We start from the raw sequence: 241,031 nt of genomic DNA, 5'->3' as shown, positions 1-241,031 counted from the left end.
ACCCCCCAAAAAAATCCCCCCCCCCCACCAAAAAATAAAAAATAACTACCATAAAACCAACTACTGGTGCTTTGACCATTCTCAACCAATTTACTTCCACACTCAACATAACAACTCGTTAAAATCTTTTTTTTTTGCCCAAGCAACTCTTTAAACTAATGTAAATGTTGGAATTTGTCCCAATGCCTAAGATCAATAATGGTAAAAGTTGAAAGGTACAATTTTATAAGAAAACCAACCTATTATAATTGAAAACAATGGTGAAAACCTCTATATGTATACGTACTCTACTATATTATCTACTTGGAGGTAGAGGGAACGAGTTAGGATTGGCTCCCCATTCACCACACAATTGATGTGGGACTCACATATGAATAACAATAAAAGAAATTAGACGTAAAATTTCTGGTGGATCCTACATAGGTCCCACCTAATTTTGTGGCAAAGAAGCATCAAAGGAGTGCCGATGAGGAAGTGATCTGAACTTGAAAGAGACCAAGGCAAACATTTCCCACCATACTCAAAAGGTTCCTACATAGCATGTTCTTGCCCTCCCTTTGGGTCGTTAGTCCCATCTCTTCCAAGGTACTAGAGAAAATATATAAAATATAGTGAGAAAGACATGTGACGTGTTATTTTTATGTAATATTATTAATATTATGTGCGATAATCATATATTGTATTTCTTTAGAGATTCTGATATTCTCATATCAGAAAAGATGTTGATTTACCAATCCCGGTTTCTAAGGCTTTGCCCTGACTAATCCACAAGGTTTCAATACCGGAACCTTGCTTAAGCGGATCAAGTTACTTACCACTTAGACCAACAAAAAATAAAGAGTAATTTAACCATTTTAAAATAATAGGGGAGAATGAGAGTAGAATTATAGAAGTTCACTTTTTGTGAGGAATTAAAAGTGAATCTTTTGAGAGGGAAAAAAGAATAAACAAGGAGTAAATGTAGGAGAGGGAGAAATTTTTTCTTTTTTTTACGTACAAAATGGTATTTTTCTTAAAAAAAAAAAAAAAAAAAATGTTGGTTAATATTTTCTGAATTATCTGGATTATTTATTTCAAGATTTATCTAGCTCAAACCAAGCTTTTGTAGGAATCAGATATTAGTTCTTCCTTAGTTCAATATATCTTCCAGATTTATCATATTAATGTTTAGGCTAACCCTAATATACTAGGTCAATTATTACTTTTGACAAAGTTTAGGCTTAACTTTTGTGGAAATATAACCACAAAATACCTAGTTCATTTTCAAGTTTCAATCCATAATAAAACCGAATTCTAGAAAGCGATCATAAAATGCATCTAAAGTTTTATGGGAGTGCAAGTTTGACCTTGGGATCATGGACCAATACAAACCCTTAGGTAGGCTAGATTCGATTATTTAAATCCAACGCTACCTGAGCTAAGGTTAAAAGACTCACGTTGAACTTTGACTAAAGCTAACTCGAAGCTTTGCCTGTTTTAAGTTATATCGTATACGAACCTGCATTTTTTTTCTTCTTTTTTTTCTTTCAATAGTTGGATGAATTTAATCAAGGTATGACTAAATCTAAATTTCTATGAATTAATGAATAAGAAGAAGAGAATTCAAGGAATTTTTTTCGAGAGGACAGAAAGTGCAAGATTTCATTAAGTAAAGACAACAAGAAATAACCGAAACAAACTAATAGTTACAATGAAGGTCCACCGAGTTTGGATAGGTTCAATCTTGACAAATCAGAAGCTGAAATATGCAAAGAGACTAACAGAAAATAATGAGTTTTGCATGACAAGATGGTCTGGGGGCCACTTTGGCCTGGTCCGATTACAGCCAAATAGGATAGGGTTTAGCTGATTTAGCTGAGGAGATCCAAATTGAGGCTAGGGTTTCAGAGATCCTGCCCAACCCAAACATATAAAAATCAATTATTTCAATACTCTGTGGAGCAGTTTCTACAAATGTCCATATAAATACCTCTATATGTAATGTCACTATCATCAGAGACAATTTGGTGTTTTTTTCAGTAACCAGAGACATTTGAGACTTTCATGAAAACACCCTTGTTTGCATCCTCCCACTCCTTTGCTATTGGCTTCATGTTGCAAAAGGCATATTCGAAGTGGGAATTTCAGAGTTTTTAATCATTCAGGATTTTTCATATGGGGCAAGTACCTTAAATGGGTTTTTTTCGGAGGCTTTTACACTTACAAATTATCAATTTTGATCTCAACCATTAAACTAGTATTTTACACGTGTCGCAATTTAGCGTCACACTGCTATGCAGACGATTTTTTTCCAAAAAGAAAGGGAGAAGAGGATACTTTAGATCCTTTGGACAAGACTTTGCAAGTCTAAGGAGCATGATCCTTGAATGAGGTGCAAGGGTATTTTAGTAATTTGACAAATAAAAGGAACATAGGTAATTAACCTAGGTAAACTTGGAATTTTAACGGCAGTTTAGAATTTTTTTTTCCCACCTAAAAGTGGACAGTGAAGAATTTTAGTCAAAGTCCAACTTCAAGCAAGCACGGTGAAAAAACCTCCTTCAACAAAAGAGAACGGATTAAATTCATGGTTTAAAGTATCGGTCAAGAGATTTTTAGAAACGTATCGTTTTGTATCAAATATTGTATCGCTCTGGCTAATGTATTTTAGTGTAATTCAATAGAGAAACATATCGAGATGTATCGTATCGATTAGATCAAATATGAATACGTATCGGCTAATATCATATAGTATCGTATGATACTTTTGTTATTCCCATAAACTTTGATTAGATTATCTTCTAGACCATTTTGTCTCAATCCGAACTCCGAAGAGCAAAGGCAGGTTTTCTGATACTATTATTTTGGTGAATAATATTTTCATCCCTATGCCATTTTAACCTCTTCATTTTCTCCTGAATTTCTTCGATGCGGTTATAGATCTTCATGAACATTTTAGTAGGCCAGCTCCACTTTCTTCTATTTGTTTATTTTATGTTTTGATCAGAACTTATGTTAACCTTCAAAGATTCAATCATGCCTAACAGTCTAAATATTTAAATATATAACTAGAAGTATAGATTTACTTTACAGGTAGGTATCAAGTATTTTGATTGAGGAAACCTTGAAGGTAAACCATTGGACGTCTTCCAGCAGTTATATCCATGGCTGTGGTCTCCTTGGATATCTCCTTCTATTACACTCATGCTGTTATGACGAAAATAATTGCTTTTAAACAGACTTTTCGAGATCCTTGTTAGCTTAGCCTCTTCTTTTTTTCCTGCTGCCATTTTTCTTCTGCCTTCCAACTCTTTTGAGTCTTGGCTAGAACTCTTAACATTGAAGATGCGGGGACAGATGTAACCTCAAAGTTCTAACACCTCAGTTGAAATTTAAACTAGGAATACACTTGCCATATTTCTCACCCACAGATAGAATGGAAAGAAAAAAAAAAGCATCTTGGATTCTTGATGCTTGGTACTGCCTTGACTTTTCACAGTGTTGATGGGATCAAAATTTCTAGGCACTTAGTAGCTTCTGCTGCATAGAAGCCCATTGCTACTAGGTTGTCTTAGGCCGACAACCCAAGCCAAAAATAAAAGACAAGACAAGAAGAAAAATGGGAACCAAAAAGAAAGAAAAAAGGCAAAAAAAAGTAAAAGGAACAGGAAGAAGGAAAAGGGGTAAAGGGAGCATTTCCCCATCTATTTGAACAGTAAACCCAGAAGAAAGTCCACCAGGCAAAAATATGGTTGAGGTTTTCATTATTTTAAAAAAAATCGATGTGCCAACAATTTAAAATAAAATTCCAAATGACAAGTTTGCAAAGGCCTTAGAGTTCAAACCTCCTAGTTCACATCTTTTCTCCCCATACCAGTCAGAAAGAACAAAAATAAAAAAGGAAAAAGAAAAAGACAATCCTTGACACTTTTAATGCCACAGCTTATTTTTGCTACTCTTATCCTGATCCTTTCCTCTAGCCTTATTTAAATTTTTGGTAATATAAATGCTCTGCAAATGTAATTTTTCTTTTTTCTATTCTTAAACAAATGACTTTTAGTGAAAAAAATAATCTAACAAATTAACTTTTCTGAATTCTTGGTCATACTTTTGTAATTTTGCTTGGGTCATGCGTTAATGCGCATGAGTCATGACCGTCAAGCTGAGGTTTCGGCCATCAGATCCGAAATGTCGGTCAAGATGTAGAATTTCGATGTCGAAATCGAAATTTCAATTTAACGGTCCAAAATGTGTGGCTTGATGGTCCTGCATATTTAATGCACCGGACCCAAGCAAGACCCATATTTTTGCATTGTCAATGTTTTTCAATGATTGAGCTGAGGCAGTTGTATGGGGTTTTTTTTTTCTTCCGTATAAATGCAAAGTTAATATGAGATCGATCTCCGGGTCTTTGTAGATGAGCTATTATTGCAGAGCAATCACGGTGATAGTGACGATGTGCTGGAGATGTTCTGCTCACTTTATGGTGTCTGTTCTGATGAACAAGCTTCTGGAAAGTCACATAATACCTCTCTCTAGTGGCACACCACGGACTTGATAACATCCAATTAAGTTTGACCGCATCCCTTGCATTTCTTGGCTCCCCTGTAATATCTCCTGTACCAAAAATAGTTCAAACGCATCTATTTTCTTGATTTCTAGGGCTATTGGTATTGATACAGCTCCCCAAAGTACAAGATTGGATCTCTATATTATGAATTGTTACATATCAGCATTAGAAAGTGATGTGTACAGTTATATCGCTGTTCTCGACTAAGCCTCCTCTCATTATCCGGACAATGAGTCCTGCAAAAAGAGTTAGACGTGGGCCGGCTCGAATACTGGGCAGCCGCCTCCGATGGCTTAGTCAGTGAACGGACTAAAGTCTCATGCAATAACTACACAAGACTATGTTTAGAATGTATTGGATGCTTACCGGAGGGGTGTGTCTTTGTTTTTATACTGTAAGTATTACCCTTTTTATATTTGGTAAATTTACCCGGGAGGACTATTGTTTCTCCTGGAATTATGCCTCCTTGTCGTTGGTCCCGCCCGATCGGCTGCTGAGTTGACTTTCCCTATTGAGAGTGGTTGCCAAATAAGTCCAGCTTATGTCACGCATTGATTAGACAGATCGGTAGCTGTCCCGGCTAAAGGACATGTTTGGTCCCGATCGGGTCTGACCCAGTTGGGTAGGAAACTCCCGTATCAGAAAGATAAGTTATTGTACCCTCAATACATATCCAGTTCATAAGTTGATGATCCTTATTGGATATTACACTGGGACATTTCCCTCCGTTCAAACGATGGTATGGAAGACTGGTTGGCATCTATCTTCTGAATTTAATATTCAGCCAGTCATATATCATTCATACATTTGTGATCTTAACTCCAGTAAGAAGTCTGACTTACCGAATGCCTCCATTTTGTACGCGATAAATAATCACTGTTCTTGACAAATCGTTGAGCGAAGAGATGCTGTCAATTTAAATTGCATAATCTCAAGAGTTCTTTCTAATGAATTTAAAGGCAGTACAATTCAGAAAAGTGGGTATCTGGGTTTCGAAAAGTACATCTTCTTGCTTCAATACTGAAGTTACTTGGCAGTTGACACTTCACTGCTGCAAACTGTTTGCTTTATGAAGCAACCAGGAGCTTTCGGATCCCATAACACTTCGAATGATTGCCCATGTTGTAAGGAGTACAAATTTATAACAAGCATTGTTGGCTGCTTTCAACGGTGCTATGTGAGCACCTCTTCAAAAGCTCTTTCCCGAAGCAATGGGATCCTGCCAAATTAAACACAAGGAGTCCAAGCTAATGTTTATGCATTTTGTGGGCTTGTTACTGTTCAGCTTTGGCAGAGAACTTGATTTCATATGGAATGGATGCAAATTCAATATGATGATACTGATGAATCCATTTCTTTTTGAAAAGGGGAGTTTAGATGCATTACGGGAATTGCTTGGAATGGGGAATAGATCTCACTCTTCCAGATCTTCTGTAGAAAAAGTCTCATAGGTAATTCTCCTTCATTATGGAATTAGTGGTTTTATGGTTCTTTTGCTCTGCCTAATAAATCCTATTATCTCTGTGTTTATACGTATTTGCCAATGTGCAGGTTCAGGTTTTCAGAGGTTCTAACCTGAGGTTTCATACTTGCCAATATTCAGATGCTGCATTTGAGGTATGCAATCCAATTTAAAATGTTAGCAGACACTTGGTGCCAATTAGCCTCTTGAATATATTTTTTTTGGTAAACAATTAGCCTCTTGAATATGTTGCCAAACATTGTTACTCATATCGAGTTTACTCAAGTCTTTAAGAAATATGCTAGAGCATGCCTTCATGGATTCCTTGATTTTTGAACTAGCTCATATCTTGATCTTAGTGTATTCTAGCAATACCTAAAGAGCAGTAAAGAGAAAAAGGGGGTGTGGGGCAGGGAATTCTGAGAAGGGAAACGGACATGAGGTTCGATGTAGACGAACCCAGTCATATTTGTGGCAATCCGGCTAAAGATGTGTATGGCCAGTTCATCCCTCAATCTTCACTCTTTATCATTTTGCAGGAGAGGTTCTCTTTCAAGATACGAAATAAGGAAACCAGATAGCCTATCAGAAATCTCAGCCGGTACTCTGCTCCGAGATGAAAGAGAAAGTGTAGAAGGCATAGTGGAAAGGAAACGTACTGGGGAGATCGTTATTATGAAATCTACACCAGAATTCCACTGGAAAACTTCTGATATTGATGATGGCTGATTTTCTTGAATCAAGCAAGGAAAGGATTATTCCAAGTGCTTAAAGGGTCAAGAAAAGTGCTGCAAGTGAAAACGTGTAAAAGCAGCAGTTGTGCCGCAGGAAAGGAAACAGTCATTTAGGTCTCTTTTAGGCAGGTAGAATTGGTGGTCTCTACCCCTTCGTGATTTCCTTTATTACTACTTTTCTCATTTGTACAGAAATTTTGTATAGTAATTGTAAAAATTTGCTCGTCACAGATATGAATTTCCACCAACCCAACTTGGAGCTTTTCTTAAACGGTTTCCCATGGTGGTCAATTGTCCAATAGAGCTGTCAAAGAGCTAGGCCTTTTTGGTTGTGCTCGTCTCAAACCCTGGGGTGATACTTGTCTCATGCCTTGGGCAACTTTTCCAGTGTGTTCAAAGCCTTTAAGAGTAAGCAACAAGTTTATGTTGGATGCAGTTAACGTTAATATTAGAGACAATATACTGTCATCTCTAAAACCCTTCCTTCTCATCTTATAAAGGGCTCTTGACTTTTGCAGAACATATATTTAAATATTTATTCCCTCATTTCTTTTTCATACCTTCTTCTCAAATAACTTAGGCTTAAACATAAATCAGGAGCTTCTTAATTTCAATGCAAAATAAATCAAACATTCAAACCCAATTATTTACCAAAAATGTATCAACAGCATCTGTATAAGATTTCCTCAAAAATGTAACAAAATCCCTTTTCTCAACCTTGGATGATGTTTGTATACTGTTGCAGCTCTGATGACCAAGCTTTATGATATCACCCTGACTAACGAACTGTAAAATTCCTCTATTTCTCCATGTTGATGGATTGGATCTTTGGCTCTCTACATCTGTAAAAACGAACCAGTAAAGTCAACATCATTTGAAACAAAAACAATCTACTGTAGACACCTACAAATTTGTTACTGTTTCAAAACTCAGATTTGAGTCTTCCCATGGAGACTAATGGGCGTCCAGGCTCATATAGAAATGACAATAACAAGAAGAAGAAGCAATGTTATCTTTTTGAAACTCAGATTTGAGTCTTCTAATGGAAACTAATGGGCATCCAGGCCCTATATAGGAATAACAAGAAGAAGAAGAAGCATTGTCTGAACTAGATGGCATCAGCTAAAACCAAGCTCATATAGAAACATATACTTAAAATGAATCTCACTCTCTAAAATAAATGAATATTTTCAAACCTACCTTTCGCTTTTTGCTGATCTGATGGATTCATAAAGCTCCTCTGCTTCATGGTTCCACCATGGATTTCAGATACATCAAAGTAAAAAGAAAATCATTGAAGTAATGGAATTCTTTGTATCGGAGAGTGCAGAGGCACCATTATGAAAATTCCCAATGTTGCAATCTAATTTATAAATCGATACCTCCAGTATAAATGCCATCAAGAACACCTGAAAATGAAAAAGGGATCAGCTGTAAATCCTTACAAAATGTAGAAAGAAAGTGCAAATAAGATCAACCAACAAGAGTCGAGAACAGGACTTGCCATGAATGTCAGCACTTCAACTTACCCTCCAGTAGTTGACACACAAAGAAATAGAAATTGTTTATTTGCAAAAGCATGTGATGATCCATGGGTAGTATCATAATCTTGTAACTAATAAGATGATTACATGAGTGCTGAACTAAAGGAATTAGAATATAATCCTTCCAATATCCATAATTAATAAAAACCAATGGTAGAATAAAGCATTTTGGAATACTAAATGACATAATCTATAGCTTTTTACCATTTCCTCATTGGTCTCAGTGTCTCACTGAGCATCCAAAACCTTCTTTCTTTGCTTCTACCTCACAATTCTATTCAAACCTCAAGGATTTAATTCCCATCTCCTACAGAGGGATCTGTAATAGATCAAAATAAGAAATCCTGTACCATATATAAGGGGTGTCAAAACCATGGATGAAGTCTTCCGATGCTCCACGTCAATCAAGAATTGGTTGTCCAAAGTGCATGTTATGAGTTCTTTCTTCAACAATGTCCTACAAATGTGGGCAGAAAGACCACCTACAGAAGTTCGCCAGCTATTGAGCAGTTAATACACCCCTGGAGAGCAAATGGAGTATGGTACTTGATCAACTTGAAACTCTAGGCAGATTGCACACTCAGATGCTTCTGCCCTGACATATATCTCCACAACCTCTTCTACACAAGCTTGAGTTGTGACCATATGGTTTAGGTTGGATCAAATTAGAGTTGCCACCAAGGAATTGCCTCGCAAGCTTTATCTAACTCCGCATGCCATTCTGTTCAGTATCAATAGGTAACAGGTATTCCACAACAAAATTAATCAGGAGGAAAAAGGGGAAATGATGGATTATGACACATGCTAAGATTTGAATCACAACAAGAAGAAGAAAAAGAAGCCTTTTCCCAACTAAATGAGGTCCGCTACATGGATTTTTGCCTTCCAATCAGCTCTATTTGAGGTCATACTAAATACAAGCCCTAAGTTGTCATATCATTTCTCATCACTTCTCTTAAGATTATCAGGTCTGCCCCTAGTTCTTCTAATTCGTTTGAACTTGGACTAAACCGTTTCTCCATACAAAAGTATTTAAAAGCCACCATTGAACGTGACAGTGCCACAACAATCAACTTTCTCGTAGTTCATCATTTTTTCAAGCTACTCCTAGTCCAGCTCTAATACAATCATTCTTTACTTTATCCTTCCTAATTTTGCCACTCATCCATTTAAGCATCCTCATTTTTACTACATTGAGTTTATCCATATAATGTTTTTTAACAGCCCAACGCTCTGTATCATACATCATAGCTAGTTGTATGATGGTCCTATAGAATTTTCCTTTGAGAATTAAAGGAATACATCGATCATACAAGACCCTTGATGCACCTTTTTGCTTTAGCAACCCTATTTTAATTATTTAGGAAACAACATCTTTTATATCACTTTTATTTTATTTATGCTTGAGCCAAGGTACCTAAAATAATCACTTTGTGGGACCTCCTTCTCATCAAGTCTCACCACCTCATCATCTGTTTGATTATGACCAAAGTTACACACTAGACATTCGGTCTTTGTTCTACTTTTTTTAAAGTCATTTGATTCCAAAAGCTGTTCTCCATGATTCTAACCTAGTATTAACCTCTACCTGAGAGTTGAGTATCATCTACCAAAACAATACCATCAACAAAACTCATACACTAAGGAACCTCATATTGAATGTCATTGATTAAATCTTCCACCATAAGTGCAAACTAATATGGGATCAAAGCTGATCCTTGATGTTCCCAACTATAATCGGGAGTTTAGTACCTCGTCCCCTCACTATCCTTATACTAGTCACTAAACCATCATATATATCTTCAATTATGTCTATATATCTTCTACTTGTAACATTTCTTCTCTCTAGTATTTGCCAAATTGATGCTCTAATGACTCTATCATAAGCTTTCTCGAAGTCAACAAAGACCATATGAAGATCTTCCTTACACTCCCTATACCTTTCTATAAGTCTCCTAATAAGGTAAATAGCTTCCATTGTAGATCTTCTCAGCATAAAACCGAATTGGTCCTACATACTAGCAACTTCTAGTCACAAACATATTTCAATTACTCTCCTATAATCTTGTAGTATGATTCATTAGTTTTATGCCTCTATAGCTGTTACAGCTTTGAATATCTCCTTTATTTTTGTAAACTATGACTATGATACTTTTCTTCCATTCATCTGGCATTTTCCTGATGCTCATAATCTTATTAAACAACTAGGTCAGCCAAGTTAGTCCACAGGTTCCTAAGCTCTTCCATGTTTCTACTAGGATTTCATCAGGACCTTGTTTCTTGCCTACTTTTATATCCTCCTTAAAGCTTATTTCACTTCAGAGATGGTAACTCTTTGTAAGGTAATTTTCATCTGGACCCCCTAAGGTTTGGTCCATGTCACTTTTAGTACAAAAAAAGTTTCTCTTTGCATATGGCTCCCCTTAAGTTTTTGAAAATGACTAATTGAGGACAAGTCATAATTTTGATGACCAAAATACCCTTTTTCAAAGTCATCTTCCTCGTTTTCTTTCTTTCTTTTTTTCTTTTCTTTTTTTCCTTCTGCCTTCTTTGATTTCTAAAACCAAAACCCCCAATACTTTGAAGAATGCTCAAATCAAAATGAACACAAATCTAGATGTGATTCAACAATTCATTACTTTGCAGGTTACAAATAAAGAAGTCTCAGAGAAAGGATTCTGTAACCCATCAATGGTATTAGTCAATCTTCACAACACTCAGCAGCAGCCAAAGAAAATTTCCAGACAAAGTGAGATATAGAAGAGATTTAGGCTACTCCATTTTACTGCAATTGGAGTATGGCAGAGATAATCCAGATATTCACCCAGCTCTTGAAACATCAGCAGATCATCAACAAACTCTACATTCTTCTTGAACACTAAGCCAGTGAATATCTGTCTGCAAGTAAGATCAGTGAACCGAGGTTAAGAGCGTGTTATCTCAAGGCATCAGGATTATTAACTCTTCTTTTTCTTTTTTTGACAAAAAGAAAAAAAGAAGAAATCTTCTGTTTCTTAAAATTTTCTGATCACTTGAAGAAGATGATACAGCAAGAAGAGAAATACAGAAAAAGAACGCTCAGAATCCTCAGCAATAAATCTTATAATTTCTCTTCTTGAGTTACTATTGTGGTTTGTTTAGGTTAGAGTTCCAACAAATTCTTAACCACATTGTTTTCTACTCTCTTTTTCCCTAAAAATTCTTGTTTCCCACAATTGCTATGGATTTTAGTTTCTCCCTCCCAACTCTCAGTCTCTCTGCTTGAGTGACAATTTGAAGAACACTGGAGTTTTCATCACTTTTGGTGATTGAAACCCCATTAAAATCTCTTAACCCAATAGCAATGCCCTCAGATTTTGAAAGCTAGAAAGATTAGGGCTTTATGAATTAAACAACACCAAGATCAAAATTAGAAACATACAAATCAAAAAGTACAGTTGCAACATCGAATGGAGCAACTCAGCAATAGGATCTCGCGGTTGGAGGTTTGGTTTTCAATGGAGAATAAGGTTTTTAGAGAACAAATGGAGAGGAAGAAGACATGGGTATTCTGGTTATCAAAATTATGATTTGTCCTTAACTAGTCATTTCTAGAAATCCCAGGGGAGCCATATGCAAAGAAAAAAAAATTTGGACTAAAAGTGACATGAACCAAACCTTAGGGGGTCCAGATGAAAATTACCCTTCTTTGTATATATGCTTGAAAATTGGTGTGATGATGAATGGTGTAATCATCCTATTTACAGATACCTGAAATATGCCTTTAGTAAGCTAGAAAAATAAACTTCCCATCTCGTCTTCAAGTCCTCATCACATACTAGCACTTTAGTATCTTCACTTTTAACACATGTTAAATCTCTACTCTTTTGTCCAATCTCTACTCTTTTGTCCCTTATTATAGCTATCTAATCAATAGTTATTTCCCCTTCCTTTGTGCTTAACTTATTATATAAATCTTCATACTTCTTCTCCCTTGTTTTCCCACAATTTTCTTAATTTCATTTCCAGCCAACTTATGTCTTTATAGATCCTCTACATCATAAGTCCTTTGCAATGTCTTAACACTAGCTTTCTATTCTTAATAGCATCTTAAACATCACTATCCCACCACCAAGTCTCTCTATTCGAATGCTGTTTTCCTTTTTATTCACTTATGACATTTTTAGCCACCTTCCTAATACATGTAGCAATCTCATTTCACATGATATTAGTATCCCCCTCAAAGTCCTACTTTCGTAGTACACATCGCTATCCTAACATGGGATTTGTTCTTACAATCATTAAATTTTTATGTAGTCTTTCTTTAAGTCTTATTTTTGGAGTTGTAATCTATGTTAGGGTCTGATAGTAAATTGTAGTTCTAGTTTGAGTTCTATTTCAATTTGAGCTTTTTAGAATGACCAAAATTCTTTCTATTAGTTGTTAGTTGTTCAATTCTATTAGGCGTTTGGATTATGTAATTTGCTATTTCTTGTTGCCAAAGTAAGAGTATTTATGTAATAGTACTCTTTTCACTTCATTATAAATGAAGGGGTTAGGATCACACTGATCAATTCAACCCATTCTTCCACAATAGACTCTCTCAACATGGTATCAGAGCCAAAAGTCGATTAGAAAAAAAGAAGCAAAGCGAATTCGATTCTAGAATGTGATTATTTCTCAAGAGGGGAAAAAGAAGAAGAAGAAGTAGAGAACTCGATTCTCTCTCTATGAACTCACCACCACCGTTGTTGCTGCTACCTAGATCGACCAGAACCCTCGACCAGAACCCTCGACCAGAACCATCGATCGCCTCCACCTCAAGATCCATCTCCTCCAACAGAACCCTTGACTAGAACCATCAATCGCCTCCACCTCAAGATCCATCTCCTCCAACAGAACCCTCGACTAGAACCATCGATCGCCTCCACCAGAACTACCCTCAACCAGAACGATTGATTGCCTCCACCAGAGCCCCATTCCAGAACCATCGTCCCTATTTTTTTTTAAGAAGCATTGAATACCTGGTTTCTCTATTAGAAGACAGTGAGTTCTAAACCTGACCAAGTTCTAAACCAGATCATACATGGACTAGAGCGGTCCTAACTGAACCATGTCTCCGTTTTTTTCTTTCTAAATTGCAGTTCCATTAGCAACCCCCCCCCCCCCAAAATAAAATTAAAAATTATATAAAAATATATATATATATATATATATATATATATATATATATATATATATATATATATATATATATATATATAGTTCTTTATCTTATGAATCCCTAGATTTATTTGGGTGGTCAAGCTATTCAAATATGCGACGTTTCAGTTGTTTAAAAAAAGGTAAAAGACTAAAGAACAATAGTGAGGTTTTTTTTTTTTTTTGGCAAACATGGCACCCACTGAAGGTACTACCGATCCCAATGGCTCCAAACATTATCCCACTATTCCTCCTCTTTTGGTAAGATATGATGGAAAAATTATTTGACATGGTCCCGATCTACATACCTAACTATTTATAGAAGAGGACTTGTTGGACATTGCTTACCACCACAAAGGTAAAAGACTAAAGAACAATCGTGAGGATAACCCTATCAAGTTGTTCCTTTTTTTTTGAATCCAAACATGGCACTACCAGGGCTAGCAAACTTACTCGGCAGGAGACACAACTCACAAATGCAGATGATCTTAATATAAGCACCAAATCTGATTCGACCAAGGAGATTATCAAGTGTAAACACTATCACAAACCATATCATATCAAGGCCAACTACTGGAAGTTCCATGGGAAGCCCACTAATTTTGATCAAAAAAGGGCACAAAGAAGGGGGGCAACTTCCGTGGTTTGAATATGGAGTATGCTCAGATCATCAAGGTACAATATAGAGTTGTTCACCCCCACACTAAACAATTTCAGCCCTGTCTGAGGAAGCCGGATTAAACATGTTTCATGCTCCTTATTGGTTTTTCTCACGAGGAATTAGCATATCATATCAAGGCCAACATATTCTAATGATCAAAAGGGCACAAGGGGGGCAACTCCACCGGAGGCTAATCTTTTTAGATTGTTCCCACAACGACCCCCTGCAGTGGTGGTTTCACGAGGAATTAGCTACTGCCATACTGCTCGATGCATCCTTTACATGCTCATCCGCTATCCATACCAACTCCAACGGTCCAACCTTGCTACTTTAGGTAAAACTTTGACAGGCTTCCATGTTTCTTCGATTTCTACAACTTGGATCACTAATACAGGAGCCGTAGATCATATGACAAGTTCATCCTCCTTTTTCTTACATTATTCACCAACTTCCCAAATAGATGAAGTTTGAATTGTTGATGGCTCATATTCTTCCATTGCTGAAAAAAGGATTCTTCCGTTGCTGAAAAAAGGACCATTCAGCATTCTCCATCACTTTCTTTGTCTAAAGTTTTACACGTTTCCTCTTTCTCTACTAACTTGTTCTCTATCAGTAGTCTTACACATGACTTGAATTGTAAAGTGATTTTTTCCCATTTTACCGTGTCTTCCAGGATCTGGTAACGGGGAAGGAGATTGGGCATGGTAAACTAGCCAATGGACTTTATTTGTTGGACCCAATTGGAGGATCTACTTCTACTTTGACTGCATTTTCTAATCAAGTCCATTTGGTAATATCAAATCTTTATCAGTGGCACCGTAGGCTAGGTCACCCCCCTCTAGGAACTCTTAAGAAGTATTTCCTAATTTAATTTCATCTTGTAAAAAGAATGAATTTTTTTGTAAAGCCTGCATTTTTGCGAAGCAAACTCGTCTAACTTATTTACCTTCTCTTCATAATAAAAAGTCTATTCCTTTTGTACTAGTTCATACTGGCCTTAGGTACTTCGTTACTTTTATTAATTGTCACTCTCATTTTACATGGATTTATCTTTTTTTTTAAATGAGGTTTTTTTTTAATGTTTTCGTGATTTTTACAATATGATTAAAACTCTATTAATACCTTGAATTTTAATACCAATGTGAATATCCTTCGCAATGACAATGACACAGAATATATTAATGGTGAATTTCAAAGATATCTCTGACTCTGACAGATCAATTGTGTTGATACAGTTGCTTGAAATGGGTTTCTGAAAGGAAGAACCGGTATCAATTAGAGATAACCCATTCTATTATGACTTTTATGAATGTCTATGACTATTATTGGAGTGAAGCTATAATCATTGCCTATTACCTTATGAATCGGATGCCCAATAGAATACTTGATTTTACATGTCCTAATGAGATTCTCTAGGGAGACACTTCATTTGTTATTCCCCAAAGATTTATTGATGTGTGTTATGCCAGAATCACATCCCACCTGAGTAAGTTGGCTCGTTGCAGCCAACTCTGCATATTTCTAGGTTATTTTGCTACTCAAAAAGGATATAAATGTTATCATCCTCCTCCTAGAAAAACCACTATGTCCATAAATATAATTTATAATGAGTTTTGCACTTACTATACACCTCTCCAAGGGCAAGGGGAGAGTCCTAAAGGAGAGGTGTTCTTTCCAACTCTGACTTTCCTACCACACACATAGACTCCTACACACCACCACAACACAACTTAGGAGTTCAAGAAAAGTTTCTTGACCAAGGGGAGAATTCAGCCAGTATACCTGAGGACCCTAGTTCTCCCCCTCCTTTTTTTGAATCTTGTGAGGAACCTGGTCAGAAAGAGACCACTCCTATGAGGCACACTATTGCGGTCTTTCAAAAACAAGATTGACCAAAATAAAAAGATGCAGACTTGTTACAGGAAGAATTACAATCGGCCTATGCAAGTGGAGAAAGTTGACATGTTACAACTTCAGTCCCTTGCCCTAAAATTAGATTATAATGTTTCCCTTCAGGTATCTTCTTCTGATTTTCCTATTGCTATTAAAAAAGGAGTTAGATCTTGGACTCAGCATCCCATAGCTAAATATGCTTCTTATGAATCTTTGTCTGACTCTTACCGAACTCTTATATCCTCTCTATCATCTATTTTTGTTCTTAAGAGTTGGCAAGAAGTCTCTTCTGATAAGAGATGGAAGGCAGCTATGGTAGAGAAAATACAAGCAATGATTAAAAAAAATGATACTTGGGAGCTGGTGACACTTTTTCTAGGGGGGAGAAAAAACCCGTGGACTGTAAGTGGGTGTTTATGGTGAAGTAGAATATAGATGGATCCGTCAACAACTTAAAGGCAAAACTAGTTGCACAAGGGTTTGCCCAGACCTATGAGATTGATTATTATGAGACTTTTGCCCTTATTACAAAACTAAATATTGTCAGAGTTCTATTGTCTGTAATTGTGAACAAAGACCAAAACTTGCACCACCTAAATGTAAAGAATGCTTTCTTCTATGGGAAATTGGAGGAAGAAGTTTATATGGAGATCCCACATGGTTTCTCTAATAACAATACTGAAGGAAAGTTGGTTGGTTAAAAATATCAATTTATGGGTTGAAGCAATCTCCTAAATGTTAGGTTGGATGCCTCCAAAATGTAGTGACCTCTACTGGGTACAAACAAAGCAATTAGGATCATACACTATTTGTCAAGAAGTCAAGTATCAAGATCAAAAATCTCATTGTTTATATGGATGATATTGTCATCGCAAAGAATGATGGTGAGAAAATTCTAAGGTTGAAGGACTTTCTTGGCAAAGAATTTGAGATTAAAGATCTAAAGAAATTACAAGTATTCCTAACAATTGAGGTGGCTCAATCAAAGAAGGGTATATACCTATCCCAGAGGAAGTTAATCACAAAAACCAATAAATCAGCACTTACAAAACATTTGTTTTATTGTGCAGCAAGTTAAATGACCAAGGAATGCCACACATTAAGTTCAAAAACAACTCAATATTGAATTTAAAAATTAAAAATAATAATAATAATAAGGGGAGAAGAAGTCAACTCTTATGTTTAGACCCACAGTTTTCATTATTATTTCTATTGCTCAATTGATGACTTACTAAGAGTAGTTTAAGTGCTTAACTGATAACGCCTGCTTCTCCATCTCAAGAAAAGATCCACAAAACCCAAACCCACACAAAACCATCCAAGCATCAAAAGCTCACCAAATTTGGCTTAAATCTTCCCCTCCCCTAGCTGGAAATTCCATCGAAGGCCCTGTCCTAACTCCACTTCTAAACTCTTTACTTCTTTATAACCAGAAACCAAAAATCCTAATTTTGCTGATATTCCAATTTCAGCAGTAATCTCCCATCAACAGACATTGAACCTTCACAGATAGACTATCATAGGCCAACATAATCTATTCTGAAGTATCCATCAAACCCTCAGTCTTACCAGCCCTTACTCTAGTTGTGACACCCCCCCCCCCCCCCAAAAAAAAAATCATCTAATTTGATACAGCCGAGCTTACCAGTTCATCCCAGGTCTAGGACCAGATTAACGACCCTTGCACAGGGTACGCACTCTTGTGGAACACCTTACCTTGTGCCACTCAATTGACAAGCTGAGCCTGATTCCACATACCTCCATCCCCACCATAAATTGTAAATTTTAAGCAGTAAGAAACTCAAGCATGTTAACCAAAATATAAAGTAAAGCAATTAAGAAACACACTAAAATAAGTGCCATAGCAGCAGTATTTAGCGATTGTTTTACCAGTTTCTATCAATAATGTTGTAGAAGATATAAAATGAAAGCAAGTACAAAGTTGCACTTCCATTCCAGATTTACAATTGACCAATTGAAGAGGGAATCATACAAATCCCATTCAACTTCTAATTGTTCCCATTCAATGAGTTTTCTGATCAGTAATGTGATACCATGGATCAGTCCATGGGTCTAATCCTGCTTATCTATATGAACTAGGTAAGTAGTCAACTAACCTTTAACCAATAACTCCCAACCAATCACAAGTGGTGTAGCCTCAATTGAATGAGGGCTGAATTCCAAGATCTTAGATGAGTAGCAGTCAAGACCAATTAGGTTTTCTAGAAGGCTTCAGCCAAAACAGTTTCAACTTTCTATTTGGGGTCAAAAAAGGGTTTCAAAGCAGGTCTGGTTCCCTAGATTAGGTACTCTTATTTCTGATAGCTAATTAATGAAAGACTGCTGGACTAATTCCCTTTTTACTCTGATCTGCCGGTTAGGTTTTGGGAGAGTAAGGGACAGTGTATAGATGGGAATCAGGGACTGTAATGAAGTTCTAATGATGGACTGGATTCTAAGATGGAGGGCATGCAATTTCAGAGACTGCTAGGGAGGTGTGGAAGACAGAATGAAGCATCTTACCAGTTTACTTGGTTGATAAGCCATATAGTAGACTGACATGAAAGGGGACAAAACTAGCCAGGCTGAAATCACAACTGAAGAGCTTATACAATTAAAAAAACCTAGGAATTTTATTACTCGAGCAAGGATCCTTTGCCACTGCTAGAGCAATCTCTCTTAAGCAATTAACATTGGCTGTAATAGTCAATATCATCAATCTAAAATCTGAAGAACTATTACACACTGGGCTTATTTATAACCTTATAATTGCATTCCTACCGACACAGGTTATACTTTAACTACTAAACTGAAATGAAATAGAATTCTGAAAATAGGCAGAGCAGTAAGAGCCAAATGATGCGGCTATCAGATAGCTCTTCAACTTTAACCATGAGAACTAGAAAGAACTCGAAACCCAAGAACTAAGACTTGCACGAATTGCAGTCTTTCAATATACTCAGCATACAGAGCATGACACTTGCCTGCAGGTAGCATTATAGATTCACCAGCATTCCAAAAACTAGGGTGAGAGATACCTGCCAAGTTGGCAAAGACAGAGCAACTAACCACCGTCTTTTCTACCGCTTCCATGTTCAACATGTCTTTCATATTCATAATTTTCTAAAAGGCCGCGGACCTCTGGGACAGGGACCATTTCTGGGCACCAGGCAGAAAAATTAACCGTCTGAGTGAATCAAGCAACACAAGTTCGGAACTTAGAAAATGACCCCAATAGCAACACCTACTGAGGCGCAAGAAGTCAGTTTGAATTTTCAAAACAACGAGGCTTTATCCAAATGACGAAGATAGAATCCAGGCACAAATGAGTGTTAAAAAGCCTCCGAAATCAAATGTTTTGACCTCTTAGGCTGCAAACAAACTGGGCTTGCACACCGGAAATTAAATGAGGTCACAAGCGTGCAGAACTCCGCAGCAATCAACGAATCGGAGGTTATTAAACTAGTGATACAAAACTGACTTCTCATATCATCACTAGTAGCCAAATGGGCTTCAACAACACCAAAAGCATACGACGAAAATGACGATTTAATTGATAAGAGAAATCTAGAGAATTACACCACACTATAAATTGAAATCCTAATCTTTACAACTAGTACATCGGCAACTATGCAGATGAGAGATTCAAAAGCCGAATTTAAACAAGAAAGCTAGAGAAACCCTAAAACCGGCACCTACAATTAAAAAAAAAAAAAAAAACCTAAGAACTTGTGAACTTAGTAACAGCTTTGGTCCCTTCAGATACGGCATGCTTTGCAAGCTCTCCTGGCAACACCAACCGAACAGCAGTCTGAATTTCCCTAGAGGTAATAGTTGGTTTCTTGTTGTACCTTGCAAGTCTCGATGATTCCTGAGCAAGCTTCTCGAAGATGTCGTTGATGAAACTGTTCATGATTCCCATGGCCTTACTAGAAATACCAATATCGGGATGAACCTGTTTCAAGACCTTAAAGATGTAAATCTTGTAGGTCTCAACACTCTTCTTCGATCTCTTCTTCTTCTTATCAGAAGATGCGGCTTCTTTGGGAAGCTTCTTCTCGGCCTTAGGCTTCTTCTCGCCAACCGGTGCCTTCTCTGCTTTCTTTTCCTCTGCTGCAGTAGATGCAGGCTTCTTCTCCGCTGGCTTATTCTCTGCCTTTGGCGCCATCACAGAACGCGACTATCGAACAAAGTAAATTGATACTGCTAACAATGAACTCAGAAAGAGACTTCCCTCTATGATGCTTGACAAATCAATAGTCCAACACTGTTTATATAGGCGTTATGTCGTGACTTCTCATTGGCCAAGTTAGACTAACGAGGATCGATAGGTATGAACCGTCGATGTGATAATATCTATTCTAACGGATGAGATAGTTTTCGGTTTATAGGCGGGAGTGTTTTTTCGTTTTTTGTTCTTTTTTCTTCGAAAGCAATTTTAGGCGGGACAATTGGATTTGCGGAAAGGGGCGTTAGTCCGAGTCCGGACCATCTCGGATTTTTATTTACAGCAGCCAGCCTGCCGACGGTCCTGATGGAGCCACATAAGCAGGATGTAATCCAACGGTAAATAATCATATATGAATTTTTAACTTTTACATTTAAGGGTTAAAATTTTATGATTACAATTTACCCCGCATGCCCGACCAACCTTCTCTTCTTTGCAGTTCCGCATGGCCATATGCCCACCTACACATCACCATCCATTCTTTACGCCAACCCCCCCGGGGGGGGGGGGCGGCCCCCCTTCTTCGGTTAAAATATTTAAATGTGGCAATCTCTTATCACTCATTAGGCATTCATTGAAAGATATTCCTCCAACAACAAGATCCAAATCCGTCAGGAGAGAGGTATGTACTCTCTCTCATGTTTTTACATCACACAATAAAAATAAAGTTCATGAAAGACTTATTACAAGACTCACGTACAAGGTTTAAAGTATCGGTATCGCGTATCGTATCGATTAGGTGATTTTAAGAGACATATCGTCCTGTATCAAATATTGTATCACTATTGCTAATGTATCTTAGTGTAATTCAATGGAGACACATATCGAGATGTATCGTATCGATTGATTCAAATATGGATACATATAGACTAGTATCGTATAATATAGTGGGATACTTTAAACCTTGCTCATGTAGGATCCATTGAGGTTTTCCTTTTAATTCATTTTGTCAATACGATGAAATAGACCCTCTCTTATTCTTATTGTAATGGTAAGAGAAAATCATAGCGGAAGAGAATCCTTCCTAAGTCAAATTTTCTGCTGAGGTAAATCAAATCTAGATCTGATTTTTTTTTAAGCCTTGCTTTTTAAGGTTTTTCAATTGTTAAAAGGTGACATGAGTTTTTTCATGTACAAAAAAGTGGTTTGAGCTAGCGTGCGTGGTATTTCATCAAATGATTGGCAAGGGAGTGCCAATCGCGAGCTTGCTATTCATTCAATTACACCAGTTCGCTGTGACTAGATTTCATTGTGAACGACCTAGAGGCTAGAGCACGGCTTAAAGTAGTCGATGTGTATCCTTATTGGATACAATCATACAATCACTATATGATACATATTTATACGTCTCTTTTAAAGGATATCTAATGGATTGCACCAAAATGTACCGATACAATCTAATACTCAATACAAAATGATATATCTTTTAAGATCATTTAACCAATACAATATTCGATATCAATACTTTAAACTTTGTCTGGGGGACCTTAGAAGGCTCGGTTAAACTATTGGTGGTCCTGCTCTAAGCCTCCATCAGGGTACTTATTGAAAATGTTTAAAACTTATGTATATTATTTTAATATAAATATATATTTTATTTATGTTGTTTAATCTTATAAATTTTGTGATAGGAACTTTAATCCCACATCGGGAAGAAATGAGCTGGTTATTTGGTTTTTATATAGTTAGGACCTACATAATATATGTTTGGGGTTAAGGATCACACTCACGTAATTTGGTGTGAACTTGTGTATGTCGCAAACAAAGCATTGAACCCTAGTCTCACCTAAAGAAAGTACTTTTTGTACATTTCAGCTATGTCAAAGTTCGTGATTACAGTAATCTTACAAGTATTCGTGTAGATTTCTCAACAACCGTCCCAATGGCTTATAATAAGGGTGTTATACCACTAGTTGAATAATTTTATCTCAACAATGATCACTCACACTAGTGTTATGTACTAGGACAAAAGAATATTTTCGAACAAGGATCTTCTCATCCTTCATTTGTGATCCTTCCAGCTACAAGTGTCATTCTTGCGATGCACTTAGGGCAGCTCCACAATAGTCTAACAACAAATTTAATACTCTGTTATTTTGGGTCTACATGCAAAGTGTCTTTTTCTCATATGCGTTCTTCATTATCCCATCAAGTATTTTTATTTTTTATTTTTTTAGGGTGCTAGTTCATAGTTTAGATTGATAGCATAGTGAGCTAACCAAATCTTGCTACAACATTATATGTATTTTAAAATATTTATTTTTCCTATAAATGTTCATACGCTTATGAATTCTTGAATTTTTTATTTATTTTTTTTTATCTATTTTTATTTTTCCGTTAATGAGAACTGGCTAGCTTAAATTGATGAAATTAGTGTGGATATCTTTCTCATTAATAGTGTTAGCTTTTATTTTAGCTAATTTACTTTTAAAAAAATTAAGATCTTACTTTGATATTGGACATATGTCAATAATCCAATCATGTAGGTTAGAAATTTCCTCTTCATGCGAGTAGAGAAAAAGCATTGGTGAAAATTGAATCTTATTTGTTTCATAAAATTGATCCATTTCTTTATGGTTTAATCAATACCGTAGAATATATCTAGTCTTAAGAAGAGTGACAATGTTCTAATTGTTTTGATTTAAAGTGACTATATTATATCTAGTGAGGAACTCTATAAATTTTCCTCTGGTTTATTTGATTGAAAAAATTGGATGTTTCTTAACCCTCTGTATCTTAGCAGTGCAATTAAGAATTATGGCCATGTATCCCTCTGTCTCCACAGCCTCGTCTTCTCGTCTAGTGGTCACAAATGCTGATGCTTTATCTTCCGACTTTAGAAGCTGAATTTTCCTGCCTATATCCATCTCAGCAGGTAAGCTAACATCTCTGAAAAATTCTCTGAAGTATACAATAGTTGGATGGGTCCCGGATGGAATTCCCATTAATGTCACTTAGCTTCGTCATATTGCTAAAAAAATGTGGCAAATAAAAGGAGTTATTGTCGATGATTATCACCTTGTAGAAGGAGCACTTGATCGATTCATTCTTAGATTCAATACAGCTAGAGTCATGCAGTGCTTGTTGTTTTCTTAGCCATGGTTTCGGCTTGTAGGAAAACTTCTTTCTTTGTAGCACACCTTATCTCACGGGAACAGTAATTATGTTTAAAAGCTGGAAATCACGAAAAAGCAAACTCGCAAAGCTTTATCCAATCATGCGAATGTGCCTTTTGAAAAAAGACCTAAAGATTGGTATGTTGAGAAAAGTAGACTGTTGGCTCTTCTCAAGAGGGTCACAAATCAGATTTGTGACAAATGGCACCAAAAGTCGAGGATTAATTGGTTGAATCTTGCGGATCACAATACTAAGTTTTTTCATCTTTCAACCATCAAGCGAAGGGCAAAAAACCAAATCAAATCGCTATCTAATAATGGACTTCACTTGATGAATCACCAACACATTGCCCTGGCGTTCACACAACATTTCAAGAACATCTATTCTTTTGGTACTCATCATGAAGAATACTTTATGGTCATTAAGGATCATCTAAAGGAGGATAGAAAATCCCAGTTAATATAGCCTTTCACGGAACACGAAGTTCAACGAGCTGTCTTCAAGGCTAATGGACTGAAGGCGCCAAGACTTGATGGATTCCTAGGAATCTTTTATCAACAGTCATGGAATGAAATTAAGCAAGATGTGCAGGACATGGTGGATGCTTTTTTCTTCTCAAAAAGGTACTTTCACTTCGCAGTTGAATAAGACCTACATTACGCTTGTACCTAAAGTAGATACACCAAACTCTGTTGGAGATTTTCGGCTTATTAGTCTGTGCAACATGTCTTATAAGATAATCTCCAAGCTCTTGGTAAATTGTTTGAAGATAGTTCTTCCGCATCTAGTGTCTTTCCAACAAAACAAATTTGTCAAAGGCAGACACATACAAGATAATGTTCTTATTGCTCATGAGCTCTCCACAAAGTTCATTTACACAGAAGAGGAAGAAGGACTTGATGGCTGTTAAGCTAGACATGAGTAAGGCGTACAATTGTCTTGAATGGTATTTGTTGCTCACACTCTCAAGGCATATGGCTTTCCACCAAGATGGATTCAATGGATAATGTTTTGTATCACATCACTACAATATTCCATACTGTTGAACGGCTCACCACTCCCATTCTTCAAACCAACCCGGGGGACTACAGCAAGGTGACCCGTTATCTTCCTATATTTTCGTGTCGTTGTGTGCTGAAGTACTCACATCGCATCTTGAAGAAGCCCTACAAACTAAAAGAATTAAAGGCATACAGCTCTCCAGAGGAGGTAAGCGACTCTCGCATCTTGGCTTTGTAGATGACTTGATTCTATTTGAACAAGCAACCAAGCATGAAGCAGTGCAGTTTTTAATCACATCATAAAAGACTATTGCCACGAATCAAGACAACAATTGAATCTGACCAAGGCACGAGCTCATTATAGTCCCAGCACTTTGCTTCAATTAAGAGGCAATTGTTTACCACCTTCCATATTACACCCACCTCGGAGATGGATGTGTACCTTGGAATTCCGTTAATCCGAGGCAAACTCAAGAAGAAGCACTGCTCCACTTTGCTACAAAGAGTGAATAGTAGGCTACAAAATTGGCTCTCTCAACTACTCTCGGAGGCAGGCCGCGCAATGTTAATCCAATTATTACCTTCATTGCTCTGCCCACCTATTATATGTCATGCTTCAAACTCCCCTCTTCAGTGATTGGCATAATGGATCAAGCATCTCGAAATTTCTTATGGTCCTCAGGGTCAAAACAAAAGATACATACGTTGGATTAGGCTACTATATGTTTGCAAAAGCTTCAAGGAGGGTTAAACATCAAGAATTTGCATAAGCTAAACCTATCTCTTCTGTCTTGGAAGGCATGGGAATTGGTACAACCAACTTCTTCTCTATGGAGTAGGCTAATGAATGGAAAATATTTCCCTACCACAAGTTTCCTTCTTTTGCTTCAAGTAAGGCTATTAATCTTGGAATGAATGTTTAAACAAGTAGGCAGGGGACACAAAATTAATCCATGGACGGACCCTTGGATCCCAAATGTAAGAATGGATAATGGATGTTTTCCATTTGCTACCTTAGCTCCAATAATGGTCTCCGATTTTATCCATCCTATCTCTCGAAGGTGGAATCGGTTAATGGAACAAAAATGGCGGCCGCCAGAGGTGGCACAAATTATCATGAACATTCCACTTCCGACCCAACCTACGGAAGATTGAATAATATAGAGGCTGACTACATCAGGAGAATTCACCGTCAAATCCACATATGAGCTACAAGAGTCAATGCAAGTAACAGGTACGGAACAAGCATACACTACACACTGGAAAATGCTATGGAAATTACCGTTAATACCAAGACTATTACATTTTGCATGGAAAGTATTACTACAGAAGCTACCTACTGCAAATCTTCTTATCACTAGGGGATGTAGTCTGTCGACTTTATGCATGTTTTGTGGTTAGCAGGATGGTACAATGGAGCACATTTTTTTGCAGTGCCAGTTCACCTTGAAAGTGTGGAGCGAGTTAGCTCTCCCAACATGAACCGGTCATTGTGCCTCCAATCTCATCTGAGGACACTCCTACAACAATACTCCCATGCATACACTCACAAGGCACTTAGTTTGAGAATTATTATCACTTTCTGGAAGTTGTGGCACTTTTACACCACGTTGATTGATAATCTTGCACTCCCCATGCTAGCGCAAGTAGCAGTTATCATCAAGAGATCCTGAAGATTTTTCATCGTCGAAAGTGTACAAAGTTCAAAACCGAGACAAGCGCTAGCTTACCATATACATTGGCCACCTCCAAGGCACCCTTATATAAAGGTAAATGTCAATGGCTCATCCTTTACAAAGAGAAATCTCTCAGGTTTTGGCGGCATAGCTCGTGATGCTCAAGGTCGGTTTATATTTGCATTCAGAGAAGGATGTGGCTATTAGGACTCCAGAGTGGCCGAAGCTCTAAACATTAGAAAAGCCCTCCATTGGTGTGCTAATTTGTCCTTTGCACATGTGCTTATAGAATGTGACAACCAAGAGCTAGTGGATATGTTAGCAATATCTACGGCCATTCCCTGGAAGGTGTATCACATCCTTAATGATGTTCATGACAAAATGGTTGCTTTTGTGGGGATTTGTTTTTCCCATATTCATTGGGAAGCAAATTTTCCCGTAGATACAATAGCCAAACAGGCGGCTTTAACGTAGGACTATTATCCATCCTTCTCTATCTCAACTTGTTTGGTATGGCCTCTCCTTTTAGACTCGTTAGGTTGTATTATCCCTAGGGGCCTGACCACTTTCTAATAATTCAAGTATGCTTCACCAAAAAAAAAAAAAACAAATAATAGATGTTTGCAATAAATAAATAAAATTGTTGAAATTATATTTATATAAGAAAATTTTCAGGCAACTGAAGATACAATCATGCAACTTGCGTAGATTCTTCCAACAGATGATTGTTAGGTCCATTCTTATTAATCCTTGGTTTCTTGGCTGTGTATAATCAAGATGCCTTGTACTCCTCTTGTCCCCCACTTTGAAATAAACCTTCCCATTGCCAGAAAAAAGAAGACACTTATAAAAGTTATGTGCTCCATTTTCATGGTTTCATATCATAATTGGATGCACAAAGGATAACAACCTGGTCATATCACTATTGGATGCACAGAAGATAACATTATCTCACCTTATTTGGAGGATTTGGTTTTCAAAAAGGAAAATCTCACTTACTGTTAAGAGGACCCAGATTAAAAATATACTTGAGCCAGAAAGGAGGGATTTAAGAATAATGCATTATATATGCAGCAAGGAGCTGCACAAAACTGAAATTTATATTTTGTTTCCCTTTCATTACATCTGATTGGATGTACAGCAAAACTTACAAACAAGGGGGGGGGGGGTTTCCCTTTCATTACATCTGATTGGATGTACAGCAAAACTTACAAACAAGGGGGTGGGAAGGGGGTGGGGGGGGGTGAAGAAGAAGAAGAAAAGATAGGAAGACCCTGCAACAAATTAACATATAACTTTGAGGCAATATGCTCTGAAGATCCAATACATCAGCTTCGCCAAAGATCGCATCACTGCATTTGCACTGCATAGTGATCAATCTTTTCAGATTTTGTACAAAAATTTCCAGCTGGAGAGTGCCCAGTGAACAAAGCAACATGACCCATGAGCTTATCCTTCCTAGAGAAGGTAGTTCCACATGAACACTGCCATTTGAGTTCACCACAGTGTTTCTCATGAGTTCGAAGATCCGATAAAACCGAAAATTGCTTCTGATTACATCGGTTACAGACATACATCTTGGGACAATGGCTCCTCTTGTAGTGGTTCTTCACACATATCATGGATTTCAAAGGTTGGAATTTGGCATGGTTTCTGTTCCATCTGCAACCTTCTTGTGGACATGAATATTTCCTAGCCAACCTTACTGAAGAAAACCCTTTACCACCCTCTCCATCACCACTGTTCTTCAAAGGATTGCTTAGAGCTGCACTGGATTTATACTTATCTCCATGTGCTCTCATATGCATCCTAAGATTTGCATCCCTCTTGAATCCCTTGCCACAAACTTGGCAATAATGCGTGTATTTAGCCAATAAATCAGCTGCATCCAACTCTATTATTTCACCATCCCAATTTGGCAATTCCCTCTCTAGATTACTCTCACTCATGTTTTTGTTGTTTTTGCTTTTGTTATTGGTGGTGGTGGTGGTCGTGGTCGGGCTTGGTGGTGGCAGTGGTGGTGCTAATGGTACTATGGTGGTGATTATTGTTATTAGTAGTAGTAGTAGTAGTATTATTACCATGATTAGCATGACCAGTATTACTGCTACTACTATTGTTGTGATAGTTATCAGCGTACCAGTCAAGATTTTCTGCTGTGAAGAAACCTCTTCCGCTTTCTTCTCCAATTTGATGAGCTGTTTGTGCTTCGTGGGTTGTGCTGCTATTTTGTGGCAATCCACCCGTGGGAACCTTATTGACACAGCGTTGTTGATGATGATGATCCATTTCATGGTTGCTTTGATTAGTAACCGCTGAAGTGCCGAGCGAGAGCTGTTGACAGTTGAACATCATGGAAGATGCGGTCACCATGATTTCTTGAATGAGTGTTCCCATGCTGGCTATGGCGATGGCTTCTGATTCAGATTGATTATGAGAAGCAGGTGATATAATAACGCCGGCCAATGATTGCATCTGATGAACCTTGTCTTTAAGGACAGAAAGACTGTATAAGAAGGCGCCTGAGTGGGTCTCAGCTCCAGAATTGGTATCCATGGAAGCTGAGGCATTATGATCAGTCAAGCCATACATCTGCAGCCCTTGTGAGCTATTCTGGAAACAAGAAGTGGCCCCTGCAATCATTTCCTAGATCTCTTCTCTTCTTCTAAAGACCTTTTCAACTCTCTTTTCCTCCTGGGGCTTAGTTAAAATTTCTCAAATCTTCCACTGATAATCTCTCCCTCTCTCTATCACTCCCTCAAATGGTTTTTTTCCCCTTCCTGATTTTAGTGGCTAATGAAATGTGGTTTGTGTGCAGAAAGAAAGGAAACTTCCATTCTTTTCTGCAAAGTGGCAACAAAAGCAAACTGGCTCGAGTAATGTACTACTTGAGATTTGGAAGACAGAGAAGGGAAAGAAGGAAAGAGGGATATAAAGAATGATCAGGTCAACTTTGAGCACGCCTTATCTGTATCCATGCATCCCCAAGAAAACCTCCCTCAGCTGTCACCTTTCCCGAATGCAGTGCACACAACATTTTTTTACAAGTGGGCCTCTGAAGAAGTTAACCTCTATTTTAAGTAATCAGTTTTGGAGAAGTTAGTACTTAGTAGATGTATTTAATTAAAATCAACCAATCCGATGTTGCCACCAAATGAGATTTTACAAGTTGCTTGATATTAATTCAATGGCCTTAGAAGGCTAAAATTGGTTCCAAAATTCAGATTCCCACCCCTCAAGAGATGAAGGGAGTGAAGGTTTACACAAGAGTAGAGGATAATAGTATCTTTATATTCATCTATCATATATTTAGGAGAAAAGTCTCCGATTTACCATGTCAGTGCTTGAAGATGAGTTCTTCTCTTAAATGTTTAGTGGATAGTTGTGAAGACACTGCAATCTTCTATTTACGACGATAGAGATCCAAACTCACTCACTCCTTGGAGGCCTAAACTTTGGTTTCAAAAGAGTTTGGATCTTCAGCAAGCACACTTGGCACTCGACACGTCACAAGTAAAAACATATATATGTCTGAAACGACATTTTTAGAATAAAATAATATATTAAGTATTAAACAATTTTTTAAACTCTGATATGTGTATAAAAGAAAAACAATCGATAATTTAGAAAGATAGCATGATCCTTGCTCCCAAACAAAGATATATGTGAAATGACTGTCCTATATCCCATGAAAAATGAAACCTCCTTAAACATTCTATCACTCATCTTACTATGATCATTAGGGCTATGCTGTCTTCAGAGATTCTTCTCCAGAAATAAAAGATAAAAACCACCCTAACAGCTAACTAATGATACTGACTTATTTATATATATATATATTTTAAGGAGTATTTTTTATGCACTGCTGTGTACATATAATGCTGCTGCTTTGGCTATCACTTGAGTGAGGAAAAGGGTGTGAAATATCATTTTTGCCCACCCTTAACTATATGTAGGATGAGCCATCAGCCACGTATATAAATATATGACCGTCCACTACAAGTATATAATATTATGAGAGTAGGTTTACAAAGGAATAAACCATAGAAGGCCCCACCTATTGGTCCCATTTAGTTAATTAGTATTATTTAATTGAAGTCTTGCTACATGCTAGACATTATGGATAGCCTTAATTATTATACTAAACAAATTTTAATTTTCTAGGGCGTCAATTTTCATGCACTAGCTGACTCTTTCAAATGGGTCATAATCACAGAAAGTTGATAACTCCATCACCTTTAATCTAGTTCTTACATGTCCATTCATACCATTTGAAAACCTAAGTAAACATACTTATGATTTGCTTCTCTCTAACTACCAATATTGGACCACAGCTGCTCTTTATTCTATATAGAATGTTCCACACCTTCCACTCAGCAGCTGAGAACTTGGATCAAATATATATAGAGATCTAGCTAGAGACATATATTTATTAGTGTCTCAGGTCAACGATTAATGGGTTAATAGTGTTGCAGTCCACTACATGTCTTCCCTTGCAGATTGGGGAAAGCAAGATCTATGGGAAAGCAAGATCTATGTGGAATATAACTAACTGCCAAATCCAACACAATCAGAAAAACCCATTTTAAGGTATCCTGCACCAAGGGAGGGAGACATGGAAAAATGCAGCAAAAGGATACCAATAGATAATTAGATAGAAGAATCTTAATGGGGAATCTTATAAATTAGGTATAAACTACAAAGTCTATAGATTCATGAAGTTCTTGACACCTGATCTGTCCACTAATTCTTTCCTTCCTAAGTAGTGCCCATGGTTCATCTGGAGAAGTTCTATCTTCTATTTTATTTTTTTATTTTACAAAATGCTGAGCTTACTAAATACACCCTGATGATCACCAAGAAGTAGAATAGAGGGAATTTGGCATCCTTCTTGGGTTCTCTTTCTTCATGGGTTTGCCTTCTTAGTCATGAAACTAATGTCACTAATTCTACTTTTTCTTGTAGTGCATAGAAACACATCAGATGCAAGTGTTTCACATCATTAACGTGAGATTTCTGCATTATCCACCTTCTTCTATGTTTGAACACAGAAAGGTACATTCCTTGATACAGATTTTTCATCTCCTACATCAGATACAAGAGAAAAGAAAATTTAAAATATAAAACAGGGATGAGATTATGAGAATGCCTTATTCCTCTCATAGTTTTTCTTTCTAACCCAACATAATCATGAAGATGTAGGACATCGCTGTTGCTTTCCCACACATGCATATATATATTTGTTACCACACTTGGGGAGGTGGGTTTTGTGTGAAGCGAGAAAAGGAAAATCCATGAAAAGCACTGGTGATGGTAGAACACAAGTGTTGCTTTCCTATTTACATAAACGCTTCTACATATATAATTTTATTATTATATGTTACTTTCGAAAATATAGTTGAGGTTCTCCAAAATTGTTTGGAGAATCCACCTCTGCAATTCAAGTCATACAAGAATGATTTTAATAAAAGAATGACCCCACAATCTCCAATCTAAGATGGAGAGACACATGAAGGCATCCATCTTGCCGCCTTGATGCTTCCAACTTCTGAGTTTCTTTAATGGCTTCTTCTCTCTTTCGCATCATAGATTGCCACGCAGTGTTTAGTTATGGACCACTAAAACTAGTTGTCCATTGGATTCCGTGGCCAACAAGGATTAATGGCTACCACTTATCCCACGCAATTCTTTTTCTGTTTCTCTACGTCACTTTCTTTTTCTTACTTTTGATTTTTTTTTTTTCGTTTTTTCTTCTTTGGTAAAATTGATTTTTATTAATTATATATACAGCAGTTAGTACACTGAATAGAAAACCCAATTTTTTTAATGAATAAAAAATATATTATAAATAAACAACTTAAAAAGAAAAAGCTCACTATGCATCGTAGGAGGAGACAATAAAGTACCATCGGGCCAGAAAACAACAATGAGTTTGTTCTCTAGGAGACCATCATCTTATTATGTATTTTGTAATACTTTCATTTTAGGAGATTAGACTTGTGTAAGACTATTTTAAATGTTCTTGTGCTAAAAGATCATTCTTTGTTTGGGAATCAACATTTGATAAACCTCATTTTTGAAATATTTCCAATTAAACACGCAATATATGAAAATTTTAGTTTTGAGCAAAGGGCATGGTGCTGGAGAGCACGGCAATGACATTTGCAAGCAAGTATAGGGGTGAGAGTGGTCCTGAGAGACTTGCATCCTTGGCACTATTTTATTAAGTTTTTGTTCGCCTGATAAGACATTTGTTATATGTTTTGTAAAACCCTTTTTTGACCACTTTTCTCACCATTTAATTCTTTAAGAACAAAGGAGCACGAACTGTAACACACACCTAAGTTCTTCGACAGCAAAAGAACTTCAGAACTATTATCCAAGACTGTTATCATCACATCCTTAACTTCTCAAGGTTACAATTGTACCCTTGTAGGAATCTTGGGTACTTAGAATCTCTTTTTGTAGTCACACCATCACAACCTATGTTATAAGTTGTTTGCTTTGGATTTCTAGGAAGAACCTTATGTCAAGTGTCATCTTACCAAAAAGACAAAAAGAAATTACATTTAATAAAAGAACAGACTAGATAACCTAAAATAATTATAATAGTAGTAATTTTACAAGTCAAGAATTTCAACCTACTGGAACCAATGGTGAAGCCCCTTGTATACAAAATAATTATGACCTCCCCAACCCCAACCCCCCTATATGAACAAGCTACTAGTTCCCAAATAATACTACTAATAATAGTCTTATTCAACGGCATTTCAACCTGATTATGAAACTTAACAATGCTTTAACACATAGAGTAAGGTAGAAATTCCAACTAATGGGTTACCCAAAAATTCCAACTAATGAGTCATTTATAAAAGGAAAATACCAATGTCTTATTTATTATTTATTCAATTATTAATGTAGTTCCTTGAATAGTCCCCTAATTTTATCAGAGTATCAACTCTACTACTGTTATTAGGGTGTGCGGCTACAGGGCATAATTCCACTCCATAGATCATCCAATTATGTAACACTGACACAATGATTCCCTTCCAGATTTTATCAATGTCGATCTCCTTTGTTATTACACAGGTCACCATGACAAACAACAAAATTTGAACTAGTCAGCAAGATCTCGTGCTGAACACAAGCTCAACTAATAAAATTGTACAACATATTACTTCAAAACAGTCTGATAAACTTATTGTTGTTATATAATAGTGGCTAGCTTCTGCACGGGCGGACCCAGGATTGAATATTGGGGGGGGCCGAAGAACGAAAGTCTAGATTGGGGAAGAACAAATGCTTTTCGCCACATATAGTGTGGGCCTTTATAAGCCCACCTTGGTGCCACCTATGAATTATTTTATTATATTAAAGAATATGCCCACATATTTTGTGAGGCCCACACATATTTGACAAAAATAGGTAAATTATTGATAATAATTTTTTTTTTCAACAATATATAGGTAAATTAAAGTAAAAAAAAAAAAAAAAAAGACTTTCAACCCTAAAAAGTCAAATGCAAACTATTTTTTTTAGGTAAGAGATACAATATATAATCAAATAGCAAAAATAACAAAAGAAATAAAGAAACAAAAATACAAAATCTAATAAAGAAAAAAAAAAAAAAATATATATATATATATATATATATATATATAAACAATATATTGTGAAGAAGATTTTTTCCCCAAATTTTCCTTAAGCCGCGCTTATAGAAAGTTGAAGAAGAATAAATAGGAAAAAATAAACGGAAGAGAATAAATAGAAAGAAAAGAGAAGAAATGAGAGAATAAATAGGGATTGAGGAGGAGTTAGTTTCTAATTAGGAATGGCATTTTGAATTTCTAATAAGATTTTTTTTTTCAAAAAATTTCTTTAACCCACCATTATAGAAAGAGAAGAGAATAAATAGGAAAAAAAGATGTGAGAGAGAAGAGAGGGGAGAATAAATAGGGATTGAGGAGTTAGTTTTTAACTAGGGATGACAATTATACCCATTATTTTACCTTTCAAAATTATTCTCAAAATTGAGGGGGGGCCAAATAGTGACATTTCACATGTGAGAAGAGAAAAACACTGAAAAAAATGAAGAAAATTAATACAAAAAGTGAAATAAGAAGGGAGTTATTAAAAATATTTAAAAATCCGGGGGGGGGGCCATGGCCCCCCTCGGCCCCTTAGTGGGTCCGCCCCTGAGCTTCTGTCATTAACCTTGACAACTTGGTTGATTTGCAAATCATTGTCAATAAGCTTACATAAGAAATTTACCAGGACCTCATGCATGACACAACTAGGTTGCGCTTAGACGTCTCCAACCTGATTAGTGCATATCAATACTAATAATCGAAGTCTTCGGTCTCAGTCAAACAACCCAATTGAAATTACTACCCGTAAACAGTAAAGAAGGAAACCTCAGATTCAATGATATCAAAGGAAGAAGGTTGCAAACTTGCAATTAACGCAATTCTCATTCTAGTTATCCTTTTCTGATTCTTTATTCTCTGAAGATTTTTTTTTTTCACCTTTCTTTCTTACTTCCTTCTCTGTAGAATCTCTTAAAGTTTTTTCCTTCCACTTACAATGAACATTAACTTATTAGAGTATCAGTGACTTCTGATTTGCACAGCCAGTTTAAAGAACACAACAGAACAGCCAAACCCGATTGGGAGAGAAGAGCTGACAACGCCATGAATTATGTAGCACATAAAAATGGCTCCCCGATTACCCCCCAAAAAAAAAAAACCCCCCTCAACCAAAGAAAAACCTCCACCAAATTGCATGGATAGAGCTTTTGTCTTTCTCTTGTTTTTCTTTTTCTTTTCCGTGTTGTGCCAAGAAAGTGTCACTGGCTTCAAAACACCAGCCGTCATCTCTTTCATCAGAAAATCGAACAAGTTACAGGAAAAATTTCTCTGCCAGGTACCCTTATTCAGTTTTCCTTCTTTGAAGAATAAATACCAAAAAAAAAAAAAAAAAAGTAAATGACAGTTATTTCATCAAATAAAATTTAAACCACCTCTTACCTGGATAATAACAGTTACACTCCTTACCTGGTAAAGAGACAAATCCTTAACCTTGTCAGCGTGTGACCTGGCAGAGCTAAATGTCATTAGGTCTACAGGAGGTCCATTTTAAGTATATGTAAAAAAAGATGGTTCTGCGTGCAAGAGTTTTCACATTTGAAGTGAGAGAGCATGACTCATCCTCAGCGTGTTCAGAAATGATCTAGCTATGATAAATGTCACCACAAGAGTTCCACCCTGAAGTCAGAAAGAGAAGTGCCTGCGAACTGCAAAAGCAACAATCACAAAAATATCATTTCATTCCAGCCAAGATTAAACCATTGGTTTGGACCATGGTTTGTAATTGACCTCATTAATTTCCCAAACAGCAAGTTAGTGTAATACCATTAGAAATTTACAACTCTACTGGTTTACAATAGTTGGATCATCCCTGGCTGCAATAGTTATAAGAGAAGGTTATACAAGCAAGTGTAAGAGGGCATCACAACAATGAGAGCAACAAAACGGCCCTGCATAAATAGCGACAGATCATTTTGCTTGAAGAGAGGGTGCTTGTCTAGTTTTCCTTACATCACACACTATATTGTAACTGATGTACAAAGAACTCCCCTTGAGCAGTAATAACAGGAATAGTCTACAACACTCAGATCAATGACACAAAAGTTACAGCTAAAGCTTTTCCAAACTGAACTTTAAGCTAACAATTTTTAGAAGCATTTTCTGTGAACGATTGATGGTCCAGTCTCATCATAGTCTGCCTTAGTGACATGCTGGTTTTGAGGGAAGACAACTTTGGCAAGAATGGCACCTCCCATCCATGCTGAATTCTTTGACAAGTTCTCTGGCATATATTCAGGAGGCTGCAGGTAAAGAAAGGTTGATGTCAGACAGAGAAAATAGACACATGCAAAATATGTCCTGATAGCCCAAAGTAAAAGCCTGGCCAGCCTAAGGCTACAGGATATTTATGGCAGGAGATGTTCCAGGGAATGATCTATGTCCTGACACCAAGATTTCAGTACTTCCTAGGCTGGGCAGAGACCATATAAGTCCTTAACTGCTCCAAAGAAAACCTAGTTCATCACTCAAGGGTTACTGGAGTGGCACATACAAGCATAGCTGTTACACATCACTTGGATCCCACTAGTTAAGCAGAACCCCCTCTACAGGTAATGCAGCAGAATATCCCAACATGATCAAATAAAATTAGCATTTTCCAGTAAGTTACAAAGAGTTTACTTTCACCAATGAAGGGCGGATGGCTGAGGACGACAGGTTAGCTTCTTTCTGGAACCGCTCTTCAAAACCTGAGGAAGAAAACCCAATAACCTGGAGTCAGCAGCTCCTATATTCAAGACGGTACTCCTTTCAAAATATTGAGTTATGAAGTATATTGCTTTTAGGAATACTGTGACAATATTGTGATGGTACAATTCTGTGACACGACTTCATTTGGTGCCAGATCCAATTTCAGACAAATAAATGTGCAAACGTGGCACAAAAGCAGCACAGCTACATCATTGCACCATAAATATAACCACCAGAATATAGGATTTGGTCTGTTCAGGCTTACAACTTCACCATATCTCTTATTGTCACAAGTTGCATTATATGACATTTTTTACACCCACTAGGAAGTGGCAAAACTAGGAATTCCAATTACCTAGAAAATAACTCCAGCAAGAAGCCTAAAACCATGAAAGACTCTTCAATAAAATCAGTAACCATTTCCAGAAACTACTGCAGGCTGCACCTCCAGAACCACATGCCCCAGATTCCCCAGTTCAGACCTGCACTCTGATGTTAGAACCCTTCTCTTTGGCAGTTTATCTCCAGACAATCATCAAAGTACGGAAACAATGCTGCCAGGTGGAAGTGTATGCATGAGATGTCCTCACATCTCCCACTGCAGGTAAGTCTCCCTGGAGAAGGGTGAAATGTATATATGTGTGTATTTATATTTTGCTTTTCATTTTTGGGAACTGTAGCTTGTATATATAGGGGAGGGGGGGTAACTTTTATATAGGGGCAAAGCCCCAGCCCAAGGAGATTTGAGCTCTTGACCTCTTACTTATGAGGTCTTGGTCTTCGCCAACTGAGCCAACCTCTTGGGGTTGGGGTGAAATATTTGAACGTACCAAAGACGTAGGTGACATTTCTACAATACTAATATCTCAAACCCAGTTCTTTTCACACACAAACGCAAAAGTCACAGGTTTAAACATACCAGGCATAGATGAGGTGCCCCCACATAGGACAGTAGTTTCCATCAGCTGGCGGTGATTATCAGATGACACACTTGAGATGCAACGCACAAGCTGCTCAACAATCCCATGCTCCTCTAAACCCAATATCAGTGGTTGGAACAAAGCCTCGCCAACAGTGTACCTCTCTCTTGCAATTGTTATCACCTAGCATAATATTTTCAAAAGATAATGCTATCACAGGAGCGTCTCAGATAATTCAAACTAGAAAAAGACAATTGAACATCAGACAATTAAATGCCCACATGTAGCACATAGAGCCAGTTGACCATCAGAATGGCAACTCTTCTAACAAATGGCGTCACCCATAGCTAACAAGTTGATTCTGCTGCCAAAAGAATGAGTTGTAATTTGCAAATCAGGGATATTTCTCTAAAGAACCAAATCTATTTGACTGTTGATACCCTGAGGAATAACAGATTGGAGAAGCAGCAAAATGTGGGTGGTTGACATGAGGACCAGTGTACCAAACCACAAAGACATGGGGTATGATCATGTCAGGTCAAGCAGCTTTCAAATTCAAATCTAAAAACTAAACATGATTTACTGTTCATGGAATGGGATGCCTATTAGTTCAAGAAAAATCATAACTATTAAAGAAGTGTGGGAAACTGCACATTAGTCACTGGGAGAAAGTGTTGGAAACTGCACACTAGCCCCTGGGGAAATTTGTCAAGGAAGAGTTCACCCAGAAAGAAAAATCAAGAGAAAGATATTGTTGATAGACAGTTTACCCCATCCTCATCAGAAAAAAAAAACAAGAAAAAAAAAATCAACCTATTGGTCCATAAGGCAGCCCACAATTTATGGTTCCAACTAGCAATGATCATATGATGGACCTGACCACTTTCAAACCAATCATACTGGCAATGTTTCAGGAAGGGGGGAAATAATCAGGATCAAACAAAAATCACCTCTTGGAAACAGAAAACTATAGCAGGTTTATTCATTTTTAAGAATCTGAAGGTATGCCAACACAGTAAAGTAGTACCAGAATTGAAGCAAACAGTTGAAGTCTGTTTGAATACGTTATCAACACCTATTTTTAGGGTTCTTCATTGTCTCTCTACAAAGTTCTTAAGCCTAAGATTCTACTGAAATTTAAGGAGCGTCACCAGGGATTATTTATCAGGCTATTATGGAAAATCAGAGACAGATCACAGACGAACTGAAATTTGTACAAATAAACTAAACAAACAATCAATTAGATTTAATCCAAATCGAAGAAACTGGAAGAGCTAGGGGCATACCTAAGAAAACCATAGGAAAAGTGGAAAGAAAGGATATGCATGGTTTAAGCCTTGTATCTAGTATGGCCTAAAATGAGCTGATTGGAAGGCAAAGATCCGTGTAGCTGACTTCATTTAGTTGCATTAAGACTTATCGTTGTTGTAAACAATCAACTAGATCCTCACACCACATTCACTCTTTTTCTTTTCTTTTTTCCGAAACTAGAAAACAGAGAGACACGGTGTTTAATCCAACATTCTGTTGAAAAAAGAAGGGTGAAGGAGGTTTTACTTCATCGTATTCACAACAAAAATATTTGGGGGGGGGGGGGTTGCTAAGTCTTTTAACACTGTCAAGGGTAAAATCGATTTTTTGTTCCACTTTACAGGGAACTTTCATGGTGGGGCACTTATTTTCATGTTTCTAACTGCCGATGGGGCAGAAGTGTTATTATCATATCACAAAGTGATCTAAGTGTCATTAACCCAACTACAAGGGGAGATAACTGTCATTTACCCAAAATTTTATTGTAGTATGTTCAATGCCCAGAGATATAAGTTTCTAATATTCTCAAACCTGTCCATCCGGAAGAGTATGTTGCTCTTTCTGACATGATTTTCCAGTGCCCTCATAAGCATCTTCATCTTCAGCACAGCATGCAAACTGCTCTTTTATATTCTCAACATCAGACAAGCTAAGATTCACATGTGGATTGGATTTACGGAGTTCCTGAGCAAGTAAGTTTGTCAAATCAATACCTCCAATCTCAAATCTTTTCGAGGCAATGTGCTGAACTGCACCTTCAGAGACTGGTGCAATATCTGGTAAAATGTTACAGAAATCATGTGCATAAAACTATCAGATCATCCAATAGAGATAAACTTCTAAGTCTATGCATATACAAATTCTTTAACAAAGGCTTCAAGACAAGGCTGCAGACTAACTGAAGAAACATAACAAGACACCAGATAAGAAACAAAAGCACCAACTCAGCTCAAAATGTGTGGATTATAATCAGGCAGTAACAGTAGGGCATACAATATTTAACATGTCCCAAATCCCAATACAATGGTTTTACGAAGTCACTAATGTGAAAAAGAAGTGGGACCCTTGAGGATTAAAGATTAGCATGCTCCAGAGTGTCCCTGGGGAGTACCAACCTGGAACCGTTTGGATCAGCTGATCCAAGTTAGATATAAATACACAACAGCGGTTCAGGTCATGTTTACCAGATTTTAGATAAGTTTGATGTAGATCGAAAGCCCATACCTACTACCCATACAAGCAAGCTCCAAAATCAGGGTGGCAGGGATGCGAATGCTGTGAGAGGCAGCCTAGTCTAATCATGAGGCAAAATTTTTGTTGGTTCAATGGAGCATCACATAATGCAGCATACTCCAAATAGAAGCATGCATGAGAACAAAAAAGACCAAAACACTATTCATGTCACTCAGTCACTGTCACATGAACTGTGACTATGTCAGGCCCCATTTTTACTTAAGTAAGAATTCTCCTAGAAGATTTTAGGATCCCAAGACTATGAAGATTTTATTTTGGGGAGATTCTGAAGCTTAGTTTGGTTTCTATCATAGTTATTCATGCATGTGGTGAATTATAAAGCCTTGTGGTTTCCAATTCTAGTTAGTCTCTGTCTTCCGAAAGATTCCATTGTCACTAGTTACTAGGTTAATCGTTTATATTTTCAGTTTATAAAGTTTCAATTTATTGTAAAGCTAAGTCAAGCTATAAATAGGTTCTTTTATTGCAATAGAAGATTAGACTTTTGGAGAAATAGATTTGTGGCCTAGTAGCCTCATTTATGGAGTGAAATCCATGTTCAACAGCTGAAATAGCTGTGAGTGAGAAACCCTAGGCTGAGATAGCCCAACCCCTATCCCCTTTCTTCTGTCCATCCTTCTTATCCTTTGCTATGTTTTTCTTTTATATGTAAAAGTGAAAGAAGGGAAACAACAAGGTCCAGTTATTTAATTTTGTTTTCATCTTTGTATTGATCCTGACTGCGATTGATCTCCCGTTGATTACTCCAGTTTGAGATAGACCCTTGCATTAAAGCTCCTCTATAAGACTACTGGATCCACTCAAGGATTAAACCAAGAGGATCTCCAATGCCACGAGATAATGTATTGCATTCAAGGGATTTCTAGGCGGTTTTCTACCTCATATAAAACTAAGACTTCAGGTTTTGACTGAAAACTGGCTCTCTTTTTCTTTCTTTTTTTTTTTTTTTTTTTTTTTTTTTTTTTTTTGGGGGGGGGCGCTCAACATGTCATTGAGCAGGTCAAAACTGATCAAAACCACTGAAAATGGTCAAAATTTGGTTGTTAACAGTCAAAATTGCTCAAAACTTCCAATATGTGCGAAATATGGTTAAAATGGTTCTGTATCAACTCAAGGTTTCATCTCAATGTCCATCAAAAACTAGATTTCTCAGTCAGAACAGCAAGTTTAGCCTGAGATTAAGAACCATGATGATATTTGACAAGCTGCAACTTTTTGAGATAGAATGAGAATTGTAGACAAAAGGAAAAATAAAGAAATGAGATATGCAAAATTCAATTATAAGTAATCATTATCCACCAAAGAAAAAGCCAAAACAATCAGATGTACATTAAAGGTACTCCTCCAAAGCCCCTTTCTTCAGAATAAATAATCTTATTTTTTTCTTTTTTTCTTTTTCCAATAGAAACTCGTAAGGCCTCATGCACACTAATCTCTTTGGCAGAATGTCTTGATGCTCCCATAGAGCGGATTGTGGCCATTCCATCTCACACACAAGTCAGAACCTTCCGAGCCAAGGCATCTGCAGTAGAATTCACAGCCCTTGGTATGTAGCAACTTAAAAGAGAGGGATCTAGAAAAGGAATAAACGCACACTAAAGTATGCTCACAGAAAACTCAAAATTAAAAAACAGTTAGTCTACACCAAAAAAATCTGAAGAACCATCCCCAGTCAATACCAATATCCATTCACCTGAAAAATTAACAGCACAAATATGTATATTGGGAATCACTTACCTATTTTCCCATGTCCAATATCAACAGTGCAGCCTGATATGCGTCCTACTGCATATAGCGACAGTACCGCTTGTTCAGAAGCATAAAAGCCTGAGACGTTAAAAGTTTCAAACATCATTTGCACCAATTGTTCTCTGACTGCCTGGTGAGAACAGTTTTTAACCAATAAAGAATTTAGACAAGTGAAAATTACAGAAGAACTTAAGCTCATTTAAAAGCAGCCAGAATTTTAGAAATTAACAAAACATACAAAAAAAATGATGAAATTAAAAAGCATTCAAATAATATTTGCAACTTCAGAGTTTAATCACTTTTCCTGAGCCAAAAATCTCCATGCAATTGGCCAGTGATTCAGAACTCCAGAATGGAAACAATTCCAATCCAGATGCATGTGTCAACTTTAGTTAACAAAACTGATTTTCCCTGCAATATAACTGAGAAGTCCCTCTAAGTTTAGTCTAGGCATTATTAGATTTCTGAGCCTTAGTTTCTCTTGCAGTTGCTTTTAGTCCCTTGGTGAGTGCTAGGACCTTCAAATATATGGATGCCTCTACCTAACTCAGAAATCCTCTTCATTGTAATTTTGTGAACTATCCTGTTTTTAGATCATTCTCTCAGTAAACGTCATAATCTATCAAAATCAAAATAAACAGGGAAAAAACACTTAACTAAACTCATGTAAGATAAGCTACATAATTAAAATAATTCGAAAAAAAGAAAGCAAGAGTTTTCTACCTTAGGGGTAGAAAGTGGTTCAGTAAACAATATCTGTCCTTCATTTCCAACTTCCCACTCAAGGCCAGCGTACAGAATATGGTGCAACAGGTCTTCCATAGCCTCCCAGTCCTTAATAAATCCCCTCACAACTGGATTAATAATAATCGCCTCAGATACTGAACTGTCAAGCATGGCTCCATCCTCAGGCATGCGTTTCATCTGACTAGGGATAATCTGATAATATATTTAAGGAGAGTTAAAAAGATATTATATTTACAAATAAGTGTCAGAGAGAAGAAAATAACTTAATAAATAGAACTCACAAATTAATGAGAAAGATAGTTGCAATTGAGGCTATGAAGAAAGGGATGTATACAACAACTAAATGACAATCTTTCTGGTGGAAGACAATAATCAGGCAGGGTGTAATGTATGGACTAGGTTTAATGCATTTTGATTTTTGATTTATAATTATCTTAATATTTAAATGTTACAATATTTTAGAGATGCTTATATTACTATCGAGCTATAAGCCTATAACAGACAACAGGCAAAACATTGGTTGATGATGTACAAATGTCAGTAAGTTCTATGGGAGCAAAAAAGCCAAGTAAGGTCAAGAAGCCACAGTGGGAGCAGTAGCCAAATGCAGTACCATGAACAATAATCTCAGGCAGACTGATCAAAGTCAGAAGCTAAGCTACAAAAGGAGAAGCTTAAATTAACTTTTAGACATTAGAGAACCCATATAGTATGAAATGACCCATGAAGGGTCAAGTAAACTGCAAAAAACTACAAACATAACATTTAGGCAGGGGTGGGGGAAAAAAACTAATATCCTTAGCAGGTTTAGCAGCATAAGAGGGAGACAAGCAAGAGAAAGCAGAAAGACTAGCCAGTTCTAACCACAGGAAAAATATATTTTCAAGTTCCCACGGATTATCCTAAGAAGCTCCCAGGCCCACTAATTGGGAGGGAGGGCTCATGCACATTGGCTATTTACATGTTCAGAAAGGAAGACCATACAAGTGTGGTGAAATTGACAAAAATGAGCATTTGTAAAGAACTAAGGCAGTGAACTGTGAGGGAGATAAAAGTTGAAAAATAACTGAACCACTCCAATTCCATTCTTCGTTATCTTGCTTAAACAAAAGATTATGGCTCTGCTGAAAGGAGCTAGTTTTATGCACTAGTTTTATGCACCAGTTTTTACAGACAAGCATGGGAACAACCCTTTATAGTGAGGATGGAACCTAGAAGACTCTCAGGGATTGGAGAATTGAGTTATTAGAATGAGCTAGAAATCATTACAGGTTCGAACATCTCACGTCTTAGAAGCCATTAATTACCAAACGAAACTCCACATAGATAAAAGGTAGAGTCAGCTAGATCATCAACATTTGAATTGACTAAGGTTTGAGTAGCAACGTGGACTCTCTTCATCCCTCCCTCCCCCACCCCAACCAAAAAAAAAAAAAAAAAAACTTACATGAAGGAGTAGAGTCATCTACTTGGCATTACTGAATTTAAATTTATCAAAAGCCAAGCAACAACATAGCCATTCACCCATCCTCAACAACCAAAAAAAAAGTAGCAACGTAGGCAACATACAACTATCATCTTTGTCAATGTTCTCTTGTCGTTGTACACGTTTACACATAAAACACATACACCCTACTGTGCAAAATGTTCACCATGTTTAAGGGAACAAGTCAAGCATGTTCAAATAGCTCAAGTTCCAACTATGTAGCGCTCAGTTCACATCCTGTAAAGTGAATCGACTTAACTTGTAAGAAGAACGAGTTTTTTTCTGTACTAAAACCATGCTAAGAGGGAGCCATCCTTCTTTGAAAGAAAATGACGTACGCACCACCTTACCTAACTGAAACCAGATACTACTGTCAAAAATAACCGCAATTTTTTTTTATTTTTTATTTTTAATTCTTCCATGGATTTTCTAGGTTTTCCTTGTACGCAGGCAGTCATAATCAGTAATTCCAGGAAGAAAAGAGGAACATAATTACCATTGTAGGCGCTTGGTCAGGAACGGCGAACCCTGCCTTGAGAAGCTTTGACCCGGCATCGATGACCACTGCTTCCATTGCTCTATAATTCAAGCTTCCTTTGTCCGACGGTTTTACAGACTGTAAATTGTGGCCTTGGCTAGGCTCAGAACCATGAACGACTGAGTTCAGACCTGGTTCATCGGGATCATCAGAATGAGAATCGGTTTTGCTTTCCCGTTCGCTATATTATCTGGTTGCAAGGCAGCAAGGGGCGGGAAGCTCGAATTTGGGGTTTCTGTCCTCTGCTTGGTAGAGGGATAATCATACGCCGCCTGCGTGCGGTAAACTGATGAACAGCTCCAATGGGTATGCACGTTTGCGCATAATGGGGCCTTCGATGGGAAATCTCTTTTAAAATGTATAACCTAATGTTGTATTTTTATTTTTTATTCAATTGTTCATCAACGTCGCTTTGGCCGAGTGGTTAAGGCGTGTGCCTGCTAAGTACATGGGGTTTCCCCGCGAGAGTTCGAATCTCTCAGGCGACGTTTTGAACTTTTGTATCCTTCCATAACCACATGTCACATTCCCAGACCAATGTTCCGTTTTTGAACCCAGCATAAACCGCCAAACCTAATCCGAGTTACCAAACTATTTCTGATATTTCCATGTTACCCTCTACATTGAATACCTTTTCCATTGGAAATCTTGGTTAACAAATGGGCCAAACAAATGAGTAAAATTTTACAAGGCCCAGAACCCCTTTCTTCATAACCAAATGAGCCCATCCCAAACTTTAATGGTTTCCCCTATTTAGATGATACATGCAATCCCTTGCACTATCCGAAATTCCTTACCATCACTGGGCAACCAAAAAGATAGTGAAAAGGATAAAGGACAGGCGATGAGAAGAAATGAAAAGAAAAAGAAGTCAATTGTGGAACTTCTCCATGTTAAAAATAGACAAAAAAAAAAAAAAAAAAAAAGGTAGAAAAGAAGTGTGAAAAATACCTTGGCTCTGTTACAAGAATATCTTTTAGAGGAGAACCTCGTAATGGATGCTCGAGAAGCAATGAAACTCTTGTGCTGAAACTGTAGGGGTTTGAGAGGCCCCCTATCAATTCAAACTCTAAAATCCCTCTCCAAAAAAAAATCCTTTGGACTTCATTTTCTTATCGAAACAAAGAGTAAAGAAGGCCAGAATGAAGGCAATTTGTAGATCACTAAAATTCCATCATTCTTACTCTGTGGAGTCAATGGGATTATCTAGGGTTCTGGTAGTAATGTGGAAGAGAGACACCATTGTTCATATCCTGCAAACAACAAAGAATTTTATTGATTGAGATGTTGAACCTAGTAGAAGAAAACCATTTTACTTCGTAGGTGTATATGGAGATCCTAGGAGGAATCATAAACAAGCATTGTGGGATGCATTAGCAAATCTTGGTAGAAGCAGGGATGAAAATTGGTTGTGTGGGGGCAATTTTAACTCAGTTTTGACATGGGCTGAGAAGTTGGGAGGTACAAGACTAGGTTATAGAGACACAAGGAGATTACAAGAGTTGGTAGATGCATGTGATTTTGTGGAAATTGATTCTTAGGGCCCTTTATTTACATGAAACAATCACCGTACTAGTTCTAAAGATATAAAACAAAAGCTGGACAGGGTTTTTGCAATATTAATTGGAGATTGGAGTTCCCTAAAGCCTTTGTTCTTGTTTCCTTTGCTATAGCTTCTAATCACTCCTTAATTATAATCAACACTGGTGGAACTTTGTCCCGTGGTCATAGAAGATTTTGCTTTCATTCCATGTGGCTTCAACATGACGGTTTTTATATGTTTGTGAATGATAGTTGGGCTAAGCCAAGAATTGAAAAGGATGCTTCCATGCTGCAAACAAAAATGTTGGGATGTGTTGAGGGCATACAATTGTAGAATAAGGAGGTTGTTGGTCTAGTTCAAACTAGATAATCCAAACTACAGTCAGAATTGCAAGATAGACCAAATTCTATAACAATAAAAGAAAGAAAGAAGTAAGGAAGTGATGAAATTGATTATCGAATACATGAGTTTTGAAGAAGAGTTATGGAGGCAAAAGTCTAGGATCACATGGTTGGAGCAATGTGACCTAAACACTAAATTTTTTCATGCTAGCACAATCATTTGGCGTCAACACAATAGAATTAAAAAGCTGCAACTTCAAAATGGCAGTTGGAAGATTTAGAGACCAGAGATATATGACGAGGTCTTTTAATTTTATGAGGAGATTTTCAAAACTGAAGGTGTGAATCATGAGGCTATATAGGAGATTCTTCAACATGTTGACTGTATTTTTTCAGTGGAGGATAATAATGTTCTTGAAGCTAGTCCTTCGGCGGATGAAATAAAGCAGTCCCTCTTTCAAATGAATCCTCTGAAGTCCCCAGGTTATGATGGCTACCCTCCCTTGTTCTTTCAACACTTCTAGGAAGCTACTAGCAGTCCAGAACATTGTGAGTTTGTTACTTAATTTTTTTTGTAAAGGTAAACTACTTGAAGGCAGCAATTTGACTCAGATCTCTAATACCAAAAGTTGCTCAATCGGAATCGATTGATAAGTTCCAACCTATAAGCTTGATTAGTGTTGCTGTTAAGGTGGTTTCTAAAATACTGGCTTCTAGGCTGAAGGTGATGCTTCCTCATTTCATTGACACAAGTCAAGCTCTCTAGGGACTTGATTATAGGATTTTTTTCGAGGTCAATTAAGACCAAACAAAGATCCTCCGTGCGATCTTTATAACTTTCCATGAGCCATTAAGTGAGGGAAAAATATATTCCATGAGCCTTTTCAATAAATAGGTTAATTCTATCATGATCTGCTTGTCATAAAGCCAAATTGGTTTACTAAGATTTGAGCCTCTTTTCTCAAAAGGTGTTCCTTAGTCTTCTCCCGAAGTTTCATAGTTTGTTTCATTCGTCTTATGCTTCTATAGTTATTGCAAATTTGGATATCACCTATATTTTTTACAGATTGGGACCACCAAAATTTCTCCTACATTCATCAAGCATTTACATTGTGCTCATAATCTAGTTAAATAGACTCGTTAGTCAATATACCCCGTAAGCTCAATGACTTTTGTTGGAATCTCATCCATCTTGCCTACTTTCGTCTTTCCAAAGGCTTTTTGAATTTCCACCACACTATACTTTTTTACAAAGCTATGGTGTGTCTGTGGATTTTTATCAACTAACTTTACTGTCTTGATCATTTCTTTACAACATATCTCCATTTAGTAGGTCAGAGATATACTCATTCCATCTCTGGGTAATGCCCTTGTCTCTTATCAACACTGCCTTCATCATTCATGGTGCAGCTCACCTAATTGAAGTCTCTACTCTTTCTTTCTCTCCTTGTAGCTATGTTAATATAACATTTTCCTCTTCTTTTCTGTTTGGGTTGATATAGAGATCCTAATATTCATTCACCCTAGTCACCCCTACACCAAATTGTATGCCTTCCTTGTTAGGAAGAAGTCTATTTGGCTGGCACAATGCCCACTCTAAGTTACAAAGAAAGTGTCCACAACCAAAAGATTATAAGCTAACATAAAGTCTAGAATTAAGGAACGCTCCTCATTCCTATCCTGAACTCCATAAGCACCAGACACTTTCATATACACTACAATCACTCCCAAAATGTCAATCCAAGCAACCTTCAAAAATTATATGTTCATCTAGGCTACAAACCTGCATTAAGCCTCCATCATAGGTCATCTTGGAATAAAACCAAATAGGTTCTCCCTAATAACAGTTTCACTTGACTGGAATCCTATTCTAATTAGAAAAACCTAGACTTATAATGTATTGGGCCTATGAATCAAATAACTTTGAGTAGAATCTCTATTGGGCCTATGAATCAAATAAATACCCTAATACTTTCTTGATAATTACAATGCGATAATGTATTTCACTTGACTTATAGTAAGTTATGCAAAAGATAATTCACCTACTTTCTCAGTTGGTTTCTAACGAAAGATGTTCTATTATTCGCTCTAATTCTTTTGAGTCACTTCTGGATCTATGACTCAGATTGCTCATCTAACACTTGTATTAAATATTATTGACTTCATAAAACCATGGCTCTGATACCACTCTGTCACACCCCACCCGTCGGTCTCGGTTACCCACCCGACAACCCGTGGGTGCGATCCGTCACAAGATCCAAGGTTTTAGTCTCTCAACAATATTAAATACAAATAAAGATAATCAAGAGCAACAAATGTTCAATAAATGAATTAAATGAATTACAGGAGTCCAAATACTCCAATAACAATAATAAAGGAAAGAAATAATGAATAAAAATAAATAAGGGTTCAGCGGAAGTAAACAAAAGAGTTATATCAATTTCTTCCCAGTTTCCTTTTCTAAGTTTAAAAATTGTTTTTCATGGATCTCAAGGTAGGGTGTCCTCCAGTTCTTCTCTATTCGCTGAGCAACTTTCTAACCACCTTCCGTCTCTGACCATCAATAGATGCGATAAGCACACTCCATGCAACCGCAGGAGCTCCCGCACATGTTATTTCCATCTCCCACTGACGGTGCCACATCTTCTTCATATGGGATGGTTCCTTCATAGGAAACCAGTCCATCTTCCTGTACAATTCCTTCTTCTGCACAGGCTAATAAACATATACAAAATAACGACGTGAGTTCTAAAGAACTCAGTAAGAAACAATCATAATTCCCATCAATTATCCAGCAATGCCAAGATGTACAAATAATAAGAATGAATGCAATGTATGAATGATATTATGATTTCTAACTATGCAGGTCTCTAATAGTTGACATGCTTTAAGTTATACACCAAGCTACTCCTGAGGGATCCTGGGAAAAGGGAAAGTCCACACGCCTCTTCCATCGGGGTAGTCAACACTCTCTCACCACGACCATTGGTAATGAGTACTGGGGCATGCGGGGGTTTTTAACAAAACCACAGGGCCTTTCGGGTTCTGGCCCAAAAAAAAAAGGGATACATCAACTATCGCACCAACACATAACGATTCATAATCCAACCTAGGAGAGAGAATCCTCACGGACGGCACCGCCGGGACCCACCCAACCCTATGGCACCACAAATGGGGCGGATGCTCTCAGATTCCCACGACACCGGCCGATCCCGGACATCCATGAGCCCAACCCTAACATATGCAATCCTACCATTTACATGAATAACTGGACCAATGTCACCTCATCTATCAATTTAAGGACATGAATCCCCCAAAGACGCAATCTAGACCACCTAATAATGCCACAAATAGTAAAGAAATCGGAGACATCCAGACATGTGTCCCATTCCACCTAGCTGATATCCCAAAAATAGTACCTCACCACACCATACCAACCATCATCAACCAAACATCAAACAACACAAAGAGAAAAACAAACAAAAAATAATATGATTTATATTTAAGACATGAATACAGCAGCATATATAAAGAAATACAATTTCAAATAGACACTAGATTAGCATATTACAAGTCTATTCAAAAGATAGGATGAATTGTCCTTACCTGCATATAAGTAAAACTGTCCGTAAAAAGAGATCCGTTAACTATTACAAGTCTTTCTTTTCAAACAGAGTATACCTAAACACAGTGTTTCAATATTATATAAGTTAAATGAATCAAAGAGAATCAGAACCAAAAGTCATTTAGTTTCTGTTTACCAGCCGGTCGCTTAAGTTGAGCGACCGCCACTAGTGACCTCCCAAAAAACAGAGAGTTTCAATCCGAAACTCAGGGTTCTGATTACTCGTTTTCAATCCAAATTTCGAGTAATCATGACCTAAGTCTCAAATCTAATACTCCCTAAGCCAAAGGGTGAAGGAAATCCTAGTAATTACCATCATTGGGTTACCCATAACTCTCCCCTTGACTAGATTATCCTTCTCATGAAAACAGGGTTTTGTTTACGGGTAATTCATCTCAAGTAGATTGGAAAGAGAGTCACAATGATCAAAGGGGGTAACCACAAAGACGGGGGGACGGGTTAACACTAAATTAACAGACAAAGAGAGTAAAGAACAAAGGATAAATTCATTACCTCACGTCAGAAAGCCAGAAAAGGGAAGGACTGATCTCCAAGTCACTGCTAGCACTCCAGATCCACTTTCGGAACTTCCCCGCAGCCGTCTAACCTCCAAATTTAGCAACCACGAATAAAATATTTGTTATTTAGATGAGGGTTGCCTTTTATAGAAGTCAGGGGGCAAAATAGGGCAAAATCCCCGAAAACAGACCCGGCGGTCGCTTGGTTTAATCGACCGCCACTAGTAACCGTCCCCATGTAATTTGCCATACAAAGGTGCTTTTGCTAGGGGGTTGATACCCAAGGCCAACCTAGCCCTAAAGAAGAGATGGGGGAGATCTTACCTTCATTCCGGACATCTCCGAACAACACTTGACTTCCAGAATTCCAAAATCCAAGCAAGGCAAGCTCTTCAGACAAAGGATCCAGATCCATGGGTTCAGGGTATGGATCATGGACTTCTATTTGGACACTTCACAAATTTACCCGACTAGACCTTCGGGTTCTTGGACCTGAAATACGGATCTCGAGTTAGAAATACGGGGTTTCTTACAGGTTTGTTATTCGAGCGCAAATATTTTTAGAGAAGCATTGTTTCTCTTCAAAATTGTGTCATAGAAAACTGATTGGTGAATGTAGCTTTACGGATCCCTTAGTCCATCGATTATGGGGTGCACCATATATGATGGAGGGTTGACTAATATTGGGGGTGAAAACGCACTTAAACCCGTGTGCACTATTCGGGGCGTTTAAATACCTTAAAGAAAATGTCGTTACCGGCACGTTTCAACTCCGTCAATTTTCGTTATCAAGATGGATGTACGTACTATATCTTTCAAAAATGAGTTTGTTCATGCCATTTGAAACAAGATAACTTTTCTAATTCTACTTTATTTGTCTTATACGCTTGCCCTGTGGTAATAAGTTTCCAACAGTTTTAAGGTATTTAAAATGATCGTATGAGATTTGGGTTTCCATTGAGATAATTGGTACGTGTTGTTAAATCGTATTAACAGGCGGTGCAAACTTCAGTAAAGCAAATACAGTTATGATAGGGCCTTTCTCTTACAAAATTAATTTTAAGGGTTTCTAGCAGGATTACAAGTTTTCCTGTTTAGTTTCAGTGGCTTCAGGTTTCTATATGTTTGTCTTTACCGAATCAATTAGTACAGATTTTTCTTTACCCCGGATCTTTGTTTGAATTTATGATTCATATAAAACCTATGAATTCGGCGACGTCTGCTTGGAAGATACACATAGGTGTGCATGGCTTATAAGATTGAGATCATGTTTATGGAATTATTGTTGGACTTTGAAGCATCCAGAAGACCATGAAAACATATTTGTTTGGACTTTGCCATATTTAACTATCCTAGGGGATTCGTGATCTTTTTTTTTTTTTTTTTTTGGAAGAAGTAGCTGATAATATTAATAAAAGAAGAGACTATACATGAGATTACAGACGGTAATAAGTTTTGCTAGAGACGTCACTATAAACAAGCTTAGCCAATCTAGGCGGAAGAAGGTTACAATCAAAGACCACCTCCCCCGGCACGGAAAGAAATCCAGCCAAAAAATCAGCACAAGTATTGACCTCCCGAAAATTATGTTTGAATAAACACCCTTGAAATTGGGACGCCATCACTCTAATGTCTTCCACAATGTCTACCGCCTTCCACGGAACTGAGGACTTCCTTAACACCATCGCCAGGGCTGTAGCAGAGTCTGAACAGATAATCACATAGGGAATGTGTAGCTGGATATCTTGTAGAAGCCCCTTTCTGATAGCCTGCAGCTCCATCAAAAGAATATTGCCCTCCACCAAGCAACCGGAAATAGCAAAAATACATTGATCTTGCGAATCCCTGCCTATAGTGCCATAGCCGCCCATCTCAATCCTCACGGAACCATCACAACAAATTGATGTCCACCCAAGAGGCGGCTTCTTCCAAGACATTGCAATAGCCCTTGTAAAAGTAAAACTAACCTTGATTTTCCATCGATGGAAGAAGCTTCTAGAGATGGCATCGTCAAGAATTGACCGTTGTGGAAAAGAGAATTTTTTTTCTGGAATCGGCAACCACTTGATGCAACACTTTCTTAGGACATACAGTGGTTCTAGGGGTGTCAATTTATAGCCCGAACCGGCCCTAACCAAACCTTAATGGGCTGTAATTGGGCTGAGGGTTGTGGAGCCCACACCAACCCGAAACCGAACCGCAACCCGTTATAACCCGTTTTGTAATTTTACATTAAATACTATTTGAATCATTATATTACCATTAGGCAGTTGGTATAGACAATTAAAAAATTTAAGCATGAATTCAAAGATCAAATAGTCATTTTACTACTTAATATCTAGGTTCTTGATTTCTATAGAATGGGTGGGTTTTTTTTAATGGAAATTGCCCAATAGCAACTTTGCTTTCCATATAATTTTCGCTTTTGTCGTAGGATGCTCAATTGTTTTTTCTTGTTCATTTTTTTACACACCATAAACCATTAGTCAACCCGAGTATAAACCGTTAGCCCAAGCCGTTAGTTAGCCCGAACCCAAACTGCACCAAACCCAAACCGGCCCGAAACCGTTATTTTGCTAATGGGCCGTGTTTGGGCTAGGTATTTTTCAGCCCGAAACCGCCCCAAACCGCACCGTTGACACCCCTAAGTGGTTCCATTGAATATCCTAGAGTTTCTCTCTTCCCAAACCCGATAAATCAAAGCACTCAAGCTGAACTTCCGAACCTGCTGTATGAGTGAATTCCCTTTGAATTTGGAAATTATCCAATTGCGCTTTTCCTGCCAGGAAGTCCGACCATGAAATCTGAGACCATTTAGAGTAAGGAAATCATGCCATAGGAGCATCCTATATGGGCATTTAAAGAATAAATGGTCATGGCTTTCTTCGTGATCTTTCTTATAGTCTCATATATAAATATATATAAGTTTTACAAGGCTAGATCTATGGGTTACATTAGTTTCTGATTGTGAATTTTAAATGAATGTACCAGAGGTTAATGTGGAGGATAAATGTATGCTAGTATGCATTCAGTGGGTTTTGTTGGTTCAGAACCTGTATTAAACTAGGTTTACTTGTGACTTGAAAGTTTGGTGTTTTCTAAGGCACCATTGGACTGATTGAATGAACCGTTAGACTAGTTCTTATTGACATACTAGGTGCCCTGAACCTATTTGTTTACCTTCCCACCCTTCCAAGTAAGCGTCAATTCCCTTGATGACTTACCTGTTAAGATTGGTAAAGAATAAAGTGTTTGTGAATTATGCAAAACTAATTTCAGAAACTACTGATTATGGAAAACCACATGGGCAACACATAGGAGGTAACGAAAATCAACGGAGTTGAAACGTGCCGGTAACGACACTTTCTTTAAGGTATTTAAACTCCCCGATAGTGCACACGGGTTTAAGTGCGTTTTCACCCCCAAGATCAGTCAACCCTCCATCATATATGGTGCACCCCGTAATCGATGGCCTAAGGGATCCGTAAAGCTACATTCACCAATCAGTTTTCTATGACACAATTTTGAAGAGAACCAATGCTTCTCTAAAAATATTCACGCTCAAACTCCTCCCACATTTATATAGGAGAGCAAGAGACACCAACGAAGGTTGTCTCCAAAGGTTATATCTCTTCCCTTAAGGCATGTTTCTATTGGCCATTTAAGTGTCTTTTAGGAAAAGACTCAATCTTTAGAAAAACAAATTGTTTGAATTTTCAAATAAATTACAAAAATTTATATATATATATATATATATATATATATATATATATATATATATATATATATATATATATATATATATATAAAAGCATCCCTTCTTTTTTTATACAAAAAAGCAAAGTATAAGTTGAATATGGAGAAATGAAATGCAAAATAAGCCACAATTAATAGACACTAAAGAAAATGAGACTTGATACAAAAATGACCCTAAATTATAAAGTTGTCAAAAATCAAAATCTTACAAATAGATTGCAAAGTTTACCAGAATGAGAGAACTCTAACCACAGCCAACAACCATTGCCCATATTGGTGATATGTATTGATTATATTCCATCACATAATTTTGTATTTATTTTTGTGGGTAAACGATTCCATCACATGAAAGTTAAGTGGTAAATAGAAATCATTTATTTGGGGCCAAATATAAAACCATTTAAACAATATGGTAAAACAATATAAATAATCTACCTTTTAATAGAAATAGTTTATTTTAGATAAAATATATAAAAGCATCTGTTCTTTTTACTACCAAGAAAAGAAAAAAAAAAAGAATAACTTGAATATAAAGAAATGAAATGCAAAACAAGCAGCAATTAATAGACATAATAGAAAATGAAACTTGATAAAAAAAAGAGCCTAAAGTCTAAACTATAAAGTTGTTAAAAATCAAAACCCTACAAATAGACTTTTTTTTTGTTTGTTTGTTACCCACCCTACAAATAGACTTAAACCTTACCAGATAAGAACCTACAGGTAGTTATACCCACTGCCCAAATTGGTGATATGTACCTATTACACTAACTTGATTCCATCACATTATTTGTTTTTGGTAAACGATTCCATCACATGAATGATGATATGACAAGTGGTAAATAGAAATCATTTATTTGGGACTAAATATAAAACTATTTAAACAAAATGATAAAAAACAGTAAATAAACTATCTAAACAGTAAATAATTTACCTTTTAACAGAAATCATTTAGGTTAAGTTTGTTTGCAAAGGTGGGGTGGGAAAAAAGATGTAGAAAAAAAAATATGTGAGCTCCATGTGTAGTGGGGTGAGGGAGAAACAAAAGAAATAAAAGAGTTTCGTGGAAAAATGATAGTGGTGGGTCCCATTTTTTACTTTTCCCAATTTTCCCACAAAGTCCCACAAAATATGTGGGGTTTTAAAATGGCTTGAATGGAAAAGTCGGGCTGCCACATCAGCAGACAAGTTTCTTTGTCTCTCACTTTCCCACCCCAAGCAACCAAACAATCTACCATATTATGATTTAAGGGAAAAGTAAGAAATATACACTCTTTTCAAGAATTTTCCTACCCTTTTTTTCCTACTCACCTTTATTCCAGCAAACAAATGCAGCCTTATTTTGAATAAAATCTATAAAAGCATCCACTTTTTTTTACCAAAAATAAAAAAGAAAAAGAAAAAATAAATTAAATGCACAATAAATAGCAATTAACAGGTATAATATGAAATGAGACTTGATGCCAAAAATACCCGAAATTATAAAGTTGTCAAAAATCAAAACCCTACTAATAGACTTCAAAGCTTAATAGATGAGAGAACTTTAGCAACAACCAACAATTACACTAGTTCGTTCCATCACATGAATTTTTTCTTTTTTGGTAAACGATTCCATCACATGAATAATGATATGACAAGTGGTAAACAAAAATCATTTATTTGGGGCTAAATATAAAATCATTTTAACAAAATGGTAAAATAGTAAAAAGAATCTCCTTTTAATAGAAATGATTTATTTTGGGTGAAATATATAAATTTTATTTTCAAAAGATATATAGTCTATATCATCTACTCAGATGGAAAGATTCTCCACTTTATATGTACTCAATCTGAAACCATAATCTTTTATTTCTTAAGAAAATGAGAGAAGATTTAGATTCTTGCATATTCAAATTTTTTTATGAAAATATAATCTTATTTTATTTCTTAAGAAAAGGAAAGAAGATTTAGACTCTTACATATTCAAAATTTTCCTTATAAAAAATAATTTTATTTTTAGACCAGACATGTGTCAAAACGAGGAAAAATCTACTACAAAAATTTAAGTCCACATGATTGAATACTTAACATATGTCCAATGTAATAAGAAAATCTTCTTTATTAATAAATGAGAGAGAAGCTATTTGGGCAAAAACAAGAAAAAGAGAGAGAAGTTATTAATTTTACACTTTAAAGGGTGTGTTTGTTTGCTAGAATAAATGAAGGGTGGAAAAATTCTTGAAAAAAGTAAATTTTTTTATTTTTTCTTTAAGTCCTAAGAGTGTAGTTTGTTTTTGATAAAAAAAAAAATAATTTGTTTGGTTGCTTGAGGTGAAAAAGTAAGAGACTAGGGTGACGAGCCTAATCCCATTGTCAAACCTCCAAACGGAAGATTTTAATGTCAAAACCTCACAAAATGTGGTTGTAAAATTTTATGAAATGAGATCCATAGACAAAATTGTGAATCAAGATTGTGGGACGAGATTTCAAAAATTATACATTTATTTCACAAAAATTCCTATCAAAATTTTTTTGGATGATTTCAAAGATTTCATTCCACAACCAAACATCTAATTATATAAATTATAACCATAGATATGAAATATATAGATTTAAATCTCTAGATATGAGCCGCCCAAAGAAAGAAAAAGGACTACCCTTCATCCCCCACACATACAATGAGGCCTATATATATATATATATAATTTAAATTTCCCACCCCACCTTCCAAAACAGATGTAGTAGCCTTTAGGAAATTTTTTGAAAAATAGGATTTGATCAAGCATCCAACCAATAATTTTCTTCTCCAAAATTCCAAGGGGTAAAGGACAATCGATGCCTTTTAATAGAAATAATTTATTAGGGCAAAAAATACAGAAACTATCTGATACGTTGGATCGGTGGCAATACCTGTTTAAAGGAATATTTACTGACACAAAGTCATCAAGAATCCTACACAGAGAATCTTTATAACCAATATCCAAATGGTAAGAACTAAGAACCTTCAGTCCCGGGCTCGGAAGTCGAAGATGGAAAGTCTTTCTTGGGCATCTGTGACTACGTTATTCTTCAAGTGTTATAGGTGTCAGAATTGAGCAAATCACTATCAATCAATCAAAGTCAAATGTGGAAATATCACCGTTTCTTCCCCCAAGAAATTATAAAAATGAATTATATCACCGTTAACTGAGTTCTTCTTCTGAATATCTAGTCAGAGATAACCCAGCCAAAGACTTGGCCTTAAGAGCTACATAACGATTGGAAAATTTAAAAAAAACAGTTGATTGATTTGATTTTCTGTGGTTTCTGTAGAAGTATTTGAGGTAGGCAACGAGGAGGGGTGAGATGGAAGTCGACAAGTATGCTGTTCTGAGGGAAGCCGTGGAGAATATAGAACTTGTTGATGGCCATGCCCACAACATTGTTGCTCTCGACTCTTCTGTTCCTTTTATCAAATGCTTCACTGAAGCTGACTCTGATGAAGCCTTGTCCTTCACCCCCCATTGTCTCTCCTTCAAGGTTAGCCTAAGAAAAACTCAGTTATTGCCTTTCATGGTTTTTATGTTTTTGTGAAAGTGTTGAGAACTATTACTTTTCAGGCGACTCTCGTTGACCATGGCTTTATGAATAGGAAGTTTGACTTGGAGCCAGTTCATTTGCATGTTACATCACAAACTAACTTGATTTTTTGATTTGGTTAGACTCTACGAATTAGATTGAGAGTTAAACCCTCCAGTTTCTGCAACCCATCGGCTATTGTCGGTTGCGGTCAACCACATCCAATGAAATCCGATGTGATTGGTTTAGACTAACTCTAGATATCCAAAAAATGAACAGAAATGGGTCGGTTTTTAATCTGAAAAGTTGTATTTTCTGATGTTCTGTATTAGTGGTGCCTGAAATCCAAGTGTAGCACTGATTCCTTTTGCTTCAGTTGTTTTTTTGAACAATACATAGCATTTTTGGTATTTGATGGCCTTTTCCTCTTCTTTCTTGAATCTCAATTTCACTTTGCTGGAGGTAAATTTTAGATAGAACTTTGCAGTCTATTGGAATAACCTAAACACGTGGTGGTTGTGAGGAAAACAGAGTTGTCTTTGAGGAGCCCTGTTTTGAACTCTCTCTTTGGTAATGTATATAATAAAAGAAAAAAATAAATCCAAAAAAATGAACTTAATTGTTTTTCAATTAAATCAGAGTTTGCCTTTTTCTTTGTTGAAACCTGAAGTTATAAAGGAAAAGAAAGCGTTCATGCAGTGTTTGTCTTTGGAGGAATATGTTGGTATCGGGAGTTCATTCAAAAATGGCTTTAAGTATAAGAGTTGTTTAAGTGGGTGTGTGGTTGTAACAAAAAGTGTACTCAAATTGGACTTTTATACACTCTGTGACACATCTGGCTTTGTGATATGCAGAGAAGCTTGCGCGATATTGCTGAATTGTATGGCTGTGAGGCATCCTTGCAGGGAATTGAAAAACATCGTCAGTCACTGGGATTACAGTCAATCAGCTCAAAGTGCTTTGGAGCTGCAAAGATTTCTTCGATACTTATCGATGATGGCCTTAAATTGGACAAAATGCATGAGCTAGAATGGCATAAAAGTTATGTGCCAGTTATTCATAGAGTATTGAGGATTGAGGTTTTGGCTCAGCAGATTCTTAATGAAGTGAGTCATTTCTTCATACTCCTATCTTTTCCTTTTTGCCCCTGTCCTTCTCCTGATCATCCATGGCGATTTTGTTGAGCCTAGAAAAATATTCATACTTTACTGTTTTCCCCTAATCTCAATGGGTAAAACTGAATTTTGCCCAAAGAATAACATGACGATGTCAAAATGACAGAAAAATGGGTAGGATAACGAAATCAAGTGATTATCCATCAAGCATCCGTTGCATTCAATTGGTTTTAAAAAAAATTTTAGTAAGTGTTTTCTCGATTATCATATGATGATTTATTCACTTTCCATATATATATAAATAGAAAGAGATAGACTAGAAGCGACATCTCTTATGTCAATGACACCAAAGGGATATTAAATGAATGGAATTTGGATATGGATGGAATATAATGAAATAGAGCCATTTGAGGTTCCCTATGAAATGAGGTATGGAATGGAGCTACTACGAAGAAGTTCAGGGAGTTATGAATGAAGCTTCGGTGAAGTTACTGAACTGGGCCAGAAATTAGGACCAGCTGATGTTTGTACTGCTATACCCTTGTAATTCTATGTTTCTATTCCAACTGAAGCTTGTCACTTTTCTGAAATTCTGAAGATTCTCTCATATCACACCATCCAACATAATGAAAATGGAAGTAGTTTCAAGAGTTCAATTGATAAATCACTTGCCTCAAAATATATTTCATATTTTTGCGGGGGCAGCAGAAAGAATCCTGTTATGCTTAGATATTGAAACTAAGCAATAGGGCAGAATGAGCAGTACAACCGAAGCAATAGAGCAGAATGAGCAGTACAACTGAAAACCAGTCAGAAACTCTCTCTGGCCTGTGTTTATATAAGAAGCACATGTTGGCTAAACTATGACCTTTTCAACTCTAGACATCATGGTTGTGGACATGGAATTTAGGTAGGTTCAGATAAAATCTTAAACATTGGAAGAGAAAAAGTTGTGACCATTCCCGTTGATGCAGCTTGCAAATAGGATATTAACTGCAAAGCGTTGCTTTTGTTGGACTTCATATCCTTTTGTCCTCTCGGCTCTTAAGATCAAATGGTTTTGACTACATAAGCAGGCCCAAGATGTCTGTCACTTTCCAATCCTTGCAGTTTCTGTATGGAGTTTGGCATGGTCTGGATAGTGTGATATTGCCTTCATCTGATGGTTTCTCTCCTTTCTTTTGATAGAAAACTGGATTATAAGGAAGGAACTATATAGCAAGTTTTTTTCCACACAAAGACTCCAGCTTATTTGTGCCTTGAATGCCATATATGCATTGAGCTGCTCTTGGAATTACTCCATGGCCCTTTCCAGTGGTGCTATGAGGTTCATTTACACAACTGTCATTTATATCTCCATATTTTTGGGTTTTATCCTCCTCCTGAAATGCCTTATTAATTTGCTAATGACTTCATCTCCTATTGCTGCCTTGATTTCCATAATTTTACTGACACCATCATCACGTTTTGTCTTTGTCTGACCTCTACTCTTTGATATGGTATTGCAGAATAAATTGTTAGAAAATTTTCACAATTTCATTGCTGTTTTGTATGAAAACTTTGATGCTTATATTTGAAGTTTGAACCTTACTTCCAATTTTGAGTTAAGATGTCTGATATCATACTTTTCTTCCTCATTTCCTTTTTCTATTTGTTTTTCAGGACATAATGAATGGATCTGCCTGGACTTTGGATAAATTTACTGAAATCTTTGTGACAAAGTTGAAGTCATATCCTTTGAGATTATAAACGAGATGATGCCTTTCTAATGTCTTAAGAATATCTACAAAGTGACTCATCCCTTTTTAGCTTGTCTTCTTAACATTTTATTACTCTTGCTGATAGAATTATTGCTTTGAAGAGCATAGCTGCATACAGGAGTGGCCTTGAAATTAATCCAAATGTTGACAAGAAGGATGCTGAGAATGGTCTTAATGAAGTCTTAAGTGGTATGAAATATTTTTGGTTAGCATATGCAGCATTCTGAAAATGGTTTTTCTTTTTTAATCTGTTCGTATTTAACATGATATAATTCCTCTATTTCTATTTACAGCTGGGAAACCTGTTCGCATCCAGAATAAGAGCCTTATTGACTATGTCTTTATTCGTAGTTTGGAAGTTGCGTTGTGCTTTAACTTGCCAATTCAGATTCACACAGGGTATATTAAAGTTTAAGGAAGTCCAAGTTGAATGCTCTTTTTGAAGTTTTCTTTATTGCTCCTTTACTGCTGGAATGAAGTTAATCTTGACTGCTGGTTTCCTTTACTTGCTTGAGTAATAGTTTTGGAGATAAAGATTTGGATCTGAGGCTTTCAAATCCTCTTCATCTACGGGCCCTTCTAGAGGACACAAGATTTTTGAAGTGCCGAATTATTCTTCTACATGCGTCCTATCCTTTTTCAAGGGAAGCATCATACCTTGCCACTGTTTACGCTCAGGTATGTTTTAAAGTCATAACTGTTGCACACTTTTTCTTTATTCTTTTTCAAACTTGAGGTTTGACACTTCATCTTCACACACAGGTGTACCTTGACTTTGGGCTTGCGGTGCCAAAGCTTAGTGTCTATGGGATGAAATCTTCAGTGAAGGAGCTTTTAGAACTTTGTCCAATTAAAAAGGTATCAAGTGTGGAAGGTGTTTATCTTTGTTCATGCTTTATGCTATAATACAAGTCATATTGTCTCAGTTTTATATTTTAGTGCTGGCTCCATCAGGAAAGTGGGAAACAGTGTAGTTACTACTCTGTCTCTTGATCCTGATTGTGGAATTGTTCATTTCTTATACAGGTGATGTTCAGCACTGATGGCTATGCCTTCCCTGAAACTTTCTACCTAGGTGTGTATAAATTTCTCTACCCCTTGTTTTAAAATATTAAGTTTGATGACAAATTTGATCTGAGTTTCAATTTATGTAAGTGTTGTGAATTTCAAACCAGTGCTATACGTTGTTGGTGTGGTCTGGTGAGATTCTTTTGGGATCATTACTGTTGAAGTATATACACTTGGACTATTTATTGTTCATGACACTATTCACGTGAACAGTAAAAAAATCTGTTTTTACTGTTCACGGTACTGTTCACGTGAATAGTAAAATCTGTGTTACTGTTCACGTGAATAGTATATGCTAGTGATGCTACTCTACTTTCTATTTTTAATGTTGGAGTCTTGCTACATAAGTTTTGGGAATTTTTAGAAAGCATAGTTTCTATTTTGGTAGTAGTTTCTATTTTCAGAATTTTGTATTTTAGGACCTAGGAAGTTACTAAAGTTGTAATTTTTTGTTTCCTTTTTCTAGAGGACAATTACTTGTCTCTCAAGTTGTATTTGATTCATTAGAAGCTATAAATAAAAGGGCTCTGTGATTCTAGACTCTTAAGCAAGAATCACGAGCCTCTTCTACTAGTTCTTCATCTCTCTTCTCTTCTTCTTCTTCTCTCTTTTATTTGTTCAAGTTCAGCTGCTGTTTTGATTATTTAATGATTGTTTTCTAACAATTACATTCTGAGTAGGTAATGTTTTTCTTTGTGTAAAGTCTCTTCTTGGACTGCATAAATCATATGTTTTCAAAAAATGTAGTCCTACGTCAATTAAATATGACACCTTCAGTAAAAGGGGTGATTTTATTGTGCAATTGTAAAACTGAGTCTCATCTGGAATGATGGAAAAACTTGCAATGTAGATGTAGTTTTATCACAGAATCTTATTGGCCCATACTAGCTTATGGTTTTTTGTTCTATTTTTGGATGTATAAAAAGGTTGTGTAGTCACTTACATAAAAATGAAGGGACTGGGCGAGGTTCCCTGCACCAGCATATTACATGGATCAGGGCAAGATATGTAATAAAAGTTAAAAAAAAGAGAAAATGAATAAGATGCCACACTCATGAGGACCATCTATTTCTAATGTAAATGCACAATCAAACCAGAGGAAATCCACCTGAGATGTTCAGATTTGTGGGATTAGAAGAAACATTTATGGATTATACATACTATAAGTCCATGGTCACAGGAAGAGTGGTCAAAGACTTTTTTGTTTGTTTCATTCAAAAGGGTTCAACAAGTAGCAGCTGGGAACAAGAGGGATAGGCTAAGCTCCATATCTGGCTTAAGGGATTTGAACATTGATGTCCACATTGCCTAAGAGAAACGGCACCAAAACAGAAAATAGACAACAGATAACGAAAAAAGGATGAATTCAGGACCTCACAAGAATCACAACGCCCTCTTCCCTTGGGTAAGGTTATTAAGTGGATATATCTATCCTCCTTAATGGCCCACATGAAAAATTTCATCTTGCCAGGTAACTTCCATTTCCATTTTCCACATCATTTTAAAGACTAGAATGCTCTTATCCATTCCTGGTAACGGTTGAAACACTGATTTCACAGTAAAAGCTCCATTCTTCGAAGTTTCAATTTAAAGTAAAAGGACTATTGACAAGATGTGCAAATGGTTTATATTTCTCTGTTTTCGAAGTTTCTGGAGAAACCGAGGGACCAAGAAATTTTGCTACCTAACTTCTTATATATCTTTTTCCTTTAGCTTTAATGCATTTGTGATCAGGGAGAACAGTGGTCTTGGTCACCAACCTTTGTGTTGATCCTATGAATGATTTTCTGTGCTGTTATTGAATTTCACATTTCTATTCTAAACTTTTAGTGGTAGCTACCCATTCCCCACCATTGTAGTGTCCCTGATGGTAAACATAAACTCAACTCAGCCATATCTGTAGTTATTCACATAGATGACCAAAATATACAAGCTTATCAACTTAGTTGAGGTATTGAGAATCAATATTTTGATATGAAAAACAATACTTGAAATGGAAATAATGTGATTATTTATTACATTTGACCAACTATAAATGTTTCATTCGCCAAATTTGCACTTCCCAGTTCAGACTTCTAGGGAGATAATCAGAACATATGAACATTATTGCATCCTCAATTATGGAGCTTTCCTTTAAGAGGTTTAATGTCGAACTTCTGTCTCACTTGGTGGTTACTTCAAGCTTTTGTAGTTGATTCATATTTGTTGTATTAACCATAGCACTGTTCTGTAGTTATCTTCGTGTGAAATTTGTGCAACGGTGGGCTGGGGGGATTCAGAGATTAGACTTAAGGCCTTATGCATACTGTTACATCTTGATGTTAGCTCTCTTCTTTTTTGGTGATGCAGGTGCAAAAAGAGCACGTGAAGTTGTTTTATCTGTTTTATGTGATGCCTGTGATGAGGGAGATCTTACAATTCCTGAAGCTTTGGAGGCAGCTGAAGACATATTTATGCACAATGCGATTCGGTTTTATAATATTAGTGGAACTTTTAAGACTTTTGATTGTGAGAATGCTGTGTCCAGTTACTCTCCGAACAAAGTGACTAACACTGTAAAAGTGGATACTGTATTTGTTCGGATTATCTGGGTTGACACCTCTGGACAACATCGATGTCGTGTGAGTTCATTTTTAGTTGGCATTAAATTTAGATATATTCTCCTTTTTTCAATACATTTATATGTATCACCTCTGTTATGCTTGGTTGTATAACTGCATTGCTTCATTATTATATTGTGAAATATATTGTTGAATATGGAAAACCTGAGTGAATTGGTGATAGTAGAAGTAAGATAATCATCGTGATGGATCTGAAGTAAATCCAAATGCTCAGGGCAACTATTAATGTAAGGCTAGGTTGACTTAGCTCCAAATAACCAACAATAGTCAAGCAAACAACTAATAAAACCCAACAGCACGGTGCACATTAAGGGCTGAAATTAGGCTTTAGGGTTGAACCAGAATTCATAGCTCTGGTACCACCTTTGACCCCAGGGGCTCATCAAGGTTCTACAGCCGAGAACCAGGGGCTGCATTAGGGTTCAAATGCAGTCCTTGATAGGCTGAACCAAGTTTCCAAACTTGGGTTGATTTTCAAATGGTCAGAAGACTCAGAGCACAAGTATCCAACATGTCATGAAATTAGAAAGTATGAAGGTATTTGTGATAAGAAATAGTATGACACCAGACTCTGGTCTAATCACACGTATTGTGGAAAAGCATAGGTGAAAGTTTCACTTAATTGAGTTGGAAGAATTAACAGCAACCTCAGATTAGAAATTTAAGCCTTTCAGGCCAAACCATCCACCAACTGGGACTCAAATCTGGATTGAGTGGAGGTACTGTTGCATGTGTCTTGTGGTTTTTAAAATTCAGCAGCTTCTGATGGTAGAATCTGGAGTTATGCATACTTGAAGTTTGCTGCAAAACCCAAGGCAGAACTCGACCTGCAGGTTGTATATAGCCCTGTAATTTTTGCATCACAACAGCAACAGTCTGGAATACTTGAAGTGTGATTAGGGCATTTGAAGGATCTTCTCAGCACTTGCAGCAGTCACAATATAGTAGCAGTACTAGGGGATCGAGTGGAATAGAAGAGAAGGAGAAGTACAAAACTCCAAAGGAATATTTTGTTTTGGAGCCTTGATTGCTATTTTTAACTTGGATAGTTTCTACATACACAAAGTTAACATTAATATTATAGGACATACTTATTATTGTTTCAATATGACAATACTCTATGTTGTTGTTGATGTTGGAATTATTTTAAGAACTAAATACATACTGGAGTTTTATTAGTTAATTCCTAATTGTTAGGAGTTGGATGGAGATTATTATTATTATTATTGTTTGGGCAGCGGGCTTTACTCAGTTGCACAGGGATTTGGATGAGGATATATTCTGTTGCACAAGTGAATGATTTGGTACTAATTCTTATGGATTTGAATCGTCTTCTAATTAAAAGTTGTATTTTCAGGCGGTCCCGGCAAAGCGCTTCCATGATATTGTCAAGAATAATGGCATAGGTTTGACTTTTGCATCCATGGGCATGTCATCATATACTGACGGGCCTGCTGATGGAACAAATCTCACTGGAGTGGGTGAAATCAGATTGATGCCTGATCTGTCAACCAAGTGGAGACTTCCATGGTACTGAAACTATGTTCTTGGAAGACGATCCCCTTTTTTAAGTTTCTTCATCTTGCTGCTTTATTTCTCCCAGTCATTTCATTTTCTTATCTCAGCATCTCTATAGTCTGACATCCGAAATTTATTTGCTTCTTGTCTCTTCCCCTCCCCCTCCCCCTCCCCCAGCATACATTTTATGTTGTAACCTTTGTTTATGAACCTCAAATGATGACTATTGTAGCTTTTTCCTGTTCTGCAATGTTTCTCAACTTTCCCTGATAATTGTGATCATGATGATGAAAATCAATATGTGATTTGTAGGTAATAACCATATTGAATAATGAATACCCACAGTGATAAATCAATTTGAGATTTAGTAATCCTCTCCTGCTTCTCTGCCTACCCTATCCTCTTCAACCCCCACTTTGGCCCCCGCCTCTGAATCCCTTTTCTCCTTCTGTAGTTTAGTTGAACCTGGGGATTAGCCCCTTTCTCAAAAGCCTGGCTAACCAATTGTCATCGTTGTCATTGACTCGATCTGCCCTCCCAAGATGAAGAGAGATCTTAGGCACCGATTGATAACCATTCCGCTTCCATTTCTTTGATTCTATGTGGAATTGATTTTTTTTCAGATGCCACAATTTTCTAGAGTAAGACTCCATTTCAATAAACATTTCAGGGATATTAATTCTGCAATAGTCAGAATCAGTGTGTGTTTATTGTGCTTCATTCTCCAATTTACACTTCTCACTTGTAATAAAATAACAGAGAAAGAGAGAATGAGGAGAATGAGGAGAAGAAAAACCTGAACCACAGTACATGTTCTAAGTAATCAGAAAAGACAGCATAAGGGATACATATAGCGAATGGGAAATAGGGTTTTAGAACTAAAAGGACCAAAGGCCATTCACCTAAAAGTGATCTTGGGATTAGTTCCAGGTGCTAATTCCAATCTCTCTCTCTCTCTCTCTCTCTCTCTCTATATATATATATATATATATATATATATATATATATATATATATATATAATCTTTTAGCACCAATATTTGCCAGAGTGCCATTGTCCTTTTCTAGTGAGAGGGAATTGGAAGATCCCTCAGCTCTTCCTTACAAAAACAAAGCTGGTGAGTTCATCCTGCCTCTGCTGGATTCATGTCGGATTCTAGAAATCACAACCTCTAAATTACCATGAACAACTTTAATTTCTTCAAAATTTATGCTGTTGGGTTTACATTGAATTAGTAGAGATTATGTTTGTTTGGAACTTGAAGTAATTGGGAAAATTCATACCTTCAGTAATGAAGTTCATTAATAGAAGGAAATGGGTTTTTTGAAGGATGAAGAAAAGAAATCAAAGTGGAGAAATTGGCGATTTTTCTGCCTATAGGTTGATGTGATGTATGTGACAATATCATAAGAAGGATGTCAATGGATATTGGTTTCTTATTGGTTGATAAAATTTCTCTGCCTTGTAATTGGGAAGAATGTGTAAAGAAGACGCACTGCAGCAAATAAAGATTGATTCATCAATTGGATTGATGCTTGCATCTCCTTCTCTTCTTCTATCATTGCCAATGGCTCTCATGTTGGATTCTTCCTTTCTAGGGTTGGAATTTGTCAAGGATGCCCTTGTTCTTCCTTCTTTTTCTCCTTTGCCTTTGAGGTACTCTCTAGGAGCCTTCAATCCAAAATTGGCTAGCACCTCATCTTCCCCATCCCAAATGTAAATCCATCAACCTAGCCCACCTCACCTTTGTTGATGATTTGGTGATTTTTTCCAAGTCCTCCTCTTCCTGCATTTTCCTTTATCCTCTTCTCCCTTCAGATGCTCGAGTTTCTGTTTGGTCTTCAAGTTAACTTACAACAATCCTAGCTTTTCCTGGCTGGTGTCTTTGATCCTATCAAGGCTACCCTTCTCCACCTTATTGGCTTCTCCTTGGGCTCCCTTTTGGTAGTTTATCTGGGTCTTTCCCTCATCCTTGGGAGACTTAGCAACCACCTTTGCGCCCCCTATATTGTACCTTGTCTATAGGAGATTGGAAGGGTAAGATCATTTCCTCTGTGGGGAAGACCTGTCACACCCCACCCGATGGTATTAGATCTACTCCGATAACCTGTGGATGTGATCCACAATCACAGGATCTGGTTACAATATTAGTAATAAATAAAGTACATAATACCACAATCAAGAGCAATAAATAATAAGTTCATCAATTATTTAGAATAATAATGTCCAAAATCCCAAAATGAATGCCAAAGGAATATCTGAAATATAAATAGTATATGAGTGGAATCAAGGAAAATAGTCTACTTAAGGTTTACATTCATTCTACCCCAAACCATTCCATAAGTCTAGCAACCCACCTAACTTGGCAAACAAACATGTACATAATCCCAATCAAGGCCATTATGCCCTCATAAGTAATCTCCCAATGCTCAGAAGGGCTAGACTCTGTAGGAGCAGTCCATATAGGAGCACGAGTCTCTGTGTGTCTCGAGGTACTCCCTTGAGAGTTCATTGCTTGGTTCCATCGGCGTCGAACTCTCTAGGAGAAAGATTCCCTCATGAAATGCAAAGTAATCTGAAGAAAACAAGGAAATCCACAAGGAATGAATTCTACAAAACTTAGTAAGGCAACAATCCACATGTATACCACGATAACATGAATGCTAGAATGTAAATAATGCAATGATATGCTAAGTATGCACCTAATGAACTAACCATGTTAGTCTTTACCTAGGCAGACATGCATTAAGATGAACACCAACCTTCTTTTAGGAAGTCTTGTCACTCGATCCCTCACGAAACTGGCTACCTTTGTTGGGAACCAAAGTAAAGGGGTATAGTCCTCATCACACCTTGGCTGGGGTTATAGGGCCATACTCTCTGACCACAACCATTGGTATGAGTATTGGCATATGTCGGGGAATCGTAACGGAATGCAAGATCATATAGTAACACACTACATGTGGTCTAGATACCTTTTCTCAGACCTAGTGCCCTATTAGTCTAGTATCCTTTGTCACCTAGGAATGCTATTCCTCACGGACTGGCTATCTTTGTTGGATTAACATTCTGGAATCCTATGGTCATCCACATATTCTCGGGAAGATGCCTCTCATGTCTCCTCATGACACCCAAGCTGTCTTTTGGACGCCTATAAGCCCAACCCTCAACATATGCAACCTTACCATTGTATGATAAATTTAATAGTGGGTCTGTGTCTCTTCATGGATTGGTTACCTCTTTTGGATGCCCATAGGACCAGTCACTCCCATCATGGGTCACTCGGCTTCAATTCCTTTATCGGAAGGGTAGTAGCATGTAATGGGTGACCTAACCATGCATAACAGAAACTAAGGGATGCACTAAAGTCACCAAGGGCAATAACCTAGACCAAAGCCCCTGATGTTTTAAGGCTAGGAATACCAACCTAAGTATTCCTCATGTCAAAACCACACAAATCATTATATCAAGTAATTAAGTAAAAAGTAGTCATAAACATTCATGATTTACATACTATAAATAATTATGCATAGACCATATTTACTACATAGTACATACTAATATAACATAAACATGCTTTGAATATTAAAGAAAACAACATATCAAACAATCCAATATAAATATAATTGTTTCCTTACGTGTCTTAATGGATAAAATTTGATAATTGACTTAGTTCCTCACAACCTAGCACTCTAGCAGATCTCAGTAAGCCTTATGATCATGTCCATATAGTTACATTCATGATTAGGTATTTAGGTATCATAAATATCAAATCCAACATCAAAACATCCTTTCAAACAAGGTTGGTCGCTTTGACCGGTTGGTTAGCCAACCAACCGCCTGGTCACACAGACAAATTGTTAGGTCTGAAAGTCCAACCTTTGATCTTCCATTCTAGGTAGGCTTTAGGATGATTCTAGGCTTAGATTACGTCTCTGAATCACTAAAGTAACATCCTTAACTTCAAAAGCAAAGAAATCTAATCAAAATTCGGATATAAACCTTGATAACCCTCTCCGAAAGTATCCACCGTTAAAATAGATATAAGATATATTCTCCTGGCATGATTTAATTGGAATTAATGATAAATAAATATTTTTCACAATCAAATACTCTTCTAGTGGAGGTTTTTGTAAGAATAACTACTCTCAACCAAATAACAGTGAGAAGGAGAGTTAGTTAATTCCACTTACTTTTAAGATTCGTTGTTTAATGAAAATCCTCAAGAATCTCCGTAAGAATAGGTCTTCCCTTCACTAACACATTCTCTCTGACCTTGCAAGAGCCCACAGCTGCATTTGCATTGAAATAATGCAAAAATAGGGTTTAAAAGGCTTTACTAGGGTGCGAAGGATAAAAGAGGTATATACTGCCCATACTGGTCCAATCAACCACCTATGGTGGCGGTTGCTTGGTCAATTGACCGCCCTAAATGACGGCCTTAAATGACTGCCCCTTAATACTTTGCTGTGCTTGGGTGGTTTGCCCTCTTCGCTAATCCTAAACATTGGTATAGACCTAGGGTTCATGTAAAAGGTTCATACTTGACTCAATGGCATCTCCCAACTTTGTCTCCCTTGAGCTGGATATCCACCTGCCTAATCCATCCGAATTATGATTGGATCTTCTTCCGGTTCGCAATAGTTATGGGGTTAAATTATGGGCTTCAATTCGGATGGCCCAAAGTTTCTTCCTACTTGATGTTCGGGTTCTCAGACACACAATTCGGGTTTCAGGTTAGGATCACGTGGTTATCACAAGACCACTTTTATCAAATTTGTTATCTAATCCACCTACCTTTATTGGTGTGGTATTTTCTCTCTCTAAAAGGCCACCATCAAAGGAGTGGAAAGCCTCTTCTACACCTCCCTTCGGAAGGGTAAGGAAAGTTCCAGATTTCTTCATCCCATCAGTTAACCTTCTACTTGCCTTCCAAAATCTGAAGGGTGGTTTAGGTATTCATAGAATTTGAGACTACAAAATTGCTAGCATGCTAAAGCTAATATAGAAAATCACTTCTAAGCAAGACTGTATTTGAGTCAACTGGGTCTACTACTACCTTCTAAAGTGGGACTACTTTTAGACTACTAGCATGCCTCCTGACCCCACTTAGGTATGGAGGAACTTCCTCCACCTCTTCCCTTTAGCCCTTTTGGCCACCACCTCTAATATCTCCAATGGGTGCTCTATCTCCATTTGGTTGGATCCGTAGCATTCCCTATGAGCTCACGTGGCTTATGTCTCGTACATTCTTAAGTTAGCCCCTCTCTCCTCCTTTGTTTCTAATGGGTCTTGGTCCCCTCCCTCCCTCCCCCTTCCTGGACAGTCTCATGCAAGTTTGGTCCTCTGTCCCCCCCCCATCCACATCTCTAGATTGATGAAACCAGTTGGCTACCCTCGTTTGATGTTGCCTTTTCCTCCTCTAGTTGGTGCCTCTCCCACTCCTTGGCACTTTTGTTTTCTAGCAGCCCTGTGGTCTGGTTCAAACTTCAAAGATCACATCCCTTGTCATGTTTTCACTGTTTAGAGAGCCCTTAACATTGCCTCCCCACTCAACTTTTGATCCTTCCCCACCATTTCTTTTCTAACCCTAGCTACATTATGCCTGAGTTTTAATGACATTCTAATCAGGTTTTTATTTATCTTTTTTTTTTTTTTTTGGGGGGGGGGGGGGTGGAGGGGATTGGTGAGATTTGTTGAGTGGGGTTACAAAAGGGTGGGGATGATGGTTGCAATGGATTGGTTGGGGAGGGGTAGGAGTTGCACAAGGAGTGGGGGTGGCAGATGAAAAGGGGAGTAAGGGTGGGATTTGTCAAAGGGGTTGGGGTGGGGGGACAAGTTCAGAGGAGGTGAGCATGGGGTTCAATAAAAGTTCAATATGTCGTTTTTTTTTTTTTTTTTTGTGGTGGATAATCTGAGTATTTTGTTCTCGAGTAGGCAAAAATATATTTTTATGCTGTAGAATTCCGTATTTTTTGCACATTTGGGCTGATTTGATTTCTGGGAATATGAAATCAGACATATCAAAGTCAACCTAGAGAGTGGGGGATAGGTTGAGATTAGTGGATTTTTCCTATCCATGCAATTGATTAATAATTAAAAATTAAAACAAGTAAACAGACAAAGAGACATGACACCATGATTTGTAGTGGTTCGATCCAATTGAATCTACATCCACTGCCTTTTAAGCCTTTAGAAGGATTTCCACAAGTATGTCCTTTTCAGTGCGGTGGTTGGGGACTTAACATCTTTTACAACCTCTTGATCAAGGCAAGAGAAACTTTCCAAAATCTTTGATTCCAGGCAAGAGCACCCGGCTACAGACAAGAATTTAAACAAAAAGAAATCTTATAAGTACCTAATGTAATCTGGAGAGATATTGCTCAAAGTTATTTGATTCATAGGCCCAACTCCAAACTTATTAGGAAACGTAATCCTATTCTAATTAGAAAAACCTCAACCCATACCTTCAACACTCCCCCTCAAGTTGAGCCTAGATATTTATCATGCCTAACTTGCCAATAATCCTATTGAATACTTTTATGCTTAAGCTCTTTGTGAGCACATCAGCCCGCTGCTCATTTGAAGTAACAAAGGTGATATGGACCAACCCAACGTCAACCTTTTCTATGATGAAATGTTTGTCAATCTCCACATGCTTAGTCCTATCATGCTATATTAGGTTGTGAGCTATGATGATTGCTGACTTACTATTTGAGTACAACTGTATAGGAACCTCCAAATCTGTACCAACCTCCTGAAGCAGCCCTTTTAGCCATAGTACCTCACAAATGCCCTGAGCAATCGCCCTAAACTCGGCCTCAGCACTAAACCTCGCAATCACATCCTGTTTCTTGCTTCTCCAAGTCATAAGGTTACCTCCCACATATACACAATACCTAGAGGTAGACCTCCTATCATTTGTACATCTTGCCTAGTCTGCATCTGTGTATGCCTCAATCTTCAAATGTCCATGAGCTGAAATTAAAATTCCTTTTCCTGGAGTGGCCTTCAAGTACCTCAAGATCCGATATACTGCATCCATGTGTGAGGAATAAGGATCATGCATATGCTGGCTAACAAGACTAACTGCAAATGTGATGTTAGGCCTAGAGTGAGATAAGTAAATCAACTTTCCCACTAATTTTTTATACCTTGTCTTGTCAACTGGTTCTCCTTCCTTTGCCATCAAGTGTAGGTTAGGCTCAATAGGAGTCTCAGCAGGCTTACTTCCTAGCATCCCAGTTTCCTCAAGAAGATCCAATGTATACTTCCTCTGAGATAGAGATACACCACCAGTAAAATATGCCAACTCCAAACCAAGGAAATATCTAAGTTTTCTCATGTCTTTGATCTCAAATTCGATTTCCAAAAAAGTCTTCAATGCTGAAATCTTATCTTCGCTACTATTTGTGATGACAATATCATCCACATATACTAAAAGTACAATAGTTTGGGAACCATCTCTTTTAATAAACAAAGTGTGGTATGCATAGGTCTGCTTATAGCCATTAGATATCATTGCCTTATAGGACCTTCCAAACCATGCTCTTGGAGATTGCTTTAACCCATATAAAGCCTTCTTTAATTTGCACACTTTCCCATAAGTCTCAACAGTAGAATACCCAGGAGGTGCTTCCATGTATACCTCCTCTTGGAGTTCTCCATGCAAAAAAGCATTCTTCACATCTAATAGTTGTAAACTCCATCCTTTATTAACTACACATGAAAGAATAGTACGAACTGTATTCATCTTAGCAATAGGGGAAAATGTCTCCTAGTAGTCAACTCTATAAGTCTAAGTGAAGCCTTTGGCCACCAATCTTGCCTTATACCTCTCAACGATCCCATCTGCTTTGTGCTTGATCATGAACACCCATTTGCACCCAACAATCCGCTTTCCAGTAGGCAAAGTCACCAAGTCCCCTATTTTGTTTTTTTTCTAGAGCTTGCATTTCCTCATTCATAGCTTCCTTCCAGTTTGAGTGAGATAATGCTTCCTGCCAAGTTTTAGGAACATAAGTAGAGGACAAAGGGGAAATAAAACTTTGAAATTCTGGGGATAGGGATTGATATGAACATAATTGGAAATAGGATGTTTGGTGCAAGCTTAAGGCTGCTTTCTTAATGCAATTGGTGAGTCCAAAGTAGGATTAGAATAAGGGTCAAAGACAGACTCACTTGGAGGAACAAATTATTTAGGGCCAAGAACGGAAGCTTTTAACTGGCTTGGTTCAAAAGGGATCACTCATTGCTTTCTTTGATAGGTCTTCAGAGTTTTAGTCTTGCCTACACATCATCCACCAGTTATTCCTGTCTGGTCACTCCATCTTCCAAAGGAGGATATTTTGCGGGAATCTCGAGGAGAAATATCGAAAGGAGGAATCAACATTGGAAGCTTGTCACTAAGACTCTCCCCCTGAAGAGGGGTAGGGGAAAAATAAGGAATCTGTTCCTAGAACACAACATCCATGGAGACAAAAAAATGACGAGAACTAGGATGATAACACTTATACCCCTTTTGTGTAGGAGGATAACCCAAGAAAATGCACTTTAACTTGCAAGGATCCAACTTACCATGAGCATGGTGTTCTGGACAAAGGCAACACATCTAAAAACCTTAGGTGGCACGGTAAAGGCTGTTGTCGCTAAAAGAATCTCAAGGGGACCGCTGGTCTAAGACTCGGGAAGGCTATCAGTTAATTAGATATGCTGTAGTAAGGACTGCGTCACCCCAAAAACGAGGAGCCACATGCATAGTAAACATAAGGGAACATGCTGCCTCAAGTAGATGTCTATTCTTACATTCGGCAACCGCATTTTGAGGTGGAGTGTCAACACAACTAGTCTGGTGTATGATGCCATGGTTTGCTAAGTAGGAAGGGAATGCTCCACCCAAGTACTTAGTTCCGTTGTTTGTACGAAGGATTTTGACTGTCTTCCCAAATTGAGTCCTAACCATATTATCAAAATTTTGAAAACATGAGAAAACGTCACTTTTTTGGTGAAGTAAGTAAACCCATGTGGTCCCAGTGACCATACAAAATCCACTCGCAGTGTGTTTCTGCTGAGGGGACATCACTGGATTCAGGAATTGGAAGTGTTATAAATTGGGCTTTAGTTGATGTTACAACTAGGAGTCAATTACAAAAAATAGGGACCCAATCACAATAGGATTATAGCACCATGCCGCCATCATGCATAGTTGTTCTTGGAGGGATTCATATCAGCAGGTTCTTGGAACAAAATAGCAAGTAGGAACCCTAACAAGGTGCAGATGTGCTCACCCAGGAGGCTGATCCAAGTTAGGACCAGAACCAGAAAAGCAGCTAGTCTTATGAGTCAGGTTCTGGCATTGCATCTTCTCACCTTAGGAAATGTCTGCTTGCTGCTGGACCTTTCATCTGTCTATATACCCTTGGGTCTGCATCAATGTCTTTACTGGTCTAATTCTTGAGGCGATGCAGATGCCAAACAACAAAAACATTGATACTGAAATGAAGGTTTGGAAAGATAATATTGGATACAAATTTGTACTTGGAGGTAAAGCATGGTAAAGTCAAAGGTGATTTGAAGGCCAATGGGGAAGTGTCAATTTAAATATTGTCAAACAAGTGAGGGAAATGTCAAAATTTGAGGCGTTTGCTACTCATGTGCATATGGGCTGCTGTTTGTGGGTATACAGTGCAGATGTCAATGCAACCTACCTGCTACAGGGCTGCTGTGGCAAAATGATTAAACATCCTGTGTTATGTATGTCCATGCGAAGATAGTTGCCTTGGGTTGTATGGTCCCTGGTCTACTGTGTTATGTGGTAGGCAGGGTGGCTATTGCATTGCAAGAGAAACTTATCGCCGTCTGTCTTGGATCCATGCATGCTGGCTGCAGTTAGATCATGAGAGATATTCTTATTAATTGGGCATCTATAGAGTTTTTGTGTATCCATTGCAGGTCCATAAGACCTGTATACTGTGGATTGGTGTTCTGATCTAAGTGGTTTTGAGTTTCCTGTCATAATTAGGTCTAGTCTCCTATCCTGATTTGACTTTAGGATTAATTAGACAAAAAAATGTGTCCTCATTATCTAATGATGACACAACCAAATATAAATATCTATGTCTGGCAATAGATTGATCTATTTATTGCACTGCTCACATTCTTCCACCTCTTGGTTTCTATAATCTTCCTTTCCTTTTTTCTCATTATTCTGTTCTGGTTTCATAGGTTCCCAGAGGATTTTAATAGCTAGGAGATTTTAGTAGTGAACTTTCAAGAGGGTCACATGTTATCTTTTGCAATGTGCACAGGCTTAACGTTGAGCAGGGTGTGTTCTTCAACTATATATGGCTTAATGAGCATGGCTGATGCACTTGCTACCCTTAGGGACATCTATGGAGGGACTAAAGCAGGTTTAAGTATTTGAATGGCACACCAGTTAATGTCTTAAACCTGAAACTTCTCTTGGAACTGTATTGGGTTTGACTCCAAGAGTTTGAATAAACAATATATGTAATTCTTTTTGGGGTGAATAATGATATATATAATTAACATGATAGCATCTCTATAAAATGCTATGTCGTGTCATTATCAGGTTTAGAGCCATTTACATGCTATAGGATGTTCTCTTAACTATTTTTGTCTTCTTTTGTGGTTGAGGGGCCTAAACGTTCTTCCATTTTGAATTGTGAACCATTTGGTGATCATGCTATTTGCAGGGGTTCCAAATTCCTTTTATATGAAGTGAAAATTGTACCTTGTTTTTAATATTTTGTGGGTTTAGTTTAGGCTTCATAATATATTGGTGCATGCTTTCATATTAGACCTTTTTTTGATAGGTCACAACAGGAAGAAATGGTTTTGGCTGACATGCATCTTAAACCCGGCAAAGCATGGGATTATTGTCCAAGAGAAGCATTACGAAGGGTAACGAAAGTGTTGAAAGATGAATTTAATTTGGTGAGTATTAGAGGCTATCATGTAAAATACATCGGTTACATCAATTTGAGCTTCATTGCATTCCTTAACTGAAATTGCTCTAATTTGCACAGGTAATGAACGCTGGTTTTGAAAATGAGTTTTATCTCTTAAGGAACATTTCAAGGTATATCATAGTTCCCCTTCCTTTTCAGGTTTTGATTGTTTTGATTGGCTATTGATAATTTTATAAAATTTTCAGTGAAGGGGAAGACAAATGGGTACCATTTGATTCAACGCCCTATTGCTCCACATCAGCATTTGATGCTGCATCCCCTATATTACAGGAAATTTACTCCGCTCTTGAATCCTTGAATATTCCAGTGGAACAGGTACTGTACACTACGGATTACTGAAAGCATTTTTCCTTAACGAAAAGTTGTTTGATCAATTAAACCTTATGTTCTTAATAGATTGCCAGAAGAAAGAAAAAAGTACAATTAAGTTCTAAGCTTTTCTGCTTAGAATTTAGTGACTACCAAACAAACCAATAGCTTTCCTGAAAGCATTTTTCCTTAAGGAAAAGTTGTTTGATCAATTAAACCTTATGCGCTTAATATATTGTGAAAAGAAAGAAAAAAGTACAATTAAGTGCTATGTTTTTCTGCTTGGAGTTTAGTGACTAACAAACAAATTGATTACTTTCCTGTTGTCAAAGCTTTATATCTGTGGTTTCACATTCTTTCCTGGAAAACTAATTATTATGACAACTTCAATCTTAGCCTCGTCCAAATTTAGTGGGGTCGACTACATTGATCTTAGAAGACACCAAATGACAATGGCAAAGAAGTGCAAGGGGGAGGGAGGCATAAAACAATGACACAAACTTAATGTATGTCAATGGAATAAAACTAAAGAAGAATCCTTTTCCCCTTCTTTTTGGTGGAGGGTTGTTGGGGGGCATACATTATTGACACTGAGGGCAGGCCTTAGTGCAAAAGTAAGGTTGCTTTATGGTGACCAAGAGTTCATGGGTTCAACTTCAGAAACGGCCTCTATTACTCAATGTGAAAGAAGGGCTAAGGCTGCATACATTATAACCCACCCCTGACCTGCAGTGGGCAGGAGCCCTGTGTACTAGGTATGCCCTTTTATACATCAACACATATTCTAGGACATTGACCATCCTAGGTAGCTACTGCCTTTTAACTGCCTGGCATTCTGTGCTAGGCCTTGACAAATAGTGAGATACAGAAACAGAGACCCATCATCAATTTCCAACTAAATGCATTGGCCGCATGAATCTTTGCTCTCCAATCAACTCATCTTCTTAGGGTCTTTCCCATCCTACTTTCCTCCTTTCATCACTGGATCCATAAATGGCTTCTAGTATTCTCTTAATTTCTATGACTTGATCTGAGGACAAACAGGAACACATCCTATGCTTTTGAGAAGTAAGGCATATGTCCGGAACCTCAATTCTATATTGAGTGGTTAAGCTCTCTCCAGGGATAACCTTTCGGTCTTTACACAACAATCTGTCAGACCTCCTTAGCATAAGAAATCTAGTTGAGTGGTATGATGCCTGCCTTTGTAGGTAGCCGAATGCTCCTTTTTCTTTTTGGGAAAAAAATGTTTACATTGAGGTTATCATAGCAAAGTCGAGAACAGATACTCTTCACTCCTTTCTCCTAACCCATAGCCTCCATGTACATCTTCGTATCCATGACGATCTTTCCCAACGTGTAATTTAGATCACGTCCTGATCTGCTATAATAACTTTTTCTGCTCAGTCCAAAGCCTTGTTCTAGAACTTCCATGTGTTCCCAAAAAAATACCTTTCTACATTTATCCTCTCCTACTTTGGGTGCGTAGGCACTGATAAGATTGACAACTTCTTTTGCTAACACAGGTTTGATAATGATCCTATCAAAAACTCTCTTAACGTCCAATATGTCATTTTTTTAGCTCTGTCTACCACTGCACACTCTTAACATCCAATATGTCATTTTTTAGCTGTCTACCACTACACAGTCCATCTCTAGTACTTTTGGTCTCTTGAATACCATACTTAAACCCTGAAGTCATCCAAAACCTAGGCTTGTTACCCTTCTAATAAAACTGTATTTTAAAAAAAAATACTAATGGTTCTTTTGATTATCGAGACAGCCTTTCAGCCGAAAATTTTGGGCTAAGACTGTGTGGAAAAATTGCCCCTTGGACCATGCTTGTGTGGAAGTCTTCGACGCCGGATTTACTTTTTTTTTTTCCCAGTAATTATCTTTTGAAAGTTTTGATTATGATGGTTATGGCATATGGTGTCCAGTTCCTTGGAAATAATAGAAAATCCTAACACCTACTGACAGATTTCCTGTATTTATTACTTGAAAAGATAGCAATGGTTGTTTATTTGATTTCATTGTAAGAAAAAGAAGAAAAATGAAGGAATTTCCATTAGTTGTATCACTATAGATTTTTTATTGTTATCTGAATTGAGTCTCTCAGAAAACTGTTTTATGTTTTTTTCTTATAAACTGGCTTCTCAAGTCAGATACTTTCATTTACTTTTTTTTTTTTTGGATGAATAAATAATTAAATTACTAAAACAACAAGGGCTCAATTACAAAGGGGGGGGGGGAAGACTAGTCAAGGATGGGACTGGACAGAAGAGGTGAGACTCCAAGAACTAATGATCAACCTATTTCTTGGAGAGTCAACAACGGGGGTGGGGGGTGGGGAAGAGAGCGAAGCCTAAAAAAAAAATCAAAATAGATGGCATTCCAAATCATATCTCGAGATTGGGATTTGGAAGTCCATCTTTTCATGTTACACTCCCACCAAAGATGGTGGACAGTGGCAGCAAAGACAAGCTTACCCACACATGGTTGCAAATAGTAGCACCAGCATAGCTTTTTAGGATCCAGTTCCAATCTCGGGCAAAGCCAAAAGAACGTTGCGATCGGGGCCAAATGGAAGCCAGGGCTAAGGTCCAAATAGAGCGGGATAGCATTCAATAGAAAAATAGGTGGTCAAGGTCCTTTGAACTATTTCAACAAAGGGTAAAGTTGGGGTTGACAGGGATGTGGCGGCTAATGAGAAATGTTTGGGTAGGGAGAGCGAGGTTGAGGGCTCTCCAAAGGGTAAGAGAGTGGCGAGGAATGTGGCCTTTAAACCAGACAAGGGGGTTCTGAGGAGGTTCCAAGTTGAGGTAGTAGTAAAGGATGTGGTATGGGAAGGAAGCCAAATAATGTGGTCACCATCATGGGAAGAGGGGGGGGGGGGGACCAAAAGCCATTAAAGATAAAGGAGGAGAGGGGTATGGATTTTGGGATATGGGAGTCATAGATAGTTCTAGGGCCAAGGAGAGTGTACAAAATGCCCATTGGATGTCAGGGATCAAGCCAAAAGGAAGTGGTGGTACTAGAAGAAATGAGGATAGAGATGGCGGAAATAGCACGGCCACGGAGGAGCAATAGTTTTCTTTAGATCCAAGGGGGGTTGGAGGGGGGCGGTCCAAATGGAGTCAGATTTAAAGAGATAGGAATAGACCGAGGATACCCAAGTGGAATCATGTTTGAAGGCAATCTTTCAGATGAGTTTCATAAGGCAAGCCAAATTCATATAAGGAATTTGGTGGATTCCAAGACCCCCTTCAGATTTGGGACGATAAATGGACTTCCAGCAAATAGAGTGAAGGAAGCGGGAAGCCTCTTGGCCCTTCTAGAGGAAGGCACTGAAGATGGCTTCCAAAGAGTGGATGATGGATTTAGGAAGGAAAAATATACCACACCAGTAAAGATAAGAAGATTGGAGGGCAGATCGGATAAAGCACCACTCTCCCAGCGAACAAAAGTAACTTGCCCTTCCAGAGCTGGAGCTTTTTCTGAATATGGTCAAGCATAGGGGTGCAGTGGTGGTGGGTAAGCCTACTTGGGATAAAGGGAGACCGAGGTAGGTCATCGGAAAAGAAACAAGATTAAACCCAGAGAGCTGGAGGAGAGATGCTCTAATTGCATCAGAGATGCCCGAGAGAAAGATGGTGGATTTCTCAAAGTTTTGACTCTAAGACCCGAAAGGGATTCAAAGGAGGAAAGAATGGATAGGATAGAAGAGATAGAAGAATGGTCAGCCTTAGAGAAAATCATGAGGTCATCTGCAAAAGCAAGGTGGGTGAGCTTAAGGGATTTGCATTTAGAAATGGGAGAAATGACAAGTTGATCAGTTTTGGATTAGAGGAGACGGGAGAGAACTTCCAAAGCAAGGTGAAGAGATAGGGGGAGAGAGGACATCCTTGGCGGATACCAACTCGAGAGGAGAAGAAACCAACAGGGGATCCATTGGTGATAATTGAGAAGTGAGAAGTGGAGATCCAAATCTCAATCCAGTGAATGAAGGAAGGGGGAAAACCCATGGCCGAGAGGACTTCGCTGATGAAATCCCAATGGATGGAGTCTAAAGTTTTATGGAGGTCTACCTTCAAGAGGGCGGCCGAGGCGTGAGTAGATCAATCAAACTCACGAACAATCTTCGCTCAAAGGAGGATATCGTTCGAGATACTACGGTAATAAATGAAGGCAGATTGATTGGGGCTCACCAGGGAAGGAATGACCAATTTAATGTGATTGGCAAGGACCTTAGAGATGAATTTGTAGAGAAGGTTACAAAGGGAAATGGGGCGAAAATCCGAAAGGGAGGAAGCACCCAACTTCTTAAGGATGAGACAAGAAGAAGGTATTATTGATGGAAGAAACCTGGGAAGGATTAAGGAAGAAGCTACGGATAGCATGAATGAGATCTTGCTTAATGAAATCCCAGGTGGTCAGGAAGAATCCCATATTGAAGCCATCGGGACCAGGAGCCCTGTTGGCTTTATGGGAATGAATGGCAATGCGTATTTCCTCTAAGGAGGGGATAGAGTAAAGGGAGGGTAAGAGGGAGGGGTCAATGAATTTATTGAGGGTGGAGGGATTGAGAGAGGGGCGGGTGGGGAGAGACTGGGGAGAAAGAAGATTAGAAAAGAAGGAGACAACTTCTACCTTAATGCTAGGAGTGTCGTAGATTCAGGCACCACTACTAGTAAGAAGGCAAGGAAGGGAATTGAAGTTGTGGCGAGCTTTGAGGGAGCGGTGGAAGTAAACTATGTTGGCGTCCCCAAGCTCAAGCCACTTGATGCGGGATTTTTGGTGGAGGAAGCTTTCCTCTTGGGAGGCGAGCGAGGAGAGGAGTGAGGAAAGAGACTTTTCCTTCTCAGTCAATGATGGGCTAAGAGGGTCGCTTTGAAGGAGAGATTGGATTCTTGAGAGATCTGATCTACAAGAGGTAACTCTAGAGGAGTTATTACCAAAAGTAGAGGAGTTCCAGGAGAAGAGGGCTAACTTAGTGTTCCGAAGCGTGCGGGCAAAAGCCACAAGAGGGAGAGAATTGCAGTTGACCGGCTGGGACCAGGCACTAATGATAGTGGGAAGAAAGGAGGGGTTAAAGGCCCACATGTTGAAGAATTTGAAGGACGTTGGGCCAAAGGAGGGATGATCGAGGAGGTTAAGGTGACAAGGGGAGGGGAGAAATGGGCATGGGAGGAGGGAAAATGGGTGATCCAGGAATCATTGACTAGAAACCTATCAAGTTTAGAGGCAATGCGGGCAGTTCTAGATTTACGGTTTTGCCAAATAAAACGGTGGCCAAACCAACGAAGATCAAATAGATCCGCGTTGTCAATCCTGGAGTTGAAAGCATCAACCGCCAAGGGGTCGGGGGGTTACCTCCAATTTGTTCATTCGAGAAACGAACAATGTTGAAGTCACCCCCGATGCCCTAAGGATGACCCACCAAAGTAGAGGAAAGGGATTGAAAATCAACCTAAAGTGGCACACAATCAACCGGACGGTTAAAACCATAAACAATAGAGAGGAAGAAAGAGGGGGATGACGCAAAAGATAGGTGGAAGTGTAAGAGTTGGGAGGAAGAGAATAGGAGGGAGGGATGGAATTTAGAGGGATCCCAAAGAATCTGAATTCGATCATTAGGGGAGTGAGAGGAGTTTGAAAGGAAAGACCAAGAAGGGGCAATGGAGTTGGCAATCCGACGGGCATTGTCACAATGTACATGTGTTTTGAGCAAGGCACAAAATGAAGCTTTAGACTCACGGATGGATTGTTTGATTTCAGCTTGCTTAGCAAGGGAGTTAAGACCCGTTAGATTCCAAAATGATGATGTCAATCATTTAAATAACCTTGGGGTTGGGCATAAGGAGAGCTACTTGGGGAAGGGGACTCGGTGTGCCAATTAAGCTTAACTAATTGGTCATCAAAGCAAGGTTGTGGATGTCTAACACATGGATGAACCAATGGGGGAGGGAGATTCAAAGATGTTGGGGTCGATTGTAGAGTCAATGCAAGGGGAGGGGGATCAATGGGGTAGATGGGTTTTGTGGAGAGTGGAGTAGCTTCAGGAGTAACCTCAAGGGTGAGAGTGGTGGTGGGGATTAGGTGGGTTAGATGGTTTGTGGGTGTTGAATGGGTCAAGAGGGTAGATGGGCTTGAGATGATGGGTTTTAAGTTTTTTAGGGGGGGGGGGAAGGCTGGGTGGGCTTAGAGGCTTAGGCTTTAGGGTAAGGTGGGTAAAAGAATTGGAGTGGGTGGTATTAATAAGAGGGCCCAATAAGGGATAGTTTAAAGGACAAGTTATAGGATGGGTTGTGGGCTTTGGGCTTATAGTTTGGATAGGCCCAACAGGGGGTGAGTGATGAGTGCAGGTTTAGGGATAGACTTCGAAATGGGAAGAGGCAATGTTTGAGTCATAGGGGTAATTGGGGATATTAAAAGGGGGTGAGTGGGAGATGTCAGGCTATTAGCGTGGTAAGAAGGGAAGGTTGAAGCCGGAGGTAAGGGGGGATGGCTCAAAGGAGAAGGTGCAGCGATCGAGACGTACGAACGGGACGAGAGGAGAAGGAGGAGCACGGGGGCAAGGCCGGCAGAACGGAGAGGGAGGATTTATTCTCTTGTAAGTTTCCGGCATAGGTGGCGACGGTGGAGGGTCAGCAACAACGTCAACTGAAATGAGGTTCAATTTGTCAATCAATGAACCTGGAATTTCTGAAGTAACATGGGTTATTAGCTCAACAATTGGAGGCAGAGACAACAGAGCTTTCATCGAAGGCGACAGAGCAGAGACAACAGAATCGGCTGCCAAGACTATTGGACGAACAACAGAGGCAAAAGGCTTTGGCAGTGGCGGAGCACGAAGCAGAGATCCGGCAGTTGAGATCGCAGTAGAAGCAATAACTTTCATAGCAGAGCATAAGAGAGTTTCGTGACCAAACGTCAGGTAGTTGGAGCATTTGGATGGAACCCAATCATAAACAATTAGTTGGTTAAGATGCAACCTCGAGTTGTCTACAATGGAGATGCAAGGTGGAAGTGGTTTAGACGCAGGCACGTCCACACAGATGCGAGCATAGGACATGCGCTCTAATTTGGATGTCTTCAGATTTGAGCAAAGAGGGAGGCCTAACGCAGAGCCAATGCGGCTGAGAGATTCACGATTCCAAAACTTCAGTGGAAGACCTGGGAGATTGATCCACAGGGGAAGTGAGTTGAGTCGACCCTGCGGAGAGGCATGGAGGGCTCCCAGGGTTTAATGAAGATTGGGGATTTCCTTACATACCAAGGAGAACCTTTGATGGCTTTGATTTTACAAGCGGCAGAGGAGAATTTGAGTAGCAGGATACCGTTATCAATGAGGAATATGTCCAGGGAACCAACCGAGTTCCATTGCTTTGCAAGAGAAGCCTTGATGATTCCAATTGGGGGACAGGGGCCAAGGAATTGTCCAAGAACAACTTGTTTCCAGTGGAGAATTCCAGGGCCAGTTGCAGAGGAGGGACATTTGACCAATGGGATAGGAGATCAGATGAAGGGGGTATGAAGGAAAGATTGCAATCAAAGGAGGGACAGGAGGAAGCGGAGGTTTTGAAAAGAGAGTTCCAGGCAGTTGACGGTGGTGGAGCAGGAATAGTGGGAGGAGGTCAAGGGTTCTTCGGAGGGTTAGGGGTGGTGATGGTGTTAATGGGGGTTGGAGAGAAGGTGGTGGAGGTGGGTGAGTTGGAGGACATTGGAAGAGAGGTGTTCAGGACAAAGAAGGGGGAGATCACTGGAGAAGGTCACAGAGAAACCTCATTCATCGGATGCATCTAGAAATGAGCAGAAGAAACTGCTCTTTTTGTTTGGAATAATGTTTAGTTTTATTACATGATCTGCTTCTTTAGCAACACTCATTGTTTCACCCATCATTGATCTGAATCATGTTTAATTTGGATCAAATTGTTAGTCAGAAAATGCACATATCATGAACTCAATTCCAGTTTACCTCCTTCCTTCCTTGTATTCCCACCCCTAAATTTTTTATATCCATATCTATGAGGTCTGATGTGATTTATCTGTTTCTTTTTTCTAAATCTCAAATTTCATAACCCTCCTCCCCCTACAAAAAAACCATTTTCAAAATCAAATAGTTCCTTTTCTTTTTCGTCACTTCTTTTTAACTTCTCTAATATTGCAGATTCATGCAGAAGCAGGTAAAGGTCAGTTTGAAATAGCACTGGGACACAGAGTTTGTACTCTTGCTGCTGACAACTTGGTTTTCACCCGTGAAATTATTCGGGCTATTGCTAGAAAACATCGGTTATTGGCAACTTTTGTGCCAAAGTGAGTGTAGAGGTTTCTTTACTTAATGTGCTATTACATTAATATTGCATCCCAATATGGTGATACATGTCTTTGTACGTCATTAACTTTTGTGGTTTTAGAAATCTTATCACCATTTCTGCTATTCTGAATATTCTTAGTGACTTCGATTTTAAAAATTGTTACTTTTCGTAGTATTTTTTGGATGAAACATTTCTCAATGAAAAGAAATAATATTAGTTTGCGTACTGTTAAAAATTCTAGCTTGGTGGTGTTTGCACCCTTTCCTTAGTTTGTTGTGAGGGGTGGTCAAAGTGATCATTTTGTGTACTTCATGTATTCTGGAAATATTTCTATTTGAGTTTTGTTGTTCTTCTCTGTGGCATTGTCTTGCTAAAGTCGTTTATTGCAGCATGTGGCCATGATTGTTGCTGCTTCTACCTTCATTGATATTGTTATACTCAACTGTCCAGCACTTTTAAGGCACTCGTTTGTAATTTTAGGAGCTAAAAGAGTTAGGGGAAGGCTTAAAATAACCATACTGAGGTTGTGAAGGATAACGTGCATAGTCTGGGTCCTGTGCCAAGTATGACCTCAGATGGAGTCTATTGGAGGATAATGATCCACGTTGTTGATACCACATTGATGAGATTTCTTGAATTTCCTGAGCCATCCTCATCCCTCATATTTCATTTTTTACTTTCCATTTCTCACTTTTCTTATCTCGTTACTTCATTACTTCATTCCTCTTACATTTCCCTTTATGTGGATCTCAATTTTCCCTACTTCGTTTAGAAGGATCCATGTAGCAGACCCCATTTAGTTGGGATAGGGCTGAATCATTGTTGTTGTATTTGGATAGCTGATCTTGATGATTCAACAGTTAGAGATAAAGAGCACCCGTTTGCAGATTCTTCATGATGAATTTTGTGGCCTATCTCACCATTTCTCCCTCTTTTTGATTCTCTATTTTGCATTTCAAGGCATCAAAAAATTGAAGGGCTGATATGGAGACAGTAACTGTGAGACAAAATACCATTTGATTGGCAATCTGTGATGCTTTGAAAGCCAATTCCTTCCCTAAGTATCCAAAACTTGATTAAGCTTGTGCCATGCGGAGGGATCCGTTTGTGCTGAAACATGCCACAAGTCAGGAATTATGATTGTGCATTTTTTTCCCCTTTTGTTGTGATGGGTAATCGTTGTGAGCAATTCGTTTACTTTGACAATCCAAACCCAGGTTTCCATTGTGAAGTTGGACAATACCAACTATCAGACTGGGGACATTCTATGGAGCTTTCTCTCCGTAGTAGGCAGAAGCATGAATTAGTGGCACTACCAAGCTCCTAATCCAAGCAGCCAAGATATCCCAAATGGGAGGCACGGAATTCTACATCCATAACTTGGCTTATAAAATCATGCTTAGCCCCTGAAGAAAATATGATGAGGAGCAAAGAAGGGAACAGATTCAAGGAAAGTGACACCTTTGCGTCACTGGCAGGGGAAGGATTATAGCACTTGTAGACTTTGGTAGTACAGGAATACTCAAAGACGCATTTGAGAGCTTTAGGGTCAAGTTTAGTCCAAGAGGATCTGTTAATATGAACAAAATAAATACAGCCAAAACCCTTGAGAGGAAGAGAGAAAGCAAAAAGCTGAGGAGACTAGGTTCCCAAAGGAGATCTGTATCAAATGAGTTTGTTGGCATGCTGTGGATGAGGAGTAGCAGTAAGAAAGGCATCAAACCAAAAGGTTTTTAGGAACATGCATGCCAAATAGAAGATTTTGAGTGATCTCCAATGAAGAAAGAATTTTCCTTTCAACTATCCATTTTGTTGGGTTACATCAACATAGATAGTTAATGGACATTGCCATTGGCAAATTAGGAGTTTGAAGGCCATCAAACCTGCGACACCACCCCTCTCACAAGAAAGAAAATCTCCCTGATTTCTTCTTTATAAGAATGAACACGATAAGAATCTCAATCGAACCTTGGTTGCAGCATCCTGTGATTCCCTTCACACACCCAGCCCCACAAACAAACTCCAACATCACTTTATCCACTCAAACACATGGACACAACAATCAAATATTATATACAGATTTTGAAGAGAAATATAAAAAACTAATGTGTTTTACTCAACAACTTAACAGAATTGAAAAACACACCTATAACCCTGAAGATTAGATCATGGGAGAGGAAGATTCACCTAACAGGGGCAACAAATCCAGATCTGCGACGGGTGACGGTGAGAGCGACGAAGGGCATCTGCGACGGTGACGTTCTGCTCAAACTTCAAGATCTGGATTTGCGATTCTAGATCTGGTCCTCCTCCTTGGTGAAGTAGCAGGATAAGCAATTGCGTCTTCTCCGGACTACAACACAAGGTTCAGTTCTGCGGTTGTGTCTCTGACTCCCATATCTTAATCATCTTCATCCTTCTGCTGGATTCCATCATACTGAAATAGAAGCGAGGAAGCTTTCATTGTCTTCATCTTCTCGGTCGCCAGTGAAGCAGCAGTGACAAAGTGTCAGATCTCGGCATCTGAACTCTGCCTCCGACCTCTCCACAGCCTCCGTCTCTGCATCTCTCCTCCTCCTTCTCTCTGCTGTTGTTGCGTTGAGTGACTCAGGAGGCGGAGAGACACAGGTCGCCGCCCCCTTCCCTTCCCCTTTCTGATTCTCTTTTCTCTCTCTCTATTTCTCCTTCTCTTAATCTCATCTACTTCCTGATTCTATGCTGTTTCTCATCTCCTCTATACCCTGATTCTCCTCTCTTTCCCTCTCTTCTTCTTCTCCTCTTGATCTCATCTCCTCCCTATTTCCTACCATTGCTTCCATTTTCTCCCCTCTCCTCCCCAGGGAACGGAACTTCGCCGGATTTTGGGGTTCCTTAGCGCGAAACCAACGCAAATCTCGGCGAAAGTTCGCCGAGATTGTATATTTTCGGTTGGATTTCGTCGTAAAAATGAAGAAAATGGGGCACCGATCATGGGCTGGGCATCCGAGTCGGAGAAGATGAGGCCATGAGATGGAGCGACAACAAGCTCTGCCTCGACGGACGGACGGCAAATCCTTGGCAACCACGGCTGATGGAGCGACAACAACGGAGCTCTAAATGGTCAAAGAATGAGGTTTTCGAGAAGGAATGGAAGAGATCGAAGTAGAAGAAGACGATGCAGATGGAAGTTTGGTGGAAAATAAGGGCTTTTCAAAGAGGTTGCGGGCCGATGTTAGAGACATTCCGGGTAGAGATGAAGGTCGAACGAGGTTCTTAGTGTAGGGTTCTACTATTTCTATATGGAATGAAAAAGAGAGAGAACTAAACTGAAAAAAATGGATTTTCCGTCAAACTTGGAGATTTTGCCGGTGATTTTCCGGGCGGGGCCGGCGGAAAACGGCGATTTTCCCGCGATTTCTCCCGATCCCGAAAGCGGCGATTTTCCGGCGACGTGTTGCAATTTCGATTTCGTTTATTTATTTATTTCGCTTTCTCCTCTTGATCGCACCCTCCCGATTTCCAATTTCCTTCCATGCTACCATCTCCTCTGTCTGAAAAAAAATAAAAATTTGAGAATGGACGTTTCAGGGTTCCGTATATGGTCGTTGATGATTTCTGTTTTCAGTGGTCTCTCTAGTTTTGGGGAAAGCCTTGAGGGCCATTGTTGCCAATCTCCCAAGTTCTATTTCGTTTCTAGTTATGGTCTTATCTCCTTCCTCTTATCTCCTTCTCTCTCCCCATTATGTTTCTGGTTTTAGCTTCCTCGTCGAGGGCTCTTGTCCTTAATGGCTCTTCTAGCGTGGGGGAAGCCCTAAGGGCCATTATAGCTATTTTCTCCGAATCGAGCTCATTCTCAGATCCAGATGTTTCTCCTCCCTATGTTTCTCCTTCTTTGGCCCTCTCTCCTTCCTGTATCATGGTTTCATTCTGTTCGTCGAGGGTACCAACCTCTGATGGTCTCTTTAGCTTTGGGGGAAGCCAAGAGGGCCATCATTGTTGAACTCTCCGAACTTCTCCAACCCTGATATATTCTCTTCTTATCGTCTCTCTTGTGTTGATTCCAGCCCTTTTCTCCCTTTGCTACTCCTTCTCTTCCCTTCTTGTTTCTGGGATTTGCTCCAATTTGTCGAAGGTTTTGCCATTGATGGATTCTCTGGCTTTGGGGGGAAAGCCATGAGGTCTCTCGATATTAATTATTTTGGAGTCTAATCTATTCTTCGCTCTTTATCTCTTTCTTGTGTTGTTACCTACCCTTGCAAATGTGATGCTGCTGCGTAGGTCCATATGCAAAGTATGGCTATGGATTTCTTGTGCTATGTAACAAGTCTGCTATTGTTATTGCCCTTAAATTGTTGCTTGGCTCATTGTCTCAACCTTGAGCCTCTTTGCTTGTGTATGTATTTGCTGTAATTGTTGCTAGTTGCTTGGCCCATTGCCTCTTAGGTTGCTTGTTAGTTGAGGCACTATTCTCGCTCTGTCGCTTGCTTGTCACTTGTGCTATTGTATTTACTTCTTTTGGTAATGAATTATTTAATCATCCAAAAAAAAACTGTAACTGAATAAATAGAACTCCAGTACAAAGCCTTCCTCAGACCTGAATATGCTCTTCAGTATGCTCTACATGAGGGTCTTTCCCTCCACTACGAGCTTTGCTCACCTTTTTCTTACTCAATTCTTGCCTACTCCTATCCCCTCCCCTTCTGTTTAATATAATCCAAACAAAAATCCTAACTGCTTTCCACCTCAGCCATACCCTGAAAATTTTCCAACAAGAAAATGGCTGCTCCCCAATGAGTCACTGCCACCTGTCCCACCTGTCCTTTGATTCTGTTTCCCACATGATGATTTGGGTTTGATACACTGCAGCTCCTTTATACCTATGGTATACCCTTTATAATAGTGTGTTAACAATATTTCCCCCCTTTAGTTTGACCTCGCCCTCAAGGTCAACTCGATCCTCCAACAGCCTAGGTGCATCTGTGCTCTTCCCATCTCCCGTCTCTGCTAACCAGTCCTCTTCTTCTTCCTCGTGCAATAATGGGACCTTAAGTTGCTCACTGGGGCCTTGGAATGGGGCACGTCGCAGCAAAAAAACAAATCCTTGTCCATCTTGTCTTGATATCCTCTGTTGTTTACCGATGTGAGCAATTGTTCCTCCCTGGCTGGACATCACTCCTGAGTCTATGAAGGAGAGGCCTCGTTGAGTTTTTCGACTTAGGGTCTGAATGGATTTGGGCCATTTGGGTTGAACCACCTGAATCAAGCCCGGAAGAATGACAGTTTTTGCAAAACGTATATGGTTTAATGTGGAAAACATGGAAAGAAAAAGAAGAAAAGAATTAATTGTTTCCTCATTACAACAAAAGGTGGATGGTGATGTCATTGATGCTAGGGCATTACAAATTCTAGATAACTACTGTCACTCATAGTTGTTAAGGAGTTGCCCAGGCAAAGCATCCAGGCGGTTTTCCATGATGTTTGGGCTGTCACCGCTTAACTAATTGCACAAAAGGCGGGCGCCTTGGTGCCTAGCCTGCCTAGGGGACCGCTTCATTGCCATTTTGTCTTAATTTTGACATTAGTTATCTAAATATTATTAATTTAATGTTATTATTGGCTGATGTATGAAATACTAGTGTGGGGGGGAGTGGGGAAATTTGATATTTTGGTTTTTAAACTTTTAACTTGAAAGATGGTTTTTGACTTTGTTGTGGTTTAAATGTTTGATCTGAATGATTGTGTTCACTCTATGAATCTTGGGATAGGATGCACTCAATTACTGGTGTGTGTGTAAAGATTGTAAAATGTTCATACTTAAATGCCAGGAATAATTTTTATGACTTGTAGTATGATATTTGACCAAATATAACATTTATATTGGAAAAGTTAACACTAGAATGTCTTGACTCCCTAGGCAATGCCTTGTGGCCGCCTAATCACCTAAATAGAAGGCCCTTAAAAGCCTTGGTTGCCTTGGCGTCGTGACAACTATGCTGTCACTACATCTGCACAATCTGATGTCTGATGGTACCATGTAATCCAATAGAGAGAAGAGTTGTGAAGGAACAACTTCTAGAATAATGGGACGAGACCATAAGGGCCTGGGAGTGAAGGACACCTAGGGCTATCCATAAGGGCCAAAATCCAGCTCCAATACTAGCTGGATGAGGAAGAGTGAGAAAATCTATAAACAAACAGCAGTAACTTGTAGTTGGATCATGGATGGGCTTGTTTGTTTCAGCTCCAAATGCTTTCTTCATCTGATAAGATCCTCTTTTGGTGTCTTCATGGTCTTTACTGTTTCTTCTTGCAAGGTTTCTTCAAACAGTTCACATATGACATCAGAGTCAAAAAGGGAACAAGAAGGTAATTTGACTCTCAGACCAATAAAGGGTGCTCAGAAACCAATTGGAAATTGAAAAATGTAAGAGAACAAGGAGAAAGATGAAATAGAGGGTTGGATATGAGAGATGATGGTGCAATTTTGTGTGTTAGAGAAATTATCTCTACTGCACCCATATTACTTCTCTAATTAGCTGAAAATGAATTCTACAACCTACCTAGGGAGGTAAAAGTGTCAAAAAGAGAAATATAGTCTACGATGACTAGACAACACATTAGTTCCTGAAGTGTCCTTGTTACATAAGCTTGAACAAGCCACACTAGTCCCCATAATCTGTTTGGACACAGATCTTATTGTATGGCATGAATAGACCCATTGACTAAACATTATATAAAATAAAAGGCAGTATGCAGTGAATTTTGTTATTTACATGGTATTGTATGTATTTTTGATTCCTTATAACTACTCTGTTAATTCTTCGGTATTAGATATAACTTTTAATTAAATTTGAAGTCTACAGTTCCATATAAGGTCACTGTTCTGTTTATTTAACGAGTGACATACTTATGTATTTTAGATAACATCCTAAGAAATTGTGTCTGGGTAATTGGTCTGTATCTGTATGAACATGTCCCGTCCGTATATGATCTGTTTACATCAATATTTCCATAGCATCTAAAGATCTATTCATGTCATTGTATTATAGGAATTATTTGACTAATATTGACAAGATGAAATGCAGTTTCCATGACAAATTCAATTATCAATTAAGAAAACCCAGTCACTGTTATTAGCTTATACGTGGTTTTTTCAGTGATACTATTTGTCTTGTTCCAGCCATTGCCATTGCTGCTTGTATTTTTTGTTGGATTGAAAAATTATGACGTTGATGTCCTTCAATTTAGTCCAAAAATATGCACTTTAAGAACCATAGGAAACTAACTTTTCTATACTTTGCATGGCCATTCCTAAATACTTGCTTAGGTACTCATTGGACGATCTTGGCTCTGGAAGCCATGTGCATTTAAGTCTGTGGGAAAATGGAAAGAATGTTTTTATGGCATCCAGTGGATCGTCTAGACATGGGATGTCCAAGATCGGAGAGGAGTTCATGGCTGGTGTTCTTAATCATCTTCCATCAATCCTGGCATTTGCAGCGCCACTTCCTAATAGGTTAAGGATTTTTTGCATTGTATATTAGTTAAATTTTGAATCTATCAGAGATTATTATTTCTTTATCACAGTATGGACTACTAACTGAAGTGAATGATTTTGTGAAACCTAAGAACTAGCATTAATTTTGCAAGAGAATCGTGTCCACGTTCACTCCGTTGTTAAAGATTCAATTTCAAAGTATGATTTCTGATGACTGTCTTGGTTAATCTTGGAAATGACTACTCTTATTTTAATTATATGGCACTCCAGTTACAAATCAAATCCTTTTATCGTATTGCCCAAACTTCAAAGGCTCTTAGTGCATCCTAATGCTTTCATTTGGGTTTTATAATTTTGTTAAAAAAAATTGAAAGTTTGAATTTTTTGGTAGTAAATTTTACATTGAATGATTAGCTTTGTAGCAATGTAAGGACTCACAGATTTTAGACTTATTCCAAAATCAAATGGTCACTTATTGATGCTTCTAAAACACAATGTTCATTTCATGGATTCATTTCTCTACAGTTATGATCGTATACAACCAGATACATGGTCTGGGGCATATCGTTGCTGGGGAAAAGAGAACAGAGAAGCTCCATTGAGGACAGCATGCCCACCTGGAATAATGGATGGAGTTGTAAGCAATTTTGAGATTAAATCCTTTGATGGGTGCGCTAACCCATACTTAGGCTTGGCTTCAGTAGTTGCTGCTGGGATTGATGGCCTCCGGAGGCATCTTAGCTTGCCTGAACCCGTTGGTATGTCATGTAAAGTTTGATCCTCACAAATGCATATCCCTTCCCCATTTACATTTACATGAAACTGTTATTCCCAGGCCTAGAGGAGTTCAAATTTAGTTCTGCTTAAACATCTATTTTCCTACATAAGTTCACTATATCTGAAGTGCCCAAATAGAGATATTAATGTGCCTTACTGGATACTTCAGCTGTCAAACCTAGTACCAGTCTCAGCTGTGTGGCCCATGAACACATGGGGTTTTCCCTCTTGTACTAGGGTCTAAAAAATATTTTAGATAGAAATGAGTATTTAAAGGAAAATTAAAGCTTTTAATGACTTGTCCAGTGATCAGTTAGTCTGAAATTTCACATGTCTATATGATAGTGTGGACAGTATGTTTACCAAGATTGAACTGCTAGGTGGCAGTTTGATGAAATTGCGTGTGAGATAGAGATGAACAAGAGAGTGAGATTTTAGAGTGGTTTGGTTGTAATCAACCTATGTCCACTGTACTTTAGTGTTTCCACTATGTTTTGAAACAATGTATAACAGCCCTTCTTATAGAAGGACCCGTATGTGTTTGAGAATTTGTGGAGACCTGAGTTACTGAGTTACAAGGTCTCTGATAGGGTTTACAAATATGTGAATTCAAATTATTACACCCCTTCTTATAGAAGGTATGTGTTTGAGAATTTGGGGAGACCTGAGTCATTGAGTCACAATAGGGTTTACAAATATATGAATTCAAATTATTTTAAACTGTACTATAGTTTGAGTCCAGGAAGAATTCATCTTGAGCTGTTATCATATGTGAGAAGAGTCCTTCTGGTTTACTAATTGTTATCGCATGTGACTGATCAAAGTTTGAACTCCTATCTTGTGCAAACACTTCATGCTATGGGAGTCCATTAGGGTTAGGGTTTCGTGCGAGCAATCCTTGTGAAGACTTATCCGAAGACTTATCCTTAACACAGTTCAACAGGCATGGTTGGAAGGGTTCCAAGTGGGGATGACAGAACTTGCTCCCTTAAGCTATTGTTATCTAAAAAATGTTTTAATGTTTTTCTTTTGGAGTCAAAGATGCCAAATTAGGTTTAATGCTGGTTCGTGGTTTTCCTTTTTCTTGTAGTGCTTTTCTACCCACTGAAACCTAAATTCATGAGCTATGTTAACTAGTATTCTTTTGTTTTTTTTAATCATAAGAAAGTTAGCAACTATTTATCATATGAAGCTCTAGTAATAGTTATTTTTGCGAAATTTGTTTATTTTTTGACTTCACTTACCTTTGAATCTGTCATTTGAATTTTAGCTTGATTATAGAAACAAAAGATGCCTGTTTGCCTTAAAGAGTAAGTTATTCCAAATTGGTTTTCCTCTTCAAGTCAATACCACTGGATCGGCATGCCAATCGTTTAATTTGACGACAGACTTTTTATTTGGCATTATGACTTGTTGAATTATGATACTTAAATTAAAGGTCCTATCCAATCTTTATTACAGGTGTTGTTCATCATATCTATGAATATGATTCTTTGACCTGACATCTTAGTCTATCTAAATGATGCAGAAACAAACCCTTCCAGCCTTCATGGAGAAGTTGAAAGATTGCCGCAAGATCTTTCTGAATCTGTTAAAGCTCTTGAGAAAGATGAAATTCTGAAGGATCTGATCAATGAAAAGCTTCTGACAGCTGTGATTGGTGTTCGCAAGGCAAGTTCTATCTCCCAATCTTGATTTCCAATAGGCTTCCAAAATGTTGCATTCTTGATGTGTGAAAAATTTTAAACTCCTGTTTTTATATTGAATAACAATGTCACATATATCCAATCCACTGAAACCCTCCCCTTTGTCATGTATTCATCTGATGAAGATACATAAAAAAGATGTTATATGGGTTTTTTTCAAGCTGGACAATCTCATGCATAAATACTTGGTTAGACTTATTGACACCCCTGAAGCGCCTTGTAAAAGTTTTGAGTCATCAAACTTTCTTGGGAAGTTGGGTCTCATTAAATATTTTAGTAGTATAGAAGTGCTAGGTAGCTACTTTCCACTGCTTATGATTATTTTAAGTCAAATTTCCTGTGTTTTTCTTCTGAATATCTTTTAGGTTGCATGTTTTTTATGAGAAGAAAATAACTTTTAGATTGCATTCAGCTGTGGGAAATTTTAATCAAATGTGGTGGATCAAATTCTTAAGTGGTACTGTAAATGTTTCAAGAAAGATCTGATTTAAAGGATCATCAAATTCTCAATACTGAGTGGGAAGTATTCTGAAATCAGTACAAATTAATGCATATAACCTCTTAAGTACACCATGTGCCCAAGGATATCCTTCTCTCCTAAGAGTTAACAGCCTTCAAACTATTTTACATATGTGCTTCAAAAGGTGTGATTTCATTTCGAGATACTTTCATCCTCTGTTTATAGTTAATGTCAGATACTTGAAAGTTCTGTCCTTGCCATGTCTCACTATTATGGTCTTCATGTTTTGGAAAGCATGTCAGTCTTTCCATAACCAATTGAGTGTAGGTATCTCATAAGTTGTTCCTATTTGAAGGACAATGCAAAGTCAAATTTTATTTGAATTAAACTGAAGTACGACTTAGATTCATCAAGGCATTAAAATTGTTCGGTATGTTTAATCTAAAGTACATTAGTGCCAACAAATGAATGTTTTCTTCTGCAGGCAGAGATTAACTACTATTCCAAGAACAAGGATGCTTTCAAGCAACTTATACACCACTACTAGTTAGAGCTCGCAAGGCTTCAAACAGGTATCTTCTGCTTGAATTTTCATCTGGACTTTTAACTGATACCTCCTATATTTTCTATGGTTAAGCATACATTAGCTTACATGAAGGTTATATTAATACAAAAATAGCAGCAGCAGCAGAAACAAGAAGCCTTATCCCGACTAAAAGGGTTAATACATGGATTCTTACTTCCCAATCAGCTTTGTTTGAAGCCATACAAGGTACAAGGCCTAAGCCATGCATATCCTTTTTGACCACTTTTGAGATCATTTTAGGCCTGCCCCTGGCTCTTCTACTTTCTTTGGTTAGATTAAATCACTTCTCCATACAGGGGCGTTCAAAGGCCTCCATTGGACGTGGCCATTCCACCTCAATCAACTTTCTCGTAGCTTATTATTTATTGGAGTTACTCCCAAACCAACACTAATATGATCATTCTTGACCTTTCCTTCCAAGTTTTGCCCCTCATCCATTTTAATATTCTCATTTTGCTCCACTGAGTTTATCTATATGATGCTTCTTAACGGCCCAGTCCTCTACACTATACATCATAGCTGGCCATCCGGTAGTCTTATAGAATCTTCCTTTGAGCTTTAAAGAAATTTCAAATATATCGCTCATGCAAAATCCTGAATGCACCTTCTAGTTCATCCACCATATTTTAATTCTTTAGGAAATATTGTCCACTATATCAACTTCTCTATTTATGGTTGAGCCAAGTTACCTAAAATAATTGCTTTATGGAGTTTCTTCATCAAGTTTCACCACCTCACCATCCATCTTATCGCAACCGAACATATACACTAGATATTTTGTCTTCATTCTACTTTTTTTAAAACCTTTTGATTCTAAAGTTGCTCTTTATGTTTCTAACTTGGTATTAATCCCTACTTGTGTCTTATCTACCAAAACAATATCAACAAAAGACATACACTAAAGAACCTGATCTTGAATGCTTTTAGTTAAATCATCAATTATAAGTGCAATGGAATATGGGCATAAAACGGATCCTTGATGTAGCCAAACTGTATTTGAGGATTCATGATCTTGTACCCCTGCCATTCTTACGATTGTCACTGAACTATCATGCATATCTTTGGGATTTTGTTTGTTGCAGCGGCTGCAGCCTGCAGCCAACGGTCTAGATTTTTCCATGTACTCAAAAAGAAATCGTACAGTGTAAAATCAAAAGGCAGGGGTATATATGTAAATACTACTTTTTATTTTTACATTTAAGGATTTAGTATTTTACAAATTTTCAAAATGAAACCTTTGGCTCCACCCAATCCCAAACCCCTATTTTGCCTCGTTCCATGCGATGAACCGAAAAGCCAAACTTGACGGCACGACTGTAATCGCATTCATTGTGTGTGTGTGTGTGTGTGTTTTTTTTTTTTATGGCATTTTGGTTTTAGGCCTCTATTAGAACAGATGGTGAAACCGGGGCAGGAATACTAGCAAAAGGAAGAGAAAGAATCAATATAGGGGGATTTGGCAACGACCATGGGGAAAATGGGCTGCAAAGATTCGAGATTCCTAGAAAAGGTGTTGGGGTTTGGTTGGGTACTTTCAATGCATCCGAAGAGGCTGCAAGGGCTTATGATGAAGAGGTGAGGAAGATAAGGAGTAAGAAAGCCAAGGTTAATTTCCCCAATGAAGGCGAGAATGTTCATAAACTACCCAAAGTCAAAAGCCTAATCACAGAATTTTCTCGGCCCTTTCGGCGTAACTGTTACCAACAGATGTTAATCAAAGATAGTGTAAGAGAGAGAGATAGGGTTTTCAGACATATCGTAATCATTGAATCTGTGTTGTATCATCTCTTTCAATTGTCAAATCATGATATTAAAAAACAAAATTTTCCTACTATTATTCTTCTTCTAAGGTTGACATCAAGGGGGAATTGTCTTTCTTCTTCTCCTTCTTCTAATGTTGACCTTTTTATCATTTCTGTGTCTTTTCTCTTCTATCATTCTCGAATTCGTTATAGATCGGTTGGAACTCGGGAGATTCAACAAAATTGGAGGTTAGGTTTGCGTTAAACATCATCTAAGGAGATTGATTTGGGATTTGGATCTCAGAAGAAGACATTTACAAATCAGAGATAAGATCTAAGTCTGATTTGATTACATGATTTGCTCATCCATTTCTTCTTTTTTTGGATTTTAGATAGAAGAGGAGAGAGGTCCGGATCGATTACAGTCCTGCCGTCGAGTTTGGTTATTCAGTTCATGACACGGAATGAGGCGAAATAGGGGTTTGGGATCGGATGGAATCAGGGTTTTCATTTTGTGAATTTATAAAATATTAAATCCATAAACATAAAAATAAAGTAATATTTACATTTGTACCCCAGCCATTTGATTTTACACTGTCCGATTTCTTTCTACATACGTGGTGAAATCTAGACCGTTGGCTACAGGCTGCAGCCACTGTAGCAAATAAAAATCCATATCTTTGACTATGTCCACGTATCCATTTGCAACATTTTTCTTCTTAGTACTTGCTAAATTAACTCTCTTGGGACTTTATCATAAGCTTTTATAGGTCAATGTAAATCATATGAAGATCTTTCTTATGCTCTATATTACCTTTCCATAAGTTTCCTAATATATAAATAGTCTCCAAATCAGTTCTTTGTAATAATGATTTCTTCTCTCAACTCTCAAGTACGTTTGAATTGTTCTTTCTCATAATTTTATAGTATGACTCATCAGTTTTATGCCTTTATAGTTATTACAACTTTGAATACAACAACAATAAGCCTTTTCCTAACTAAATGGGGTTGGCTACATGAATCCTTGCCATCCAATCAACTTATTTCAGGCCATATTAGTTACAAGGCCTAAGTTATGTAAATCCTTTCTCACCGCTTTTCTTAAGGTTATCTTAAGTTTGCCCTTAGTTCTTACCGTTCCTTTAATTTGGATTGATCGTTTCTCCATACAGAGGCATTAAAAAGCCTCCATTTGTGCCACCTCAATCGACTTTCTTGTGGCTTATCATTTATCGGAGACACACCCAGACCAGCTCAAATTTGATCATTCGTTACCTTATTCTTCCTAGTTTTTCCACTCACCCATCTTACTATCATCATTTTTGCTACACTATGTTTATCTATATGATGCTTCTTAACAGCCCAACATTTTGCACCATATATTCGTTGTACTTAGTTGAATCCTTTTGATTTTTAAAGTTGCTCTCCATAATTCTTACTTGGTATTAAGCCCTATTTATGTTTCATTTACTGAAACAATATCATCAACAAAAAGAATCTACTAAAGAACTCCATCCTAAATGTCTTTGGCTTAATCATCCGTTACATGTGCAAATAAATATGGGCTTAAAGGCGATCCCTGATGTAGTCCAATTGTAATAAGGAATTCACCATGGTGTCCTCCAGCCATTCTTACACTTGTCATTGAACAATCATACACATCTTTAACTATGTCCACATATTCACTTGCAATATTTATTTTCTCTTTCAATGAAAAAAGAGTTTTTTTTTTTCCTTCTTTATTTTATTTAATTTAAAATTAAAAATTTGCTATTTACTTTAATTACATATTAATTACATACACATCTTTAACTATGTCCACATATATACTTGCAAGATTTATTTTCTCTACTACTTGGCTAAATTAATGCTCTAGGAACTCTATCATAAGCTTTTTCAAGGTCAATAAAGACCATATGAAGATTTTTCTTACAATCTCTATAGCTTTCCATAAGTCTCCTAATATGGTAAATAGTCTTCCATCGTAGATCTTCTAGGCATAACACCAATTTGGTTGTCCGTAGTAGTCATTTCCTGTCTCAAACGGGTTTCAATTATTCTCTCCCATAATTTCATAATATGACTCATTGGATTTATGCCTTTATAGTTACTACAACCTTCAATATCACCTTTGTTTTTGTATACTAGGACCATGATGCTTCCATTCATCTGGCATTTTCTTGTGCTCATAATCTTATTAAACAACTTGGTAAGATAAACTAGCCCATAGCTTTCTAAGCTCTTGCATAAATCTGTTGGGATTTGATCAAGACCTTATGCCTTGCGTACTTTAATCCTCCTTAGAGCTTCTTTTACTTTGGAGTTTGGAAATCGTAATTCTCTGTATACATGTTCGAAAATTGGTGCCATAATAAATGGTGTAATCATTTGAGTTACAAATACCTAAAGTATGTTCATTTATTAGGCTAGAGAAATGAATTTCTCCTCTCTTATTGATGTCCTCATTATGTACTAGTTGTTTACCATCATCACTTCAATACATCTAATATGGTCTAGATTTCTATTCTTCTAGTCTCTTATTTTAGCCATCTTTAAATAGGTTCATGCCCTTCCTTTTGTATGCAACTTATTTTAGCCATCATTACTGCATGCTTCTTTTCCTTTTCTTTTTGCACAATTTTCCTAGCTTCATTTCTAGCCAACTTATATCTTTGTAGATCCTTTAAATCCTTAGTCCTTCGACATGTCTTAAAGCTAGCTTTCTTATTTTTAATGGCTACTTAAACCTATAATCCCACCACCAAGTTTCACAAAAAGAATGGTGCTTTCCTTTTGATTTATCTATGATACCTTTAGCCAACTTCTTGATACACGTAGCCATCTCATTCCACATTGTATTATTATCCCCCTTAAATTCCCACTTGTTTGACTACTTCATTAGTGAAATATTTCAAGTAATCTCCTTTTAAGTTCCACCACTTTATTTTAGGATAGTTGACTTCACACTTTTTTATGAGTATGTGGAGCCATATTGTGCGATTAAGCTTTCCCCAGTATCACCTTGCAATTCTTGCGCAACAATCTATCTGACTTTCTAGTTAAGATGAAATCTATTTGGCTTTTATGACGTCCACTATAAAGGCAATCAAATGCTCCTCTCTCTTTGTGAAGCAAGGTAATTAACGCTTTGAATGTTCGCTTTATTTTTGTAAATTGTCTCGAGGATATTTCTCCTTCATTTATCTGGCACTTTTATTGTGCTCATAATCTTAAAATAACTTTGGTTAGCAAAGCTAGCCCATAGGTTCCTAAGTTCTTCTATACTCTATTTGGAATCCATCACGACCTTGTGCCTTGCTTAGTTTCATCCTCCTTTAGAGCTTATTTTACTTTGGGAACTGTAATTCTCTTTATATATGTTTGAAAATTAGTGCCATGGCAAATTGCGCGGTCTTTTGAGTCAATATCTGTAGTTTGTACGTTTAGTAGGCTATAGAAATAAACTTCCCATCTTTTCTTGATGTCCGTGCGACATACTAGTACTTCCTCATCTTCACTATTAATACATTTGACTTTGTCGAGATCTCTACTCTCCCTTGCCCTTTTTTTAGCTATCTTATAAGAGGCTTTTCCCCTTTGTGCTTAGCTTATTATATAGGTCCTCATATTTCTTCTCCCTTTCTTTTCCACAATCTTTTTAGCTTCATTTATAGCCAATTTGTAGTCCTCTACATTTTTAATCCTTTGTCATGTCTTAAAGCTGGCTTTCTTATTCTCAATGGTTATTTGAACCTCACCATCCCACCACTAAGTCTCTTTGTAGAAATGTTGTTTTCCTTTTGATTCACCGATGACATCTTTAGCCACCTTCCTAGTACACGTAGCCATATCATTCGAATTGTATTAGTGTCCGCCTCAAATTCCTACTTTCCTTGTTTAATTACTTTATTAGTCAAAGATTCAAGCAATCTTCTTTTAAGCTTCACCACCTTAGCCAAGGATGTTCAAACTCATAATTTTTATGAGTTGGCACAACCCCTAGTATCACATTGCATCCTTACATTAGAATCTATCTAACCTTCTTGTTAGGAAGAAATCTATTTGACTTCTAAGATGATCACTCTTAAAGGTAATTAAATGCTCCTCTTTCTTTTTGAAGTAGTTACCATAAAAAACAACAGCAGAAAGACCCCTTCTCCATTCCTCTCTCCAAAACCATATCTTCCATATACAATTAAATAGCCTCATTGACCTTTTCCCAATATGTCGATTTAGATGACACCCTATGATAATCTTTTCTCTTTGACAAATTCCTTGCACTGATCCATCCATCTGTTCCCAAAATTGTAACTTAAGCTCAGGTTGTGCGCAAAAAAAGAGGATAGAAGGGTTGCAAGCTGGGGAAGATGAAGAGTCATGAGCCACAGATATGTTCCATCCTAAGTTAATTTCTTTTACCGATTCCATCACAGGACTGTGATGAAGGGACTAGCATTATTCTTCTGTAAATAAATCACAGCTTACGCTTTTTATTTCCTTTAACAAAGGAAAGATTAGGGTGAACGAAGAAAGAGGCAGAAGAAGAGAAGTAATGAGTGGTAGAGGGATGTTCCTTTTCAAAGCGAGATTTTCAGTCCCCAGTTGTCTCAATGATGTTTAGCCGCTTGATACTCCTTGTTTGTCTGAGGGGCCAACAACAATAAGCATGCATGCTGTAGTTTTCCGTGTAGGCAAGTCTTCACTTTTTGGATGGTCTTCTGTCCCGGGAGGGGGTTGGTCTTCTGCCCCAATGAGGTAACCTCCTGTTCGGTTCCCCTCAGGTTTTTGTTGTTCACAGGAACCCCATGGCAGCAAGAAAAAGCGATCTTGAGTTTAAGGTGCTTTGATTGAAGATCGATGGTGATATATGAAGTTGAAAATTAGAGAAAGAAAATGAAGCACTAAGTAAAAGATAACTTTGACTGCTAAGTGATCCACTGCCCACCTTAGATGGCAATCACTTAATGCACCTCCCCTTTGGTCTATCCTATTCTGATTCTCTATGAAATATCCCCATCCATATTACCTTCTTATTTAATTATCGGACCCAGATATCTATAATAATCATCTAGTGGACCTTATCGATTTTCACCAACTCTTTATCTATCATGATGTAACTAAAGCTGCAAACCATATACTCCAACCTGGTTCTGCTTATCTGACTTAAAATCTTGGGATTCTTGGCTTAATCTCCCTTACCCAACTTGATGTTAATTCCTACTCTGTTCTCATCTACGAAAACAATATCATCCACGAAAAACATACAACAAAGAACCCCATCTTGAAACAATTCACTGTAACCGCACCCCAAAAAAATAAAAATAGTAATAATAAGTAAATAACAGAAGCTTAAAGTTCATCCTTCTTATAACTCAATTGTAATTGGGAATTCACCTCATTGAACCACATCCCAAACACCCCACCTCTCCCCACCTTAAAAAAGAAAAGCCAGTTCTTAGTCACCACACATGTTATCATATCTTTAGGTGCATAAACACTTATATAGTACTTGCTGGAGTAACTCTCTTGGGACTGTCATAATATTTTCTAGGTCATTGAAGACCATGTGGTGATCCTTCTTGCATTCTCTAGATCTTTCTATGAGTCTCCTGAGTAATAACTTTATGTTGTTGATCTTCCTAGCATAAAAACAACTTGGTTTTCCAAAATAGTAGTTGTTTTTCTATAGTCAGTTTCAATAATTCTGCTCTGTGGTTCATGGTATGATTCATTAATTTTATGCCTCTGATTATTGTAGCTTTAAATATCACCTCTCCTTTTGAAGTAATTGCCACTACTTTGACATAATAAATTATATCATGCATGAAGAATGTCAGCGCAAGCATCTCAGAGCCCACTTAGCTTGTGCTGTTCTAGTGTACCCGATCCCTCAATGGAGTCCATTACCAGAGAAAACAGCTAAATTGCTTTTCTTCTACACTGAGTTGCTGTTAATTTTAATACACAATTTGGTCACCATTGCATTGTTCAAGTTTAAGGATTTTTCATTGCGCTGAACACAAGCAGAGAGAACATTGATGCGTAAAATATGGTTAGCATATTCTGATTGACATCAAGTGAAACCCAAACAAGATCATGTTGGGTCTAGGAGCTTTCAATTTACCACACATTGATAGCGTCCATTGACCTTACAACCTCACCATATGCCTTTCTCCAATCCACTAGAATGTAGGCCTCGTATTAAGTTCTTGTTGGCTTAGGAAGAAAGTTTCTCATTTAGTAGCAAAAAAGGTTGGGGATTACTATCAAGCTAAAAATAGTGATTGGGTTCTCTATTCTTGCAAAGCTTCCAATATCCCTAACAAGCTGGCTGTTCTCTGTAACTTGTTTTCAGAGTTGAATCTTTATGCCAGTTCAGACTTATGTTGTGCTTTATTTTCATGCAGGTACTCTTTGGTTACAAGTGAAATAAAGTGAAAATAAAGCCAAAATCCAGTTGTAATTTTTTTTTGAAATCACGAGTGTAATTAACTTTGAACCATTTTCAATCTTTCAGATTGATGTCTGCTCCTTTTGTGATACTCTGTATTAGACTCTAAGCCTGGTGGAGAAATAGAGTAAAATTTAGTTTCCATATTTTCCAATTTCAGGAAGGTGGATTACAGAACTGTGGTCGGCCGTGAAGTGAAAATTCTCTTCCACCATGGATTTAAGGACCAGGATCGTGTCCACTATATTGTCCGAATCAACTCGGATTGCATGGGGCCTACCTGAGTTTTAAGCCAATATAGGATGCTTGCAGTATCACCCTCTTTTGCCCTCTAGCTTCGCTGATTCTGGCCAAGACTTGTCCAAGTTGACTTAATATCGGATCGGCATTAGCTGTGCCAATCTGAACCCCAAGAGGGTAAGAAAGTTAAGAAACAAGAGCCCTGAGTAGAGGGTCTTGATGTTTGGTTGGATAAGCCAGGAAAATTTAAATCCCATTATCGTTATTTGTAGTTAGGGCCTCTTTGGTTACATGAATCTAGGGATTTGAAATGAAGTAGGATTTCAAATTTTTGGATTCATGGTTCAAAAAATTAATTGTTTGATTAGCCTCAAATCTATTGAAGTTTATAGAGTTTTTTTCAGGTTATTCCGTGTAAATTCGCAAATTTCATCCATTTTATACTTAAGGTGGAATCTATAGATTTCACCATTTTACTACGAATGGCTTAATTCGTGTTTTTAGGCAAATAGTGAAATCTTTGGATTTCGTGAATTTTGGGATGATTTACAATCAAATAGGTATAAATCTCCGATTCAATCCCGGATTCAAATAACCAAAAATCCCCTACACAATGGCAATGTAATGTCCAAAATAGTTAATGGTAGTCATGGCCTCATATTAGTTTTATTGTGGTTCTTACCATTTGGGTTAATTAATTACATGTGTGGTTAGAGTTACAAGTTGTCGAAGCTCTAAAGCAATTGAAGCTTATTGATGGCTGTGGTTCATCAGATTTCTATTCATCCTGAAAATAATTGACGTTTTTGGAATGTGCAAATGTATGGCTTTTTTAAAGTCCTTCCAGATTCCAGCAACCTTCCCTGCCAACATGCTCGTTGTTAGATTCGATACACAAGTGGAATTTTATCACATCCATTTCTAAAAAAAAAAAAAAAAAAAAAACCATCTATTTATTTTTAGATGAATAAAACATGCCCATATTCAAAGATTCAGTTTAAATTAAAATAAGTTTTTTTTCTATCCTTCAAGTTTTACCTCAACCTTTGGATGTGATTGATAGACATGTATTCTTCATCCAGAAAGAAATTGATGGTTTGTCAGAAATGGACCTGATAAATTTAGAAATCTATCCAGTCCATTTCCTTGTCATAAATGGACCATCCATTTCTTTGTAGATGAATGACATGTGTCTCAACACCACATCAAATGGTTGAAATCTATTTAGAAGTACATCAAAGAGTTGTGATTAAATTTTTAAAAAAATGATGTGACTTGTAAATGGACCTCAACCTTTTGATGTGATATTGAGACACATGTCACACATCAATGATCCATTTTCTTGTCAGAAATGGACTGGATATTAGTCCATAAATTTCCGAGCTTATAGAGGTACAATCCTAATCTGAATGGATCCATATCAATTTATGGGATGATTCACCTCTAACTTAAGAAGATAGAGAGAGAGAGAGAGAGAAAGAATTTACATTCTCACACTTTTCAGTACTATAAAATTGGTATTGTTTGCTACACCCAAAATAATAATAATAATAATAATAAATAAATGTTGATATTGTGTGAATAGAAAGGCTTGGATGGATTAGTAAATTGGGCATCGACTAAGAAGATGATCTTCATCAGATGGCGTCAGTTAATAATTCTTTGAAACATAGCATTGCTAAACTTTGTCAATCTATTGCTTCATGCGAGGCTTCTATTCTTCCCATAGAAATGCCAAAATAAAAGGTTTGGATAGAGATGGATGTGACACGGGGGGTAGAAGAAGCACGACAGAGTGCCGGTTGCAAGGGAGGGAAGGATATCATGTAACTAGGGTTTAACCTTGGGCTGAAGTGTAAACCCTTTATCACCATTACTTTTTGTGATATGTTCCCAAGACTTGACTCGGATGATCACACTAGGGGAAAGAATGGGTGATATTAAAGGAATTAGCATCAAAGGAAGAACGGATCTACTCACACATTTGATGTTTGCAGGTGACTGTGTACTCTTTTCAGAAGGAAATTTGAAGAGTGTACATGCTTTGAAAAATGGTGTACATGCTTATTGCAAAGCTTCAGGCCAAACGATAAACTACAAAAAATCAAGCGTATGCTTTAGCACCAATACTTTGCAAAGAGTGAAGAGGTGGTTCTTAAAGATTTTGAAAGTATCTTATGGAGAAGGGCCAACTAAATATCTAGGTCTTCCAACGGATTTTGAGATATCTAAAGTGACATTATTGCACTCATTAAGTGACAAAGCGGAGAGTCGCTTCCAAGGGTAGAGACACAAACTCTTAAATCAAATTTGCCGGGAAGCACTATTAAAAGTTGTGGCTATACCATCTTCTATCTATGTCACTTCTCACTTTAAGACCTCAAATTCCATTCACAACAAGGTGAAAGCTTGGGCTGCAAGGTTCTTTTGGGGAGGGACAAAGGAAAAGGCAAAAGTTCATTGGATGTCTTGGAAAAAATTGTGCAAGTAAAAGGCCAAAGGGGGAGTGGGTTTTAAAGACCCTCTAATGCATAACAAAGCTTTACTAAGTAGTTTGGAGACTTCTCTCACAACCCGATGCATGTTGCTCAATTCCTTAAAAAGATCTATTTCCCCAATACATCTTTCTTGGAGGCGAGATTAGGCAATAGTTCATCATGGGCATGGAGAAGTATCATTGAAAGTAGGGAAGTTCTCAAGAAAGAGTTGATTTGAAAAATAGGTATGGAAGACCATATTGATGTATGGAAAGACCCTTGGATTCCTACTCTTAAGGACTTCAAAGTCTATACTACAAAGCATGATGATTGTGGGGTTTTAACAATGGCAGACTTGATAGACCAACAAACAAGAACATGTAATAGCACAAAAATCATTAGATGGTTCTCTCCAATGGAAGCTAGTGCAATCTTAAGTATCAAGTTCTCCTTATTCCCTAGTGAAGCTGCATTAGTTTGGGGTTGTAGCAAAGGTGGAAAGTTCTCAATGAAGAGTGCATATAGAGTGCTAGTTCAACATAAAAAAGCAGAGGAAATGAAGATACCCTCTACATCTAAAATTCATAGTTGGGATGAGTTGAGGGAGGAACATTGGCAAGAGATTTGGAAGTGTAAAACATGGCCAAAAATCAGAAATTTCCTTTGGAGAGCTTGTAATGAATGTCTAGCAACTACCACCAACTTAATTTCTAAGAAGATTGGGGTAGATGCATTATGTGGAGAATGCGGTTTGAAAGAGGAAACAACCTCCCATGTACTATTACATTGTCCATTTGCGAAGAATCTATGGTTCGGTTCTCCCCTTTCTTGGAGAATCTCGGATGATAAATGTAAATCTCTACAAGATTAATAGATCAGTATATGAAAGGAATTCAGCAAATTGGGCAAGAAAGATACAGAAATTATGACAAGTCTTAATTCCTTTGTAGCGTGGTGATTATGTAAAGCTAGAAATAATCGCATCATGGGAGAAAGGACTTGGAAACCCCTAGAAGTAATTGAGAAGGATGTCTATACCATGGAAGAGTTTTGGGATAATCAGAAAATGGCCAAACCAACTAGAGATAGAGGGGTTGTATGTGAAAAAAGTGATCGGCTGCCTTAGGTACCTCCTCTAAATGGTTTTGTGAAAGTAAATATTGATACATCATGGGTTGAGAGAACATCTCAAAGAAAGGTGGTGCTGACATTATCATTAGAGATGCCGAAGGTAAACCCTTGGGTGCTTCATCGTTACCTAGGCATTATAAATTATGTTAAAGAATGAGAAATTATTGCTTTTAGAGCAGGACTATGGAGGCGCTTGCATGTAGATATGAGTCAATTCTAATGGAATCGGACTATAAGCAAATAATCATGTATCTTGAAGGTGAGATTCAACCCCGATGATAGTGGAGCCATTGCTCCAAGATATTCATTATTTAATGGATAACTTCATGCATTGTATCACTGCCTTTATCCCTAGGAGTTCTAATGTTATTGCAAATCTTTTAGCTAGGAAGACCCTTTTGGTTTCGGGCCCGAAAGAATGGCCGATTTCCACTGAGTGCTTGGTGGAATTATGTTCACCCCCATCCCCCGTCTTCTTTGAATAAGATTGTTGTTTACCCAAAAAAAAAAAAAAAAAAAGGGAGCGTAAACCCAAGTAGGAGGTTCCACATCACAAAGAAAAAAGGTGACGATAGGATAGGTTACTGGTGTCAATTCTGGGATGAAATCATTGAAATCGAACCAAACCAAAGGCTTAAGACTCAAATCAAACAATTTTGAGGCTGATTGGACAAGGTACAAGTTGGAGATTGAAGAATCTAATCATTTCAAACTGGTTTGGTCCAATTCGTTAGTCACCCTAGTCACCGTTCCTTTGTAAGGTGCAATGCACAAAATAAATATGTAGGACCTATATATAAATGGGGTAGGAAACAAGAAAGAATTTTGTAGAAAAGTTTAAAATGTAGGTTGTCATTCACACTTTATTCACGAAATCCCACATATTTAAAGGATGAAAAAATTGACATGCCACGTTAACAGCTTGTCTACTAACTTTTCCATCCTAGTGAACCAAACAAGCCACATTAGGAAATTTTATGAAAAAATTTACTTTTTCAAACTTTTTTCCACCCTACTTCAGATTCAATAAACAAACATACGCGAGACCCGTAACTACTGGCCTGGGCATTGCAAACCATAATAAGTAACTAAAGTATCCTTAACAAAGACATCGGCTTGGAGGGGAATTCGGTTAGGCATTGAGAGGAATGCCTTAGAAAAGCCATTGGCCGTTTCAAAAGACTGGTTTAATATATTCAATGGTAGCCTTTGTTTCTACAGGCCAAACTAACTGAACCTCAAAACCTTATATAATATCAATTTGAACACCAACTAGTACCCAAAAAAAAAGATTGAACACCAACAAGAGAAGCAAGCAAAATCCTGGTTACGCCAACAGGAAATTCGAAGTCATTCAGTTCCAACCTCATCGCCAGCAAAATGGGATGGCGTTGGTGTACCTTCTTGTCATTCCTGTTGGTCCTGCTCGCGCTTGTAGTGCATGAAACCCAAGCCTACGGCCACCACCAAAATCGCCATGGATCGAAACGCCACCTCGTAGGGCATCACCCTGGTCACCATTATCAACCTTGGAAGCATGCCAGGCACTTTCAGGATAGGAATCATCATGCTCGTGGTGGACATCTCCCTCTCCCTCATAAGAACCGCAAATCCAATTATAAGCCTGGACCCTGGATAGGGGCTCATGCTACCTTCTACGGAGGCAGTGATGGCCAAGGAACAATGGGTAGGTTCTATATATGTGCTCATTATAAATTGATAGCTAGACTGTGTTAGGCATGAATGAATGTATTCTTGGGATATATATATATATTTATATAACTAATCCAAATGTAATGGATTTGTGAAACATATAGGTGGTGCTTGCGGTTATGGAGATTTGAACTCCCAAGGATATGGGTATCTAACAGCAGCACTGAGTGAAGCTATGTTCAACAAGGGTTCGACTTGTGGGGCTTGTTATGAGCTCAAATGTGTGAATGATCCTCAGTGGTGCAAGCCAGGGCGACGCTCTATCTTGGTCACTGCCACCAACCTTTGCCCACCAAACTACCAACAAGCATCTGACAATGGTGGCTGGTGCAACCCACCTCAACAGCATTTTGATCTTGCCCAGGCCGCTTTCCTTCAGATTGCCGAATACAAGGCTGGCATCATTCCTGTTCAGTATCGCAGGTAATTAGTTATTCAATTCATGACCAAGATGTATAGCTAGCTAGCTAGCTAGCTAGTATTGTTTTTCCCTTAAAAATGATTCGATCTACATATATGCATTTGTATTAGGGTGCCTTGTCACAAGCACGGAGGAATCAGGTTCACCATGGGGGGGAACCCATACTTCACATTGATTCTGGTATGGAATGTGGGAGGTGCAGGAGACATCAAGAGTGTGCAAGTGAAGGGTGACAAAAAAGTGCCATGGACAGGAATGACGCGCAACTGGGGTCAAAACTGGCAAACCGGTGTCGTGTTGGTGGGCGAGTCACTTACCTTCAGAGTCGAGGCTAGCGATGGAAGGAAATCAACCTCTTGGCATATTACCCCACGTAATTGGCAGTTCGGCCAAACCTACGAGGGCAAGAACTTCAAGTAATCATCATTGGTATCTTGGACGTCGTTGTACAAGGACGTGATTTAAATTCATGCATGTCATATGTTTCTCTCGCTCCTATTTGATTTCTTAATTGTTTGATTTTTTATTTTATATATTTATTATTATTTTTATTATTTTTTTTTTGTAATGGCAATAGCATGTAAGTTAAAAATCCGTTTGAGAGAGAATATTCTTTCACACACCGATTAGTGAGTGAGAGATGTATATTAATATTATATGAATTACAATTTAAATATTTGAGTTTGAACTACAACTTGTTTACTGTAACTATAATTCAAAATTTTTCTTGATTGGTTGGATATGAGATCAATCGAGGATAAAGCTAGTTAACGGTGGATTTGAATTTGAATTTAGAGACTTATCATTTACAATGTATTTATATGAAAATACACTAAATTGAAATTTTCATTGCTGTTGAATTATTATTAATTTAAGTGAAAAATATAAATCCTAATAAATATATATAAATCCTATATATAAATATATATATAAACAAAAAGTACCTGAAATTAATGAGAAAGAAATTGGGCCATGTTTCTCCAGAAAACTACCTTCTTTCATGCTAGCAGTCTTCCACTTCTAGTCCAATGCTCTATCCTTGTTCTAGGCTCCGCTCGCTTGTCTACTTTTCTCCGATGAGGAGTAGGGGTCCGAGAAGGCCACGCTTACGGGGGTGTGGGGGTAGCGTCCTCATAGTCTGTAGAGAGTCCATGTTTCTATGGGACTTGGAGTTTTTTACAGTTTGGGCTTGCGCCCGTGAATCGCTGTGACTTAGGGTTTCTAAGCACTTATATATATTCTTTTATAATCGAACATTGAATATAGTGAAAAGCCTAATGTTGGACGTAGCCTCACATTGAGGTGAACCAGGGTGAAATTCATGTCTCTTTCTTTCTTGTTTTCTATTCGATTGTGTGTGATTGATCGCTCTAATCCTAACACCAACCCAAAAATAAATAATTGAAAACCGACGGAAAAAAAAAACAAATGAAATGCATTGTTGGCTTTATTCACTTGCTAATTATACAGATGTAAGGGAGGCAGGTAAAGATTGATCTAGAAGAGAGAGGAAAAAGATGAACAACTTTAAAGTTGCTTTCTGGATCTAATTGGAAAGCCTAAGAGCATTAGATATTTGTGCATTCATCTGTCTAGATGCACAAAGAGCTAGACTTTCATATATTTTAGAGTTTGTTTCGGTTATACCTGTTTGGTTGTAAATCATGAATCAAAGGATTCCACTTTTTTGCCTAAAAACATGAATTAAACCATTTTTGGATATTGGGTGCAATCCATAACTATAAAATTGATGAAATTTGCGGATTCACATGGAGTAACCCAACGTAACTCTATGAACTTTGATAGATTTGAGGCTAACCAAACAGTTAATTTTTTGAACCATGAATCCACATACTTGAAATCTATAGATTTGAAATCTCATTTCATTTAAAATCTCTAGATTCATGTATCCAAACATACCCTTAAAGCATGTAGTAGATCTAACTGTCATGTTTTGAATGCACAGAGACGATGCTTTAGAATTGGTGTGTGCTCGAGAGACAAGCCAAGAGAATTTGTAATATGAGCCGTAATAGAAGCTTTAGCCTCTGCTGCTACGCCTATTGCAGTGACTCCAGTATTGAAGATCGAAGTCGCACAGTTAGAGATATCAGTTGTGAATTTTTGATATCATCGTGTTTGTTCCCTAAAAAATGGTTGGGCCAAAAACGAATCGTAAACCCATTTAGGAGTAGATCCGATTTAGTCAACTCCGCAATGGATATTCATGTAGATCGTTATAAGGCAATTAAAGGTGATTGCTCCACATGATTAAAATCCTCATCAAAATGCAAAGTCAACAAGGAGTTATTGGAAGTTATTGGTGGTTGAGATGAAGCAGTTAGGTTTGGGGGAAAGCAAGATCTATAAATGCCCTTCTCACTTCTTAATGGAGAGGTTGTGGGTTCAACTCTTACTTCTTAAGAAAATGGTTGAATGTGATTATAGGTTAAGGAAGAGAAGATGGATGAATGGGGAATTCCTTTGCCCATATAACATATGGATGAAATCTATAGATTCATCTGTAATTTTTGTGAATACAAAAATGTTTAGTATTTTTATAGTAGAGAAGAAATCTCTAGATTTCACCTCATACCCATAAATCTACATATTCACGTTTTTAGTGTAAAAAGATGAATCTCTAGATTTCATGAATCCATGGATTTTCACAACCAAACAGGTATAAATCTTACATTCATGAATCCAGAGATTTGAAATATCTGGATTCATGTAACCAAACAGGCCCTTATAGTTGGTTTAGTGAGTTTAGACCATTTAATCTTAATTCTTCACGCCATTAAATCCAAACAAAACCAATTATATATAATTAGACCGTGTTACCATTTTAGAAAACACAATCCCAACAATTCACTACTCCGAATTAAGAAACGTTGGAAATGTGTTTACAACTTTATGTATATTATTTTTTTATTTAAATATATGTTTTGCTCATGTCTTTTATCTTATGATTTTTATAATAGAAACTTTAGTCCCACATTAGGCAAAAATGAGCTGGTTATCTCGTTTTTATATAGTAAAAACCTATGTAATATATCTTTGGGGTTAAGGATCGAACCATGTGCAATGCGAACCAAGCTTGAGCTCTGGTGTGACCTAGCTATGGTTAAATAGCTATATATTAATTAGTATTAATAATTTGTGGGTCATAGGCCTTGATCCGGAAGACCCATTTTGTCATGGACCCTAATCCGGAAAGCCCATTGCTAGGTGAAAGTGTGGAGATGCTATTGAAGAGGCACTTTCCCTTAGGGAGGTCGACTGAATAGGTACCTTCTTGTACGAAGTTGAGCTGAATGGTATCCTTACAAAGGGATGTGACTTTACCCTTTCACCCACAGCATTTGGCGCTCTATATAAACTCATTTTCGAGTATTTTTTTTTTTACACTAAATTTCCTCCTCTTTCTCTCTCTCTCTCACTGTTGTTATTCTGTAAAGCAGTGAACATAACCTAATTACACCTTAAGTAACCTTTCTGGGGTGCAACCTTAAAAGTTTGGACTGACTGATCTTGGGGTGAAGACACATTTGGAACCCGTATTGTACAAATCAATATGTCTAAATACCTTAAAGAAAGTAAATCTAATACGTTTCAGCTATGACGAAATATCGAGATTACAACAACCTTTCAAGTGTTCGTGCAGATTCCTCAACAAGTTTCAACAAAAAAATAAATAGCCAAGTGGTAGAAACAATGCTATATAATCAAAATTTAGTTTAAAAATTGGAAGAAAATCCTTATCAATATCTTTGAAATTTGGCACGGTTGCCTATTTCTCTCTTATTAGTTTCCTTGATGGAAAATCATTATAAGTGTTTCGCTAGCAAAAAATAACCAGGCATATCTGGGCCCAGGAATGACCCAAGGAGTCTAATTAGGCAATCTCTTGGCTATCTCTGCCTTGGCCTATTGAAGATTATGATGCCTTTTGGGAGAAGATAGCATAAACTCATGAAGTCTTTCATTGGTAGAATTAAACCATTTTGTACACTACACAATAGACTAACGACTAGGATAAAAGAAGAAAAAAGATCTAAGTGTTGTATACGCCATTGATTTGGATGTTATTTCCAGGAACAGAAGAACAAGAATATGATTGGATAATTTCTTATAACTATGTAGTGGATGTAAACAATTTCACCTGAAGACAACCAATGTTGAAGGAGTCAATCCACCAAAGTGGAAACTATTTATGGAAACACATCAGTTTGGAGGTAATTTCAGTTATGCTTCTAAGAAAGAATCATCGGTCACAAGATTGGCCTAATCTTCTGCAAACCCTTCTCGATCTCTACAGGCTAATCATAGCGAACCTCAAAACCTTATATAGTTTCAACATGAACAACAAGAGAAGCAACCCGATTCATTTTTTTCCCCTCATTTTTAGGTGAGGGGGAATTTTATTGAGGGGTTAAGCAATTGAATCTTTCACTTTAACTTCTGATAAAATGGCCACCTCTTGGTGCACCCTCTTACCATTCTTGTTTATTTTACTCTCATTTTTCCTACTAAAGGGCCAAGCCTCCAACATCCAACATGGATCTTGGCAACATCGTGTCAAACAAGACGAAGAGAAAGCCCGAGCCAAGGACAAACACAACCTTGCACCTTGGGAACATGCCAAACGCCACCAAGATACTCATATGAAAGAGAGGCATGGGCGTCAAGGGCCTCATCCACAACCTCTGTTGCCTCCCAAGTTGAAGTCCAATTTCAAGCCGGGACCTTGGCAACAGGCTCATGCTACCTTCTACGGAGGCAGTAATGCCGAAGGAGCCAATTGTAAGTGCTTTAAACTCAAAAAACACATATACTATATATGTTTATTATGGATCCTTGTAATAGATTCTGGGTGTCAAAAGAAGATTTTGGATTTCATAAAAATTTTTTCCAGACCCAGATGTTATTTAAAAAAAAAAAGTAAATAAAATAAAATTTCATCAACTGTTTAAAATAATGGATTTGTGACAGCGGGTGCCTGCGGTTATGGTGATATGAAAAGCCATGGGTATGGGTATGAAACAGTAGCAATAAATGAAGGGATGTTCGATAAGGGTTTTACATGCGGGGCTTGTTACGAGATCAAGTGTGTAGACGAACAAAAATGGGGCAAAAAGTCCTGGTGCAAGCCAGGGAACTCTTCTCTCTTTGTCACTGCAGTTAACATGGGCCCACCTCCTGGTACTTTTGATCTCACCGAGCCTGTTTTCGGTTCGATTGCCGACTACGAGGCTGGCAATATTCAAATTCAGCAACGCAGGTAAATCACCATGCATTTTCTCTGAAACTTATATAGAGCTGGAACTAGTCTTCTTCATCTTATTGGGTTAGTTCATTATCCTCCCTTACGTAAATATATGCGTGCATGCATGCATGCATATATAGGGTGCCTTGTCACAAGCGAGGAGGTATAAGGTTCACCATTACTGGGAGCCCGTACTACACAATGGTTCTGGTATGGAATGTGGCGGGTGCCGGAGATGTCAGGAGCCTTAAAGTGAAGGGAGACAAAAATGTTCCATGGACAGAAATGCAACGCGACTGGGGTCAGATCTGGAAAACTTCTGCCATGTTAGTGGGCGAGTCACTCACCTTTAGAGTCGAGACCAGCGACGGAAAGAGATCTACTTCCTGGCACATCACCCCAAAAAACTGGCAGCACGGCCAAACCTATGAAGGCAAGAACTTCAGGTAGAAGATATCATCACTGACCTGAAGCAGAAGCAGCCCCCACGACTGTCCTTCATTACATTTTTTCCAGAGTCTTGTTTGATCATTTGTATCGACACATTTGCTATGGTGTGTGGTTACCTGTAATCAGTTAGTTTCAGATTTGAAAGTAACAACGAGATCTGGATTTTCTCTTTTTCCATTTTTTTTCCTTTTTTCTCATTTGGGTTGGGGGCTGAGAGGGAAGAAACAAGAACTGGTTTGAGTAATACCTCAATCATGGTTAATGAAGTAACCACCGCTTTCATTCTAGCTGAAAATTGAGTCCTATTCTAAGTTACCTTTTCGTGGATGAATTTATGCGAGGCATTCTGCAACAAGAATCCATAAGAGGTGAGACCTACATGCTAAATTTCATCTGGATGATGCATTTACATACCTGAAGATTCGCTAGTCATCCACATTCAATGTGTTCATACTTGCATTTACATTTATGAACATTCGCTAGATATGCATCATGTGTAGTTAAAAAAATCTTTTTGGGATTGCGCAACTGTTGAGGTATTTGAGTTATACCCAACTTATGTTGAGGTACTCAAGTTATACCAAACTTATTGTTGAGGTATTTAAGTTATACCCAACCTATGTTTTAATGATGGACCATCATATTAGTTACGATTTAACGGTGTAATGGGCCTTTGTGGGAGAGTCCAATTACCAATAGAACTCAGTATTATTCTATAAATATTAGCTGGAAGCTCCAACGGTTTAAGTATTCCAATCTAGATACTCAGGGTGTAATGCATTTAAGCAACCTCGTACTTAAATCCTAACCCTAACAATCTACCATTGTTGCATTGTATGCGAAGAGGAGAAGACAACGAGCAACTCAAATTCAACCACCTTACCGTTCCTAGATCCCTCATTTCCTAAATGAGTACCTAATAAGTGACAAGATGTATAAGCAATCTAATCTTAAGCACAAATCGGATTTACCCTTACCCTTGGAATAAAAATAATTCACATGATCAAATCCTATCATTTGGGCACTTATTGAGAGATTTCTTCAAAGAGAGGATCCAAACCCTAGAATTGTAAGTATTGTATCTTTGTTGGATATATGCCCTAAGGGCCTGTTTGGTTACATAAATCCAGAGACTTGATTCATGAATGCAAGATTTATACCCGTTTGGTTGTGAAAATCTCTAGATTCATGAAATCTAGAGATTCATCTAAACTTATGGATATGGGGTGAAATCTCTCTCGAGATTTCACCTCTCCTATAAAAACGCTAAACATTTGTGCATTCACAAAAGATACTGATGAATCCACAGATTTCATTCTACATATTTGGTTAACCAAATAGTTAATTTTATAAATTATGACTCCATTGATTTGAAATCTATATATTTGAAATCACTAGACTCATGTAACCAAATAGGCCCTTAACCAATTTAAGGATGACTTTATAGAACTTGAAGTAGTGTTGATCATTTTATTGGGTTAGTTCATTGTTATTCAGTTTCCCTTCCCTTAGATTGATTTTACTTATGTACATATATGCATGCATGCATGTATAGGGTGCCTTGTTACATGCAAGGAGGGATAAGGTTCAGTATTACCGGGGGAGCCCATACTACACAATGGTTCTAGAATGGAATGTGACGGGTGCCTGAGATGTTAGAAGCCTTAAAGTGAAGTGAGACAAAAATGTGTCATGGATAGAAATGCAACACTACTAGGGTTAGAACTAGAAAACTCGTAACATGTAAGTTGGCGAGTCACTCACCTTCAGAGGGGAGACCAATGATGGAAAGAGGTCCACTTCCTGGCACATCACCCCACGCAACTGGCAGCACGGACAAACCTATGAAGACAAGAACTTCAGGTAGAATATATCATCACTGACCTGAAGCAGATTAAGAAGCTGCCCCCACAACTGACCTCCCTTACATCCAGAGTCTCGTTTGATTTTTTTTTATAGCTCACTTTTGCTACGGTGTGGTGGTTTCTTGTAAGTTGTAATCACTTAGTTTGAGATTTGAAACAAAGAGCGAGATCGGTTGGTTTTTTTTTGTTTTAATTAATTAACCTTTTTTCCCATTTGGGCTGGGACCGAGATGGATGATCAAGAACTGGTTCGAGTAATGTGTACCTGCATCATGGTTAATGAAGTAACCACAACTTTCATTCTAGCTGAAAATTGAATCCTATTCTGAGTTACCTTTTCATGGATGAATGTTTGTGAGGCATTTTGCAGCAAGAATCCAGAAGAGGTGAGACCTACATGTTAAAATTCATCTAGATGATACATTTACATACCTGAAGATTTGCTAGTCTTCCACATTCAATGTGTTCATACTTGCATTTACATACGTGAAGATTCACTAGATATGCATCATGTGTGCTTAAGAAAATCTTTTTGGGATTGCCCAACTACAATTGCTGCATTGTATGCGAAGAGAATAAGATAACGAGCAATTCAAATTCAACCACCTTCCGGAAATCGATCGGGCGTCAAACGGGCTAAAACACACACCCAAATCAGGGGGAGCAAGATATCCTGCCCAGTCGAGCCGACCCCCCCCACCCCCCAGGGCTGTTACCTAGAGTGTTTGATTTTGAACCTTTCTTGAGATCTACTCACTTTGGGGTTTTGAAACTCTAATGGGATACTAGTATTGTCCTAAAAATACCTTCAAATCATCACAATTAGTTTCCAATCAAAAAAAACCCCAAATTGGTTCTCAGAGAGTCGCCCGCGGGTGTCTCAAAGTGTTCAATTGGTCTCAAAAGAATGAAATGAGAGCAACAAATACTCAACAAAGGCTAAGAGGCTTAAATGAAACTCAACAAGCATTCAATACAACTCAACATCTACAACCACCATCACTATTACAACTTCTAAACATAAATGCTACAAAGAAAGGTTGCAAAGAGGGCTTTATGGGTTTTCCTACCTCAACACACAATTCCCTTCTTATTTTTTGCTTTGGCACTGCCAAATGAGTAAGAATCCTTCAAATCTCCATGCTCTCCTTCTCTCCCACGTTCTCAGCCTCCCTCTAGTTTGAAAATGAGTTTATAAGGGTAGAATCCTCTAATCATTGCCCAATCAATGGTATAGTTTAACTTGACATTTGAGTAATCTAGCATTGATTATTGTGCATATCAAAATCTTCTTTTTTTGCCTCCTAGACTGACTTTCTTTCTCCTCTTAAACTCCACTAGGGTGACCGGGTCTTCTTCGTATTCATTCAACTCCATGGGTTCAATTTTCGAACCTCCAAGCTCCACTAGAATGGTCTGGAGTTGTCTTCTACTAGAGCTCCAGGTTTATGGACCTAAAACAACGGGTTATCGGGTTAGGATTTTAGGGGAATTCACATTGGATGAGTTCAACACGATTTTGACAGAGTTGTTGGCTTTTGACAAGGAAATCAAAGAGGAGGACAAGGCATTATTTCTTTTGGAATCACTACCTCGATCATTTGATCACATTTTTACTACATTACTATTTGGTAAGAATACTTTAAAATTTGATGATGATGTTGTTATTGCTTTTTTGATGAATGAAAAACAATGGTAAAATAGTGTTGATTGGGAGTCAAATGAAAGTAATTCACTGGTTGTAAGGGGTGGTCATGGTAGAGGAAGATCAATGGGAGAATGGAGTGGTGTCGCAAGTTAAGGGGTCACTCAAAAGTCTCTTGGTCACAAAATAGTTTGTTATTTTCTAAAGAGGAAGATCATACAAAAGAGATTCTCCAAGTGTAAGGAGGATAGGAAAAAGGAGGAGGAGGAAAAATTATTATTGTTGTCTTAGATGGGTCTTGGAGTGATGATGGAAGGGATCTCTTTCAAGCTACATAATCAGGTATGGATACTTCAAATTGGATTTTAGATATTGGGTGTTTGTTTCATATGTTTTCAGTCATGGATCAATTTGCTACATATCATTCATTTGTGGGTGGTATTATCAAAATGACAAATAATGCGGAAAGCAATGTTGTTGCAATTGGGATTGTACAAATTCACATGTTTGATGGGAATGTGCAAACTTTGATTGAGTTAGACATGTGCTAGATCTAATGAAGAATCTGATTTCATTGTGAATTTTTTATTCTAAATGTTTCAGTTGTACGTTCATCTTAAAGTGGAGTTCTCAAGGTTTCAAGAGAATACATGGTTATGATGCAAGAAAAGATAATTAGTAAATTGTATAAGGTCACACAAAGTGTTGAAATAGGTGGACCTTCGGTTAAAACTTATAATAGAGGTATAGGCGGATAGTGGTTGCAAGTCGTTCAGGCGCCAAATAAGGGCAAATCTAGAAAGAGGCGAGTAACTTTCGCTTTAGATTTGGTGAATGACGGTGATCTCTTGAAACAAGCTGCATCAATAAGAGAGGTAAAGCCATGTCACATCATATGGAGGCAATGAGCTCTATGAGACACCTCATACCAGGGGGGTGTAATGTTAGTTTAGGTGTGGCAGATACACAAAGGCAGGTGATTGCAGATATAGACATCAATGATAGTTTCTTTAATGTGGTTTGAAGAATTAAGCCAAGGTGGAGATTGTTTGGTTTGAGTGTCTTGTATTTTGCGGATCCATATTATAATTAGGGTTACATCCTAATTGCAATGGGTTTTGGATCAATAACTTGTACATGGGTAAAATTGTAATTATGTGGGGATTAGAGTTTTGAGTTTCCCTAAAAATAGTCTATGTGGGACAACCTAGGTTAACAAGGCAAGCAAAGGGTAGCACTTTGTAAAGTGTAAGTGGTGAGGCTTTTGAAAAATAATGGAATCTTTGTTTCACTCTAGTGGATGTAGGCAATCTTGTCAACCACATTAAATTGATTGCAGTTGTGAGTGTATTTTGCTTTTGTTATTCTTTGTGGTTGTGCATGTGTCCCCACACCTATTTATAATAGCTTGGGTTTCCTCCAAAATTTAAATCCCAAACCCATTCGTTTTATCCCTTATAGTGACGCTTATAACCACTTGGCCAACTGTGCCAAATCCAAACCGGGCTCCTTATCATTTGGAGCAAAACCCATATAACCACTCAGTCAAGCATACTTGAAATTGAATTCCTTGTCCATTAGGGCCTTGTTCATATCCACTCGATCAAATACCATATCCGAAGCCTAGTTGCCTTTGCCTAGTCCTTGTCTATTTTTGACTAGATAACTAGTGTGGTACCCATAGTCTCAAGTTCGCGAAGAAGGTCCCCTTTTTGGATGTTGGTTTATATCTGTCCAACATAACTAATTTTCATGCACTAATATGCATGAATATTAGTTGCTAGGGGTGCAAGTTTAGCCCTGGTGACCTTGATTTGCCATATCTCACCCTAAGCCCGAATAAGGCCTAAGCTCAAGATTTTGGCCCTTGTGGCAGGTCAAGGCCAAAATTTTCTAACTCTAAATAGGGCCAAGGGTGGACCTAGGATTAGTCTATGATTCTAGCCTTGATCAAGACCTTGATTTTTGTGGTCAAGGCAATAATATGGATTTATAAGTTATTTTATCGTTTTGTGGAGAATAAAACAATAGAGAGTTTGAGTTATTTCATATTTTTATGATTTTATTTATCTGAGATACTTTTTATTTTTGGTATTAGATTTAATAGCATTTGAGAAAATCTATTGCTTCTTTATCTTTTTTTATATATCAAGTAATGATTCGAATATAAGATAATAAGAGTTCTGTTTTATTATTTAGATAATTAAGATGTTATTGATATTAAATTTATCATGGATATTGAAAGCTTGAAAGTTATGTTGTTCATTTTCTTTTTCTTTTTTTAATATCTAACAGTTTAAGATTGAAAAAAAGATTAGACTATAGAAGTTCTATTTTTCTATTTATATTTAATTAAGATATTAGTATATCTAATTTAATAATAATACCTTGGAAGCTTTTTTTATTCGATTTCTTATTTTAAAATTAATAAGAGTATGGATATTGAAAGTGTTGTCGTTCAATTTGGCATCTAATTTTTAACTTGGATAAGATAATTTTAATATTAGAGTTGCTAGTCAAGCGTTGGTCAAGGTTAATCAAGGTTAGGGATAGGGACAGGGCCAACATGTTCCGTCCAGGCTCAATCAGGGACAACCAAGGTAGGATAGAGATGAGCTTGGCCTATTAGGATTTAGGGTCAAAGACAAGGATTTTAGGCTCTAAATTAGGGTTATGGTAGAAATGGACTTACCTATAAGCATTTAAGGTTGGATTAGGTTTGAAAAAACCCAATCTAGCCCATCCTTGTTGCAACCCTAAATAGTTACGTTTGTTGCAGCACTAAATAGTTACGTGTAGACTGTAGAGTCCAAAAGAAAAGAATGTAGTAATTAAATAAAGCTGTTCATAAGCGGCTAGTTTAAGAATTAGTAGAACTTCTATTTAATTAAATTATGTAAAAAATTTCAAAATTGAAGTTAAAACAAAAACTATTTAATTAGTGGATGGAAATAATTTCACCTGAATAACTAAATTATGGAGGATCACAACAATAAATAGGTTCTGTTGATGGGTTAAAGGCTTAATCCACCAAAGTATATACATAGTTTTGGTGCAAGACTTGTGAATTCTGGTTTGGACCTTGCATACTATAATAGTTAAAGTAATTATTGGAATTTACCCCCAAAAATGTAATTATTGGAGAACACTAGTTTGGAGGTAATTTTCTGTTAGGTATTGAGAGGAAAGCTTTTAACAAGAGTCCTTGCCCACAGGTCTGGCTTAATATATGGCACCCTTTTCTCTGCAGGCCAATCATAGTGAACCTTTTACGACATAAAAGCAAGAGAAGTAATCCAATTTATTTTTCATTTCTCACTTTTGCGTGAGGGGAAACTTTACCGAGAAGTTGAATAGACAAATCTTTTGCTTTAGCCTCTAATAAAATGACATCCTTTAGGTTCACCCTCTTATCATTCTTATTCATCCTACTCGCACTTGTCCTACTAAAGGCCCAAGCCAGTAACAATCATCATCACCAGCAGGAGCAGCATGCATCTTGGAAACATCATGTCAGACATCACGAAGAGAAGGCCCGAACCATGGATAAGCACCACCTTACACCTTGGCAACATGCCAAAAACTATCAAGATATAGTCCATGCAAGGCAAGGACATCATGCAGGACATTTCTTCCCTCCCAAAGATCAAAAGTCCAATTTTAAGCCTGGACCTTGGCAAATGGCTCATGCTACCTTTTATGGAGGCAGTCATGCCGAAGGAACAAATGGTAAGCGCTTTAAACTTGAAAATACATATATTGTGTCTATTATGGATTCGTGTAATAGATTTTGGGTCTTAAAGAAAATCTGGATTTCATACACTTCTTTTCCCAGACCAAGAAGTTATTTAACAAAATGCTTTTGATACACAAAACAAAAAAAAAAAAAACAATGGATTTGTTATAGGGGGTGCTTGCGGTTATGGTGAATTGGCCAGCCATGGGTATGGGTATTGGACAGCAGCATTAAATGAAGCGATGTTCAATAAGGGTTTGACATGCGGGGCTTGTTATGAGGTTAAGTGTGTAAACGACCCACAGTGGTGCAAGCCAGGGCAGCCTTCTCTCTTTGTCACTGCCACCAACATGGGGCCACCTCCCGGTACTTTTGATCTCACCGAGCCTGCTTTCCTTTTGATTGCCGCTCAACAGGCCGGCATTATTCCCATTCAGCAACGCAGGTAAATCACCATTTTCTGAAACTGGGAACTTGAAACGGTGTTGATCTTATTGGGTAGTGTTATGTTTCCCTTAAAATGATTTTACATTCATATATGCGTGCATGCTTGTAGGGTGCCTTGCCACAAGCAAGGAGGGATAAGGTTCACCATTACTGGGAGCCCATACTACACAATGATTTTGGTATGGAATGTGGGAGGTGCCGGAGATGTCAAGAGCCTTAAAGTGAAGGGAGACAAAAATGTGCCGTGGACAGAAATGCAACACGACTGGGGTCAGAACTGGAAAACCTGTACCACGTTGGTGGGCGAGTCACTCACCTTCAGAGTTGAGACCAGCAATGGAAAGCAATCCACTTCATGGCACCTCACCCCACGCAACTGGCAATACGGCCAAACCTATGAAGGCAAGAACTTCCGCTAGGATCATCACTGACTTGAAGCAGAAGCAAACCCCATGACGATGGAGAGAGTAACCGGTTATCACTCACCGGAGCAGTTTTTCCTAATATGTGTTTTAATTGTATTAGTTGGGTGATTTATTGTCACCAGTCACAATCCTAATGATCAATTGTTGGGAATTGTAGAGAATGTGAATCCCTCATGAGGACTGACCTCTCTTATAATTTTTTGTAGTCTTTGTTTGATTTGTTCAATGCGCTGCCACGGCTATGGCTATGGTATGGTGATTACTTGTAAATCAGTTAGTTTCATGAATAAGAAGAAGAAAATTTGATATGATTTGGATTTTCTTTTTCATTTTTTTCCTTTGAAGACAATAAATATTCTCTTCGCTCAAGGAGAGTATCCCTCATGAATTTCTAATTCCTTCACCAAGTACTTGTCTATTTCTTACCAGTTCTTAATTAGTAGTACGAAAAGATATATGGATAAATTCTTTATTAGATAACTGGTGTGGTACCCGTGGTCTCAACTTGGCATGAAAAATCCCCTTTTTGGGGGGTGGTTTATATTGATCCTTTGAGTTTGAGGCATGGAAATTAGTTTCAGGATCGTGGTCTTGATTAAATAACTGAGTTTCGACCATTGATTTGCTAGCATTAGTTGCATGTAGAACCCAAATTAAAAAGGGTTACTAGTTAGTAAAATTTCTCATAAGTGGCTATTGAGAATTAAGTTAAACTTCTCTTTAGCTAAATTAGTTAGAAATTTTCAAAACTGAAATTACAACAAAAAACCAATTTAATTAGTGGATGTGAATAATTTCACCTCAATTAGGAAGATCACAACAAATAAGTAAGGGTTCGTTGATGGGTTGAAGGGCTTAATGCCCCAAAGTATAAAAAGTAGTTATTGGAAAACATTAGTTAGGATGTAATTTCTGTAGGTATATATTGAGAGGAAAGCTTTTAACAAAGAGTCATTGCCCACAAGACTGGCCTAATATAATGAAAGCCTTTCTCTCTACAGGCGATTCTTAGTGAACCTCAAAATCTTATATAGTTTCAATTTAAAAGCAAGAGATTTTACCCTCTAAAAAAGGGCTAAAACCAAGAGAAGCACTCCAATTTATATTCCGTTTCTCTTTTTTGAGCGAGGAAAACTTTAGCAAGGGGTAGAATAGGCGAATCTTTCGCTTTAACCTCTACTAAAATGGCATCCATTAGGTTCACCCTCCTATCATTCTTGTTCATTCTACTCACACTTGTCCTACTAGAGGCTCAAGCCATCGACAACCATCACCACCACCATGCACCGTGGCAACATCATGTCAGACATCACGAAGAGAGGGCCCGAGCCATGGACAAGCACCACCTTGCACCCTGGCAACATGCCAAACGCTACCAAGATATGGTCCATGCTAAACTAGGACATCATGCAAGACCTTTGTTTCCTCCCAAGCATCGCAAGCCCAATTTCAAGCCTGGACCTTGGCAAAATGGCTCATGCTACCTTCTATGGAGGCCTTCACGGCGAAGGAACGACAAATGGTAAGCGCTTTAAAGTCGAAAATACCTACATATACTATTATGTCTAATATAAATTCTAGCTAGTAAAGAAAAATTGCCCTTCATAAATTTTTTTCATAGACCCAAAAGTTAATTAACAAAATACTTTTCATCGAACATAATCAATATATAATACATAAGTGAAAATAATGGTTTTGTGATAGGGGGTGCTTGCGGTTATGGTGAATTGGCCAGCCAAGGGTATGGGTATTGGACAGCAGCATTAAACGAAGAGATGTTCAATAACGGTTTGACATGCGGGGCTTGTTATGAGATCAAGTGTGTGGACAACCCACAGTGGTGCAAGCCAGGGCAGCCTTCTCTCTTTGTCACTGCCACCAACACAGGCCCACCTCCCGGTACTTTTGATCTCACCGAGCCTTCTTTCATCTCGATGGCCGCTAACCAGGCCGGCATCATTCCCATTCAGCAACGCAGGTAAATCACCATCTTCTCAAACAGTTGGAAGTTGGAACTAGAACTAGTCTTCTTCATCTTATTGGATTGGGATTCTGTTTATTCCTTTCAAATTCACTTTACGTACACATATGCATGCATGCATGCAGGGTGCCTTGCTACAGGCAAGGAGGGATAAGGTTCACCATTACTGGGAACCCATACTACACAACGATTCTAGTATGGAATGTGGGAGGTGCCGGAGATGTCAGAAGCCTTAAAGTGAAGGGCGACAAAAATGTGCCATGGACAGAAATGCAGCACGACTGGGGTCAGAACTGGAAAACCAGTACCGTGTTGGTGGGCGAGTCACTCACCTTCAGAGTCGAGGCCAGTGACAGAAGGAAATCCACTTCCTGGCACCTCACCCCACGCAATTGGCAGTTTGGCCAAACCTACGAAGGCAAGAACTTTCGGTAGGATCACCATTGACTTGAAGCAGAACAAGCCCCAGGACTGACCTTCCTTTTATTTTTCCAGAATCTTTGTTTGATTTGTTTAGCTTGCACCCACAGTTGCTATGGTGTGGTGGTTGTTAGTTTTAGAAAAAAGTGTGAAGATCTGGATTTCTTCAACACTTTTTGCCTTTTTCTTCTTTTGGTATGAGACTGAGTAGGATGCATCAAGAACTGGAGTGAATAAAGTGTTTCTGGATCATGGTTAATAAAGTAAAAGCTTCATTAATCTAGCTGAAATTGAATTATATATATTTTTTTTTTTTTCATTTTCGTGTGGGAGTTTATGTGAAGCGACGATCCAACAAAAAGAATTCATTAGGGAAGAGTCTTATACATGTTAAATTTCATCGGAATCGATATCTCACATGAATTTTACGTACTTAAAGGCTAGTTAGTCTTCATTGTTTAGTATGTTCTTCACATATGCATGATGCGTGGTCTACAAAATCCTTTCTGGGAATATACCCAACTACACTGATGCGTGGTTAAAAAAATCCTCGGGTCAACCCTGATTGATGAGTTATCTCTTAAATCCCACCCCCCACAATTTGAGAGGCCCATAAACCATGATCTCAATTTCTTCAGATTTCACGCACTCAAGTTCTGCAATTAAGTTCAACCCATCTTCTCCTTTGTAGGGAACTCTGACAAGGCATAATACTAAACCGTTGCGTGAACAGTTCCGACAAGATAAGCCTATATGTGAATGGATTCTGCTAGTATTATGCATTTCATAATGAATTCCTGTTTTCAGAGAAGCAGATTGCTCCTGGTAAGATTTTAGACACTATTCTCTTCTTGGTCTTGAACTTTAAATTAAACCATTTGTGCTTGACCAAATTTGAAAGTAGGAGGATCTCTTCACACAACTGGTACGTAAACTTTAATATTTCAAAATTTTTAATTGGATTATTATCTGTAGTGAAACGTTTTTGTGGGACATGGGCTCTTGGGGCGGGGAGCGGTTTTTGGGGGGGTTTTTAAGGGGGGGGGTGGTGGGGTGGGAGTGGTGTTGGGGGGGGCGGTGTTGTGGGTTGTTTTTTTTTTTTTTTTCCACCCCGGGGGGGGGGGTGTTTTGGTTTTTTTGCCCCCCTTCCCCCCCCCCCCTTCCCCCCCCGGGGGCCCCCCCCCCCCCCCCCGCTCTGTGCGGGGGGGGGCCCCGGCCCCCCCCCCTCCCCCCCCCCCCCCCCCCCCCCCCCTTTGTAGTTTGGATTGCTAAGAAACAACCTCTTGTAAAAGTAAACAAATACCCAGAAGTTGACTTTCTACATTCAATGTCACCCACCATGTCAAAGTCAGTCTACCCTTCCAAAACTATATCTGAACCTCCAAAATATAGACACAATTTGGAACTTCCTCTCAAATGTCTGAAGATATATTTCACAACTTCCAATGATCTCTCTGGATTATTAAGAAACTTGCTCATAACACTAACTGTCTGTGCAATATCTAGTCCAGTGCATACCATGGCATACATAAGACTACCAATTGCAGACGAATAAGGAACATCTAACATTGCTTCTCTTTTTTGACTGATAGATGAACATGATTGCTTACTCAGTTTAAAGTGACTAGCAAGAGGTGTTTACAAGCTTAGCACCTTACATGTTGAACCTTTTAAGCACATGTTCAACATATTTTTCTTGTGACAACCATAGCTTCCTAGCTCCATTTACGAACCCAAACGCATACCCAATATGTTGGCTGGCCCTAAGTCCTTCATATCAAAGGACTTGAACATCTTTCAACTCTAATCAATCATAACGCCAATGAGGTCAACCTATCTATCCCCCCGCAACATGTCATCAAGAGAGGCTCTGACTATTGGATGTGAAGTGTTAGGTGTCACAACCATTCCTTTCAAATTTCATTTCATTCCGGCAACGTTTCACTGTCGAATTCGCCAGAGAAAACCATGAAACCGTCTTCTTCTTCTTCTTCCCATTTCTACTCTCTCTCTCTCTCTCTCTCATCTTTCTACGGTTTTTCTTTTTCTTTCTGTTTTGCGGCTACTGACGTTTTCAAAAAACTTGAAGAAAAACCTATTTGGTTTTTGACTCCTTTTAAAAACCTGGGCCCCACATGGGTTAATGGTTCGGACCCAACACACGCTTATTCCGATCCTATTTCAATGTTTTTTGTTGACTATGATAGTGAGCCTAGGGGCTCTTCCGATTCTCAAACCCCTTCTTGGCTGCTTCGGGACTAGAAGACAAGTAATTATCGCTCCACTAGATGTTGTAATCACCTTGATGCAAATTTCATTGTTAAGCTCCTAGCTTCTCATATTAGGGAAGAAGAAGAAGAATAGGGAAAAATAGGTTAGTTTCTAGCCTTGTCTGTTTGCCTTTTGTTTCAGCCTTGTGCTTTGTTCGCTTTGCGCCTTGGTGGCTTTAGCAAGTTAGCCCTTTGCTCCCTTGTACTTCCCTTATAACACCCCCCCAGCAGGAATTTTTTCTTTTGGATGAATAAAGAATTTATTAATGCAAAAGAAAAGGCTTGGCCTTATGAGTTTGTCCTAATTGCTCTATGAGGTATGGAAGAAGTTTAGATTTGTAGCATTCTAGTAAACTGCAAGGGTGTTTTGAGGTGTAAGTTAAATTTTCTTGGGGGAGGGAGACTCAAAAAGGATAAAGTCTTGTATGGTTTTGCTATCTTTAATATATCCTCTTTCTATCTCATCAACAATCGTTGTCCGGAGAAACCCGGATATCCTAGGCTCAAAGTTTTCTCTACCATTCTTACAATGATGCAAAGTCAAGAGCCTATAAACCAATGACAAGGAAGGAGTAACTAAATATAAACATAAAAACAAACCCGCATGAAGAAAATAACTTACTTACTAGGGTGGAAAGGAAATCAATCACAGAAGAATATTGGCAGACCTAGGCAAAGTTATAGCATTACCAGGGAAGAAAATTAAAGTGAAGACTTGAAAATGTCCAGAGTTGGTTATCTAAGATGGAGAAGATGGACCAATGCGAGTAGCTAGGATCATTGTTCTTTCCCTAACTTTGAATAAGTGGTAGCTACAGATGACCGAAAAGTTTCAACTCCATTTGACAAAAAAGGCACAAAAATCTCAAAAACTGACTTGCATAGCCAATTTCAAGTGGAAAGAAATTCTATGGTTAAGATTAAGTAAAATAAAATAAAGAGTTTTTTACATGAGCCCCCTCCATTTTTATGAGAAACAAATCGCACCCCCTCTAGAATAAAAACATTGCAAATACCCCTTCCACCGTTAACTCCGTTACTTAGGACTGTTAAATAATCTTAATATGACCCTATTATCCTCAAATATGATAACGTTTGAACTTCATTTTCAAGAGCTTTTTACATGAGCCCCCTCCATTTTCATGGGAAACACCTTGCAAATACCCCCTCCATCGTTAACCCTGTTATTTAGGACTGTTAAATAATTTTAATATGACCATATTACCCTCAATATGGTAACGTTTGAACTTCTTATTTTAAAAGCCATACCACCTTACTCATCACAGTTACTCACGATGCCTTGTAATCTATCATCACTACTACCAATCAATGCTCACGATTACCACCGGAGAAACATTTGAGGAGAAGCAGTGCGCACCTCATCTTGAGGAGAAGAAAAAAAAAATGCAAGTGAGGTATGCACTGCTTCTCGTCAAATGTTCTTCCAGTGGAGGGGTTATTTGTAAGGTTTTTTTATTTTAGAGGGGGTGCGCCTTGTTTCCCATGAAAATGGAGGGGGCTCATGTAAAAAACTTCTGAAAATAAAAAATTCAAACGGTACCATATTTGAGGGTAATATGGTCATATTAAGATTAGTTAACAGTCTTAAGTAACGGGGATAATGGTGGATGGGGTATTTGCAAGGTTTTGATTTTAGAGGGGTGCGGTTTGTTTCCCATGAAAATAGAGGAGGCTCATGTAAAAAACTCTAAAATAAATAATTGAAATTTTAGACATCCTCTTGCAACATGTAGTTGCAAAAACAGAATGGGCTGGGCTTGCAATTGAAAGGAAACACAACAGTAAAGGCCCAATAAAATGGGCCAATCCCTTGCCACAATGGTCTTAATGGATTTGTATCCTCTGCAATTAGTATTCTTATAATTCCCTGTAATTATCTATTAGGATTATTACACCTCGCTTTATAATATCTAATCGTCAATTTTAAAAACCATATTAGAAGAAGACTGGATTTTCTCGTAGAATTTCTCCACTACTTCCTCTCCTCTTTCCTCATGCTGTCTGTGAAAGCTAGATTTCCACCGTCACTTTCTCTCTCTTTCCTCTTGCCTTAGGTAATGTATTTCCTCTTTCTTCAATTTAGTCATTATATTTGTATACATATTCTTTAGTCTTTACTGCAAATTCCATAGCTTTTGAACCTTGACCTTGTTTTTGCGTGAAAAGAATGGAGTTTACAGAGGCTCTTCTTGTCTTACATCCAGTAACTGGGTTGGCTTTTTGATTTGCTTTTAAAAAGCAAATCAAAGAGGTGAGAGAGGGGGAGCAGGTGTTGTTTTGTAGATGGTTTATTATTGCAATACCACAATGTATTTGGTAATTGCTTTACCAAGATCCCTAGATGAATTTAATTTAGAGACAAGAGGATAAGTGAGTAAACATAGGATTGTTTTAGAATGTTGTTCTTGGTGGATGGTAATTGCAAATTGAGGTGTTGACTATTGATTATTCTGGTTGATTTAGTTTTGACAGAGTTGAAACATGTCTATTTATAGGAGACAAATTATCCTTCGCGAGCTTGTAGGCGACTTATTAAGGCCTAAAGTCTTAGGAGATCTAGGTTCAACGCTCCATGCCCTCCACATCCCCTCATAACATCTCAAAAGGCTTATTGACCTCAGTCATGATGACTGATATTCACTTGATCAAAAAAATATATACATTAGATATTACACAGCCAGGTGTCACAACAATGACTTATTGTAGGAAATTACAATCTTTACCAAAAAAAGTTGTAGGATATTACAAGACTATCAGTTGCAAGAGGAAGAAATTCGGTCTTAACCCAATTCCAAACACTAACGACTTCTCTAGTAATCTTTTGGATCATGTACTCGTAACACGTGTCAGCTGGTTGGCCTTATACTCGTTATTTCAAAATCACATCTCTTCTGCTTCATTTCTTTGCTAATATATTCTTTACTCTTCTCCCTCCAAATAACAGAACTTCACCATCTCTACTCTTTGCGGGCCTCTCTCTCTCTGTCTTTCTCTCACAGTTGCCATGGCCGTAGCAGAATTCTCAGCTTCACGCACAGAAACGCGGTTTCTGTCCTCTCAGTTTTCTTTGTCATCAGCATCAACACGCTTCTATAACCACCAACGTTTTCAGTTGCGGGTTCCCTCACGATCCCGCAATGCCAAAGTGCTCTGCTCTGTCGCACCCAGGTAAGTAATTCGTTCTACTTTTTGTTCAATTAGCTCTATCTTCTCCTCTCAATGGTTAAATTTATATTTCTTTACTTCTTATGAGTTTTCTCTGTTCCATCTCAGCCAAGTACAGGCACCGGTCACTCCACAGGTTAATGAAGCCACAAAAAATACCTGCTACGGCGTTTTCTGCCTCACTTACGATCTCAGAGCTGTAATCTACTTCAATCTTATTCTATCCTTTCTTTATTTATTCTTTTTATTTCATGTTAATCTCCGTTTTCACGATTTGGTGCTGTGATATTTTTCGCTTTGGAATTTGGGTTGGTACTTTCGTAAGCTAATATAACCTGACATGGGAGTGATCTATAGAATTAGGAATCCGTTTATCTCTGTGTCAGTGATTAGTATCTCTGCGATTATTTATTTCTGCATGTATATTCTTGTTCTTTTATGACATGAGACAGAACTTGAAGTTTAAGATAAATTTCTCCCCCAAAACCCTTAATCATTTTCATTTCTGACGAATGTAAATTAAGACATTAGTAAGGTTCCTAAGTTCTAGTTTCAGGGAGGAGTAGTAGATGAAGTCTTGTACATAATTTCGTGACTTCTCTAGCATGAAATATATCAATTAAGTTCTCTACCAGATAACTGGTGTGGTACCCATGGTCTCAACTTGGCAAGAAAAAAATCACCTTTCTGGTTGGTTGTTTATATCAGTTTATCAAAACTAATTCCTTTGAGTTAGGTGCATGAAAATTAGTTTCAGGATCTTTGTCTTGATTGAATAACTGAGTTTCAACCACTGATTTTCTAGCATAGTTGCATGTGAAAAATTGAGGCAGCCAACTGAGTACAACAAGATCTGGGGCAATTTGACATTCTAAGTTGGTAGTCACATCTATTCTCCACACCACTAACACTCCCCACTCCCACCCCAAGGATAAATCTTCCATTTTTCCTCAAAAAATGGCTTGAATTATTTTCTTCTATAGACACAATGAAAAATTGGGGTGAAATCCAAACAAAGGTTTCTTTCTTCCCTGGCCCTCTATTCAATTATCTAGACAAAACCTGCTATACGGATCTTTTATCATCATTGAACTCTATTCCTAGACATGCTTAGCTTTCCAGATCTTAAATCAATAACTCAAAAAAGATGAGAAGGCAATTAGGATAGTTTCCTCATGTTCAACAAGATCAGCATTTTGCCATTGCAAATGAGTAGGAAGGTGCCAAATAAAAGGCTTTGCTAGGACAACAGAAGGCCAAAAGGGATGTGGCTGTTGATGTTGAGAAGGCTGTCAATAATAGTGACCAAATAGTAGTTTCCTTTCTAGCTAGAATGGGGATCTAAGCAGCGCAGATGCTGTGATTAATCATTAAAAGCGAAACAGTAGATGTTGAGTTATTGAAAAATCTCAACTTCATATTTTGCTAAATGTTTGAAACTCCACATTAAGTCCAACAACATTGAAACTGTTATGAATATCTTCCATCCCTCCAAAGTTCCACACAATACTATCCTTCTGTGACTCATCATGTGTGGGAGAACCATGATAGTACTGATACCCTCACAATATTTGACAAGAGCTATCCTAGGCTTTCCTAAGATAGTAGTAACATCCCCTTGCACAATATTCAAAAGAACACTCTTTTCTAATTAGCAGTTTATTAAAATTTATCATTATCACTTTATTTGTTTTAGGGGGACAGGGATGTGTGATGCAGATAAGCTCTTCCTCAGTTTCTGAGACAGGACATTCGTATGGGGAAGCTCAGTTCTTTTTAATTAATTCTGATACTACTTTAGTCAGTTATAGGGAAAGTAGCATATGTCTTCTGATGCCATGAAATAGTTTTGTACAGTTATCCCAGCAAATGACTCTCCTTCCTAATTTTCAGTTGTTTTAATTGATCTAACTGGTGCTGATGCTTTGGTGGTTAATTGTCATTACAGGAAGAGGAGACAAAATCATGGAAGAGTTTAATTAAAGTTGCAGTTTCAGGGGCTGCTGGGACGATATCTAATCACCTGCTTTTCAAAGTGAGGGAATTTTTTTGATTGAGTTGTCTATTTTCAATAGCTATTAAGATTCAAATGCAAGCCATAAGTTAACATTTTAGTTTTCCAAAACAAGTATATTTTCCAAGGTAGAACTAATTTCCATCTCCCAATCTTCAAGAAGAGCTTCCTACGGATGACATCGGAAATTGATTTCGAAAATCACGAGCATCACTTTTGTAAAATTATAGAGGATAAGGGTTTACACCTGAGAGTTGATTGACATAAAGCTGCTAGTCCCCGATCAACATGAAGTCATATTCAACAGCATATGGCTTCCAAGAAATCTCAAAAAGGAAAACCAGAAGGCCTAGTTCACATTATTTTTGGCAACATAGGAGCAGTAAGCACTAATGTGTTGGATGGACTTAATATATGTTTTTTATAGACGAAGAACACATGCTCTTGAGATAAAATTTAGAAGTAATATGCTACAAACATGGAAATACACTTTCCAAAGCCAGACTTTGCATCAAGATAATAGCTCAATTCATTATGGATGCTTTGTGAAATTGGTAAAGCTTATTTATGAGCAGATACCTGATTGACACATCCTTATAGCTTTGTATTGAAATTGTTCTTACATAATGATGGAATACGTTGTCAGTTCACAGTGGTGAACCCAATTTACTGATACCTACAAGTCTATGACTATTTATCCATCTCATAAAATTCATTCATACTAACTGTGTGTATGGTGTACTTATTTTCCAGGGTTTAATGAATTAGTACTCATTCAGTTACATATTCATGTGAATGCTTACCTATCTATAGCAACACTACCTGGCTTGTGTATAAACGTCAAGAGTTTTTTCCAATGCCTTAATTCCTAAAAGATGATCAGTTTGCATCTTTTCTGATGAATGGATACTATTTCTTACTGACATCCCAACAAGAGCTTAGGGGAAAATAAAAATTTATTGAACCAGGACACAAATTTTTTCTACGTTCTTACATTTTTTCTTTTATGGAATGTTCTTACACTTCATAATACCCATTTCAGAGTTTGATCTAACTTGTCTCGCTTTGTCAGCTTGCATCTGGTGAAGTTTTTGGTCAAGATCAACCCGTTGCCTTGAAATTATTGGGGTCTGAAAGGTCATTTGGAGCTCTTGAAGGTATGACTTCTTGAAGTTAAATAATTTTGTTGAACTACATCAGTATCCCTCTAGCCACCCTCCTTTCTGTGGGTTGCATCACCCTTACCCAGAAGTAGATCTGCATGTCATTGCAGGTCAGTTGGGCTGAAATCTGTGTACAGGTTGATTCCAATGACCTGTACTTGCATGTCAAGTTTCAGCCCAGTCAGGTTTTCCAAGTGGAAAAATAAGCCAATAACGTACTGAAAAAAGTAGGTAGTACTATGTGATTTTCATGGGTGCATGACACATACAGGAGGTTATACCTCTTGATGTGATGATGTATTAATTCTCAATCCAAAACTTAACATGTGGCCAATTTACATGATTTCCTAAACGTCGAACGGTCAGAAGTGCCACATCACTTATCCATGTGGCAAAAAGAGAGGGTATGCAGGAAGAATTTTCCCCACAAAAAATATTATATACAAATGCAGATACATTATTGATTGCTTACCTAAGATCCCCTCCCCACCTTTCCAATGCAACATACAGAAATGTAATCTGTCCTAAAATCCCTAAGAAATTGTAGTCATCTTTTCTGTGTTTGATTCAGTTCACTATTAATTTGTCGGTAATTAAAAAAGCATTTAGTTGGGGCATTATTTATTGTTATGAATTTATTATATTTATTTCTTAATTTAGAATGGCATCTTTATCACTATTTAGAAGATTAGAACAAAATTAGGAGCCAAGAAAAAAAGAGTTAAGCAACAAATATGTGTGCAATCCTTAAGTAGGTTTCTACAAAAAATATTTCCCCTTTCTTTTGGTTTCCACAAATTTCTTGTTGCTAAATTGAGCCCATTAGTTGAGATTGAAATAATGGTTTCCTGGAATGGCAAATATCATTTCTCCAAGTACTTCAAGTGTTGTGTTGACCTGTGCAGGAGTTGCCATGGAACTAGAGGACTCCTTATATCCTCTTCTAAGGGAAGTGAGTATCGGTATTGATCCATACGAGGTGTTTCAGGATGTAGAATGGGCTCTTCTAATTGGAGCAAAGCCTCGAGGTCCTGGAATGGAACGAGCTGGCTTATTAGACATAAATGGGCAGATATTTGCTGAACAGGTTCTTTTGTAGACTTCTCATGTCAATCTCAAACTTGTAAGTATCTACCTCACTGTTTGTTATATATTCTTCAACTCTTTGATTCTTAATCTAGGGAAAAGCACTCAATGCTGTTGCATCCCGTAATGTTAAAGTGATAGTTGTCGGCAACCCTTGCAACACAAAGTAAGGAAAAATCTTGAAATGTGATTTCCCAAGGTGTTGATTCTTATTCAAAGACCTAATTTGGTTCCTTCTGCAGTGCTCTTATTTGTTTGAAAAATGCACCAAATATACCTGCAAAGAACTTCCACGCTTTGACCAGGTTGGATGAGAACAGAGCCAAGTGTCAGGTAGACATTGCCCATGAAGATGTCCTTCTGGTGGTGTTTTCCAATTGTGATTATCACTATGAAAATAAATGAAATGTTACACCCCATGTTATATGTTTTGTGCAGCTTGCCCTTAAAGCAGGTGTGTTTTATGACAAAGTGTCAAATGTGACCATTTGGGGAAATCATTCCACAACACAGGTTTATGAATTGGTTTTTTAAGATTGCAATGGGAAAATTGTCCATTTGACTCTTCTGAATGAAATTTGTTTTTAAAATTAATACAGGTTCCAGATTTTTTGAATGCAAGAATCAATGGTGCACCTGTGAAAGAAGTTATAAAGGACAATGAATGGTTAGAGAAGGACTTCACTGAAAAGGTCCAGAAGGTAAATATTTTAGAATAACAGTTCTCAAGATTTAATTGCCAAATCTGGTGGCATATAAACTCTTGATTACTAGAGACGTAGAAATAATGGTTTTGCAGAGAGGAGGTGAGCTGATTAAAAAATGGGGAAGATCTTCAGCCGCATCAACTGCTGTATCAATAGTTGATGCCATAAAGTCCCTTGTCACTCCGACACCAAAGGGTGATTGGTTTTCTACAGGGGTGAGTTCATTTTCTTTCCAAACATTAGGGCTCTCAATATTGAATACATAAGCAAGTTGTATGTATGCCTTTTTTTTTTTCACTTTTGGTGTCACAGACCAACTACCCCTGCAATTTTTTGCTTCATTTAAAACAAGAAGGATATGATATTTAGCTCAATATTCATAATAACGGTTCAAAATTATGAACCAAACCAACATGAGGACTAGTATGTCATTCATTTAGCGAAATCATGCATTTGGTGTTCTTAATATGTTCTATTTATATTTCTGTGTATTTCTCCACTCTAAAGATATCTTTTGTCCTGGAAAAGATCAAGATGACTAGGCTAAGGTAACTTCCAGCCTCATTTGTCATGTCTTAGGGTAGTCATTAACATGGATTTTCATTTACTTCAGTCCCCCCCCCCCCCCCCCCCCCAACAAAAAAAAAAATGGGACACTATCGGACAATCTTAAAATTTAGAAGATGTTAATGTAATTCAGGGGTTGGCAGATAGATATAGTTAAGTCTTACATTTTACTGTGAAATTCCAGGTTTATACCAATGGAAATCCATATGGTATAGCAGAGGATATTGTTTTCAGTATGCCATGCCGATCAAATGTGAGTTCTGATTGGTGATTGATTACTACTGATGTTTATTTTGCTTTAAGTAAATTTAAGATACTCTTATCATTTGTCTATAATGTTCAGGGTGACGGTGATTATGAGCTTGCAAAGGATGTGATCATTGATGACTTTCTCCGTGCGCGTATAAAAAAGGTTTGCTTTATAAGTTAAACCCATTAACTGTGTACTGCTAACATGTGGCATTCATCTGAACATGATGCAACTCTGCCAATGTATTGCAGTCTGAAGCTGAGTTACTTGCTGAGAAGAGATGTGTAGCCCACCTTACAGGGGAGGTAAGTATTCTAGATACAAGGGTGGTTATCATATATACATATACATATACATGTACATCCTAGAAGATCACTTTCTTTGGTGGCTGATCTAGATTACCCATGACAAAATTAACCATACGATCTCTTTTCCAGGGTAATGCATTCTGCGACCTTCCTGAGGACACAATGCTTCCTGGAGAGCAGTAACACCGATCTGAGGGTATTTTTCTCTACAACTTAATAAAAGTTACCAACAAAGGAAGCAAAATCTCAGAGCATGAGCTTAATAGAAGCCTGGTGATTGTTTATATTTACAATAACCACGAACATAGTTCCTTGTCAGTGATGAACTTAGTGGCAGTAATTCAAGTGGTTTTGATCCATTAATGGATTATAACTTTGAGCTGTTGTGGTATCACCATTTTTTTGATCTACTAAGCACGTCTAAATTAGTTAATATATTAGATAAATTCTGTACTTGTACCCTATTCTATGAAGTCCACCTCTTCAATTGTGGAATAAATTTACTTTGATGGCAAGGATTTTGCATGCCGCTCTCCTGCCTACAGACTGGTTTCTATTAACATCTTCTTGTGATTCAATAATGGTCCCGAAAGACACAGGATCTACAGGATATGTAGCAGTACTTTTTGGAATCATTTTATGGTCCCAAGTTTTGAGTGGACAATGAAGGTAGATTGGTGCTTATACCACCTGATCATTGGTCTAATATTCAACACTTAGTCAACTTATTTTTCAGGGTGACCTAACAAATGTTGAATCACAACCCTTGAAAGTTTCATCAACATATCAGTGAAATGTTCTTTGTACATTCAGAAATTTTAGGGCGTGTTTGGTAACTTTCTTAGAAAACATTTTTGGCATTATTTTGTTCTTTGGGAACAGAAGAACGGGTTAGAGGTATTTGTTAAAATGGTTTGTTTTTCTGTTCTTTAAGAATTGACCAGCCAAAAAAGTGGTCTGAATAATGTCTTTTTGCAGAACAGCAAAAAGATGTTTTTACCAAAGAACAAAAATGAAAGTGATAAAATTGGTCCCGATTGAAACATTTTAGAATGAGTATATCAAACAGCAATATATTCTAATAGTGTTCCAGAAATATTTTCAAAACATCAATAGCTCATTTCCAAGCAAAGAACATTATTTTAGCATAGAAACATTCAAAAATTGTTTTGCATAAGAATTGGTCTTTTAGAACGGAAATGTTACCAAACACATACTTAGCTTATAACATCTTTATTTATTTTATCAGAAAGAGAAGTACACATTGCTGTGTTTGCATATTTGCTTACATGACCACTTGGATTTCTTGGGTGACCATATCTTAATCATTGATATTATGGAAACGTTTTTTTCCCCTATGCTACATGAGAGAGAAACCTTTTGGTAAAGGAAGCGAATTTTCACTTGAATTATTGTTAGCACTTTTAATATATTTTCTTGAAAGGAAGGAAATTTTCACCTGAATCATTTGTTTAAGTGATGTTCTTCCTATGTATGATAATTCTTTCATACTTGATGGTTCATCTTCTTCAACATTTGTATGCTCTGAACAATTCATAAAAGGTAGGTAGATTATTAACTAAAGCTTGGGATTCTTAGAGCTGGGTTTATTTCTCAAACATACCAGCATAAAAATAAAGAATACAGAAAAATAAACAACATTTTAATATTTTCAATAATTGTCATGCAAAATCTAACTATTTGTTTTACATATTACATGTTAGAGTTTTGAAAGTGTATTCAGTAATAAATACCGTTTAACCCTAATTTACTATTCATTTCTAAAAATTACAGGATAAAATACCATAATCACATAAAATATTTCAAATGAACCTACATACGTAAAAAATTATTTTCATATTAGAATATAATTATGTAGATGATTTACAAAAATAACTAAATTTATTTCTAAACAATTAAATTTAATGCATTGTTTTGTAAAAGCTATAAGGATATTGAATTTAATAGCTCAAACATAGATTGGTGGCATTGGATATGCATCTTACTTATAAATAAAAATGTAAAAGGCAAGGGGAGATTCTTTGATTTCATTTATGGAATTGATTTTTCATGGAGTGAGACGACAACATGTATTCGAATTAAGGCTAGTAAGATCTATGAGGGGAATCAGGAGGAAAGCCGAGTGTTGCTAGTAGGTGATGAGATTCAACTTAGCTTCTCTAGTTGGAAAGCTTGCTTTTAAGACATGGAAACCAAATGTGACAAAATAAGTAGGTGTGGATCTAAGATTCTTTAATTTGAATAGAAACCTTGTATTTATTTTGATAAATTTGACCTCATTTTTATTGCGTTGTTGGTCTTTTGCCAACTGAGCAATTAGATCCCGGACCAACTAAAGAGGGGCTTATCGAAAATGAACTCCTCAGTTAAGATTACACCCTTAGGAATTAAAGAGTGTTGTAAATATGTTTAAAACTTATTTTATATAAATATTTGTTTTAATTGTGTATTTTATTTATGGTTTTATTTAGTCTCATATCGGGTTAAGAGGATCTGATTATATGGTTTATATATAGTAATTGCTTGGGACTTGGGATTTGGGACTTGGGATTTGGGACTTGGGTCGTGGGCTTTGATCCAGAAGGTCCATTTTGTCATGGGCCCTATTCTAGAGAGCTCACTGCTGGGTGAATACGTGGAGATGCCATGAGAGGCATTCTCCTGCAGGGAGGTTAGCTGGATAGGTACCTTCCTGAAGGGAGTTGAGCTAAAAGATACCCTCACAAAGAGAGGTACCTTACCCTTTCACCCATAGCCTTTGGGGCTCTATATAAACTCAGTTTCGTGTTCATTCTAGACACTGAATTTCTCCATAGCAGTGAACATTACCTGATACACCTTAAGTAACTTTTCTAGGGTGCAAGCTTAAAGGTTGGGCTGACGGATCTTGGGGTGAAGACATTGTAGAACCAGTGTTGCACAAATCGGGGTGTCTAAATATCTTAAAGAAAGTACCTCTAATACATTTCAGCTCATTTGACAGTATTGTGAGAACAAGCGTTCAAGTAAATTTGCAGATTCCTCAACAGCATTATAACAAAGAGATTAAAGTATGATTGAAGTTGGTAGAGAAGATACCAGTATTGAAGAATGTCCTGACATAATTGAAGAAATCCATTTTGCATAAGTCCCAAGCCTTACAAAAGAAGATTCCTGAGAATCCATCTGGTCCAGGTGCCTTATATGCACCGAAGAGAAGACTGCTTGTTTAATTAATTTCATGATCTATAACAGGTAGCAACAAAAGCATGTTTATCTTCTAATGAGAGTCCGTCCTTGATGAACTTGAAGTAATTTGTAAGAGGAGTTCATGTAATAGACCAAGTCGTTTTAGCTCCAGACGATGCAACTTCCATTAACAAAGCAGCTGGATGAATTCTTGAAATGATCATATATGTCTCCCATGTTATGGGTTACTTCCTGGTTCGTCTTCACAATTCAAATAAGAATTCCAATCTCCATCGATTCTCCAGGAACCCTCAATAGAGGTGGCAAGTTAACGAAGCGTGTTTCATTGAGAAGCACGAACACTGTAATATATAGGGACTCATAAAGAAAAGACAGTACTATCATTTGCAAATTCTCAGAAGTAACCAATACATGGATACACCAAGAACTTTTCCACATAAGATCAACAATATGACAGTATTATCCCAAGTTCCCAACCCAACAAACTACCCCATGCTCGACCATGAGGAGGGGAGACAATATGACTACTAAGACACACAGTTCTACAGAGTTGATTAAAGCTGCAGATAGATTCTTCTTTTATTTTGGACAATAAACATAATGAAGGCCTAACTTTCCTAATTAATCCTTTATAGGAAAGTTGAGACTCAATGTTTTCATGGCTGCTCTAATGGCTGTAACTGGTCAGCCATCAACAGCCCAATAAATCCAAGTCGGCTTTGAGCTTCTTCCATTCAGATTTAGCTCTTTCAGCTGGAGTATCATCATCCAATTCATGAATATGAATCTTCCTTTAAAAAAGACCCATTTGCAAAATATTGTTATTCACTCCCAATAGATTTTGAGCATAAAATAGAAAGCATTTGAAGCTTATTTATTTGTATGACATTTTTTTGGTAGAATATTTATATGGCATTGGGGGTAAGAGAAATGAAGTTCAAAATAATCTATGGATGTTTAAATTAATCTATGGATGTTTTATAAATGTTGATGCTATTGAATAGAAAAATGTATCTCCAAAACTATATCTTAGTAGAAAACTAGTACCTTTGTACAAAAAAAAAAAAAAAAATCTTACACGCTTAGTAGAGCTAGTCCACCAAAACATCTCCAAAACTATATTTAAGTACAACTAAGGGCCTCACACGAGGTGGCCCAAATCATCCAAACCATTGGGGCTTTGCCCCCTAAGCCCAAACATAGTCCATTAGGATTCAGTCTTGGCCAGTTTAGGCTATAATTGGCCGATTCGGTTCGGTTTGATTTAGTTACAACGATTTGGATTGCAAATTGACAACCCTAATTAAAATACTAGTGCAAAATTCTATATAATTTGACTTAATTAATTAGGTTTTTGTTGTAAATAATTGCTTTTTCGATTAAGACCTGAGTGAGTTTATCAAAAAGATGGTTGGAGCTCAGCATTGGGTCTTATGCGTTGAAACTTGTTAAACCAACAATTTTTCTAACAAAATAGTGAACTTGGGGCAGTATTTATTGAAATCGATTGATGGTTAGGACGTTGTGGTTTCTTCCAGTATGCAATTGCAGCTTCTGATTTGTCAACTCACCGAATCCAACGACTCTTGAAGAAGATGAATCGCCAAGGTCTAACCTTTGACTATGGTATGGGAGAATTGTCGATTCTAAAAATTGAACTCTATAAATGTTAATTCCAAGCTAGGGCAAGATGAAATAGAGATTTGAGAGTTGAGTAAATGGAGGGGTTTCATTTTATAAATTAGTAAACTATTAAACCTTTAGAATGTAAAATGAAAAATTATATTTACAATGAAACTCTTGATATTTGATTTCACGCAGTTCGATTTTATTTTGATTATGTAGTTTAATCTACGCCATTGAGTGGTGCAAATAAAAATCGGGAGCAACAGATGAATTGTGAGATTGTGATGTGGACAAACAAGGAAGGTAGAAGAAAGGAGGGAAATAGAGGCAAAATTTCGATTCAATAGATCCGACGGCTACAACAGCCGTCACTTATTTGTTTCCCGATGCTTCGTTGCTACTATTAAGGTGGCTCTCCTCTCTAGTCCTCCCCCTTTGAGACTAGAACGTGGCTGCTCCTTTCTGCCTTTAATGCTCATTCACTCTCTTCTTCTCTCTCCTTTCTTCTCCTCCTTTGTTTTTGACTCTTTTCCTCGCTTACTAGGGTTTTCAATTTCGACTTCAATTTGAGAGGTAAAAGAGGTGAGAGTTATGCCTCCCCTTCTCTCTCTTTCTCTATCTTAGTTTGAATCATTACTCAATCCTTTTGTTTATGCACTTCTATCGATTATTTTGGTTTGTGGTTTGTTTTCAAATTCTCTTCTTATACATATTCTTCTTTACCACTTGTGGGTTAGTAAAGTGATTAAAAGTCTAACCTCCCACATGAAGTCCTGAGTTTGCACCCATTATGCGGCAAAAATATTCTCATTACCATCCCCATATATAAAAACCTCCAATTCAAAAAATGAAAATAAAATAAAATAAAAAGAATATGCTTTAATTATGCTATTGATAATACACTCCGTAGTCGTATAAAACGCGTACAATATGTATTTTAATACGTTGGATTTAAAAAAAAAAATTAACGTTTCAACTCGTGAGACGTGAGCCTAAAACCTAGGCTTTTTAACTTAGTATGGTTTCAGCTCTTCTTTCTCCTTGCAGTGTATGGTAACGATTCTCGTCTCTCTCAAGTCTTTCAGCTCTCTCGACGCTCTCTGGTTTCTCTCATCTCTATGGTCTCTCTCAACTCTCTCATCTCTCGCGGCCCTAATCTGCGACCATCTCTCTCGTCTCTCTCAACTCTCTCAACTGTCTCGTCTCTCTCTGCTCTCTCTCGTCTCTCTGCTCATCTGGGTGCTGGAATCCCCCCCTGCCTGATTGGACTTGAAGAAGAGCATCAAGTCGGGCACACCGATTTCGCGTGAAGAGGAGCCCATTTGACCTCTGGTTGTGGATTCTGCTCTGTAGTTCGAGCGAGCAAGGTTACCGAAGAGCTTTTGGTTGTGGATTCTGCTCTCAAGGTCTCTCACCTCGTTTCTCTCATCTTGCTCAAGTTGGTAGCAGACTATCTCTGCAACCGACACTCATCATCTTCTTCTTCTTCTGTGGTATACTACCGCTGTCACCAGGTATGTTCTTAAATCTCCAGTTTCTTCACAGAAAGGCCAACGAATGAACCGTATATAAATTTACTTGGTCGTGAAATTTATGAGGTGATTTAAACTGTTTACGTATATAAATTTCTAAATTTCTTCTTTTTTCATACGTATGATAAATAGTTCTGAATGAAGGGCTCTTTTCCAACTGAACAGTATATGCTGCAGCTATATAAACCCCAATTTGGTTTTTTTTTCTATGAGGGGTTTCTTTTGGGTTGTATGTGTATTATAGAGATGCATAATTTTCCATCAAAGGTATGAACCATTGGTGTGTATGACTCTGCTGTGCCAGCCCAACTATTGAGCTAGTGTAACCTCCAATTTTGCCCAGATAAGGCCATCTTCAGTTTCTGTTTCTGGATATTATTTATTTACACTCTCTCCCTGTCTTTGTCTCTGTGTGACTGTATTGGTATGTATTCTCTTTTGTACCTAGGAAAGGTAGATATGCCTAGTGCTAAGAGCAAGCTTGTGAAGTACAGTTCTTATCCATCTTTCTTAATTCAAAGTTGAAAAAAATTTCACCTAAAAAATTTGAAGAAAGATAAACTAAGCTCAGACTGAATATCATTCTAGCAAAGAAAAGAATACCCTGCAAGACCAATATTCATTTGAACAATGATAAGCTGATTGTTAAGAGACAAATACAACTCCAACCACCTTTTGTATGGATTCCCATCAGTTGCATTGTTATGGTTTCAATACAGAAATTTGGGCTGTGATTAAAATGCATTACTGAAATAGATTATGAGTCTAGAATGCAGTTTGAAGCCAATAATTCTATACTAATCCAAATACAACCCTGACATTCTTAAAACCTGAATCTCTCTCTTGAACACAAATGATGTGTTAAGACTTAGGACCATAATTGCAAAGTTGGACTGCAGGTTTAACTAGAAAGAAGCCTGGCTGCGTTCGAACAGAAAGCAATTGGTCCAAGTCTTCCAATTGTTGTGACCTTTAAATATTGGGGTTGGCTGAGTTATGGCAATTTGATTTTCCTAATATCTTTGGAAATATTCCTCCAAACAGTCTTCCAGCTTCAATCAAGTTATCTTTCAAAAAGTTCAACCTTAAGAAAAGAAAATTGATACTCAAAAGTCTAAGCTCACCTCTGTAATGAACAATGCCCAAATGTCATATTCAAAAGTCAATTCTGTTCTAGTAGAAATTAGACTGTCTTTCCCTTGAGCTGTTGTGGATGTTGTAAACACAAGCTTGAGGAACATTGCGAGTGGACTAAACAGATCTGGGTTGCTGGACCACGAGGCCTATGCATTGACTCTTTCAACCAAACTAGTTTGGTTCTTGTATGCTATTCATTTTACTACCATTAATCCAGATTGGGGAAACCTATGTTGCGATGTTTTTTTTCTTCTTTCAATTATCATGATAACTTATTATGCTATTTGGATTTTATGCAATGAGTTGCTATTTAATAAAGCTGAACCAGATCCTAATAGAGTCATCCGCTTTGTTAACAAGTGGGTGTCAGATCTTGAACTAAAAACCCCTGCCCCTAGGAAAGAAAAACAGCTCCTGACCATGCTCAAACCAGATATAAGTTGTATATGTATATTGTAAGTGTGTGGTCCAGATATTCATGTATGAGTCTAAAGACCCCATGTTTCATTTTTCATCTTGTATTTCCAGACGTCCTACTATTTTCAAGATAAGATTTGACGTTTGATCAATCTTGTGTATATTTATTTCATTGCATGATGATGATGTGTATTTGGACTGAAACTAGATCAGCGTGGAAGATATTTGGACCATAAAGAAAATGCTTATTTGATTAGCTTCCAAACTAAACTTTACTATGTTAATAGTTAGATGCCCATTTTATACCCTAACTTTGTACATTCCATACAATATTCTGTGCTAGTTTTGCCAGAGAAACGTGCCCATTTGTGTCCAACCATACAAGATTTTAGTACAGATTCTGTTTCAAATTTGCCCAATTCGGCACAAAAACATAAAAAGTGGATTCTTTGCCGAATTGGGAATTTTGGCACAGAATCATTGCCATACAACCCCTAAATGTAACAGCAGCTAGAAGTCCGCCGAAGATTGGATTAGGGGCGTTGTTTTGTTATCGGTAGTTTTATTGTAACGTAGAGTTGATAGTTGAGATGCTTGCAGGTCCTTGTAGCAATAACTACTCAACCGTCGTGAGTTTGTAACCCTAATGCCATAGCTCTACTGTACACAAAAAATGGTGAAGTCGTACCTCAGATACAAGCCTGCAGAGGTATTTGGTGTTATAGTCTCGGTAGATTCCAACATCACTTACGACAGCACCGGAAAGAACCTTCTCGCGCCTGTGCTTGAGAAGCTTGGTGTTTGGAATGTCAGACAAGGTACCTGCTCCAAAGCCCTTGCCCCTGCTGAATCATCCCGTGGTCCTTCCCTAGCCGTCACTTCCATTTGTTGCTCCCCTTCTTCTTTGGTGAGTAAAACAATTTCTTTTCATGTTCATGTATTGATTTAATTCTGAAGTTTTTTTTCCGTTGCTGCTGCTTTATGGACTGTTTATTCCATCTAGTTCAATACTTTCCATAGTTTAAAAGAAGGATTGATTTTTCTTTGGTTGTTCTATTATTTTTGGTAGATAGCGAGTGGTTATGCGGATGGGAGCGTAAGGATTTGGGATATCATTAAAGGAATTTGTGAAACTACCTTGAATGGCCATAAAGGTGCTGTTACTGCACTTCGTTACAATAAGCTTGGTTCCTATCTCGCTTCTGGAAGCAAAGATAATGACATTATCCTATGGGATGCGGTTGGCGAAACTGGACTTTTCCGTCTTCGTGGCCACAGGGATCAGGTCATAATTTTTAAACCTTATATTTATGTGCTTGGAGTTGAACATTGTCATAAATGCTTGATTAAATTCCAAATCATTTTTTTTTTCTGATTCTTTCATCTACTCACTTTACATGCCTCCAGGTGACTGACCTTGTTTTCTTGGATTCTGGTAAAAAACTTGTTAGTTCTTCCAAGGACAAATTTTTAAGAGTGTGGGATCTTGACACTCAGTATTGCATGCAAATAATCAGTGGTCATCACAGTGAAATCTGGTCCATTGATGTTGATACTGAAGAGAGATACTTGGTCACTGGATCTGCAGACCCAGAACTGCGGTTCTACACAGTATGCAATGAATCAGTGGACACTGTACATTCTTCTAATTCAGAGGGAACTGAAACTGTGAGCAGTGGAGACTATGCTCGGAACAAGTGGGAAATCTTGAAGCTGTTTGGTGAAATCCGAAGGCAGAGCAAGGATAGGGTTGCCACTGTGAGGTTCAACAATTCTGGAAATCTTCTTGCTTGCCAAGTGGCTGGGAAGATTGTTGAGATATTTCAAGTATTGGATGATGCTGAATCTAAACGTAAAGCTAAAAGGAGACTTCACCGGAAGAGGGAGAAGAAGTTGCAAAAGGGGGCTGAAGAAGTAACTGAAAATGGAAACTCAAATCCTGGACTAGGAGATGTCATCATTGTTTCTGACGTATTTAAGCTTCTTCAAACATTGCGTGCTAGCAAAAAGATCTGTTCAATTTCTTTTTCTCCAGTCACGCCAAAGGGTTCACTGGCCTCTCTGGCATTATCGTTGAATAATAATATGTTAGAGGTTTATTCCATTGAAAGCAATACAACAAGTGAAAAGCTTGCTATTGAACTTCCAGGGCACCGTTCTGATGTTAGAAGTGTCACTCTTAGCTCAGATAACACCCTCTTGATGTCAACTAGTCACAATGCTGTTAAGATTTGGAATCCAAGTACTGGTTCATGTCTTCGAACTATTGATTCTGGGTATGGTTTGTGTGGCTCATTTGTTCCTGGTGACCGTTATGCACTTGTTGGAACCAAAAGTGGAACATTAGAAGTCCTACATATTGGGAGTGGTACTTGCATGGAAGTGGTGGAGGCACATGGTGGCTCAGTGCGGTCAATTGCCATGATTCCAGATGAAAGTGGTTTTGTGACTGGAAGTGCAGATCATGATGTTAAGTTCTGGGAGTATCAACTCTTGCAGAAGCCTGGTCAAGTGTGTCTTTTTGCCTTTCTCCCTCCTATTTATGTGTTAGTTTTGCTTGAAATTTGTTGTTTATTGTTATTACTTGGGTGATAGCCTGATACAGAAATTGAACCTTCTTATCTTCATAGCCTAGTGCAATGATAGCAAAGCTTGTAATTCTACCGCTAAGAATGAAATTAATTCTTTGTTTGACATCACTAAAACTTGGCTTCCCTTTCGTTTTCCATCTTGTTTTAGTATCTTTGACTGTAATGAATTACCCATTGCTGGCACATTAATTGACCTATGCTTGTGGACAATCTCAATTAGCTCTGCCACGACTTGTCTCGTGTTGCCTTTTGTAAATTTTATTTCACTTCAATTTGGTGTGTTTTATTTAAAGGTGGAACTCTATACAGTAAATTTTGAATGTAGTAAGTTAGTAATATTTGAAAGATCTGTTTACCATTTCTAATTTAATCTCTGGATTAGTTTTTATGATACTTTATTTGTGTCTCTTGATGTCATGATATGGGTTCCCATGTTTAACATATCTAAATTCCCCTTTCATCTGTCCAACAGGACTCTAAGCACCTCACTGTGACCAACACAAGGACTTTGAATATGAAGGATGATGTTCTTGTGGTTGCTGTTAGCCCTGATGCAAAATTCGTTGCTGTTGCGCTGTTAGATTGCACTGTCAAGGTAAGTTAGAAGAGTATAGGTGAACTTGGACTCTTGTATTTCTTCTTTCTTTTGTTTTGTTTATGTTGTTTTCTTTCCCACTTTTTGGGTAATAAAGTTACCTTTTACTGATAAATGGCCTGCCACTCTTTTGTTGCATCTGAGTTATTTGATTATCTAAATTTTCTGGCACGATGGAGGAAGGGAGGCTTGCCATCTTTATAACCTCGTGCGGTTAAATGTGACTCTATGATTATTTTCTTTATATCCTTGACCTAAAGAAAGCTTTAAAAATAAATAAATAAATAAATAAAAAAGAAAAAAAGAAAAAAAGAAAGAAAAATTTAACCTTGTGGTATCCAAATGTAGTCACAATTTGCCAGGTGTATTTCTTCCCTTCTCATCCCCCTTTTCCCCTTCCTATATTTATCAGCTTCTTCTAATCTGGTAACAGAACCTGCTGCACTGGAATGCTATGATTCAATAGATGTAGAGTGAAGCCTCTCTCCAGTCATTCTCCAGAGATTTGTGGAGTCTAAATAGAAAAGGTAAAAAAGAAGAAAGGAGGTGGAGAGCCGAGGTTGCTAACAGTGAAGGAGACCTCACATTAGCTTGTGAGTCTCTCTAACATCATATCTTATTCTTATAGAAGTCCTGCAGGTGTTACATTCAAATAGGAAACAGACTAGGACCAAAAAGATTGTGGACAACCCCAAAACCTAGTCTCAAGTAGCGCTAGTCGAGACCCTCTTTTTCTTCCCTTTTTGCCCACAAATACTTATTCTAAGATTCCCTTCAAGCTGGAGCATAGATGTTGAGCATGCTCAGTTTTTACAAATATAATCAACTCTAGCAGCCCCTAAGGGTTTGTTGGGCAAATCAGCCAATTGTTTTCTAGCATGGACATGTCTTGGGGAGAGCAGTGTTTTGGTGTAGCTTTACACAAACAAATGGTAGTCAACTTCAATGTGCTCCATACGTCCATGAAGTACATGATTTGTTGGTTTGTGAATAGCAACCTGAATATCACACCATCTTGTTATAAATGATCATCACAAAAGCCAAGCTTGTTCAACAGGTGCCTAATCCACATTAACTCACAAGTGACGTGTGCCATAGCTCTGTACCTTGACTTTGCACTTGATCAAGCAACAACTATTTGCTTCGTACTCTTTTAAGACACAAGGTTATCACCAATCAAATTACAAGTGCTTAATCTTCTATGAAACTGGTGTTCATGTCAAATCTGCATCAGAAAAACCTTCAATTCTCCTGTTGCCTAAATCTAACTAGTAGATTTCTTGAGATACATCAATACTCGCACAACGTCATCTAAATGAGATGTTTGGAGAGTAGATAGAAATTGACTTAAAACAGTGCTAGGGAAGGCAATGTCAAGTTGAGTCACCGTAAGATGGTTCAATTTACTAAAGACTTTAGTACCTCCTTAGATCAACAAAATATTTCTTTTGTCTAGCATAAGCTCACGTCTGGATCCATAGGAGAATTTAAAGGTTTAGAACTAAGCATCCTAGTCTTACATTACAAAACAATTGCATACTGCTTTGTGATGAGAAAATCCTTTTCTTCCATTTAGCAACTGCTACACCCATAATGTATTTGAGTCTTCCCAAGTATTTAGTCTGAACCTTTTTCACAATATAGTTTCAACTTGTCAATACCAACAGAAAAGAAACAAATTTTTTTTAGCATTAGAATGGCTGAAAAACACTAAAAGGTCACCTTTGTAATGAGTCGACCTATAGTCAATTAGTGAATCATAGAAGAAGTAAACCGACCATTTGCATTTTTTCCTGCCATTCTAATTCAGAATTTTTTTCTTGTTTATTTGGATGATATTGTTAGTAGAGACGACTATGTTGGTATTGACAAGTTGAAGTTGCATGTGAAACAACCATATCATACTTAAGGTGATTGCTTTAGCCCATATGACGACTTCTTGAGTCTCCAAACCATACCACTCTTCCTCTGAGCAACAAACTCTTGGAGGTTGCTCTATATAAACTTCCTCATGGAGATCCCTATTGAGGAGAGCATTATCTGCACCAGGTTGATACATGGCCAATTAAAGGTAGCAGCCCAATCAAGACCTAGAAGTAAGTTTAGTAATAGGAGTCTAGGAGAAAAAGTATCTAAAAAATCTACAGGTTAGATCTGGCCATACCAAACAAGCAAGGCTAGCTAGATCCCAAGTATGGTTGTCATATAAACAAACAACTTCTCAGCCATAGCTGCCATCCACTCAGGATTGGGCAAGGCTTCTGAAATAGTCTTTGGAATAGGGTGGTTTTGAATGGTAGATAAGCAAGATGAAGGTAGATAAAGCTTGCAAGTATCTAAGTAATCTACACCTTAGATCTGGCCATATCCTTAGCCATGAGTCTGGCCTTCAAACAAGCAAGGCTAGCTAGATCTCAAGTATAGTTGTCATGTAAAATGGACAACTCCTCAGTCATAGTTGCTATCCCCTTAGTATTGGGCAAGGCTTTTGAATCAATCTTTGGATTATGGTGGTTTTGGATGGTAGATTGATAGGCCCCTCATATCTCGTGTGTATTCTCGCAAGCACAAGAAGAAAGCTGGATTTTGCAACAGCAGCTAGGGAAAGCAATCAGATATGGTCCTGAGAAGGAGTTTGCTGAATAGAGAAAGCAATCAGATCTGGTCCTGAGAAGGAGGTTGCTGAATAGAGAATGATTTGCAGAAAATTGCAGATATTTACTATTGAATAAGAGGGATTTGGGGACAGAGAGAATATTGCGAATGAGCCATGAATTTGGAAACCCGCCCTTCCATCTCTTCGAGGTGGGGCAGTTACTGTCATATCCGTTTTGGGTTGGATCGATCAATGCCCTATCAAGATTCCGTAGGGGGTCAACTCGACCACGGGATGATCCACAAGAAGGAAGATGGCGGCCCCCCCCCCCCCGCCCCCCCCCCCCCGCCCCGGGGGGGGGGGGGGCCCCCCCCCCCCCCCCCCCCCCCCCCCCGCCGCCCCGGGGGGCCCCGGGGCCCCCCCGGGGGGGGGGGGGGGTGAAATCAGGAGCGGGGCGGGCCCCGGGCGGGCGGGGATTCGCATGCGGGCCGCGCCGCTACAAGATTTTGCGAGAATATTGCAGAAATTCGGAATAAGACAGAATATTTACGCGGACCTATTTACACTGAATGAGAGAGATTTGGGTATAGATTTGTCAAGTGGTTAATTTAGGGTACCTATCTGGTATAAGTATTGGGGAGGGTAATAGGTTAGAGTAGCTTTTGATGTAAGGGAATATTGGGTGAGGGCTATTGCTCTCGGGTAGCTGTAGTACACCTACTGCTGGTAGTGTGCTCTGTTTCTTGTTCAATATTCAATAAAAGTCTATTACCAATAGTAGGTGTACCTACAGCTACCTGAGAGCAATAGCCCTCACCCCAATATTCCCTTACAGCAAAAGCTACTCTAACCTATTACCCTCCCCAATACTTATACTAGATAGTACCCTAAATTAACCACTTGACAAATCTGTCCCCAAATTTCTCTCATTCAGTAGTAAATATTCTGCAATATTCGGCCTGTCCCCAAATCTCTCTTATTCAATAGTAAATATTCTGCAATATTCTGCCTGACCCCAAATCCCTCTTATTTAGTAGTATATATTCTGCAATTTTCTGCAAATCATTCTCTATTCAACAACCTTCTTCTCAATATCAGATTTGATTGCATTCTCTATTCAGCAAACTCCTTCTCAGGACCATATCTGATTGCTTTCCCTAGCTGCTGTTCGCCAAATCCAGCTTTCTTCTTGTGCTTGCGAGAATACACATGAGATATGAGGGGCCTATCATAGATAAACAAGAATGAAGGTAGATAAAGCTTGCAATACGAAGCAGAATTAGAAATTGGATACTGAACACAACTCTGAGTGCCTTTTCGAAGGGCAATCAAAGCAATAGGTTCAGATGGAGGAGACATGGGGCAATTCCATGTCTAATGTTAGTTTCTAATTTGGATCCTTCTAGAGTGAGATATGATAGTCCTTGTATGAGTAAGAGTTTTTAGTCAGGTCAGAGTTTTAGTTTGATTTGTCTTCTAAAATAGAGTCCTAGAGTGAGTTCCTTTTAAAGGCTATAAATAAGAAGCCTCTTTGCAATGTAACAAAGCAGATTATGATTAACGAAATTGAGAATTGAAGGAGCTGAGAGATTGGAGTCATGGGTCACTTAAGGGGGAACTTGCCACAGCCTAGAGAGAAGATTTTTTCAGAGTTTGTGAAATGAAAGTCCAAAGCCATCTTCAAGTAAGTACAAGCCCCCACCCCAAACCCAGCCCCATCATTCTTCTCCCTCTCATCCGCAGCCCTCCCTTACCCCTCCCTAACTCTAATTCTTAGTTACAGCCACCTCCCCCACTGCAGGACTCCTTCACCCCCTCCCAAACCGGGCGGCATCCTCTATTCCCCTACCCCAGCAATAAACTGCTAACCCCCTCTCTTCCCAGGCCTAGGATAACATCCCCAGCCCCTTCCCCTTTCTTTTTTGTTCTTCTTCAAGATTTCATAAAACTCAGAATTGCAGCCACACTCTAAACTCTAGATTCCCTTAATCCCTTAACCTAGGCCCTCCCCCCTTAGGATTTAGACACCCTCCCTATCCCCTACCTTCAACCCTAAATAACAGCCCCTCTCTTTCCCTCAAAACCTTAGATTTTCTGTAACTTATCTTTTTCATTAAGAAACCCTAACACTAAAACTTCAAACCCCTACAACTCTGTAACCAATTAATCCAATCTTAAACCCTTAGAATTAGCATTACTATTATTCCTGGAACACTCAACCATAACCCTAGCCTAATCCAAACCCTATAAACCCTACAAGCCCAAAACCTAAACTTGAAAGCCAGTTCTGAAATTACAGGACAGCAAGGTTCTAAGACGTAATTCCTCAAACCCCTAATCCTGGCTGTGGCCGTACCTAACCATAGCACCTTTAATATTGAGCAAAAATCTGTCAACCATAGGGTATTACAGCCACAGAAGACTGATGATTCTCAGGAAGAGGAGCCTCGATTGAGCTCGGAAACTGGGCTTTACATCATTCAGTGAATTCCTAGATCCTGGTTCACATCACAAGTCCTCCTAAAAAGCTCATAAAAACAAGTTGCTCATGCTGGCTCTGCATCTGAGTAACTTCAGTACTGATAGTAAGTATGGAATTGAGTTCCTCATGCATCAGGTTGAAGTCAGCAAAGTATTGGGTTAAAGGAAGACTCTTCTGATCTACTCTGTAAAACTCCCGTGACAGCTCATAAGTGCGGGGAAGCTTTTTTGGTCCTAAATACAAGATTTTAAATAGTCTCATGGTTCTTAAACTGTATCAATATGTGTCATGGTTTAAGATCTTGGCTAGCCAAAAAACTGAGATCTCGTCCAAGCTTGGGAAAAAAATCCTGCTCAACTTAAGTGTACTCGAGGGCCCTTCTTGGTAGGGCTCAGGTTAGGCTGAAATTTGGTATTTAGCCTAATTGAGGCCTTCTAGGTGGTGGCCTTAAAGTTATGAGAGAACAAGTGTATATATTAGTTTCAACTCAACCCTAAGTCCCTAACGTTGAAATGGAAATGTTGAATGGATGAACATCCAGACTTACAAAACATGAAATATACAATCGTTCTTTGATATAAGTGAAATAATAAAGTTTTAAAGTGAAATGATTATGTTCACATTATGATAGTACAACATTGGCGTACTTATATAAGTTACACCACAAGAGTGCAAGAGTGAAATGAAATCAATGACTATGTTAATTTTAATTCCTTACAAAATATGTTTTTTTAGTTCCAAAATTCCCAAAATAAATTAAAACAGAAAAATAAGTTTGGTTCCATGAACTTGCAATGAGATTCACATGCATTTAGTTCACATACAAACACCTAATGTAGAATATATTATTTAAACAAAATGAAATTAGGGGAAAAAAGTACCTTCCTTGAAGAATGGCTTCAAAATCACTTGATCCTTGTTGATTTCTTGTTCTAGATGACCTAAATGGAGTGTTGATGCATTGTAGGGGAGGATCTGAGTAATTTCCAACGAAAAATCTGATCAAAGATGGAAGAACAACAAGCAGGGGTGAAGAGGCGAGATCTCATCTCGACCTGATTAGAGGGTGTTATTCAAAGGGTCAACTCGACTAGATCCCAGTCAAACTGAGATCTCGGCTGAGATTTAGAACTTCTTGGGTTTTGCAGGCCATCTTATCTCGACCTTACAAATTATTGAGAGCTTGCAAGACCTCAAACCATGAAATTTTGGTTTCGATCCTACATGTAACCGTAAAATTTTGGGTTCCAACAATTAGGTGGCCGAAATCAGATATGCTTGTCCCGTTAGTTTTCAAGTAGTCATATCTGGCCCGAAACTTAAGGGACACAGTAGTGAAAATGTATAAACATATTATCTAAAATGGGAGTTTGGATAATTGTATCAACTCCATGTAGTGCTATTCTGGCTGTTGTTATTGATAACAGTGACTAAGGCTCTAAATTCTATAATTGAGTGTTTTCTAACTGTACAACTTTTTCTTGATATTTTAATGAACATTATTTTTTCCGTTCATTTTGGGGCTGCTCAGTACGAGACTTTTTCATTAAAATTTCCACATGGAACTTGTGAATCTGAATCTATGTAAATATTACCATCCTCCCTTTTTATTTGTGTGTTTTTTGGGGGAATAGCTCAATGTAGTGGATGGGCAAACCCCTTAACACAAAATGCTAGGGCTATTGGTGACCTTACTGAAACTATCTATACAAATGCCTTGCAGGTTTTCTTTTTGGATTCGCTGAAACTTTTTCTAACATTGTATGGTCACAAGCTTCCTGTATTGTGCATGGACATTTCATCGGATGGAGATCTCATAGTCAGTGGTTCTGCAGACAAGAATTTAAAAATATGGGGATTGGACTTCGGTGATTGTCACAGATCAATTTTTGCCCATGCTGACAGGTACTTTTTTTTTTCACAAATTTTTTTATGGGTATGAAAAAGTGCTCTATGATGTATTGTTGATAAAGAGGAACTGATGCTGGATTCTGATAAACTTTGTTCAATTTCAGTGTTATGGCAGTGCAATTTGTCCGCAATACACATTATATGTTTAGTGTTGGGAAAGATCGCCTTGTAAAGTATTGGGATGCTGACAAATTTGAGTTGCTTTTAACCATTGAGGGGCATCATGCTGAAGTGTGGTGTCTCACAATCAGCAGCCATGGGAATTTTGTCATCACAGGTTCTCATGACCGATCAATACGCCGTTGGGATCGTTCTGAAGAATCCTTTTTCATTGAGGTAATGCAGTTTTGTATCTTTTGCAATGCTGATCTATTGCCTTCTGTCCGGATAGATCTGTATTTGTCTCAGGATGTGGAACTAAATTACTGTTGATCACTGTGGGATGCAATTTTTTCGATATGCAGGAAGAAAAGGAAAAAAGATTGGAAGAAATGTTTGAGGCCGACATTGATAATTCAATTGAAAGTAAGTACGCACTCAAGGAAGAACTTCCAGAGGAGGGAGCTGTAGGGCTGGCAGGGAAGCACACTCAAGAAACCCTCACTGCGACTGACAAAATTATTGATGCATTAGACATGGCGGAGGAAGAATCAAAGCGGATAGCTCAGCACATGGTATGTAAGATTTTTGTTGTCTGTTTCGTATCTTGATCAACCTTTCTAGCTTTACTTTTTTGACAAGTAATATATGAAAAAAGTGTGCATCATCTGTTGTTCTGCTTAATGTAATCTAAGCAAAATATAAGAAGATTAGGCTCTCATTGCAAGTTTCTTTGGTAGGGCTGCAATTGGGCCGGGCTTTCACTATCCCAAGCCCAGCCCTATATGTTCTAATCTGAGCCCATTCCTGCTCTGACCTTAGTTCAGGGCCAAGGATTATTGTCCCTGGCCCTAAGTCCTACAGGGCCAAGCCAAGCCCTTTCTCGCCCTAATTGGGCCGGGTCGAGATGGGTTGGCCCTGGCCCTGATTGCCTGATTGGTCCCTGTCCCTGGCCCTGATTGACCCTATCTTGGCCCTAGTTGGTCTTATCCTTGGACCTAAAATATCAAATGTATATTCATAAAAATAATACATAATAATAAAAATAAAAGTATCTTAAGTAAACTAAAAATAAAATTCATAGAAATATAAGATGATTCAAGCTCATACAAAATGATAAAATAGTCAATAAGTTGATAGTGTTGATTTAAACTTAAATAAATTCATACTCTATAATTCTATATTGATCTCTGAAAGTCTCTCATTGCTTTGATGATGGAAATTGAATACCTCTCCCATTACTTTGGTGATGGAAATTGAAAACCCCTCCCATTGATATATCCTTATTCAAAAAAAAAAAAAAAATCATATTCAAAACTTTGTTAACAAGTAAATCAATGATAATTTAGTATTGATATTTTTTTTGTAGTTAAAGAAAATTATATTTTAGTTACAAACATAGCTATCTATCCTTAATAAGGTTTTTTTCCCCCCTTCTGAAATATCACATTGGAGGCAAAAGAAAGATGCCAATATTCATGATGAGAAGTTGGGGTGTTGATTTGTTAGATATTAATTCTCTATATACTAGCTTTTATTATTTATAATATATTATCTCTCCTTAGTCCAAAAAAAAAATCAATGATTTTTTGGAACTAAAAATGACTTAGTTCGAAAAATAAAAATTATCTTAAAAATAATATAAAAAGTGAACTCATAGTCTAATATGATCAAAATGACTAAAGGTCAAAGTCGAGACTTATAGTTATATCAATATTAATGTGAAGATTAGGGTAAAAATGTAATACATGATCAGGGTCAAATTAACATTAAGACTAGAGCTAAAATTAGGGTCGGGATCGACCCAAAATCAGGTGGATGCTTACTACATTGGTAATGAAGATATAATTTATTTTTACTAATTTTTTAGAACATGATCATGTTTTTAAAATTTGACATGTGTCAAATATTCACCCATGTGGATTATAATTAATTCCTCTCCATATGGGTGGAGGGTCCAGACTCAAATTATTGCCAAAATCATGGGCCTAAATCAAGGCCAAGATTAGGGCCAAGATCAGGGTCAGAATCAGAGCCATAATTAGGGCCAAGATCAGGGCCAAGATCAAGGTCAAAATCAGGGCTAGAATCAGGGTCAAAATCAGGGCCAAGATTAGGGCCAAAATCAAGGACGAGCTGCGATGGGCTAGGCAAGCCAGAGAGTAATCCCACGCCCGCCCTTAGCCCTAGTTCAGGGCCAAAATATTTTAGCCCTAACCCGCCCTAGGGCCAAAATCTTTAGCCCAAGGCGGGCTTAGGCTCGGTCGTGTCGGGGAGCCAAACTTGCACCCCTATTCTTTGGCATCATGGGGTTGTTCTGATTAACTGCTTCTACTCGTATGCCTGGAAAATTTCCTCGATAATGAGGAGTAATTGATTTGCAGATGAACAGTGACATGCTAAGTTGATATTGGAATTTTTATTGGGATTTGGGAGGCAGTAGTGCCTGAATCTGTGGATGCAGATACCTTGTCGCACCTTAAGGCTGCGTTTGTTTGCAAAGGTGGGGTGGGGAAAAAAACATGTGGGCCCCATGTGTAGTGGAGTGAGGGAGAAGGAAAGGAAAGGGTTTTGTGGAAAAGTGATAGTGGTGGGTCCCACTTTTGACTTTTTCAAACTTTTCCACAAAATCCCACCAAATCTGTGGGGTTTTAAAAAGCCTTGGGGTGGGAAAGTTGGGCTGCCATCTCACTAGACAAGTTTCCTTGGTTCAAGGAAGCTTGTCTCTCACTTTCCCACCCCTAGCAACCAAACAATATACACTTTTAGGAAAAGTAGAAAAAGTTTGCTTTTTTCAAGAATTTTCCCACCCCATCTTTATTCCAGCAAACAAACGCAGCCTAAGGAAATGATAGTGAGAAGTACTAGAGCCAGATGTTTGAATGCTCATCTGTGGGGTTGGAGAATCTTTTAATGCCTAATAAGTTATTGAATTTTAATTTTATGGATATGTATGGTAGGCTTGGTGCTGTACATCTCTGTTGATTGTTACATTTATAGGATCTGGAAGATACTTCTGTTTGTGGCTTTAATAACTGAGTTCTTTTAGAGAATAGATCCTGCGGATGAACAATAAAAAGTTGGTGTTTTGGGTTCTCTCCACTGGAACTTATGGAGATAGTTTCTCTCTGCACCGTAACCCAAGTCTTTGAAACAAAAATTTTAGCAGTCTTCTACAAAACTTTTGGATTTAAATGGCAGTTATTGGTGGGAAAGAAAACTCCATCAAGCTTCCCATTCTTAGCTCCAAGAGAAAAGAATGTCATCTGTGTCTTGATCATTGACAATTTTTTGTGTGATAATAGTTAGGAAGGTCCCAAAATAGTTTTTATGCATCTATACATGCTTCCTTATGGTGGTATGGTTATCTATTGTTATGTTTGTATGTATATTTATATTTATATTATATATCCAGACATTTAGTTTGGACTTGGGGAGAGGGTAGGGGTGGGGTTGGAGGATGTATTATTGCAGAGTCGCACATAGATTTCCTCCTGGATAAGAGATTTAACGGGATATACAGTTCCTCCATGCCGAACAAGGTAAAGGAGTTAACGTCAGTGAGTCAAGAGACACGCCAAAGACTTGGCACTAAAGAACATACACCCCATGAAAATACAAAATTATCAGACACCCCGTCATTGTATGAAATTACATCCTAGTCCACTTCATTTAGTATTTTCTGTTAGGTGATAATTTCTTATTTTCTATTTGCTAAGCACCCATAGACCAATGTGAAATTGTCCTATTGCCCTTGACTGATTATTTTCAAAACCTGAAGTGTCATTTTTTTTGTGCAATTCATACTGGCTGAATGGAAAACCAGGTGCATTGGAAGCTATTGAGCTTGGCTTGGAGTAGGATCTCTCAACACAGACGGCAGAGAAGTTTCAAAATGGGGGAAAAACAAAAGAACTACAGATTCTAGGTGTCATTTAGAATGATATTGGAAACAACAAAAATACTTGTAAATAGAATAGGGGCCAGAAGAGAGAGGGACCGGATCACAAGGGGTCAAGGGATCTTAAAAACACAAAGAAAGAGAGAGAATATCAGAGGTGACATGATTAACCCAGGCTTGAGAGGAGGGAAATAAGTATGTGAGGAATGTGATCAGAGTGAAGTGCCTTCGCTTTACTGTGTAGTGCAGATCAAGAGTGATGAAATGCGTGAATGTGGAGGCCCATGGTCAGTTTTTTGGGCTTCTGACTTGTGATGGGAAATTGATGCAGTAAAAGTAGCTCCTTTTAATGTAAAGCAAAGAGCTATGATCAGCTTAGGCCCAAACGACCCATGAAACAGAGAATTAGAAGTGGGGACAGAAATTAGTAACTTAGCGTTTGTGTCTGAAACAAATCAGTGCTAAGAAATATGATTAGCCTGGTTAAGAATGAAGCTTTTATAGTGGTTAACTTAGCAATTCTCCATCAAATCCAGTTGGTTTGGAAGATATGAGGGTGGTCACACCAAAATAGAAGCTGGGGTGATGCCGACCAAGCTACCCAGTAGAATGAGCTTCAGTTTTGGAGAGAACGGTTAGTTATTGAAGGTCTTCTTCAAAGCATCAGTAGCATCAAAACAATTGTAGCTTTAGGGGAACTCGAACAAGAGTGACAGCAGTGAAACAACTTACAAAATCAAAAGGGGGATAAAAGGTAGTTCAGCTCTCCCAGCTAGGTTCCTCAACCCTAGAAATTCTCTCTTAATATCAAGGTCTTTACCCTTCTTATCACTAAACATTCCCAGCTTGTTACAAATATCATTCACTCTTATCAGCTGTTCTCTAGTTTGGACATGATTAGTGGAGATCAGCCCTTGTCACAGCTTCTCATGGACAAAGTGGCAGTCTACTTCAATGTGCTTTGTACACATTAGACATAGGATTTGATGCTTTATGATAGCAGCCTGATCATCACACCACAGAGACATTGGTGACTTTTGATCAAAGCCAAGCTCCCATAGAAATTGCTTAATCCACAACAGCTCACAAGTGACAATTGCTACAACTCGATATTCTGACTCCTAAATGGATTGAGAAACCATTATCTGCTTCTCACTCGTTGAAGACACAAGGTTCCCTCCAACCAAGGTACAATAGGTTGTGGTAGATCTCTTATCCATTGGTGAACTGGCTTGCATCGGGAGCTCAATTTCCCGGGCCAGATTTGTGAGTGAACCCGCATCCGAACCAAGTACCTTAATATTTGTAGCCGCCCGATGAGTGGTCCAAGGTTAGACGAAACGTTCCGACATTGTCAGAAGGGCTATCAGTTGGTCACACCAAGTAGTTTAGTTTTCCAACCGGAGCTCAATTTTCCTGTGGCCATGATTTGTGTAGATGAACCCACATCCGAACTTTCTTAAGATACCTTAATATTTGTAGAACCGCATCCGATGAGTGGTCCAAGGATTAGACAGAAACTGATTCACGACATTGATCAGAAGGGCAATATCAAGTTGAGTCACAACCAAGTAGTTTAGTTTTCCAACCAATCTTTGATGCTTCTCTAGATCATCAAGAGCTTCTCCATTTCAGGCATAAGTTCTATATTTGGATCTATTGGGTGTATCCAAAGGCTTTAAACCATGCATCCCTATTTCAGATAGTAACTCAAACACATGTTCACGTTGGGATACAAAGATCCCATTCCTGGATTGAAGAAATACTTGAACCTTCCCAAAGTCTTTAGTCTGAATTTGTTCTTACAAATAGGTCTTTAGTGCTTCAATACCGGCTATATCATCTCCAATAATAATAATGTCGTCCACATGCACAACTAGAAATATCCTCGTTGTCATAGATTGATGGAAGAACATTGAGTGATCATTTTCACATTGTGTCAAACCAATATCTGCCACAATTGAAGTGAACCGGCCAAACCATGCACGTGGTGACTATTTCAACCCATACTTTGACTTCTTCAAGTGACACACTGTACCATTCTCCTATTGAGCAACAAACCCTGGAGGTTACTCCATATAGACTTCCTCATGGAGATCCCAATTGAGGAAATTATTCTTCACATCTAGCTGAAACACAGGCCAATGATGGGTAGCAGCTAAGGAAATCAAAATTTGGATAGAAGTGAGCTTCTCCACAAGTAAGAAGGTATCCAAATAGTCCACACCATATATTTGAGGATATCCCTTCACCGCAACTCACAAGTTTAGTAAGAGTACCATCAGGGCTTACTTGTTACTTTCACTACAAACATCCAGTGACATCCAATAGCAGTTTTCTCGGGTGGCAAGGGACAAGTTTTTGGGGTGTCCTTGATATTGACTCAAAATACAATAAATTAGTAAAATAAAACAATGGTTTGAACATGCAAAGATATAAAATGCCTATGATTGAAAAGAAGGAAGAACATTTTGTTAGAACATCTTTGTAATCCATAATTTGGTGATGGTGAAGTCACAGGTTTAACCTTGATTTTCTTCATGGCCGCTTGATCTATTGGTTAGTGTGTTTAGGGCTGTTGTGGAGTTGTTTGTTTTGCCATCTTACGTAGTTACATGGCTTATGAGTGGAATAGGGAATAGTTAACTTAAGAGAATACTCTTATTCATCTCTATTTCCATCATGAATGAAACATAGTGGTATTATCTTTTTTGTTTATTGGTTATTTATCCAAGAAAAGGAGAAAAATGAAAAATGGTCTTCAAGGTGGACTCTCATGGATGTCAATAAATTGGAAAAATGAGAGACGGTTGTTGGGAGACTTGGCTTTCCTATACTCTGACATAGTAACTCAATTTTGGCTGGCTTTTTTTGGCTACTCCACATAGGGTACTTGTATGCTTGTTTTACAATTTGTAAATTATAGGTTGCTTGATTTATAAATTTTTGGTCTGATTGGCATTGCTAGCTTAGTGAAATCCAAAATATTAGCTGTTCTCCAAGGGTTTTGAACCACCAAAATCATCTGCTGGGACAATTTTAGCAATGTATTCCTGCATTTGTTCTTCCTTTGGGTTCTTGAGTATAATGAAAAATGGCCACATCTCAAAAAACTCGAGAATCTCAACCATATTGAGACAAGGTGACATACAAAACACAGAAAAATTCACAGTTGCAAACAACTAGGCTGAGATTTTGAAATATCCTAGAATCCCCTTGAGATTGAATATTACGAGAATTTCAACTTCCTTACCAGGCATGAACATACTCAAGTATTGTATTGTTGGATTAGGGTAGTAAGGCTTCTATGACTTGTATACTCCACTTGGTTTTGCTGCCTATGTAATATGCATTGTGAGCTCTTTATTGTGTTGTGATTTGTAATAGAAACTTTGTTTTTATTTTTCATTGACTATTAATTCTCATAGCAATCAAATAATTTGTAAAATAGGCAGTTTCAAGTTCACCCTTTACTGCTAACCTAAGCTGGAAATACCAAAAATGCAGTAGTAGGCTTTTTAGCATGAATACTAAAATAAGTCTGTTAAGCCTTAAACAAGATTCCCTTAAATTTTCAGAGCAACTTATGGCTGTTTTCCCAGTAAAACATCATTTTGGGATGGGGAAAAAAATGCAAAAATTTGTTGAGATCTTGAGAAACTTGACCTGGTTGAGATTTGAGAAGGCTGTACAAGAAGGGTTTTTGAACCTTATTTTATATTATCAGTAAGAAAAAGGATCTCATAAACAATCCCCACTGATTATGGTTTGCATTTTGCGTCTCCTTGAACCTCTTGAGTCTTTGGCATTCAATGACCAGAAAATGGAAGGAAAGTTTTCTTGCAGAAAGTATTCTCTGCTGGAGTGGGTTAGTCTTCATCATTGTCTTCTTTACTGGTTTCCCCATCTATTCTTGTTATGAGTTGATAGGGTTCTTTTATTGATGTCAAGTAACAAGGGTTACTCGTTTTGCGTTTGTTTGTCTTCATTGGGATTGGTGACAGTGAGCCTAATCACTCAATGGACCTTAAAGTATGCTATATTTTTCAATTCTCTCTCTTTTAATTTATGGTAGGTTTTAATTGAAAGACATGGAGATTAATGCAGCCTGGATGCATTTTTCTCTACTTCTCTGCCTACTTTGTTGATTATTGTAAAGAAATACACTACATTATATATCCAAAAGAAAGATGCCTTTTTAATTTCAGGAGTACATTATAGAAAAATAAAAAATAAAAATACTTCCTATTCCCTAATGCTCTGATTGTCACTATCAATTTCAGGAGGACAATGCTAGTGGAAGAGTAACTACCTTCCAACCAAATATAATGATGCAGGGGGTTTCTCCATCTGATTATGTCCTCCATGCTCTTTCTAAGGTTCACATCAGTGAGCTGGAGCAGACATTACTGGTATGTATGGTACCCCTCCCTCTTTTTTCACTTTGATAAATTAGTAATTGTATCTGTTGAGATAGAATAACTTTTAAGATTCATCTTACGAGGTAAAGGGCCTCAGCCACCCAATACATTATGAAATCATAGGAAACTTACAACTGTATAAGCTTTACCAATGGGGAACTAATTATGCAAGCATTCTTGACCTCAATGCTCCAATGAAGTTCCTGTGCAGTTGCTTCCTGTTTGATTGGGTTTCTTTCTATATGAATCCGAGTATAGATTTCATATTCTGGAAATAACTCACCAGTAAGGTCCAGTTTTCAGCTAAAACAATGCCTCATTGCATTTCACCCTAGTTTTGTACTGCAGTATATTGTCTGTTTTGGATTTCTGTTCCTAATTTTTGCATCCTCTGAAGTTGTTATTGATTGTCTATCGTTCTGGATATGGTCATCAGTCCCATTCTATAGAGTGTTCATAACCATTACTTGCATCTGTTTCCACTATCAAATTACTGATGGTGTTCACTTTCAAAAGAAGTACCAGGTTGTTACTTGTTAGTAGGTTAAAAGCCTTGGTATATAAGTATTCATTTCTCTGCTTGTAAGAAAATTGACATTGCATTTCAAAAGGTCACTGCTGTTTTTCTTTCCGGTACTTTGTTATTCTACTTTTATACCTTGATTGATGCGAACAGTAGTGGCTTCAGATAATTGATAGCATTGAGGTGCATCGATACTAACTAAAAGCTTTTCTTTTGGCAGTCTGTGCCGTTCTCTGATGCCTTGAAGCTTATGTCTTACTTGAAGGATTGGGCTTATATTCCTGATAAGGTTAGCCTTTGTATATGTAAGAAATGTGAACTTAGATACATGATACATGAAAAGATGTATGTATCACATTGATGTTCACCCCAGATGCAGTGCAGTAGTGCTTACGTTGGGAATTTGGGATCTTTACTATTTGTGATTATCAATTCTCAGATGTTGATTTTGATTTGTTTCCTGAACTGAAAATGTGGAGCATAAATTAACAGACCTTCTCAGTCTGGGGAACTGGAGTTCACTGTAACTCACAATATTTTTGGACTGCATGCAGGTTGAACTTGTTTCTCGGGTTGCCACAGTGCTCTTGCAGACACATTATAATCAATTGGTCACTACCCCTCCTTCCAAACCTATCGTGACAATTCTTAAAGACATTCTTTATCCTAAAATCAAGGTAAATCTATGACCTTGTTTTGAGTAATAAATGTATGATCACTATTCTACATGTTGATGATGGAGTTCATCATACTCAAGAAATTTGGGCTTCTGCTTCTGAGATCTTGAACATTTAATTTTCTGTGTTTCCTTTTGGAAAATTCTGTTTGCCGTTTTGTTGAATGAGGGTTTTTTTTTTTTTTTTAAAATTATTATTAATTAATTAATTTATTACTAATCCTTGAGGCTCTTAAGAGTATCAGGTTTCATGTTGTTTTGGACTGCTTATCACATCATTTTACTGTTTGGTCATTTAGAATTTGGATACTCCACCTGAATGTAGTATTTGTCAAGAAAGGTGTCTTCTCCATGTCTCAAAGTTGTGGGGTCATTAATTGGATTATCAGTCTCTTGTTTTTATTTCTATAGGCTGTTGTGGTCAGTGACAACAATTTTTCAGTCTCAATTCAATTGTACAGCCCACCCCCAACCACATCCCCCCAGTGGTTTTGTGTACGTATTTCCTGGTGGTCCTTCTTTCCTTGCTTTTGGGTGATCCATCATCATTTTCATGGATGGTGTACCTCTTCTCTTTTTTTTTTTGGAAGGGGTGGGGAGGGTGGGAAGGGGGTGTTGAAGACGTTTGTGCTGAGACTGACTTAATTTTTCAACATTTTAAATCTGAAACTGCACAAGATATGCTGCTTTGGTGATTTTGGCCGTCATCTGATTCATGGTGATGATGGTTGATTCATCCTCGATTTGTGCCCCATTTATTGCATAAACGTGTTATGATATTTGTTAGGGTATATGTTGATTAACTGTTTGATGTTGTGAATTGAAAATATGTCCCCGGTTGCTTTTCATTTTTAGATACGTGACGAATGATTCCTTAACCATCAATTGAATCTTGTGTCATACACGTCACTATCTGTGTGTTGATGAAAATGCCAAGTAACCATTTTACTTCCTACTAGAACCATACCCAGCTATTCCTCCCTGCATGCGGATGGCAAAATAAAATTAGATATTTATCTGGTGTTGTAGTCATTGCCTAATCAGCGTTTCACGTTGTCTCCTGCCAGGAATGCAAAGACACCCTTGGTTTCAACCTTGCAGCAATGGATCATCTGAAGGTACTGAAATCGTGTTCACGCATGTTTCTGCATTTGCACGTGCTGCAGTTGTGTTTTATGATGAAAGAGAATCACAGACTTAGATCTTCCTGTTCCTTTATGTATTGCAGCAATTAATGTCTTTGAAATCTGATGCCCCTTTCCGAGATGCAAAGACCAAGTTGCTTGAAATCCGTTCACAGAATTCAAAGCGTGGAAGAGAGACAAAAGTAGAAAAGAGAAAAAAGAAGAAGCAGAAGACTAGAGCTGGGACCTAGTCTGACCAAGGAAATGGCAGGACATCAAGTTTCCAGTTTGTAGAGTCAGATTTGACAGCATAATCATGGAAATCATTCAGTTCCTCAATGTTTAAGGGCTCAAACAGAGACCAGATGAGTGACACAATCATGGAATCTGGCATCTCTGTGTTCAGACTGGGGAATATTGATTGATGCATAATGGAACTTTAGACGTTAGCCAATGGAGGTTAAAGGTGAACATCTTCATGGCTGATGGGAGGTCACAAGTTAACTTATAATGAAAATCCTGCTATCCAATACTACAGAAAATTTTGATTCCTTTCTGTAGGTAATTAAGTAGCTAATGTTTGTTGCCAGATTAAAGGAATTGTTTTTGTTTTTGTTAGCAATTGCTTGAAGGGCTTAGTAATCCTTCTGATTCTCTTGGCCGCCCAACTGTAAATTATACGATGTCAGTGAGGTTGTTTCTTTTAATGTTTGATTTATATTACCAAATGTAATGAGCAGCATCTTTGTTAATTGGAAAGCTGAATTTTAGTCTGGCTAGTTGGATCATGAACATCAGTGCAGCGGAAAATTGGTTTCAGCTTTATGTTCCAGGTGAATTGGGACCTTGATGCCAAGCCTTTTGGTAGGTCAAGTTGCATTATCATGGAAGCTGGGCTAGATCAAGTGGGTCAATAGAGGGAGAATAATAGTAATAGGGGGCTGAAGAAGTAGTGGGGTGAGGGAGAAGGAAAGGAAAGTAAAGGAAAGGCTTTTATGGAAAAATGATAGTGGTGGGTCTTATTTTTTATTTTTTCAAATTTTTTCACAAAATTCTATCAAATTTGTGGGGTTTTAAAAAGTGTGGGGTGGGAAAATTGAGTTGCCACCTCACTAGTCTTTCACTTTTCTATCCCAAGCAACCAAACAATATACGCTTTTAAAAAAAGAAAAAATTATATTTTTCAAGAATTTTTCTGCCTTTTTTTTCCACCCCATCATTATTGCAGCAAACAAATGCAACCTACCTGAAAATGGAAACTCAAATACTGGACTAGGAGATGTCATCATTGTTTCTAACGTATTTAAGCTTCTTCAAACATTACGTGCAAGCAAAAAGATGTGTTCAATTTCTTTCTCTCCAGTCACACCAAAGGGTTCACTGGCCTCACTGGCCTCACTGGCATTATCGTTGAACAATAGTATGTTGAGGTTTATTCCGTTGAAAGCAGTACAGCAAGTGAAAAGCTTGCTATTGAACTTCCAGGGCACCATTCTGATGTTGGAAGTCACTCTTAGCTCAGATGACACCCTCTTGATGTGTTTTTTTTTGGTAAAGACACCCTCTTGATGTCAACTATTAAACCTTTAGAATGTAAAATAAAAAAATTATATTTACAATGAAACTCCTGCTATTTGGATTTTATTTTGATTATGTAGTGTAATCTACGCCAATGGGGGGGGAAAAAAAAAAGGGGGGGGGCGGGGGGGGGGGGGGGTGGGGAGGGGGGGCAAAGAGGGGGGGGGAGAGGGGGGGGGGGGGGGGAAAAAAAAAATAAAAAAAAAAAAACCCCCACAACCCCCCCCCCCTTTTTTTTTTTTTTTTTTTTTTTTTTTTTTTTTTTCTTCCCCCCCTCCCCCCCCCCCTCCCCCCTGGGTGGTGGTTTTTTTTTTTTTTTTTTTTTTTTTTTTTTTTCTTCTCCCCTCCCCCCCCCCCTCTTTTTTTTTTTTTTTTTTTTTTTTTTTTTTTTTTTTTTTTTTTTTTTTTTTTTTTAAAAAAAAAGGAGAGATCACCCCCCCCCCCCCCCCCCCCCCCCCCCCCCCCCCCCCCCCCCCCCCCCCCCCCCCCTCTCTTTTTTTTTTTTTTTTCTCTCTCTCTCTCTTTTTCTCTCTCTCAGTTTGAATCATTACTCAATTCTCCTGTTTATGCACTTCGATCGGATTCTTTTGGTTTGTGATTTGTTTTCAGATTCTCTTCTCATACATATTCATATTCTTTAGAATATGCTTTACTAACCCACCAAAGCCACTATCTGCCTTTGGTGGGTTAGTAAAGTAGATTAAAAGTCCAACCTCCCACGGGAGGTCTTGGGTTTGTACCCATTCGGCAGTACTAATATTCCCATTCCCATCCTCGTATATAGAAAGCTCTTATTAAAAAAAAAAAAAGAATATGCTTTAATTACGCTATTGATAACACGCTGGATGTTTGTAGTCGTATTAAACACGTACAATATGTATTTTAATACGTTGGATTTAAAAAAAAAAATTTAATGTTTCAACTCGTGAGACGTCTCAAGAGAGCCTAAAACCTTTGCTTTTCACGTAGCATGGTTTCAGCTCTTCTTTTGCCTTGCCTGAAGGTATGCAATATTTCCACACTCCACAAAGAGCCTAAACCGGATTCTTGGAAGAGTTCCTAAACGTAATAGCAGTTAGAAGTCCTGCCGAAGATTGGATTCAAAGGCGCTGTTTTGTTATTGGTAGTTTTATTGTAACGCAAAGTTGATAGTTGAGATGCTTGCAAGTCATTGTAGCAATAACTACTCAACCATTGTGAGTTCTAAACCCTAATGCCATAGCTCTGCTGTTTTGTTATCGGTAGTTTTTGTCTACTTCTATTTCCCCCAATAATTTATGTTTGGATTGGAGTGAAATTAGGGGTTATCAATTTGACCTTTGGTTATGGATTCTTCTCTGTCGAGCAAGGTATATTTTTTTTTTTTTGTTGTAAAAAAGTGGAAATTTTCATTAGATGAAGAGGTCCCTAGAAAGAGACCCCACAGAGAGAAAAGAAGAGTTAATTACAAACAAAGGGTTGGTTTTTTTTTAAAACTTTTTTTCTTTTTATTTATTAAATTTTTTTTCTTTTTTTTTTTTTTTTTTTTTTGGGGGGGGGGGGGGGGGGGATACCCCACAAAGAGAAAATAAGAGTTAATTCATAAGAGGAGCGCCACAAAAAATGTTTAATTTTTGGGAGGGTATTCATGTTCCAAATCTTATTCCAGCATGAAGATATAGTTGAGGATGATGCAACATTACCATGGGAGTCTGCCATTGCCATACATTGGTAGTAGGCTGATTTAACATTGAAATTACCATGTTTAGTTTTATATCAGATCCAAGAATCATTTAGAGAAGAAGAAAGGATTGGGATAGATGTTATATTTATCACTTCAGTCGGGGAGAAAAGTGAATTCAATAGAGGTAAGTTCCATTGAAGGTCTTGCCATAAGATAAGCTCATGGACCAGTCTGGCCCCCCAGGCCAGATAGGGGGTAGCAATGTACTTGAGGGGCAAGGAAGGGATCCAAGGATTTTTATAGATATCAATGCTTAGTCCATTACCCACTTGTTTCAAAATGCCTTCTTTTTGGACATTCCTACCCATAAGCACACTTCTCCAACCCCAAGAGCATGAGGTAGGGGTTTCCACTTCCAAAAACTTTTTGTTTCTGATGTATTTTGCTGTCATGACTCTAGCCCATAGTGAGTCTGGAGATATTAAAAGTCTCAAACTTTGTTTTGCAAGTAGGGCTTTATTGAAGCAACTAACATCACGGAAACCTAGGCCACCTTCTCTCTTGCTTTTGCATAAGGTATCCCATCTTACCCAATTAATGCCTCTACCTTGGTCATTCTTCCACCAAAACTTTCTAATCAGTTGAGTCATTTTCTTACATAATTCTTTTGGAATCATAAAGCAAAGACAAAACATAGGCTGAAAGGGCAAAGGACAACCGCGTTGATAAGGACTTCTTTTCGCTGGGAAAGAGGCTTCCCCTTACCAAAGAGCTTTTGGTTGTGGATTCTGCTCTCAAGGTCTCTCAACTCGTCAACAAATTTTGCTTTTATCTCTAATTGGTTTCCTCCAATTTCTCAGTCTTTCATTTGAGATTTTATCATCATATTCATTTTTTTTCTTCTACCTCTCACTTCTGGTTAAAAGAATATACAAAAAAATTAGAGAGAATAACGGATAATTTGGGTAATTAGTTGTTATTAAAAAACATCATGCTAACAATGTATGTGGATTCATTTATCTATTGTCATAAGAAGTGCATTAATGGAGAGAGAATCATGTTTTTCATTACTACTTGACAACACTTGATTTACATGAAATTATGTATTTCTTAAAATATCTCCATGAGAGTCTAATTATTTGTATAAGAACTATATTTTGGTTTAATGATACAAGTTTATTTTAGGAACCAAAACTGTCAGGGCTAAGGCACATTTTGAGCGGCACTAATATTCCCATTCCCATCTCCATATATAGAAAGCTCTTATTAAAAAAAATTATATATGCTTTAATTACGCTATTGATAATATGTTTGATGAGCACATTTATGTGTGAAATCTTAGGGCATAAAGCATGCATTTTATACACTTAGAGTAGAGTTACCTGGGTTTATGTTTTGGAGGACCTTAGGACTTTTCAAGATTTAAGCAAATATTTGGAGTTTTGGGCTTGAATCATGCAATTTTATACGTCAAGAAGTCCATTCAAATTCTCAAATGCGAAAATGGGCCTGATCTGGAGCATGATGGGCAAGAGATGTGTGATTATGGGTCAACTCTGAAATATTTAAGAGATAAAGAAGGCAAATTTGATCTACGGCTGAGATTATAAATTATCAATCAAATCTACAGAGATATTATTGAGAGAGTTCAAATAGAGAAAAGAGTCATTGCATACTTCAATATCTTATTTCCTATCTGGGATTTAATTAAAGAAATAAAAAGAGGAAAAATAATTATATTTAGAGAAGGAAGAGGCAAAAATCCCGTTTTTGAATGTCTCTATCCAGTTTCGATCAAGCCCTTCATCGAACGGTCATCCGATGTCCGATCGTGCTGATTTGTTGAAGAGAGCTTCACGACTACTTAAACCTCAAATCCAACGGTGTAATTATGCATCTGATCTCTCTAAGTCAGCGCGATTAGTATATCAAAACCCTAATTGGGTCGAGATAGGAACCCAGTTTTATTCAAATTCAGCCGTGCCTCATATCTAATGTAAACTCTATAAAAGGAGAGCATACTCCATCAAAAGGGAAGGTGTTCTAGAGCTTAGTAGAAGCATTCTTTCTTCTCTCTTCAATTTATTTAGGCTTTCTCTAGTTTTCTTTGCTTGCATTTGTGAGATTTAAATTTCTAAATTGATTGTTTAGGTTTAATCTTTTTATGTAATGCAATTCAAGTTCAAGTTTCAAGTTTTTAGATTCGTTTTTTTCCGGGTCTAGCAATTGCAGATTTAGATCATTCTAGATCTAGACGGTTGTTAGGGTTGGTTGAGATTGAATCGTTTGTTCAATTCGCAAGTAAGTAACCTTCTTTATTAATCTTCCCTCCTCCCTCCATTCCCGATTCTATCACCCCTCCATATTCTTAATTTAGGATTTACTTTCAGCATTTATTTATTGTTCTCCCTTCCCCGGATCCTTGATCGAGATGCCCTAGGCTCTCTTTGGTTAAGGTTTTTTTTCTTCTCAATTTACTTCGTTATTTACTTTACTCCGACATTTATTTATTGTTCTCCATTTCCCCGGATCCTTGATGAGATGACTAGCGTGTCTCTCTTTGGTTAAGGCTTCCTTTTCCTTTTATTGCTTTGTTTATTGCTTTATTATTTACTTTACGCGTTTTCTTTAATATCCGTTCCCCGATCGGTGGATCGTAAGCCAAAGGGTCCACGGTCAAAATCATTATTATTATACTCCCTTCCCGATCAACGACACTGGATCACTTCCTTTTCCTTCTATTTTTATTGGTGGATTTTTTTCCGCTTTTATTTATGCATTGATTGTGTTTAATTTATTTGTTTCAATTCGATTGCATTAGATGTATGGATTATGATCATTTAATTTAGTTAATTAGTTAACAAAAATTGAATCATTCCACCTCGCATTACATTAAGGGTTCAATTCTAATGGCATGTCTGCTTTGAGAAAAAATTTAATGTTTCACCGTGTGATGTGAGACTCACTTTAAATTTCACAAACAATGTTATATGTCTATAGTCATATTAAATGTGTACAATATGTATTTTAATACGTTGAAAAAAAAACCTATGCTTTTCACTTAGTATGGTTTCAGCTCTTCTTTTGCCTTGCTTGAAGATAAGTGTTTCCACACTCCACAAAGAGCCTAAACCGGATTCTCCAAAGAGTTCCTAAACATAATAGCAGCTAGAAGTTCGCTGAAGATTGGATTTAGGGGCTGTTTTGTTATCGATAGTTTTATTGTAACGCAGATAGTTGAGATGCTTGTGCGTCCCTATAGCAATAACTACTCAACCGTCCTAAGTTCGTAACCCTAATGCCATAGCTCTACTGTGCACAAAAAATGGTGAAGTCGTACCTCAAAAACAAGCTTGCGGAGGTATTCGGTGTTATAGTCTTGGTAGATTCCAACATCACTTAGGACAGCACCGGAAAGAACCTTCTCACACCTGTGCTGAGAAGCTTGGTGTTTGGAATGTCATATAAGGTACCTGCTCCAAAGCCCTTGCCCTTGCTGAATCATCCCATGGTCCTTCCCTAGCGGTCATTTCCATTTGTTGCTCCCCTTCTTCTTTGGTGAGCAAAACAATTTCTTTTCATGTTCATGGATTGATTTAGTTTTGAAATTTTTTTTTTGCTGTATGTACTGTTTATTCCATCTAGTTCAATAATTTCCAAAGCTTAAAAGAAGGATTGATTTTTCTTTGGTTGTTCTGTTATTTTTGGTAGATAGCGAGTGGTTATGCGGATGGGAGCGCAAGGATTTGGGATATCAATAGCATAATTAAAGCATATTCGATCGGATTTAGTAGGATGCGGTTGATAATCGAATAATTATTTTCTTAAGTAGATTCTTCTAAATGTGCATAAATACAAATTATATACAAGTTTTTAGACTATCTGTTGACATCTTTACCATTTTATTTGTGAATGCTAGGTTCAAAATTTAAGAATTTAACAACTTTGATAGTTATTTTAGCGAGAAATCTAGAAAAATAGTCAACTTTGATAGTCATATTAGCAAAAATCTAGAAAACATAGAAAAATAATCCAAATTAATAACTTAATCGGATTGATGATAATCGGTAAGAAAGGATGTATACCATATCCGCATCCTATTAGTAATCGGACGGATTCAAATATTGCTAAACGAATGCGGATGCGAATTTCAGTTATCCATTTACACCCTGTAGAAGTGATATCCATTTGATTGCAAACAGATGTAGTTAGTGTGAGTTCTTCTTTCCCAAGGAAGTGAATTGTGTCACTCACTCCCTCGCTAAGATGGCCTTGTCCGTGCCCAATAGGACAAGCTAGCCAGTTTCCACTCAGTGGTTTCTTGATCTCTGTAATTCAAATCATCTACCTTTTGGGCCTTTTCAGTGAAGTGCAAGTTACCAAAAACAAATATCTAGGAGCGGGTAAAATTGTTAAAAAGTTTTCAAATAATTAGTGTTTAGTCGAATTTTATTTGATTTGTGATGTCTTTAAAGTTTAAGCTTTTTGTCTAATTTTATCAAGAAGAAAAAAAATTACATTTTATGAATTACAAGTTTTTGTTATTTATTATAAAAACATATTTTCCTATGTAACCATACATGATTTATGTACTCAAAAGCAGTGAAAAACAATGAAAATGTATAGGAATAGAAAAATATTGTTTCTTACCTAAAAACAAAAAACTAGAATAGAAACAACACCATACAATTCTCCTTAATGGATGGTTTTGATTTTGATTGGATCTCTATGAACATTCTGCAGAGGTGTTCTCATGGTCGTCTTTGCCACATTTACTCCAAACATTAAAATCCTTTTCGGAGAAAAGAAAAAGAAAAGATTTCTCCTTTATGGAAAAGTTATCTTTGGTTTACTACTCTAAATGACTTTTGCAAATGCAAACCTTGTTCATTGTTTGCATACTTATAAATGATTTTTTTTCTTTCCAAATGACTTTTTCACAAATGTAAAGTCAATTTACTTGCATATTCATAAATGATTTCTCTTCTTTTGGACAAACCAAGAGGAAATGGTGCTTTGGTTATAGACTTTTGGACATGATATATATCAAGTCATATTGTTGTGGGAAAGGTCAGCTTTCTAGGCCAACCCCGATTCTTCGATGGTTCCTATTCTCCTTAGCTTCCTGACAGACAAAACAAGAGTGAGAGAGTGGGCTGCCTCTTAGGACGGGAAGCCACCTCCAATGATTAAGTCAGTCTTTAATGGAGAAGATGAGAGCCAAGACTAGCAAAGTAAATGCTAAGGATGGAAGAAGGAATGTTTATCAAGGAGTTATGGAGGAGAATAATGGCTGGAAAAAGCTCTGGCTATACCTGGGAACCTCGTTCTTATTTATAGCGAACCTGTGACCTTTTTTCGCCTACTGATGACCGACTGGCTCTTCATCACGTTGCTCAACGGTGGAGATGGCTTCTGGGGCTTGGAGATGTCACCCTCTGACGGTTGCAGACCCTGGGCTGCTGTGGACACCTTTTGTAATCAAGGAGTCAACTCAAGTATCGGCTTGATGCGACCTTAGTCCATGGTTGAAGAGACAAAAAGTGGTGTCGATGTCCTTGCCACAGTCTTAGAACGAATGTTGGGCTTCCAAGTTGTCTTTCATCACTGCACAACCTACAAGACATTAATTGCTGAAATTAATGCTATGAGGCATCACAAACGAGGAGATATCAAGGATCCCCTAAAGGCCGCTGGCCCCTACCGAGAAGTCACGGGCGTCTGGACTTGTCAGTGAGTCTTTCCAGCGTCACCCTTTGTTAACCGAGAAGCCTTCTGACCCAGCTGGCATGCAACATCTTCTTGAACCGTCGAGCTGCCGGGTTGGTTCTGATTCGAACCATTATTATTCGGTGGTTCCTTTCGGGTCATCCATAACACATATCATACTATATATATTATAGTATCATATAAACATGAATCGATAAGTTAAGGTTACTTGTCTAGAAACTCTTGTTCATTAAGAATTGAACAAGCTCTCACAGTCTCACCCCACAGCCTTGCTAGATAGGTTCTTATCTTCACTTGTTTTGGGTTATGGGAGCTCTCCAACCCAAAATACCTCATGTTCATTACCGCAAATGCTTCTTAGGTATGAATGAAGTTTTTTTCTGTTTTTTTTTTTTTCGATTTCTCCCCCTCCTAAAGTTAGTTCTTCTTATGGATCAGTGCATGACATTTTTGGTGTGAAATGGAAAAGGAAGGTTTCAAATACTGAGTATTTGAAGAACACAAGTAAAACTTCATCAAAATTTGTGAATAAAAATAAGTGAATCTTAATTTTTCTAGACAGTTTTCTAGACAAAGACATGATATTAATCTAAAAAAAAACTTCCACTATGCTTTATGACATGGATAAGATGGTCGTAAAAAAAATAAGATGTATTGATATGAATCACATCAATTGTATCCGATATGAATACATATTGATTATTATCAATTTATCATATCATATGATGGTTTTTTTTTTTTTTTTTTTTCTCTAATCAAATATGATGGGATACTTTAAACAATGCTCCTAGATCGTCATTTTCATAATTTTGAATTTTAATGAAACATTTGGCTCTATTATCCATCATATAAGATTTTTTATTAGTTAGACAGAACCACCAATAGAGCCAACAATAAAATTTTGTAGATATTTTCAATAAAGAAATAGAAGAAAACACTGGTTTGGGATCTCATAAGGTTCTTTGTTGTTTGAGAAAGTATAGAAAACAAAAGGTTGATATATCATTAAGATGTGAACTTGCTGATAAAACTTGACAACATATTCACAAGTACCAACAAGCTTAATAGGTTATAAATAATTGAGAACATGGTAGTTTGAACGTCTATGTAAATTGCTTGGTTGAATGCTTATAAAAAGTTTTACCATTAAATTTTGTAGAATTAAATCTAGATCGTCCATTATAAGTGGTTTGAGATTTAATTCAATAAATTCAATGGTTGGATTTATTTGATAGTCGTTCAGCTATATTTAAGCGTAAACAACTCATTTAGTAATAGAGTAATTGTACCTTCTTTATGTTTTAAAGCAATTGTACTTACATGCAAGGTTTAAAAGTATCCCATGATACCATATGATACTAGCCGATACGTATCTATGTTTAACCCAAGCGATACGATACATCTCGATACGTCTCTATATTAAATTACACTAAAATACATTAGACAAAACGATATAATACTTGATACAGGACGATACGTCTCTTAAAATCACCTAACCGATACGATATTCGATACTGATACTTTAAACCTTGCTTACATGTGCTCTTACGTAGGAAACAGACACGATGACGTTGGAAAGTTAGGAGTCACACAATCACGTAAGTATTGATAAAAGATACTATTTATTAATTTAATAATATTTTTTGGGATAAACATTCATTTATTTATTATATATATATCTCATAAACTTAGATAAACTTAGAACAACATCGTTGACACCCTTTCGAAAAATAGTTTCAATAATCTTCTTTTTCTTCTTCATCTTCAAAATTGAATTTACAATTTTTTTCACTAAGAGGTGTTAATCTTGCCAAATGCCAATTGATCGAACAACCCTGTGATGGTAATATGAAATCAAAAATTCAAATATCTTTGGAAACATAGACAATACTTCATCTTTTATTTAATTTATACTAGTAAATATCCTCGTGAAATGCATGAATTTTATATCTCCGAACATAAATTTATAATTTAGAGTGTTTTTTATATTTTTAATGAGACATGTATTGTGTGATGTAAACCCTTTGATATTTGGAGACTATAAAGGTGTTTATAATGATAAAATATGCTTTATATTCAGAGAATATCGGGAAAATTTATTTATTAATTATGACTGAAAATTAGTTTTTACAAAAAAAAAATTTCAATTTATCTTTAAAAAGTTTTGAAGAAAAAAAAAAGAGCATATTAAAATTCTGTAATTATGATTTTCCCTTTCCAACATATTCTTAATTAATTATGACTTAGGATGTTATTAATATTAATTCATTTTATACTTATTAAAATTGGTTTTTACCTAAAAACAAAAATCGGAATAGAAACATCACCATACAACTCCTTAATGGACGGTTTACTCCTTAGTTGTTTTTAGATCTCTATGAAAGTTTTGCAAAGGTGTTCTCATCATTGTCCTTGCCACATTTACTCCAAACATTAAAATTCCTTTTTAGAAAAAAAAAATATATAGATTTCTCTTTATGGAAAAGTTATCTTTGAATTACGCGAATGCCCAAATCGGTGCGATTCCCCCCAATTGAATATTTAACCAAAAGGTAAATTTGATACACCTAACGAGTAAAATGTGGTAACTGAATTATTCTAAAATTACCATAAACCACCAGTCACATAAATATACCATGAGGCCACACAAGGACAAAGGAACGAACAAATCACCAAGATCTTTATAAGATTCATTAATAATTAAATTGTTTCATAAATTATCATGTATACACCTCCCTAACACATTTGGCATGTTGACTTGATAATAAATATCAATAAATATTCCATTAAATCTCCGCCAGCCACATTAAGTGTTACCCTAGGCCTAAATCATTCGACAGGAAGATCATTACAAAAACCACAAGTAAATGTTCCATAAATTATTTCAGATATATTCTCCCTAACCCCATTTGGTATGTGACTGAGAACTAGACACAGAATATAGTTGGAAGATTGCTCATTAATCTGATGATTGCTAAAGTCTATTTATAAGTTATTCTATATAGATTTCTTCCAAATACATAATACATTAACATTGAGTCTTGAATCATTGTGATAAAATTGGAAGATTTGATCAATCCGGAAAACCCAAAATGCAAGAAATAGTAAAATCACACACAAAAAATTAAAAATAATCGAAGAACGCGGGACGCCGCCGGCGATATCTGGAATCGCCCCGGTTTCGTCGCCCAACGGCGAAATTTTTCCTTGATATAGATTTCTCCTTATGGAAAAGTTATCTTTGAATTACTTCGAATGACTTCCAAAAATGTAAAGTCAGTTTACTTTGTTTTTTGGGTAATCACTTGCATATTCGTAAATGATTTCTCTTCTTATGGCCAAACAAAGAGGAAATGGTGCTTTGGATATAGACTTTTGGACATGATATATCAAATCATATCATACTGTATTATAGTATTATATAAACATGAATCAAGAAGTCAAGGTTACTTTGTCTAGAAACTCTTGTTCATTAAGAATTGAACAAGTTCTCACCCAACAGCCTTGCTAGGTAGGTTCTTATCTTCACTTGTTTTGGGTTATGGGAGCTCTCCAACCCAAAGTACCTCATGCTCAGTCCTGCAAATGCTTCTTAGGTATGAATGAAGTTTTTTTATTTATTTATTATTTTACCCTCCTAAAATTAGTTCTTTTTATGGATAAGGTGCATGACATTCCTTGGTGTGAAATGGAAAAAGAACATTTCAAAAGGGTATTTGAGGAACATAGTAAAACTTTATCAAAATTAGTGAATCATAGGACAAGCAAATTCCGGCCCTAAACCGAGTAGGTCTTCCGTGTTAGATGATCCGTAATACAGTTGGATCGTCTAGAAACATAAATGGGTCTAAACCCTATAAATCTACTAACCTATAAATTTATTATCTTCAATTACAGGCAGTGTATAGTGTGTCGGCGATATATCACCGTGTTGTTGGGTGGAGACACGACACCCCCCAGCAACTTGATAAATACCAAAGATTGACGATATATTGTCAACGATCGACATGTCGGACCTTGCTTTCAAGTTTCAATCATGTGTAGTGCGATTGACGGTAAAGATTGACGACATCTTCCCCGGCACCGACAGACTATAACCTCTGGGTCCATCAACCAAGAATAAATCCCAAGTCACCTCGTACAAGTGATTGGGAAGATCATTGATCCAAAGTTTGCAGTCGGAGAATAGCAGATCTTGTACAAGTCAACACTCCTTTCTAATCTGCTCCGTTGCAGAATGATCAATTCCTTCATCTAGCTAACCTTGGTTGTGGAAGACACGTCGTAAGCTTCCATGTCGGTTTGCTTTTGCTTAAACTTGGCGATTTTGTACTCGTTCTCGTCAAGGAAAACAGTGCGGCCATTTTGATTTAGGGCTTTCCAGAGGAGGGTTTCATGGGTGAGCCCAAAAACCAAGAAACGGGTTGCAACGGCGATTTGACTCGTTCTCCTAAAGGATGCGGCCATTTTGATTTAGGGCTTTCCAGAGGAGGGTTTCGTGGGTGAGCCCAAATACCAAGAAATTGCAGGGGTTGGATGGGCAGTTGCGGAGGGCTTCATCGATGGATCTCAGCTTGGTGGCTCAAGAGATGGTGGCGTAGTGGAGGAGGGCATCGGTGACGTTGGTGGAGAAGGGGAACTGGGTTTGTCCATTAATCACCGAACCCCTCAAAAAATCGCCAAACATGTCGGCTGGTGTTGCCGGGTCGATGGTGTTGCTAGCCATCGACACGGCCACACCAGTCGACATATCGGACCTTAATTACAGGTAGTATAAAAATAAGGGGTAAGGCTATCTCTGATAAGTACTCACCAGTAGCTAAGAGTCAATCTCTATCTCTACATATTCGAAACCATTAACCATAGCTTCTAACAGCCCTGTTCGCATTGCCTCTGCCTCTCCTTCAATCACATATGAGAAGGATTTGAGAAAAGATGATGCCACTAAGGGCTTACCCTCCCAATCATTGATGATAATCCCCATGCCCCCTTTCGTCTTTGTGTTGTGTATTTTATCATACTAGCAAATATATTTTGTGCAAACCAATACATGTCTTTTAAGAAAGAAAAAAAGGGAGATGCATCGATATGTATTACATCGATTGTATCCGACATGAATACATATTGATTATTATCATACCATATGATGTGGTACTTTTTTTATTTTTTTATTTTATCAAATATTATGGGATACTTTAAACAATGCTGTAGATCGTCATTTTCATTATTTTGAATTTTAATGGAACATTTGGCTCTATTATCTGTCATATTAGATTTGTTATTAGTTAGACAGAACCACCAACATCGCCAACAATAAAAATCTGTAGATATTTTAAATAAAGAAGTAGAAAAAAACACTGCTTTGGAATCTCATAAGGTTCTTTGCTGTTGAAAAAGTATAGAAAACGAAAGATTGATGTATCCAAAGATGTGAACCTGCTGATGAAAACTTGACACGATATTTACAGGCACCAACAAGCATAATTTTTTTCAAACAATTGAGAGGTGGTCGTTGAGCGCTTGTGTAAATTGCTTAGCTAAAACGCTTATTGAAACCCTATCATTAAATTTAGTATTATTAAATCTAGATCATCCATTATGAGTGGTTCAAGATTTAATTCAATATATACTAAAAAAAAAATTTAATTCAATAAATTCAATGGTTGGATTTAGTAATTGTGGGGTTTTTTTTTTTTTTTTTTGTGTTTTGACGGAGCAATTATACTTTCATGTGCTCTTCCAGTGGAAGAGATGCGATGACAAAGATACTATTTATTCATTTACTTTTATTTTTAGGTAAACATTCATTTGTTATATATATTTTATAAACTTTGAACAACATCATTGACACACCTTTCGAAAAATAGTTTCAATAACTTGTGAGAACTAGATGGCAAAAGACTCATGTTTTATAATGGAAATTCATTTTTTTTTCTTCTGAAACAAATGATTGTTTCATATATTGAAAATGAAGATATTATATAATATACCATCTTACAGAATTGCAACTTCATTAAGAACTGTTAGTCTTTATCAATCGAGCAACTTTGTGATGATATTATGGAATCAAAAGTTCAAAATATCTTTGGGAAAATAAACAATACCTCACTGTTTATTTAATTTATACTAGTAAATATCTACATTTTTTTTTGTATAAAATAAATATCTACGTGAAATACATGAGTTTTGTATCTTTAAACATAAATACGTAATTTCGAGTGTTTTATATTTCTAACGTGACATGTATGTGTGATATAAACCCTTGAATATTTGGAGACGGTAAAGATTACAATGATAACATATGATTTATATTTGGAGAATATTGGAAAACAATTATTAATTAATTATAATTGAAAATTAGTTTTTATCAAAAAAAATTAATTTATCTTTTAAAGGTTTTGAAAAAAAATTTGAGCCTATTAATATTATTTTATTATGAATTTTCCTTTCCAACATATTCTTTAATGAATTATGAGTTAAAATGTCATGAATATTAATTCATTTCATAATTATTAAGTGTAAGATTGTAATTGTAAATATTATTTAGTCATGTCTATTATGTTAATAAGTAAGGGCTTTTAGGGTGGGAGGAATATAGAAATGTCCCTTTGAGTTCGTGGTTTGTTAACTAAATAAGTAATAAATAATATTAGTGATAATAATAATAACTTTTGATATTAAAATTACCATATATATCTTTAATAAAAGAACTGTGAGACACAATGTTTCTACCGAGTCCGGATGACCTTACCGGGTCTCCCCTAACGCGTTTTGACCATAAAAATTGAGGTGGGGCCCACTAAATAAACATGAAAAAATTAATAATAAAAAATAATTCAATTAACCCTATTCTTGTTTTTGTGATCAAAACCTGTAAGATGCGGTGAACAATTCTCATCTTCGCCTCCCACCAATCAAGTACTCTTGTGGGGAAAAAATAATAAATAAAAAAATTTAACGATGAGGGAATCACGTTGACTGAGATTTTAATTAAAAAGAATTTTCGTTTTGTACTTTCAAAAATATCTTCTCATTTTTTTTTCTTTTTCGTTGAAAAACAAATCTTTATCATTTTAATAAAGGTTTTAACCGTGTGGTCGGTTCTACCCCGAATAAAAAATTATGTTGTCGGTTTATCCCAAAAACAGAAACGCTGTGGTCGGTTATAGACAATGTCATCTAGATATGGGTCGGGTTGACCGCTTTTGTTTCTAATTCAGGAAAACACCGGCGCCATAAATTTTTTGGTCCATTTTACCCTCTGGTGATATACGGATCGCCTGTAGAACGTATCGGCGATACAATACTGATACGTACAATATCCTGATGCTTGAGAATAAAGGTGATTTGAAATTATGACTTTGCCTGGTAATGAGCGGCACTCATTAGCCTTCTTCGCGGATTGTAGTCGTCAAAACCAACCGGGAATTTTGCCGGCCTCCATCGCCGGCCACCACCGCCACCAACATTAGAGAAACAGAGGTGTTGCCATTCTGGTTGCTGTAGTTGGATCTTCTACTAGTGCTACTTTCTTCTCTTCTTCTTCTTCGTGTCGTTCATCTTGCGTCTTCCCTACGCATTGAAGGTGATATTCTTTATTTCTCTCTTCATACTTCTTTATGTGTATTTTCCATTACTGAATGCTCCGATGTTATTCAAATTTGTGAAGACATGAATTTTTGGGCAGAATTGTCGCTATGGATTTTATTTTCTACGTTTCTTTTTTTTTTTAAATGTGTATCGGGTTGGTTCTTTTTAATTGATGAATGACTTTGTTTTGTGTTTCATTGTTCGGAAGCTTGAGAATACCAAACTTCGCGCTTCAATGTATTTTGTGTCAGTTGTTTTGGAAAGAATGAGAAAAAGAGGAAGAAGGATGATTCTGTGATCAGATAGTCTTAACAAATTTCATTTGCTATTGGATGAAAATGACTCGCTCTCTATCTGTTTAAGCTAAAAGTTAGGTCGGTATAATGTGTGGTGAATAAAAGTTAGTTGGACTACACATTATGTGCTGATTTTATCCTTGCCTCTCTTGAACTTATGGTTATTCCTAGTATCGGCAGATTGTGGTTTTCAATTTAGTCATTTTAATTATTACTCTACTTAGGGAACATAATTATAGGGATGTAAAGTTCTGCTGCTTCCATTGATTTCTTAGATTCAAGTTTCTGATTTACTGTCCTTTCAATTTTGTAATTGATTTGGTTCTCTAAACTGATTCAGTTTTTCCAGCCTTTCATGGTTCCAATTTTGTGGTGTTAGAAAAGCTCATTACCCCAATCAACCCTTTTTTATTGGTAACCATCTTCTTCTATTTTACTATTGTCCCGAGTACTTGGAATCATGTTCTATTCATTGGACAAACATTAGAAATACCCCTATTAAAAATTCCTAATTTCTTTAAAATCTGGTGATTATTCCTCATGATGTGAAGCATAATGAATTTGTTAGGAAAAGCCAACCATAATTAACAGATAATAAACTTGCAATTTGAGATGGGCCAGAAAACTAGATCTATTCAGCAGATCTGATGCTATCTCTTTGATTTCCACAAAAAAAAATTGGTCTTTCTGTTGGTTTTTGTTTAGATACCTCCAAAAATTGGCATGTTGTTCTCTCATGGGACTTCTCTGTCTAGTTACAAATGGCAGATTGAAGCACATTTGGTTTTTCTCTATTTCCTTTTTCCTTTTACACCCTTTGGGAGCTAATTTGTAGTCATTTGGGTTATTGTATATAAGTTTTTACCTATCCTCCCCTTTCCCCAAGTAAAATAAACAAAAGACACCAGGAAGAACTGAATGCAGTAACTTCTTTCTTTTCCCATTTTTCTTTTTTTGGGAGGATGATGTGCTGGAACAAAGAGATTTGTTACTATGTAAACCAATTGTTGACAACTTCTTTGTGTCAGTATATTCCTGAAAGGAGAAGAGATTACATCTGGTGGTGAATCTCTTATAACAAGGAGAAAATATATATAAGAAAATGAAGATAGAAGATATACAAGGTATTTGTAGCACAAATTTCTCAATCATAGCAGATCATAGCACCAGAGGATCAGGAACTCAGAGCAATCCACAGTTTCAAAAGTATTTGGAATGACACAATAAATGACAATAACTGATGTATATACTTGAGATTTGTGTACTTCATCATCGAAGATTCACCTGTTCCATTTCCAAACTCAATAATAAGACATACATTAAGCAGCAATTTTGTAACTTTTATGAACTGGCCACAAAATCCCAAGTGAATCCGTATGGAATTGCCACAATGAAACAGAAAACCACATTGCAGAAATAGTGAGTGACTGTTGCTTCTCCTTGCCCTATACCATGTTGATATACATTGTTCTTGCCCTTAATTAGCAGCTTGAGCTTTTGGATGAACTGTTGTAAACTTGTAATATTGTATCAGAGTATGCTGGTCGACTGTGATCCCTGGGAAGTGCAATTCGATATACAAGAATGTGTCTCACATGTAGGTCTGTGAGACCAACAACCTCAAAAACAATTCAAATATAATCGATTCTGTTGATAGTTCACCTTCTATTTTAACTTAGATTTCTATTTTGGTCACTTTCTAATTTTCTTATTGCTTGGTTGATAAGTAATCTCCTTTTTAGTAGATTTGGGAGTAAAAACTGAGATTTGATTTTGTATTATAAATACCGTACTAGGGGAGAGCCTCAACACACATGAGCTATCTCTTTTATTTTTCTTCTCTTCCTCGTTCATGTTCTTTTCTCTTAATTCTTAGGCTGATTACAGGACCCCGAAGTTCTAACAAATTCATTCTAAAATCCATAAATTCTTGTAGGATTTAGCCTTATTTATAAAGACCAAAACTGACTTTAGAAACCCCAAACCCCATAAACATCTATGCTTTCTAAAATTACCCAGATTTAGACTGACTAAACGCTTGATGGAGAAGACTCCGAGCAACATAAACAATGCACTAACTATAGGATTTTAAATTGCTTAACTAAAAAGGACTCTTAACTAAACTAACACATTGACCCACATAATTCTTATCAATATACAGAACTAAGAACCAGATATGGGCTTATTTGATGAACACAATCTATCAATAAATCCAAAACTTAAATGCTCAAGGCCTATAGAACCCAACCAGTAGCCAAAATAAAATCTTCTGAGACCCAATTGGCCCAGTAGCAGAACTGCGACCATTCTTCTGCATTACTTCCTCAGCTGGCCCAAAGGTAAAAACTTCTCTTTTGACAATATTAGCACAAAATCCTAAATTCTCCCCAAATCTTCACCCATTCTTGATCAATAATCAACCAATTAATTAATGTCATGATCATTGGCAAGATCTTACTTGCTCTCCCCGCCCTCCAGAAAAAAAAGCCACAACATATCTATTTATTCATCTTTCAAAATTTAACACCAGCACGTTCTGTATTACCCACATATTTGGAATCATACATAATCATGAAATTCCCCAAGTCCCAATCATAGAATGTATTTTCTTTAGTGAGTGAGCTTGGAGTTTGGCCCAACCATGGCATTAACAGAAAAGGAGTTACATAGCTTATAATCTAGAATATGAAAAGAGCATGAAAAATATCTATTAGCAACAGCATGATAATCTCTGCATTTGCAGAATTGCAAACAAATCCAGAAACAAAAAGAAGAAAAGAAAGGGAGCCAACTGTTTTTCTTAGAAACAATTTTAAATGATGAGAAATGCTTTCCATGCAAGTATTGCCACTTCCTTTGGGTACATGTTGCAACCATCAGTGGCTTTGACGATCTTGTGTAGCTTGTTGTCATTGGTAGGCTTCAATGCTATATCTATGGTGTTGATCTTGTTTATGATGGCTGGCTGCTGACCAGAACTCGCATACTTTGAGGTTTTCAGGATGCCATCAACCCCTCCACAGGTTTTTTGGGCCTTGTCTGTGTTTCACATCTAGTCTACTTGTATAGGAGGCCACTTGCAAAGTTGCAAGTATGATCTTTTCATAGAAATGGACTTCAATGCATGCCTCTAAGCTAACACTTTTAAAGGATTTAGGTTTACCTGACTGTTGGACAGCATGGAGAATTGTAGTGGTTTACAAAGAGGATGCAGCTGCCCTTGGTTAAGTTGCTTCCATTGATTTTGTTATCATTATGTGGGACATAAGTTTCACTAGCAAATGGTAACTAACCAGGAATTGAAGTGCACTTTTTCACTGATATCTGAGTTACTGTGGTGCATCTTTTAGTAAAGGAAAATACTTAGAAACAACATCATTTTTCCTTTGCAGATGGCCTTTTTTATGTTTAGTGTGCTTTTACTGGTATTTTATTTCAGCTGTTGTTGTTGTAGTGTCAGCCTTGAGGATGATGAAATTTTCATTTGCTTCAATGCATGAATTTAATATAATTTTCTGTGATTAAATTGTTAGCAGCTACTTTTCCTTACTAATTCTTGTTTTGTTCAGTCAGATGAAAGAATGAGACGGCTTCGAGAGATCATTCCAGTCTTTGTTTAAAATATATTAGTGCTATCCTCTTTCATCTATCAGCTTATGTGAATCACTTGGTCTATCATTATACGGGACTGAGACCTCTTGGACTTTGTGCATGTCTGTTCCTGTGGCCCTTGCTGATAATGCACAAAGGGAACTTTCTTATGCAGAACAAACACGATCTGATGTTATTTTACTTAGTAACAAAGAACGTCAAGTTATAGCAGGCAATGGGCAAGCTGCTCATGGATCTTTTGATACCTGCGGATTTAAAGTTGATGAGCTCTTTCTTTCTAATGGAGAATCCTATTCTGGCTCATTACTTAGTAGCATGCCAGAAGGTTGGGGGAAATATGTATGGTCAGATGGCTGTGTATATGAGGGTGAGTGGAGAAGGGGGATGAAGAATGGGAGTGGAAAAATCCAATGGCCTTCTGGAGCAGTTTATGAGGGTGCATTTTTTGGTGGCTATATGCAAGGTACAGGGACATATATTGGACCCAATAAAATAGTCTATGAGGGACGCTGGAGTTTAAATTTGAAACATGGCTTAGGGTGCCAAACATATCCTAATGGAGATGTCTTTGAAGGATTCTGGGTTCAGGGAGTTATTGAAGGGCTTGGTAAATATACCTGGGCTAATGGAAATATTTACTTGGGAAACATGAAAGGAGGGAAAATGTCTGGAAAAGGAACTCTTACATGGACAAATGGGGACTCATTTGAAGGAAGCTGGTTGGATGGCATGATGCATGGATTTGGATTCTACTCCTGGAAAGATGGTGGCTGCTACGTAGGAACTTGGACCAGGGGATTAAAGGATGGCAAAGGAGCATTTTATCCAAAAGGCAGCAGGTTTCTGGCTATGCAAGAGCTTCATCTTGATGCTCTAAGAAAGCGAAGGCTATTGCCAGATCTCAAAAGGCAGAATAATGCTTCACACATACGTCATGCTTCATTGGATATTAGAGATGTTAAAGTTGCAGAGAAACGACTTTTATGCGAAGGTTCATCTGATAAGCTTCCCAAAGGCAACCTGCTAAATTTGGATCAGTTCCAATCTAAGAATGTCTCTTTGCAAAGACGCTGGAGCCTTGAGGTATCCATTGAAAAATTAATTGGACATGATTTCTCATTGGACTTTGGAGAATCAGGTTTAGAAAGTGATGAAAACAAGACTGACACAAATCCTCCAATACTGGAACGAGAATATATGCAAGGTGTTCTGATTAGTGAAGTTGTACTTGACAATAGTTTTTTGTCACCAAGAGCAAGAAGAAGACAGAAGAAACATGCCAGGGAGGTGAATAAACCTGGTAAAACAATTATCAAGGGTCATAGAAATTATGAAGTAATGCTCAGCTTGCAGCTTGGAATTAGGTATATCCTTTATCGACCCTTTTACAGTTCTTATTTTTATCCATTCAGAACTTTGGATGAACAACAGCAACCATAACCTTATCCCAGCTAAATGAGGTTTGCTACGTGCAACTTATATCCATTATGAAGTATAAGCAACACAATGCCTCTCTCTCTCTCTCTCATATATTTATGGAAAGAGAGAAGGAGAACACATGTAGAAACATACTCTTGATGCGCAAAGTAACATAAGAAAAACTGGACTCTGACATAGTGACATCCTCATGGTGTAGTGGGACAGCCATGAAGCACCCGACACCTCTTGCTAGTGTGCCAAGATTTTCCACAATGGTCATATGTGTGTCTCTCTGTCATCCCCATGGAACGGCACCAGCCCTCTTCCTTCACCTTGCCAGTTTTTATGGGATGCAAAGGCAAGTACAGATATCTCCAAGAATGGTACAGTATCCAGGGCCATTCTTCTGCTCTCCTCACTTTGTGAGTTGCTGAATTCTTCATCTGGAGAGGTAAGAGGTAACTGGGAAAAAATGTGAACTTGGATTGGTTCAGATCTTCAAGAAGGCACATTCCTTCTCAAGAATTATATATACCTTTCCTTGATCCACGGGGTTGGAGAATTGAAGATCACTATGCTAGTTCCTCCCAAGTGCCAACGATAGTGTCATAGTATACACAATATAGTCTTGTTCCCTGTTTCATTGTGGTAACTTTCTGAAGGACTTGATAGATCTTTTCCAAGTCATTTACTCTGTCATAATTCTTAATAGACACTTTAGCATACACTTGGCAGCCTCCTTTGACACGAATTTCTTGCCAAATTCAGGCCTAATGGAGAAAATCAGCTAGCTCAGAAAAATGGAGTTCTCTGTCTCCGATCCTGATATGTTGGAGCACTCAAGTCAGGAGCTTGAATGGTGCTTCTAATATGTCCTAGCTTCCCCATACTCCTCAGATAAGATTCATTGAATAAGCCCAACCTAAGTAGCTTGTGTTTTGTCCAACTTCACAATAAAAAATTTGGTTATTAGGGTTCTCACAAGCCATCTAGGTAGGATAGGAACTACTTGAAGTGCTAAGTGAAACATGTTCAGGACCCTGACCTTAGACATAAGGAAAGGCTATTCTTAAAAATATGGGAATGATATCCAAACTAAGTTGGAGGTACACAGATGCTCTGTATCTTCCTCATCTGAATGATGTTCTATGTATAAATGTAGATCTGTCACATTAAAGATGTTGTTGATGCCCATATCTGGTGATATTCCTAGACTTCTAGTACATAAGCATTAGGTCCCACTCGGTTAAGCGCTTTGTATGACCCCATTTTCTAGGGATGGAGATTTGTGTTAACTCTTGAGCCCAATCTAAACTTAAAGGCAAAAGAAGGAGAACCGATTGGTAAGATAAGCTATCAGAAGTTGGTCGGGAAGTTGATTTATTTGTTACACTATAGACCAAATATCACATTTGTTGTTGGCCTTGTTAGCCAATATATACATGATCCCTACTCATCACATCTGGATGTGGTATACTAGATCTTGAGATACTTGAAGGCTACTCCTGGTAAAGGTGTTTGATTTCAGCTTATGGACACCTAAGAGTTGAGGCGTACATAGATGCGAATGGGGTAGGGTGTCCGCATGATCGAAGGTCTACCTCTAGTTATTGTGCATATGTAGGAGGCAACTTGGTGGGTTGGAGGAGCAAAAGCACGTAGTAGTTGCAAGGTCCAACACTAAATCCGAGTTCAAGGCATTGGCTCTAGGCATTTGTGAAGTACTATGATTGAAGGGGCTGCTTCAAGAGCTTGGGACAGAATTAGATACCCTTATACAGCTGTACTCAAATAGCAAATCAACAACTAGTACAACATAACAGGACCAAGCATGTAGATATCAACAGGCACTTCATCAAAGAAAAGATTGAGGCTGCACTGATTCAGATTACTTTTGTTATCTAACAATCAATGGGCTGGTATTTTTACAAAGAGCTTTAGCATGAGAAGTTTCAGTAATATCATTGGCAAGTTGGGTATGAAAAATATCTATGGTCCAACTTAAGGGGGAGTGTTGTAAGGCAGCAGCAATATTAGTGGCAACAGTATTATTAATTATTTCATTAAGGGGAGAATTGTTTTGTTTGGTTCTTTATTATTCTCTTTGTAATATTCCCACAATAGGAAGATCTGTTCTATTTTTAGTAAGTTTCTAGTATAAATAAAGGATTTGTTGTGTCTCTTTGTCACAAGTCAAGATTTTTCCAAATTTTACAACAAAAACCAAATCTAGGATTAGTGACTCTACCTGCAGGAAAAAGTACTGTTGTTTGTAAATGGGCGTTTGTCATAAAACACAAATTTGATGGCACTAAGGAAGATACTAAGCCAGACTGATAACCAAAGAGTTCACTCAAATCTATGCGATTAATTATTAAGAAACTTTTGCTCCAGTTGCAAAGATGAACAAACTTTTGCTCCAGTTGCAAAGATGAACACAGTGTCATGTGCAATGAATCAGGGATGGGATATTCACCAGCTTGATGTGAAGAATGCCTTCCTCCATGGGGAGATTCAAGAGGAGGTGCACATGGAAGTGCCAGCAGGGTATACTTCTACTGAGACTCATAGGAAGGTGTGCAAACTTAAACATGCTCTATATGGGTTGAAACAGTCTCCAAGAGCATGGTTTGGCAGATTTCATAGAGCCATAATGTTTATTGGGTATAGATAGAGTAATGCTGACCATTCCTTGTTTATTAAAAGACCAGTGCTCACATAACAATACTGCTTGTGTGTCTAGATGACATTGTCATCACAGGCAGTAGTGGAGCAGAGAGTTCAGCTCTAAAGGCATTCTTGGGGGCTGAATTTGAAATCAAAGACATGGGAAAACTAAGATATTTTTTGGGTATTGAATTGGCATACTCGGTTAATGGTCCGTCTCTTTCTTAGAGGAAATATTCTATAGATTTGCTAACATAAATAGGGATGTTAGGATGCAAGCTTTTTGAAACTCCTATTAAGCCTAACCTACACTTGAAGACCTCTGGATTAGGCCAGCTATTAAAGATTGGTTGGGAAGCTGATTTGTTTGTCATACTAGACCATATATCACTTTTTCTGTTAGCCTAGTGAGTCAGTACATGCAAGATCCTTACTCCACACATGTAGATGTTGTCTGCTGGATCCGAAGATATCTAAAGGCAGCCCCAGGAAAAGGAATTTTGGTTTCTCCTTATGGGAATTGGAACATTGAAGCATACACAGATGCAGATTGGGCAGGATGCCCAGATGATAGGAAATCTACCTCTGGGTACTGCACCTATGAGGGGGAAACTTAGTGACTTGGAGGAGTAAGAAACAAACAGTTGTTGCTAGCACCGGTCCGGTGCTGAAGCAGAGTTTAGAGCAATTGTACAAGGGATCTGTGAAGTGTTGTGGTTAAAATGGCTTCTTCAAGATCCGAGTATAGAGCCAAAAGCTCCTAAATAGTTGTTTTTAGATAGCAAGTCAACAATCAACATAGCCTATAATCCAGTTCAGCATGATAGGACTAAGCATCTAGAAATTGATTGAGTTTGGACTGATTGACATTTCCCTTGTCTCATCAGAAAACTAGAAGGCTGATATCATCATTAAGAGTCTAAATACTAAGGTTTTTGGAAACATTTCTAGCAAGTTGGGCATGATAGATATCTATGCACCATCTTGAGGGGGAGTGTTGTAAGTCTAAAATTAAAGGGTAGAATTGTCCCTACAGTATTATTTGTAATAATCCCACATTGGGAATTTTCTTTCTTATTGTACTCGTTCATTAATATAAATAAAAATAAAAATTGACTGTGTCTCTTGGACACAAATCAGAAGTTCCCAGACCATTCAACAATTATCAAAATGTTGTTTAATTTGTGTGGCATGCTTCTATTATATTCCAATTTCTTAGGCTGTGTAGCTCACCCATTTTTCTTACATCACAAAGGATTGAGAAGAAGTTCAGCTTCGGATGGGGAGATTCTAGGGTGACTTAAAGACGAATATTTAGTTTCATATTTTTTGTTTTATTTAATTGGTTGATGTAATAGGTACAAATGAGATGTAAACTTTATAATTTTTTGAATACTGGATGCTTATTAGTTGGGACAAGAGCTTAGTTTGCCACCGATTGGAGTTATGTTGGTTTTAATTTTATAATCAACTGTTATGTGGTGACCCGAATTCTTGTACTTGATTTTGAAGATCGAGCCGCACGACATATTTTGGTGGGTGACCCGAATGACCTATTTTTTGAGATTTGTGGTGGAAGTGGCGGCCCAAGCCTAGAGCCCACCACTGATCTTGATCTATGGAGGGAGTGTGGGGTGTAGCCCCCGTGGTACAGTATGACCCACCCAATGGGTCAACCCATTTACCTGATGGAGTCTATATATATATATATATATATATATATATATATATATATATATATATATATATATATATATATATATATATATATATATATCTTATGTTCGCCTACCCACATTATTGAAAGATTTGGGATTTTTCGGTTAGGGCTTTGGATGAAAGTTCTTGGCTTGGTTGCAAGATCTCCTTCTATTCTTCTTCAACACAAGGAACAACATATCGCCAAAAATCGGTGAAATTTTGCCGATTTTCGGTAGTTCGGCTGACCAGCGACATAAAAAATGGATCGAAACGAAAATGTTTAAATGTCGCCAAAAAATTGTTGATTTTTCAGCGAATCAGCAAAACTCGATTTTCCGGCAAATCAAACGAAAATCATTGAAGGAGAAGGAGAAGAAGAAGAAGAAGAAGAAGAAGAAGAAGAAAGAAAGAAAGAGAAAGAAGCAGAAGAGAACCAGTAGCAGCGGCAAGCTGAGAAAGAAACAGAAGAGAACCAGTAGCAGCGGCAAGTAGAGAAAGAAACAGAAGAGAACTAGTAGCAGTGGCAAGCAGAGAAAGAAACAGAAGAGAACTAGTAGCAGCGGCAAGCAGAGCAGCAAACTTCAAATCTTCATCAGTGATTTCTGGCGAACTTTCGGCGAGATTTCGCCGGTTCGCTACTTGGCGAACCGGCGAACTCCGCCGAAAGTTCGCACCTTGCTTCTACATAGTGAAAAGCTTTTCCTCTTTGCCCATGGATGTAGCACATTGCATTGGTGTGTAAACCACGTTAAATCTCTGTGTCTTCGCTTTGTTTGGTTTTGATTCTCTATTTGGGATTTTGAAATTATGACTTGATTGTTTTGGCCTTTGGTTTAAATGGAGTGATTCTTACCTAACTAGTTTTTGTTAAGTGATCGTTTGATTAACTCCCGTGAGGGTTGAACCTTTACCTTCGCAAGAGGGTGGCTCAGATGTAAAATATATTAATATTGTGCTAGGGAGATCCGGGGACTTGCCATCCCTGGGAAACAACTAAGGCATCCAAAGAGAGAATTGGTAGGGTCAGGTAAAGCTGCTCTGGTCAGTGGGGAAAAATCTGTTACAATCAGAAAGTGAAAAACTGGTATATATCTCCAAATGCTGAGTGTTAAGCCTACTATTATCTCTTTCATTAACCGTGAGATGCTGCCCCTGATTCCTATCAGGTCAATAGTTATTCTTCCTTCTTGTTAATTGATCCATCAATATGCTTGAACTGAATTTACTCAATTGGGTGCTACCCCTTCTCTTTTTCAGGCCCTCGCCCCCCCCCCCCTTCTTATGCAGGGAGAGTCTTGTTGTTTGCTGTTTTTTTTGTTCCCCTGCTTCTCTTTCCTTTCATAAAGAACTTTTAATCTCCTGTTCTCCATTATAAATAAGGAAAATTTTATAAAAGAAGAAGCTCAATTGAAGCATTGCATATATAACACATTAAATACCAAGGCTCAAAATTTTGTTTCATCAGGCTGAGACACCAAGTTACCAAAATTTCAGCAATCATTGTACCATGTTTCAGTGGATTTTAGGTGGTTTTTTCTCCTGGTTTTTGGTGTACAGCCTTATTTAAGGCCAATAAACATAATGACAACGTTATTCTTTGCTAAAACCTAATGCAACCTAGTCTTCTTGATTCACACATGCCCAGCTGTATGCAAATGAATTTGGATCATGTATATTCACAAATCTGACCATGGACATATAAGAAAACAATGAAACTTTCATTAATATGCAAGAACTATTTAGAAGTAGCAAGTCTCAATTACAATATATAATTAAAACCTCTTGAAATTCTTGAAATTTCACTGAAATCCCAAAATTTTGTCAAAACTTAGTTAACTGACTTGATTTCATTTTTGTAGGCTTAGGATGACCTGAAATTTCATGAAATTTGGTACCATGATATATACTGAGATACCTGTGGGTGGGGTGAACCTGAGGTCCTGAACCTGGCTCTCACTATTTTTTGGCTAACTTGTTTTACCTGTAACCAATCAAAAGAGACCACCCTTCTTAGTGGTGGTTTGCTGGTCCTTGTTATGTTATGGCATGTATTATTATTGTGGAATTACATAAATATCATTTACCTACTCAGTAATTTAATTGCGATTTTTTATGTCATTGAATTTGTTTTCTTAATAAATTCAAATTGAACAATGCTTGTATATGATCAGGTATACTGTTGGAAAAATAACACCGATACAAAGACGAGAAGTTCGGGAATCGGACTTTGGCCCCCGAGCAAGCTTTTGGATGCATTTCCCAAGACAAGGGTCACAACTGACACCCCCTCACCGATCAGAAGATTTCAAGTGGAAGGACTATTGTCCAATGGTTTTTAGGTTAGTAGTTCATATACATTATGTGGGATGTGTTAGAGGCATCATGCTTATATTATGTGTATTGCAATTTGCAATTAGTTTGTCCAGATTGAATTTTTCTGAACTAAATAATATTTTGGCTCTGTAAATGGAGTATTGCTATTTCACAAGAGATATCATTCTTCTATATATGAAGGCTGTACAGTTAAACATTAGCTCTAGCAAATATCTGCTTCCTTTAATTCACTGAAGTGGATTCTTGGAAAGACTTAAATGTATGAGAATTTGTCTTCTATTTTTAATTTTCAATCTCAATTTATGAATCTTGAGCTGTTCAATGTATCAACATCTGACAAAGATATATTTTATCTGGTGATCTTTGTCTCTCTGAAATGCAATTTTGTTTCCGAATTTAGTTTTATGGCATCATGGTTGTTATTTCACCTCATAATAGTTCTGTATGCTATTTGGCAGAAATTTAAGGGAGTTGTTCAAGATTGATGCTGCAGACTATATGATGTCTATTTGTGGGAATGATGCTCTTAGAGAGCTTTCTTCTCCTGGGAAAAGTGGTAGCGTATTTTTCCTATCTCACGATGACCGGTTTATGATTAAGACCCTTCGAAATTCGGAAGTGAAGGTGTGTATCTTCCAAACTGATATAATATATATATATATATATATATATATATATATGAATGAATGCAGTTGTGTTAGTCTGAACTGTAGGTGTGTATTTTTGAAACTGATATAGTACACAAATGCAATTGCCTTGAAACATTGAAAATTTAAAACATTATGCTAGAATTTCAATAGCTTCCTAACTTTATTTCATAATTTAAAGGTTCAACTTATATCAAGTGAAGTAGATGGACCATGGAAACAATCAAATTAAAACAAAGGCTGCCTGTCTAATTGACATGATTCAGATTCTCTAATTATTCATCAAAAGTAAATCAGCTAAAAGAGTGGTGAGGAGCATTGAATTCCATTTGTGTCCAATGTTCAGGAAGCAGCTTGGTAGTGAGATTTTCTTGCTAGGTATGAAAACCTCTAGGGACATGATAACTTGTTTAAAAAGCCAAATGTCTATGCGATCTGCTTCCCCTTGTCAGAATCAAATCCTGATATGTGATTGATATGAGGTCCAAGAGTAGTGACCTGTATTCTGCTTGGGAGAATCAGCAAACACTATGAGACTCAATGGTCTATCTGGGATCAGCTGTTTGTATAATCTGGCCTACTTGAGATTATTAGACCAGATGTAAAATAGTGAAAGACTCAAAGGTTCATTAGAACTTCTAAAAAGTCAAAAATGTCATACATTTATTAGATGGTTAAAATTGTTTTGTTATGTTTATAGCCTTCTATTTATTTATACAACCTTTCAGATTGTCCCATTATCAATCTAAATCATGTGGTGGATATTTGAGGGTGCACTCAATTATACTTCAGTATTTACACCACTGCTTTTAGTTTTCAGTCTTCCAATCAAGCCTGTAAATCTCCTTTATGTATAATACATTTTAATGATCATCCTGGTGTTAATTTTTTAGCATCTAAACACAATATATTAGCACACTGTTCAAACTTGAATCATAGAAGTTATGCTGACTGGATTCTATATCTGTAGGTTCTTCTAAGGATGCTTCCAGACTATCACCATCATGTTCGTACTTATGAAAATACCCTCGTCACCAAATTTTTCGGTCTTCACAGGATCAACCCTTCAAGTGGCCAAAAGGTAATGGAATTATAGAACACTGAAAATACCGTTTGCCATGCATGGATTCGTTTCCTATTGTGGTGAAAATAGGACATCATTGTTCATTCATTATTCTATGTTATCTAGAACAAAGAAACCATGTGATGCATATAACAATGACAGGAGAATAAACAACAATAAGCCTTGTCCCAACTAAATGGGGTCGGCTACATGGATTCTTGCCTTCCAATCAGTTCTGTTCAATGCCATGCTAGATACAAGGCCTAAGCTATACATATTCTTTCTCACCGCTTCTCTTAAGGTTATCTTAGGTCTACCCCTAGCTCTTCTAGTTCTTTCAATCTGGATTATATCACTTCTCCGTACAGGAGCATTTATAAGTCTCCGTTGAATGTGGCCATGCCACCTCAAAAGACTTTCTCGAAGCTTATCACTTATGGGAGCAACTCCCAAATAAACTTTAATATGATCATTTCTTATCTTATCCATCCTAGTTTTGCCACTCATCCATCTTAGCATCCTCATTTCTACTACACTAAGTTTATTTATATGATTCTTTTTAACAGCCCAATACTCTGCACCGTACATCATAGTTGGTCGAACAAGGGTCTTATAAAATTTTTCTTTAAACTTTAATGGAATACGCCGATCATACAAGACCCTAGATGCACCTCTCCACTGCATCCACCCTATTTTAATTCTTTGGAAAACCTCATTCTCTAAATCACCTCTTTTACTTATGATTGAACCTAGGTACCTAAAACAATCACTATGAGGAATCTAGTTATCGTAAAGTATCACCACCTCATCGTCTGCTCGATCATGACTACAGTTACAAACTAGATATTCTGTCTTCGATCTACTTAGTTTAAGCCTTTTGATTCCAAAGCTACTCTCCATGCTTTTAATTTGGTATTAATCCCAACTTGAGTCTCATCAATCAACACAATATCATCAGCAAAAAGCATACACTAGGGGACCTCATCTTGAATGTCTTTGGTTAATTCATCCATTTCAAGTGCAAATAGATATGGGCTTAAAGTTGATCCTTAATGTAGCCCAACTGTAATTGGGAATTCATTACTTTGTCCCCCTGCCCCTCTATTCTTACACTTGTCACCGAACCATCATACATATCCTTGGTGAAAGGTGTAATCATACGAATTGAATAAGCTGAACTTTTCTACATAATATAAGTTCGAAAATTGGTGCCTTGGTGAAAGGTGTAATCGTCCGAATCATAAATGCTTGAAGTATGCTCATTTAGAAAAGAAAAAAGAAGACTGTTGTCATGGTACTGAAAACTTCTGCCTATGAATTGAAGGTGATAAAAGCAATTCATATTTGTTCGTGGATAGGTTGAGATATGCTCATCATTACAGGATGAAGCTGTTAACAACAATCTGTTAGTGTGATTGGAACTGTGACATCTTTTCAGATTATATGACAGCGTAAATTTTTTGTTGATAATTCTAGCCACAGGATATCAAATCAGCCTCTCAGCAAATATTGCTGGGATAAGGCTACATAGTAAAATTGCCCCCCTCCCCAGGGACTTTGCTTGTGCGGAAGCCTTTGGCACCGGGTTCACCCTTATAATTTTAATCACTGCCAAAATTGTAGTAATTGGACCACTGAAACCTGCTGGATAGATTAATGCCATTTAATATAAAATTCGTAATGACATAATTTTTTGGTTCTCCACTTCAGGTTTCATACTCGTGAACTTTGTTTGACAGCCTTTTTCTGTTGCCAGGAGACCATGGTCTAAATGGTTTGTGATTGATTAAGGGGTTGACATTACCTAAGGTTTCAGTGTTACCATGCAAGGATAATATGATTGGATCAAAAGAGGGATGAAAAGATGTGGTTAAACTAGTTGTGAAAGTTTGTACTTCTAGGCTTGTTCTGAGTGCCAGAAGATGCAGTTTAGATGGAGGAACAGAAAACTCAGTGATATAATCAGTCAGAATAAAGAAGAGAAAAGGAAGAAGAAAAAAGATGAAAAACCAGACTTTTCAAAACCAAAACAGGGATTGGGCCAGAAAAGGGCTTGGTTCCAGTTGGTGCCAATTTTCACCTTGTCAAGCCATGCAGTGATGACAAATGAAAAATCTTTACCAATTGGAAGGATAAAAGCTAGTGAAATATCAAAAGTAAAAGATAAAAACAGTAAGCACCACAGATAATGTTTAGTGAAGTGGTATACATTTTGTTACTTAAAAGGTAAAACAAGGTTAGAAATTTGATTCTTTTTTAAGACAGCTCCACTGTAGATTTTTTTTCTTTCTAAGTTGAATAAGCTGCTGAACTGAACCTGCCAGTTTTCAATCTGATTCAGTCCAGTTTTGCAGCCACTGTGGTTAACTGCATCAGATGGTGGGATTATGTCAAATAAGACACTTAAATAAAGACACTAGTCAATTTTATCTTGAACTGGGTGACAAGAAAATCTTAAGAGCTCTCATGCATCTCAAGTGCTTGATGGACTTGACCTCTATTAATGTAAGAAATTATGAGGATTTAACACGGTAACAACTACACTAATTGACCCTAAAAGTTCAAAAAAAATTAGAATTGAGCAGTATACAACGTGTCAACAACAACGACAACAAAAGCTCGCCTTATCTCTACTAATTGGCGTTGGAGATTTGGACTACTACTAATTCTTCTTTCTGTTGTTCATGTAGGACTTCAGTTCTGCATCAATGGTACAGGTGAAAGTAATTTGTAGCACACGATTTCTTAGCTCCACAAAACTCACCAAGTATGCCTACATGTTAGGAGCAATAAATCAATTATAAAACCAGTGTTTAATTGTTTCACCATCCTTTTTCTCACATTATATTCAAATAACTCTCTTTTGCAGCTTACTTTTTTGATAGTTCAGAGTTAAGATTCTCTTGAGCTCAACGATTTTGGAAACCTTTGAAATCTAAATGCCTAAAAGAAGGATCTTCTTATAGGTCATCAGAGTCAGACACCCACTTTGGTGATCCATGAGATCACACCTAATATCCAATATGTTCTATGGAAGCTTTTATTAGGCCAAAATTTGTGAACAGTTTGTTCTCATGGTCCCCCACCCACATGTCAACTTTCAGTCCAATCCAAGTTGGTCAGATGTCAAAACCAAATTTATTAAAATTATCAAGTGTGCATGGACATATACGTAGTATGCAATTATAAGGGAGGTAATAGATTGAATTTTGGGACTGAAATTTAACACTGACCAATTTGAACCCTGGCTTGTCTGTCTAATGGTCAATTGGTCATTTGCCAGCATCATCTTAGAAATAGAGGCATCTGTTTTTTCGGAGCAATTTCTGTAGATTACCAACTTGAATGATTCTTGACTTCCTCATTTCCCAATTATAAGAAAAGCAACAAATTTTCTACTCTACATGTGGCCCACAGGAATGAAGCTTTTGATTTCCAGAGTATGATATGGTAAGGCCTTCGGGTCTTTCTGTTTGTAACAAGAGAGAAACCCATAACCATCATCACGATGGTTGAAGAGAAAGGCCTATTTTGGCATCAAGTATAGTGTTGGTAGGAAATCTACGAAGACTCCAACATCTGATTAGGATCTAACTATAAGGAAACAATTTAAGGAATGTAAATATAGACTAATGCTTACACCTAATCTCAGACTCAACTTAGAACATGATAGGGATACTCACCCTGTCATGATCAACACCCAACACTTAAATAAGACAGAGTGACATCCCAAGCTACTCATCTTAGCGTTATCTGTAATTCTGCATATTTTAGTCCTCCCTAGTTGTGACGGATGATAGTGAAAACAGAAATCTAAGACAGTAGCTTCAGAGATACAAAATTAAGCTTAAAGTAAATTAGAAAAACACTACCATGGAACGAAAGAAAGAAGAGGAGAAACTGTCTTGCAGTTTTATATTAAAAGGTTTTCAATTACATCTTACTTTTCAGGGACATATTTGGTACAGAAAAAGTTGATCCTTTGTGAACCGGCTCTGAATTTGCAGTTTCGGTTTGTAGTAATGGGCAACATGTTCTGCACTTCATTGAGGATTCATCGAAGATTTGATTTGAAAGGTTCCTCCCTTGGCCGCTCATCCGACAATATTGAAATTGATGAAAATACAACGCTTAAGGATTTGGATCTAAACTACTGCTTTTATATGGAGCCTTCTTGGCGGGAAGCTCTATTAAGGTAAGGAGCTTTCATCTTATTTAATTTCTACTGCATACTAATTAGCCTGAATGCCTAGTGATATAGCATAAGTATGATTGCATGTATATCATGGGGTCATGGTTGTGAGCTTTGATGTAACAAACTTGATCGTTGGTGTTCTATAATAGTAAGCTTGTGCACTTCAAAATTTCTCATGTTTCTGGATTCCATTCAACTCTACTTGGTAGCATGAATCTGTAAAGTTGACGACTTGTATTCTTATGACTCAGAAGGCTCTCATTCTCTATTGCCCAACTTCAAGACAATAGCTTTTGTTGTTCAGTCACAATTAGGGTTTTGTCCTATATGTGGTCAATTTGAGGTTCCTAAATGAAGCGCTCTCAGTGGGTACCATAATCACTAGGATTAAGGTTTATGAGAATTTAAGATCTGGAAGAAAGAAAAAAAAATCTAGCATCAGAAATTTGAAAATTGACCTACCGGTCAAAATTTCAGATTTTTCCGCTGGGATATTGACTTCTTATATTCATAGAATATGTTTTTACTATTTTTGTTGGATTCATACGAGGGGGTATTTGCTTTTTATGAATAATATCCCAAGTACAAAAGCATTTACTTTTTATATAAATAAGTGCTCATGAGGATAACTGACCCTTATATCATAGTTTCTTCCTGGTCTCTGGCCAGGTTTCAACAAGTTCCAATGTTAGTTTGTGAAACTTATGTAGGAATTTAGGTTGAAACTCGCTAGATATGGGGGAAACATGTCAAAACTGGTTTAGTTGGTAAAAACCAGGGGAATTTTCAAGCCCACCTATATCCATCTCAGTTCTCCAAGAAACTGAGACAAGTAAAAAATTCTGTCTATTTCAAGTGAGTTGTAGTTCCATGATTGCAATATCGCCGCCCCTGCCTCTCTTGTGTCTATTCCCCTATTTCCTGCCTTGTCATTTTCCCTATCAGCTTGACCATTTAGTGTTTCACAAAGTAAAAAGAAGCCATTATTAACAGAGAAACATCAAACTGAGACCTCCAAAAGAACTCTGTAGGTACTTATTATTTTCACCCTAATCCTTATATTTGTGTCATGATAATAGTTTACTTTCAAGAAAAACACTGGCCTGCATCCTAAATTCTTATACTTTTCTTAGCAAAACATAATTTTTTCCTTAACTTTCCCTATTATTTTGAAATTTTAAAATTGTTTTCATAATTTTGAACATCAGAAAAAAATTCTGATGCCATGAGGCTGTACAAAAATATTCTTTGAGCTGAAAATCAAGAATCTACTCCCATACAACAAGTGTTTGTCATAATATTTTTCAAGAAGTAGTTTTTTAGGGAATGCTAAGTTTATCTAAAAAGGTTGAGTGTAGCCAAATCTTCATTACTTTAGGTAAGTTGGTCCAATCATAAAACAAAAAGGTGATATATAAGATGATGTTTCCCAAACAATTAAATAGAGTGGATGAAGTGGAGAGGTCTGTCTAGGATTTTGTGTGATTAATGTATTCTTTTAAAGCTTAAAGGAAAATTCTGTAGGACCATAGTACGACCTATGGTTGTGATTTGTGAAAGCGTCCACCTAGGGGTCAAGGCAACCTGATGTCACCTAGTTCTTGTTGCCGTTCACATGCTTTATTTATAGTCAAAGATCCAACCTTAGTTTAGGAATAACTTCCTAAACTGAGTTACATAAAAAAGGGAAAGTAGATATTACACCCAAAAAATATAACTACTCAAAAGTTTCCAGATTAAAGAGATCCTCAAATATCCTCAAATTTTGTTATAAGATCTTCAAATATTATTATCCTCAAATAGACTCGCTCACACCCAAGTAAGAAGAAGGAAAGGAAACTATATAATAACAATATTACAAACACCTATGACCAAAAAATAGAAAGGAAATATAACATTCATAAAAATTTATTGTCCATGAATGATTCATGTGTGAGTACTTAATCAAGACTTCTAACACTCCCCCTCGAGCTGGAGTATACGTATCACAAGCTCTAGCTTAGAATAGCAAGAACAAATATTAAGCGCTTCATCAATCTTGAACACAAGTAACAATAGCAAATGTCAATAAACATCGAGAGAACTTTACCTAGGAGATAATCGATAGCCACTTAAATGAATAATCTTCATGTCAAACAAACCATCCAATAATGAGAATAGTAGGTAATAGTGAACATGAACCATATTCATAAGTACAACAACGGCACCAACATCAAAGGCACTATCCAAATAATGCGAGTAGTAGTAAGTAGCAACTGTGTCAAAGTTGTAGCACCTCCACTGGCTACATCACAAGAGGTAGGTGGTAGGCAGGAATCTCCACAAGAGAAGATTAAACCTGCAGCTCTAAGTAGGTAAGTAAAGGGCAGTATGGGTTACTGTGGACCTAGTAGGTAGGTAAAACCCAATATGGGTTACCACGGACCAAGTAAGTAGGTAAAAGGGATGTAGAAGTTTGAAGTTTCTGCATACCAAGTGGGTAGTTGTTGCTGTAGAATACCATCTTAGAATAAAAGCCTTCACTTCAAAAAGTCTTGAGTATATATAGACTAAGTCTCCAATCTCCCCTCACATGTAGCATTACACTTGGACAAATAATGATAACCAATGATCAGTATCTGAAAGTATGAGCAGTGCACCACAAATATTTTGGAAAAAAATTCCCTAAAAGCAAGAACTGTAGGCATAGTCTTCAAGTACTCAGAAACTGTAGGCAGGTTTTCCATAGGAAGAGGTAGTAAAGCAATTAAATCTTCATAGTCCTTGATGTGAAGATAAGGAGGTCTAAGTCATAGTCGGTACAGCGATTAGTCTCTTAATAATAGCTGCAGGGTAGAATCTGAAAATCCTCAGAGATGAGTCTCAAAACTACAGGAGAAAAATAACAACCAAGAACTCAAATTAATGGCTGTGATACCATGTAACAGGACCTGCAGTTTAGAAAGTTAGAGCGGCAGAAATGATGAAGAGGAGAAGAGAATGAGAAGACCGGGAGAGAGTTCATATGATCACTCCTCCCTACACATGCTTTATTTCTAGTAATAGATCCAATCGCAGTATAGGAATGTTTTCTCAAGCTAAGTTACACAAAAAAGGGGAAGTTGATATTACACTTAGAAAATAGAACTACTCAAAAAGTTAGATTAGAAAGAGATCCTCACATCTTCAAATTTGGTTGCGAGATCTTCAAATATCTACAAATATTACTATCTTGAATAGACTTGCTTGACACCAAGCATCAAGAAGGAAACTACATAATAGAAATATTAGAAACACCTACGACCTAAAAATAGAAAAGGAAATATAACATTCATTTTTTTTTTTTTTTAAAATTACTGTTCATGTGAACAGGCTGTGGACACTTAACCAAGACTTCTGACAAGAACAACCAGGGGTAGACCTAAGATTACCTTAGGAGAAGTCGTGAGAAAGGATATGCATAGCTTAAGCCTTGTATCTAGTATAGCCTCAAATAGAGCTGATTTGGAGGCAAGGATCCATGTAGGTGACCCATTTGGTTGGGACAGGGCTTGTTCTTGTTGCTGTAGCTAAAGCTTCCCCAGTAAGTAGCAAATGTTGTATTCGTAGTAAGGTGGTAACTCTTAGTAATGTATTGCAATGGTATAGAGTGGTAATGTAGCAACAAATTCAAGATGCCAGGTTTTTCCCCCTGCTTCAGGTCGAAACCCCTAAAACAAAGTGGTTTTGAAATTTGAACTTAAGGCTCAAGATTTGGTCTTTGTATGTCGAGTTTTAAACTAAAATTTTTAAGGACATTACTTCATAGGCAACAGGCTCAACTGTTATGACAAGATTGTTTAGACTTAGATATCAAGGCTTTGCTGATGTCATTAAGTTTGATATGGAGGATTGGAAGAGAGAAATAAAGGTTGGAACATAAGTTTTTGCATTCTCATAATGTAATAATTGATCCAATATTGGAAGCTGTTGCATGGATCTTTCAATTCCGAGGGAGAATGAGTAATTTGAGAAGTGGTTCAGAGAACTACTAAAGTAAAAAAATTTAATGTATGCTGGAATTCAATGAAATGTACTACAATGTAATGAATAGCTGAATAGATGGAGCAATTTGAATTCCATAACATTTGAAGCAAATTTCTTTGAAATAAGCTTGTTAATTGCATAGTTATAAAACCAGAGTGAGAAAGATCTCTTACCTGCAGCAAATAAACCATGTGTTTTATTTCATGTGTAAAGGATGAACTACGACTGGCATAACACATTCAGCAATCTGACAACAGATCAATCAACCCTGGACATGTCCCACAGTCATGAGCCCTGGTGGCCATACTGAAGTCAAGCAATTTCCTTGTAGTCTAGGCCTCACTTCACAGACGGTCTGTGGCTGAGTATGACAGCCTTCATGTGGTAGAGTATATTTAGGATTTGGCAAAGAGAGCTTCACATTGAAAATTAATCTTTTTACTTATTGTATATTTTATTTGTACCCCTATGGTTTTATCTTTCAACTTTCTTTCTTGTTTCTTCCACTATAGAACTTTAAACTCTATTGCTTGCACTGTAATTTATTTCCCGTATTTCCATTCCTGTGCAGGCAAATTGAGATCGACTCTAAATTTTTGGAAGCACAACATATTATGGATTACAGCCTTTTGTTGGGTATTCATTATCGAGCCCCACAGTGTTTCCGCTCTCTCATATCTTATCATCAAACTTTATCGGCAGATGGATTAGGAATTCTTGCACAAGAAGGTATGCTTAATAAGCATTACATTACTAGTACTTCTGAATACCATAAAAATATTTCTTTGAATTAAATGTGTAAGCAATGTGGGTTGGAGGTGATGTCTATTCCATAGGATGGTGGCTGTCCGGGTCTTAGAATTTTTTTTCTATTTAATAAATTTGAAAAACTGCAGCTATTCTGTATATGTTTCATGAATACCACATTTTCCATGGTGTTTGTGTTGGGATTAGGGGTGTAAAAGGACCGGATAATGGTAATACCATATCCTCATCCTATTATATTCGGACGGATTCGAATATCTTATTGGTTTTCGAACGGATTCAGTCGGATTCGGATGATAATCGGATAATTACTTTCTTAAATAGATTCTTCTAAATGGGCACAAATACAGATCGAATACAAGTTTTCGACTACCTGTAGACATTTTTACCATTTTATTTTGTGAGGCTAGGTTTGAAATTTAAGAATTTAGCAACTTTTGTGGTTATTTATTAGAAAATCTAGAAAAATAGTCACATATCTCAAGTAAAAAATCATAAAAATAAGAAAAATAAATAACTTAATTGGATAACTTAATCGGACGGATAATAATCGGTAGGAAAGGGGTATACCATATCCACATCCTATTAGTAATCAAACGGATTCTAATACCACTAAAAGGATGGGGAGCGGATTTCGGTTATCCATTTACACCCCTAGTTGGGATGTTGAGAAGAAGTGCCATATAAACAAACACAATGTTGCAGAGTTGAGATGGATGAGTGGGAAAACTAGTAACAACATCGTAAAGAATAATCATATTAGAGCTGCATTAGGAGTAGCTTCAGTTCATGAAAACTTGGAAAAAGTTGTCTGTGGTGGTATGCATATATAACAGAGGGCTTCAACAGCCCCAGTCCAGAGGAGCAAAATGATCATGGTTGAGGGAATCTGAAGAACTACAGGCAGGCCTAAGATAATCTTAGGAAAAGCAGTGAACTCAAAAAAAAGGGCTTAGCTTTGGCCTTTCTTGTAGCGACATCAAATGAGCAGATTGGAGATGAAAGCTCCACGCAGTTAACCCCATTTAACTGGAATTGTTCATGTGATGTTGTGATTGTATTCACATATCTCTGAGGCCTACATGAGATTGTTAGACAGTTAAGAAATCATATGTAACGAAGAAGGAATCGCCACAGAGTTTGCATAGATGATGTTATGTTTCCCCCACCCCCTTCTCTCCCTCCCTCACTTATTTTCATTGACAACCATATGATTGTGTCCATGTTGCACCAACCCCCCCCCCTTCTTTTGTACTCCCGAATTTTAATCTATTGTCTCTTATTGGATCCACGTAGCTGACGTCGTCAAGTTGGATAAGGTTTCAACAACCACTTAGTTGTGTCCAATTCCTCTATTATAACCCTAGAAACCATCACTAGATCCCACTCTCTAAGAGAGAATTATGGAAACAGCATGCAAATTTTCACATGTCAATCAAAATCTTGGCCTTGCTTATCCTGCAAAAAAAGGGGGAAAAGAAAGAATAACGTTGGGAAGATAGAAATGGATGGATATTTACAGTTTTATGTTCATGTTTAGATTTTCATGGAATACATGGTGATATTCAAGGATACGAATTTACTAGTAGGCTTGTGTCTACTGCCAAAGTACAGGAGTGCTGTTATCATTAGGTTGCAGGTGTCTATGACTTAAGATGCAGTTGATACTGTGGCTCTGGATTTGGTGGGGCACACTTTTGGAAAACTGAAAATGAAAATGAAGAAAGACAATATATCTTACCAAGTAGATGGAAGGAGGAAGTTATGTTTAAAAGGTTGAAATTGAAAAACAATGACCAGAAAGTGCATTTCATATAGGATTTTGCTCAGGAGAGAGACGGAGAGTAGTCTGTGATGCCTTTCTACATTTTTTACGTTCACTTGGTCATATTAATATTACAAACATCTTCTATTCATACATATCCACAGTCCCAATCATCAGAAAAGACAAGTAATGGAAAAATGACTTTGACTGCTTTGCTGTAATGGTCATGCGTTGCTTAAGCACTGAAGAACAGTGCAAGCAACCATAACCTATTTCATCCAGCTTCTTATCCTTTTTTGGTCACATACTGATATATACATTGAAATCATCTAATGCAGAGACTGAAGATGATGAAATATCCAACTACCCACAGAGCCTTGTTCTGGTGCCACGTGGAAGTGGTGATAATAATATGACGGTGGGCCCTCATGTTAGGGGTAGACGATTAAGGATATCAGCTGCTGGTGATAAAGAAGTGGATCTCCTACTTCCAGGTACAGCAAGGTATGATGCCCAACCACTGTTAGTGTGCTCAAATTCCAGAATCTTCAGGATACTATTGGAGAACTGCATTGCCTAGATCATGCTTAAAGATGTTTAGTGATATGGCTTTGCTTTTAACTTTTGAAATATGGTGTTTTCCGCTTAAATCTAAGCAGGCTTCAGATCCAGCTTGGTGTGAACATGCCCGCAAGAGCAGAGCATATCACCAAGGAAGACAAAACACAATTGTTTTGCGAAGTATACGATGTCGTTTTGTATGTGGGTATCATTGACATTTTGCAGGAGTACAACATGAGCAAGAAGATTGAACATGCGTACAAATCCTTCCAGTTTGAATCCTCGTCTATCTCAGCTGTTGACCCAATCCTCTACTCACAGCGCTTCTTGAAATTTATTCAGAAGGTGTTCCCTCCTAACTTGTAGTGAGTAGTTCTTTTAGAGGGGATGTTCTTCAATTGATGCTTATATAAAACTGATCTTCCAAGCAAGGCCTGGATATATTGTAGTAGAAATTTTGATTGGAAGGTTATTATTTTAGTGGCAGCTTATTGCCCTTACTAAGGAAATGCATAGTTAATTAATCAATTGTTCTATTTCAAACTCTGATAGTTCATGGGGTACGTTCTTCCTGTTTTTTCTTTTATGTCAATTTCCCTTGCTTATGGCTAAGAGTATATGCGCGAACATGCATGGTGTGATCCATGTGAAGGTTTGAAGGTGAATGCATAAAGTTAAGGGTAGCTGAATACAAGCAACATGGCTCTGTCTTCCTCCTTCAGAATGATCTTTCTCCTTGATATTCCCTGAGGATAGAGTTGTTGAGCCACTTGTTTTGAGCGCAATACATTTGAAGGTCATGTAGGCTCTCGTTTTTCTCCCATATCTGGCTGCATCATATATATGGTAATCTAACATTTACTGTGGGTTTGATGGAAGAGTTGTTGTCACAGAACTAATGGGCACTGATGGTTGGAGAAAAAAGAGCAGGGGATGATGAAAAAAAAGGAAAGGTGGGGAAGGAGGTAAGGTTGCTTTTGTGACTAAATGATCACCGGTTTCACAATAATAAAAAAAGCCCCTCAGCGAAGAGGGGAGTTACAATGTAACATGATATTCAATGACTTTCTCCAGATATTTCATGTGCCCACTCACTCCCTCAGGCTCAGAGAACAATCTCTTGAATGGAAGTGCTGTGTCCCTCCAATGCCATTCCAGGAAAGTCAAGCGGAATGCCGTCAGCTGGGAGAATGGCAATATGGCATCAGGTGGGCTTTCAGAATACTACCTTGATCACAGGGACAGCTCAGGCTTAGCAAACATGTTCTTCTTTTGCTGGCAAAAGTTTTTTAAGCTTCCAAATGGGGGTGCCTTGTTTTTTTAAAATAAAACTAGGGTGCTATTATTATTTATTAAAAGGTGTCCTGTGCAAGGGAATGTATCAGCACTCATGTATACCAGTGCATCTCCTTTACTTCCCTGGGAATGGATACTGGTACAGCGGTATCAGCAGCCTCCTACGTTGAGGCAACAAGATCAAAGAAGTTACTGCTTGACCTTTGTGTCCCAACCCCTTGTATTGAAACCCTCCTTATAAACCGAAAATATCGTATGCCCAAAGCTTCTATGCACTTTCCTATTGACCACCACAGTAGTGCCTAGGGCTGCAAAGCTCTTGATAAGATTCGCTAAGAGGAGGTATACTAGAAGTTAAATGTTCAAAGAACGTTTTCCCTTATTGACTCATGTAAATTGTTGAAGATACAGACGATTCGTAAATAGAAGGAAACCCCAGCCTCATCATTTTTTTTTTGGGGGTAATATCATCAAGTCTACTAAGTCCCATTATTTTGTTAGTCATACTGAAGCCTCCAGTACTCCATTACAGGTCCGACTTGAGGACTATGATCACCATCTAGGAACCACCCACTTTCTTGATGTTGATACACGCAATTAGAAGAAAATCACCACTAGACAAAAGCTCAAATGCGTAGGTTTTTGTCAGATAACCCAGTTTCATTCCGGCAAAAGACACATGCAGGAACCAAAATTGGCCAACAGCAAAATACCTCTGCTCCCAGAGGATGTTTTTAACTGTTTTTCATATCACTATTTATTTATTTATTTATTATTTTTATTTTTTTTTGGGTTTAAAATCTTAGCTGTTTTATTATGGTTTATAAGTAAATTGAGTTATTTAATGAAAATAAGGATGATTATGTTATACGCCATACATATTTGTAAATGGCCTAACTATCGGAAAATTCATTGACCATAGATTTAAATTATTATACACGTTCAGACTCCAGGAAGCAGCAGTGATGCAACTCTTATCATAGTGCAGCGTAATCCTAGAATGTGTCTTCCTTTCAACCCAAAATGGCAAATATGAAAGAATAAGCATAGACCAACCTGGTTGGCACTTTAAATATCACCATTTTCGTATAGTCCCAAAAAAACACTTTTACCAACAAACCCCCCCAAAAAAAAAAAAAAGGGGGGGGGGTCTTAACTGGTTTTATGTTCATCCGAAAAATGATCTGAACATCTCTTACATCTCTCCAACATATCAAAGGCATAATGAAAATAAAAATGAATTCCGAAGTTAAAATGATTTAGAACACTTACAGATCTCTTTCGGACAAAATGGAATTTAAGAATGACAATAGAGGGACCTCTTTTCACTTTTCCTTCCTATAAATATAAATAGATTGTGGAGAAGCATTGCCATCTACAAAGATCTTAGGTCCAAGTATCTCGAATTGCAGTGAGGAATGGGGTAAGCAGGACGTCTCTTATTACTAAGGCCAACCATGGCTACTTTCCCACATTTATCTGAGACTACTTCCCCACGTCAATGCAGGGACTCTAGTGGATGAAAATGCTGAGTAGCAGATCACCTCACTCTTAGGTTATATGAAGCAACGGGTAATCATATTTAGACACGAAGGACATGATGGGGAATCAAACTAAATAGACACATCCACAAATATCTCATATGACGGAGGGCATGGTCCTCACTGCAGAATGGCATCTTTCAAGTTTAGGGGAGAAGAAAGACTGAACGCCAAAGACAACACAACCCTTTCATGGTTGAGGTCAGGTATCCAGACTAATAAACTTCTGCAGCCTATAAAGAGTGTGGAACAGCAAGAAAAGAAGCAACCTCTTGGTCACAGGATCGTGTAAACCAGCCATAACAAGTAGCCAGATTGCAGCCAGGCATCACTACCCCAAAACAAAATAGAATCCTTGCATTTTTTGCACAAATCCAAAAAAACACTCATCCCAAGCTAATAGTCAACTGAGCAACAGGAACATTAATAATCCAATTGAAATGACTCTTAAAGTACGTAAAGACATATCAGGTTGACTACAGATTTTGGGGAAGGTACTTCAAAATCTTTGATACTAAGGTTGCCATTCAAACTACAAAAATATATAGGAAGCCATTGGAATCCACTGCAAGCTACAGTCGTCAGCGTGCACGACATGATGACCACAGATTACACATATGGGTAGGTTGCCATTCAAACTTCAAACATATATAGGATTCCATTGCCATTCACACACACACACACACACACACATATATATATAGATATATAGAGAGAGAGAAGTTCGGCTGCAAGCTACAGCTAGTCTAGAACATGGAAGGCATCTGTTAACTTCACCCAGAAGGAATGGAAGTACAAAAATAAAGATGTGATGTGACCCTATAGATTTGCAGTTGACCCCTAACCCCGCACCTTGTTATGCATGATCACATATACTAGAGTTGGGTTAAATGAAAATTTTGGATGTCTATAATAATGGGATTTTCACTTCTGAAAGGCAAAGGAAAGCTCAACCCGAAATAATAAATAATAAATGATAATAAATAAATAAATAAAAGCCATACACACCTGTTGCAAAAATCAAGCATATAATTATGTAATATTGACCAAGCCAGTCATCTCCTTCACCCTACGAACTAATTATATATCCAATCTATAATAAAATAATCCTGTGTTTCCATGGCCCCATACAAGTTTTTCTTTTACTTTTCTTCTTATGATTATTCGCGTGTGTGAGTGTGTGTGTGTGTGTGGGGGGGGGGGGGGGTTAGGAACGTGTCCATCATTTTGATAAGGTATTACTTTGTACAGATGCAGCATCCTATTTTGTAGCTCACTGAAAGAATCAGAACCCAGAAGAGTATCAGGTAGAAGTAGAACCCGCTTCTCCCCACCAGGGATCCTGACTTACCTGAGAGTATATTTGTCAGCGGTGCAGGGCCAATGGAGTGGTTTATCAGCTGTTCATTAGCCATCACATCACCCCTTGTCATGCCATAGGAAATGAGGAGATCCATATCTTCACCCTTGCATGGTGAAGAATCCTTTTCACTACCTCTGAATGTCATGTCTCTTATATGTATCACCCCAGCAGTAACATGGATTGATCTGGGTGAGTGAGCCGACAAGTTCTTGCCCATGCCTGCCTCTTTTCTTGGGAATTCTTCAGCAAATGCAGGAGGAGCAGGGATGGAACCCAGCATGCGTCTAACCCGTTTGACAAGGGTAGTGTCCCAACCCTCCTCACATTGAGCATCTGGACCATGGAAGGCACAAAAAGAAATGATTCCTATATGATGGAAAAATGTTGAAAAGATAGCATCCACATAATAGAAAAAGACAATATTTGAATATTTTAACACACATGATGTATAATACTACATAACAAATGAATCGCTAACTTGTTATATACAAAGACCACTCATTTTGCCTCATTGAAAGGAAATATCAAGAATGAGTTCTGAAGGCAATCGCCCATTAGAGCCTCTTGGGAATAAAAGCTGTACCTGGTCCAAGGTCTGTATTATGTGGTTTTTGCTCTGACGAGGATGCAACTTCGCTACCCACTGATTTCAAGGGTTGTGCCAATGCAAGCGGTTCTCCACTTCTTCCATTCACCTAATCGTGGAAGTAACAAGAAATGTAAATCTAATTTCTGAAGCAATAAATGGAAGGAACTTTTTTCATCACTGGATAAAAAAGATTCTGAAAACTTTGACAGTTCATCATACCCCTTGGGTGGCTGATGGTTCCAGGATAGGCACTTCACTCTCTAAAATTTTAGAAGAACACAGTGACCCAGATACAAAGTCATTGTCAATGGTATCAAAATATGTCGAGTACTCATGTAGCATTTTCCCCGACAAATCTGCCTCGAAAGGTTCTTGGAGATCATTAATTTCTATGAATGAACCATCATCAATGGGGAAATTGTAAGGAGGATCGAAGCTTTTCATTTCATCGTTAACTGAGTTATTAGAAACATAATCGCCATTGCCATCGCCATTGCCATTGCCATCGCCATTGATAGGATTCAGAAGGTCATTCAATTCAACAAAATAATCATCACTGAGAAGAGGTAGGGGATCCAACCAAAATTGCTCTGGTAAGTCAAAGTTCTGTCCCAAGGACAGACCTGGCAAATCATCTTTTCCAGCTCCACCATCAAGGGCCTTCTGATCATCAGTAAGGAACCCTTCAGCCTGGCCTAAGGGGTTGAAACCATCTTCAGGATCAAATTTCAGAGGAAGAGGAACATTTTCAGATGGAGCACCCATGTCAATATTCTGAAACAAATAAAATTTCATCAGTTCAGGGAAATTCTAACCAGAAAAAAAGCAGATATTATCTATCCCAAGACTAGAACTAGAAGCAGTGTCTACGCAGAATCATATGAGGTGTAGGGTCAGAATAAGGCAAGCAACAACTGTAAGCACTTCTAGGCACTGAGAAATAAGCAGAATGGCATCCGTTGCATCTCAAGATGCATCCCAACAGTTCAAAACAGATCGATCGAGATCAAGGGTTTCATCTCAACTGGTCAATATAACCAGCAACTCAATAACTTGAAAGTAGAGATATGCCAATCAACTGATCCACTCGCTGTATTGTAAGCAGTAACCTTATAATCAAGAAAAAGGAGATTCATAAGACCTTTAGATTTGTAACAAGTGCCCTTAATAAATTAAACTATTAATAGAATCCTATACTCATAATCTGATAGAATAGTCAGTAATATGAATATTTAATAAAAGGCATGATTTGTTCTGTTAAGAAGCAACTCTAGTAAAAATAATAAAGACAAGTCAGCTTCATCCTAACTAAATGGGATCGGCTATATGGATCCTTTTTCTCCAATCAGCTCTACTAATGGCATATCTGTTAGTAGGTCTAAACTATAGATGTCATTCCTCAACACACTTCATCCAGAGTAGTCACTTTGGGCCTACCTAACTCTTTTAAAACCTCCATACTGGAGCACTCAAAGGTCTCCAGCGCACATGTAAGTGCCCCCTTAAACAACTTTTTCACAACTTACCATGTACCGGAGCTACTTCTAATTAGCTCTAATTTGTTCATTCCCTTGTTATTTTATTTATTTTTCCTATTTTTACCACTCATCTATCTCAGCATCCTCATTTCAGCTCCACAAAGTTTGTTTATATATCATTTCTTAACAGCCCAACATTCAGCTTCATACATCATTGTTAATGGCATTCTTATTCTATGAAATTTTCCTTCAAGTTCTGAAGGAATACATCAACCACTCCACTCCAAATGCACCTATCCCCTTAATCCACTCTATTTCAATTCTTTTTGCAACATAATCTTTCATTCTTACTTATTGATTATCAAACCCAGATATGTGCCTAATGAGCCCCAATCTGGTGTATGGGCGCTAAATTGTACCAGTCTCGTATGGGTCCTTTTATGGGATAGTGATGTAACCAGGCCCAACCCCCCCCCCCCACCCCCCAAACACCAAAAAAAAATAATAAGGAACCACTGTAAGAAGGCCCATAGAAGCCCAATTAATTGAGCCCCCAACAGCCCCCTGACCATGCAGTAGCCAGGGCAGCCAAATGCCTCTAGGGGTATTTTGGTTCACCCCTTATTGGGATTCCATGAGTACTGAGAGACTATGTGTCCTATCAGGAGTCTAGAACTATCTTATTTTCTTTAATTGGTTGAGACAAAGTCAAGATAATTAAGAGTCTTAGTCATGGTGGAAGTCCCAGTGGGAATCTAGTTGCAAGATTCCTTCTAGATAATTCTTATTTTTACTTCTTCGTTATTTCTTGTGGTCCTAGTGGCAATTACTTATTAGTTTTAGAAGATTCTTTATTTGTGGTCAACTGGTCATTAAGTAGTTGAGTCCAATGAAGTTTCTAGTTTAAGTCCAAGTCTAAGTCTTTCCATGTAAGGCTATTTATAGCCCCACTCACCTTGTTAACGATCAGTTGAAGTTGAATGAGTTAAGCTTGGAGTCATGGAAGACATCTCATGGCCTCACTGAGCTTTTCGAGTAGTATTCTGAAATTTCCATCAAAGATCTTCAACTCAAAGAGCAAATAGCAGCTTCCTCAACTGGTAAGTGCACCCCATACCCCTACCCTCCAATCACAACCATCCCCATCACAAACCCCCACAGCCCCCTTCACCAACCAGCCGCAGCCCTAGAACCCTACCCCTTCCCCCCTAGCCCTTGCAACAGCATTCCCCACCCTCCCCTTCTCTCTACACCTTGCAGAAACCTCCCCTCCCCCTTTTCTTTCTTTTCTTCCCCCTTCTTGATTCTTGCTGCAAAACTGAAACTGAAAAAAGAAAGAATAAAAGAAAGAAAAAGAAAGGAGAATGAATCAAGATCCCTGCAAGAATTCCAAGATCCAAACAAGGATCGGTTCCGCTTAGCCGCAAGACCCGAGAACCCATCTTTTTTTAACCCTATGTTACCATGCGTGAGGAGAGAGAGGAGTTGGGGTGGGTTATAAATAGGGGGGAAAGTGGGCAGAAAGGACATTGGTTGTTGTAAGTGAGGTTTCAGCGGCCTTTAGCTGAGGGCACCATTTGGCATAAGGGGTGACTGGCACCATCAAAACCAGGGTTATCTTTAGTTTCTTGTTGAAAATTCATATTTTCTTAGTATTGGATTAGCGTGATCCTATCAACTAGAATTAAAGCACGTTTTGATCTGAGGGAAGGATGATGAAGAAGCGGATTGTCTGTATTTTCCGGTGAGGGGAGTGTGAATCCATGGCTCGAGGAGTTTATACTCTTTTGTTTGGAAGAGGAGATTGGGCATGAGTATAGATTGGGAGTGGCTCTTCAACTCTTAGAAGGGGATGTCTTGGATTGGGTTTATTAGAGAAGCTGGCCTGAGTTCGATTGGCCAAGCTTCAAAGAGGCTTCGCAATTTGATTTCAGTGAAGAAGCTGAGAGGAATACCAGTGTTGAAGAGAACAACCAAGTTGCGAGTTCTAATGGCCATGCTAGAGCCAGTAGTAGGGTTGGCATCATTCAGAGAAATCTTCATGGCAAATACGAAGAGGTTGGGTGGATGAATCCAAAGACCAAACTGTGGAAGGGATCCACAAGCCCCTTGAAACTGTTAGGGTTGAAGGCAAAATGGAGAGGAATATCCCCTATTTTCTTAGCACCCGCATATTCCTAAAAGTTAAGAAATCGAGTCTTGGGGGCTAGGAAGAGCCTACTGAGGCCGATGGGAACAGAGAGTTGGAGTGGCATCATCGATTCAAGGGGGAGATTGGCTACGCGGCAATGAAACCCCCTTGGTCGTGAGCGAGATGACTAAGGGGAGTTATGTCTATATCGTGAGTGGCAAAACAACATCGCGGAGTGGAGACTATTATTGCGGGAGTTCCAGCATCCCTATTCCCACTATCAGATGCCAACACTACACAAAGATGTGGTTGCACCAAGGATGGCGACTTGGCGACAACAGTTAGGGAAAGCGATAGGGATCTCATCGCAAGAGAAGAAAGAGGTGGACTAGGTGACGGTTGGACCCCAGACCCTAGTCTGGTTGACACACTTAACCTAACATATTAAACCTAAGAAGTGGGCCTTTAGAAGATCAATAGGATCGACCACCCAAAATCCCAATTTCCTAGCTTATGGACTGGAGGAGAAAATGGGAAAACACGGGCCCTTTAATGGTTATTACTTATAGGCCTAGCCCCACAAGTGGGCTAGGGAACACCCAGCCAAACTGGAGAGCACATGGCCCATTCTTAGAACAATATGACCAAGGGCATAACCGGAAGGTCATTGTTCCTCTTTCTTCCACCTTCAACCTCACACTAGCAGAGATGCAACCTGCAGCAGCCGCAAGGGAAGAGGAAACTCTCCCAGAGAAAGCTAGTGACCAGAGCTGCTCCATCTATTTCCAGTAGGTGTTGTTGCCTACGAAGACCACAGCCCTTGCATGTACCATTGCAATGGCTGGATCTACAAACCAGACTCACGAGGCGCAGATAGTGGTGGCGGAAAACCCTCAAATGCCAGCAATTGCAAGGGCTTCATTTCCTCGGCTAAACCCTCCACTTGATTCCTTGCACGCTAGAGGTTGCATGTGAGCTGATTGTAGGAGGCCTAGAAAATAGGGAAGCTCTCTTATATTTTATGATATATTTGAAATTGATAAACACAGTACAGATTCCAGTGGCATTGCTAATTTCTCTATTCCAAAAAGAAGGTAATTTTTGTTGCGATTCTCAGAAGTTGATTAGTCTCTTCCATGAGTTCTGCCACATGGTTCATCAAATATGTAATGGCACATCTATAGAACTCTCTGGGCTACATGTTGATCCAGACTTTTTGGAGACTCCTGCTCAATTAATTGACAATTGGTGTGATGAATGCATTCTCAAATTGATATCAGGATTCTATCCGGATATCACAATTTCGATCACTGATGAAGTTGTCAGGCGGTGAAAAGAACACATAACACTTTTCCCGCACTTATTTTGAAGCCAGCAATTCTACTCTGTTTCATTAGTCAAATTCTATATACAACTGAGAACGTTGAAACACTGGAGTGGCTCAAGCATCTCCATCAGAAGAAGCTGATGCCCTTGCCCATATCAGAAGGCGTAAATCCAGCTCTGTGTCTCCCACGCATCGCTGTTGGCTATGAACCTGCATGCTACAATCATTTGTGGAGTGACACTCTTACTGCCGCTATTTCAACCTCTAAAATTCTGATTGGTTTTATGAACCAATATGATGGATACCAGTTGCGTGAACTCATTAAACACCTAGATTCTTTGCTAAGTTGGCAACCAGGGCTCTACTGACACAGAAGCTACAGTGTTTAATGAGTTCACGCAATGGTGGAAAATGTTCTAGAAATTGCCATTACATCCCAAACTCAAATCTTTCTTTTGGCATCTCTTGAATGCAAGGCTACCAGTTAGATCTGCATTATCTCAATGGACAGAGATGCACGATCTTTCTAAATTGTGCGGCAATAAGACAGAGACTCTCTAGCATGCTTTCATCTCTTGCAAATGGACTAAAAGAATCTAGGCGGCCGAACCTTTTGGACTGTGAACGGTACACCTAGCCCAAGAAACAATTTTGCATCTCTGCAATGGCCTCCCAGTTGATTTCCAACTAGACAAGCCAATGGTTTTTCTCCGTGTTCGTAATCACACATCACTTTATACGGGTTTAAAGAAATAATGTAATAATGGGCAAACTTAAACCCAATCCTATTAAGATAATAACAAGTATTAACAGGTGGCTTATGGAGCTAAACATAACACCTGCCTTTGACAACTGCCAAAACAACCACTTACGTAACCAAAACAATACAAATTGCCATAACTCCCAATCTACAAATGCTACTCACTCTTTTACTTTATTGTGTCTAGGGGTATATAATGGATCTCTAAGATTAGTAGATTGGAACATAGGGCTTATCGATGATGGCAAGCTCATCTATTCTAAGGCAGGAAGTTTGGAGAAAAGTAGTACACTAGATGCTTAACTATAGGCAATTAAGGAAGGTTTACAATACTCCAAATCAGAAACAGCTCAAATTCAACATGTTTGGCTTAATGATGAAGCGGCAGTCCTTTTCCTACATACCCCACCAAAAAAGTAGTGGCCTATCAATTTGATTCCGGTTTGGTAGACATGAAGTCTACAGTCTTTAATGCCTCCTTTTGTAACTTTTAAGTTCCCAACACTCCTAGAAACTTTCTCTAATATGGCAAGTGGCAACTACGCTACTACTACCACCACTATTAGTAGGTCTACCTCTAAACTCTTGAACAACTCTGCTTCTCTTTGTATGACTGATAAGTTTTAAGTTTAATATATTTCTTTATTATTATTAAAATAAAAAGAAAAGAAAAAGAAAGAAAGAAGAAGAATATCAGTTTTACCAAGTGTTTTGGTATTTTGACCAATGTATGCGGGATTGACAAGCCAAACATGGTTTCTTCTCTTCTCTTCTGTTCTTTCCTCTTATCTCTTCTTTTCTCTTTCCCTTCCCTCTAAGATTGATCTCATCTCTCTTCCCTCCCCTTCCATCAATCTGAATTCTTTGCCTAACAATGCAGCAACCGCCCTTTCTTACCATTAGAAATCCTTTGTTATTTCATCCTATGCAGATAACATGGTTTCTTCTCAAGGCATTGCCTAAGTGTCACCTTGGTTTTTGTTGTCCTCTATCGCCTTGATGCTTTGAAAACTATGATCTAGGCAAAAAAGGCATCCATGGTGGGGCAAGACCAAGATGACACTAAACGGAGTCGCCTAAGCAACAAAACAACACCTAGACAGACACCTAGGGACCACCAAAGCACCCGCACGCCTAGGCAATGCCTTTGACAACCATGATTAGAACTCGGTGTAACCTTCACAGATATATCCAACAAAGCCTAACCCAAATTTGACCTAAAACCCCATTCTTGACCTAGCCAAACTTAGCCATCATAGCATATCCATAGCATATCCTGGTTATTGGCTTCGAGTTGGATCTTTTCCGACTTAGAACTACATTACTCGAAAATACAGCAACAATGTGAATCCATAAGGAATCAGAGATTGGATAAATCTACACAAAAGGATATTAAAATGGTCAAAACAATACTTTATGGTGCCATCTTAGCCAGGGAGAAGGCAGACAAGTTTGGTACAGAAGGACATACGAATCCCCAAAAACAAGATCAACTTGGTTTAGAAGGCAATGCTTACAATAAGAAGTGACGAAATCAAAGCCTTACAGGCTTATTTATAAATTAAATATTTATTAAGTTTATATGTTTCAGTGTCTAGGGTGTCTACTGTCTACTAAAGCAAAACGTTGATGCTCAATGAAATTTGAAAATCTTAGACCATCTAGATCATCTAGTTCATTCTCTAGAGATGCATTAATTTTAGCATGGTTAATTTCAGAAATTAATAAGTAATTACATAGATTGAGTTATCTGACTAAAACTCCATATCCTAAACCTATTTCTAGTGTTTATCCTGAAGTAGCCATTTCACAGGTCAACTTATTGATTCATCCCTTGACAAATAGAATAGAACTCTCGACACAGTAAGATTACTATCCAGCTCTGAATTCTTCCTCCTAATAATGCAGGAGCAGCCCTTCCTTACCATTTTTCTTGACAATTTCATCTTTTTTCAAGAACCTATGACACTTTACCTAATTTGCAGTCAATTCAATTCCAGAACAGTTTCCACCATTAAAACCATAACTATCACAGCATCTAGGCAAAAAAGGCATCCATGGTGGGGCAAAACCAAGGTGGCACGGTGCCACCTAGGCAACAAAACAACACCTGGACACCTAGGCACCACCAAAGCACCCGGATGCCTAGGCAAAGCCTTGACAACCATGATTAAAAGTTAACTGAATCGTCACGGAAATATTCCTCTACATCAACATATCCTAACCCCACAATCAATACCTAACTTCCAATAAATCTTAACCCAAATTTGGCCTAAAACCTCATTGTTGACCTAGCCAAACTTACCAGTTCATAGAAGATCCTGGTTATTGGCTTCTAGTTGGATCCTTTCCAACCTAGAACTGCATTACTTGGAAATAGAGCAACAATGTGAATCCACAAGGAAAAAGAAATGGATAAACATTCACAAAAGGATATTCAAATGGTCAAAACAATAATTTAAAGTGCCATCTTAACTAGGAAGAAGGTAGATGAGTTTCGTACAAAAGGACATGAATCCCCAAGAACAAAATCAACTTGTTTTAGGAGGCAATGCTTACAAAAAAAAAAAGGGGTTGAGAAACACGATATTGGTAGAATGGCTTAATTGATCAATGATCTCAAGCCCTCTATTTATAATTAAGTGGAAAGCACACTATTACAAGAAATAGAATTTTAAATGAATACAAATTCTAATTGGACTCCTAGTAGAATCCAACAGTCCCCCTCAAGTTGAGGCATAGATATTAATCATGCCCAACTTGCCTACAATAGGAAGGAAATCTCTTTCTTTCAAACCCTTAGTGAAAACATCTGCTACTTGGCCTCCAGATCTTACAAAGGCATGCAGATAAGCCCTTGTTCCAACTTTCCTATGACAAAAAACCTATCAATTTCAATGTGCTTAGTTTGATCATGTTGCACCGGATTATTAGCAATACTAATAGCAGCCTTGTTATCACAATATAACATCATAGGGTTTGGAACTTGGACTCCAATATCTTGCAGCAAGCCTTTCAATCATAGTAGCTCACAAACTCCACGAACCATAGCTCTATATTCAATTTCGGTACTAGATAAAGCTACCACATTCTTTTTCTTACTTTTTCAAGTAAATAGATTACCTCCAACAAAGGTACAGTAACCTGAAATTGACTTCCTATCTGGAGATCCAGCCCAATCTGCATCAGTGTATGCTTCTACTTTTAGATAATCAGTGGGTGACAAAAGTATTCCTTTTCCAAGAGTTCCCTTCAAATTCTGTAGTATTCTGGTAACAGCCTTCATATGAGCTAAATATGGATCATGCATGAATTGGTTCACTATCCCTACGGCATAAGCGATTTCTGGCCTAGTGTGGGACAAGTAAATAAGCTTCCCTACCAGCCTTTGGTATCTTCCTTTGTCCACTGGTTCTCCTTCTTTTTCTTTAAGTTTAGCTCCAGCTTCAATAGGGGTATCAACTGCTTTACACCCCAACATTCCCACTTCTGATAATAAATCTAGGACATACTTTCTTTGGGATAGGAATATACGTTTCTTTAATCGAGCAACCTCAATCCCTAAGAAATACTGTAACTTCCCTAGATCTTTAATTTCAAACTATCTGCCAAGAAAGTCCTTCAACTTTTGAATTTCTTCATCATCATTCCCTGTGATGACAATATCATCTACATAGACAATGAGAAGTGTGATGTTAGTACCTGACTTCTTGACAAATAGTGTATGATCAGCATTGCTTTGCTTGTATCTAATAGAAGTCATTGCCTTCAGGAGGCGTCCAAAACAGCATCTAGGAGACTGTTTTAACCCATAAATTGACCTCTTCAACTGACAAACTTTCCTTGCAGTATTGTCATCAGAGAAACCATGTGGGATTTCCATATAGACTTCTTCCGCTAACTCCCCATGTAAGAAGGCATTCTTTACGTCTAGTTGGTGCAAGTTCCAGGCTTTGTTTACAACTACAGACAACAAGAACTCGACAGTGTTTAGTTTCGCAACAGGGGCAAAAGTCTCCTGATAATCAATCCCATAGGTCTGGGTAAACCCCTTTGCAACTAGTCTAGCTTTCAACTTGTTGACTGATCAATCCATATTTTGTTTAACCACAAACACCCATTTGCAACCCACTGGTTTTTTTCCTGGAGGAAGTGTAACCAGCTCCCAAGTGTAATTTTTCTTCATTGCCTGCATTTCCTCTACCATAGCTGCCTTCCATCTCTTATCAGCATAGGCTTCCTACCAACTTTTAGGAACAAATATAGATGACAAAGAGGATATAAAAGCACAGTAGGAAACAGACAAAGAGTTATAAGAAACATATTTAGCTATGGAATGTTGAATACAAGATCTGACTCCTTTTCTAACAGCAATAGGAAGATCAGAAGAAGATACCTTACGGGGAACAGTAGAATATGATTTTGGAGCAGGAGACTGAAGTGTAACATATCACCTTTCTCCACCTGCTTTAGCCGGTTGTAATTCTTCCTCTGATAAGTCCTGCACCTCCTTATTCTGGTCAATCTGATTTTGAAAGACCTTAACAATGTGTCCCACAAGAGTGGTCTCCCCCTGGATAGGTTCTTCACATGGGTTCAGAAGATGAAGGGGGAGGATTAGAGTCCTCAGGTATATTGGTCAAAGTCTCCCCCTAGTCAGGAAACTCTTCTTAAACTCTTAAGTTGTGTTGGTGTGTGATAGGAAGATCTAAAGTTGGAAAGAACACCTCTCCTCTGGGACTCTCCCCCTGGAGAGGTGTATAGTAAGGGCAAGACTCATTAAAAATTACATCCATGGATACAATTAAGGGTGTCAAAACCTAACCCGAACCGTTAAAACTGGACCAAACCGGCCCGCTACAACCCAAACCGGCCCGAACCAAAGCTTCATGGGTTGTGTTTGGGCTAAACAACCTCAGCCTGCAATGGTTCGGGCTGGGCCGGGCCAGCCCGAGTGTGGCCCGCTAGCCCGAACCGTTTGGCCCAAACTCGAACCAGCCCGTTAAACCCGTTATAAAGAAATAAAATAAATTAAATTTAAATATAAAAGACAAGAAAACCCCCAAGTATCCATTGTTTTCCTTAATTGTTTGGCTTTGGAATATGCAAACTTCTGCTTGTCAAAGTTTTTTCCATTTGGAAGATGAGCTTAGAAAATATATAGCAAGTGTATTATCATTTGAAAATCTTTTAATGCTTTATTTTGATCCATTTTTATAAGTATCAAGAAAGGGAAGGAAAATAAGCAAAGACAACCCACTAAAATTCATCAAGATGCCAGTTTTCTTTTATATATTAGTTCTACAAGTTTTATTTCTTTGTAGAAAAAAAAGTTTTGGTTTTAAACACCCAACACAAAAGACTTAAAATAACTTAATGCTTATATGTCTTCACATACTCTTGATAAACTTCACATATCAACAAGGTACTCAAAACATAACGCTAATAAATCCAAACCCAAACCGTTAGTAAACCCAATTCTAAACCGTTAGCCCAAACCCAAACCGCAACGGCCCGAAACCGGCCCAACCCGAACCGTTGATACCCCTAGATACAATGGTTTCCCTGGAAGGAGGATGATAACATTTGTACCCTTTATAAGTAGCAGAAAAACCCCAAAAAATGCAACGTAGGCCACAAGGAGCCAGCTTACTCTAGTGGACTATGATTCTGGCATAACACACATCCAAAAATCTTTGGGGGAATAATAAAATAAGAAACTCCCTGGAGAATCTCATTAGGACATTTAAAATCAAGTATCCTTACGGGCATCCTATTCATAAGGTAAGAAGCAATGAATATAGCATCACTCCAATACATAATTGTCAAGGCGACGCCTTGGCGTCCTGGCGAGTATCTAGGGCCTGTGGCGACCATCGCCTCAGGCAAAGTGAATAAGGCGGTCGCCTCAGAGATAAGGCGTCTCCGAGTCGTTGACTCAGACAACTCGGACACCTTATTGCACTGGGCGATTGCCATATTGGGGGTTTAGAAATTGTAAATTATTTGATTCCAAATCAAAGGTAAAAATTAATTTAAAACGTAGATTCCAATCGGAATATAATGGGTGAGCTGTTATATAGGTGTTACATATTATTACATATTATCATTTGTAACATTAAATTAAATAAATAAAAAAAAAGGAAAAACGAGATTAAATTATTGAAATCGATCGAAACTCAGCCCTAACCTCTCGCTCTCTCTCTCGGTCTCTCTCTCGTTCTCTACTACTCTCCCTCTGCAACTCTCTTCATCTCCGACTCCGACAGAGACCACCGGCTACACCAGTGGCACCGGCTACACCAATGACACCGGCAACAGCTAGCGTCGTCCACGGCGACAGCCAGCGTCACCGGTGACAGCCTTTGGAGGATTTGGACTCGTGCGACTCTCTTTCTTCTTCTTTCTTCTACAACTCCACCGTATCATAGCCTTCTTCTTTCTTCTGCAACTCCTCCGGCGGTTGCAGGCTTGCAGTGAGTCACTTCCGGTCGGTCTCCATCTCAGGCGACGATAAGTCGCCAGAATACTCCTTTTTTTTTCTTACTTCTGGTCACTCTACTCTCTTACTTCTTCTTCTTCTTTTCTGCCCCCCCCCCTTATAGGCTCATACGAAGGCCACCGTAGTTGCAGTGATCAAGTTGCAGCGGCGTCGGTCACCATTTCAGGCGACAGTATGTTGCCGGATTTGTTTTTTTTCCTACGATTGTTACAACTTGCTTTTTTTCTTCTTTTTTTCTGGTTTGGTTGTTGCATACTGCTTGGTTCTTGATTAATGATAGTATGATACTTGAAATTTATTTAGGACCTACTACGTGTGGTTTGTAGTATGTTGAATGACTTGAGGTAGGCTAACTGGCTAATATTAGTTTTTTTATTATATATAAGATATGTTTATAATGAATTAGTGTATGAAATGTACACTAAAACGCCTCGACCTCCTCAAAAGCGCCTCGGAGGGCGCCTCGTCGATTCATCACCCCAACTAGCTAAAACCATCTCGCATCGCCTCGTCACCGTGACAACTATGCTCCAATATTGGTCAAGTACATTCATAGCAATCATAATTGAACGGGCTATCTCTAAAAGATGTCGATTCTTCGTTTCGGCAACCTCATTTTGGGCAGCCGTATCAACACAATTGGTCTGGTGTATTATGTCAGAGTCAAAGAAAGATCTCTGAAATTCACAATCAATATACTCTGTGCCATTGTCACTGTGAAGGATCTTCACCGTGGCATTGAACTGAGTTTTAATCATATTATGAAAATCACGAAAACATCAAAAAAACCTCATTTTTTTGTTTTAAAAGATAAATCCATGTAGAACAGAGAGTGACAATCAATAAAAGTACCAAAATACCTATAGTCAGTAATAGACACACGTCGACAGGGGCACCACACATCAGTATGAATGAGCATAAAAAGGAATAGATTTTCTATTATGAAGAGAAGGTAAATAAGTAGAACGAATCTGTTTCGCAAAAATGTAGGCTTCACAAAAAAAATCAACCTCATTATAAGAAGAAACCAAATCAGGAAATATTTTCTTAAGAGTTCCTAGAGGGGGTGACCTAGCCTACGGTGCCACTGATGAAGGTTTGATGTTACCAAATGGACCAAATTAGAAGATGTACTCTGAGTAGAAGTAGATCCTCCAACCGGCTCGAGCAAATAAAGTCCATTTTCTAGTTTACCACATCCAATCTCCTTCCCCGTAGCCAAATCATGGAAGATACAGTAAGATGGGGAAAAAATCACTTCACAATTCAAGTCATGTGTAAAACTACTGATAGAGAGCAAGTTAGTAGAAAAAAAAGGAACATGTAAAACTTTAGACAAAGAAAGTGATGGAGAATGTTGAATGGTCCCTTTTCCAGCAATGGAAGAATAGGAGCCATCAGCAATTCGAACTTTATCCTTTCCACAAGTTGGAGAATATTGTAAGAAAAATGATGATAAACATGTCATATGATCTGTGGCTCCTGTATCAATGATCCAAGGAGTAGAAACTGAAGAAACTTGGAAGCCTATAAAAGTTTTACTTTAAGTAGCAAGGTAGGAATTAGCATGGGTAGTAAAGGGAGTAGTGGTAGAGGCCTGTATCGCAAGAGAAGACTGTAGAATAAGTATTTAACTCCTCCTGTAAAAAACCAATATCTGCAGAGGGTGTTGTGGAAACTGTCTCAGAAATATGACCTTTCGGTTTTCCTCTTCTTTGTGCTCTTTTTTGCTAAAAATCAACAGACTTCTCATGGAGCTTCCAACAATTTGCTTTGGTATGATATGGTTTGTGACAATGCTCACACTTGAAAATCTCCTTAGCTGAATCAGATTGAGTGCTAACAGACTGTAAAGGCTGATTTCTCCACAATAGGAGCATAAAGCATGGCCAAACGACGGCTTTCCTCACACTGAACAATGGCATAAGACTATTCAAGTGTAGGAAAGGGAGAACAACTTAATACTTGCACTCTGATCTGATCATACTCAACATTCAAACCGGCCAAGAAGTCATATACTCGAATCTTATTAATGTGCTTCTTATAAATAGCCACATCATCTAGATTAGTGGGGTGATAATCCCTATAATGATCCAACTCCTGCCAAAGAGATCTTAACTCAGCATAATAGTGGGCCACAATCAGTTCCTTTTGGGTAGTCTCATGAAGCTTTTTGCGGAACTCATAAATCTGTGCATCATTCCCAACTGTCCATATGTTTCAGTAGTAGCCTTCCAGATTTGGGCTGCAGTATCAAGTAATAAATATCCACGGGCAATATTTGGAACCATGGAATTCAAAAGAAATGACATAATAAGAGAGTCATTCGAAATCCATTTATCCTATAAAGCACCTATGATAGTAAGTTTAATAGTGGCTCCAATAATGTGTCCAACAAGTCCTCTTCCGGCAATAGTCAAGTAAACAGATCAATACCAGATCAAATAATTTGTTCCATCAAATCTCATCGAAAGAGGAGGAAGAGTGGGGTAATGTTCGGAGCCAGTGGGAGTAAGAGTACCATCAATAGTTGTCATGTTGACAAAATTATCTGCAGTTCTTCAGTCTTCACCCTTTTGAAGTAACAGAAACGTCGCAGAATGTAATAGCCGAACAATTCTAAGTAAAGATATGAGCCCTTTTTTTTTTCTTTTTAAATACTAACAGAACACTAGAAAAGGAAAAAAAAAACAATAGAACCAAACATATGGTTCGGACAAAGAGCAATGGGTCTGGTCTAAATGTAAAGAGAACCAAATATGGTTTGGTTTGGTCCAAATATGGTTTGGTTTGGTTTCAATATAAAGACTTTCAGAAGGGTTTAAGGGTTGAAGGTCGTGTTTCAAATGAAGGGTACCTGGCTTCGTGGCGATGGCAATGTCTGTGGATTCCTTCTGATTGTTATAGTCTGCGAGGGTTTGTCCATCCTCAAGCTGTTTCCCAGCCAAGATGAGACGCTGCTAGTCAAGAGGGATACCCTCCTAGGGAGCATTTGCAAGAAATTCTCAAACCAGCACCACGAAACGAAGGACAAGGTGAAGTGTGGCGGCAATGGCGGAACTTCAATGGCGATGGTGAAGATGATGGCAGAGTTCTTCTTCTTCTTTCCCTTTTTCTGTTCTTGGTTTTGTCAAATCGCACTCACCTAATGCAGCGGTACTGAAGAACAGCCAGGCGATGAGTTTCAACGAGTACTGAAAAATATCCAGAAAGAAAGCGCAATTGGTTTCGATGGGTCTTCGATGGATTTGAAGAACTGCCAGAAAGAAAAGGCGATTAGCGATGGGCGATGGGTTTTGATATTCGTCTGCGACAGAGACAGCAAGAGAGAGAGGCGGAGGAGGTAGGTTCAACACTCTCTTCTTCTTCTTCTTTTTCTCACTTCCCTAATCGAAATTAAGCTCTGATGCCATGTTAAGAAACACGATATTGGTAGAATGGCTTAGTGATCAATGATCTCAAGCCTTCTATTTATAATTAAGTGGAAAGTACACTATTACAAGAAATAGAATTTTACATGAATACAAACTCTAATTGGACTCCTAGTAGAATCCAACTAAAGGGTATCTGTTTCACTAGCTAGGGTGTCTACCATCTACTAAAGCAAAACTTGATGCTCAATGAGTTTGAAAATCTTAGAGCACCTAGATCATCTAGTTCATTCTCTAGACTTGCATTAATTTTAGCATTATAATTTTTTAAGTTAATAAGTAATTATATACATTGAGTGATTTGACATGAAGTCCATAACCTAAACCTATTACCAATATTTACTCTCAAGTAGCCATTTCACTGGTCAATTTTTATGATTCATCCCTTGACAAATAGAATAGAACTCTTGACACAGTAAGATCACCATCCAGCTCTAATCATATTTATGTCAGAATAATTGTAATATCATCTTAGCATTATAAACTGAACGAAAACCAACCTACCATTCCAAACCCCCATACTCGTAAAATATAACCCCACATCTGTTCGTGTTATTGGAATTCCATATCCTAAAACGACTACCAGTAGTCTCCCAGAGCACCAAGTTCACTTGTCAGTTTCTCAAAATCAATAGAAAGATCAAAGATTTGCTCTGAAAGTCCAGAGTGAATGCAAAACCATATCCAGATTGGCAATCCCCTCATCAGTCCTCACCTTCCCACCCCCAGTGAGAGGGTTTTACTGGGAACAGTAAATCACACTCAAAGAAGAGTTCATCAACAATAATTATGCAAAGTGAGCACCCGAAATCATGATCTAGGCAAAGATTCTACTACCAGTACGGGCTCACTAAAGTAAATTGCTGGCCTGTATTAATTAATCGGTTATCCCATGCTAAATATGAACCCTTGAGCATCAGCCCATTCATCAGCAATTTAATGAATCAATCAATGAATCCAAATGGACACTCGTTTACTCAAGAGAAAAAAGGGTCAGCAAAACAAATACCTGCATGACGAGGGGTTCAAGATGTTCGCCCCTAAACTTACAAGAGGCATCATCATCGACATTATCCTTTGGAACCAACATATCAGAAACATTCTCGTCCCATTCCTCTTCGATGAATGGTGCTCCATATTGCTCTCCATTCTTAGGTCCTGGACCACTTTTATGGAATAATCTACACAGCACATAGGCATCCTGCTCCCCAATTTTAAAAATCCAAACAAACATTAAAATCAGTGTGCATTTATATCAAAAATCAGAGAACGCGAAAACAAAGCCCAACCAAATTGCACATATATGCAACAAATGAACTACCACCATACCTGCGCGATGCCCGCTCTCTCTAATCCTTCGTCGACAAGCCTGTATTCATGCATCACCCAATTAGTGCGCTCTCCATGTGGCGCGCGCCCAACGTGGAAGACAAGTGTCTTCTTCATCCCAACAGCTCGATTTTGCCGTCGGACAGTCCGGTCCTTCCCCGTTGTCTTCCAGTAGCCTTGCTCCGTAGCTCGATTGGTTCTCGACCCATTTCCATACTTCTTATCGAGGGCACCAAAGAAGTACCACTCTTGATCTCTAGTTTTCAGCTTCGACCGGACTAAACAATCCAAAATCAAAATCCATCAGCGATATTTTAGGTTTCTCAAAAAAGAAAACCTAACAACGATGATCCTAAAATCTATTTAATTCTGAAATGAAAAAACAAAAGCAACAACGGACCTGGAAGATCCCATGGCTCGGATTTGTAAAGATCGACTTCCGAGATCGCATCGACACGAAAGGGTTTTCCACAGACTTTATACCTGAGGTAATAACTAACGAGCTCTTCGTCAGTTGGGTGGAAGCGGAAACCTGGAGCGAGTGATGTTACTGGTGCTTCACCTCCCATGATGGATAATCTGATAAGATAACTTGGAAAAATCTATAAATTTGCGAAAGTGGGGAACAACGAAAGCGTCAGGGAAGGAGAGAAAGAGGGTTCAGCTTCAATTGACGTCGGAAAGTTTAACTAAATCTGTCATCGTGTTCACCATTTTCGATCCGATTCAGAGATTTGCTTCAAAGAACCTCGACTGCTCAACTCTCTTTCCCTTTCTACTCCGCACTTCTCTGACGATGACCATTGGAGGCGTTAACAATCTGTTCTTTGACTGGATAGCAGAAATACAGGAAAGGAGAAATACAGAAATCGTTTTTTCTCTTTTTTTTTTCTTTTCCGGTTAAGTAGCTATGGAGTTTGGACCCTCTGAAATGGAATATAGTATTCCAAGTGATCTGCAGTGGGTGCAGACTATAAAAGTATTCTAATCCAACGGCAATTTGGTTCTCACAGCCACGTTGACTGTTATGAAGACCAGAGCAAATAGAACATACTAAAAGCAGTTGGGGTCCATTAAAATACCCTGGATTTGGATTTCCTCCACCTAGGTGCATGGTGCATTGAAATTTTATCCATTAGAAATGGACCATTCATTTCTTTGTAGATGTATGACATGTGTCTCAATGTCACATCAAATGGTTGAAATCTATTTATAAGTCACATACAAAAATTGTGGTTAAATTAAAAAAAAAATTTGATGGGATTGGAGAAAGGGAGCTGATTAAATAAAGAGAAAAAAGAAAGAAAAACACAAGAACACCAAGCACACCCGAACAAAAGAAACAACGGAAGAGCACCAACAGATGGACGGGAGGTAAAGGAAACCGAGCCGCACAAACAAACCGAACAGAGAACAAAAACACAAAAACCACCCCAACCCCAACCCAGACAAACAACAACCCCCAAGATGTAGAAAAAGCCCGAAAGATGGAGGCCACCAGGAACGACAACACACGCAAACCCACACGGCGCCAGCCACGCGACGCAATAACCAACGAGAAACCAACACCACCGCCAAAGCAAAAAACCACAAGACGACGGCAAAGCCGACCCACCAAGCCCGACGAACCACACAAAAGCCACCCAAACCCGGCGGGCACAGACAAACGCCGGAAGGAAAGCACCCCAAGGCCACGAGCAAAAAAACCGAGGCGAAGGAGGGGGGGGAAGGGGACCCAACCCAAACCACCGGCGAGACCACGAAACAACCCCCCCCAAAAAAGGGCAGAGAAACAACGAGAGCCCCGGACGCAAAGGACCAAGAGCACCCCAAGAAGCCAAGGCAACCAGAACCCAAGCCAAGAAGACACCAACACAGAGAGGACAAAGAAGAAGAAGAAACCACAACAAAGCACACAAGCGCACCGCCCAACGCGGCCGGGGCCACAGCCAACCAAGGAAAAGAAACGAGGGGACGCCACCACGCAACCAGCAACACGGCCCCGGCCCCAGCGCGAAAAACCAGGGCACCAAACGCACGGGAGGCAGAAAAAGGGACACCCACCGCCCAAGAAAGGGACGGTAAGCCAGAGGTAAAAAGCGGACCGCAAAGAGTTACCAAGGGAGCCCGCTCCTTGCACCCCCTAACCGGGACGCCCATAAGTTGGGTCCCACCGTGGCACGAATAAGACGGGATTTCTGGTGCTGATTGGGAGTATGAACACGGCGGGTTTAATGAACCTCAACATTTTAATGTGATGTTGAGACACATGTCACACATCTACAAGAAAATAGATGCTTTATTTTTTTAACTAAATATTAGTCCATGGTGTATTTAACTTTTTCCTTTCATAACCCATCTAACATAGATCACCTCAGCCTTACTTATGTCAAGTGAGATATGAGAGAGAAAGTTGGGTGTATTGTGCACCTAGGTGCAAAGGATCTAGGTGCACTCTACCCTACCCTAACCTCCCCTCACACCCAAGGGTTAGACCCTTCTCTACTTGGAGGAGATCTCCTAAAGGAGTGCCTAATGAAATTTGGAGGAAATCTCTTTAGAAGGACAAAATAAATTCTCCTTTTTACCCTATGTGGAACCACAAAATCTAAAATGCAAACCAATTTGGGTGCCCATCTTCCTCCTTCGTGCCTTCGTCTTTCCAAGTTCCCCCTTGAAAGGAAGGGGGAGATGGGAAGAAAAACTAGACTTCACTATTGCAGGCTTAGAATGAGGAAGACAAAGTTCTAAAATCAATTTTAAAGCAAGGGGGAAGATAAGAACCCAAAGTTAGACTTTGATTGGACAAATTAGTCCAAACCTTAGATGCCATTAAACCATTGTTGTCTCATAAAATCCTAAAACTATCCTTTGTGTTATCTGAGAATACTTAAATACCCTTATGAAAAATAGAGGCAAAGAAAGAGTCTCGGGTGAGAGAGAAATGGTGAAGGGTTGTTGGAGAATAAGTCTAATGGATGCTAGTAGATGAGTTCTTTCACCCAATTATACATAGGTGTATAATGGTTTTTACGACTTTAATACTAACCGTTCTAAGGGAACTAGAGCTATGTGCTTTTCAAAGATAAAGTGAAGTGTCAGTGTTTAAAAGCCTTTGTTTCGAGGCACAAGAGCAATTTGCTATTTTTCTAATGGAAAATTGTTTATTCCCTCCAAAACAAGTCCATCTTCGGTGAGTCCTCATATGTTAAGTGCGTAGGTGTGCCAAAGTTCGAAGGACTCAAAGAAAACATCAAAAGTCTTTATCTGACTTCCATGTACTTGTGAAATCTATCTTTATGCCTAGGCATAGTGAAGATTTCAATTTAGTGTTTTGTTTAAAAGAATAAGCTGAGAAACTTGTAAAGGTTGTTAACAAAAAGACTAAATGCATAAAATCTTTTGGGGAAATACTAAAACTCAAACAAAAAGAAAAAGGAAAAAATAAATAAATTTGCATGTTGTAGCCTTGCAGGGTTGCAGCATATCCTTTCAACTCTTCCTTCAATATGCTTCCTTCTTGGTAGTTAATTACTACCATTATTTCATTTTTAACTTAAAAATTGAATTTAATTAAAGGTTACTTCCACAATTTCCACTGCAAGTTGTCCAAACCACCAAAATTGTACACCATCATAACTTCTACATAACTAGGTGAATGGATTTGCACAATTTATGTTACTACAACAAGAAAAGATAACCAATAGATGAAGTTAGTATTAAATTACATATTATGAATCAATTCATTAACATAGGTAAAGCAAATATGACAATATGTGAATTAAGGAGTTCTAAAGGATCCAAGGATCCTAGTAAGAACCGTATCAATCAACCCCTTCATGGTTTTATTGACTTTATAACTGATATGTTTCACTCAAGTTCTAGTATCCTTCACAAAACACACACAAAAAAATGATTGCATCCGACTTCAGAGATGAAATTCGCATTGACGTGTTTTAATAAGCAACCAAATTATGTGATTCATGGAATCTGTGATGAAAGAAGAAGGCTAAGTATGGTGCGACCCAACCCAATGGGTCAACCCCTTTATAATCTGATCAAAATCTATAAATATGTACCATATGTTCTCCTATTAGGTCATTGTGAGATTCGTGATTTTCACCTTAGGGTTTTGGGTGAGAATTTTCGTAATGGTGTTTTAGCGATTGGTTGAGAGATTTCCATTGCAATTTTCTTTATATATATATTAAAAGTTCTTATTCATCACCCGTGGACGTAGCACTTTGCATTGGTATGTGAACCACAGTATATCTATATGTTCCTTTGGTTTGTTTATGTTTCTATTTGTGATTTATTAGTGTTATTCCTAATAATAACATACATACCACTTTTTTTCTTTTTATGAAAAAGACATAGAAATGTAACCACACTGTTAGGAAATGCCATGTCATCATTGTCTCATCAGCCTCCATTGGTTTTGATGATAACAAATACGAATTATTAATGTCTATATTAAGTTGTGATTGTCTAACTCGTTACTAAAGCAAGTGGACCAAATTCAACTCATTGGACCAAACTCACTGAATGCTCAAGCCCAAGTCAAGATCAAGTAAACTTGGACAAAGAACCAAAGTCAAGATGAACATCAAGATCAAAGTACATGAAGATATGAAAATCAAGTCAAGTTCAAGACTTAGATAAATTCGAGACTTATGACACCTCCACATGCACTCATATGTAATCGCACTAAATTATATGCATATCATGTCACTAGACTGACTTAGAACATATTAGGAGAGTGTATGAGGCTTAGGGTTGGCTAAAATACCAAAAACCCAATCAAGTCCATGTTTGCACCTAATTGTGCACTATGTGCTGCAGATGAACATCTGTTTGAGCCAGATGGTCATCTGTCTAGTCACAGAGAGCCAGACAGGATTTTCGTTTGACCAGACAGATGTCAGTTTAATTTTGATTAAAGTCCAATGGCTAATTTTTTAAATGGAGCTCCGGCTGATTTAGACGGAAATCCGTCCGGACTGAAAAATAGGATGAAAAATTCTATATGCTGGGAAGTTGGGCCAAGCAATTGAATGCTATCTTTATAAACCCAACCAACCCCATTTGAGAGCTCCTACCTTGCCTATTGAATATTTACTATCTCACAACTCTCAAGCTCTCAAATTTGTGAACAAACATTGAGTACTTGTTTTCAAACTTCACTCAACTTTAAAGGATATTCCAAAATTGGCAAGCAAACTCATTGGAGTAAAGCTTGAAGTGATTAAAGGTCATTAGTACTTCATTAGTGGTGCATCATTTCCTTTGAGCATTCATTTATCATTGCATTAACTCACACAAGGGGTAAAGTGTCATACCCCTTGTTAGGTAATATCTTCCATTTATTTTAATTGTATTGTTGTTCAATTATAGTATAGATTGATTAGAATTTGTAAATGGTGTTCTTGCCCTATTGAACATAGATTGTAAAGGGTTTGATCTCTACCCATTGTATTGAAAGATAATCACTAGTGGAATACTCTTTGAGGCCAAGATAGGAGTGGATGTAAATTTGTAAAGTCGAACCACTATAAAATACTTGTCTTGTAGTTGATTGCATTACATTAATATCATTGAAATTTAAAATTTAACTTGTATTTGCAATTAGACCAAAAAATTAGGCAAATCCATTAGTTGCTACCTATTCACCCTCCTCTAAGTTGCCTTAACACACACAATTCAACTGTATCTTATTGCTTGTAGCCAAGTTCCTTAAGGACCTTGTTGCGTCCAGCTATTACTCGACTGTCGTGCCCCCTTAGTGGTACTATTCTATGTGGATACAGTGCTTTGTTCCTAGGTAGGACTTGCTTGCTGTATTGGTTCTAGACATTTGTGTTCTTGTCTCCTGACCTTTCTCCCTCATTAGATCCCTCTCAACCCTAGATATTCCTAACCAATAAATCTCCAGTCCTCGAGATTCTCCACAAACAAGTTGGGATTTTGCAGGACGCATGTATGATGCACAAGACTCTAAAGTAATCCATGAATGTCTAATAACTGTTGTTGCATGATATTCACTTCTTCTTGGGTGGCTGGCACTAAAGATAGGGAAACTAAGTTTTGAACTACCTCAGGAAGTTTGGTTGCCATTCTATTATGGGAAACCCTTGTCGGTGGTAGCTATTGTTGTTGATCTTGAAGTGGTGGTGGTAGACCCAGACATGACTAGTTGCTATTGGTCCTCATAGATTGAGTCTCCACGCCTAAATTGTTGCTTAATCCCATGACTTCTCTTTGTTGTGCCCACAGACGATGCCAGACTGTTGCATTCGGTTACTACTTGATCGCCAAATCACAGACAAATAATGGGCCGACCTTGGTTGGTCAGGGACCCTCCAACAATGAAGTTAGTACCTCGCACAACAGGAAGAAGAGTCCAATTGCATGGCCTTAAGAATGGTAAATAGTATGAGTGAATTGAGTTACCTTCCTCTCGTATGTGTATAGGGTTTATATAATCTAACTTGAGTGATGGAACATCATTGGATTAGATTGGCTAGCCATTTTCTCTACCATTCGATCTATGGCAGAGGTAAACTCTTGTTGGATTACAAAGCTCAGTTGTGTGTTGTACGTGAGTACCTATCCTTGTCATCTGCATTCTTCTATAGCAAGGCTTATCTGAGCCGTCCGTAGGGGCAAGTGCCTTGCGATCTCGGCCATTAGGCTTGCATCGTGCTATCTTGGTCTTGAACTGATTAAGGCCACAGTTGGTTCTACATAGACCATTATCGATTGGGCCCAGTCGGGCAATCCAAACATAACAGACCCAAACATATTGTCTCTAGTCAACTATCTCCAGTGAGGCCTTTTTCTTAAATTGGCTTCTTAAACCCAATGCTGAATATCTTTTTCCTTTGGTCAAAGGTGAATTCAAAAATAAATATTGCAACAAACAAAAATTTTGAAAATTTTGGGACGTGTAATATTGAATGAAAAAATAGAGGTTTTGAATAAAGTCTATCATGTTGTGATCTACGTTATATATGTAATGGTAGATAGTGATGATTTATGTCGTAGGGTTGTTCGGTTGGTAAGACCAATACCTCTTAGTGAAGGGGTCGTGAATTCGATTCTGTTTAACGGTATATCATGTAGTACCCCCATCTCCATCCCCATCCTCAATATATAAAAGTTACCTGTCCCACCAAAAAAGAAAGAAAAAAAAAATAAAAATGAAAAGATAGATAGTGACGATTTACCCAAAAAAAATAAGACAAATTGATATTTTAAAAAATCACCATACAAATTTGAGTCATCTGAAACTTTCTTTTCTCTTATGACTCTAATTTAAATGGTGTGGATTTTCGTTTGGAGAGTGCCCAATATTATGTAGAATACAAGTATGTTTTATTATTATTATTTTTTGCATAAGAAAGTAAATTATCCCAAAGTATAACGTCTACCAGCCACAACTTATTGCAACATGGTTCCAGAAATTGTAAAAGTGGGGAATTTTATCCAATACATAACAAGCAAGACCTTCTACATAAAAGTATCAATTATGGAATGAATATCTCTCGATACATGATCAAAAGAGCTCAACATTAAGTAAAATGAAAGTTACTTAATGTCTTGAACAGCAAGTAGCAAACAAGTAGGATGTAAGTTGTATAATATTGTTGATGAAATTAATCAGCTTAAGGCAATCTACTCCGCTAGATTACTGGTGTAGCCTTTCCCAATCCAATGAAGTTGTCGCTAAAATTGCCAAAGCTTCCCCCATCTCAAAGCTTTGGTAATTTGTCCTTCCATTAATGTCTCGGAATAACATTAAGTTTAAAATGTATGAATAAACCTCAAGGAGTCACTTATTTAGTAAAGACAACGCCTCATAGTATGAAGTTGAGACTTGAGAGTTCAAATTTTCTTAAGACCAAAGGTAAAGTAATTATATATAAAGCTACTCCTTCTAATTTCATTTGAATGAATATCCTTTCCATAAAAAACATATAAATATAAAAAATAATATATTTTATAATTTAAACATTTAAATTTTTTTGGTAATATAATTTAAATATTTCTAAGCTGGAAATTCTCATGAAATGCCTACTTGATGCTCTAGCCACATGTAAATTTTTTTTTGTTTTTGTTTTGTTGATTTGTCTAGCCACATGTACTAGCGCATGTAGACATGTTCTCTCACGTGACAGAAAATGCCAAAGGGAGAGAAATGCGATTATATCACGTAAACGGTAATCTACCATTTCTTGTTCGTTTTATCGCGTTTGTTTCTTAATCTTAACGACAACTGAAGCTGGCATCTAGCATCGTTTCTTTTCGGCGATGTTACTTCTTCCGCGTTAATTCACAAACGGACAGGAATCACACCGGACATTAATGACTTTCCCCGAACCACTTCGTTTTCATGTTCGTACCGTTACGTGGCAAGATTCTAGACTTCGCAGCCGAACTCAGCTGATCTGAGTAGAAAATCGAGGAGGCTAAAAACCGAATTTCGAGACCCAACCACCACTCTCCTCTGAGGGCACTATTATTAAAATAGAAAATAGAATTTGGTCGCGAGTCTTGTAACGGCCACCTGTTTTTTTTTTCATTTCAACTTCAACTCCAAAGCAAGTGAAAAGGACTTACAAACAGACATCATTGAAGAGTAACCGCCTTCTGCTTCGTAGTTTTTCTTCTTTTCCTCCGGCGATTCCTATTCAGTCGCCGTAAATTTTGTATCCTCTCCGGTCAAGTTTAGGAAGAAGGAAAGAAGGAAATCAGGAGAGGAGATCGAAAGCTTACACATTATTGTCGCTGTTTCAGTTGATGCTTATGACGCCTTTTCTTTTGCTTTTCGTCTGTGCTTGTGTCTGACAGTAACACTCAGCATCAAGCCCCACTTGTGGCTCCAAAGCACATGAAACTCCTTTCTATTCACTACTTTTTATTCCTTCTCGGTCCGTAGCTTTATATAATAGTACATAAATTATAGCTCCTAGTTGGTCTTACTGAAGCGCTGTACAGTTACGACCTACCAGAGGGAGGTAGGGAGTGGAAGTTCTGAGTTCGAGCGATGGGGTCGTACGATTACTCTTTCAAGATCTTGCTGATCGGCGATTCGGGGGTCGGTAAGAGCAGTCTTCTTGTTAGCTTCATCTCCAACTCCGTTGATGAGCTATCTCCTACCATCGGTACGGTTTCCATCCTTCAGAAACACGGTTTGGAGTAGATTTTATGTTTCGTAGCTTTTTGCTTTTTTGCATCATCATTTAAACAGGTCTTGTGGTCACGCATTCTCGATTTGGAGATACCGAGCTTCTGATGTTTCGTGCTGTTTCTCTGTCGTTTCTCTCGTTTGATTCTTATACGCAGGGATGGTCTAGCTGTTTGCTTACTTACGATGTTTTGAGCTTTGATTTATTGTATATTATATTTCCCCCCAATTTTTGTTAAAATTTTTATGCTCAAATTGTCTTTCGCTATAAACCTGTTGGAAGAACTAATATTGTCAGACGGAACAGTGTTCGGATTCATGTGGATCAGAAGCTGGCAGTTGTTTTTTGCCGTTGTCTGGTTCCAATTTGAATTGTGAGTAGTGAGAAAACTAGTTTCACTATGTCTATGCATATATTATTGAATTGTTCAAACATTTCTGAGAAGTGGAGTCGGTTAGAATCATTGTCAGTGACAATATGAGCTCTCTGCTTTTGTCATGGCTCAATCTAGTCTTTCCAATCAAATGTCGGACAGAATTTATTTGCACCTCTTTGTAAAGATCTTACACTTGATCTGTCAAGATTCAAAGTTCATCATAATGTAAAATAGAAGAAAGCACAGGATTTCTATTGGTCAATAAATTGTTCGAAAGGAGGATGTATCAGAACTCAAGCGTGTAATGCAATCTTTAAGAATGCTAGATTTAAGTACTCCTTCCATGTAAATGCTATCTTTGGATGATGAATTGATTTTACATTAGAAGCACGCAGCTTGCTTGCTCAGAATACATGGTGCTCTGTTTTGATGGGAATACATTGCAACAGTTTTGGTATTTCAAAACTATATAAACTTTACTTGATTTAGATCCTTGCTTATTTTCAAAATCGGTTGGATCATGGGGTTCAGCTGCATGGTTGCTTTGAACTGATATATTATTACCAGCTAAGGCTATCTCGCATGCAATATCAAACTGTCCCTGTCTTTATCATTATTATTGTTAATTCTTTAAATTTGTTTGTGTTGTTGGTCTCAATTACTGTTGAAGACTGATGCTCCAGACCAGTATGAGGCTACTTATCTCTTCCCTGTGCTGCCAGCCATTTAATCAAAGTGTATACTTTACTTGGTAGTGAGGAAATGAGCATGTGCCATTATAAATGATACTCTAGAGCTTTTATCTGATTGGAGAACGGGATCATTCATATTGTTAGCATGGTGTTGTTTGCTTTTTGGATTCAGTGGTCATAAGACGCTTTTAGTATACCTTTTAAGGCATTAATTTTTTTTTCTAATC

The 241,031-nt window shown here is 37.8% G+C and overlaps 9 protein-coding genes, 1 non-coding gene and 5 pseudogenes across 12 annotated transcripts in view; 10 read left to right on the top strand and 5 right to left on the bottom strand.

The window, feature by feature from the left end:
* Positions 1–19,554: 19,554 nt before the first annotated feature.
* On the bottom strand, positions 19,555–20,255 carry LOC149021889 (histone H2B.3-like). The gene has a single exon (XM_089150061.1). The coding sequence runs from the start codon at positions 20,190–20,192 to the stop codon at positions 19,746–19,748; it is 447 nt and encodes a 148-aa protein (XP_089006187.1). The 5' UTR covers positions 20,193–20,255; the 3' UTR covers positions 19,555–19,745.
* A 7,032-nt stretch (positions 20,256–27,287) lies between these two features.
* LOC149021888 (protein SENSITIVE TO PROTON RHIZOTOXICITY 2-like) lies at positions 27,288–28,958 on the bottom strand. The gene is made up of 2 exons (XM_089147208.1): positions 28,080–28,958; positions 27,288–27,976 (listed from the first exon to the last, which is right to left on the bottom strand). The coding sequence occupies exons 1-2, from the start codon at positions 28,687–28,689 to the stop codon at positions 27,396–27,398; spliced, it is 1,191 nt and encodes a 396-aa protein (XP_089003334.1). The 5' UTR covers positions 28,690–28,958; the 3' UTR covers positions 27,288–27,395.
* Positions 28,959–35,053: 6,095 nt separating this feature from the next.
* Positions 35,054–44,685, bottom strand: ARP7 (actin-related protein 7). The gene is made up of 7 exons (XM_089150060.1): positions 44,344–44,685; positions 42,338–42,553; positions 41,603–41,744; positions 39,143–39,387; positions 37,300–37,483; positions 36,312–36,379; positions 35,054–35,932 (listed from the first exon to the last, which is right to left on the bottom strand). Exons 1-7 carry the CDS (start codon positions 44,419–44,421, stop codon positions 35,780–35,782), a joined length of 1,086 nt encoding a protein of 361 aa, XP_089006186.1. The 5' UTR covers positions 44,422–44,685; the 3' UTR covers positions 35,054–35,779.
* Positions 44,686–44,791: 106 nt separating this feature from the next.
* Positions 44,792–44,873, top strand: TRNAS-GCU (transfer RNA serine (anticodon GCU)). Its single transcript has one exon. It is a non-coding gene; the product is annotated as a tRNA-Ser (tRNA).
* A 12,436-nt stretch (positions 44,874–57,309) lies between these two features.
* NODGS (nodulin/glutamine synthase-like protein) lies at positions 57,310–104,765 on the top strand. The gene is made up of 19 exons (XM_089150059.1): positions 57,310–57,663; positions 58,557–58,808; positions 60,480–60,547; positions 60,651–60,766; positions 60,871–60,976; positions 61,099–61,255; positions 61,340–61,435; positions 61,604–61,652; positions 63,995–64,266; positions 65,624–65,796; positions 76,620–76,740; positions 76,833–76,885; positions 76,961–77,090; positions 85,255–85,400; positions 92,709–92,897; positions 93,405–93,637; positions 95,185–95,331; positions 96,311–96,394; positions 104,558–104,765. Exons 1-18 carry the CDS (start codon positions 57,490–57,492, stop codon positions 96,367–96,369), a joined length of 2,541 nt encoding a protein of 846 aa, XP_089006185.1. The 5' UTR covers positions 57,310–57,489; the 3' UTR covers positions 96,370–96,394; positions 104,558–104,765.
* Positions 104,766–109,829: 5,064 nt separating this feature from the next.
* LOC149021884 (expansin-A9 pseudogene) lies at positions 109,830–111,003 on the top strand (annotated as a pseudogene).
* Positions 111,004–115,052: 4,049 nt separating this feature from the next.
* On the top strand, positions 115,053–116,299 carry LOC149021883 (expansin-A9 pseudogene; annotated as a pseudogene).
* Positions 116,300–123,351: 7,052 nt separating this feature from the next.
* LOC149021882 (expansin-A9 pseudogene) lies at positions 123,352–124,411 on the top strand (annotated as a pseudogene).
* A 1,190-nt stretch (positions 124,412–125,601) lies between these two features.
* On the top strand, positions 125,602–126,833 carry LOC149021881 (expansin-A3 pseudogene; annotated as a pseudogene).
* A 5,192-nt stretch (positions 126,834–132,025) lies between these two features.
* Positions 132,026–138,666, top strand: LOC149021880 (lactate/malate dehydrogenase family protein). The gene is made up of 14 exons (XM_089150058.1): positions 132,026–132,277; positions 132,383–132,473; positions 134,223–134,309; positions 135,361–135,445; positions 136,357–136,538; positions 136,633–136,703; positions 136,780–136,870; positions 136,976–137,050; positions 137,137–137,238; positions 137,337–137,459; positions 137,996–138,064; positions 138,155–138,223; positions 138,313–138,366; positions 138,499–138,666. Exons 1-14 carry the CDS (start codon positions 132,114–132,116, stop codon positions 138,550–138,552), a joined length of 1,317 nt encoding a protein of 438 aa, XP_089006184.1. The 5' UTR covers positions 132,026–132,113; the 3' UTR covers positions 138,553–138,666.
* A 5,814-nt stretch (positions 138,667–144,480) lies between these two features.
* LOC149021879 (transducin family protein / WD-40 repeat family protein) lies at positions 144,481–168,002 on the top strand. Its single transcript, XM_089150057.1, has 13 exons — positions 144,481–144,719; positions 146,892–147,198; positions 147,361–147,576; positions 147,699–148,802; positions 149,355–149,477; positions 156,279–156,460; positions 156,571–156,802; positions 156,931–157,140; positions 164,750–164,878; positions 165,631–165,699; positions 165,965–166,087; positions 167,154–167,204; positions 167,315–168,002. The coding sequence occupies exons 2-13, from the start codon at positions 146,965–146,967 to the stop codon at positions 167,459–167,461; spliced, it is 2,820 nt and encodes a 939-aa protein (XP_089006183.1). The 5' UTR covers positions 144,481–144,719; positions 146,892–146,964; the 3' UTR covers positions 167,462–168,002.
* Positions 168,003–180,211: 12,209 nt separating this feature from the next.
* On the bottom strand, positions 180,212–180,907 carry LOC149021878 (protein IRX15-LIKE pseudogene; annotated as a pseudogene).
* A 2,656-nt stretch (positions 180,908–183,563) lies between these two features.
* On the top strand, positions 183,564–209,776 carry LOC149021877 (phosphatidylinositol 4-phosphate 5-kinase 9-like). Of its 3 annotated transcripts, XR_016172371.1 has the most exons (10): positions 183,564–183,766; positions 187,637–189,043; positions 195,638–195,805; positions 196,259–196,424; positions 197,418–197,528; positions 201,518–201,705; positions 206,282–206,439; positions 208,579–208,744; positions 208,900–209,597; positions 209,695–209,716. XR_016172371.1 is itself a non-coding variant. In XM_089150055.1 (9 exons), the coding sequence occupies exons 2-9, from the start codon at positions 187,779–187,781 to the stop codon at positions 209,165–209,167; spliced, it is 2,490 nt and encodes an 829-aa protein (XP_089006181.1). In that variant the 5' UTR covers positions 183,564–183,766; positions 187,641–187,778; the 3' UTR covers positions 209,168–209,776. The 3 variants fall into 3 exon arrangements, 2 of the variants coding, with proteins under 2 accessions (XP_089006181.1, XP_089006180.1); XM_089150055.1 differs by having other exon boundaries at positions 187,641–189,043; positions 208,900–209,776; XM_089150054.1 differs by having other exon boundaries at positions 208,900–209,776.
* Positions 209,777–212,421: 2,645 nt separating this feature from the next.
* LOC149021876 (NAC domain-containing protein 53-like) lies at positions 212,422–231,441 on the bottom strand. Its single transcript, XM_089150053.1, has 6 exons — positions 230,949–231,441; positions 230,549–230,826; positions 230,229–230,420; positions 213,810–214,364; positions 213,585–213,696; positions 212,422–213,334 (listed from the first exon to the last, which is right to left on the bottom strand). The coding sequence occupies exons 1-6, from the start codon at positions 231,115–231,117 to the stop codon at positions 212,877–212,879; spliced, it is 1,764 nt and encodes a 587-aa protein (XP_089006179.1). The 5' UTR covers positions 231,118–231,441; the 3' UTR covers positions 212,422–212,876.
* Positions 231,442–239,136: 7,695 nt separating this feature from the next.
* Positions 239,137–241,031, top strand: part of LOC149021875 (ras-related protein RABC2a-like) — an 11,622-nt gene continuing 9,727 nt past the window's right edge. Inside the window, exon 1 of the mRNA XM_089150052.1 lies at positions 239,137–239,712. Within this exon, the coding sequence (XP_089006178.1) occupies positions 239,595–239,712 (118 nt within the window). The 5' untranslated portion in view covers positions 239,137–239,594. The remainder of the gene's footprint in view (positions 239,713–241,031) is intronic.

The sequence above is a fragment of the Hakea prostrata genome, chromosome 3 (genome assembly GCF_041222555.1).
Source record: "Hakea prostrata isolate BN-2017 chromosome 3, UWA_Hpros_2, whole genome shotgun sequence".
Classification (NCBI taxonomy): domain Eukaryota; kingdom Viridiplantae; phylum Streptophyta; class Magnoliopsida; order Proteales; family Proteaceae; genus Hakea; species Hakea prostrata.
This window is presented reverse-complemented; position numbering and strand designations above follow the sequence as displayed.

What these genes read in the sequence shown, in the direction of transcription:
- LOC149021889 (XM_089150061.1), bottom strand. Translation starts at nt 20,192, where the DNA reads ATGGCGCCAAAGGCAGAGAATAAGCCAGCGGAGAAGAAGCCTGCATCT.
- LOC149021888 (XM_089147208.1), bottom strand. Translation starts at nt 28,689, where the DNA reads ATGATTGCAGGGGCCACTTCTTGTTTCCAGAATAGCTCACAAGGGCTG. An exon ending in TAACAATAATCACCACCATA is followed by an intron (nt 27,977 to 28,079) that starts GTACCATTAGCA and finishes AGAGTAATCTAG; the next exon opens with AGAGGGAATTGCCAAATTGG.
- ARP7 (XM_089150060.1), bottom strand. Translation starts at nt 44,421, where the DNA reads ATGGAAGCAGTGGTCATCGATGCCGGGTCAAAGCTTCTCAAGGCAGGG. An exon ending in ATACTCTTCCGGATGGACAG is followed by an intron (nt 37,484 to 39,142) that starts GTTTGAGAATAT and finishes ATATTATGCTAG; the next exon opens with GTGATAACAATTGCAAGAGA. An exon ending in GGGCACCTCATCTATGCCTG is followed by an intron (nt 36,380 to 37,299) that starts GTATGTTTAAAC and finishes TTTCTTCCTCAG; the next exon opens with GTTTTGAAGAGCGGTTCCAG.
- NODGS (XM_089150059.1), top strand. Translation starts at nt 57,490, where the DNA reads ATGGAAGTCGACAAGTATGCTGTTCTGAGGGAAGCCGTGGAGAATATA. An exon ending in CTCAGCAGATTCTTAATGAA is followed by an intron (nt 58,809 to 60,479) that starts GTGAGTCATTTC and finishes TTTGTTTTTCAG; the next exon opens with GACATAATGAATGGATCTGC. An exon ending in TAGCTTGCCTGAACCCGTTG is followed by an intron (nt 93,638 to 95,184) that starts GTATGTCATGTA and finishes TAAATGATGCAG; the next exon opens with AAACAAACCCTTCCAGCCTT.
- LOC149021880 (XM_089150058.1), top strand. Translation starts at nt 132,114, where the DNA reads ATGGCCGTAGCAGAATTCTCAGCTTCACGCACAGAAACGCGGTTTCTG. An exon ending in GAAATCATTCCACAACACAG is followed by an intron (nt 137,051 to 137,136) that starts GTTTATGAATTG and finishes AAATTAATACAG; the next exon opens with GTTCCAGATTTTTTGAATGC. An exon ending in TCCGTGCGCGTATAAAAAAG is followed by an intron (nt 138,224 to 138,312) that starts GTTTGCTTTATA and finishes AATGTATTGCAG; the next exon opens with TCTGAAGCTGAGTTACTTGC.
- LOC149021879 (XM_089150057.1), top strand. Translation starts at nt 146,965, where the DNA reads ATGGTGAAGTCGTACCTCAGATACAAGCCTGCAGAGGTATTTGGTGTT. An exon ending in TTCGTGGCCACAGGGATCAG is followed by an intron (nt 147,577 to 147,698) that starts GTCATAATTTTT and finishes ACATGCCTCCAG; the next exon opens with GTGACTGACCTTGTTTTCTT. An exon ending in ATTTTTGCCCATGCTGACAG is followed by an intron (nt 156,461 to 156,570) that starts GTACTTTTTTTT and finishes GTTCAATTTCAG; the next exon opens with TGTTATGGCAGTGCAATTTG.
- LOC149021877 (XM_089150055.1), top strand. Translation starts at nt 187,779, where the DNA reads ATGTCTGTTCCTGTGGCCCTTGCTGATAATGCACAAAGGGAACTTTCT. An exon ending in AGCTTGCAGCTTGGAATTAG is followed by an intron (nt 189,044 to 195,637) that starts GTATATCCTTTA and finishes GTATATGATCAG; the next exon opens with GTATACTGTTGGAAAAATAA. An exon ending in TATTGTCCAATGGTTTTTAG is followed by an intron (nt 195,806 to 196,258) that starts GTTAGTAGTTCA and finishes GCTATTTGGCAG; the next exon opens with AAATTTAAGGGAGTTGTTCA.
- LOC149021876 (XM_089150053.1), bottom strand. Translation starts at nt 231,117, where the DNA reads ATGGGAGGTGAAGCACCAGTAACATCACTCGCTCCAGGTTTCCGCTTC. An exon ending in AACCATCAGCCACCCAAGGG is followed by an intron (nt 213,697 to 213,809) that starts GTATGATGAACT and finishes TTCCACGATTAG; the next exon opens with GTGAATGGAAGAAGTGGAGA. An exon ending in TAATACAGACCTTGGACCAG is followed by an intron (nt 213,335 to 213,584) that starts GTACAGCTTTTA and finishes TCCATGGTCCAG; the next exon opens with ATGCTCAATGTGAGGAGGGT.